Source organism: Amphiprion ocellaris, chromosome 9 (assembly GCF_022539595.1).
Source record: "Amphiprion ocellaris isolate individual 3 ecotype Okinawa chromosome 9, ASM2253959v1, whole genome shotgun sequence".
NCBI lineage: Eukaryota > Metazoa > Chordata > Actinopteri > Pomacentridae > Amphiprion > Amphiprion ocellaris.
Genome location: NC_072774.1, coordinates 16,074,166 through 16,362,523, shown reverse-complemented (window position 1 = coordinate 16,362,523; position 288,358 = coordinate 16,074,166). Strand labels below are relative to the sequence as shown.

Genomic DNA, 288,358 nt, shown 5'->3' with positions numbered 1-288,358 from the left:
AAGTATTATGAGATAGATGTTGGCTGCAATCTGAGACCAACCCATTAGACGTTGAAGCTTATTCATGAGATATCTTGAAGACAAAAGACGGCACTCTTGCTTTCTCATCAAACCCTTCCCAGTGGTTACACCCTCAGGAAACTACACATGTTCTTTAATGTCTCCAGAATATCTATTCATGCGAAATTTAACACATTTATACGTATGTAATGTGTTATATATTGACTGTTGCACTGACTTTAAAAAGTTACATTCTCCCCATGACTTCATTGATTTTGTTTCTCCTGTATGCTGTCAGTACATTTACATATTTTCTCGATGAGCTAAACCACAAATGAATGTAAATTATCAATATTCATCAGAAGATAAATTACACCGCACTGCTGGATATACACATTGTTGCTTGTGTGTGTGTGTGTGTGTGTGTCTTGGAGCATAAGTGGCTTTCAGGAGCTAGTGATGGCATTCATCAAGTCTTTCATATTGACTATGCAGCTATAATGTAATTTCAAGAGTAAAAAATGATGCACCGTGTAATGCACCCATGGCGCACTGCATTTAAAACCTATTATTCACCAACAACTTGTCATCAACAGTTCACAGACATTTTTCTTCCTGCTTAGCATTGTTACATGGCGACATATTTGTACCTGTATAATCAGAGGAGGATAGAGTCTGATTCTGGCTTGTCTGCGCGGGACAGATGGTCAGCACTAACCTTTTATTATCTCTTCTGGTGAAAGAAAGACACCCTCAGAAAGGTAACACAATTACACAGAAAGCAATTAGTGCCACGCTCTCAGCATTATTGAACTGAGAGGTGTAATTACGCAGATGTGACGGCTATGAATGTCTTGTATGTGAGACGATGCCATTACCCATCCCTGTTTTTTTTTAATTAGTACTTTGCTCACTTTTTGCCGCAACATTAAGGGTAATGTTGCAGGGAGGAGAGCAGGCTGAAGACTCAGGCACAGTTTCCATATCTCACACAGAGCTGTTTCAGTGTCACCTAATGTAGCATGCAACATCAGAAGGTTCCATCCAATAACGTGATACGTCAACTGACAGGGTCTTTTAGTGATTGAAGACTGGCACTTTGAAAGCACTTTCCAGCTGAATGTTTTTTTTATTTGGTGGGATTTCTTTTGTGTATCTGTACTGGAGAATCTTCAGCACCCTTATATTCTCCCATTGCACACTCCTGCAACACTTCCTAATGTTACTATGCAAAAGTTCTCTACTTCTAGACAGGATCCTTACTTCCAGAAGTCATTGCTTGAGCAACATGAGAGCAAAATCTCTTTTTGAAATTGTGTTGATATAGTTCTAACTTTGTACTTTCTCATCTTATATATCAGTTCATTCAAATTCATTCCATAGTCAAAATAGGTGAAAAACATGTTGAATCACTGTGAGTCACATTCTTAAAATATATCTGTCAAATTTGATGTTTTTTTTCCATGCTTGTGGGTGGATGTGTGAAATCATTTTTAGCCATGCTTGATAAAGGTGTGGCTCTAGAAACGGTAGTCAGTCACCCTGTTTAGACCAGAATTAAATGTCTCAACAACCTTGCATGGATTGCTATGTTTGGTGCAGACACTGATTCCAAGCGGATGAATGACACTGAACCGGTGATGTTCTGAATATTCTTCTGCTCTCACCAGACTGTCAGAAGTTTATGTGTGGATTTTTGACTTTAGGATCCCTTTTTTCCACTTGTGCCAGCATTAGTCCTTGAGTTAAATATCCCAACAATCTTCTATAGATTGGTTTGAAGAATGTTATGGATAGCTGTGCTGCCTGCAGGAGAAATTGTACACACTTCAGTGATCTTTACTAGTAAAACTCAACTTATTTTACCTTGTTAAATGGTCTCTGTGTTTTTTTCATGCTGGAAGGCACATTATGAGTAAAATAAGCAGCCAGCCTCATTGCTAAGTATTTCTACCCTGCAGTGTGTCAATGACAGTCTCAAAAATGTGGATTCAGATTTGTGGGATTTCATAAAAACTCAGGAAACAATCCTGTAAACTTGCTGTATGAGGCTTACGTATCATTACTCTTCTTCAGATTCAGTTTCCACTTTGTGTATTGCTGAATTACATCAATTTCCAACTTACCATTGTGCAGCTCAGAGTAGTTTTACTGTTAAGAGAGTTGTAGGTGAGCTGGCGTGCTCGAGCTTCCATGAGGAGGGGAAGGATAAGTGGACAGAGAAGCGAGGATTGTATGGATGCATGCATTCTTGAAGGAAGCAATGATGTAAAGCTGCATCTAGGCCATTTTATAGTGAAAACCATTTTCAAATGTGTAACTGATATACAGAGATGACTTTTCAGTCATCTCAACAACAAGAGAAGGACTGTTGTACATTTTCATCTCTGCCAAAATGTTAATTCCTGCTATTCTTTTAATCAGATACCTGACATTCCAGTAACACAAAGCTGTACTTTGTGTTTAGTGCTAATTAGAAAATGTTAAAATGTTAAAAAAAAAAGTGTTTTTTCTTTCAGTGATGGTAACAATAAGGTGTCCAGTGCTGTTGACTGTTATTAGTACTAACTCTTTGCACTGATCAGTCATCATTTCCAAGGCTTCAGCTCATCTCTGTTATTTCTCCCAAACAGCAGAACGACCTTCCTGAACCAGTCACCACAGTAGAGCCACTCTCAGTTTTCCACCTGTGGGCTAAAACACATCTGTTTTGAGAATTATGTCACTCTGCACATCATCTCCCCTCTGAATAATAGCTCTGTTTCCATCTCCAGTCTTTGATATGACTATTCAGTGGTAGAATAGTGAGACAGAAAATAGCTGCTGCTATAGAAATCAGATTTAATAAAGCAGCCATCGCCATTCACAGCAGCACTCTCACCACAAACACTGGAAGAGAAAGCCAACAAACGCTGCTACCCAGCCATGATTTTAGATACAGAATCTTCATGCACAGCCTGCATGCCCTGTTGCCTCCCACTTAGCAGCAACTGAAATATGTTAGAAAACAATTATCTGTCCAAGAAAGCAGGCTGAAACTAGATACTAGCTATGGCTGTGGCTGTTTTATGAAGACTTGGTAGCAGAGCATGAGATGGCCTCCGTTCAATTCAATGATTTATACAGACATGTTAAATGTTGTCCCTTACATAAAACAGAATTCATAGACTCCACAAAAGTTTTTAATTTCATGGTTTAAATAGTCATAATACAAAAATGAGTAAATGACATTGTTTGCTATGTAGAGTGTCATTTAAATGTTTTTCAGACATCTCTTTGATAACCGTGGTCTCTGGGGAAAATGCTTTTCAACGGTAGACAATTTATTATTTTATTTTTTCCTTTCTTCTCTGGGACAAATTGACAGCAAGTCTGACTCACTGCATTCCAACCAGATGTCTTAATACAATTATGGTTAATTGAAAAAGCTTGGTTTAACATTTAAAGTGTACTTTCTGAGCACACAAACTATTGCAAAGAAAGTTGGACCTGTGTAGTTCAACAAAGATATTCTGTGGTTCTTTACATCTAGCCACATGACGCTGCAGGACAAAGTCATGTGATGTAATGAAATAACCCCAAGTGCAGATAACTATGCTGCAAGCATCATGGTAAATCAGTACCTATTTTTATGCTCTGATATGCAGAGAATGCAAGTGACGTCACAGATGCTTACAGTCAATATAACTTGAATATGTTGTTTCATTAATTACAACAGATGTATGTTATGTTTAAAAGCATCCTAATAGCATCGAGTCTGCCAGCAAAACACAATGTTGTCAGTGTAACATAAATATCGCGTTTATTACCTTTTTATATGGTTTTAAATCTGTGATTCCAACAAATGACTGCATTTATTGTGGTTGTTTTTAATATTAGAGATGTAGGATTTGACATTTTCACTGTGCAACATAACAGGTAGACGAACTCTTAAAATGAATGTGCTAAATGGGATCAAACAGAAGTTGACCATACTGGGTGACATCATCTTCCGTGTGTATATGTACCCTCTGGTGACTGTGTCACTGCCCCCTCCGACACCAAGAGTTCAGTCCACAGATCTGCGAGCCAGGGGTCCCGGCCTTTTGGAGGGAAAAGCTTGCGGCGTCTCCCATCTGTCATCAGCTCAGCAGCCAAATGAGCCTGTTCTTTACTGGGAGCCAACAAGATGGATGGAGCCACTTCATCACGGCTGTATGGGGCACGGTGGAAGCACTGCACTGCATGCCTCTTTTGACAGCCAGCCCTCCCCCCACTGAGCCTCCCCACGGTTACCATCGGGGCAATATAGAGTACAGCTAACTCATTAGCAGTGCTACCACTGTGGCTGCAAATTTCACTTACTGAATAATTATTTACACCCATTAAGATAAAAGGGAAGTTTGATCCAGAGATTATTTCATCCCATTAGGAGTTGTTTTGTTCCGGAAAAATGATGTTTCTGGTTTACTTTGACTCTGTGAATCTCTGCTTTACTTCTGCTTCAGTAACCGATGTCCTATAAGTTGCAGGAAAAAATCTGCATCAAAGACCCAACATGTCATCAATAACTTATTCATTGGGGAAAAAATCTTTAAAGCAAACTAATTAACAAATAGAATACTGTTTGGAGGTTTACATCCAAAATGCAAAGAACAGGTGTGGATTAATATTGCCCTTCTTAATTTTCATAGAATTTTGTTGACTTTACAATGTAAAAGGAGATAGCAAGAATCACAATAACAAAACAACACTGACATGGCATGAAAGCTTGTACTTTTAACTTGATTTTGATCTTGTCTGATGATGCTGCTGGTTTCAAAGCTGCTTCAGATTATATTAAATTTCAGTGGCAGAGACTGGTATGCATGCACTAGGGGTGTCAGTTTACTGGTGCCTGCAATAACCGTGATCTTTATTGATTGATTGATCATGTTAGTAATACATATAATCTGGTTCCAGTACCTATCCACTTAACATTCCAACATAGGAGCAATATAAAGTGCGGTTATGGTTACGGACTTTCTCTCCACCCCCACTACACACGTTTTGACTGTATTTTGTCTAAAGGTTATGTATTGTATATGTTAGAATGTGGGGGAAAAGCCCTGCATACTGTATTGCATGCTAATGTCCCATCAGTTGCAATTAGAGTTGCTCACTGGGTGCATACACTGAAAAGGGTATTTATGTATTTGGCCCAGAGAACATGTGCATCAAGATCTGACTGAGCATGCACCTGCACACACAAGTTATCATGTTGTTAATTTCCATATGTAGTTCCTGGAAAATTTTGCAGAGCCTAATAGTTTGTATTGTGAAAAAAAATGGTTGCTTTAGAGTGCTTGTGATGCTTAGAAAATTGCTTACAGCATTTTAATGTGGAACAACCTCACAAACATGGAGATCTTTGTACCAGGACTAGGCTATATCTGATACACAGAGGCCAGCGATGCCATTTTTCAAAGGTTGCCAAGCGCGACACATCTACTAAAGAGCCCACCTAGTGGTACTATTACTAAAACAGATGTAGCATTTGCTGTGCTTCATTTGTGTTACATCAAATTTGGTAGAGTTGCAGTTGAGAATTTTTAGAACAGGTTCAAAACATCAGCGTTAAAAAAACAGATTTTACTGAAATTTGTTTCAGATCTCATTCTGGCCTGGAGGTAGGGATAAGGAGACTTATTATGTTTAAAAATTCTCCCATGTGTCTCCTGTAGGGCCCCAAAGTAAAATTTGTTGGCCTTACGCTTTCACAGCTGCTTGGGGATGTCTTTTTCAGATGGACATTTCAAAAATTAGCCCTGGGCTTGTTAGAAAAATCAACTGACCTACAATTCTGACTGTTGCCATCACACCAGGACTGTACCATTACCAATTGCTTCGCTCAGGTTTCAGTTCATGATGTCAGTAAACTCTGGCAGCCAACCTTAGAGCATTGTTGCTAAAAACCACCTCATAGTTGGATCACAGTTGATGAGCACCTTTTCATAGCATACAATGTGCCATAGTTAGACAGAGAGACTCAAATTCAAACGCTTGTTAATTTCAGCACGCAAGTAGGTCACATATAAGAAACACCGTTGCTGTTTTTGACCACTTTACTTGCATTTTGGAACTCAGGTTAGCCACTTCAAAGTGCTTCGAAACTCCACACAATAGAGTGTTGATTGGCAAATGCAGCGACACAGCATTTGCCTCCCTGTGAACCACTCTGATGGCACAGTTTGTGAATGTGATTATATTACTCTTTTTCAGCTGGTGCTTTCATGGTATGTACATGTGGAAAGAGCAGTAATGAGAGCATTTCACTCTCATCAATGCAGTTTTTCCACCTGCCACACACCAGGTGTTTGAAACTGCTGCAATGCAATGATTATAAATTGGGTTTCCATTGTTGCATTATTGTCAAAATTAGCCTTAATGAGTAAATCTCACACAAAGATAATTTCTTTTTTTTTTTGTTAAGTGAAAGAGACTTGATGTTTACTATCATGTGCAAATAATAATAATAATGCATTATAATGTTGAGTAATCTGTACTTTTATCTTTAGCATTTTGCTTGATTTTAAAACTTGGTTAACTCCTTTGCGATGCTTTCTGTCTTTGCATGACAGCCTGCAGTCTTGGGCTCTATTCTCTTCGAGCTTCTAGTCCAGCTTGAAGTGATTTCCAGAGTTGGAAATACAAATCCAGTCGACCACAGCTGGACCTCAAAACGTGAGGCTGTCACCATAACCTTGGCATTACTTCATTTTCTGTATGTTCTTGATATAATTTCTTCAGTTAACCATGCTGCATCAGTCTGAAGCACAGAGTCTGAGGAAGTGCAGAAGGCTGTGTTACATTAGTGGTGAAAGACGTGTTATTCATTGGAACTGGGTTTTGGGGGCTTCTAGCCACTGTTGATGGAATTGCGGTCTTGGCCAAAATGAGATCAGAACTCTCATACTTGCTATTCTTTTAGTTAACACAGGTTATGAATTTTCCAGCTCTCATAAATATAAAATTACCCTCAACAGCCAAAGCTTAAAGTTGAGCAGAAACAAATATCCCACACCCTCATGTTACAGTAAGTGGTTACTGGTGACATAAAATCTTCAAGGAGGATGAAGTGTATATTTAAATAGCAGAGGAAATTGCATTTTCCACATATTTTGTTCAGGCTCTGAATATCCATCATGATTATAATGTGCACAAAAAAGAGCAGCTACACTGACAGTAGTCTGTTCCTTTCATTTTTCCTCATCTCTCCCTCTCTCTCACACCATGCTGTAGACACAATCAACTTTTCACCCTGAATTAAGGTTCAGAGTCTGGCATCAGAAAATGGCTCCTTTCGTCATGGGGTCTCTGTCAGCAGCCAAAGCATTACATTGCTGTCCTTAGGCTCTATATATTTCTTTTTTTTTCACGCTTCTTTTCCCTCTTATCTATAGCTCTGTCTGCTACTCTCTTGGCTGTCTGGAGCAACCAAGAAGGAAAAAAAAAAGGAAAGATGAAAGCTAGAAGAAACATACGAGATGAATAGGTACCGAGGACACATAGAAATACCCAGATGGCTATCGCTTGTTGCCACCATCGGTCTCTGTGTGAATGAAAAATGAGTGCGATCCCCTGAGCAAGTCATGTAGCCTTTACAGTGCAAGTCTTTTTGTTGTTCTGTAGTCATTTCAATTTAAAATTGCTGTGGAAGTCCAAAGAAAAACTTTTTCTAAATGAGATGCCCTGTATTTTGCCTTGTTTGTTCAAATTTCAAAATAATTTTGTTAAACCCTCTAGCTGGGTTGAAAAGGTGAAGGGTTCAGTGCATTTCTGCTTAAAAACACCGAGCAGATGAAACAAATACATACGAGAAAACACTCAACAGCTTAAAAATAGGTTTTGCTGCTTAGTTTTCTGCCAATAAAACATGAATAAAATGATTAACAAAGTCATTTATCCGACTCAGAATAATGAATATGTTAATACAGGTTATGTGCCAGAAATTCCCTGTCAAATTAGTGTTTGTTTCTAAGTTTGATCGTATTTGTCTGAATACGCAGATCAGCCACAGCATCAAAACAACCTGATTTTCATTGTGTGGTCCCCTTTTGTGTCTCAGAAATGGCTCTGAGCATTTGAAGCCTCAATCCACAGATTTATAAAGGTGTCTTATGGTATTAGACACCAAATGTGAGCAGCAGAATTTTTAAGATTCTGGAAGATGCAAAGTGGGGCCTCCAAAGATTTGATTTCTTTTTCGAGTATATCTCCTGTATGCTTGATTTGACTGAGATCTGAGTATTTTGGAGGCCAGGTCAACACCTTCAGCTTACTGTCATCATGTTCCTCTAACCATTCTTGGGCAGTGTTAGTAGTGTGGCAGAGTGCATTATACTGGTAAAAATGGCCACGATAAAGGGTGTGCATGGTCTGCATTAGTGGTTCGGTATGTGCTATGTGTCAAATCATTACTGACATGAATGCCAGCTTGAAGTATCGCATCCTTATATCATCCCTTCTATAGCTAAATGAGCCATATGTACTTGGCCGTTCACATGATGTAAAAGAAATCAATCAATCAATCAACCAAACTTTATTGGTATAGCACATTTCATACAATAAAATTGAACCACAAAGTGCTTTACAACATTAAAAACATTGAATTAAAACAAATATGTCTTGTCAGGCCAGGCCACCTTCTTCAATCGCTCTATGGTGATGCTCATGTTTTCGGCAAATAACAGGGGTCAGCATGGGTACTCTATACAATCCAGCATGCAAGCTCTCTGTGCAGCAAAGTGCAATGCATTGTGCTCTGACACCTTTACAATGTAGCAACAGTAAGGTTTTCTGCAATATGTGCAACGGTAGCTCTTCTGTGGGATCAAACCACATGGACCAGCCTTCACTCATCAGGCGCTTTAACAAACCTTGTTCATCCATAATCCTGTTGCAGGTTCACCAGCTGTCTTTCCTTAGACCGCTCTTGCTAAGTACTAACCTCTGCACAAGACCTGTTGTTTTTGAGATACTCTGATCCAGTCTTTTCACCATTTTTCTGCTTCCAGCACATCAGCTTCAAGAACTGACCGTTCACTTGCAGCCTAATATACCCAACCCCTTGACATATACCATTGTAATAAGATGATCGATATCATTTATTTCACCTGTCAGTGGTTTTAATGTTGTAGCTGACTGATGTATTTTGCCAGTGTAATTAATATGAATTCTTTTTTTGCTTGTGTTTCTACAAGTGCTTCCTGAAGCTGCCGTGCACTGACTGCTGGTGAAAGTTAGATTTTTCTGAAAGTTGTGACACTCTTTGCCATTCAGAGCCGCTATTGTTCAGCAATGCCTAGTGCAGTTGACAATTCAGTTTTTCTACAACCTTGGGACACAGTTTTTTTTCAGTGTAATTAAGACTTTATAATTGACACCTTGGGTTTGTTTGCTTTTGATTTTTCCTGCAAATGAGTGGCTTTGGATAATATAACTAAAATGCAACTTGTAGACCAGATCTCAGGAATGAATTGAGGAGAAAACGGTGCAATTAATGACGAAAATTTTAAAAAAGCCACAAAATGAATTGTCCTTTAAACAAAGACACGGTTTATTTATTCGCCCACTAAAACCTTCTCAGCAGGTGTGAGAAATCTCTGAGCTCCCTAACCTTCAGACTGTCACTCCTCATTCTTATTCTCTGCTCACAACAGCCTGTCTGCTCAAGAAAAGCTCCTCAGCAGTGTATCTCTTATCACCTAGATTTTCCATTTTTAATCCACAGAATATATCAAACACAACCTCCCAGGTGTGCAGTAATCATGGATTATGTTCACTAAGCAACCACTAAGTCACACATAAGGGATTTGGTCAACAGCCTAAAAAAGAGCATATCCTTCTGTATAATTGCTTAGATCTTCTTATCTCAGGCGTAATCTCATGCCATGCTTTTGATAAGATTTCTTGATGAGTGAGGACTTTTTTTGCATCAGTTTGCCTTACTTTCTCTCCTGGGAGAGAGGGAGGACGGTGAGGAATCAATGATTACCAAAAAAATAAATAAAAAATCATCGTTGAAAATTAATCCTTATTTCTGTATTCTTGAGAAGCCACTGTGATTTCAAAGTGACACATTGCGTTGCTCCACTAGTTTTAAATTATCATACAGATAATGCAAGTCTTTGTGACAGTCTGTTGGTTTAGTTCACTTTAATGGAATGACATTAAAGTGCTTTTACACTTGGGTGAAGAGTGAATGCAAAGAAAAGAGGCGTACGATGTCATCCTGTAACATTCCACTGAGACGCTGCTGTGCAACAGGGCGGTTACTCAGGCAACGGAGCTCGCAGTCTGATCTAATACATTACACACACCTCACACACAGGAAACACTTGTCTCCCCAAAATGCAAATCCAATTTTCGAGGCAAGGGAAGAGAGTGAACATGTACACCGACCTTTGCCAGTCACGGCGCTCTGAGTGTGCGTCGGCTAATCGATTGGTATTGTGAGACAGAGTCAACAGCTGTTGAGGCGTTGAGGCCCAGTGACCGGGCGGACACGCACCGTCTATCTGTTGTTCAGGCTCCCTGGCAGTTTCTCCCAATTCAGCTTGGAATTTAATGAGCATCTTCCTGCCTTCTGTCTGCACAGTCTTTTATTTAGACTCACGGCTTGGTAAGATTTTTCCATACTGTGGATATTCACCTCTGCCTCAGGGCCGACAAAGTCAAGAATGCAGCTCTGGTTTCAGTGGGACCTCTGGCTCTGGCCGATTCAACCTGCAAATTCTCAAGGTCAGGCAAGAGAAAGAGTTCTGCTCTTTTGTGTCAAAAATACTGTAGCTATAGACTGTAACAGTACTTCATTTTATTACACTACCGATGTCATAACTGCTAGAATATCTAGCATAGAAACAAACACAGCTGCAGAAGTATTTTGGATCACCTTCGTATGAATCCTAACTTCCTGATTCAGTGCAGAGGACAAACAAATTTTGTTGCATTGAAGAAGGAAGAGAATTTGAATAAACCCCCTCAGATGGAATTCTGTCTTTTTTTTTTTTTTTTTTTACCTTGCCCATATGGTGTTTTTATAAACAAAATATTATATCATGAGTGAAATAAGCAGTCAACATCATGGCTGAGCATTTCCACGTTGAAACTGTGGTGTATCAATCTCAAAAACTGAGATTCAGACTTGCAGAATTTTATGCATAGCAAGCCTAAAGAACCAATTCTGTCAACTTGTAGAGTGGAACTTTCTGTCATTATTCCTATTTAAAATCAGTTGTGTGCGTAACTAAATTCCTCCAATATCACAACTTGCCATTGTGTACCACAGAGTAGTTTAGCAGCACAGAATCGTAGGTGAGCTGGTATGCTTGAGCTGCTGTCAGTGGACAGAGGGGCAGGGACTTTGTAGATCCACACATTCTAGAGGAAGCAACGGTATAGGGTTATATATAAAGCATTCAAAGGTAGATTAGAATTATTTTCGTGGAAAGCACCTCTAAATATGGAACTTTGACACAAAGAGATGAGGTTTGGGGGGTGTAAAGTCAAAACTGAGAACACAGATTTTTCATCAGAGCCAAAATCTGAATTCATCCAATACTTTGGTTTGTAGTCAAATAGTTGCAAAACTAATGAAATTCCAAACAGCCTCTACAAGTGAACTGCACTTTGTGTATAGAGCTAATTAATTAGCATAGCAGAATTGTAGGTGAGCTGGTGTGCTCAAGCTGCAGTAGATATATGGTAGATGATTGGGTGAAGAAAGAGGGGGAAACTTCAGTCCAATAAATTGCCATTATATCATGTATCATTCCCCTACATATGGGCCAGTGGGAACCTTCTCCACCTTCTACTAGGCACATTATCATCCATTCTGATCCCTGAAAACTTAAGCCACTTCAGATTATATTTTTTAAACTAAAACTATGAACTTATTCTAAACTTAAACAAGTAACTTTAGTGCGTAAACTTAACTAACCGTCGACTGAAATTTCAGGTAAACACAATGAAAAGCAGTAAATGAAAGTTAAAAGTCTACACTGGAGTCTAATGATAGTACTATAACAATAGTCTGATATTGTCCGGGATGAAAATACACTGACTCCACCAACCCCTCCGACCTCCAAATGTGGATACTTGTTCCTCTTTGTAATCACAAAATCACAGCTGCACCATCATGTAATGAGGCGATAACAGCCTACTGAGCCTGCTAGAAGGTAGGGGAGGTTCCTACTGGCCCATTTGTATGGGAATGATATCCTATGGCTCTTTAATGGGCTCATAACATCAGAAATGGGTGCCTAATCTTCTGTGACTTATGACATTATGTGCAAAGTGAATGTGCCACAGAAGTTGAGGTAATCAGCAATGGAGTTTTTTTTGGTCTTGTCTTCATTCCCTTTGTTTATTAGTTGTTGTTTTTTTTTATCATAACTGTAAATACACTCTTGTATACAGTGAAACCTCATTTCTCTTTGGAGGCTTGCTTCTCGAAAACAAAACTTTTTTAAACAAAAAGGATCCTCCATCTTTTTCTGCTTTGTTTGCCTGGACTGCTATAGACCAGCAAAACCTGGACCTTTGTGATAAAAGTAAGCCAGAAACAGAGGAGATCTGTGCGCCTTTTGAAACACACTCCTTACAGGAAGCGTTACACAAACTCAATGCAAAGCGATTACAGAAGACTTTCAAAGAACACCGTGAGATCAACCATCTGATCGGTCGCGTTGAAATTCACATGCGTTTGCTTTCGGAGTGACTGATGCTCATTGCATATCCTCCCATCTGCACAGCTGATAGTTGGGACATAATGAGAAGTGCAAAGACAAAGTGTTGAGAGCCGTTGCTTGGCTGTATCATCGCTCCAACTTTGAAGGGTATTTCTCCCATCCTCTCTCCAGCTGGTGCCTCCCTCCCCCCGGCACTGGCTCGGCTGCTGGTAGCGGTCTAGGGCTCAGGGTTATGGCCCCTGTCACTGGCATCAGAAACAGGCAGCAGATGAGCCAAGTGCACACATACATACACAAACACACTCATTTAAGCACAAAAACATGCACGGACTTGCCATACGAAGTCACATACACATCCATACACACAGCATATGGCTCCTTTTCTCATTTTTGCATCTCTTTCTGATAGTTCTTTGGAGGGTTGTGCCCAGATTTTGCACAAATATACATGTTTGTATGTATGTTTGTCCTTGTAAATAATCATTTGATGAAATCTGGCCTGGGAAATATGGATCACATGAGGAAGTCCTTCCTGTCCTAAGTTGTACGCCAGAGTTCACGTGTAGACAAAAGATGAGATATGATTCAGGACCAGAATTTTGGTTTATTTAAAGGCATCAAAATTATTTTAAAAATTGTTCTTATTTGCTTTATTTCAGATAGTTCTGATGAGAATATTGATATCGGTTTCATGCCCATGCAGTACATACACTGCTTGAGGCAGGTTGAGTAGAATCAGCCTAGTCTTCTTTTGGCCAAAGGTCAAAAATATGCCGAGTATGGGGAGGTTGACCTTGGAGCTTCTTTTTTTGTATTTTAGAATACTGTGAAGTGACCACATTAGCAGCATTTAACAAAGCATTTGCCTAAATCATATCATGTAGCATTGCTGTGGTCTAAAGAATTTTGCACTGGTAGTTTTTCTGTCTTTCCTGTTTGCTGTGTGCAGTGTTTTAATTGCCACCCCTGGGGACAATTAAAGTTTATGAATCTGAATCTGACTCTGAAATCAGCCTTGTCGAGTCTTGATCGATATTGTATTTGGTGAGGCAGTGTTTTATGAAACTGAGTTTTGTGCCACTTCTTACTGTCTGGAGGTGAAATAAGACTAAATAATCTAACTTCACAAATATAGTGATCAGCCCAACATTAGCACCACTTGCCTAATATTGTGTAGATTTCCCTCGTGCCATCAGAACAGCTCAGTCCCATTAGGTCATGTACACAGGACCTACAGAGGCGTCCTGTGTGGTTTATCACCAGGACACTGACAGCGGATCCTTTGGGTCCTCCTGGATGTTGGGTGGGGCCTCAATCAATGATTATAGTTGCTTATTCTTGTGAAATATATATATATATATATATATATATATATATATATATATATATATATATATATATATATATATATATATATATATATATATATATATATATATATATATATATATATATATATTAAAAAAAAGTTGCAAATTTTTCTTAACCAATGATTGGCAGCCTTATTAATTGATAATCGATGAATCGATCACTTAGTGCAAGAACAGCAGACGTTTAAGACTAATGACTGCAGGTGAAAGAACAAGAATAAAACTGTCTTAGACAACACTCCATGAAAACACATCAAAGCAACACATTCATTTAATAGAATATACATTTGTAATTATGATCAGATCTACATGGGCCTTTATAATTAATGACACTGATAAGCCTGTTAACTTACACAATCACACAGTTTGCCTTTTCATACGAGCTTTTTCTTTTGCTTTGTACTTGTACACTGTATGACATGTTTAAAATCTTTCTATTTCTCTAATGTTACAGTTTGCATTTAATTTGTAAAATATGCCACCAGTGCCAGTAGTCATCTGTTGCCAGCTCCACGTGAACAAGCTCATATCCAGGTTCAAAAATTCTTGCTTGACAGACCAACATGATAACTTCATCAGAGCGTTTATCCTGAGTGCAGTTATTAGGTTAAGTTAGCCAGATAACGAAGAGATGCCCAAGATATGCAGAACTTGCTTCATAGTACAGAGCCCTTAGGACCCTGTTCCTAGTTGTTCCTTGTTTTTGCAATGTAGCAGGGCAAACTGCCAGTCTGGGAGTGGCCACTGGCATTGGGGAATGACAACGCCAAGTGTGTCTGCAGCAGTGTTTAAATTGGTGGCATGTGTCAAAGTAATGCCCACATGAATGCTATAACCTAAGGTTTCCCAAAAGAACCTTGCACTGTAACAAGATCATCTGTTTTATACATTTTATCTGTCAGTGGTTTTAAAGTTGTGGCTGACTGCTGTATACATTTCCATTAAAGACATACATATGTCAAATCAAGGCAATTTTGTATCGATAACCCGAATCAGAAATTATTCACACAAAAGAACTTTACAATTTGTAAAGCATTTTCACTCTCTATCATTGTCCCTCAGAAGGGAAAAAAATATTCCTTTTAATGGGGGAAAAAATGGGAGAAACTCCAGCAAAAAATGTGATTCCTCTTCCAAAACGGACAGACATGCAATAACTATACAACGGCGCAATAGGTCACTGTTGAGGCACCATCTCTGAATCATCCTTCATGTCTCATATCGGGATTTCGGGGCGAGGGAGTGAATGTAAAGTCAGCACAATTGTAGAGATGCAAAATGTGTGTGTCTTAGGTCATGCATACGGATGCGTAGTCATGCTTGGTGATGTGTAGACAATGAGGCTGAAGAGTCAGACAGTGATTGAAGGCATACGAGCAGGGCTGACTGATCAGTGTGTCAAATCACATCTCCCACTGCGTCAGCTCCTTTGAGACTTGCTGTGTTATCTACAGAAAGGAACCCAATAGCTGAGGACAATGTGTCTTGCTGAAAGAATAGAGCATGTGTTCTCTTTTTTGCACTCACTTGCAGAAAGTTATAATCCCTCCTGTAACTTTAGGGAGCTTAAATGGGGGACGTTTTAAAAAGCTTAGTCTTTTATTTTCTGTTATTTTAAGTTCTGATGTACAACGTGTCACAGTGGCACCTTTCACAATGAAACGGTCACAGTAAAGTGCAGATCCGACATTTTCTGGGGTTGACCAATTACACTGCTGTAATCTACATTAGTCTTAAGTTAAAGCTTTAGCCGAGCGCCTGGATGTTTGCCTGACAGCAGAACGGGGTTTTACGACTTGAGGCATTGTACTGTTAATGACTGAATCACGCACTCCCATGAGTCACCAACAGCATGATGTCTCTTTGTGTTCTACCCTTTCCCAGCTGTGGTTTAGATAGACTAATCGATTTTAAGAAGAAAAGAAGTGGAGAGATTGGACTATCACAAACAGAAGGAAGGTCATGGGGCCTGTAACCCCTCAGGATTTCTTGTACATCAAGTTATATCACTCTTTTCTCACAGAAAAGCACACTATTGGTGACTTCTGGAGCAAATGTTTGTCTTTTCCAGAAGCAAATTCACATGATAATATCTCGTGACATTTAGTGGAACGAATGATCCATTTGTTTGAACAATATGAGAATAAAGAGATAGAACTTGAGATTATGTAATGCACCCCCCAGCATCCATACTGAAGGTCTTTCAGTTCAATTGCAATAGCAGTGGCTACAAACATGTGACTGCAGTGCTGTGTGTGCAGCTCTACATTCCATTTAAGTCCTCTTTTGACAAATAACTTCACAACCTTGCACCAAGTCTGAAATCACTTCGAAAACCTGTCTTCATGCAAACCTGGAAATACCGATAATGAGGAAGTTTGAGGATTCAGAAACATTTGAAAGCATGACAAGCTCTGACATGTAAAATGAAGAAGAAATATGTTTCAGATGCTGCACTATTTCTAGGTCAGCGATCAAAATGAAACAGATTAGTGGCATTGATGTTAACTCCTTTGTTTAAAAAAAAAAAGAAGTCAGATTTCCTGAGCTTTATCCTTCTTTTGAAGTAGTGCTGAGATGACACTCAAGTGGATTTGATATACTCATCAGATGCTTGCTCAAATAAATCAACTTGAAGCCGCTGTTATACTGTAAATATGACTGTGCCTCAAGTTTGCAGCCAAACATTGCTGATTAAAGCCCTCTTCTCATGGGACTACTATTACCGGAGGACCTTTCGTAATCTGTAGTAATTGCAGAGGACAGCTGATGATCTGCAGTTGCTTACTGCAGTTATCTTTTTTCTCCCTTTTGGCCTCACCCCAACTGGTCGAGGCAGATGACCGCCCTGCCTGAGCCTGGTTCTGCCGGGGATATCTTTCTGTTTAAAGGGATTTTTTTTCTTGCTACTTTTGACAAAGTGCCTCCTCAAAGAGAATCTTTGTATTTGTTGAGTTTCTCTCTATAATATAATACTGTAAAGGCTTGATCTTGCTCTGTTCAGTGTCATGAGATTGCTTATTTTGTGAATTGGTGCTATATAATTAAACAATGGATTGTCCCTGTTTATAATTCGTAAGGCAGATCACAGACCATATTTCTCCCAACACACTACCTGTGGTAGTATTAGTCCCATGTAAATTAGAATCTTTGTGATTTGGATGAGTTTTTTTTTAGCAAGTTTTTTTTTTTTGTTATGTTTTGTTCATTTCCACACTTTTTCTCTGCTTCCTCTATACTTAACAATTATGGAAGCTGCCTTGGCAGTTGTAAATGAAAGTCTGGACATCACTTTTGGGGAAATTCAGGAGGCCAATGTCTCTACACAGCATGGAAATCCATTCACAGAAAGAGCACGCCCAAATCCATTAGATGAGCAAAATTTCAAAGGGCGTTTAGATGGATGACATGCCAGCATTCAGTGAGGAATATTTTGCTGTCTTTCAACAGGCTCAAGAGTCCTTATGTAGCCTATTTTCCAGGAATAGTGACAGTAAATTTGAGTAAAACACTGATTTTCCACATCCTGTGTGAATGTGCTGCATAAAACACAGACGTGGAGCGTAATTTCTAAATCAAATGTGGACCCCAGGTAATACTTGCCCTGTGAGAATAGGGCTTAAGTAGCATGGTGATGGTTGAAAAGTGGATCAGAACTAAGTGAAAATGTCAGAGGTGAGCTTGTAGCTCTCTCAGTGCCCAATCAGACTGCTTAGACTGAAGGTTTTCTAAAGGGGCAGTGCACGGTACTCTGAAACACTTTGGGAAAACTGGATCAGTTGTATCCAAAGCACGATCTGGCAAACCAAAAGTAATGGCACCATCAGAAGATCAATACATCAAGTATACTGGGAGACAGAAAAGCAGCTTCATTACAGAAACATTTCTAATGATCATTTTCTACTACAGAAAAAGCCCACAGGTTAAAATTTCTAGGAGATGGAAATGCAAAGATGCATCTAAAGAGTGCATCTAGACTGTCAGCTGCAGTATCATTTTCCTCACTGTTTCCCATCTCACATGCTACAAGCATAAAGATAAGAGTTTACTCCCACAGTAATCCAAATCTTTCTTATCAGATGATTCTCTATTATGAGCCATGTTAGATATCTACGACAACAACATGAACCGTCTGAGAGCTGCAGTTACACAACAACAACAACAAAAAAAAATCAGCAATGCTTTAACCTTTGTCTAATGTGGATGTTTGGGTTGCTTTATCTGTGTTGCATGGCATTGTGTAACAGATCTGGGCAACTAGATTTCATTTTTTTAAGGAGTCCTTACCTCTCATCTGAAAGGTTTCTTCTGTTCTAAGTGAGGATGAGGAGTGGATGTGGTTCTGTTGTAAAAGTTGTGTGATAGTCATCCACCTTCATTTCTAATGTATGTTTACAATTTATCAACAATTGTCTGTGTTTTACTATGATGATCTCTTCTGTGCGCACACAATATCTTTCACGTTTGTCCATCACAGTAAGCTGTTCATCCTCTGTTGCTCGTCCCCTTTTTTCCCCCTAAAAAAGGCTTTTATGGGTGGAGAAAGAGGGCATTACATGCTTCACAGATTATAAAGCCCTTTTAGATTTTTCTTAATTCTAAATTAACCCTAAATCTTCAATTTAAGTAGTTAATTTGTAATTTAGAGCTTGTTACTGTATGAAAGCAACATGAGAAAAAAGCATATAATAAATAGTAAGTCACTAAACAAAACTGTTGCAGCACAGTTAATTGAAAGGCTATTTTGAAATAGGTTGAAAATGTGTCACAACTCTGTCAGAATTTAGTTATCTGATGCACAGCAGGGCTGCTGCTGCTGAGGGACCATCCTCCTGGCTCAATTATTTTGTATACGCTGAGTAAAATCATTAGTTGAATGCTCACAATGTAAATGTCATCTGAAGGCTGTTGGATTACTGATGAGCCGCTCACTTAGTGCACTGCATGTGACACTTGTGAGTTATTTCACGCTGCCAGGGTTCAAACTGAGCAGCACGACAACACTGAAATGACAAAAAGTTATGTTTCCTATCATACTTTTCCAAGTGCGGGTCAAGCAGCGCTTAATCAGGATATTAAATGAGCACCAAAGTTGGGAGCCTATGGTGCAGGTTCCCATTAGCTAGACTGACAGCAGTGGGAAATCTGCTGCAATAACCGCAACCTCCCCTGCTCTCTGCACATGTACAGTAATTAGCCCATCCGCTTATAATAGCTTAACAATTACTGGCATGTCGCCATTTGTTATTTGGGAGATTTGCTTTGTTGACTCATTTGGGAGTGACTGATATGAGTTTTTGATGCAATTACTCATCATTAAGGATTTGGTTGTTGCTGTTGTTGACTCTTATGAAGGTTTACCCAGGAGGAAGATTAAGCCGGAAATTGTTTTTGCTTTATTTTTTCAAAAGGAAAGACAAAAGCAATATCCTTGATGGTGAAACAAGGGAGGGTACGTTTTTGACAGGTTGCAGGGGTAAATGACCCAGTGGTTGGGCTTTAATAACACAAGGCATTAGCAGTAGAGCAGAACGCAGACAGAGGTATGACTTGGTTGCAGAAGGTTTTTGTTGTTTTCTTTAGATTCTTATCAGCAAAGGGTACAAATTCCCGCAAACCACCCATGAAACTAATGGAATACAAACAAAAGAAATCACTTTTTCTGGTACTTCAGTCTTCATATTTTCATCCTCTGCTTTGTGTTTTCTGGCTACATTTTAGCAACCACTGTCCTTGAGATATCATACATGAATACTTTTAGCGAACAGCTGGCAGCTTTTATCGCTGCTGACAGACACATCTATTGTTTGACCGCTGTATGTTTCAAAGTGACGAGTCATTATTTAGAAGTACAACAGCTAGGCAACAAGGAACATTGTTACCTAATATAGTCTTGGTTATCACCACTTGCCAAAACACAATATCCTCTCTTTTAACCACCCCTTCTGGGAGTTTTTTTTTTTTATCTTGCTTACCTTGAAGACATTATGGGTAAAACAGGCAGCCTTGGAAGAGCATTTTCACCTTAAAATTTGTTGTTTGGTTCAAACATATATGGCTAAATTCTTCCAATAGTGTGGTAGTTTGACAGTATTTGAGCAGAGTTGTGGGTTAGACATTGTGTTATCAGCAGACCAGTAGCAAATGGGTGGCTAAAGAGGGAGTACATTCTAGAGGAAGCAACAGTGTACAGTAACATCTTAATCATTCACAGGCAATTAAAAAAATAAAATAAACATGTAATTTTGATTGAGTTTTAGTGGTTAAATCAGGGAGCAGAGAGAGACTTTAAAACAAACGAGAGAGCTCACAACATTGAGAGACCAACACATTCATATGGTGTAAGCACAAGGAGTCAGCTGATTTGGCTCCACCTCTGACATCAGTCTTTAAATATGTGACTGTCCAGGTACCTATGGCGCAAAAGTAGTTTGGAAGCAGGTCCAAAGTATATGCAAGTGTGGAATATAAACAGTGAAATGCTGTAGAAACACCTGTTTGCAAAATGGGAGGAGCTGCAGGGTTTAAGCATGACATACCACTGTAAGGTCCCTTTTGAAAGGCACCTTTTGGTTTCTTTAACATAGAACACAACAACATGGCACAACATTGCTTGATGACTGAATCAATGAATAGACATACATGAACTTAAACAACCAAAATGTTTGTTTAATTTATATTTCACTGTGCATTTTTCGTCTGTCTACTATAGCCACAGAATACTGCAAACTAAAAGTGCAATTATATTCAACATTTTAAGACTTTTTGTAAAGTCAGGCACTTTCAATGTCTTGAAAAGTGGTCTGTTGTGGGCTGGTTGCACTCATCTCCACTCATGGCAGCTAAAGCTCACTAGCTAAGCTGCAACTCCGCACAAACCATATGCAATTGCAAGTAGTAATATTGGAGTAATTCAGCCATACTGTAAATACTTAAACCAGAAACTGATTCTGAAGAAGAACAATGACATGTAGAACCCCATCCCTCAAGCTTACAGCACTGACTCCTCAAGTTTGGTATGTATAAACGCAGGTATGTTCTGATTATCTTTTGTACCTGTGATTCACTCAGTTGTGTCCATCGAACCCTAGATGTGCTTCAACTCTGTCTCCTAACATTGTCCATGCAGGAAATGAACAATAGCTATATCTGAAATCCAAGACACCCAACGTATTCCCTACTAAAATCCATCTAGCAGGTCTAAAAATGTCATCATTCAAGATTAAGACTCAATGCCTATATTTTGACCTTTACCTCACCAACTGAGTGCATACTGGAATAAAATGAATCTAATTTCATTTCACCAGCTCATGATTGGTGTTTCTAAGGAAAACTACATTTATGTTTGACACAAGTCATGTGTGTGCTTTGCAAATGTAAGCCTCTGTGACATTCGCACTATATAAATAATTAGTACTTTAGTCACACCATGCACCCATTTAGATTCCATAATTGGAAATGAATAATTCTGAATTACAGCCAAAAAGCTGCTGTATGTAAAGGTTTATGAACTAATTATTTCCCCTTGTATGCCCATAGAGAACTATACTGGAATGAAATTGTGGAAGAGAACAAACTTAAATGACTTTCCCCCAGGACAGTGTTTCAACAATCCTCACTCATACTTTTCCTCCCTGTTCATCTGTGTTCGCTGCTTTTGCCAAATGAAGTCTCTGACTTTATTCCTCTCTCTGCCTCTCAAATGGCTGTCTGAGTCGCAGACTGTGGCCTCGACTATGACAGAGCACACACACCGTCACCAGAATGTTAATACAGCCCCACATTACTGTTGAATAATGTCATAAAATCATTGCTCATATTTTTATAACCACATTTCTCTGTTGCTGCAGATATTAAGGAGTCGGCCTCAAGGCAGACATATTGCCTGAGCTCCAGAGGAGGAGGGTGATTCTTAATACAAATTTACTCTCCCAATGTCACCTGCTGTTTGGACAAATAATCCTTTTCCTGGTGGATGTGTCCTTGGTGGAATCATCTCCGATGGCTTGAGATGTTGACAGAGGATGGAAAATGCCATGCATAACAAATATTGATCCAGCAGACGTGTGATCAATAAGCCGTGATTAGGGGAAGAAAAAGGCAGGTGAAGCACATGAGGGCTGGTCCACTTGCTGATGTGACTATGATCTGACACACATCGGGTTATTTTTACCGCCGCACACAAATAACGCACAAACCCCGAGACACACGAGCAGACACACACTGGCGGTGACCCTGGAAGATGAGATTACAGAGGCAGAAACACTGACGCAGCACATGCACAGGTGCAAACAAAGGCAATTAAACACACTTCATTTCACACACGTGCCACAATCAGATACATTCCCGAGATAAGGATCGGTGGACAAACATAGGAGCAGCTTCTGCAGCTCCACTCTATCCTTCACAATGGCATGGTGACCTTTCAGAAGCATTCCACACAGGCAGAAACAGAAGTAAATGATCGGTGGCTGCCCGGCATGAAGAGGGATTACACACTCAATCCTGCTAATCAAATGAAAGAGCAGAAAAATTGTATTAGGTGGGCAAATAATTGAGTTAGAGCTATTGAAGGACACTTGCAACCACAGCTGCTCAAGCTCGATACTGAGTACAGTATCACACAAATACCTCGTCTTTTATTTCAACAGACAAACGCTATGAAAAAAAACCTCCTCACTTGTAGGATCAGAAACATGAAAAGACGAGAAAACCTGATTCTATCTCTGATTGTTTAGTAAAAAGGAATTTATAGTAGACATGCATTTTTTCCCACAGAAGAAATGGGATATTTTGGTTAAGACTTGAATCAGCTAAAAATCCCAAAATAGAGTCATATATCCACCTTTTTTAGCCCATTAAATGGCCTTTATCATTGCTGATCATTCCCATACACATGGGCCAAAAGGGACCTTCTCCGCCTTAAAGCAGACCACCACATTTAATGGTGGTAGAGCTTCCGTTTTGCACTTATAAATAGATCAGCAGGCATTCATCCAGAGCACTTGAATCTAGTCCCTTGTCAGGTAATTGTTATTGTATTATTGTTTGCCTTTAGTCTTGTTTTGACTTTGACTTTGACACGGTGTTGTTCAGTTGGTGTTCAGTTAAATTTTAGACACCAAAATTGTTTAGTAAGGTTTAGAAATGGATTGTGGTTTTGGTTAAAATACGCCCTGTTGCTATTGTAATTAACCTTTTTTTTCCTAGTGTTGCGATTTAAGTTGTGTAATGCTGCCACCACCTCTGTTAACCCAGCCTGGTCAGGTGTTCAGAGGAACGAAAACATGCACCACAGATGGGTTACATGACAAAATTATTTAATTCTTTATGTGAGACTCAGTTAATTAAAAACACTGGTGACGCACCCTAACAGCTGCTTGTAGTAAGCAACCACCCCTTTGAAAACAGGCAATTACCTGACAGCCCAAACGTGTACCGCTGCAAGTGAATGAACCCAGATCATAAAAATCACACCAGTAGCACTGAAAGAAAAACACATGGGGATGTAGCTGCTGGTTACAGATTGGGCTGTAGCATCGCAGTAAGTTGTGCTGACCATAGTGTACGGACATAGCACAGGTTTTGTGGAGAATTTCAAACTTCTTATTTTGTTTGGGATCCGTCGATACATGTAAATATCACAACAGCTTCAAAATCTGGCAGCGTCTTCTTCACTTACAGAGAATCTCCTCACACAGGTGTCATACCAAACAAAATAATTTGGCTTTCATGCAATAGATGATCATCAGTTATCACTTAAAGTAGGCACTGATCTAAAATTGGTCTCTTTGATTGAACATAGTAATAGAGGCTCTCCCCTTTTCCTCACAACACAACATTTATCAAATGTTGCAAAACTCCATTTGTAGATTTCCAGTGTGACGACTCCACCAGGTATTTTGGATGCGCTTATTCTCATGACTGCAAGAGGATCCCACATTATCAGGGTTACTTCCTGTCTCTCAATATTCAGAATGGATTATAACGCAGCCTCTGGCCTACTAGAAAGAGGGAAGGTCCCTACTGATCCATATCCATAGGAAGAATGTGCAGTGATAATGGCCATTTAATTGGGGGGTAGCTTCCAAACCCAACAATCCCATCAGTTCCGTAAAATTCCAACCAGAAGCTGTCTATTTGCAAACAGCCTGCACAACTGTTTACCAGCAATTGATATTTTTCAATTATGACACATAAGAATCAAGAAAAATCAAGAATCTTTATTGTCATTGTGTTTCCACACAACGAAATTTCATTTGGTGACTCTCAGCTATAGATAAAAGATAGAAAAAAGGCACACTATATACAAATAAAATAAAAATCCTCAAAAGATATAAATATGTAAACATTTGTATTGTATTTTATAACCTATTATTGCTTACTATTACCGGAAATTAAAGAACATTTGTGTAGATGGAGCTTGAAGGGACATTACTGCTCTTTTAAGAAAGTAATGTCTCATTTTGTACAAAAACATTGTAAAGCATGTCAGTGTTGTGCTATTAGTGTCCAGAAAATTCCCCCAAAACTCGGCAAACTGCATATGTGTAAGCAGAACCTCCAGAAAATACATTTCTGAAAGAGGCTTTATTATATGAAGCTTTTTGTCCTGCTCTCTGTCATCAGTTTATCACTTTGCAACCCTTGTCTGCCCTCCCTCCTTTCTCCTCCTGTCAACTCCTTTTCCTCCCTGTGCTCCTCTTCTCTCCCTGTCTTCTTCACTTTCCTGTCCCTTTAATCTCTTTCTCGCCCTCGCTGCTGCTTTCTCTCAGTCGCCCTCTCCGGGTTTGTAATGGCTCCTGTCATGCAGGAGGATGTGATGAGGGACGGGGCAGAGAGGCGACGTTCCCTGAGGCACAGAGTCTGCCAAGATCCTAATTTTTCAGCATCAGGCAGGATGTGTTGTTGTTTAAACTGACCTATAAGGTTTTGTTTTTACATTTGACTGTCAAGTTCAGAATTGCAGTGGCTTTTTAATGGTTGAATCACAACAGTAAAGATCTGCTGAAAAACGCATGCTTAAATTCTTTAGAAATTGCAACTATATACATTAATAAATGCACGACTATGCAGCCACTTAAACAATTTACTGGGGATGCCAGTCAAGACTTTTTTTCTTTTCCGAGTCTTTGAATATTTAGTTTCTGTAAATACAAATTCACAATTTGATACAATTTTGCTAGATAATACACACTTTGAGTATGTTAAAGGCCAACACTTATTTTGGTAACTATGAATTGCACTGGGGGGGGAAAGGGGGGTGTTTCCGCATCCAAACTACTGCCTAATTTTATGTAAGTTTGCACAAACCTCGTTGTAAACTTCTGGTAGGACACTGTCTGCGATGTAGTGTCAAGAGGTTCGGATGCACAATCCTCAAAAGATGGCAAAAGACTGCAGTCTCTATATACATCAAAAAAACATATTGTAGATTAGCTGTAGTACCTGGTTGCATCACCAGGTGGAGCTTGTTACTGATTAATGCTGAGGTGACCTGAGTAGGCGTTCACTTGGCCTTCAGGCTGTTCATGTTGACAATCAGAGAGTATTGTAGGGTCTTTGCTAGCAACAGGCCACCATGACAAAGACTTCTGTAGCCCTTAATGGACTCTTCTGTTTAAACTGGCATGAATTAGAAGAGCATTCCTCTATCCAAGTGGCACCTGCCTTTGAGTTCCAGTTAATGTGTCTGTTAACTAAAAGAGCAATATCAGTACAGGACAAGTATCCACTGTACTTCGTATGTGTTATCAACTGAGCAATTATAGATTGCTAATACTGCCGATTACTGATGAAGAAAATTTGTAAAAAAAATTGCATCCCTAATTTCCTACCACCACTTGTGTTCCCTCATTATATTTGTGTGACAGTGGACATAAACAAATGATCAGGCTTAGGTTTGTGCTGATGCTAATCTATTTTTAAAAAAAAAAAAATGTCTCCCCTGGGCCTTCCCTACAACTCCATATTTACATGTAACTAGGACAATAAACTACTGCAATCTGTTGTCTCTCTTAATCTCCACTCCTGAGCTGGTTCAGTCTTTTGTTACAGTGTGTGACTCCTAGAGTTTTTCACTGAAGCCGAAATACCTTTGATGCCTTGAAGCCCTTCACAAATGTCACTGTGTTTTGTGAAAATGGTGTACTAACCTCCTAAGTGTCACTTATTGCTTTTCAAATTACGCCATTGTGCCCTAATGAGTCCTTTGTTCCGTGCCATCTATTTTTGTCAAATTCAGCAAGAAGTTGAAGGACAGAAATTGCTCATAGACTATTATTCTTGTTTAGCCATCCCATTCTGTTGATTTTAATGGTTTTCTGTACCTCAGTATCATTTTGTTGTGGAAAGATGCTCTCACTAGTTTGTATTTCTTTAAACCATTTACCGTTATTGTGGGTGTGCCTATGTGAAGGATGCGGTTTCAATGTTTCCCCTTGAAACTGTTTTGGTGGAGCATTTGCATGCAGGGAGGTGAGCACTGTTATTTAAATGAATAATCTATTGTGAAAAAAAACCTAGCAGGATAGCCTTACTGCATTCTGGATTCTGAATTCTGGATATTAAAGCCTTAGGTGAAAAGAGGATGCCGAGTAGGTGCTTAATTTTGAAAAAATATTCATATTTAAGGAATCTCGGTAGCGAAAAACTCAGAGTGGGCAGGGAATGAAAAAAAACTCACATAGGAAAAGTAACAGAAAACACAAGCAAATGTGCACATACTCAACAGTTATAAGTTGTGTTAATACAAAAGTGCATTAGGTCAATCCTATGACACATATGAGACTGTCCCCTCAAGAAAAATGAAAGTCTTGTTTGTTTAAGCAGGAATGTTCAGGCGACAAAGCTTTACACTACGTCATGGAGCATCACAGCCTGTGCAGGGAGAGTGTAGAATATGTGAGTCATGACGTGATCACTGTTTATTTCCCATCACAGACTCACCTTATTATTTAAACCATGACCATGCTTGTTCACTAACCTTCCACATTTATTGTTGTTATGAAAATAGTGCACAGGGCTTCTTGATATTTAATATTTGACATTATTTATTTTGGTTTAGGCACAAAAGCAGCTTGATTAGGTAAAAATCACAATTTGGTTAAAATTAGTACTTGGTTAAGGATTGGGGAACATTGTGATCTGGATTCAAAAGACTACTTTGTTAACATTACGGTATGTTTTGTTGTCCCACCCATCCACCCCAACAACCTCCCTGTGAAGACTCTCCAGCTCATATTGTCACATGACTTCCACCTTTCCTCATAACAGACAAGAGTTGTAATTACCTCAAGAGAGCTTTGTCATGTTTACCTACAGGACTTCTGCTCTGATTTGTCTTGGGAGGACAGTTTTTGAAAGCAACAAGCTGAAAATGCATCAAGATCTTGTACAATAATCAAGTCAAGTCAATATCTTAATTGTCCTTGCAACCTATGCAATGAAATTAAGTGCAATCTTTAAAAGAACAGTGCAATTTAAAATGGAATTAAATAAATAAAAATGATAATAAATATCACATGATCTAAAATATAAACTAAAAAAGCACACATTTCAGACCCAGCCAACCAGACATCTACATTCAACAGATACTACACAATCTCCATTAGTGCAGATGTATTCACATATTTGCATATTTAGGATGGCGGAGAGTTTACACTGATTTCATGGAAGCATTTAAAGCATTGATTGCCACTGGGAAGAAACTGTTTTTCAATCTGTTTGTCTTTGCCCTCAAACACCTGTATCTTCTGCCTGATGGCAGCAGTTCAAACAGATCGTGGTACGGGTGAGTTGAGTCCTTGAGAATCCTCCTTGCTTTCTTGAGGCAGAGGGACCTGTGAAGTTCTTCCAAAGAGGGGAGAGGGCAGCCTGTGATTTTCTGTGCTGCCTTTATGACCCCATGGAGTGCTTTCCTCTGTGCCACTGTGCAGCTGGAGAACCACACACAGACACAGTAGGTCAGGATGCTCTCTACTGAGCAGTGATGGAAGGACACCAGCATTTTCTGGTGGATGTTGTTCTTCCTGAGAACTCTCAGGAAGTGTAGTCTCTGATGGACCTTCTTCACCAGCTCCACTGTGTTTTTGTCCCAGGTCAGGTCCTCCATGATGTGGACTCACAGGAAACGGAAGTCCGACACTCTCTCCACACAGTCACCACCTATGAATAGTGGTTCAGTGTCCTTTTTCTTCTTCCTGAAGTCTACAATGAGCTGTTTTGTCTTAGCGGTATTCAGAACCAAGTTGTTGTTTCTGCACCACACCGTTAACTGCTCTACTTCTTCTCTGTAGGTGGACTCATCCCCTCCAGAGATGAGCCCCACCACTGTTGTGTCGTCAGCAAATTTGACGATGATGTTGTTGTGGTGGGTGGGGGTGCAGTCTTGGGTGTAGAGACTATAGAGCAGAGGGCTAAGCACACAGTCCTGCGGAGAGCCAGTGCTGAGGCTGAGAGCCGAAGAGATGTGGGGGCCCACTCTGACCCTCTGAATGTGGTCTTGTAGGAAGTCCTGTATCCACATACAAGTGGGGTAAGGAAGCCCTATGTCTATCAGTTTCAACACCAGTCTGTGGGGGAGGATGCTGTTGAAAGTAGATCTATTTGCTCTGTAGGCAAATTGATGTGAGTCAAAAGCAGGAGGGATGACTGATGTGATGTAGCTCCGGACCAGTTTCTCAAAGTACTTCATCGCCCTAGGGGTGAGTGCTACTGGCCTGTAGTCACTGAGGCTGGCTGTGGTTGTTTTCTTGAGCAGAGGAACAATTGTGGATGGCTTCAGGCAGGGTGGGACAGTGGACTCGGAAAGGGACTTGTTGAAGATTCTAGTAAAAACCCCAGCCGGCTGGTTTGCACAGTCCTTCAGTACACATCCTGGTACTAAGTATAAGGTAGGTAATAGGTAATAAGCATAAAGGAGGCACCAGCAGCATAAACAGTGATCTGATTCCTCCTACTGGATGTGTGCAGCATCATTCAGCTTCAAATTTAAAACTAAAAAATATCTGGCACATGTTCTTCCTTATAGTAGAGTAGTAGAAATGCTTTTCTTCTCTACACGCACGCACGCACGCACGCACGCACGCACGCACGCACGCACGCACGCACGCACCCACGCACGCACCCACGCACACACGCACACACACACACACACACACAGATGAAACTGCTCCTCTGATTGAAGTTGCCACGGTATATTGGTTGGGAGTCTGGTTCACTTAGGTTTTGTTTGCTCTCAGGAAGAAGACCATGTTGGCACAAAAAAAAACTTTATTGAGAGGATCAAGTTTCCATTCTTCCCTGACACCATAAATATTGTTACGTTTCCAATAACACCAGAACTGATGAACCAGCAAAAAGTACAAATAAATCTATAGTGGAAAACAAGGCGAGCAGGGTTCTGTTTCAGAAAGCAGGTTTAACAAACTCTGAGTTCATACCTGAGCTGTGAATCTCAGAGTTTTCAGGCATACGACTGTTGTTAATTAGTTGAATCAACTGTAAGTTTGGTTAACCCTGAGTAAATTGTGCTCTATAGGAGATAGAAAGACAGTTTTAATGGAATACAGATGATTCACTATGGCAACACGAGAAAATAAGACTTGACCTTCCTATTTTGCTGCAATAAAGTTAGAAATAGTAATGAATACATATACAGAATACAAGTACAGTACATAGCCTGTTGGACAATTATTAACAGAAAAAGAAGCAAAAGTTTTCTCCCTTACTGCTAAACATATTTAACATATATATGTAAATTTACCAAAGGAAAATCTAGCACTCACACTCCACTTTGCTGATATGTTCACATATGATCTTCAGATTATAGAAAAGTAACTAACTGCAGTGGATGTATTCTGAAGTATACTTCATTTGTGAAAGCTAATTTTCTATTCACCTTCATTTCATAATGTGGAAAGATTTTCAATTCACATAATCTTCATTGTCTGAAGGAGCTGTGATTGGAAAATGGGCACCATCTATGGCAGACATTTACACTTTCAGACTTCAAATTTACTGACGCAAAACACAACAAAAGTATAGAGTAAATGCTTTAGTGTAAGGATAATATTTCTGACCTGCTGAACTTCAACATGTCCACAATGTGCATGTCATATGAATGATATCATGACTGATAATATTGTTCAGATAAATGATCAATTGTTCAGAAAATAGTAGTTGTATTTGCAGTGGCACTTGAATTTGGCTTTTTAAGAAAACTACACATCATGACCAACACTTCTTTGAGTTTGCAGGTTTTAGCTAAAGAGTAGAAGAAACTCTTCAGCGTTTGCTTTGGTTAAAAGGTTAACTGAAGCAAACCTGTAAGCAAGCAAGCCTGTGACTGACTCTGGGTTGAGCTGAAGTGGCCCTGTAAAACTGAAAACCCTGAGTTTTCACCCACTGTAAGTCAACTAATTCAACCAGCTAAAACATAATGTTCACAACATATTGGGACCCTTAAAAGATGATGTAGGTCCTTGTTTATGTTGACAAAATGTGCAATTCATGACACTAAATGGAAAATATAAAAAAATACAAAAAGCTTTCAAGGGCTGTTTCATCATTGCCACTTTTATGGATTGATGTCAAGAGCTTTTCCATTTGGCTGCCTGTATTCAGGACAAATCTGAAATGGCAAAACATATAAAATGTAAATATGAAAAGGACAAAACAATGGAGAAGTTCACAAATTGTGATTAACTCTACCACATATTTCCCTTGTTCACACTTTTAACCCAAAGGACTGTAAGATACTCTTCACATTATCAGGCTCAAGATCAATTGTTCCTGCTTTCGCTGTAATCACCGAGTCTTCAAGGCTTCTCTTAGTGTGACAAAATCAAAGGTCCTTCTCCACTTGACTGGAGAGTCTGTAATTGAAAGAATCAAGAACTCTTTTGGTGACGTTTCTCAAGGACAGAGACAATTATCTTACTGAGGGGAAAACCAGCGTTTTAAAACTGTAAGGAAAAAATATAGACTTCCATGTGTATTAAATAGCTCCCTCCTTTATGAGACATTAAAAGTCTTCATTGGGTTTAAAAATATACACTTGGTAATTTCAGGACATGAAAAGTGGCTCCCTAAAAGCCTCTTCCAGTGATCACAGAGAGCCGCATTAATGATGATTGTAAAACTGAATGAAAGGCAAATTATTATGGTGCTGTAGCTTTGCATTTGTTAAACAAATGGATACGAAAGCCGGAGGATAAAAAGACCTGGTCTAAAAGGTCCCTCAGTAATGATGTATGTTAGTGGCTTTAGAAGGAGAACTAACTGTGCCGTCTGGCATGTGCTCGGTTGATGTCAGTTAATTGGGGTCAATGCAAACACTTTGAGAAGCTTGTCATTTACAGAGGATTTCGTCCATATGGCCTCTCGGATTCACATTTTTGTTGTTTAACAAGCACACAAAACAACAAGAAGTTGTTTTTTTAAAAAAAAAACATTTTCAGATTGTACACATTTTGTCAAATTCAGCAAATTTCTCCTCATGGTCCAGTAGCTTGCCGTGTATGGTGAAAAAATATCCAGTTTTGGTGTACAACCCTGGCTCAAACTGATCCAAATAACACCGTTGCCACATGTTCTATCTAAGCTTGTGCAAAGGACACAGAGACAGGAAGACGGGCAGATCTAAATATGTTAACCTGATAAATATCTGCAACCTTTTGTAAAATCTTATTGCAAAAGGTTAACAGATGTTCAGCAGTAAGTGTTTCAGCACTAACAGTTAAGGATCAGACTCCCCCAACCGCACACCCCACAAGAAATCTTGAAATCTTACCTTAATATTTTCTGGATCTCACATTCACAGTTTCTTTCATTCACTTAGAGAGCAATGACTGCAGTGGTTATAGCCATCTGCTGATTACTGTATAGGCCTCCTCCTGCCAAAATAACAGCTCTGACCCATCGGGATATGGGCAGAGGACATCTGGTGGTGTCCTGTGGTGTCTGGCAACAAGACGTTGCCATCCGGTCCTGTGGGATGGGACACTGGGTCGGATCGGGATTATTCCAGCATATCCAATGGGTGATTGATTGGACTTTTATCTGAGGAGTTTGGATTATGGGTCACAGCTCTTTGTTGTGTTCCTGTGCAGTGTTTTTAGTGTTGATCAGCACACTGTCCTATTGGGTGAATCTGCTGGCATTGGGGAGTTCCGTTGCCATGTAGGGGTGTGTTTGGTCTGCAATATTTGGATGTTATGTGCAAAAACATTACATTTTTTTTAAGAAATGTAAAAATGCATCTTAAAAGAGCATTTCCTATTTAAATGACACAAGTGTTGCACAAATATCAACCAGACAGTCAAAAATTAACACTGTTTATGGAGGTAATCCCTCACACTGGGATTTCATCGGCAACCCCGATTCTTCCTTGTCTGACCCACAGAAAATCTACCCAGGAATTAGTCTGATCCTGTGAGCATTTACAGCCCCATCTTTATTCCAGATCTGGACCATATGCAGTACCTAACCTTTGTTCTAAACCTACCAACTACTGAAAAAGCTAGTCTGGAGTATCGTATCGATATCGATATCGATATCGATATCGATATCGATATCGATATCGGCAATACTGGCCCTGTATTTATTTGGTATCAGATCGATACCAAATCTTGCAGTATTGCACACTATTAATTTTAGATGCTGGGAGCAAATCCTATAACAAACACAAAAGAAAATGCATAAATAGTAAACATTTGGTTGATACATTCAGTGTCAACACTGACAATGAACAGAGACAGTTTGCACATGAGTAGAGTGTAAATCACCACAGGCTGGTTTGCCTCAGGAAATCATTCAGATACTTTCTGAACAGTGTTTCTTACTGTAATGTTGTAAGATTGGAAGTTGTTAATGCAGGTTTCTTTTCACTCAATGCATTTAATGGGCAACATACATCAACTGAAGGTCTGTAAGCCACTGTGTCATACATTAACCATATACAGATACTATATTTACTGAATTTATATTGTATGTATGTGTTGTGTAATGATGTTCTACCAGTTCTAGTCATGAACTTGACAGAACTTTGTTTTAAGGTGGACTAAAGTCTGCACCTCAGAACTTTATTCTAGTTTGACAGCCGCCTTTACACTCCACCAAATATCAAACTTTGGGTTATTTCTGGGTGAAAACCGGCTCTCAGCATTGAAACTTTCGTCAGAGGCTTTGGATGTGAGTACAGTGTACAATTTCACATCCACTTTTCTTGATTGGTAAGAACTTGTCATGATTTTCCATTACAGGCCTGTCATTTCTTCCCCGTCAGTTTTTATTTAGTCTCCGAATCTCGAAGCTTTTCAGTCTCTCTGCTGTCAGGACACTCCACAAACAAAGACTGACTCTGGTTACAGCTCAGATTCTGTATCACTGTGGCATTAATCTTCTTTTAGTCACTCATTGTGCTGTGCAGTATACACACACACACACCCATGCACACATACAGGCACATTTTATATGAATTTGGATTAGTCCTATTCTTCATTGACTGTCTCCAGACAGACCAAAGCTTGTAAAATCTGACAATACCTTTAGGATTATACATGGATTTACATACTACCAGTTGATTAACTACTTTAATTTAGATGTACTGTAGTGTGCCGGCACAGCATAGTGTCCTTCTAGCATCAGAGTAGACTGTGGCATTGATTTATTTTGTACATTTCATGCATTTTCATTTCGAGCAGGTGTCAGAGTTCCTACTGCTGCTCCTTAACATTCAGAGCCCTGCTGTTTTTGTAATTTTAGCCACTTAATCAGGAAACACATTAACACCTTGGGTGTCAGGTGAACGCAATTAAAGTGCAACTTACCACCAGATAGGACAGAAAACCACGTGAAGTCAATACAGCACATTAAATTACAATTAATTACTGAAGCACCAGAGGTTATTGCAACTGTGACACTTGGCCTGAGAAATCCTGTATGTTGTATGTACAAGTGTAAACAATATTTGTAACGTCAGGTTTGCATTTTGCACTCTGAAAAGAACTGACCAATCATTGAGAGCCTGCAAATAATACTACATAATTTCTTTCCTAGAAAGAGACACCATTATGAGGAAGGCTAAGATGATAATAAAGTCCCCTTTAAATATCACTTAAGCAAAATGCTGTATCTGAAAAGCATTGTAATTTGGGACAACTGGAAATAATCACAGATTAACAAGCTTATCCAAAAGCTCCTTAAGAGGCACTGAAACCTGCTGGAGGAACTAGAAACTATATTTATCCACTAAACTATCCACTAGTTTTGTTCATTTTAAAGTCTATATTTAGTAAACTCAGTGTTATGAGATGAGTTATGTAAAGAATTCCAAATCCTAATGATGAAAGCAGAAAATTTCAACAAAACTGTGACAAAAATGAATATAAATAACAATCTTCACTGAAATGTCACTTTACCATATTTTGTTTTGTTTTATTTTTGTTGTTGCTGTATTGGTATGTTGTTTAGCACAAGACCAAAAGCAGAAGAATCACAGAAAAACTTGGATAGTATATGACACGCATATGCATGAAAGGTATAGTAAGTGTCACATCTAAATTCTAAAGCAAGCAGGCTTAAAGCTGTAGGCTAAGTTTTCAATCATTTTGAAAATTATGCATTTCTTTGTGTTTTTAAACATTTGCCCTTTGCGATTTATGTATTTTTAATGTAAACAGCATCCATGCGAGTCATCCATGTTCCCTAAAGATGTCCTAACAGATTCCAGAGGTACATATTAAGTATCCCCAGGGTCTAACAAGCACCATATTTTCTTTTCTAATAAAACATTTTCAAGCTGGTTTTGTTAACAGTTAAAACTGCACATTGTTTAAATCCATGTTTGCCGGCATGCAATTTTCTTTTGTCGTGTATTGGCGCATTGCTACGCATCTTTGCATGTTTCCTCTGCCTCCTCTTTAATCAGTAGAATATTGTAGAATTTTGCAAGAATTATTTATCAAGTGGCCTCTCTGGTTACACCTGCAAGTTCATGTGCAACTGCAATGATGCAAGCAAAAGCCACTTCTACAAACATTGCTTGTACTTTAAAAGTATTACTTAACCCAGCAGCTAAAAGTCTTTGCTAACCTCAGTTGGTTTAACTTTCCAACTTGCTGCAGTGACCCTCCAGAGGCTGCATTCACATCAGATCTTATCTAATGACTAGAGGTCCTTCTCAATGGCACTAAGTTCTAAACTAAGTGGTACTTCTTAAGACTACTTCACAAATTTGTTGAAAGCTACTTAAAAAATGAATAAATAAATTCTAAGCTAAGAAAAGTGAGCTTGTTTTTTTTTTATTATTATTATTTTCTATTGGAATGCATCCATGTCATGTGACTGGCGGGTTTCTTTCATTTTGCACATAGAAACAGTTACAATCTGACAAACATGATTAGAGTTTTTGTCCCTCATATATTTACTCCCTTTTTGTATTCAGTCACTGCTTTTGACTGCACTAAAAAAAATAACTCGGTTCTGTTTAGGAAAACATCATGGTTCTGGCTTAAAACATGCAAGCTACAAATTTTCTATTGTTTTGTAGATTGCAAGGGTAAGAAGAATAGCCACTTTAAAAGTAGGCATCTCACACTTACTGTATATATAGCCTTTTTCCTGAAGATAACACTTCCTGCACTGTGGACCCAAGTAGCTGTAACACATTTTTGCATGAGACTGGGCCAAGAAGCAGCAAACTGACCCTGTTTCTATGGAATTTTATGATTAATCATAGCATGTCTATTGTGATTTGTTTACAGGTGACTGGTCTGTCTCACTGGCATAGGTTGAGATGATTGTCAGCTGGTCTTAGCAGTCTTCTGGACTACCTCTAACTTCTCTTAGACATGTGCTTATTTTAGCATTTAAGCAACCTAAGGTTAGGAGTGAGATCGTATATTCAGGAGCTACTTTTAGCCTCAGGATGTTTTGGAGTTACAGGTCCAACACAGCAAATTTCTGACCACAACTTCCGGCCGAAATTTCAAACAGGAGCGGCAGCAAAACAGACTTTTGGCCTAGTGGTAAATTACGCTTTAAGGGCTGCTTTTCAAAAATGTATTTGTAATCAGTAAATGCAATACTGAGCCAACAGTTAACATATACAGTGTGTCAGGTGTATTGCAGAAATATTCAATCCCACATACATAACATTCAGTTCCACTTGCATGAACTTAAAGAGTGGAATATTTAAACATTAATTCCTATTTTTCTTCGAGTTCATGCTCACTGTAATTGCTTAATTATGTCCCCATGCTGCTCTCACACTCAAAACCTACTTGTCATAGGAGAGAAAGAGAATTTAACTAGTCGTAACAGTTGAGCTACTAGTAACTTTATTTCCCTGAGAAGAATTTTAAAAGCCATAATTCTCAGCACTGATCGGCTAAATCATTTCCTCATTGGAAGTAATTACAGTATTATCAACCTCATGCAGGTAGGGTCATTTTGAGCAACAGTATGAAACAGCAGTGGATACAGGTCCTTGGTGTTTGTAATAATAACAGTGGAAAGGGAACATCATGTACATGTTTGTGCAAAATTTGTTCCATTTCTCCATTAGACCAAAAGGATGTTGGTTTTCAAAGCTCCACTGAGCACAGACTCTCACCTCAGCGATCTCCTTGCGACTTTACTCTGACGCACTCAATATCAGAGCTCCTCAACCTGTAAGGCTGAGCTCAGCCACTCTACTAAGGAACCTCATTTTGGCTGCTTGTATTCACTATCTCATTCTTTTGGTCACTACCCAGAGCCATAGGTGAGTGCTGGAATGTAGATTGACAAGTGAATCAAGAGTTTTGCCTTCTAGCTCACCACAACAGTCCAATACCCGCCTTACTATAAAGGCGACGCTGATCTGTTTGCCTATCTCATGCTCCATTTTTACTGTCACTCGTAAACAAGATCCCAAGATACTCTAACTCTTGTACTTGGCATAGCAACTCAACTCCAGCCCAGTTGGAGCAATCCACCAGTTTCCATCAAAGAACTGTGGCCTGAGATTCTGAGCTGCTGACCCTTGTCCCAGTCACTTCATGCTCAGTTGCAAAACGCCCCAGTGCACACAAAGATCACGGTTTAAAAACCCAACAGGAACAAGGCATCTTCAAAAAGCAGAGACGCAACAATGAAGTTCCAAAACCAGAACTAGTTGGATTTGGGACTTCAAAACAGCTTGTTCAAAAATGCATTTACCTCATGCCACAAAGTTAGTGAAACATCTATACCTGCAAAAACCAGCACAGAACCAGGCAATTCTTCTTCTTCATAATGTCCCCTCTTTTTATATTGGACTGTCTCCTCCTGACAACCCTGCTGGAATTTTTTGTCTATTTTTGGTTTTCTTTGGCAAACAGTAGACCAAGGGAAGGGATAGGTCAGGCCCTTATCACACATATTTATACATACACATGAAGCAATAACAAAACAAGGGCACACACCAACCTTAAATTCTTTTATCCCACAGCCTTTGATTTGTTCTATCTTCTATTGCCATGTCTGACTGTTTCTCCCCCCCGAAGCTTTAGACAGAAAAAAAAGAGAGCCAACTCTGAGCTTTATCTCTGACGCTTGCACAAAACTGGCTTATCGTGTATGCATTGGAAAAAGCCTTAGGTATGATAGGGGCAATAAAAAAGGCCACAGTGAAAGGGTAGAGGTCTATGAGAAGTTTTATTAAGTTGTCAGAAAATGAAGAGACAAGACAGTACACTCCCATTGACCTTGGTTTGACAACACAGAGCCATAACACCTGAGGAAGATTTTATAAAATTTGTGGTGAATTACACAACAGATTTTGAAAGAGACTAATATTGTGTGCACCATTCACTGCAGTGTGTGTGAATTTTAAGATACATTTCTTTTACTGACCTTTATTATATTTAAAACAATACAACTAAAGTCACATTGAAGCCCACACTAGAGGCCTTTTTAAAGCAATAATTAATTATATTTTGACATGAGTTATGAAAGTCTTTTACTACCACAATTCCGCTCAGAAAAAAAAAAAACATTCTCATCCTTATAACATAATATTTTATTGTTATTTCTGTATCTCAATTATTTAGTTTTAACACATAAAGCTTTCCTGAATGAATATGACAAAGGTTTAAATAGAAAAAACTCTCTTAAAAGTCTCATGTCAATAATAAGATAATTAATACAATAAGTCAGTGTTTATATTAGGCAGCTTTCCACTGCAGGATCTTCAGACAAGTACAAAGAGGTGCCATATTTTACACCTAATCAGCCCTTTTATTTCCATTGCAGTGCATAATTAAGATCTCAGGTCAAGACCTGCGCAACAGTTTTTCGGGGCCACTTAGAAGTACCAAACCTACGCTACGTTATCCCCGAAAAACGGCTAAGAAGGAAGTTCAACAGGAGCAGCTCTTGCAGTCGGAGCAGGCACGAAAGTTCAGGCTGTCTTCAAATGGCCCACAAGTTCCTGCATTGGAAAACCACCTTCTGATTAATAAGCAATGCAAAAACAAACACAAAAAAGATTTAAAAGGAACAGAATCACAGAATTTACAGAATGTAAATCATCATATAAAGAGACAGAAGTCGCAGAACCAAACCAGCCACAGCATGTGACTTCAATGTCCCTGGTGTCACATAGATCCCAGGAGGCCTAATAAAAGCTCTAAATTTGCTTTGATGTGCATCTTGTCATGTCCTCTCTGTGCTCAGAGCTACACTGTATGCATGTGACTGCTGCTTCACTCTACATTTGTCCACAAGTTCAAATTACAGTCCACATGTGCGTGACAGTCGCACATAGTTTCTGGCAACGTTTTGAGGCTTTCTTTTAGGTCTGCAATCTACAGTATATTTGTTTACCATCAGCATCTAATGAATCCAGAGCTCTGCTTTGTCCTCCGTCTTTGATGCGTGATTGCGCTGTACCGAGAAATTATGATGACGAAGCCTACATTGTTGCGGTATGTTAATTGTTTCAAGATCCGGACTCTTCTGTAGTGTAGTGTAGGCTATACAATCTAATCTTCACCATAAGAATGACGGAGATGGAGTGACCAATTATCTTTAATTTATCTTTGCTCTCATTTTCTCGTTATATAAGTTCTGGATAATTGAAAGGGCTTATAAGGCTAAGCAATTCAAACGTTCTTGGTGTTGCACTCAAAAATGGCTGTTTCGCTTGGTTAAAGCAAAAAATTGCCAGTCAGATCTGTGTAGGATTAAGAATGGGGACAAGTCTAGCTGCCCAACTCCATTCATGAAAAACAGTGTCAAATTACTTACTAAACTAACTTAAAAAAAATAAAATAAAATCAAAAATTAGCACTTTTCTTTTTATTGAATTTCCCTTTGGGGATTAATAAAGTTATTGTATTGTTTAAAAAAAAAACATTCTACGAATGCATTGGCAAACATAAACTCAATGTCAGTCTAAACAAAATACGTCATAGAAAGTTAAGTAAAATGATCAGGCTACCCAGCAGGTCTGAGCCATTACAATAGTTTTAGTTTTACTGTATATGCCAGGGGTTGATCTATGAAATGCAGAAACCAGGAATTTTTGCAGGGAATAAATATCGCTGAAAAATAAATATCCGAAATAATCCCTTAACTATAAAGGACGCAATTTCTACATTTTATTAATGTTGCATAACAAATTTCACTGATACAAAGATGCTCAACAAACCTTTTTCTACTGCAACATACAAGAGATGTCAGACTTTCAACCTGAGATATCGATCCAAACTTTTCAGCTTGTAACACCCAAAGTAACCTTCTTCGCTATCCACAAAAGTAGCTGAAGCACATGAACTTTGGGAGCAGTAGCTTGCTGGTACATGCATAGGCCTATCTAAACACGAGCATAATGATGACACAAAAGAACCTAACAACTATAATACTGTTTTATAGTAATTTCATACTGAGCAGCAGCTGGCTTTGATGTGAATGACGATGAGACCAGGGCATTCTGTAAGTAAGTAATTAACAATACAACCATCATTCATTTATGTAAATGATGAGTTTTTTCAGACAAAATAGTGGTAATAAAAATCAGTATCTTGCAGAGCAGCAGTTGGATTTGGTCTTGAAGTGATTGCTATTTAACATATTGTCTACATGGGCTGCATCTCAGTCACTATTTCATACTCATTCTGTGGTGTGAGAACAGGAACATAAAAAAAATGGAAACGACCCTTATTTGACTGTATTAGCATGTGGTGTATATGAGCACAGAGAGCAGGAGAGAAGTAAACTGATGTAAAGGGCTGATACTGACTGGATTAGGTTGCAGTGAAGACATTTTAGAGTTAGCAGAAGTAGCTCCAGCAAGTAAATACACCTGGTGGACTGTTTATTCTGAGTGGTTCACCTTGGAAGCAGCAGGCAGTGAGTGGGCAAAATTATGCAAATTTTTTAGCTCAGTTGCTTACCCAGTTTCTATGTAGAAACACAATGAATTTCTTATCTTCTTGTAAAGCTGGGAGGCCATCTAGGATAGGGGACACTGAAAGAATGACAGTTGTTTTCATAACTTCACAGCTTTTTGTTTTCATATCAAGGTTAGAACGCATACAAAACCCAATAACTGTTACTGTTGCTAATCTGTCGTAATCACCTTTGGGGTCATGTGAAGACAAAGGAAATTTAATAATTTTTTGTGGTTTGGGATATAGCCAACCCTGATATAACCCTAACCCTGACCCATTTATTTCAAATTTAACTACTCTTTCAAACTTCAACAGTTGTCGATAAAATATCCAATTTCTGATAGTTGTTTTTTTTTTTTTACTTCATTTGGTTTCATCTCATGAATCCGTCTTACTTTGCTTCTGGTGAACACTTCAGTTCTATATGATCTATTTCCCATTTTGAAATAATATCAGATTTTATTTGGGTAATTATGTTTCAGACTTGTCCAGATTATAGCTGCAGATGACCGGATGCATTTGCATAGGTTTTCTGCCCTAGAACAGGCCTGTCACATTAACATCTACAGCACCTAATGTCAAAATGATGCCTGAGAGGACTCGCTCTTCCTTCTCCAATTAAGAGTCGGGGGCCATTATTTTGAACAGTGGGCTAATTTGGGTTCCCTCTCGGCGTGTCAGCACATAAGAGGCCATCTTGTGTCAGGGAAAACTTCTCACCAGTTTCACTCCCACGCTGCTCACTTTATTTAAACATTCATCCCTGCGGTGCTCTGCCTCCCCCAAACACCAACTCCCAGACTTTCATCAGATCAGCTACTGAGCAAGCACCGCCCCTAGGTTCACACACGCACACACACACACACACACACACACACACACACACACACACCTCTGACTGAACCACATGTTCTTCATTATATCGAACCACTCATTGCTGAGCCTAGGGCTGCTCAGTTACCTCCTGCTCTCCCCCACTCTTTTTTAATGGGGCTCTGTTTGTGTGAGCGAGAGTGGGTGAGAGTGGGTGAGAGTGGGTGAGAGTGGGGGTGAGATGAGGCAGCGAGTTGGGATGTGGAGATTAACTTGCACTGGGGGGCTTACTGAAGATGTGTTGAGAAACAGCCCATACCTACAAATGGAAGACACTTTCCAAAAAAGGTGGCATCCCTAAAGGAATCAAATGTGTGTGTATGTTTGTGTATGTATGATCTTGGAACAATTTTCTCACCTTGAGAGTGAAACCATTTTTGGAAAGTGATGACATTTTGGCCGGTCCTCACTTCAATAGGCTGCTGCTGCTGTGTCACAATATAATTTTAGGTGTGCATTTAAATTTTATGTTAAAGAGTCATCAAAGTAGTTTCAGTGAAGTTCAGGGTGAGGTTTATGCATTATATGTATCATTATTTATATTTATATATATATATATATATATATATATATATATAAATAAAAATAATACTGTTCAGTTTAGATTTTTAATGCTGTTCACAACAGTATTGTGATGCAGTCAGAAATCATACAGACTAGAAAATAAAACCACAGGTGTGAATTTCCTTTTTTCACATGCAGCAGAAACAGGAGTATTACTGACTTTTAGGTGCTCTTATCTTCATTTTTAACTTCAAACAAACATATCTTTACTCTGTATGATCATTTGACTGGTTACGTTCCTTGTCCTGCCTTGTGTGAGTTGTGTTTTATCATCTTAGAAATTTTCTGACAATAGGATCTATTTTATTTCTTATTTTACACAGCTTAATCTTCACTATCCTTGACTATTGCACACATTGCTTCACATACTTCAACCAAAAATCCATTATTCAGCTCCAGACTGTCCTTAACTCAGCCGCAAGGCTTTAAATAAGAACCAAGAGAAGTGACCACATCTTACCTATTTTTAGCCTCCTTGCACTGACTCCCAGTAGGTTTTTAGAAATGAATCTGAACTCCAAGCAGTTTCTGGGTGCTTTTTGCTCCTGCCACAATTTTACAAAGTGTGGGCTAATTTTTCCCTGAAGTAAACATTTGTTTCCATCGTTGTCTCCTGTCTGAACTGTGTTTACACAACCTGCAGTTCAGTCTTAAAGTCACAGAATTTTTGTGACTGCTGCTTGCCACTGTGTTATCCTGCTCTTCTCATCTGTGCTGAGGAGTGCAGAATAATTTGTTCCATACTGAGTCCGGTGCAATTTTTTGTTGCAATTCTGAAATGAAACTTGTAGAATACATAAATTTTGATGAGATGTTGTGAGTTTATGCTTAGATATAATATTTTTCTTGATTGAATGTCAGCTGTCATTTGCCAATTGTCATTAATTGAAGGATTGAAACTTGAAATTCCAATATTTATTAATATTCCTTCCTCCCTCGATGCTATGGACTGATTAGTCACAGCTTTAAAACCACCAGTCTAATCCTGTATAGATCCATCTTTTGTCACCAAAACACCTTTGACCCATCAGGACATGGACACAGGAATTCTTGGAGTGTCCTTTGATGTCTGACATCAAGATATGGGATACAGGATGGCGCCTCCGTAGATCAATCTTGTGTCAGTGTATCCTGTCAGTTTTTTCCATTCCTACTGGGGCTCATTGTCCTACATGGCGAGGCCACTGGCATTAAGAAGGTGTGGGTGTCAAAGTAACATCCAAGTGAATGCCATGCCTCAAAGTTTCCCAGATGAACATTGCTTTTGACCTATGATCAATGTTTTGCACTTCACCTGTCACTCGTTTTAATGTTGGAGCTGATTGTGTATGTCTGACCTCTTTGTCACATATGAGCTTGTATCAAGTCTGAAATTCTTAGAGAGAGAACTCTTATCTGTTCCCGAGGCACGCAGAAAGCTGGAGTTGTCAGAGCATTTGCAATCAGAGCACTGAAGGTATAGAACAAGCTGCCTGAGGAAATCAGGTCGCTGAGTCTCTGACCTCTTTTCAGTCTCTTCTTAAAACATACTTTTATCAGAGAGTCTTATACCTGATTTTATTTCATTTTTGCTCATCAGCTTTTATTTCTCTGTTGAAATGCTCCTTGCTGGTGTGTTATGTTAGATATGCAGCATATACAGTATTGCTTTTATTTGTTTGTACTGTTGTATGGTTATTAATTTACCTGTCTATGTGATTTGCTTGTTGCAAATCATTTTGTAATTTAAGTGTAGAGAAGTGCTCTATAAACAGATTATTATTATACTACCTTTAGCATAGTAAAGTAAAAACATATGCTTTGTTGTGTTCATATGTATGTGATTATGTCAAAGTGTCAGATATAGTCTTTTGGGGTTATTACTGTATATTTTACAACTTGAAGGCAGCAGGCTCCTGTTAAGCACAGAGCTGTTGGTTTTTATTTATTTACTTTATCAGTTCCACCTTTTTTTAACCAGGAAATCTCCATTGGGATTTGGGGATTGTTGCTTCTCGTCGGCTAGCGGGCAAGAGGTCAAACTAAAGTGTTTTTTCCCCTGTCAGCTTTTAAGTTTAATTACTCCTCTGCTGTACCCAAAATCCCCATAAGTTTTGAGCATGATTCACTCTCAGGATTAAAGACGTGTCATCTTCAGTGTGCTGCCTCCCGTTGATAACGATCATCATCAGCATCAGAGCTGCAAGCAGAAGTGATGGGATTAGCATTAATTATGTTAGCCTACTTTGTTCTGATCATGTGGTCGCGTGTTGTGTGTGATCAAGATAAAGATAACATTTTACTGCACTAATCTGGTCTACTTGAACCAATCCTAACCTCAGACAAATGACTTACTATTACAAAGAAACAGGGATGCAAAAGGGCTGGAAAATTATTGAATATTATACAAGAGAGTGCAGTACTCCGCCAAGGCTGTTCATTCCCCTATATGGCATTGTCAGAAATGCATCATTTTTTTTTTTTTTTTTAGAAATGCATCATTTGTTTATTAGTTATTGATGATCAGAAATCACGGCAACATAAAATCTGTCCATTTAATATAGATGTACCCACAAACAAAATGACTTTGTGCTGAGCACAGGCATGTGTTATGCATGTGTACGTTATGTACGCATACCGAATCACGTGATGTCATGTAGCGAGCAGTGCGAATTGATGGGACTCAGAAACACCCCCACAATTTAATCAATGGTTCCTTGAATCATTTCTGATGGATAAGTCCCAATAAGTCCGCATCGGTCAATTTGTAGTAGGATCGCAATCATGTGATCGTCAGCAGGGAGCTGAAGTAGTGTTAACTTGTAGTTACAGTAACGGCGTGGCGCTATCTCACAATGAAATCTTTAACAAATCTGTGGAACCAGACTATAAGCCGCATCACTGCAAAATCTAATCAGTTGGTCCTTGTGTCATTCCTTGAAAATTTCACCCAAATCCGTCCGTCAGATTTTGAGTAATGTTGACATAAGCTGACTGGTACGTTGATTGTCACATAACTCCACCGCGCTCCTTGGCGGAGTAAATATGCAAGGAATATTCCATTTCAAAATGAAAACACAGATAGTGAAAATGTTCACAGATGATAAACCTGCATTTCACAGTAGAGCGGCTGGTTCAGTCTAAAAATTTACTTTTTTAGGCACATAGTGTAGGACTGGATAACAGAGTAGCTGTAGTTGTTTGATACAAAAGCATGATAGCTAGATTTTTGTGAAATTCAAGGTTTTCACAAAATAACTAAACCTAGCTCATCATAGGACCTCAGTGGCCCAACATTACCGTTTAAAGTTTTACTAATACTGTTTAAAGAAACATTAAATATTTGACAGTTTTCTCCATCAATATAAACACAGCTCTCTCTCTACATTTTTGTTCTTATTTACAAAGAGGACAAACCTGCTACTTTCTCCGGGATCATTGTCAAATTAATAACATCCAGATTCCCTTTATATCTACGATATATATATATATATATATATATATATATATATATATATATATATATATATATATATATATATATATATATATATATACACATATATATATATATATATATATATATATATATATATATATATATATATATATACATACATATATATATGTGTGTGTGTGTGTGTATAATGTTTTTTTAAATTTTTTAAATTTTATTGGTTTGCAGAGGGAAATGTAATCTGACTCCATAAACCCTGTCTGCACATCTGCATAGTGAAAAGAAAACAGCAGCAGCAGCTGCAGCCATCTGTTGATCCTCAGTATTGCTGTGCACTAAGAAGCATTTTGACAGATCCTCGGCTAAGCACACAATCATGTGTAAGGCAATAAAAAGAGACTTTCAGTCTAAAAAAGATGTGTACATGATGTGTGTGCAATTCAGTGGCCTGTAGCAGATGATATCAAAGTACCATTGACTGACGGACAGCTGAGAAAACATGGTTGTGGGGTGTCTGGTATAAACAGGGTGGACTGTTGCAGATTTGGGGTGACATACAGATGGGTGACAAAGAAAGAAAATCAAGAAATTAATGAAGAGAGGCAGATGTTTCCACACAGGTGCTCTGCATGGTCCAATTAGTATCCCACCATGCTCTGTGGCATGTATAAAAAGCTGAGGAGGCTCCGTTGATGCTAATTCTGTATGAAGATGGCAACAGGAAAAAATCCCAAAGGGGTTATGTTGTTAGGGCTCATGAGCTTCAGTCACAAAGACAGCTCGGCTGGCTGGTGTTTCAGTGTTAACCACGACCAAAGTCACATCTGCATTTAGATCTCTGGGAAAGACATCAGTAACTTGACATTGTAGTTGACAGTGCACATTTGATGACTATGATGCTGCATTAGTGTGATATGTCAGGAGAAACAGAGCAGCAACTCTTCCTCAGGTGACTAAGACTGTCAGTGCAAGACGTGATCAGAATGTCAACAATGACAGTCTGTCAATAATGACATGGAGAGAGATGTTAAAGTATGGTTGCACTGCTTAAACCCCTAATTATGAAGATTAATGCATGTGCAAAAACCACAGATTTGTAAGAAGAAAAAAAAAGGAGGAGATGGTCAGATCATTCATCATCGAGAAGTGGTTGAAGGTGGAGGAAATGTCCTTCCAGTAGAGCTCCAGAGAGTTGGAGAATCAATGGCGAGGTATATTGAAGCTGTTCTGGTGGTACATGATTGTTACAAAACCTTACTAAGACACTTAATGTTAGGTTTCCCTTCAATTAGTCAACTGAGTGTAGATGTATTTTTCTGGGCAGTAACTGTAATTGTAATTACAAACTTGTAGCTTTTATTAATATGCATCTTAATTTGTACATCAACTCTACCTTTTCTTTTAGTGTGTCTAATATTTAGTGTTTATATTTTATTTCATTCTTTCTTCATAAACTGTTATTTTTATGTATACAGTATGTGTGTATTATGAATATGTATGTTTTTAAAAATTATGTACAGTTTCAATTAACTTCTGGATGAATCCTAATTTAGTGTATAAATACTGACAATAACAGACCACTGATATGCCAATGTCAACCATGCCAACACATTGGTCAGTCATTTTTTGATTGTGTTTGTTTGTGATCCACAGTATGTTTCCGAATGCAGTCTTTAACGGCATTATTGTCTGTTTGCTTTATTGTTACTAATATATAAATCAGCTTCAGTGATAATTACTAAACAATTAGGTCTATCTGCTTGTATCGTCTGCACCCATTGCAGTGGCCCAATTTTATGATTCTAGCCTTTAAAGTTGCATCAAATCTGACCGTGTTTACTAGCTGCTATTGCACATTCATGAATTCAGTCCCACCACCATCTCCCCCTGGCTCTCACTCAAACTGGGTGGCTCAGTCATGTCGTGTAATACAGCACTTTGAGGAACCTTAATTCACGCCACATTCCCTCTCGGTGACATGGGACGGCACCGGCAATGACAGAGGGGGGCCTGAAGCAGTGATGTGAGGCTTAAAGCAGCTGTCACGCTGATTTGCCGGTCAGGAATCAAGCCTGTGTGCTGCGTCACCACTGCTGTTATTAGGGAGCAGATTCTGTGGCTGCCTCCCAGCGGGGAATAAGCTCCTTGAGTGCAATGAGGCACAGAAAGTTTCAGCCGAACTGATCAGTCTGACTTTACTGCCACTGAGAGCCAAAGGGTTGTGTCTGTGTCAAAGCAGTGAAACAGAGAAAAGCGACTTCAGTCTGTCTGCCGTTGTCAGAAAGAAATGTTGACTTAGTCGCAGACTGCAGACCATTTCATGTTTTTTACTGGTTGGGATTTTGCTGTGTTTGAAGATAAGGCCGGGATTATTTCTTCTTTTAACCTCACTATTCAGGCTCCAAGCCCATTGCTCCTACTGTGGATATAAATATTTAACAGAAGGCTACAGATATAGTATCATTTTTAATGACAGCTCAGTCATTTCCTAAAACACATGGGCAGTGTGAAGTTTAACAAAGATGACTTAAATTCAAGTACGTAGTGTTTCTGTGGGATACTATGTTAAAAGATGAATTATTACACTTTTAGACCTCTTGGGACAGCAGGGCGATGTATGTGAAATTTAAATAAACCACAGAAAAACAGACAATTTCAGCTAGAAACATCAATCCATTGATGGTTGTGGTCTTTTAACTGGGTTTATCTTTGCTTTATTAAAAATATAGAACATCAGCAGCCTTACCTTTTAAGTCTAAATCCAAAATATGACTTTAACCATACTATAAATACCAGTTTTATCTTCAGGTTGCTTCAGTAGAATATGCCAGGTTGAACACTCGATTACCTGCCTTGGTTACATCTCTTTGATCACCATCTAACAAATCTTTCTTGATGCTATTAATAATGCTGCCATGCTCGCTGAATTGGTGGAAATATACAGACGAATTAAAGGAAAAATCAACATGAAGTGTCTGAGTAAGGTGTTGGGCTACCACGTGCTACCAGACCAGCTTCAGTGCACTAGATTTTCCAAGCCTCTGAAATTCTGCTGGAGGAACTGAACACTGTTCGTCCGACAGATGGTTGCTTATTCAGTGTTTTGGTGATACTAAAGGGGATTACAGCCTAATACACTGGTCCAAAATCTCCCAGATATGTTCAGTTGGGTTGAGATTTGGGGACTGCAAAGACCACAGCATATGATTCACATGATTTTTTTATACTCATCAAACGATTCTGTGACCCCTTGTGCCCTACAAATGGGATCTAAATCCAAAGAAAGACCATTCCCATCAAGAGAGAACTGTTTCATCACAGGGTAGAGCTGGTAGCTCACTTTGTATTGATTTGCAGTGACTCTTCCATCTAAAGGGACAAGTGGACTCAAACCATGTGGCACCGGATTCACTGGAGTGGTCAAGTGTTCAGGTTTTCCCTTTTATTTTTCACCTGTCTGTAGAATCTACTATATAATCTAATACAATCCAAATTAATTTTAGCTGTTTACTCCACTATCAGAAACTCGTTCATCTATGTCAACGCTACCAAAAATGCAAAAAATGTACAACGTAATTTAGCTACAACAGTCAGCTAAAGCATGGACATTCTAAATAAAGTATGATTACATTACTGATGTACACATTAAGTCTAACATGTTTTTACATTTTTTCATATTTTAGAAAAATATTTGCATTCTAGATGGCAGAGGTTGTTGTTTGGTTACACTGCAGCAACTTAGACATTTCTATTTACATGCTACTAATTAATGAAATGTACCCACTGCTGTGTGACCTCCATACAGTACGAAAACATCGCACTTGCTTCACTGGGGGGGTGAAATAAATTGCTGCTCAACACAATCCAGGCAGCAATTAGTTGCATGTAAATTCAATTTCTAGGCAACACATTTTCACTGTGCATGACTGGCTTTCTGATGTGGGTGTTTCTAGGTGGACAGTAAATAATGATGCTAATGTTACAATTCTGCTGCCATGTTAAATTACGTATCCAGTCGCAGCTGTTTTTGTCATCCAGTTAGACAGACTATAGATGCTGTGTGGTCTGGTATCATAATGCATGGCTGTCTTACAAATGGAGCAACTGTGCTAAGTTTCCCTAATTTGTATTTCTTTGTACAGCTGAGTCTAGTGTGGTCTAGTCCACATGAAAGCTATGGAAGTATGTTGTGTTTGATGCCTGTGTATTGGACATAGTGGTTGAATGGCTCCATACAGATCCATCTTTTTTTTTTTACCTTTTCTTTAGTGTCAAAATTATGGAGGGTTAACTGGAAATAATAGTTATGTAAGGTATAGGCTAAAAAACATTACCCATATGACTTCAGCCTCACATTATAACTCACTACATCCATTGCAACATCATAGTTCCAGTTTACAATTCCTGTTCTTAACGTTGATATATGCTGGGTTTTTTGTTAACCAAAAGGTTTCCTTTGACTGTAAAGACAGTAAGACACAGTGTTAGACATGTTAAATTTGATCTATTCATATGTCTATCCTTTTGGTTTTTTTGCATTTTTACTAAAAGTACCAAATCCACAAGCATACATATCTCTACCTCCCTATTGTTGTCAGTTTTTGTGAAAATGCAGCTTCTGTAGCATACTAAATACTAAATGGTTCTCATCATTTCTACCATGATCTACAGCATTGTAATACACTGTGAATATAGAACAGCTGAAATCAAGAGCTTCACGGCGTTGTTATTATGGTCCATCATTGAGACTGACGGGAAGACGTCACAAGATGGGACTTGAGAGGAGAGTCTATAAAGTCATAGCCAAGTGTTTTCAAGTGCCAGTGGTCACCGTGCAAAGCATAATCAAAAAATATACAGCGTATGACACTGAAAAATGTCAAAGGTCATGACAGGAAGCCAAAAATGACCTCTGCGCTGGCAAGAATGGTAGTCTTAGAGGCCAAATAGCATTCAAGGATCTTCACTAAGACCATCATGATGACTCTTCGCAATACTAGTACCCATATCTGGAGGCAGAGATTCTGGTAAACATTGCACAAGACGGGTTTTCATGGACACTGACGAGTTAAAGCTCCCCTTCTCAAGACAGGCACACTGAAGCTCACCTCGTTTTTGCAAAAGCTCACCTGAACAAAGCAGAAGTTTTGTGGTCATCAATTCTGTGGTTGGATGAGACGATAATGGAGTTGCTTGGCCAGAGGAATGTAGCTTTCTTTTGGCAATCCCAAGAACACCGTCCACACAGTCAAGTATGGTGGTGAAAATATGAAGCTTGTAGGATGATTTTCAGCCAGTGTAGGCAACTTTGGCAAAGCAAACAGCATCACTAGATAAGCGGACTACATTAAAATTCTGGGGGAAAGCATCAAGCAGTCTGCAAAAAAACTTAACTTTAGGTAGGATTGAACCTTCCCTGGTTTGTGACTTAGTTTACACTTCATCAATGGCAAGAAGGCCTTATGTCTCATCAAACAATGTAGACATGAGAAAAGATTCTGAGCAGTGAAATGTACTGCTTGTTTGCTGTGCTGTTAAATATATTCTTTGCCACTGATAACTCAGAAAGAGTATAATAATATTGGACATTGCATTATTTTGGGAAAAATTAAATACAGAAAAGTATAGAAATAGTAAAAAATGTCTAGAACATCTCTACTATAATGTCTGATTGTCTTTTGTAGCTTGTTTATGGCATTTTTTAAACTATAAGTCAAGATTTGATATGGGTATAAATAACATGGACTTGTCTGTACACTGTAAGTAAGGCAAAGAATAATGATAGAAGTGTCCATAACTTCTTTACGTGATCAAATCTTCAAAGCAACTTACATTCAAACTGATGGCATTTCTCAGAAGCTCAGCCTACTCTGAAAATAACAGTGACTAACTACCCAGGATGCATGTTCAATTATACGGTAGCTTCTGTGAAAATCACGTCACTAGTACCGTTATAATGTATAATTCCATTCAATTTTATTTACGCCACGTTGATTCACAACATAAGTAATTTCAGGGCAGTACACAAAGAAAGGTCAAGAGCTTAAAACATAATGTTATAGAGAGAAACCTAACTATTCCTATATGACAACCACAGGAGGTTTTTGCGTCACCTAAAAGCATTCTAAAGTGACTCACAGCACTGTGGTGGTCACAGCAGGAATCACTTAAGACCCACATCCTGGTATTTTCATTGTCACTCTCTACATGCCAACCTTTATAGGCTCTAATTAAGAATCAGTAGCAACTCAGCCTATTTGAGGGGGGCATGTGGGCCGAGGCTGGCTGCTCTTCAGGATGGAACAGCTGCTACAGTTCAATGGGGGACACCAAGGAGCATGTAAACCCTATTAAGTTGCACTACTTGTTATGGGTTTTCTTACTTTTTTGTTTCGCTTGTTGTGGTTGTGCTTGAGACTGAGGTCAGTAGTGCAAACTGGAGGTGTTCTGTGCTATTGAGTTTCATTATGTAAATGTGAATGTGTTGTTATTGAAGCTTAACCCATACAAAGGTCTACTGCTCTCACTTGGATCATTTGTTTTTAAAATGTAAATTGCGATACTTGCTTCAAATGCACCTTTCTATAATGACCAAGACTAAAACAAATACTATAAAGTGATCTGGACCTATTTTTCTCTGTGTGTGTGTGTTGTGAATGTATTTAGTATACCACATCTCAGCATGTTGCTGTTGTGTTTCATCTTTGGTCTTGAATACTGCCTTATATTAAATCTGAAACAGTTATAATAACTGACTTTCAGTGAGTGATGACTCGAGACAAACGTGATCTTTGTGGTTGTTTCTACTCATGTCAGAGAACAAACTATCACAGCGACATCACTCCAGTCCACCTGTTCGTTACCACACACAATTAGAGCTCATATGAGGCTGTCTGAGCCAGAGGCAGACATTAAACAAGGTGTTCCTCTCCTATAAATATTTAACAGACTATTCCTGTAAAAATTAACAGGATTCATTAGAAAGTATCATGTACAAAACACGTGGCACAAGAAATGTGCTCTGCCTCGCATAGGATTTGTGAGTGATGCTATCTTTGTGCAGCAAGTGCTTCAAGTAGCAGTGAGAGAAGAGTGGGAGAGGATAGAGAGGAAACAGCAGTGATGGATAAGTTCATCCTAAATGTGAGAATACAATCCTATAAACACATTCAATTGTGGGAGGAGAGTCCTCTGAGGAAGCTCACTTGTGGAGTTTTTTGTGTTCATTGAGTGCAACGGTAGACTGAATTAGAGGTTTCTCTGAAATGTGGTGTGAAAATCTTTTAGTGATGACTGTGTTCCAAGGGGCTCAAAAGAAGAAGCACATTTCTGTTTTTGCTGCAGTCAGCTCAGTCAATCACAAAACTGAAATCCTAACAACACTATTGATATTGAACCAACAGCAAAATTTTATTTCTAAGTGTGAGAACGATTAGCGCTGGTTCCCAGAATAAATCGACAGCAAGCAGTTTAACTTGGTTTGTATTTTGGACCTGGACTCTATTTTGTTTAGGATAAAATAAAAATAGAGTAAAAAACAGTACAGATTAAATGTCTTGTGAAGCTACAGTCATACATGACTTGTTTAACTTGATGAATATCATTAACAGAAATATAGTCATTATAAATATTAAACTAAGTCTCATTTTTCATTTTTTATGTTTAAAATAAAGCTTCAAGAAAGTTCTCTTTCTTTTTTGCTTGAAACTGAGTAAAATAAACGAGAACTACAGTTATATTTATTGTTCCTTAATTAAGTCCTTTGAGGGATAATCAACAGCTCATTTGCATTTGTTTTACTTTATTATCAGACACAAGAGTAAAAATGCAATTTTTGGAAATGTGGTGATGTAAAATTGAAAAAAATACACATAGAATTTTAAAAAGTGCTAATAATTTAAATGAATACAAACCAAATTTGATTAACCTGACACATATCCAGTTCACCACTTACAATAAGGCAGCGATTATAAGTTGTCTTGTAACTGTCACTGACTCAGTTCCAGACCATCCTGAAGCTGAAGCACTAAACCCTCTCAGCCTTAACTGACCTTACAACTGCTGTGGTAGTGATAACCCACGTTGCTTTGAAACAACACATTGCAATTTTTAAAAAAAAGGAATATGGATTTATTTACAATTGAATTAGCTGCTCAACTGATCACTTCCTGACATTACAGTGTTTACATATTTTATAACCTACTAGAAGTCAGAAAATCATGAACATCTGTAAATGCTTTGCAGATATTTGACTGAAAATAGAAGTCGAACTCTACAAATACAAATAATACAAGCATGCAATAAATAACCACAAGCGCAGGAAGCCAGATGTTGCCACTTAGAGAAAAAAACTCTCTAGCTTATTTCTCAAAGTCCCTGGATTTCTTCCGTGCACCACCCATGTGAGGGGCAGGAGTCATCAGTTTTGCTGGTAACTATGGGCAAGTTACTCAGGAAGGTCTGCAGATATGTGAATTCACAGAAAGGGTGCATAATAGAATTGAAAAGTCTTAATGACTTAATGATTAGACAGTAGGAGCCTTTAGGCCTCACACACTGCAGGAATGAGCCACAAACTCTGAGTCCATGAGCGTAGAGATTGGGATTGGGTCACTATATCTTCTCTGTTGCTGCCCATGCTCCACCCACCATCACCTGCAGGCTCTGAGATTTGTTATCATTATTCCTCAATCTGCCTTTGTGCAGCCTTAGGGAAAGGACAAAGTCAGAGCCTGGACAAATTTGTCACATTTGCACCCACATTTTAATGTAAATGCTGCATGTAAGTTGGCTGATTTAAATAAGTTATCTGTAAAAGTCCAACCTTGAAGTACAACTCCATGTATCTGATGGGAAAGAAAATTAAAAATCGAGAAGCACCTGTTTAAAATTCTCACCCGAGGTGCACACGGTACCAAACTGCTCCAAGGTTTGAGAGGAGGGTAGTCATCGCTTTAGTGCAGTGAGGGGTAAGACTTTTAACTAGATACTATGGGAGCTTCTCACCAGCACTCCCCACCCCTGCAGTGTCTTACATACATAAAGATGTATCATAATGACTGACTGAGTATTTTTAGACTCTCCATCTTGGAGAATAACATGCTTTGTGCAGCCATACACTGTCAGACAAAAGTTCAGTAGAGGAGAATGTAGCTAGAAGCGATGCCACCTGGACCTGCACCTGTGAGCTGGTGAGCAAGTGAGTTTTTTCCTGCATGCTCAGGCGTCCTGAGCAATGTGTTCCTTTTATCTTCAGTAATTACTTTGTAATCGTATACATAAGTATATATATATTCAAAAATTCAACTTTTGCCAAGGATTTGGATCTTGCTCTGCTAGTTTTTTTTTTTTTTTGTGTGTGGATTATCCGTTTTAATGGCAGTGCTTGTCCACCTTAATGCAAATGTTCCACAACAACAATTCTACCCATTACTATTTAGAAGGAACACCAAAGCCATGTCCTTGTTTAGCTCCATGCATGATGGCTGTGATTGGTTTAAATAAATACAAACCAGCCAGAGCATTTCTTGGCCAAAGCAGTGGAATGGTACTGAAGTGAAACCAGACTACTGTATTCGATAGAAATGATCTGGCTCAATGTCAACACCATCTATTTTCATTGTTATAGAGCATCAGAGGCTGCATAGGGAGGAGGTCAGGGTGAGTGAATGGGTCAGAAAAACATTGGTCTTCCACCCCAACCCTTGACCTCAAATTAATCAAGTGGTTAATGTAACCATGATGACAGCACAAAGAAATCAAGAAGAAGTCAGTCTTGTGCCTAAACCTAGTCAAACTATAATGTTGCCACGTCATAAAACTGTATTATTTGTCAACATTGATTTCTAACAGTTGTAGCAGGCAAAGACAAATGATGTCCTGTTGACAGGAGTGTTGAATTAAAAAGCTTCTGTGTGCAATTTTGGATTTCACAAAACCAATTCCCCACCCAATTTGAATGTTACAGTATCATCATTTAACTGGGGTTATCATCACACATCATGGGTCAGTAGGGATCTCCACCTTCCAGGAGGCTCAGTAGCCTGTTATTGCCCCGTTTAATGATGCTCACCTCAACTAAGGGTGATGTGCTGCAATTTTGTAATGAAAAAAAGGAACAAAGGTCACATTTGAACATTGAAGGGTCGCCTACATTATCAGGGCTATTTTCTGTTTATCAGTGGTCAAAAATAGATAACACACCTCCTGACCTACGAGAAGGTGGAGGAAGTCCCTACTGGCCCGTATGAATGGTAATAATGTGCAATGATAATGGTAATTTATTGGGCTGGTATTATCCGAGTTGGGTAGATTTGCAAGCACTGTTACACTCAAATTGCAAATGCAGCTAGCTGCTTAGGTCACAAGTGACTGCCAAATGTAGAATATTTTCAAGCCCTACAGTCTCCTTGCATACGTATATCACACATAGTGATTCATTTGCTGGTTAAATGTAAAAAATGATTAGACAAAAGGCGTTATGTTACAAATCACAGCTCTCGTGAAAAAATGGGGGAATTTTGCCCCTTCCATGCATCGACTATCACTAGTGACTTGTACTCATGTTAACTTTTATCCTGTATTAGATCAGAAATTCTCAAGGATGATATTCTGTGTTGACTGTGCGTGTTTCAACCCTGAGCTGTTTTGATTCAGGTACATAAAATAAACATACCATTCAATGCTGCTTGCATTGCAGCCACTTGTGAACATGAACACATTGCCAAAAGCGAGTATATCATGAGCCTCGAAATGACTGACTGGCATCAGAGAGCGCCTTTTGCATTTTTTTTGCATTTTTAGTGACCGCCGTAGGTTCTCCTATCCATTTGGGAGAACAGGCGATATTCAATTGGTTGCCGTCTACAGCCTCACTGCTACATGCTACATAATACACTGAAATTTGAATCTTTACCATAGAGTGAGTCTCACTTCTAAGCCTCTCAGATTGTTTCCTGTGAATAAAATAATAACGTGGCAAAACGATCTAATAGTTTACAAGAAAAAGGGAAAGAATGAAATAAAGTTAGAATAAATGAAGATGTATTTGTGTAGCAGTTCAGTGTTTTTCCTTGTTTCCTACCCCATTAATCATTGTGCACTCCTCTGAAGGGGTCCCGACCCCCATGTTGAGAGTGACTAGTTTAAACAAACAGAGCTGGTGCTTACAGTACGTGTAGAGGAAGTTGTTGATGGTGCTATTCATCTCTGTAAAGACTATATTGACTTTTCTTCAAATTAATATTTAGCAGCCATATGCAGGAATTTGAAGATGCCAACAGTTCTATTATACAAGCCTTTTATGTGAGCAGGGAACAGCTAAAGGTCTATTTGCGTTGTCCTCCTATGTGAGTTTTCATTTTCCAGCTATAGCTCAATTATGGTACTTCGCTCATGTGCAAACTGCAAACCACTAATAATCCCATTTTAAGTGCTGTTTAATGAACTATATACATGGAATAAAGGCCATCTTCTCTGTCAGTGTTGCTGGGTGTTAATTGTCCTCATGTCTCTGACACCGGATCAGACTGGCTTAGTTCAGGGTCGTGGTTTGCAGAATTACACCACCACTACAGTAATCTCTAGCTTTAAGCCCACAAGATTTATTAAAATATTCTAGTGAATATAACCACTTTGCATTCAAGCTGGGCGATATGTGTGGAAATGTCAAAATATTCTATTCTGGCCTTTGGCTTTGTTCTTTCCCCGGAGTCTCTCAGTTCGTTTAAATCATTACAAAAACCTTAGGCTACCTCTGCACACCGGCCTTGGACCCACATGTTGCTTTGCATCTTCCCACCCACATAACTTATTTCTGACATTTATCTCTCCGCCATTATGGTACTAGTGATTATTTGCCTTCTGGTATGTTTGTATCAGCGTGTCTTTTGTTTTTTTTTTCTCATTTAAATGAGCAGTAAGTATGACTTTAATGCCCTCATAGTGCAGAATGATCACATATGCCTTGATGGGTTTTTAATCAATGCCAGCGACTTGACGATCACTGGGCCAGGCTGTTGAGATTTCTGGCTTTTACATTCTGCGTTGAAAAAAGAAACTCCCATCAGTTACCAGTGGCAGCAGATGAAAGATTTTATATGTGGGTCTATGTGTTTTCCAACTAGGACATTGCAGCAAAACTTTATGGCAGCAATATAACAGGAAGAAGTGGTGTAGTGAAGGTTGGGAAGCACTGTGCTGTCAGTGTTGTTAATTACCTTCTGCAGCAGCTTGAGCTGGTACACGTACAACAGCAGGTTGTCTGTTACCACGCTCTCAGCATAGGAAACAATGTTTACGACAATTCTGTTGACCTGTTCATATGCTTTGTCAGTCTGACTAGTTCTATGAAGCAGCTATTCCACCAAATTAGCTCTGGTTCTTGAAATATTTTCGTTCAACACTCTCTGAATCTTGGTGGTGTTGATTAAACTCACCCACCAGCTTTCTGCAGACTCAAGATAATAAAAGAGGGGGCTGCAAGTCCTCGCTTTCCAATGTGTCAAAAATTTCATGGTTTGCACTTCAGGTCAAGAAAAAAACTGCCATGTTTTTTTTATTTAGCTGGTAATGATTTTGTCAGGTCCAAAACCAGTTTATTTTTGGTTGAAATGCTCCAAAAAGTTCAAATTAGGTGCGTGAACTGGAATAGGACCAGTTCTGTGTTGGTAAAAAACGGTATAAAAGGGCCTATTGTGCACCTAAAACTCTCATTTCTCAGCTGCCAGTTGGTCAAAATTTGGTTTAGGTTTGAATATTGCAAGAAATTTCATGCATGCACTGAGCTGTAGGCATTTTTCCAAAGTTGAGCTCCATCACACAGATTTGAACTGTGTGCAAATCCACACCACATACACTGATTCTCAGCAGGTTACAAGCAAGGTACCAACTACAGGGGAGCCAGAGGGAACCTGGCTCCTCTTAATCAAACATAAGCTCCTCTGAAAACATGATGTGTGACATTTTGGGGGGTCGCTTAAACATTCACAATATGCTATCATGTCTAAAATTAGGCTATTATTGATTTATGTTTTGTACATGAGGGAGGTTTTTCACAAATTCACTTTACCAAAGATACCAGCCTGCAGTGCTGTTCTTGACATCATAACCTTCACACACTTAAACTCAAAGATCAGGGGAAAAAAGAGCTTTCTTGATGCCAACTGCCATAAAACAAAACAGAAGAACAAATCTAACCCTCCAATGCAACAGCTGCTATATCGCATCGATTTTCTTAATTTTACTATTCATATTCCTATGTGAATAAAATCTGGATCACATACGTTATAAACATTGTGTGAGTGTATTCATAAATTGTATGTGAATTGTGGGTAATGTTAGGACAAACTCAAAGTTCTCTAGGGAAAAGGGCATTGTACTTTTGTCTATGTGAAGTTTATGGCAGTAGTATTCTCAAGTTCTAGTTGGACATATTGCAATGCATGTATCCTTTCAGTATCTATGATATATTGTGTATACTTATTATGTACTACGAGACACATCAACTCAGTGGCGGCAAAACAGAGCAGGATTGTGCAATCTATCAGCATATAACAATATCATAGTTTTATGTGTGTTTTTATGTTTTTTTTAAGTTCACTGATCACACTGCTTGTTTGAAAAAGTTATGGTCCAGCTTAATTTGAGTAAGCAGTGAAACAGTGTGGTGGTTTCAGCCAAAGGATGGATGTGCTAACTTTCTTTAGCAGAGAAATGAATGCTTTGGCTTGCAGCTGTAGTATTTTAGTCATGTATCTGATTCTGAATGGCAACTGAAAGTGGTACTTTAAGTGGAAATTTCTTTGTGAGGTTCACAGGATTACAAAAAACACAACAGCAACACAACAACAATAATAACAATAATATCAGCAAAGCGCAACAACAATAACATTACACGTAGAAAGACAATCGGCCTAAATGAATGTATCCATACATTTATCATTTGAAGCAATATTGTAGAAAGTATTTTTCATCAAAACATATGTTGAATGTATATTCTGTCTAAAATAAAAATGTAATGTTTTGCATTACTGCCCTATTATTGTATATTAGCACAGTCTGCATGTTTTATTGCTTCCCAATATTCACAGTGTACATGTGTGTGAGCTGACAGGACCAGCAAGGCTTGCCACTAAAATATTATTTTGCAGTAACACTAAGTCTTCCAATGCTTTTTCTTAACCCTTAGAGCCCAACAAATGCACTTTGCATCCAAATTCTCACACCTTCTCATCTCAGTTGAATCGCTATCAAGGTATTTATTGCGGTGAGGTAACACATATCAAATAAAACTGCATGATTTGCCCTTTCCAATAATCCTCATTGCTTGTCGGTGTGACGAAATGTTGCCAAGAAATGATCATTTAGAATTCACATCAGTTTAATCAAATTTAATACAGCTCTGCATCTGTCTCCACACTTCCTTTTCTTGATTAAATTACTCCTGAACTTGTCATTGCAAAGACATGCTAATACCTTGATATGTTGATATATATGCAGTGCTTAGATATTAACATATATGCAATAATCTGTTAATGCCATATCACAGGATAGAGTGGAACTGGAGCTTTGTAATTATGCCTATCATATATTTGTACATACCAAAGTTATCATGTCATAAGGACAGATCATACTTCTGCAGAAAAAATCTGAGGATGCTCTTTCCATTAGGCACTAAGCACAAATCTCTCCCAGTCTGTAAGTCACACAGCATCCAACTGTCATGGTTCTGATATTGCCAGATAACACAATTATGACAAGATATCTTTATTACCAACATTTTACATGTAAAACACAACAATTTTATAATATTAAATATTTTTTCTCCCTTATAAAAGTATACAAATATTTTGAAAATCACAAAGTGTTGTTACAAATATTATACTGTATAGAGTGTCTGGATAATCCAGGCTGTTCTGCAGAAAAAGGGATACAACTTGTATGGCTCATAAGTACGTTCACAAGTTATTTACTTGTGAGACTATATCCTCTATTTAAAAATGATGCTGTCAAATTGTTAGAGGTTTGTTGTCCATATGTCAAAGAAACGTGCAGTTTAGAAAGTACAGTTATAAAGCTGAGGCCACTAGTTTAAATCTTAAATACACAGAGCATGAGAGCATGAGATTCCTCCCATAACCGCATCATGTGCGTGTCGGAGATGTACCATTGATTACCATATAGTCTGAGCTATTACAGTAATTTGAGATGTTAAGGCAAATACTTTTAATGCAGTCTTGTTTTTAGTTTGTAAGGTAATACTGATATGTTCTTAAAATAACTTCTAACCATTATGAAACAATTCTAACAGGAAATATAGCAGTTAGTTCATAATAAAGAAACAACACTCTGTACCACACAGCGGTTATTAGTGTCTCCTCTGCTGTGTAATCATTCTCTTTATTTCTTTCTAAGACCTCTGACATTGTTTCTGTGCATCACTTTCTGCTGCCTCACTCATGAAATTCAATTTATGCCCCCCACACCCATCACCCACCCAGACACACTTACCTCTCTGTGTTTGTCTCTTGTGTTTTCGCTATTTTTTTTCCTCTGTCATAAGTCTCTGTAACTCTGTGTACTCATTGTGCCCGCTGTATCATCAAAACCAGTGTCATATAAACATAAAGAGCTTGATGCTTTTGAAAAAAAATAGGCCGCACACTGGTTTCCCTCCTATACAAAGAGACCCTTCAGTCTGGTGGAACCTGCAGGTTAGCAGCATAAACAGGGCTGCAGAGTGTGGACATTATTTGTGAGAATGCAGCCTGTGTGTGGGTGGGAAAGGCCACCGCATCCATACAACATAAACACACAAGACCTTTAATGTATTTCAGTGTTTCAGTGATCCAGTAAATCAGCGACGATTGTTACCAAATGGATGTTTTTTTATTATACAGACAGTGAAATTTATGCAATAATGTCAAACCACCAAAGTATTCATCAAGCAAATGGTCTAAATATGACCTTGAGTTGTAGCAGTTAATGTGTTTTGTTACCGAAGGCAGCCACTTATTCTGGAGCAAAAACATCGTAATTCAATAGGATGACAGATACCTCATTTTGTTCTTTTTTTCACAACTCTGTTTACAAAATAGAGCAACAGCACGATTCTGTGGTTTCACAACCGCCATACTGTACAAATATGTGAAAATATAAAACGTAAATTGAGCATTGCAACAATTTATACTCATGCAGCAGATTCATCACATCTCTGAACCATAACAGCTTTCAATTGTGATTAATCAAAGCAGTTATTTTGGCAAACTTTTGACAAACAATCAATTACTTGTTTGTTCTGGAGCTGTCAACTCTGTCACATAGACTTTATAAGCAGATAAAGTTTACTTAATTTTCATGGAAGTCCTAATTTTCAAACAGGAGCAGCCTGCAGCAGTTGGAGTTTCTCATAGTTGTCACTGGTGATCACAATACATGTAGTTGCACACAGTGTGAACATTTAATTAATGTGTTGCATCAGATTGCCTGCTATAAATAAATGGCAGAGAAAGAAATGGAGAGCTCTGGATTCAGTTATATATTCTCCTTGGCTCTTTGATCTTCATGAATTTTAAAAAGAAGATATGGTATTAAAAAAGTTTTTTTTTTTAAAGACAGAGACACCATGATAAGCAAGTGTTTCAGAATTTGGCAGTTTGAAATTTACATGACTTACCCTTTCAAAAGGAGGTTATGAAACGATATTCAGTGGTCTCTGTTTCTCAGCTGCAGTTACTGATGAATGATACAGAGCCGTAAAAATTCTCTTGTTTAACACAAAAACAAAGATGAAACTCTTGTAAAGCATCCACCCATGGATGAGTTTCTGCACTGCTGAATTAAATATGAGTCCCTTTCCTCTCCTGGAGGAGCCTTGGTCTTGTCTATTCCACTCACATCCTCCTTTGAAGTCAGTAATGTTTGAGGAGGGCTAGTTGGGGTGTAAGGGTTTATATAAGATTTTCTGTGATCATTTGCACATTTGGGAGCAGAAGCTTGTCACGTTCTGACAGGAGGTTAAACTCCGAGCACTCAAACCCTTATAGTGAAATTTCGCTGAAGGCCGGCACAACTTCATTTGCAGGCGGAAGTCGGCTAATGTTGATCAGCTGTTATGTAACTTTCTCAGTGACTGTTCAGCAGAAGTGATATACCGTTTTTAGCAGTTAATGTCGGAAATTCATCAAATAAGCTGAGTCATAAGAAAATATTTGCTGCTCAGAGGACTGTTTTTCCTCTCGTGGTTATTTTCACTTTCTCTCTCTCAGCAGTCTCTTTACTTATTGTGAGTACTTATTAGACTCTTATCACAGAGGAGATTAACTTGTTTCAGAGTTTGAATGCAGAGCTGTCGGGGTCATCCAGTTTGTAAAGACTAGGGATATATAGGGATACTGGCACATTATCGGTATCAGCTGATAAAGGCCTTAACATGTTGACTTTGCCCAAAATGAACCTTTACAGGCAAATACCAGCTCTCAGGCATTTTAATATATAAGAAAAATAAATATGGCACATTTTACATGGAAATTGAAGTGCTTTTCCTATTGCGCCCAGTGAATGTTCACATTTGAAAAGCATTGTATTTTATGTCTAAATCTGCCAGGGGGCTATTATGATAAGAGGAGCCATTACAATACATGATTTCCACCGCAGAAAAGACTTGATGTTCTTTGCAATTCAGTCAGAATTTTTTTTTTTATATATATATATATATATATATATATATATATATATATATATATATATATATATATATATATATATATATATATATATATATATATATATATATATATATATATATATTTTTTGTTTTTATTTATATATATATATATATATATATATATATATATATATATAAAAATAATCGGCTTGGGTTTTTAAATGATATTTAAGTGATGATTGAATGTTTAATAGTTCCAGTTTAATGCTTTTGATGTAAACCATGAAAACACAATGTTCAGTTGCATGAATATATACCATGTGTCAGAACGAGCTGTCAGCCAAAATGAGTTCGAAAATATCTGCGAAAATCACCCCCAGTAAAGGCAATAGCTAGCATAAATAGTGCTGTTTCTCTTTTCTCTCTGATTGTGAGAGGCTGGGTGTTGGTATGAAATCAACTGCAGTCTAGATCTAGTATGACATGACATGTAAACGTCAAGTCACAGCATTCACACACTATTGATTTGTACAAAGAAAACAAGAGGAATGAACATAAAGTCATATAGACTGACAGGCAGTGCATACGTTGGTTGCACGTTCCACCGTTTAATGTGGAAATGCTTAAATGCAATGATTTACAGAATTATCATGCATAATTAAATCAGCCAAGCAAAGCTGGAACTCTACCGACCATGTGTTATTTGGTCCTCTCCAGAGACTGTCTGACAGCTTTCACCAACACTAACAAATCAAATAAATCTGGAAAACACCCTGAACCATTGTGGCTGGGTGTGAAAGCACCCAAAAAAACACAAACAGCGCATTACAGTCTTTGTTTGCATAAAATATTTCTGTAGTACTGTGGTGGAAACTGTAACACAAACAGGTGTAAAGAGAGTATTTGTTGGGAGGTACTTTCAGTGGTGGATTCAGATACTTTTGCTGCTCTAGAGAGCATTTAATGCAGCTAGAAGTGGGGATGGAGTCAAAATAAACAACAGAGTGTAGCTCACTTGTGTTTGTGGACAACAATGGAACTCTTTGACTACAGAAAATTATATATCAGGCTTTGGTTACTGATAATATTTGCCTCAGTTCATTCATCATTTCATGGGATTTACTGACAGTAAGAAAAGATAAGGTAATCGACTGTTTTTCAAGTACTGTTACCACCACTGCAATCAGTACCATCTATCGTACAAACAGTGGAATGAAGTGTCTGTCATGGTCAGTGGGCTTTCCTTAGATTTTCTTTTGTGTTCTGCCCTTGTGGTTCCAAGTGTTTGTTTTGTCTCCTGTTCTTTTCTGTTTCTGAGAGCGTTTAATGTGACTTTTTATTAGCTGCTTCATGTTTTATTGTGTTCATCACTTACCTTGGTTCTGGTCAAGTAGTCCTTTTTCGACGAAGGTTTGTAACTGAGTGAAGTGACCCAGTTGCTTCCATAATCACAGCTGGTTCAGTTCTGTTACTGCTGAGAAAAGGTGCCTCCTTTTTTTATCCTTTAGCCTACGATATATTGGTCTATCCTCAGACCCACATCAACAACATTCACCAACACTCACCATATTTTCCATAGATGAATGGAAAGTGTTTAGGTGAAGACAAATTGTTACACTTTATTTTTTTTTACCACTTGACATCAAGCTTTGTGTATCTGCTAGATTTTCTCCTAATTTAGTGTTTTTCCCATTCACCTGTGTCTCCTTTCCTAATCAGCTTCTCCTGTATTCATAGTTCAGCTCTTTCCCCTCAGTTTGTCTGTGTTTCTTCCCTCGTCTCTTCCTTGTGTCTCAGTGTCCTGTATGCTGGTCACTTTGTTTTTTCCCTGCCTGGACTCTGCGGGCTTCATTTATCTGTTGTAGTTGTGCCTCCCTGTCAGATTTTGTTACTTCCACTAGAGAGTTTATTAAAGTTTACTTTTGTTATTCATCCTGCCTGGCTGCATTGTGTCCTGTATTTGGGTCCCCGTCCTTGAACTCTGGATAACAATGTATTATTATTGCTCATGAAGGGCCTCGTGGGACATTATATGGCTAATTAAACAGGTTTGCTACATGCAGTCCAGAAGTGAGAAATGTTGTTTCATGTTCTCCTCGGTTAAGGCGGGTCATGGTGTCACAAAATAGTCACCAGACTTCACCATCATTAAAGTGATTTACTGTATCATTGCCGTGGAAGTGTTTCCAGCATGAAATCCTCTGAAGTCTCTTGAGATGCCTTAAGCAGAATCAGCAAGCAGACATAAATCTGAAAAGAATTCAGGATGCTCTGGGTTATCAAAGTGATCATCATCCTGACAATAAAATAAAAATATAAGCTCAATGTAAAAGTCAACAAACTTTTCAGTTAAATGTTGCGGCTATCTTTGTCACAATACTGCATTTCCCATAAACCGTGGGCCTGTGCTGCTTATTGCTTCTTTTTTTCCCCTGATATTATAGTTTCATCCATATTTTAGTCTTTTTAGGGGTCACATTTGTATATTTTAGTAATACTAACGTGGCACAAGTATTAGGAATATGATTTTCTTAGCATGTTAACTTGACCCAACAACTCCGATGCAACAGCCCTCCAGACACTTCCTACTTGACAGCAGTAATTGGTTTTTTGCTTCCAATTTTCACATCGAAAGAACACATAGGCTGTTCTAGAAGGATTTCTGTCAGATATCTCCTAAATTATTCACCAAAATGGGTTTCTGAACACATTACAGGCACCAAATAGGCCATGCACTTGCAGAATCATGCTTCATTTTAAAAAGCCTGGTTTAGATAGTTGTTCACAAGGTTTGGGAGTTCCAGAACTCATCATCTTCTGAACCTTTATATCCATAGTGTGCTGACTGAACTAGCTTTCTACTGCAAAACAGTTGCTTACTGGATGTTTTTCAGACTCATATCACATAGTGAAAACTGAACCTTCAGGACTCTACCTGTCTTTGCAAGGTTGACGTTTTCTTGTTGCTAACAAGACAAGGTGAGTATTTCACACCACGACTGCAGCCTGACAGTGCAGGGTGACTTGTACAAGTAAATCATCCTGTTTTCACACATGCTGTCAATTCTTAATTCTCTACAATAGAAGCAACATTATTCCATCAATGTAACGTCACTCTATTTTGTGCAATTTTAGCCAACTAATTTCAGTATTATTATGATCACTCTACATGGTCTTTTTTATTGCATATCCTGGACCCATGATGTTACACTGTTTTAAGAGCTACAAATCTGAATGTCTAAGTTTGAGATAATAAACATTGCTGAATGCCAACCAAAGAAATATATACATCTTCAGAGTTATTATTAATGACTGGAGACTTTCGTGGAGGTAAAGTAGTTAAAGTCTGCCCAAAAGTTTGTATTTTTTTCAGTTACAATTATTGAAATGGTCCTAAAAGTTATCAAAAAAACATCAACAGTGACCATAAAGTTTAAAAAACACTTTGAAATGTACAATTTAATTTTTTCATAGCCTGTACCTTTGTTCCACCCTTTTGCGACTCCTATCAAATCGAACTGCCTTTCTGTAATTAACTGATTTTAGTTATTTCCTACTCTAAAGTCTTTATTTTCTTTGATGCCTGCACCAACACCTATTGCAAACCAAAGCCTTGTTTGTGATAGCGTACGTGCATACCAACATAGCATGAAACTGATATGAGTAAAAGGAAGTACAACAACAAAAACTCCAACGTGAAGCAGCAAAATATGTTGTTTGTAATAGCCCTCCAGAACAGAGCATTCTCTGTAAGTATTTCTTGATGAGATGCAGATATGAGCAGGATAGCATCAGTTGTCTGTGCTTTGCAAAACCATAACAAAGCAGTATTGAAAAATAGTTGGAAATCAACAGTGTCAACTCAACAATTCTATGAACACTATAGTAAAGATCTGGTTAGTTAGTTAACATTTACATTAAAATGAGCACTTTTTTTTTTTTTAAAGGAAGCAGTCATTGCCATGGATGAAAGAAACAAATTTTAAGTGTCAGTGATAAATGTGAAATAAACACTTCTAAGATTTGTTGACCTCCTCCCTCTACAGACTTGTTGAAACAATGGGTGCTGATGTTTCAGTTGGGAGTAGAGTACCAAGTACAGATGCCACTTCATAAAGTCTAAAAGGTAAAGACTTTATAATTAAATAACTCCCTTTAACAAAACATACACAAATAAATAACTCCTATGAGAAACACAAGGCCCTATTTCTACACCTACACAATCTTTAACTGACATTAATGTAAACGCCAACTACATAGTAACCAATCAAAACAAGATTTATTCACGAGGTCCAGCAATTGCACCAGTATAAAGCAAAAACTGTCTTTAAATTTCCTCTTCAAAGCAGTTTCCTTGTGCAGCAATACACTACTAACAGGACTCCTGCTATGTTTGAAACCCTCTCTGAAAGTGTCATTCTGTAAACCATCTGTGATGCATGCTGGATCTCCTATGCTGTGTCAAATCCTTCAACTTGAATTTCACTGTTGTGGAAAGAAAAGACATCAGGATAGTACGGCTTGTTGAGGGTGATGATTGTGTTGGCACAGTCTAGAAAGACTGTTTTAAATGCACTGTAATCTAATGTGATGTCATGATTGCACCACTGTTCAGCTTGTTTTAACTGGATGGTGACACTTGGCCTTGTCTGACCTAGGAGGACGAAGTTGCAATGTGCAACACCATGAATGTCAAAGAAAACAACAAGCACACTGTAGTCATGCTGCTTACCTGATGTGCCTTCTTCAGCCTTAGAGAGTGTAGTGTCTTTGGTCGAGAACTGCTGTTTGGTCGCAGGGTCATGGCCATTGACCCAGCCCACATCACCAGTGATGGTCCTTAAAGCAAAAGTTAGGTCAGGTTTTTGCTTACGCGCAAGTTGAGAGTCCACAGTGAAATCCTAAATGTGCATCTGCAAGTGGCATAAAAGAATTTCCAGAAAGTGTCCCAAATGTGGCAGGACCACTGGGAGCAGTGTGTCACTGCACAAGAATACTGCTTTAATGTGAAGAGCAGACAGATTTTATTCAGGTACAGTTTTGGCTTTGTACAAGCACAGTGCTGGAACTTCTCGATCACACTAATTCTTATCCCAGTAACACAAGTCATACATTTTTCTCTTGAGGCTTTACAGTCTGTGCAACATGCAACACCTTCTATTCTTTGACTGTCAATTTGAATAAGAAAGAATTCAAAAGAAAAAAAAACACGCAGCAGCAACAGAGCTTGTCCCTTTTTCAGGACAAACCAACGTGTAATCAGTGTTATCTGTACCCTACAGAACAGCATATGTAAATATTAAGGTATGGATGATCAGGATGATAAAATCAAAGATATGTACATATAGTGCATATTGGAATTTGTAGTTTGGGAGGATGTAAAGTAACTGCTGCCAGAGAGACCGAACTTAAGCAACACAACATCTTCCCAATCCAAGTGTCTGGATTAACAGTTGTACCAGTTTTTCTCTGATGAATGAGTTGTCATTTCATTATCACAGTTACTCTTGCTTTTTGTATCTACCATATTCAAGAAGTTCAGAAACTGAGGTTCTAAAAAATTTGGTCACTTTATTTGGTCATTTAAATTTGGTCACTTTGTTTTTGAATCTTAATGTAACAAGTTTACATTTTTGTCTTGCAACTGTTGTACATCATTCTGGGACATGTAGGAAATCACAGACTGAAGTGAAGTACTCAACAAAAACAAAACTACAACATTACTTCACAAACTACTCGAACTCCTAGGATGTCACCTTTAGACAAGACTTCTTCCTCTCAAGGCTCCTCTGAGGCACAGCAGTGCTGCTTAAACATGAAGTCTCTGTACATCTGTGAGCCTCTCCACAGTAAATGCTGATCAATGACGAACAGGTGGCTGATATACCCAACTTTATGAATATGGATATGAGTAATGTGTTGAACATTGGCAGTCTGGCTACAGTTGCACGCTCCACAGAAGGGGAGGAAAACAAGAGTCAGAAAGAGAGACGGCAGCAGACAGATTCTCATTTCTCCATACAGAGGTAGTAAAGGTCACTGAGAAGCCCATAATCAAATGCACCATGTGCCACTTCCTTGTGTCATGTTGTCTGTGTAACTGGAACACTGATCTGGAGCTCTGTGGCTTGACATTAAGTTGGTCATTATTATGTCTGTTTTGTTTGAAGATTTTACAATAAATGAGGCTTCTGAGATTTCCATCCCTCTGCATGACCATCTTTCAGTTACACAGAAATCCCAGTGCAGTCCCTCACCAGGTAAAGTGCACGTATCTGCTGGACAAGGTTTGATTTTTCTCTGCTGCCAAGACAAAACCCACAGTGTGAGACAGACAGATGAATTATTTTGGGCAAGGCCACTAGCACATTATCTTATTCTCAGGTTGTCTTTGGTACATTTCAGGGTGGTAGTGATGTGTCTTCTCCATCAACACGCACATGTACAGAATACATTACAATACAGTACAAACAGTACAAACAAACACACACATGTAATTCAGCAAGATGCTTCGACCTGTCAAGCTTTGTAATAAAGACTCACTCTTGGGAAAATTACATTTTAACTTTAATTATGTCCATATGGTGTTTTTATATGCTAGAAATAATATCATAAGCAAGTGAGTGTCAGGACTGCATTTCCACTTTGAAGTGCAGCGTTATGATGACATTAATAAAGGGATGGTTTCAAACTTCAAAGTTTCACACATAACACATCTAAGGAACCAATACGGTCAGCTTACAGGTTACGACTTTCTGTGTCTTTTTTTTTTCTGAATCTGTGTTCACGTGCAGTATGTATGGTTGAATTATTACAACTTGCCACTGTGTACCACAGAGTAGTTTTGAGCAGAGTCATAGGTGAGCTGGTGTGCTTGAGCTGCAGCAAATGAGGTGGAGACTTAACAGATCTGCACATTCTAAAGGAACCAAGGGTACAGAGTTACATGTATGCCATTTAAAGTTTATAAAGTATTTTTTAATGAAATAAAAAACTACAAAGACATAAGTTTGTAGAGGTTTAGTCAACGATCAGAGAGAAATTTTAGCATAATGCATTCATTAGCCTCTAACTCTAGCTTTAAAGAAGTAATTCACCCACTGTATTGACAAATCCTGCCCCACTTATGTGCTATAAGACTGCAAAGAAAAGTTTGTTTTTATGGACTTTTGATTTGGCTTATGAAAGTATTGCTTCTCCAAACAATGGAAATTAGTAGAATTTAGTGCTGCTTCAAGTAATAAAAGAAAACATTGGTAAAGATAGATGAAGCCCCATAGTTCCATAGTATATCAGTTCTATGTATTTTATCCATGCACACTACTGCTCTTGTGGATATAAAAATTCAACTTAAGTACAGTCATAATGGGCTAAATAAACTATAGAGGTTAAAACCGTTTTGTATCAGGCTGTAAACATGTTTATTTCTGCTGTAAAGTTGAACATTTTGACATTGATGTCTATGAGGTTTAACTTGCTTTATCAGCCAGCCTCAAGAGGCCATTTTAGGAACTGCAGTTTTTTTTCTGCACTTCCACACTGGTATACTCAAATTTTTAGCCCCAGAAGTTTGCAGTTTGCCGTGGAACTCGATGCCAACAGTCATGATGGGATTTTTTTATTTTGAAGAAAGTACTGGTAGTCTCAGCCCAAAAGCTTCTGCATGATACTACTGCGGGTAAAAATGAGGAAGTGCTATAATTTCTGTGCACTGACCCACTAACCTAACCCTACTTATAAACTGCCAGAGAACTACAAATTACTTTCAGTGTCCAAGTTATTCATTGCAACTTTTTGTACTTCACATTCTCACAAAAAACCCACAGTCAAATGAGAAATCTAGCGTCCATAGCAATGTTTTGTCTAGCAGTAGCATTTTAATTGCCAATAAATAATTACTGACATTTCACTTGCACCCTGCAAAGTGGTTTAGATGGTCCTGCACAACTGTTGGCTTGTTTACAACCTGATCATCAGACTGCCCCACTGGGCTTCTTTTTAGTGACATCATGTTTCCATAACGTAGCTGATAATTAACAGTACTTTTATGTCCATAAGAATGATGGTCAAAACAATGAAAACATGATCCAGACTGTAATAAACAGTAATTATGTTTTACCCACCAAATAACCTTTTATTGGGGACCTGGGCAGCAAAATGTTCTGTTTCAAAAACATCCTCAGTTAAAGTGCTCTGGTCCTCACAAAAGGAGAGCAACACATAGACAGACACACACAATTCATAACTCAAGATATTTTCTCTCTGTCTCCTTGCCCACAACATTATAACCCCCTGTCAGCCCACTCCAGTACCTGTTTATCACTTCCACCAACTCCCAGCTGTGCACACACAATCACACAGCACACCAGCTCATTAACTGACCCAGGGCTTGGTTCCTGCCCTGCTGAATATCTCTGTGGAGTAAAGGTTAAAAGGTAGAGACACAAGGTATCATCTGTATGTGGGATTGGGGTGCTGAGTCTGACCCAGACTATATTTTTCTGTGACTGGGGGTGTCAAAAGTTCGACTTCGTGCAAAATCGGCATCTCTTACAGTCTGAAATGTCAAAGAATCCAAGGATTACCTTCAAAGAATATGTAGAAACGATTCCTGATGGTTGAATTATCTTTTGATCTGAGTAAAACCTGTGAGGGGGAACTGTGAAGACAAAGACGTCGCCGTCTAAGAAATGCCACCATTTTGACATCTGCAGTTTTCTCACTTTTCTCCACTGCTGCACAAGAGATTCACATTTCAAATGCCAGCAGGCACACAGGGGTGAAGGGAGGAGTTGGCAGGGAGGGAGGGAGGGATACTGTGGGAGGGCTGATTTGATCAAGCGGCAGGCGGCTACAGTTCACCCCCCTCACTCTTCACCATCCCATCTCTCTTCCACAGGGCGAGGGAATAAAAGTGACAGAGTGCAATCACTGTCTCTTATCTGCCAATGAGGAGAATAGGTAGGGACGAGATTGAGTGACCAGCCGGCTGTGGCGTGTCTGCTGTGTCAGCCTTATTGAATTATGACTCGGCAGGAAGTTATGTTATGAGCCGTGGGGGCCACGTCGAGATATCACGGGCGTGGATTCAGTACGAGGCGACGGGGCAGAAAAGCAGCTGAAATGAAACCTGTCTGCATGTAAAGTTCATGATGTCTTTTATGGAGTAATGAGATTTGAAAAGATATTGAATTGGCCATGATGAAAAGATGAGCTACAGCAGGTTTCAGGTAATGAAATACATCCTGCAGTAGGAATACTGAACACCCACAACTTCAATGCAAGAAACACTGGCTGTGAACAGCTCATTGTCTAAAATGCAAAATTAACCCTCCAAACCCCAAGCAGTTTCTGGGCGGTTTATTTTTTGATCCTGTCACATTTTTACTCACATTTTTGTCCACTGAGCCTCTATGGAAAAAGCATAAAACAAGACTAAAATTAGGGAGAACTTAAAAATGTCTTTTGTGAAGTTAAACAAAGCACAATTTTATTTCTTTGGCGATTCATTTTTACAAAAACTGAAGAAACCTGGAATCAGCATACATAACATTTTCTCAAGTGCCCCCAGGTGCTACCAGTACTGGAAAAAAATGGTGACTCTACATACTATAGATATATTTTTAATTTGTTTCCGTACTTCTCTCCTGTTTGCTTTGTCTAAACACAGTCTGCAGTTCATGTGAAAAGTTCCTGAACCAATGTGACTCTTGACAATGTGAATGGATTCACAATTACTCCACTGTGTCTAATTTCTTGCTTGTTTACTACTCTGACTCACTGAATGTAGACTTAGTCTGCTATTTTCTACAAACATTTCACACGTCTTCTCTCCTACCGTTGTTTGCATGTTATCATTTTTTTAAATCATCCTCATTATGGGAAAAGAAATATCTCAGGAGTAACCATCACGATAAAAGTTTCAAGCTTTTATTTTTTTCTTAATGACAGTGCTCGCCTCCCTGCATGCAAATGTTTCACCCAAAAAATCCACCAATCACTACTTTGCAGTGGCACCACTGCTGCATCCTGGGTTTAACACCACCCAAGATGGTTAAGAGCCAGAACTTTGTTTGCCCCAACAGCAGAATGATAATGACTTGCAGCTTCCTGCAGAAATAGTGTGGTTTTGCCTTTTTTTAAAGAATGTGGTAAAAGCAAATGTTACGTTTAGAACAGTTTTAAATCTGACATTATGAAATGTTTTGATTTTAAGCTTAGATTTAATTCAGTTTCCCAGTGGAACAGGACATCATAGATGTGGATTGTCCGTAAGTTGAAAATGCAGGGATTCTTCCATTTTTACAGTTTCTAGCTCTGATAAATATGAAATGTAATCATGACATGTTTTTGGTCGAAGATAACATGCCTTTTTGAACCCACCAGCAAGTTTTAGGGTTCAGAAGGTTAAACATGTCACACAATGTTGTGTTTTGGTTAACCTTTTAACAAACAATTCACACAAGCTGCAGACACAAAGCAGTTAGAGACATGTTCTGATAAAATCCAATATTTACCTCCTCCATCAATTCCAAAGAAAAGATTTTTCTAGCTTTTTTCTGTGTGTTCTACTCTGTAAGATTTGTGTGAGCTGTAAGATTTAACAAGAGTCTATTTTACATCATATTGTACATAACAACAAACAAACTGGAGCAAAAGTGGCAGCAATACACCAACAGATCAGTGTAAAAAAAAATCCAGTGTCAAAACCACAGCCACTTTAATCTTTTGGGGCATGTCTAGGTGCTTCTAAATAAATTGCAGCCTTTCATATCTCTGAATGTTGACCATTATCGAAATGAAAGGGTACTTCAAATTTTTTATTAACCAAGCTGTTAATAATGTTTTTTAAAGGTCTTTGAGAGCCATTTCTTTCGCTGCAAAAGCCTGGTAATGAAATATGCAGACGGTTCTACTGTGAAAGTTTTGTGTGTTGCCGTCTTATTTTCAATTTTTTTTTTACTCCAAGTCAAAACCTAAAGTATTGGCTATTAAACGTCAAGTCTTTTTAAGAATTACAACAAATGAATCAAGTCAGACAGTAGTCAGTCCTCAGGCCGAGTCTTGAAGTATTCAATCCGACATACTTTTTGTGAGATTCAGTGAATAATCATGGTCCACGAGCTGTGTGGGTGCTAAAAAAAGTTTGCTGTCGATGCACAACCTTGGCTTTTGTGAAAGGGAAACAAAGAAAGTGGCTTGGACCGATTTGTACAACACTATTCCAGTGTTCCTTTGCACATTCGTACTCATGCACAGGAGACAAAGTGTACATGTGCGATGTTTTGTAATTTTTTTATTTTATATTTTCATTTTTTCATTGCTATGAGCCAAATAGATGTTTTTTGGTCACTTATTATTTGCGAGTTCAAACCTGTATGTAGCTTCTTTATGTAACCCTCAAATGTAAAATAATAATAATAATAATAATAATAATAGGTAGCTTTTGTTAAAGTAATGCTTTTTTTAATCATTGATATCTATGCAGCCTTTTCTTTCTTTGCCTGTTCTGGGTCAGTCTTGTTTTGTTCAGCAGCATGTTTCACGTGTTTCTGGGGGGTCTTCAAAGCAGGTTTGATACCTACAATCTGTACAAAAGCTTCATGTGAATCCACAGCTAAACCAAAATTATACACACTTAAAATCAACAACACAAATGCTGTCTGCATACATAGATGCATAGATATGTATATCATGTCTATCTAACTATCAGATACATAAGTAAATTTTTAGATAAATCGAAAGCTTTGAGTTACTACACAATCAGTGTGAACATTTTCTGGAATTATTTAGTTGGAAGTGGTTGAACGTGGGGCAATAGCTGTTCACGACTGATCGTTTGGTTACTCATCACATACGGCTATTTTGTCAGGACCCTTTAGCATCACATTTGAATGTTCTGTTTCCTGTTTAGCAACCCTTTTCAACTTGCAGGTCTGCCTGATATACCTAAAAAAAATCTGTGAATGTCAGAAATCGATGCCACTATAAGCAGATGGTCTCTCCTGGTGTCGTCACCGTTGCTTCTTTTCTTTGGTAACCAAACAATGAGTTAAAAATAAGACTCAAGTTACAAATTAAAACAAACTAAGTAAAGAATAAGTCTGACACAGGATGCAAACTGCAGTCACCTGGTTGAAAGACCTGTGACACCTATTCCACTCATCCCATGTCCCTATAGCAGCTCTTTAAAATTGGAAAAACTGTGTGTGCTGATCTCTGAAATGTCAGTGACTTTGACAAAACAGCAGTAGTTGATGAGAATTGGTTGAAATATGCCAGAATTGTGTATTTTACCTTTAAGTCTACAGCCCTCATAAATACTGAGGAATGCTAAAAATCGATATTTATGTATTATATAATATATATTTAGCCTAAGCTGGGGCTTTAGTGTTTAGAGTTTAAACCATTAACAAATCACTGACAAAGTAGTATTGCAGTTATGTGGTTGTGGGGTTAGGAATACAGAAATAATGTGTCAACCCAACCAAGTTTTTCAGTTCCGATAATTTTCCAAAAATAGCATAAGTGCAGCATGAGTAAAAGCTGCACAGTTGGTGTTTTTTATTAGTGGGTTTGGCGCACCATACAACCCTTTTACACTACACTGAGTCACTTGATTAGATTTTAATATTCACAATGTGCTTAATGCAGGTTTAAGTGCTGCCCTTGTGTGCTATTTTTGTTACGTTCATATTTTCAAAAGAGAAAATTCTCGTACCCTATACCTTTTTTTTTGTAACCCCGGTTAAATATTCCTCTATTATCTGTGTATAACTAACAGATTCTAATAGTTTGCTCATATGTTTGTGGCATACTTGTATTTATTTCCCCTGTTCTTCTCTCTTCCTGCTCTTTTCCTTTTTCCTACTGTGACTTTACATTTTCAGCGTCCTTCCGGTGCTTTTTCACCTATTTCACGCTCCTGCTATTGTCTCCATCTCAGCAGCTGACCCTCATTTGAGCAAGGTAATGTACAAGGACAGCAATTATCAAAGGTACATTGAAGGCAGCTCTGCAGCACAGGCTTGGGATTTGCGGAAAATTACACAGCAGTAAAACAGTCACCGTATTTCCATGCAGATATATACGGTACATAGGGCAGGGGCTGTATTATGGCTGCTGAGGTATTATATGATACAACAGGGTCTGTGGCTACATGCCCAGCCTTGAAATGAGCTCCGAGCAGAGGAGTCACCGCAGAGGGCAACAGTCAAGATACAGTAGAAAGAAGTGGATGAGAGGGAAGTAGTTCTCACTGTTGGCCATTTATGTGCTGTGTGAAATCACAGATATCTGCTGTCTGGTCTAATGAACACATCCAAAAGCATCACAAGTATCAGCTGCAACTCACAGGGAGCTGCTGTCACCGCTGGCAGTCAGACTTTATTCCCACAGCCATCAAAACTCAGTGCCAGTATGAATTAATTACAAAGAAAACTAGAATACTCTTCACTTGTACATAAAACTGTCTTTTTAAATCATTGTTTCAACTGACATTTAATTTTTTTTCTGCACAAAATAGTTTCCTCCCTCACTCCCGAGTCCCAACAAAAGGAAATGCTGCAATTGAAACTAATTAGATGTTCTGGATTTTTCATTGTCAAAAGTGCTTCTATTAAAAAATGAAGAGTACTTTGATCTTCTTTATTATTTAGATTTCATGAAAAAGCTCTACATCCATACAGCACTTACTTGTTCGTACTCTGAAATCATATTTCACGTGTATTCCCAAGCTGAGCTCCCGTCTTTTGATTGAAAAGATGTCATTTCAATAAAGAACAAAAGGGAAAATAAAATTGTCTGATTTTCCTTGTTGTGTATTATAAGCACATTACTTGCCGATGTGTTTCACTGCTGCTTCACGTTAGATATTATTAGAAGTTATAATTAATAAAAGCCACAGAGACAAAGTCCTAGTTTTGTCTTAAACTGCAGACATGCAGGAGCACTGGGCAGCTCACGAGTCTGCAAATGTGTGACTGTTTGATTGTGAAACCAGTGGAAATATAAAATTTAGACGCTGAATGTGGGACAAATAAGGCTTCAGCCGTCCAACAGTGAGAAGCAAACTGACACAGCTACAGCTTTAACCTAAGTCCCTAAATTTCCATTCAAATAGAAATCCCCAAATTTACTTGGTAACACGTACAAAAATTGTGAGGCCAAAATAGGAGAATTTAGACATTTTGAAAACGTCAAAGAAATGATGTTTTATCTTTATCAAAGCGGTGAAATAGAGTAAATAACAGCCTTGTGGTGAGTCAGTGCCACTGATTGTTACTGAAGCTGTTTTCAAAATTCTCTCTAAATCTTGCCCTACTACATTCAACGCAACGCAAATTAAGCACAACCATGCAACATTGATTTCAGTCATAGTACTACACAGTGGTCTCTTCAGTGAACATGCAGCCTTTGAAAATGGTGCCAGTTGTATATCTATAATTGATGTGGTCTGGACCGTGTACAGTGACCTCCAGGGAGGAAGTGGTTCATAATGCAATGAGAATGTACTTGATAGTTTTCCAGTAGATAACATACAGACAGCTAAAGTGGCAGAACAAGACTGTTGTCCTAATTCTGGCAGTATGCAAACACTGTCTATGCTTCCTGCGCTTTTGCTCACAGTTGCGGTTGTCACTGGTACATATGGGGCCTCAGTTGTATGTCATTTCCGTTGCTACATTCGCTCTCGTCTTCTGCACTGGAAAACCAGTCATTGCTGGTTAATGTAAATCTTTGGTACTGGTGCAAAAGCGCGGGAATGTCACCGCAGAAACCTCATGTAAAACTTAAGTGTATATTGTGAAATACAAAGGCAGATCAAAAAATTCTGCTACTGTTTATGGTGCACGTGCCTTCAGCATGTGCAAGCAGTGACTGTCAAGAGAGAGAGGAGACTGTGTGGCACTATGTTACCAGCAGCTTGACTTGTGTTACTCATGTTTTTTGTGCATTTGCAATGTCTCCATGGACCACAAACTTGAGCAGAGAGCAAACATTGCATTCCGTGTCCGTCAGAATGTGATGAATAGGTGAGTCTGCAGTAACTATTAAGAGAAGAAACAACCGTTTTTAGCAGTAGAAGAGCCCTAAATTTATTAAATCTGGCGCAAACTCATTTTTTTCCAACAGTTACATGGTTGTGCACTGGGAATTTATCCCTCAGGGTCGAACTGTCAAGACGGAGTCATACTGTAAAGTTGGCACAACAACCTGAGGAGCAGCACACTGGCATGTGAGCACTCCAGTGTGTTGTGCGTCCACTCACAGCATGGTAATTATGCATGTTTTTTGGCATGAACAACGTAATCATCACTCCCCTCCCACACTACTTGCCAGATCTGGCTCCCTGTTACTTCTTCCTCTTCTCCAAAATTAAATCCAAGTTGAAGGGCTGCTGTTTGACACTGTTTAGGAGATTCAGTACTCATGGGAGATGGTGCTCAACATGTTTATATAAAGGGGCTTCCAGAGAGTGTTACAAGCATTGCAGAAGTGCTGGAAGTGCTGTATTGCTTCAGGCGGCTGCTTCGCAGTAGATGAAGGCTAAATTTAAAGCAGGTACATTTTTTGATTTGAATAGGCTTTTTGGTCGGTACAGATATGTAGATATCTACCTGGTGGTGATCAGCTTAATCAGTATTGTGTGAACTCATCTTGCAATGACTCTAAAGTAATAAATGTTCAGATGTCCAACACTCTAGTTTTCAATGGTATATTGAAAAATGCATTTTTTTCTGTACATTTATGTCAAATTTGAGAAGATGCACTCCCCTCCCTAAAAGTTGTTCATTCAGTTTACATGTAGACTGAGTGCTGAGTCCCCAGACAGATGGACTCAGTTTCCTTTTGCTTTAAAGCGCCACAGACCACAGCCAAGTTGGTAGTTAAATCTTTGGTCTCAAAACAGCTGATTATGAGAAAGGAGTTGTCTGTGGCTGCAGTGTTGTTTATATACATAATACTTTGAAATGAAACACTTTGTATGCTTAATAAGTAAAATAAATATGTATGGCCCCAAAGCAGTTCCACAGATGTGCTGAAAAATGACCTTTTTAAAGAGGACCTGGCTTTTTCCCTAAAAGAATGTCATTAGCGCTGGGTTCAATAAAATTTACAGTGACTCATGGTCTGTGCTGTTTTATGGGCTTTCCAGCAGCCAAGAAAGGTTTCTACAGGGGGACTCTGTTCCGTAAGACACACAAAATCACTTCCTTCTGGGTGGTATCACACCCAACCGCCTGTGCTTTGTTTAGCTAAGACTTAAATTTGACCCTTGACCCTGATAACTTGATATTATGTTAATGGTCTGTGTTCTTGTGGGGTTTTTTTTTCGATTATTATGTGAAAATATTGTATGTTTTTCAGTTGTGAATTTGCTTTGAACATTGCTTTGCGAGATAGTACTGTGATACACGGAGAGTTATTGGCCTTGTTTAAATAAAGGTCAGAAATAAAATAGCTGTTTCACCAGCAAGAAGCGCAGAAGAGATAAAAGGCTGCAAATAAAATAGGATGTCAAAATGTGAAGGGTTTATCGCTCTCATCTCTTTTGGCATTAGAGTTTCAGGTTTAATAAACTTTCAAAGGGTACAAAAGCTCCACAAAGATTTTACAAACATGTGCTCTCCAGCTCTCTTTTCAGTTTATATCAAATGTGTTCAGTGGTGGATGTGTCTGTGCATGATCTATAGCCATTCAGTTTTAAAGGTGTGCTCAAGCTGTAGGCTTGAAAGGTTGCTCTGACAAGTTTGCAGCTTACTCCTTTGTGGAAAACAGCAGGTATATAGAAGTGGCAACAGGATGCTAAAGTTCTATATTTACCTTTTCTTTAACAGAGAAACTAAAATGGTTAGAAACCTACTCAGCATACTGAATAAATTCAGAAAATTTGATTATATTGCAGGAGTTGTTTAATAATTTCCTAGATGTCTTTACAGGTTTCCACACATTGTTATGTCTCTGGTCTGATCATTGACAGTCATTATTATTGGCTGTTTGACAGATTTTTCTCCCTGGTTCATTTCAGCAGTAAAAACCTTAGAAAACACTGAGAAGTCATTTTCAGTCCTCATGAATTTATTTCCTCAGTTTTTGTTCCTCAGGTTTGGGGTCAAGGTTCAGTATGTTTTCAGTACCGCAGAGAAAAACAAAAACAAAGGAATAATATAACATTTTTGTCTTTTTTTTTTTTTCAAACAAATATTAACCTTTAACTGTGTCTCATTAGCCAGAATACAAACTGTAAAATTTAAGGTATTGCATTGCTGGCATGTTATCAATAACAAAATATAATAGTGCAAATGAACTATGTAAAAAATTAAAGTAACTGAATGTTTGTTGAAATGAGTGCAACATATTCATAACTTAAACATTCAAGTCGTGCAATTTCAGCTTTTCAATTGCACATAGTAATGCTCACTTTCTTGTTTTTTCTGAATAGTGAGGATACAATCATCCTGTTTAGAAACTGCAGTTGTCAGGAGCTTTGTGTTTACCTTCAGCAATTAAGCCTGAACAACACAATTTGCTAGTACGTGTTAACACATCATACACGATTTTAAAAGTCATTCAGCGTCTGTCCAGCTAGACGAACTCAACTAGCATGCTCAAGCAGATATTCTAACTGACAGGCAGACGTAATTGCTTCTACTGAACAGATGTCTCATACTGAATAGTACCATTACACCAGTAAGACCTTGTTGTCCTACCTGAGGTTTTGTCTTTTGGCTAGTGAATGATCAAATCCTGTATAGATTTTACGATAGTCCACATGAGTCCCTCCCATTGAAACCATTATATATATTATAAACAGGCCCAGAGTGACCTCCCACAATGCATTGGAAAAGCAAAACTGCACCCCAGTATTCAGTCATTGCCCTAAACATCCAAAGATGTTAAAAATGAACTGTTTTATTCATACTATTTGCCAAATTTATGTTAACTCATTTCATGTCAGATTCCAGCCTTTGTGTGTTTGTTTCCACCGCTCAGACAGACCATGAAAACAGATACACATGAAACGGAACCGACACTACAGAAGAGATAGATAATATTACTTAATGTAAACACCTTCACACATACTTAATGTATTTTACATGCTAGCAGGAGCTACTGGTTGCAACCGGATTCTTCTGTTGCTGGCTCTTGTGTACACAACCTTTCTGTTTGTAAGTGAAATTGAATAGATGATGGCAGTGTGGCCGACATGCTCTTTTATTTTGGCCTGAGATGCTGTTGCTCTTGCAACATCCAGCGGTTCTGAAAGGTTGCACACAGAATCTTTAAATATGAAAGTAGACACAGACCTGTTGAGCTCACATTTTAATGTTGTAGGATTCCTTTAAACTGCTGTTCAAGACAGTTTAATATAAAATAGCCAGCAGTGCTAAAACAGTTCATGGAAACACAAAGGTGACATACAATTAAATGAAAGTTACTCGTCTGGCACATAAACCATAAAAGGTTCCTGCCTTAAAGGTTGGCTTCCTGCTGCATATGCACATTAGTATTTCCTCCGATGTACCTGCCAGAGTGGTCATGCTCTGTCCACACACTATGCGTTGTAATGACATCATGCATATAAATTTGCAGTAAAAAAAAGTGTTCTGTGAACAGTTTTACAGTCTTCTCTTTTATGAGGGTATGTGGGGGAAATGCTTTTGGACAGTAGACAGCAATTATTTGTTTGCAATACCACAATTAACCACTGGGGAAAATTGGCAGCAAGGCTAAGTGGCAACATCATATTCAGGTCTCTACATAAAACATGCAAAAAAGAAGTAATTTTTAAATTTTTTTACATTATATCTGTTTGCAACAACCAGATGAAGCTGATGAGTGAAAGACCCCATGTCTAATCCGAGAAGCATCAACAGAAAATCAAAGTAGGAAACTGCCACATGCTGCCCACATCGTTTGACTGACAGATGATCTCTCAAAAAAAAAAAGGCTGTTCACAAACACCACAGCACTGAGAGTAACAAAGATGGAGTCAAAATGAAAAATAAAGGAAATAAAAATAGAATGCCATGGATTACCACTTCATAAAGGATTCTCATTTCCAACACATCCATTCCCATCAGTGCGAGGGCTGCTGATCTCACTGTGCCAAAGAATGCCTGCCCGAATAAAGGTGACAAAAAAAACAAAAAAACAGAGCACTCGAGGACACGCAATATATTTCACACACATCATCATACTGTTGCCACTTCTCTTCCTGTGGTGATGTTTTGTTTTTTTTCCTTTTCCTTCTCCCACAACAGCCTGAAGAAAGAGTCAAGCTGCCGCCATGTGTCAGTTCGCCTGTCACCTCTGGGGGGTGGGGGGTGCTGGAGGGGGTCACTGGCAGTCACATGCAGCACCACATTAATTGGTGTCACTTCACCAAGGGAGGGGGGGCAGGGTTAAATTAGCCCCCCCTCCACCTCGTTCTCCCTGACAGTCTAATTAGACTCTCTGAGCTGCAAATTTGTGTGCGTTAGTGTGTGTTGAAGCATGTATGCGTGTGTGTTGGGGGGCTTATACACATGTATGTGGGGGCATGAAGGACAGAGGGCTTTACAATGGGGTGGAGATGGGGGCGCATGAAAAATGTCCTGATGAGTTATGGGTCATCAACACCTTCTCTGCAGCTAATCAGCACCGTGTTTCCTCCCACTGCTGCCACGATTCCATCACTCTGCTTTATGCTGGCCGCTGGGCACCAGCTAACCACCTTTGTATGCAGTTAAATGAAAGAATCTGATCCTTTTTTTGAATAGGTCTATATATTAAGTTGAAACTGCATTATTTTTGTAACATTTGAAAATGTCCTTTTTAAATTAAGGCTACACACAAGGTCATTTTCAGACGTGTTATATGCGGCACAGATTTTTGGCACTGCTGGCTTCATTGATCTGGTAAAGCGATGGCTGACAACGCAGCCAATCTCACATAAGAATATTTAATAGCTACGCTCGTTGACAATACAAAAACATACTAGTCTTTTCTATTAACCTGAGTGTCACTGTTTGAAAATATAAAAAAAGCAAAAAAGTCAGCTTGAGGAGCAAGTCACAAGACTTTTCAACCAGTTCGAGTCCAGTGTGGTTCAGTTTTTGTTAGTCAGTTTAGTCTGATTTACTGCATAGAGACTGCAGGTAAAGTCTTCCATTTCTCTATTATCAATTATTATTATCGATCCTATAATAAGTCAGCCCTTCCTGGTTCTTTTGGAGAATTAGGCACTTTACTGACAGGTTCACCATAACATTCCCCTCATCACTGTTTTGCAAGGAAATCATACATCATGATCTTAGCACCACTCAAGATTATTGTGACTGGTTTAAGGAAAGACAAACAAGCCAGAGTCCTTTCCCCCTCTATAGCACAATGATAATGAGGTGCAGTCAGACCATTCTCCAGCACTAACTCACTACTGTGGAGAATAGTCTGGCTCTGTGAGACTACTTGCTGTTTACTTTTGTTTTCAGTTGCTGTTTGCTTTTATTTACGTTGCAGAAACATTGCTCACATTTACATTCATGTTCATCACAGCTTCATTCAGGCATACCTATGACAGTGACAGAGATAACTAGGGGATGTGCACAGTATCTGAGATAAAAATTATACAGTACATCAAGTGACAGAGAAAAATAAAATCTCTGCATTCCATATCTCATACTGTCTAGTTTAAATAGTGCATACAGTGTGCATACAATCTGGACGTACTACTTTATGATATTGCACCTTGAACTTTGACCTCACATATTTGTCACGGTCTGATAGTGCGACATGAGCAGTCATCTGTCTGTGTTCTAGTGACAGCTCAAGCTTGTTTATACTTGAGTGAGACACTGTGACATATCTTCCACTGTGCATTGGACTGTGGGTTAGAATGACCTGAAAAGCATGCAGGCTTGAATACTCAAAAATACAACCGGATGCAGTAGGACATTTTGGTATTTTTGGCATAGAATGTACTATTACAAACTGTTGAGAATGTTATTATGGGGACTGGAATGCAATCTTGATTGCAGCCACGCCAGTAGTTTCTAATGGGATTAGGTTGGGGATGCATGAGTGCTGCTGGTGCTGGTCATCTCAGTGTCTGTGATGGCACATTGAACGCTGCCACTCTCCAAACCAATATGCTCCTTTCTGCACGAGCACTGTTCTGTCAAGGTCAAAACTGGATGTTTCAACAAGATAATGCCCCTTGAACTCATCCAGGACCAGTAGAACTTGTCTGCAGGAGCACAGCATCCAGGTCTTAGAGTGGCCAGCTCAATCCCTGGACATGAGCCCTATTGAAAACCTGTGGTGGATTATCAAAAGGTCTGTTTCAAAGTGGAAACCAATTAATTTAGAAGAATTTTAAAGCAGTAATTCAAGAAGAGTGGGACAAGATTACCCCTCAACACTGTCAAAGGCTCGTGGGAAACATGCCAGCCAGAATTAGAGCTCTACTGCGTGCTAATGGCAGGACATCTAAATATTAATTTGACGATGTGATGGTTTATTTATTTTTTGTTCAGTTTTGAACAGATTGTTATTTGTTGACTTTGATACTGACAATGTTGAGAACTGACATACTGAAGCTGTCAAGAATTTAGTTTTGCTAGTTTTTCTTGTAAACAATAAACAAAAAAAATGTAATCCGTACTTGTTTGTGTGTGTCTAATGCAGCCACACCTTTTGAAACACAAAAAAGATATTACCACAAATATTTCATGATAATATTTGAGATTGTGTAAAATTTTAATGGTGTCCGAAAACATTTTTTCCACCCCTGTGTGACACTGACACATTTAGATGCCATCAGATTAATGGAAAAGAGTGCATGTCTAAAAGGGGTTCAAGTTGTAGCAGCCTGAAAACTTTTGATTGATCAGTGACAGACTCGCAACAAGAACCCGGGCCTTCGGAAAGTAGCTGAAGTGGTAGCAGGAAATGAAAAAGACCCTTGTTTCTTTGTTTAAAGCAAAGCTGTGATTGAAAAGGGCTATGAAAGTCTCTTTCGCCTATTTTTGTGTTCTCATTAACTTTGAAGACAATCAATAGCAGTTTAGAAGTTGTGAGATGTAATGTTCTTTACAGTTTCTTGTTGTGTGACTGTATGATGTTTGAATGATATTGGATAAGAGACATGAATCCATCTCTGAGTCGCAGCAAGGATTTAAAATTTTGCCATATTTGTGTGAACATTCCTCCAAAGGAAAGAAAAAGCTTTCAGGTGCAATCAATCACAATGCAGATGTTTGTACAGACAAGGTAAAATACTGTAATGTTTAATACAGACTGTTTTTATGATTTGTCATCCAGTAGCTTTGTTTCCAGCTGCTCCCTAAACTAAATAATATTCAAAAACACAAAAACTAAATCTTTGATGGGCATTTACTGCTCAGTTCACATATTCATGAGGTTAAATAAGGAGATTTTACATAATTCAGAAGCTTGTGACGACACTTGTGACAGATAAAGGTGAGAGACTATGTTGATTTATCATTTTTGGGGGGGGGGGTTGTGCTTAGCTTGTTTGTAACTGATTTTATTATCTGCAAATATCTCTGTTTCTGGAAAGATTTAATTTCCCCACAGGACTCAAATCAGATCATCTGTTCTGACATTCAGTTTCCTTTTTTAAAGTTTTGAAACAAAAAAACATTCCTTCAGGTATGATAACACAATGAGTCATCCATTCATGTTTTATTGTCCCTGATATTATCTTGACATTTTCTTGACATTATTATCTTGGCATTATCTTGACAAACTAGGACTGCTATGTTCTGCTTGTCTGCGCTGCTTCCCTTCGACAAATGGGAGCTTCTGGCTAACCTTTCTGTGGGAAAACTGATATTAAGGGCCAGGAAGATTAGACGTTTAATAACAAGGCCAATATTTGACTCCAGACTTTGCGGTGCAAAAAAACATCAATATTGCTAGTCATTAAACAAATGGCGAACAAAAAAAAAAATCTCTCGGACCGGTTCCCACTCCAGAGGCATGGCAGACGGATGCATTAAAACATTTAATCACCGCTCTTTAAAAGCTCAGAGATTTATTCACCCCACACCGTAGAAGGCTGCAAATGGTGCAATCTGATCTGTTTAAAATACCGCCCTTGATCCGCCCAGGGCAATAGGGCTTTTCTGGCTCGTTTTGTAACGTGACTCGCTGTTTAACTGCCCACCAGTGATGTAGAGAGAGGGAGCTAGGGAGCCAGCAGGCAGTGGAAGGTCAGTCCAATGTGAGGCAGCGAGCCTGGCTGGTAAACATCCCAGGGGAGAGGTGTAAGAGGCCGCTTACCCAGCCTTGACCTGCAGCCCACCGGGCGCAGCTCAGCAGATGAGGCTGGGACCACTACGTGAACCAGCCAAATCTCCCACCAACCTCCTCACTCCCACTTAAAAATCATTCTCATTTGTTATTCACATGCCCTTAAGGGCCCAGTGCCTGCCTATCGACATCTATGCCAGCCTCTCTGTGTCTGTAACACCTATCTGACTGCAGAGCTGGTGGGTGGATGAGTACGAGTTAATGCTTCTCTTCGAGGGACCTTGCTTCACCTTTGATCATAAATCTAAGAACTTTTTATTTGCAGAACAAAAGTGCTTCCAGTATCAAACAGGCCTTTTCGTCTGCACGGCCTTGTGAGGTGAACTGCGTCATTTGTCACTGATGAATCGCAGAGAGGTCCACAGCTGCCTCAACATGTGCTGCTTTTGCAATTGTTTACTCGGGGTTGTTGGATATGACGCTATAATCCATGTCACAAACCGACTGCTACAGCAAGCCCAGGGCGGCTCCTCGAGCAGCACGCATGGCCGAGTGATGTAAACACTTAAGACAAAAGCCCGATGACGAACACACGACTAGATCACTGGAAAACAATGTCTGGACGTTCTTTGGAAGTGGCAGGGGAACATGAATAAGGACCTTTGTTTACTTACATGGGAAAAACTGCTGCAACAAGTTCTGTTGTTTTATTCTGCAATCAAAAAGGTCCTCTTTGTGGCTGTGATGAAGGAGCAGGAAACAAAACAGACAAAAACAGCAAGGTCTGGAAATCATCAAGGTTGTGGTCAAGTCACACGTCATATTTGAGTACAGTGTCAGGAGATAGAGGAGAATGAGTCACCAACTGCAGTTTGAGATCTGCTGGGTTAAATTTGTACGACAAACACAGGTTCATTTGGCAAATTATTGAGATTTTTAACAGTAAATAGTCCACACATCTATTTTTCCAGTAACTAATGTTTGTTTCTACAGATGTCCACATTTTTGTTAAATAACAGACAATATAAAATAAATCACAGACAGAAAATATTAATTTACATGTTGAAAAACACGTCAAAACTGTAAATAATGTACACATTAAAAACAGTCATTCTTTTACATTTAACCATATACTTCCACTATTTTTAATGGATTTGAATCAACCAAAAATATAATCATTTTACAGATATTTGTCATTATTTGAAAGAAAACATATGCATATTTAAGACTGAAAAACTGTGAATAATTTTTTTTTAAAAAGTATTTACAGATTTCCCTGTTTAATTAAATGACATATGATACCGGGTAAAGTCACAAAAAAATATTCATTTGCATGTTGACTGAAAAAAAGAACAGGAAATAAACAAAACAAATCCTCGCTGTAAATAATTCCCACACTGATAATCTTTAATTTCATCAATAATAATTTCGTCTTTTCCAGTGTATGTGAACTCACACTGTTTTGCCATATTTAAGTCAACCGACCATTTTAGAGCTATATGAGCTATTGTTTACAGCATATATTTATTTATTTAATAGTTTCTCAATGTTACACTATTCCATTATTTACTAATTTACTTTTCTGGAATCTTTGCTGTGAGTTTTTTTTTTTTTAATTTAATTTATTTTTTTTATTTTATTACAGTGGACTTCACAGTGTATATTTCATTCAGCCATGCACCAATGGAGGCAGAGCTGCAACAACACAGCCTTCCTACTGTGCCTAACGTTTTGTTTCTGTCCATATGGAGCCCCTGCTGAGTGCTGCGGGTGGCAAGCAAGGCAACGTGTCTTGTTGTTCTTGTGTGCTTTACTTTCTTTTAATGACAGCAGCAGTCATTGTTGAATACTATGTGATAATTCCATCCAGTTTAGTAAATTGTGGTTTTAACGTCTTGCTATTCAGTTTCATCGGTAGATGTAGTAGTGGTGGTAGTGGTCAAAGGCAGAATTATGATTCATGATCTGAATCACAATCCTCTTGTCCAATTTAGTTGTACGGGTGTCGCATGATTAGTTGGATATAAGGCCTGAATTGAATTTGGAGGTGGTGGTTCATATTTCCACCACTTTGATGCTTGTTAAGTTTCCACCCTATAATACAGATTGGATAATCAGTATTAGTCGCTCTATAATACATATCAGAGAGCACGGAACTATATTTACATGATTCTTTGCTGCACAGATACACAGTAGAGGTAGTTTCTCCAATTAAAACACTCCAGAATAGAACATAAGAATCTCCTATGAAGCTGCAACTTTTATGGATAAGCATGATAACTCTGATAGCCAGATGTACAAAAATGACCCCCTTAAAATGCACAGCCCCAACTATCCCCACACATTACAGCAACAATAGCCTTAGCAAAAACAACAGCATAGAATCAAGCTAAATTAGTTGTCAAATTTATCAATGTATGAAGTGAAAACACCAGAAACAGAATATATTAACTAAGAAAATGACTTAAGTACAACAGAGAAGAGTTAAATCATGCCTGATTTCTGCACAGGAAGCTGCTGTGTAATGAATCAGTTAAGGGAGTAAACACAGAGACAGAGCTCACAGACAATTAACTTACATAACTAGCATAAACAGTAGCTACCTACATTCACTGCACACAGTCTCTGATAAGAATTTATCACAACACTTCTTTCAGGATGTTGGTTTGCTCACCATTATTCTCTGCCAACCACGTCATCTGTTTGCAAAAGTTACACCTCCAAGAGTGCGTCCAGTGAGCATCACCCTCAGTGTGTTACAACCAATCAGGACTTTGATTTTGGCTTTGGCTTTCAGGTGCAGTAAGGAAGTTTACAATGCTGTAAATTGTTAATTTCATGACAGGATATGCAAAAATCCTCTGAAAAGCAGTTCATAGCCCAAATTAAGATCATCTACAGTGTGAGATTGTCAGGTCGCCCATGCCTAAATAGTCAAACTCATTTATCTTTTCAATAGAAACAGAGAAATCAAAAAACATGCTTTTGAGCAAATGTTGGACTTCTTGTTCTTCTTGTAACTTTTTGAAGAGTAAAAATGTCTGTCATGGTTGTAAATGATTATTTAGGAAGCTGTTTTGCTCATTAGCTTAGTTTGGCTCCTATAACTGTCTCCAAACCATTGCTCAGCTATAGAAGAGTTTAAACATCAACAGACGAGGTCACATTAAAGTGGATGAGGCAACAGCTAAAAAGTCGCCTTCATTTTGCTACTTCAAGCTTTCAGTTCTCTGGAACCATTCGCTTCTTGCACTCACAGCTGGTCAGTTGCTTGAATTTGCTTGCTAAATTTTCCTCAAGTTGAACTCTGCACAGAGCATTTGCACGGATTAAATTTGCTCCTCAAGCGAATCCTGTGATCACACCACGTCAATTGGAATTAATAGATTTTTTTCCATGAAATTTTGCCATTTTAAATCCTGGTGTGACGAGAGTATTGAAAATCACTCACTATCTGTGAGAAAAGGAAAAAAAGCAAGTCAAAGTGTGACTTGTTGAGAGTTAGGGCTTGGATTTCAGTCCCACTTCAGCCCTCCAATAAAATGACTCAGTGTGTGTGTGTCACATGAAAGCTTTCTGCTGTGTGAGCAGGTGATGAGTTTGTGTACAAGATCAGCTCCAAGCTATTGTAAAACTCCTGAGCAATTCTCTGAGTAATAATCCCTGAAATCCTGTAAACCATCAAGCAGATCCACCGGCACACAATAATAGTGGATGTGAAGATAGCCGACCTTCTTCTCCTTCCATCTCCACTTTCACGCCTGTTTTCTTTCAGATGGGTAATGATGCTATTTGGGAGGGCAGCCTTGATAACTCCGCTGAGATAATCTGGCATTGTAATCCTCTCTTCTGTAAACTGGGCCCTTCGACTGCCAAGACGATGGTTCTCTGAAGTGCTGTTGAGAACCACTCTGGTACAGATTACCCCGACTCTTTCCCATCTCCTCCCCCATTTCAGCCACACTCGGGTTGTCATTTTTGTGTTTTGTGTATTGCTTTTTTCTTTTCTTTTTTACAGAAAAGATTGTGATCTTTTTAAAGCGCAGTCGTTTTTTTTTGTTTTTTTTTTCCAAAGGTCCATTTTGTGTGTTTTCCCCTTTGCTGTCTCATGAAATGAAAGCTCTGCCAAAAATTGTCAACAAAGTTAGGGACACTGCATGAGGTGGCTGTTTGGAAGATTATGATTGCTCATAATAATCAGCATGCCTTCAGGCTAGACTGTGTCTTTTGATGCTTCATCGAGTACGGAAGGGTGAAGGAGGAATTTGGAAAGGAGCTGTATATAGTATTTTGAAATGATAATGATGATGACAGGGTTGTGCTAAACCTGCCTCATGGGCGACAGCTTTAAGATGCTACAACCGGGCCTGTATACTTTGTGACTGTGGGTTTTAGTACCATACGGTCTGATGATATCTTAAAGAACTGCAGTAAAAAACCTTCCTATTCTGGAGAGGAGCTAATTCACAGGTAGACAGCAGAGAAAGAGGAGGAAATCTGCACAATCATAACTCTGATGGAGTCTTTTCATTTTCATTTTTTCTGTCAGTCATCTTGAAGAACAGGAAAGATAGTAAGATGTTCCATAAATCAATTTATAGAATAAAAAAAGATTGCATTGGAGTCATGGGTCTGCAGTGTTCTTTCCTGAAAACCATTTATTTTGAAGAATTGGCGGATATAAATTGTCAATATTGAGAGATGTTTGTTCGCTTGTTTTTGTTGTTTATTTTACTGGTGTTTTCATTTATCTTTTTGTTTTGTTTTTTATCTGTCTTTTTTTGTTTTTTCAATAGATAGTATTTCATTTTTAGTGTTTTTTGTCGTCTTTTTATATTGAAAACTCTACATAACATAATTCTTTATATTGGTCAAAACTGTGGCTGCAGCTTCAAAATATACAGTTTGGCACAAAAATAAAATCACTATCCTTCACTGAAGTCAAATGAATGTATCTAAAAGATGTAAGTCGCCACTCATTGGTTTGTGAACACCATTCTGAAGTGTTCTGTTTGGAAATTGCCTATCGCTATCTTGGATTTTTAAAACTGACGTAATGACAGAGGTGGATATGACTGAGAACTAGAGAAGACTACACATTGTAGTAACCTTTCAATCACAATGTAGCCCTGCCCTAAAACATACCTGACTTCATGTCTATTTTTATCTGAATGGGACCATAGTTTACAAAATAAACATCATGCTACATTCAAAAAGTCTTAAAACTAGTGATTAAGACCATGATCAAAGAAGTTGGGCCATTTTCTAATAAAGTTCTGTACAGTTTGACTTCTTTTCATAACCTGAGAAATCCCCCCTCATGTAAGTTGTGTAAAAGGTTATCTTTTGCCATTACATTGTAGGCCTGTAGTCCACGTCCATCTTTTGTATGCAGTCTATGCTAAAGCAGGGGTCAGACAATATAGATCTTAAACCTCCTAAACTGCTCACAGACGCATTAGGGCTGACACAGTCATGTCAAATAGATTTGATATTTAGGACTTAAAATCTGGATGCATACTACATTGGCATCCAGAGCAACATATCCTACCTTTAACAGTTAGTCGAAGCAGCTCCAGGAAGTAAATAAATCTGGTGGTGGTCAGGCTGTATGAGAACAGACAGAAGAATATCTGTGAAGAATCTCCTAATGTGTGTGATCGCTGTTCAAACAGCACTTGAATGTTAAGGCATCTTCTTCCCTTCCCTCAGATAAAATGTCATGAATGAGTTTTTTAGAGTCAATAATGACATTTACTTAAGTCTTGATGGCAGCTTGGAGAAGTCGAAGTTTTATAAAGAAGCTCTGAATTTAGATTTTCTGATTATCCATCAACACACAACACAAACTGCAAAACAGTGAGCAGTAAACACAAACTCAAAGCTTCCATATTTGCAGTACTTTCACAGACATGCAGCTGTAGTTGTGGTTTCATAGCTAATACAGTCTGTCTCGAAGTTTGGGGATCAGAAGGTCACATGCTCAATTGCCAGATGATCAGGCTAAATCTGGGTGTGAAAGTTAAAGTGCTTGTCTCTCCCTCATTACCCTTGCAGAGGTAACATTTAGCAGAGCAATGAACCCCAAACTGCTCCACTAGAGCAGCTCAGTGGCCAACAAATCACACTGTGGTTGCACTGAGCAGCTTCCAGGTGTGAATGTGTGCATGTGTGAAGTATATCTAGAAGAAAACTAAAAAAATTTAGTCCCAGGTTTTTGGATTATAGTACATTTTTGTCATATATTTCTATTGTCACATAATAGCTGCAATGCTTTAAAATTCTTAAAAGGCAGTGCATTTAGTTTCCTTCAAAAATGCCTTAAGAACAATTTAAAAAGAAATTAATTTACAAAAGACTCAGTCTTTTCTCTTGCCAGCCGTAGGCAGTAATATGAAAAATATATATTTCATTCCGGGCTGTCAGGAACTCTTACACACTCATAAAGTTGCCAGAAGGCTCATTATGCAAAGTGTCACTTTTTAGCAGAAACTAAAATCAACCTAAACGAATTAATCATTTTCAGTTAGCTAATTCATCCATCAGTTCTGCGCTACTTAATCAGGTCCAGGTTGTGTTAATGTAATTAATTATATTATTAAATTTTTGTTATACCGGTAACAGCCACAACTTTAAAACCACCTTCCTAATACAGTATTGTATAGGTCCTTGTTGTGTCGGTCTGGGGGTTGCTTGGACAGAAACAAAGTTCAGGTGGATGGTGAGTGTCAAAGTGACCTTCACATTAAAGCAATGGCCCAATTTTTCCCAGCAGAAAATTGCATTGCAACAATAAATAAAAACCCAGTTAAACTGAAAATAATGTCATAAATAATTATGTTCTGCCATATTTTGTATTGATTTTTCTTCCAGTCATTTTTCCTAAATATTACATTCCTTTGAACTAAACTGCATTCTGAATTATGTTTTGAGAAAAAACGTATTTTCTGCCAAATTACATTTGTTTCTGACACATCTAAATCAACACATTTTTGCCATAATTTTTAATCTTGTGCTGTCACTCTTTTTCAGCCAACAAATCATGTATTTGATGGAACATAAACCTGGTAACCTAAAAAATGGAGAAAGGGTTGTATTTAATAATAATAATTAATAAATAATTGAAATCTAACCATATAGATTGTTGCCTGAACTTAACTGATCTAACATCTAGTATTGTTGTAAAAGTGTTCTATTTTACTAAACCTAAGAAAGTAATTTCAGTGCTTCCACCTAACCAAACAGCGAGTGAAAACAAAACTGAAGTCCAAGAAAAATTATCCCATATGGGAGGCAAACCTCCATCTTGTGAGTCCCTTTGCTGACTTTTACCTCCGTCCTTGACCTGAAAGACTTTCCTCCAACGTCACAGTCTTACCTCTCAGTGAGAAAAGATGTTTCCTTAAAATAATAAATGAAAATGCAGCTTTGTTGTACAGGAATATAATTTGGGGGAAAAAGAGTTGTTTCCTTCATACTAATACATTTTGGTCAGGATGGCAGGCATTAAATGGGAAAACACTGGTGAATCCTGCAGAAACTTGCCTGAAATACTTGTTTCCACACTGTTTTGTTGCTGCATTGGCTGTTGTTTCAGGACTCTTGTCTTTGCCAGCTTTGGCTGCTGTTCCAGGGTCACACATGCTACCATTGAAGCACTGCACATGAAACAGTGAATGCCGTAGGATCATGAACAATCTCAATGAACTGCAAGGATTTTGCACCGATTTTAGACTCGCACATGTGGCTATGCTTCCGTTTTGGCAAGAAAACATAATGTTTGCATCTTTGATCTCTCCAACATGTTCTACTATATAAAGAGAATGACTCAGTAATGTGTGCGAACTTAGGATTCCTATCCATATCCTCTAACCTTTAAGTTTATGCTACAAGCCACCACCACCATCCACGTTCTAAATTCTGCCTCTCACTTAGCTCTTCTTTCCTGCACCTGCCTCATCATCGATCCACGCGGGGTCGACTCTCTAATGGTGGAATGACCTTCCTATTCCAGTCATAACAGAGGAGTCACGCCTCGCTTCCTTTGTAGACTGAAAACTCATCTCTTCAAGAAGCGCCTCACATCTCCCCTCCTCCAAACATTGAATCATATCCCTTCTCCACATCTTTCTTCTCTGCTCGCTCTCGTATGTTCTCATCGCAATCCTCTTGTCTTCTCCTCTTAGCCCCTGTTTCTACTTTGCTGCCTCGACCTTTTCGTCGTTCTGTCACAGTAGTGTTGGGAGGCTGTGTGGCTGTAACCCTTGACCTTCTCAGTATTGGTTTCTTGTAATGATGGTGATCTACTGTAGGGAGTGAGGTTCATTCTGCTGTGGAACTCGCAGGAATTTGTCAGCTAAAGGTCTGCACTGTAAATGAAAATGGGAGATTGAAAAAAGGCCTCAGGGGCAGGGAAGTGTTGCTATTTATACGGTCGGTCTATGCAGCGTTTTATTTGACTGAAGCTCAATAAACTGTAACTAGTGCAAAAAGCAGGAGCACTTTGGAATGAAGAATACATCTGTTACCTACTATTATATCTGAATTTCTGTCTTTATGTCTCATAAAACATATAAAATCACACAAGGACTTTTCAAATATTTACTCCGCCAAGGAACGCAGCGGAGTTATGTGACAATCGGCATACGTTTGAAACTTTCAACCTGCCAGACAGTATCTGTTATTCTACATTTGAAAGACTGATCACAAAGAATGTAGCATCAGAGTTAGAGGATCTTAGGAATCTAGAAAGGACCTTCCTAATAAATGTATCAGAGAAATCAGAGAGCTAGTCTACAGGGGATTTTATTTTAAAAAACTAAAAAGCAAAATGTCAAAATTAATTCTAAAATTTCAATGACAAGCCAATAAAGAGTGTTTTAAGCCAGAGTAATGTGTGTTAAAAGGTGAGCTGCTGCGTTCATCTGAATCATCTGAAGTTTCTTTAAGGATTTGTCTGGGAGATTTTTAAAAAAAAAAACAGCATTACAATGGTCAAATCCTTTCGAAATAAAAGCATGAATAACTCTTTTGGTGACTTAGGTTGCACAAGGGAAATATTTCTAAGATGGTAAATTGAGCACTACGGTTGTCTGCCTATCTTTGGCACCTCAGTTTTGTTGCTGTAAACCTGGAGAAAATCTGACCAATAGACCTCTAAAACCACTGTTTGGCACATTTAAATTGAGCAAAATCTTTTTCATCCAGAAATGTGAGCCAAGATCAGATTAAAAAAAGAAAAAAAATCTCCAAACAAGAACACAATTCATGAAAACTTACAACACAGTGCTGCGAGCAACAAAACAACTCCAAAGGCCTCAGTTTGCTTTAAACAAACTTAGTCATATCATCTGACCACATATTTACGCCAGTTCTGAGTAGTTCCCTGGTTGTCTCCCACAGAATCTCAAATCTCTCCCCATGTCCTTTGCTTGCCTTTGTAATCTTCATGCACTGAATCGTGTGGACGGAAACGTCTGCTTGCTTTCACACAGCCCATCCTCAAAAGTATTCATGGCATTGAACCTGGGTGTTCAAATGCCAAACACAAATGTAGAGCGATAGCTGTAGCCACACTCTTAGGAAAGTTGAAAAGCAACTTGCAGGTTGATTTCTTTTGTTAAAATCATACTTAGTATTTCGGCTAAATGAACATTTGAAAAGGGAATGTATGATTTTATATGTTTTCTGACACATAAAGGCAGAAACACAGATGAAAAAATAGGTAACGTGGCATATTAAGTCACAGGAGGGAGTTGTATCTGCCTCACTGTGCACTAGTAGCTGGTAGTATGTCTCACAATTCTTCATCATGGTGAACTATTGCACTTCTGCAGATTGCACAAACTCCTGCCTGTCATGATATAAATCCACACTTTTCCTAACTATAGAGCTAGCTTTCATGCGTTGGCCTGTTTCATGCAAGTAAAGAGTCAGAACGTAACTGTTGCATCATATGCATGGCTCATTTTAGACAGGAGAATTATTTTCCCAGCGATACAATGGAGTTCCAGATGGGATGTCTAAATCCGGATGTGTGATAGCTGGTGCAGCAGCTTCTGGTAACGACGCCAACGTGAGCAGGGGATATAGATCCATCATAGATTCAGCTCAATTAAAACACAAACTATGCACTGAAAAACTTTTCTAATGTTTGCCAACTTCTATATTAGTCAGCTCTCTCTCATATGGAGCAATAAAGCATAGCAAGCTTTGTTTCTGGTACACTAAGTGTTAATACTCCAATACTAGTTGTGTTGTATCCTGATATGTGGTAGAAAACTTCACTGTACTGTGATATAACACAATGTTGCATCACAATCAAATTGTATTGTTTGAGGCAGGTATAAAACTAGAAAACAACTATTAATGTAATTGTATGTAACACAAAGACCTATTTTTTGTTCCAAAATCTAGCTTCTATTGTATTTCCCTACATTATTAAATCACTCTGGATGCCAACCTGCAAATTACTCTAAGTTGTTTTAAGGACATCTTCAGATAATGCAACACTCCAGACAATCTGACAAACACGCTCTTTTAAAGTACATTAAGGGTTTAAGGCTACAGCACATAGTTTTCCAAAGCCTGCTAGCAGAAGCAAGCCTTTAAGTTGCATTATACAACTCTTTAAATCAGTTTTAGAATGTTTTCAGTTGTTAACCAATATTTCTGGCCACCATTAAACCACTATTAGCTCTAAATGGGAGGCCAGCAGCTAGACTATAAAAGGAAATCAACAGTAAAAATGACAGAAAACTGTAATTAAAAAGAGAGTCTTGCAGAGTTAAAGCTGCGGCACATATGGCCAGTTCACAAACACAATGAAAAACAGTGCTGAATCTTCAATGACTATCTTCATTATCTGTTTTATGTGGGGAAATTTATGGATTCGAATAAACTGGGTCTTGATGTTGAACAGGCTGTAAGTTGACCAGCTGAGGAGAAAGAGGGCAGGGGCAACAAACTCGCAGCCTGAAGGAGGATGTTTGCAGCTTAGTTGCAGTGAAACTCATTCACCCAGGTGGTGTTAACGCCCGTGTCATGGCGGTCAGGAAGCCAGCAGCACCAGAGGTTCCTCAGGGAGGTGGGGGGAGACTCACACTCTCACCCAATTAAACACTCACAACATCTGCTTTATTAGATGCTTGTGGGCAAAACCACTGAATCCATGTGCTAGGAACAAAGCTGCTTCTGTCCACATTTGATTCATTGATAGACTGATGTTTCTCTCCAAAACAGCCTTTCTTTTGTTTGTTCCATGATTGTTACACTGAATGATGCAGAAGCAATCGTTGTGACTTCCATCCGTAACATAAGAACAAGCAGTGGTGCTTCTCATCTGTTTATCAGTTATTGTGTAACACTGTGTAACAAGAATCATGGTGAAAACAGCATGTAGGAAATAGGAGAGCTATTCAGCATAAATAAGTTCATTTTCAACCATCTCTACTGAAAGACAAAAACACCCCAGTGATCTCGGGCATCCGGCCAGTTTCTGTCTGAATGTCATGAGGTTCCGCATGATGTTTTCACTCACATGGATGTTAACCGCATGGTGGTGTCTTAGCCAGAGAATGATGAGTGGACTACTGCATTCAGGGACCTTGGGGTCAGAGCGGGTGCCCTTCAGCCAGATGACCAAAGTTCAAACTGCAGTGTCAGCAACTGTCCATTCTGCTCGAGTGTCCTTGTGTCAGACAGTAACCGCCATGAAACAGACACACACACACACACACAGAATTAAAGACATTAATAAGTAATTTTGACCATTTACTATAGTTGATTACATATATGTGGATAAATTGCAATTGCATTATGTGGGGTGTCCAATATTACATTCAAAAAGTGAGTAGATTTGACTGCAATTTCTCTGAAAATGACTATCAATCTTAAAATATGACACTGTGAATAACCAATATATCTATATTTCTGTTGCATAAACATGTGATACATTTCTGAATTGCATAACATAATTCATTAACATATACAGTTAAGTCCAGCATTATCTATACCCATGTTATAAAGAAGTGATAAATGATGGTAACACATTGTGTTAGAGAAATAATTTGATGTTTGTTTCAGTTATAGGTGTTTTGTTGTTTTACTTTTTCCTTATGTTGTTTTATATCACTTAAAATTGTTGCAAATATTTTAGACAATGCAATATTTACAAAAGGGTGTGCTAATTCTTTCCATGTTTTAGAACATTTTAATAAGCAATGAATTTGGAAAAGCTGATGCATTAGTTATCTAGTCAGGTACTAGTTGGTTGCAACTTATGGTAAATAACCAAAGAGCTTACTGAGCATGCTATTAAGGTTCATCACTGAGGAAGAATTGCACATTCTGGCTGCTCGCAAAGGGGCCTGAAGTCATATCTGAGTGTTTTCAAGTACCAGTGGTCACAGTGCAACGTGGAATCAGAAAATACAAGGAGTTTGACAGTGTTAAAAAGGTCATTGTAGAAAGTCAGAAGTGACCCCATGACTCGGCAAGAATGGTAGTAATGCTAGAGGCCAAGATGTATCCAAGGATCACCACCAAGGTCATCCTGATGAATCTCAGCAATTCTGGTACCAATATCTCAAGGAAAACACCCCAGCAGACACTGCACAAGGCCGGTCTCCATGGACTCCGACCAATGAGGACTCCAGTTCACAACACAAGAGGTCACCAAGCCTTCACGAAAGAGGAAAACTCTCAGTCATCAATTCTGTGGTCGGATGAGAAAAAAATTAAGATATCTGGACACAGGAAAATCAGATCTCAGAAGCCAAAGACACCACCTCCACGGTCAAACATGGTGAATGGGAATGTAATGCTTTGGTTGTGTTTTTCAGCCAGAGGGTCAGGCAACCTTGTCAGACTGAACAGCATCACGAGAGAAGAAAATGACATTAAGATTCTAGAGGAAAACATCAGGCAGTCTACAGAAAAATATTGTCCTTGGGCAACATTCAACCTTCCAGCAAGACATTGAACTGAAATACACAGCCAAAGTGGTCAAAAAATGGTTAAAAGAAAAAAAATATGAGCATGTTGGAGCAAACTTGGCAGAGTCAGGACCTGAATCCCATCAAGAATCTGTGGAGGGAACTGTAGTAATGGCAAGAAAGCCTTCAAACATCCATTACCCGAATGCCATTGTAAAAGACAAGCAGTCCTAAATCCCAGTAGAGACATGCAAAAAGACTGCAAGCAATTATAGAAACCATTTGATTGTTGTGGTCACAATGAACATGTTACAAAGGATTACTGATAACAAATTTGGACATGCCATTTTAAGTAAGAAGTGCACAAAAGCAAAAAAAAAAAAACATAGATAGTTGCATTCATCATTTTGTCTTTCAAACAATGGTTTGTCACTTGTTTGCGTCATTTCTAGCCACAACAAATATTCTGGTGAAATTAAAATTCACTGAAAATCAAAAATTGGCATGAGCATGAATCATTTTGGACTTAACTGTACAAGCTGAGAGCTTCGGTTTCATATCTCTTTTTCAAATTTTTCATATAATTACCTTATTGTCTCAAAATAACAGCTGTTTTCTTGTGATCGCAATCCTCCACTGTGCTTGCCAGCTAGTAACTTCTTTGTCATTCTGTTGTTTCAGGGTTTGAGGGAGGAACAGTAGCATGCTGTTGGTTTATCAAAGGATTTTAACTAGAAACATGTACCTGCTTTTGATGTTGATTTCAATAGCGTGACTAAACCAAATGGCACAGTTTTGGGCCATAAAACTGAAAGATTTTGAAAGTATTCACTCGACTAACTCTGATTCTGATAAAATACCAACATAATGTAACTGGTGTCTTGAGATTCTACTTTTAAGAAAATAGACATGAGAACAATAATCAGTGGTCTAAGAAGTTTACAGGTCCTTTAATTAAGGATATACAACAATGTAAAAATAGCCCATTGCAAGGACAAATTCTGCACGAAACTACAGAAATATTACCATCAAAATGTAATTTAAATATGAAAAGAAATGTACTGACTTATTCTCCCGCACTGATATATCATTATATACAGTTTTGCATGCAGTTTTATATACAAGGACAGCAGATAAATCTGAGGTTTCATCACATGATCAGTGGGAAAAGAAAAAAAGTTCTGATCTATTTTCAGTTTTCGGACTTCTTCTTTATTCTTTGATTGTTGTTGAGATATTGAATCATTTGAACAACTTAAATGAAACCACATGAGAAGTTTAGAGGGAAAAAAACACAATATTGTGGAACCGTTATCAATTCACAGAAATCTGGAATGTGAGCCCAGTCACACTACTTTACGAAAGAAGTCAGGAACCAAAAATGCTGGAAACTGCTGGTTTAATCTTGAACAGTATTTTGTATTCTTAAAATGTGTGATATTATTCATTGTGTAAAATCAGTCAGGTAATTGTAGCTCTGCAGAAAGTTGACTATTTCCCACTGAGATGTGGCAGAGAGGACCTAAACACTAAAAACAAGTACCTCAATAGTGTACTTAACACTACTTGAGTAAATGTACTCAGTTACTTTCCACCACTGGAGATATTCAAATAATAATGATGAGACGAGCAGCTTGTTGTCTCAAGAATCTCCAGAGAATCGATGTCAAACATCAGCATCCACAGATGTTCCAGAACAAATGAACCAATAAGTTTCCAGTCCATCAGAGTATAACAGTGTTTGCAGTATTTTTGATATCAAAGTTTCTAAATGGACGTCTCTGACAACCATATGCCACCGTTTGATGTCTTAACACAAAGTTATTGGCATGCAATGGTGGTTGCGTGCCCTGATAGCGTATCATGTAAAACATATTTACATCTGTGTGAGACAGTGAAGTGTATCAAGCCCAGTATTTTGTAACAGCAGCAGATGTCTGTCTTCTGCTCAGTGTCTTGGCAATGATGGGAGGAATGAGAGAGAATCAGAGCTCCATTTGTTCTGCTCCCATTAGTCCTGAAGCTGACCTCTGACATGAATTCAGATGATAAACAAACAACCAAATCTCTGCTAATCTTTGTTTAGTTGAAAAACCTTCTGGGGATTGCAAATCCCAGTGTTGGATTAAGATCAGACAGACATCAAATACACACAGCAAACCTCTAATACAGCCAAATGGCGAGACATGGTTCCAGCCCTCTTATGGCTGCTCATATTATGAAGTCACTACTGCTTTGTACTCAGCTGTGAGGGATGAATACAAGTAAAGAGCAACTTGCCCCTTTGTGACCCCAGTGAGTTAATTAGTAGAAAAGCATATAAGGAGCGAGAAGTCTGTATATGCACTATAATAACAATTACAACAGTTTTTTGTTACAAATATTCACCTCAAACAACACAGCTTGGTCGGGAAGTCACAAGAGGCAGAGCAGCCAGGCAGTTTAACAATGAAAGAGGTATTGTAACACTTGAAAAATTGTAGAATTGTATATTCCTATGCATATGAGAGACCGCAGCTTTGTATTTATGAGCCTGCTGGACATCACAGAGTCATAGAAGGATTTGAAGAATTAATTGCCATCAGTAAGAAATTCATTTGTGGTGTGAGGCGAACTAGTTGACAAAAGGGCAGGCATCTTGTAGACTCAGTACTGGAAAATTTGGTGCCACATATCTGGCTATAACTCAAGTAGTATTTGCCTGAGTACTAATATCCACCGTAAAAGGAACTAATGTGCATGGATCAGTTTTTATCAGGAATATCTTGCTTGTCTAACATAAATCAATACTATGTTTTATGGTGCTTCATGCAAGAGTGTTAGCAAGCATAAATTAATATCTACGCTGCACAGTTTGCGTTTTTGTCGAGCCAAATGTGTAACTGATCTGAGTGGCACATGTCCTGACGTAGACACCCAGTCTGGAACGCCATCATATCACCAGCAACATACTCCTCCTGTCTTCAATAAGCACTGCACATGACCATGTTTTTTGCTGCTAATGCAGCAATCAAGTTTTTATCGGACACACACACCAAACCTGCTGCCTCCATAGTTAAGAAGAGTGTGTCCTGACAGGCTCAAGTTTGTGTAACCTACACAAAAAATAATTTACCATGATAAAAAATTGTGAAAAACAGAGTAATTATTAAAAAAAAGACCAGCTTTCTTAACCACAGCTGCTCAAGCTGACCAACATATTCTGCACAACGTGCAGAGGCAGAGACATATAAAATAACAGTTTTAAGAGCACTGCTCAGAAAGTCTACGCTTACATCCAAATTTCTGTTTTTCTGTATCATAAAACGTGTAAAATTGAGCAGAGAAATATTAAGAAGAAATTTGCAAATGAATTCAACCTCCAAGTTGCTCTTTAACTTTCCTAAATAGATATTCTGACTGTAACTATTACTCTGCACAGAGAAACAACTGTCATCACATGGCAGTTGTACAACTAAGTTAAGTGCCATGAATCCTTATGAGAATAGACTTTCTGAAAGCAAGCATGCTGTTCTCCATGTATATGAATCAACAACCATTAAAACAAAAATTAGGTATAAATTTAGTACAAAAGTCAGCCAGCAAGTTGTGTTTTAAAACAGACAGATGCACAAAGGAGCGCTTTAGACTTTGCAAGATGTAATCGACAGGGCAACATGATTCGACCGTTTTGGCTAGGCACACTTCATACAAAAAAAACCCAAACAAACAAAAAAAACAATTATGTGGTTAAATGTTAACTGGCAGCTTTTTTTTCGGAGTGTTTTCACATCCATATTAGATTAACAGTGCAGGATTCATAGGTCTTTTGTAGAGTCCCACAGCAGTAAGGCAATGCTCAGAAATGTACAAACAAGGCAATGGGTGAGGCTTTTTGTGGTCAGTAGTATGACCTCAGTACAATCTGACGTTATTGTATAGATTCTATTACTGCTTGTTTCACCTCTTCATTAAAACTATAGGATGTTTACTGAGACAAATATTGAAACCCAATATTCCATGTGACTCACCATCCTTTATTGTTGATGGTGTCATTTTTCCACAGTTCACCCTGACATGTTTGGTATTTCTGGAAAATTTGGTACATGGAAAATATTCCGTGTATCTATTCCAAGGTTTTGCTAATTCCATCTGAGACTAGACTGAAGGCCAAACATCCCAGAAACAACCAAAAAGTAAAGTTAGCTATTATCATTTTTATTATACCCTTTATTTTTTTTTACCACAAATTAAAGGTATCCCCAAAGACACAAAAAGCACACATTATTGTACAATATTTGCACAACCTTAAGTCACATCCACACACTGAGAAGATCCAGAGTTGCACATTACATTAGTTCATTACACAAAACATCAATCCAAGTTTGTTCATATAGTGTTGTCCTAGTGGAGTAGCATGAATACATTATCATGTATTAAGGTTTATTGACAGGCAGGGGTATGTCCAGCCTGTGGATAAACACAGGTAGATATTCTCTGTGGTTCTTTGTGGTCCTGTGAGAGGACGAGACACCGAAGCCTTGTGGAACACTGTCATCATTATGCTGGATTCATAGCCCACATTGCTCCCCTTCTGTTCTTCAGCTTTCAGTGCTTTTGCTCGCTCAAAGAGACCCGTGGGACCAGACATGAAATATATAGCTTGTGTGTGTTTCTCATAATTGGCTCTAAGGTGACGCGAGTCTTCCAGTTGTTTCTGCGGTCTCCAAACCTGGCTGTTTGAATTCTGCCATTGTGCTTCCCTTCCTCAATGCAGGCATTTGTTGACGTACTGCAGCATCATTGTCAGTCCTGAGTCCATCTATGGACTTCAGGGTGAGTTTTTAAGACTTTCTCATGGTCACAGGATCGTCTTGTATTTATTAGCATGTTTGGTATTTGAGCTGCACTTGGTGGATCTGGGGATTGTGACAGTGTTGAAGTAGTGGTTTGCCCAGTGATTGCAACAACAGTTTATGGCATGTTTACTATAATAACAACTTATATAGTATTTTAAAAAACAAATATACAGAGTGTTGTTGCCATTTATGAACAGTTAAAGACGATAACATAAAGTACATGACCTTTGTGCTACATGTCTAAGTCATGCTACATTTTTTTTTTTTTTTTGTAATTGAAGTTTTTATTCCATGTTTTTACATTTTAACCACAGAACACAGACAAAAACACCCAAACAACAAAATGTGAGGTTCAGTACAAAACCAGCTGTCGTAATGCATTAAGTTTGTATTCAGTTTGTAGACAGGAAGGTGCAAAAATTGTCCCATTGTTCCATCGCGTCTTCATTCCTAGAGGTTAGTCGTCCTAACATCTTCTCACAGGCCACATTCTCAGTCATTTTTTCTTTCCACATTTTCAGAGTTGGGGAATGAGGATCCTTCCATAACTTTAGGATCAGACATGCACATGTCACAAGAGCAGTATTTAAAACTCTAAAACTATGTCTGTTTAACAAGGGCACCTCTGTTCTATCTCCTAATAAACATAGTCTAGGTGATTTGGGTACATTACAAGATAACCAACTCTGCATATAACTTAAAACATTGTTCCAAATCGGAAAAACCAAAGGGCACTCCCACAGAGCATGCATCAAAGTACCCTGAGCTTTCTGACATTTCCAACACAGATCATTTCTGCTAATACCCATTTTATAAAGTCGAGAGGGGGTATAGTAATATCTATTGAGAATTTTATATTGAATGAATTTTCCCTTGGCTTCTCTAACATATAATCCACAATTTGACATAATTGAATCCCAAATATCGTCATCTATAAAACAATGTAAATCTTTCTCCCATATTGCTTTTAGACTTTTAATTGTGTTATTATTTGCCCAAGGGCAAACGTTATACCATTTAGAGGCTTTACACAGTAATGGAGGTAATAGCAGAAATGTCTCTACTGGGGTTCTCTCCTGTGATTTATATTTTCCTTTTAAACAATCCCGTATCTGTAAATACTTCCAAAAGTGGCCATGACCCTCTAATTTGAATTTCTGCTTGATTTCATTAAATGTCATAAAGACATCGCCCTCAAATAATTCACCAACAGTTCTTATACCTTTTCGTAGCCATTGTGCCCAGTAGATAGACTGTTTGCCAATCTTAATTTTGGGGTTGTTCCATAAAGACGAGTACCTCATGACATACGGATCAAGCTTGTATTTTCTATGTACCTCCAGCCATACCATTTTGGAAAATTTTAAGATTGGATTTTCAAACTTGTCTTTGTTCAACTTTTGAGATAAAGTTTCGATTGGCGTAAATGGAGAAGTAAGTTCCTGTTCAATTAAAATCCAATCCAGGTCAACTTTCCCCGCCCAATGTTTGGCTAGTCTAGACATTTCGAAGGATATACTGTAGTGTTCCACATTGGGCAGGGCTAAGCCCCCTTCCTTTTTCGGCTGACAGAGTCGACTTAGGTTAATGCGTGGTTTACGACCATCCCAGAGAAAGTGTTTTATCATGTTATTGTAATTTAATAATAGTGGCTGGGGGATACACATTGGTAACATTCCGGTATAGTAATTAATAAGTGGGGTTATGACCATTTTCACTGCATTTACCTTCCCCCATAATGTCAAATTTAATTTACTCCATTTATCCAAATTTGTCTTAATTTTGTTTATCAATTTGCCCATGCTGTCAGCCAAAATATCCTCAATGTCTGGGTCCAACTCAATTCCTAGATACTTCATCCCTTTATGCATCCACCTGAAATTGAAACCAGACACAGAGCCGTGACTGCAAGATTGAGAGACTGGCATGGCTTCAGATTTTTGCCAATTAATTTTATACCCAGAGTACATTGAGTATTCATCAATAACCTCTAGCAGAGTTGTAATAGAGTTAGCAGGGTCTTTACTTAAAACCAAAATGTCGTCTGCGTATAAAAACAATTTGTGTTCCCTTCCTCCCCCCAACACACCTCTGATTAGTGAATTTTCTCTAATTTGAATAGCCAAGGGCTCTAGAAAGATGGTAAATAAAAGAGGGCTTAAACTGCACCCTTGACGGGTCGATCTGGAAATATCGAAAAAATGGGAGAGTACCCCGTTAGTAAAAACAGCTGCCTGTGGCTTGGAATACAGAATCTTAATCCAGTGACAAAAATTGTCACCCAAACCAAACCTTTTCAGAGCAGTAAATAAAAAAGACCATTCTACCCTGTCGAACGCTTTTTGGGCATCTAAAGATATGGCTAACACAGGATCAACGTTGTTTTTGTTCAACCATAAGAGATGTAACAACCTTCTCATATTATCAGATGCAGATCTGCCCTTGATAAACCCAACTTGGTCTTTATGTATAATTTGTGGTAACCCAGTTTCTAATCTTGTTGCTAGTATTTTAGATAATATTTTACAGTCAACATTTATTAAACTTATTGGTCTATAATTGGCTGGGTCCGTTACGTCTTTGTCAGTCTTCGGGATAAGTGATATTATTGCCTGATTAAAACTTGGAGGAAGCAACCCATGTTCAAAAGCTTCATGAAATACTCTTGTTAAAAATGGGCAGAGTGTGTCTGTAAATCTCCTGTAAAATTCAGCCGGAAAGCCATCAATCCCCGGTGACTTTCCAGTTTTCATTGCATTAATTGCCTTCTTTACTTCTTCCTCTGTTAAGGGGGTTTCCAATTTGTCCTTTTCTTCTTGTGAAATCTTTGGTATTGTTATTTTATCAAAAAATTCATCTAGTTGTTTCGTGTTAGTCTTATTTTCAGATGTATAAAGGTTTTGGTAGAATGTTTTAAAAACTGTGTTAATATCAGATGACGATGTAACTAACTTATCATCTTTTTTAATTGCTGTAATAACATTTTGGCTATCTATTTTTTTAAGTTGTCTTGCTAATAGTTTCCCTGTTTTTTCACCATTTTCATAGAAATGTGTTTTAAGCCGGAAAAGTGCATACTCTGCTTTCTTGTTATATATGTCATGAAGATTATATTTAAGTTTACAGATTTCTTTAAATTTAGTTTCGTTGAATTTTTCAGCTAATTGTTTTTCAAAAATACATATTTTTTCCTCCAAAGTTTTAATCTTGTTCTTATTTTCTTTAATTTTCTTTGAGCAATAACCCAAACATTTTCCCCGGACAAATGCCTTGAGAGCATCCCACACTGTGGCTAATCTATCAGTAGACCCAACATTCACCTGTAAAAAATATTCTATATCTTTTTGTAGAGATAGCACAAATTGTTCATCCTGCAGTACACTTGTATTTAGTCTCCATCTACCTCTATTGACTCTCTCCGTTTGCAAGTTTATACGTAATTCTACAGGAGCATGATCGGTTAAGGCAATGACACCTATTTTACTGTTCACCACTAGATCAACACATGCATTGGAGATCAAAAAATAATCTATTCGGGAGTATGTTTTGTGTGAATGAGAATAAAATGTGTACTCCTTTTCCAAGGGATGAACAAGTCTCCAAATATCTTCCAGGCCAATATCTTCTCTTAGAGATTTCAAAGCCAATCCTGTTTTAGTTGTTAAGGTTGTATTGATGGTGCTTCTGTCTATATATTCATCTAACACATTGTTAAAGTCTCCACCTAGCAAGATATGTCCCTCTATGTTCCCCAACATCTCATTGATTTTGTAAATAAATTTAGGTTCATCTCTATTTGGGGCATAAACATTACACAATACTACTTTTACACCATTAATAAGTGCTTGGAGACACAAAAGTCGCCCATCTTCATCCTTAAATTGTTGCAGTAGAACAAAATGTAACTTTTTATGTATAAGTATCATAACACCACGACTTTTGCTTGAAACCGAATTATGAAAAATTTTGCCCACCCAATCTCTCTTTAATTTCACTGCTTCATTTTCATTTTCAAAGTGAGTTTCTTGAATGTAAGCAACGTCAGTGTCATGAGACTTAAGATAATTCAGTATTTTCTTACGTTTAATTGGTGTGCTGCAGCCATTTATGTTCCATGAAACTATATTTATTCCTGTGCTACCCATTACTCCACATTTAAACGCTCTGTACCTCCCTGTCTGAAATAATTAAACATACACCGACAGCTTAATATGAACCAAAATATAAACAAAATTAGTACCTCACATTGAACGCTCTCAAGAGAAAAAACAAAACAAAAAATAAATGGCGCTGTTCTAAAAAGGAACATGACAGCGCACATGCCCAATAGGCGAAGCTTCAAGTAGTCTCTGGTCCGTGCGGGTCCCGCAGACAGCGTCCTCGGCTCCTCCAGCTGCCCAGGCTGCACCCCAGTGATCCTGTCCCCGTCATTTGGAATTATTTCTGGACTCTCTCCTGTCCGCTACTTTTACATCCTCGTCAGGCCAGTTCACTCTCAATGTAGTCACGTACAAATCTCTGCGCTTCCTCCACATCATCGAAGCTCTTTCGCTGTCCTTTCCATGTAAATTTGAGTGTTGCGGGATGTGCCAGCGTGTGTTTCACCTGATGCTGCCAGAGCGTTTTCATCACTGGGAAGAATGGTTTCCTTTGCTTTGCGCGTTCTGCAGTCATATCCTCGTAAATCGACAGGCGGCAATCATTCCAGGTAAAACCTTTCTTTTGTTTAGCAACAGTCAGGACTTTATGACGTGCAGTGTAGCGGAGAAATCTTATCATTATGATGCGAGGTGGCTGGTCCGGTCTGGGGCGGGGTTGTAAACTTCTATGGCATCTCTCGATTTCAAACTCTGCTCCGGTTAGACCCAGGCCATCAGAAAGGATCTTCTGTACATAATCGCTCAAACCTCCGCCAGTCTCTGAGCCTTCTTTCAATCCAATAAGCCGTACATTCTTTCTGCGACTTCGATTTTCTTGATCTTCAACTCGAGCCCAGAGGTGCTTGAGCGTTTTAGCGTATGCGCTGTTGTCCTGAGCCATAGTAGTTACCTTGTCTTCGATATCCGAGATGCGGCCCTCGGCTTCGGCCATCCGGACCTGGGTCGCACTCAGAGTGTTCTTAAGTTCAGCCATATCAGACTTAATAAACGACACATCAGCTGCTACTCCAGTCATAATTGCTCCCATTTTTGTCATCTCCATGAATAAGGCGCTCATATCCGTGTTTGGAGTTTCTCCGGTGTCAGCAGTGTTAGCATTAGCAGTGTTAGCTGTAGGAGAGCTAGCAGTAGCATCCCCAATGTTCATCGTTTGCAAACGAGTCTGAACATTCTTTTTCTTCAAATTTGCAGTCATCCTCCACAAAAACGTCGAGAACCCTGCCTTGAAATTACGTTTGGAGAGAGTTTTAGTTGCCAAAAAATAGAATTAGGTTGACGGGGTTCAGAGCTCTCCTACGGCGCAGCCATTCCCTGATACCTCACCACGTGACTCTAAGTCATGCTACATTTGATTTGTGCACAGATTTCCTTGTTTTCTATATTCTATTGGTGGTTAGAATCATTTTAGCACCTCATAATTCTTTCCTTCTTCTTGGCTGGATTGCTCTGGCAGCGTTGCAGTGAAAGTGGAACACATATCAAACAAGATAAGCACCCAGAGAGCGCAGTACTTGTCAAGACTGCTCAGTTGTTGTATGATTTCCGACAGATAAGTCCCGATAAGTCCGCAGTGGTCGATTTATAGTTGCATCGCAATCATGTGATCGTCAGCAGGCAGCTGATATAGCGTTCACTTGTTGTCATAGTTACAGTGATGCTGTGCCACTATGTCGCAATGATACAGAAATCTTTAACAAATCTGTGGATCCAGACGATAAGCCGCATCACAGCCAAAATTGGTTCCTTGTGTCATTTCTGAGCTTGCCTGAAAATTTCATCCAAATCCATTATTCCGCTTTTTTTAGTAATGTTATGCACAGAAAAATAGATGAACAAACGCGCGCCAATCGCCACATAACTCCGCCGCGTTCCTTGACAGAGTAATATAACTGCATACCTTGACCTTTCTAACACTGCAAGTTGCCTGTCAGTGTGGATGAGCAAGAAACATGTTAAAATTACATGAAATTCAATCATAGCTACAGTACTGTGTCCAACTCCACACCCACTGCTCTTGTTTGTACTCAAGAACATGCCACTGCATAGATATTTTAATATCACAGTAGATACCTATTAAACGTGGTTTGTTTACCATACCTGCATGTCAGCTGCTACATGTGGCTGCTTCAGATACTTTGAAGGTATGCAGACTCCCACAATCATGGTTCTGATATTGCTAGATTCCCAGCAATCTCCACTATACAATTATCATCGTGGATGAATTGGAATTCATGGGATAAAGAGAAAAGCCCTAAATCAAATTAAAATTCATTGGTACACTTTCACTGAGTTTTTCAAGGTACTTGGCAGGGAGCTTGTTCCAAGCATCTTGGAGATCTTGGCACACTTGTTCTGTGTATTTAGGCCGTCTCAGTTCTGACTCTCCATGTAATCCCAGACTGACTTGATGAAGTTCAGATCAGGGCCCTGTGGATCCCCTGCAATCCTTTGTAGGACTACTTGTCACTGAAAATAGGTCTTGATTATTCTGGCTGAATGTTTGTGGATGTTGTCACTGCAGAATCAGTTTAGAACTGAGTAGACAATCAGATCACATAAGGGATAAAAATCTCAATAATATAAGGGCCTAAAATGCGTACATAGTTCTGCATATATCTCACCTGCATCTACAAATACACCTCATATCTGTTGGAGTAACTGAAGAAGAACTTAAGTAACAAAAATGTAGTTAGAATGTACCTCTGCTTTGCCATAGGAATTCCCATTTTCCCAAAAAGAGTCTCTAGTGTCCTTTTAATATTGTTTGTGCCTTGGCAAAAGTTCAGCTGGCTTACTGTATCAACTTCCTTGTTCCTATGCAAACAAGTGAGCACCAGTTTGAATGATGATGACAGCCCACAGCTCTTCTGCCCTTTTCTAACCAATTATTGTGTTCAAATTTCTCAGCACCTCTGTTGTTTTTGCTGGAAGTGTGGTTTTGTGAGATAAGACGGTAAGACGCAAGGAGTTCATACCCCTTTGTTTGCTGAAAGTCATAAAATGAAAGTGACCTGCTGTGTATTATAAAATGTCATCACAGAATAACTCCTGGATTCACAGAGGGAGCGATCACTGATCAGAAAATTGTTATTGTCTCTAAGAACAACCATGACTTTATTGTTGAAGAGAAATAGAGATTTCATGGAAATATTCTTATTTGGCTTCATGCCAAGCTTCAGATGACAAGATTGATGCCAATCTGAAGTCAGTACGGTAAGACTTGAAATAGACACACAACCCATATAAAAAGATAACTTGTCCCTTTTTATGCATCTGTTTTTGTATTGATGAATCTAACAAGACGTAAGCCATTAATTTCTGAGCTTTAGAAATGCTGCTACATGTGTGTCTTAACTCTGGATGAAGCCAGTTTTCAGTTTTTGGTTGCAATTTGGTGTACAGATGCAAGAGTGGTATTATTGTTTTTCATCCAACTCTTGACAAGACGAAAAGTATGCATCTATCCTGAAACACTGAACTATCCTCGCATCTCAGCAATCAGTTTGTCAAAGTACCATTTGGATGTTCAGTGCACATGTAATGATCTATACCTGAAATGCGCTGCAGCTCGAGGCTATGAAGATATTTGCATTGCGGTTTCAACCAATTCTCTGTTAGTCTGAAGAAAATGATACAGTTCTGAAAACTCAAAAGGAGAAAAGCTTGTCAACATTTCAAACCTCTTTAGCAGATTGTTGTGGTGAACTGAAGATGGCCAAAGATTTACCAAACCCATGCAAATCTTGCAAACCACTCTGCACTGTTGTCCTCTCCATCACCTCCAAAGTGCCTCACCACAACAGGCAGCATTGCACTGCCAAAGAAATGATCGAAGTCAGTGTGCTGGTGTTGAGTCACAGCTAACCCCAAACACATCCACTTTTTTTTGCTACATCTTGAGGCCAAGCAGGAATGTAATAAAAAAGCATGACTTGGAGTCCTGCTCATTAATATGACTACCAAAGTGGCAAACAGTATATGCATCATAACCAGTGCGGAAGCCACTTGAACTGTTGTCCTGTGTCTGACTCAGGAGCATTTTGACAAGAAAGACTGACTGAAATGGAAATGCAATAGATGATGGCTAGAAATGAAGTGAGTCCATGGTCATCTATTAGATTATCATCAAACGCAGACACAGTCAGACCGAATGCCTCAGCTCTGCCATCTCTGCACAGGTGTCTTATTAGTGTTTCTGGCACTGTACTGCACATCATCATCACCATCTGATTAACCGTTGTTGGTACACTGTGCCCCTGCCTTTCAAATTACATTCAGCTATTTTCTTTTGTAGGGCATTCAGAGTACATGCAAGTAGAATTTTTTGCTCTTCTTATAATGCAGCATTATGGAAACATGTTTCTTTTGAAGGACTCTGTGCACAATAAGGATATGTATTGCAAAAAATATGTATAGATTTGTTGTAGTGAACTGGATATTGTACAAACAAGAATAATTTAATTCCAAATCATTCAAAACTCAAACATTTGCAGCATGTCTTCACTGTAAATAGAATATATAACCTATATTTAATAGGTTTTTAAATATTGTCTATGACCAAATAATCATTCTGAAGAGAATGAGCACTACCAGAACTTGTAATGAATAGTTTTCCCTATTTTTGACAATTTATAGAAGATCAAAAAAAATTTTGACATTTCTTTTTTTGTTGAACACAAATGGACGAAAGTTTTATATTAAGCAGTCTCCATTATGGCTGAGCATTTCACGTGAAGCTACACTGATGTCTGCTGGGATTGCATAGAGAATAAACCTAAGGAGCAATTTGTGTCCAAGTGCTTCTGTATCACTATTTTTCTTGAGAATCTGTTTCCGGTTTGAACATGTATGGCTGACTTAGTACAATATTACAACTTGCTAGTGTAGAGTAGTTTTAAAGCGTTTGAGCAGAGTCATAGGTGAGCTGGTGTGATCAAGTGGGGAGGGGAGCAACTAGAGTTGCATTTAAGTCATATTCAGGCAAGATGAGATCATTTTCATGGGGGAAAAAGTATAAATATGTCAATCTGATGCAGAGTTGAGTTTTAGGTTTGTTATTTATTACCAGAGAGGGACATTAACTGATTAAAATGGTTCAAACTGTGCAAACACGTTTACTTTTTGTAAGTGAATGTATTTAATTTTATCTTATGATATACTTTACCATAAAGAGTAAACATGTCATATCAGAATTATGGAAAATAATTAGAGTAACTCACTTTTGCTAATGCGGTATAATAAAATATAATTTAGAAGAAAAACAATGCCTCCAATGTTGTTTCGCATTTGATAAATATAGCTCCCTCCACCATCATTCACTATTATTTATATTCACTCCATTATTTATCTCCGTTATTTATACTGTATATATGTAAATAGATTGTTTTTGCACTATCTTCAAGATTTCCTTGCACTGAAAAGGAGAAGCTCTGCAATCTCGTTATACATTGTATAATGACAATAAAGCATATTCTATTCTATTCTATTCTATTCTATTTTATCCTATTCTATTCTATTCACCAAGTCAAACTATGTGTGTGTGTTTAAATCCTCTGTCCTGCGCTCTGATTGGCTGGCTTGGTTCACAGGGTCCCTGATGTTGAGGCATTTAACATCTGGGAGAAAAGTGAGCCGTGCTGGGCGGAGCGTAACACAAAAACTCGAACCACTGGCCAATCGGAGGGAACTTTACTATAAGGTCCCTCTGTGATTGGACAAAACGCCTGTCACACTTAGCCTCGAGGGGCGTGGCCTGAGCGGCTGCCGAAGTGTTGTGATTTCAGTCGGACTGGCTCCAGTCCTGTCACAGTGGCGAGGGGCGCCTTCTCGCTACGCTGGCGCTCTGGGAATACTAACCGATCGGCGAAACAACCAACAAAAACTAACAACTCTTTCTGCTACTTGCTACTTTACTGCTTCTTCTCTGTGACAGTATCTCGTCAGAGAGACTACGACGTTTTGTTTTTTTTTTCACGGTGGAACTGCGAAGGAAACAATAAGGTAAGAAGCGGTTCGTTGGCTACTTGAAGACTTTAGCGATGCTGCTGCAGCTGTACCTACTTTTTTAATTAGGAGTCTGATGCTCGTAAGTTTGCGACAGCAGAGAGATTGTTTCAGCATGTGAGGAACGCTAATAACTTGAAAACAGCATTTTCGGCACGTTTTATTAGTCCGAACTGTTCCTTCACTCCTTCTAAGTTGAATTTGGGCTCCGGAGAAGCCGCTCGTTGTCTGTGTTTTTTCCCTGAGTCTCGGTCATTTTTGCACGGGGAGCGGGCAGCTTGTAACAGCCGTGGTTGCACTGATTTTTTTCTCCCAGTCTTCTGGATGTGTTTCATGAATCTACATTTTCTGTGCTTTATTCTATCAGTCCGGCAATACTCAGATCGTGTTTTCACTCTGTTGTTGCAGCAAGAGTCCGCATCAACTTGGAACGAATAAGCAACTGATAAATTGTGTGTTTCAGTGGCAGCTTGCCTGAGACACTAATTTAATTTGCACACCCCGGTATATTTTCTTACAGAAACAGACCAAACTTGTTTACACGGGACCTGTATGTGCAAGAAAAAGGCAGCACATAAAGAAGAATCTGCTCTGTTTTAATAGCAGATAACATAAATACATACATTTGAGCTTCTGGAACAGAAAACAGTAATTGCATGCCTGTTCTGTTTTATTAAAACAGCCCATTTCTCTCTTTCGCTTTGCATAGATTTTTCCTCCTAAATCATGCTTACTTCATCTGCAGTTTTGTCTAAATGCCAAACTCAGAGGGAAAACGATGAGCTCATTGTTCTAACAGGTTTCTGCTTTTGCACGCAGAGTTTCAGCAGCAGCAGCAGCCTGTGTTGGACTTCAGTGTTGCCTACGATGCACAAAGAGATTTGAAACCTGTGTTTTTCCTCTACTAAGATTCCTTGGAGCCGCTGGTGGTTATTTATGTTGAAATAGATGCTAAGAGCTGCTCTTGAGGCATTCTCTGCAGAAATGGGACTATGGTTTGTCTCAGCCTGTTGTGCATTAGCCCTCTCGTCTCCCTCAGTGGGTGTTCAGTTTCAGTTGAGGCTAAGAACATTTCAACAATAAATAAATCTCCCCCATCCACAAACAGAGACAGACTACACCAGTAGTTTTTCGATTTTGGCCTGTTGCAAGGTAATATTGTATATGCCTTCTCGCCTGACTCAGAGGCTGCCGGGTCTTGTTATTTTTCTCAGATCTTTCCCGAGCCTTGCAAAAGTTTCACAGGAGTTTTAAAAATTTATGTTCAGCTTAAAGGTTACATTGCCTCGATTGAACAGCAGAGGCAACATTTACTCATTCAGAATGAGCCTTTTGTTTTGGCTTTGGCTGCTCGGTTAGAAGCATCATGCACCCCCTAGTCCAATCGGTCAGATGTTTAAGTGGAGACAGTGTGGTCGGATCTTGTGATTTTCTTTGGTTTTTCCGTGTCCCTGTTCATCTCGGCCACTGCAGTGATATCACAGGATGGAGGGTGTTGCTAATGGCTTGTGGTTTCCAACCGCAGTTGTACAGTGACTGAGCACTCTTGCTGCACAGAGGACATTGCAATGTGGTTTCAGGTTATTTTATTTGACATGTAACTTGTGTGCTGACTAAGAGAGGTGCTGTTGCCTTTCAGCACTGGTGGGATGCACCTGCATAGCCAGTCTGATAATTAACCAGCAGGTCTTTCTGTGCTCTCACTCATACTGTGTATTAATGCATACCAATCTACATTCAACTCTCGTTTGTGGCGGTCACCCACGCTCACAATCGACTAACTCTTCTTTGTTTTTTCCTCCACCTTAACACATTACCATTAGGAAAGTCATATTCTGCTGACGAGTGACTTACAGTCATAAATGTGAGAGAGACCAAAGTACCAGCAGTGCATTTGTTTCCTCGTCACTGCTGAAAATTGCTTGCTCTTCGTCCAGCTCTCATTTTGAGGCGCTGATAGGTCTGTCGCTCAGTTAGCATGGTTAATGGTGCATTTAGCCCAGTGTGTAATTTTATTTCCGATTTCCATTTCGTCGCTTGCTTTTAGTTTGAAATGACAAGAGGCCCCAGTGGAGGGGCCCTGTGCGTGCAGATGGCATCTTCCTAATGGTCCTCAGGGTAATGATGGTTGAAATAGGCTCCTAACCAAGGGCTGAGGACTGTGGCCCTTGGGGGACATTCAGCAAGCCTATTTCCATTTTCATCATCAAGATAAAGTGCTCAATATCTGAACATAGCTATGTATAACGCTCATACACACACAGTTAGTCTGCAGTTTGAATTGGTCAGAAGAAAAAAGAGCTGAAATTCAGCGCGACAGATGAAGATGCTTCACATTAAATTCCCAGGCAAACTTGAAGTTGCGGAATTGTTGCAGTCATGCTCATTTCCCCCCATTTTGAGCTCAGTAGAACTTGAGAGCATTGGATAATATATTTTGGGCTATTGTTGTGACACCTCAACAGTGGTGATTTGTCTGAAGTGTCTCAGACTTCAAGTGCATGTGCAACTGCAGGTGTCTAAAGAATGGCTTGGTGTAGCGCCGTGCTTCAGGAAGCAACAGTTAATCTCCGCTCCTCATCCGCGACATATGGGACTTCGTTTGGCCCTGCACCTGAGAGAGGCACTGGTCTGTGGCACCTCATATTTCATTTTGATAATGGCTGGTTACCCCTGGCAACTCTGCAGCCAATGAAAGTCTTTCTTCTTGAAGGGCATGGTGGGAGGGAAAGAGAAGAGGTTGGATTATGAGGATGAGAGCTCCAAGGCTGCATCCCTCCACCTTGCCGCACCCCCACCCTTTCCTAGCTGGTTGCATTGTGTCCAGTGAAGGGTGTGGGACCCCTGGGGAGTGAATTATTACCTGTCAGGCCCACAGGCTCCCTGTCATCCATAATCCAGGGCTGACACAGCACAGGCCGGTCCAGGCTATTTGCTGAGACCACCGGGCCTTGGCCTCCAGGTCTGGCCCCGTTTGGCCACAGCCGGTAAGAAATCACATTAACATGTTGCATCAAGCATTACAAATGCACAGGTTAAGCGTAGCAGACAGACCTACCTTGTACCTTCTGCAGCATGGCAAGTAGGTCTTCCATCACTGTTCTGACGGGGCATAGCTTTTTTTTTTTGTCCAGTAGTTTTCAGCTGCTTTTCCAACTGAACTGAAACAGCTCCTTTACCGTGCTTAGAAGAAAAGTTTTTGCTCATCTTTTTGCTGATTCAGTGCACTGTATCTCCCAGGTATATTGGTCTGCATGATTTTTGAAGTTCATTTACAGAGTGCCTGTGACTCAGACATAATGTGTACTGCCAATTCATTTGCATCTGTTTCCTTATTATCGTTGCAGCATGCTGGAAGTAAAGGTGAATACAGACCTGACAACATTTTTGCCCACTGGTCCAATCATCAACTATTAGATTTGCATCCTTGGCAGGCTTGTAATTACTTTTGATTCCAAAAACAGGCGTGCAGTCGCATCACTCCTGTGGTCCTGGTGTGGTTAGTGCTAGACTGGAAATTATAGCCAAGCTGATGAGTGTGTAAATTTTGTGAGGAAAGCCTTTGGGTTCAGTGAGAGGATATAGGGAAGAAGAGGGAGAAGAAGAAAAAGATGGCGGGAGGCAGCAGACCACAAACTGGACAAGTGACAGGCCTTGGTTTGTCCACCGAGACTGACTGTCTTCCTGTGGTTTTGTTGAGCTGTTCTTCAGAAACATTAACCCATTGTCAAACATGAAGTTAGGCTATGCTTGCCAACCCGCCATGGCCACAAGCAGCGCTGCAGTAACACTGGATGACTCTGGTTTCGCTTCATGAAGCACAGTGGATAGAATCCAGCAATTAGGGGGTAAAATATAACCTGTAGCTCACAAAGTCAGCAATTTGATTCTGATTTATATTTTTAGGCAAGAGAGGGTCTTAAGTCCTGTGAAAGATTCTTTGTTGAGAATTAAAACCTCAGCTGTTTTTCAAGGATTTTATTCCTCTTTGTTTCGTCACTATGTAAAGTCATGCACTGAGGTTTCTGTATTTTGCGGTTTTGTTTTTAAGAAGGCTGCAGTCAAGGTAATAATACTTGCACAATGATGCTTTTTGTCTCCGTTACTCCTGTATGGGTTGCCCTTTAGATGAAGGACAGAATACCTATCTTTTATATAGTGTCATAGACACACACACTCTTTGATTTGTGTAACAAGGAGGTAGTACGTGCTATCCACAGGGCTGCTTAAAACCAGCATGCACGACAAAAACGATCTCTCTTGAAAGGGAAGGAAATGAATCATCCAAAAAAATGAATCCTTGTAAATCTTTTCTGCATATTTCATGTGAAGAAGTGGCTAATGCGACCTCATATGTGCATGGATTGTCATCGTTTTAGAGGATTATTAGCCGATGACTAAGCACAATGATCTTCCAAATGTTCCATTCACCTGCATCATCCACAATCCCCAGAATCCTGTTTTATTTTAAAAACCATTACACTCTGTAGCATAACTACCCAAAGATAAAGATAATACAGACATCTCTGCAGACTATCCCTTACCATTATGGAAAGCACGGAAACTCAACCTTACCTCTAATTCCAGTTCGATTATTCTGGATTCTGTATTTAGCGGTAGGAAGCAACTGAAATAAGGAAACAAGTGTCTCTGTAAATAGCCTCTGGCCATACATACCAGCTATTGATTGTTGAACTCTTAGTTGGGTGGGGTGGGGGATGACAAAAGTGCATTGGTTTCTTGCTCCAAATGATGTCTTAATCACTTCATAATGTGGGCAGACCTCCTGCATCATTGATTGGCCAGTCAGGCTGAACATGGAGCAAATTGCCCCCTGACTTCCCAGTCTCCTGTCTGAGCTGCTGGTAGTGGAGAAATTAGACACTGCTGTGAAACCCAACATTTTCAAAACTGAATATTCATTTTGTTAAGAAAAGACTGTAGAGATGTACACTGCTTATAAAAGCTGCCCATATCTGGAAGGGCTCTGTATTAACCCTCCAAATCCCAAGCAGTTTCTGGGAGTTTTTTGCTGTGGGCTCATTTTTCACTGCAGTGTAACGTTCTGCACCTTTATGGAAATGCAACAACTCAACAATGATTTTGAGCAGTGTAACAAAGTTATAATGCTATTATTATTATTATTTTAAAACCGTTACATTTACTTGATTTATTTTACAAAAATGGAAAATAACTGGAATTAATATGTGCAGCATTCTTCCAATATTTTCCTGCTTACATTTTTAAAATGATCCAAATCTAAGTCAGACAGGTAAGGACTTAAATGTGGTAAAAATGGCAGCTGGGGTGTGATGCAGATGGTGAAGATCTGTAACTGAAAAATAATGCTGTGTAGGATGTACAGGAAGACTGAAGAGACAAACACAGAGAAAGCACAAGCAATTTATTCCATCACTTGAAACACAGCTGTGGTATAGGTTACAACATGAGTGGCTTGCGGCGATGGAAACTATAGGCAGAAATTGCACACTTTAGAAGGATGTATATTCATATGCAGCAGGCTGTTACAAAAGCTTTGCTAATACCACTACATACCTGAAAACCTCCAACAGATGGAGTGCAACAATGGAGCCATATCTATCTTACTCAAATCAAGTTTTGTGTTTTAATGGTTGCAAGAGATGTAAAGCAGATTTTTCTGATTTTTATTTACATAATGTGTGAAATAAATGTGAGCCAATATCTTTGTTTATTGCTTAGTACAAAAAAAAATGTAGCATTCCTGGTTGTACAGGAGCATTTTATTAGTGACATTTAGGGTTTAAATAATTCTAGATAATTGTTAAATTTATTTGATTTATTGTAATATTTTTTAACTATTTGGGGGAACCCTTAACTAGATGGGACAGCATTGAGATAGACAGAAAACAATAAATTAATGATGTGCATTTTATTGGTTGGAATTAACCTGTGGTATCAGGATTTGCTTTATTTGGATACATGTCTTTGTGCTAATTTGCTTTTGCTTTTTGCTTTTTGCTCTAATGTACAGTAAGAAGTAAAATCAGATCAAAAAAGACAGATCCCTTGCTACTTCATGTATGTATTAGAGAGAGCTGGATTCCAGATTACATGGTAGCTCATCACTTCATTTGAATGAAAGTTACTCAGTCTAGATCAGGGCGATATCGCTGAAAGATTTATCATGATGAAATGTTTCATTTTGGTCAACACTGATTATAACTTATGACTTACAATGACCTTTTTTATATTTTAATAAAAGGATGTGGAAAGGGGTTTATCAAAGCTATTAAAGTACACGTGATAAAAATTAATGAACGCAATTTTATTATGCATACATAAATACAAATAATTAAGGACAAAGGAATGATTTTACCTTGATACACTGTAAGTAAAGACTGATTGTAAAACCCAGAGGTTCGTTAAAGTTCAGAGTGACTGGCCAGGTTTGAGTATCACCAGACGGGAACCCCGGACCACACCGGCCGCATAAACCTTGGCATCAAGTCGGTGAGCCCTCGGAGCAGATTGCCAGGAGTGTGTTACTTTGGTGGAGGTGGTGGGAGACACAGGGTCGTGGATGATTTTAGATCTCAAAGCCTGTCTTGCAACCACTGGCTGCAGCCTTCATGGGGGAGGTCTGCAAGCACAGACAGGTAATGAGAGGCCTAGGCAGCCATGGACTAGCAGGCCTTGGAAGACTTTCATAAAAGCCATGAAGAGAGTGATGGATAGAGATGGGGCTCCAATATCAAGGGATATGATAGGCTGTTGTGAGCAAGGATGATACTTTCATGGTGGTTTGCATCTGATACATTTGCTATTATTTATCACTATTGTATCATCGTCTAGGCCTTGCTCAGTGTCGCACATAGCGTGCGTACGTACATTACTGTCTTTGTTAGCTCAGGAAAGTCTTGCTGACCGGCACACACAAATAAGATGAAATAAAATAATTATACGGCTCCTCTGGACTTTTAAATGTTATTGAAAAGAATAGATCAAATTCTGATAACAAAAAGAGTAAATATGTGGAGCATGACCAATCACTCATTTTTACTTATTGTATATGAGGAAAAATGCTATGTTTGGGCTAGTGCACAACATGTGAATGCAGAAATTGTAGCAGTGTGAGTTGGCTGCCATGTCAAAATTGAGATTTCTACCAGAGAAAAAGAGGAAGAAGGAGCCATGATTTCATTGTGCATTGTTTCCTTGATGAATGAAGGAAAAATATATACTACACATCTGGATACAATTTATTTCTAAGGTGCATCAGTGGAATTTTGATTTCAAATTTCTTTGATTTTGAATAATAGCCACTGCATGTTGAATTACTACATTGTGGGCAGTGCTACAAGTCTGGATTTACTTTGGCATCAGTCTAGATTTTTTTGCATCTGTCATGCTCCTTTATTTTTTAAATAGTTGGTAAATTGCCTTTACAAAAAAATACAGTACCGTTTTACAATGTATACTGGTAACACCTTTCATCTATATTGCCTCTGCTGGAACATGTTTTTTCCTCATTTCCATCCTCATTGCTGAGTGCTTGTTGCTGTGGTTTTTTCCAGAGATTGGCTCTCAATCAAGCAGTGTGGGCGGCACCGTAACGTCCTTTTCCTTGGATTTTCAATTTGTGAAGTTTTTGTTTCTGTTAGTGGAGTTATTTTCTTTGCCTGTTCAGCCACATTGGCTATCACAGCTTCTACTAACAGCCCAGTTACTCTGCTATTTCCTCCAAACAAACGGCTGTTGTTTCTGGAGGAAATGTAACCATCCATCTTTGTGCCAGAGGTTATTTCCCTGGATAGACCTACCAGACACCCGGGGCCTCTCACCACCTCTCTCTGATTTGGTGTGCACTCTTGAAAAGAATTTTTGGTACAGCTGGCGCTTGTCTTGTTTTCAACACATGTAACTGTTACTGACACATGTCGCCTTGAATCATAACATGTATAAATGTCAAAATATCCTTTTTTTTTTTTTTAAAGGTACAGTTTGGCCTGACACTATTGGCTGCATATTATTAGTTAATCATCTTGCATCCAGCATTCGGTGACACAGATTAAAATCTCACGACTGATTGAATGACGAAATTGAGAGAAAACAAGGTTGATTCAGATGTTATGAAAAAAACCCAGCAAATTAAAAAATCAGGTTGGCTTCATTAAAGTTGGCTGATCATGCCTGAGAATCTGCCGTCAGCCGTGTCTGTTTTGGCACAATTCCATTAGACTGTTCATTAGGCAGTTATTTAAACTCAAGTGAGCTGGACACACTTCCCTGCCAGATTGTTTAAATTTGGTGTAGTATTTAGGAGTCAGCTGCATGCCCAAGCTGCTACTTTGTGCAGTGTTTAAGATAGGAGAACTTTTTTTAATATGTTGTTTTAATACAGGTAGTCTTGTGAAAGTTGTGTGTAGAGAGACTTTTAGTGTCCGTGAACGAGTTGTGACAATCTGCTGAAGTTGAAAATAATAGAACTGTGAGCATTATTATTTTCAATATTCATCTGTCAGTTACTTTTTGATTCATTGCTTAGGAAATGTCAAAACATTATCACGAAACGCACAAATTGGGGAAAAAAGTACCTAGTTCCACCTTCTCTCTTGTGATAAAAGCTGCCAGTCTGTGTCTTATGTGATAGTAAGCTGAATGTATTTGAGTTCTGGACAGCTGGTCTAACATAGCAGGCAATTTGAAAGTGTCACTCTTGACTTTTGATTGGCATTTTTCATAATGTTCTATAGATTTGCATGGTAACCAACAAAGAAAATAAGGGTTATTTGGCCCTAAATCAAGCTGTAGTCAAAATAATCAATGTACAGGTTACAGTAGAAATAGAAAAAGCAAGCAAATCCTCACATTTAAGAGGTTTGGCAGTGATAATCCTTGATTATTTGACTAACTTCATGAAATCTGCTAGAAATTTCCTGCACTGACCTGAATGCTTATAAGGAAATGTGCAAAATGTTGATATTGGAAAAGTAATCACCAATGCTGCTGAGGCTGTAGAGCAGACCTGCAGAACACAATGGGAGTGATGCAAAGCAATGTAGGTTAAGGGTTTTTGGCCTTTTGAGTGGGATTGAATGTTTGTTGAATATCTGACTTTTTTTGCGGAGGGGATTCTTTTGATTATCTGCTGCGCAGAAATTGTCTGACTTGTCACATCTTGGCTAAAGCAATTAGGTTGACTGCATGAGGGAAAGGGGTCTGCTGGTTAGTTACTATAGAAGTAATTCTGAGTTATGATCATGTCTCATTGTTGCTTATTGCAGTTATTCGAAATGAGAATTTTTATGGTCCTGAGTCGTGAAATGAAGCAGGAAATTAAAAACCTAAGATAAGCTTTTTTTTTCCTGTCCTATTCATCCAAAACTGCTGCCTTCACACAGTAAGGTCCCATCATATTCCATTCCTGCTATCCACACACTCAGGTGACAGGTATTCACATTTAATTTACAGATTTTTTTTTTCTTTGAGCTCTATCGTAAATCTCTTAAAAATGAAATATGCTCTCCTCCCAGCAGTACAATGTGATGTGTACTTTCAATGAGCGTCCTAACTGCATCTAATTTCCAAACTTTCCAAAAATAGCTGAGCCATTTGACCTTGCTCCTTGAAAAGTTGGTCAAGTCCCCTTGCACCTCCTGCTCTGTTCACGCTGTGAATGGACAGCAAAGTTAAATTCTGCAAGCCCTAATTTTAGGTGAAAGGTTCATTGATGGTTCACAAAACTCAGATTGGATTCCAAACTCTCCTTCTCCCTCAGGCTCTTTATCCGATTTCTTATGCATGCACCCTGTGCTTTGCTGATAGGAATTGTGGCAGATTTTTCTGCAAACAACACTCTGCATACCCTTGTGCTTAAATCTTGACTGTGTTAAATATAGAACCTGCAGTGCTTTTTCTTTTAAAATTCAACTATGAATTACCGTGCATGTACAAAGTGTATTACCTGTGTGAACATTCGGAGGTGGATTTTGGCAGTTATGAATCTTACTTAAGCTCTCATGCTATTATTTGTGTATATTTTAGTGGCCACCATATGTGCAGTGAATATTGTGTGCGATAAGTCTGCTTGCCTACACTTAGCTTGGACATTTTCATCTATTTCTCAGAACCCCAGGCTTGTTTCCACCAAACTGAGGCTATTTTTAAACCAGCCTTTTGAGGAGGGGGGCACTGGGGTCTATCGGGGGGTTTCAGTTAGTGTCATATGAATCCAAACTGGGCAGTGGTCCAGGGTGAGCAAAACAGACCTCCTCCTCCCCTCCAGTGCCCTGAACTTGTGTGTGTGCGTGCGTGCGTGCGTGCGTGCGTGCGTGCGTGCGTGCGTGCGTGCCGGTTTATTAACCATGTGTTGACTCACCCTTGCAGCTGTCTGTCTGTGTGAGTGGGAGAAGGGAAGCATGGTTGTGGTCTGGGGGAAAAAATTGTGATTTTTCATAGATGCCTTGAGTCTCTTGAATGGCTTAGCACTGATGCAAAAGAATAGTTCAAAGTAATGATTTAATAGATATGACTTTACAAATGTTAATTTACAATAAGGACTGTTAGTGTTAAACTAATACTTTTATGTATAATTTCATTTAGATTATTATTTAAATTAATTACCAGAACAAAGCAAATGAAATATATATCGTAAGGTCTGTGAGACCAAGATTTCATTGTTACATCACTTGTTTTTCCTGACCAACAGACCAAAATACAAAGATGTTTAATTTGCCATGATAAATGAGAAAAGCTGCAAATCCACATTCTTGACAACCTGAATCACCGCAACTTGAATAATACATGACTAATGAATTATTCTCCATTTCTCCATTAATTGATAAATCATTCGAGCACTACGTTAACACATGTAAAACGCCCTGAAGCATGTTGTAAACAAACTGTTACCTCAACCTGGCAGTTCTTCTGTCGTAAAAATCTGTGTAGAAATAAATTAGTCAGCCACTTCTCATGACAATTGTGGATATTTAGATTATCCTTAATCTGGTCAGTGGGAAAGTCTATGAAAATGAAAGACAAAGCTTGTGTTACCACCAGAGAGAATGTGTGAGTGTGTATATTTGACTCTTTTGTTGGTTGATATGTTTCTGGATCTAATAGGATCAATATAGGCACTTTTGAATTGTGTTGAAAGTATGATATTTGCTGGTGATGAAAAGGGTCAAGTTATTTGTCAAAAAAAATTGTATTGGAGTCAAACTGTAATGCTCCAAACATGAGAAGAATCTTGAAGTAGTCACTGATGATAATTTTAGCGTAGCTGTGCGTGTGTGCCCCTGCAATGATGTGGATGACTGCTTCAGGCTGAAAACATGTTCATTAATTTACTCTAAGGCTGTAAACTTATTTCCACCAAGAGAGACACGCACAAACACAACATAACACCTCCCACTCAGTCACACGAGCCACTTCCATTTTCCGGCAAATGAATCCCTGTTTGATCTCTCTTCATTGCCTCCATCGTCTCTCCCTGAGGGGCAGTTTCTGGTGACTGATGGCATGAAAGCCATCTGAGGGTAAACAAAGCACCCACCAATCAGACCACGCTATTGCTTTATTGTCAGTCACATCTCAATGACATGCGACTGGGTGAAAGGAATGAGGGGGCAGCAAACATAGTCTGTCTTTCTTAGGCCATGTCTGATGCTGACACGACCCCCCCCCATACTCATCCAAGCAAAACACAAACAGTCTACGTTGGTGTTGACTGTAGCTACAGGTACCAGAATGATGAAATGTCAGCAAGGCCGGTTTGAAGACTTGGAAACAAAAATAGTACATATGTGTTCATACTGTTCTACGGCAGGACTGTACAACTTTACACAGTTATCGTGACAGGTTTGTAGTAAAATAGCCACAATGCTACAAGCTATGAAGAATTCACCTGGTATGGACCTATGCATGTACTGTATTCACTTGACCAATACTCTGGTTGCTCGTATGTGTGGGTGATCAGACAATCCTATACCACGGGCGATCGTAATTTGGCATATGATCTGCTTTTTAGAGAAATTGTACAGATCATGTCATTAAAGGATTTATGGAAGTACACCACTGTGAGTATAGTTGGTGCCTACCAGCTGTACCGGGCCATTCCCATCCCATGTTTCCCACCTGCCAACTCGCTATTGTGGCAGTCCAAGATGGTGAAATTGGAGTCTGCCCATGGAACGAGCTGCTCACTAGAGAGTCAGCTGAATGGCACCAGGGAACAACAGCAACTTGGTCAGTCTATAGGTTTGGAAACACAAGTGGGTTTGGGCAGAAACTGGTTAGTATACGATGAATTTTCAAAAGAAGCATAGCGAAGCATTGCAATCTTTATGATAAAAATCAGTAAAAAAAAACAGCTAATCATATGATTGCTTGGTTTCAGACTAAATTATGCATAAGAGTTTACTAAACAAATGCTAAATGCCACCATCTATTGTCTTGCCAACCATAAAAATAACGACAGTTACCTTTTTTTTTTTTTTTTAAGTTATTTTTTTGGTTTTATGTGATAGGTTAAGTTGAGAGGCAGACAGGAAACTAGGGGAGAAGAATGGGGGTAAGACCTGCAGCAGTGGACTGTGAGTTGGAATCGAACCCAGGCCACTACGCCGGGGACTATAACCCCTGTTTATGGGTCGCCCGCTCAACCAGTTGAGCTATCTGGGCGCCCCAACAGTTACCTTTTCCTCTTTTAAGATATTGCAGCTTGATTAAGTCCACCAAGGAGGCAATGTTTTTGTCGCCATTTGAGTTGGTCTGTCAGCAGAATTATGTCAGAACTACAGATGGGTTCACTTTTGGTTTTTAAATCTCTAACAAGTCAAGCCATTGACAGCTGTTTGAAAACCTTTGCAAACCAGATCTACATGAGTGAAGTATGTTGATGCAAATGCTTAAAAGTGTCACTCTGTCATACCGTCATTCAGTCACCCATTTGAATTTAAATATCTGCATGAAAGGCATGACAGAAATCTGTGAAATATATTGTCAGAATTCGGTGGTCAATAGTTATGCTCTCTAACCTGATTTCCAGTTATTAATGATGTTATCTTTCAAATTATTAGTGACTTATGGTCTCTCTCAGTCACAAAATCGATTATAGCTTGCATTATAAACAACCTATACATTAAAGAATGATCTAATTCTGATAGTCAAATTTAAAATCTATACTTACAAGCAATTCAATGTGACGACATTTAGGAGAAAAAGTTTTGTGCAAAAGATGCAGAATCCAATCTAATCTCTTGTGCAAGTTTCATTGACAGTCTGCTGGAAATTATGAATGTCTTAGCAAGTACCAGCACCCCCACCATGATCTGGTGCACGTCCCGCTGCGTTCTCCACTTCAGTGTTTGCTGTTCGTCAGTCAAAGCTCCTCTGAAAATTAAATGTGTAAAAGAAGACAGACTGACTGGTCTATGCCCAACATGTGCAGAGGCACAGGTCAGTTACTGCATCAAGACAGTCTATTCACCAGGAAGATCTTTTTAATTAGGCTATGTTCTTTTAATTAACCAGCCAGCATAATGTCTGTGTCCATTTGTCACCTCTGCTTTGCTCAGGCGGGGCTGGGTGAAAATACCCTCTTTTTTCTCCTCACAGTTCCAGAGGTCCCTGCTTCCTATTATACAACCTCGTTCACTGAAATGTACTTTTTTCTTTTTCTCTTTTAGATTAGCATGATAATACCCCATGGAGGGGAGGGAAAGTGGTAAAGAGCTATTGCAGGGCTGCTCATCAGACTCACTGTGTGCAAGACCATCGTTATTATCATACTGAATGCACCATCAGTTAAACTAACAGCCTGAATTCCGACATTTATCTCCAATATCATAGACTGACTGTCAATTGCAAAGGGAGCACAATGGCAAATTACAGGTTATGTCTTGCTCCTTGGAGCCTGGATCTTTCCAAGTGTAATTTTGCTATGCTAATCCCCCCCCCCCCCCCCCCCCCCCCCCCCCCCCCCAACATGCCCTTCCCATGACAGAAAGAAGGTTTCCCAACTGTTCGGGTATGAAGTGAAATATGAGTGAATAAATGTGTTGATTTACACACTGGGGTTGCCCACGAAACTTGAGTGCATCCTCTGTTCCCCCTTGGCTGTGGGGCACGGAGGGAAAGGCTCATCTGGAGCTTGTAGCTGTGTTTCCAGAGACGGGGTCGCATGAAGGTCAGGCCACCTTGAACTCCTCAGTTGGATTTATTGTGTCGGAGGTGGACAGGGTCAGACCATGCTCCTCCCCTCAACACGAGGACTTTGTTAGCGTCGGACATGGAGCAGACACTGGCAGCACAGACAAATCCCTGTCATGCTCTCTGAGTAGAACCCTGCAGGGGTCAGGGGTCCTGTGTTAAGGGGGGCGTCGCTGTGGCATGACCTGAATACTGATTGATTTCCTCGAGTGGGTATCATGGGAGGGGGGTCCTGTCTGGTGATAGTAGGGAGGGGTCAGCCCTCTTAGCCTTACCCCATGTGGCGATATGGAGTGAGGGAATGCGATACAAAGGAAGAGGAAAGACATTCTGACTCACAACATGCCTGACTCCTCTGCCCAACTGTGTACCTCAGTGGGTGTGTGTTTTCACTTTCCCTGAAACAAGACACCAGACCACATGTTTCCCTTTAATAGACAGCTGAGTGGAGAAAGGGCAGGAGTGTGGTCTGTTTGCCATTTGGTAAAAGACAGAAGAGGCCCCACTTCTTCATCTAGATTTATTAGTTGTTCAAAAATGCACAACCATGGTGGCCATTGACAGTTACATCATTCAATTAGTGCACTTCAAAGTGCTTTGCGGACCAAACGGAAATCCTTTTATCCTACAGCCAGTACAGGACTGTGCTACATCGCAGTCATTCCTTTTTGTGATAATCGTTGACTACAACATAGCAGCATTGCCAAAACAAGAAAATCACTCAGAGAGCGCAGTACTCTGCCAAGGCTGCTCAGTTGTTGTATAATTTCCGATGGATAAGTCCTGATATGTCTGCAGTGGTTGATTTGTTGTAGGATCGCAATCATGTGATCGTTAGAAGGCAGCTGACATAGCTTTCACTTGTTGTCACAGTTACAGTGACACCATGCCGCTATCTTGCAATGATAGAGAAATCTTTAACAAATCCGTGAATCCAGACTATAAGCCACAACACTGCCAAAATCTAATGAGGTGGTCCTTGTGTCATTTTTGGCCTTCCCTGAAAATTTCATCCAAATCCATTATTCCATTTTGAGTAATGTTACAAACAGACGGATTCACGTACGGCGATCGTCACATAACTCGGCCGTGTTCCTTGGAGGAGCAAATATAGTGACACAAGAATCATAAGCGGAAAGACTTTTTAATAAACAGACAGGGTGGCCTAACTTATTTTTAAAATGGAAACTAAAGCCACCATAAAATTATCAGTATTTTTAGACCGACTTCCTGCATTTCCTTTAAACTCTTGTATTACCAGAGTACATTTTTTCTGTACCACTACAGTGATTGTGACATCTTGTCTCATTGTCTCGGTACTAAGTGTTTCTCAAACATTGAGAATGATGTTGCAGTTACCTTGAGTTACACTGAACATCATAAATACAGCCAAACTATTAAAAAAAAAAAAAAAAATCAGAAGGCTAGTGACATGGGCAAACTACACTGATGCATAGAAAAGAGGAGGAAAAAAGTAAAAATATGTGAATATGGAATTGTAATTAAAAATGGTAGTGAGAAATGAAAACGCATAAAAGTGATCAGTAAACCACTGTTTTGACCTTTTAAGTAATATGTATTGCTCTTCATCTCTCTCTTGTTTTAAGGTAAATGGCTCACTTAAAGCCAGTAGGCCACTAAATTATAAATAAATCATCTTTTCCCAATAGTGGTCAGAAGTTTGACTTTTTCCTGAACTCCTAATGATATTTGAGCAGCAGTTTTGGACTCACATAGGTCCAATTTCGATGCATTTCCAGAGGACAACTGTAATTATGAATAAAAGTTCGTCCTTATCGAGTATCTGCATGATGCCATTTAAATGTCTCCCATCTCCTCCAGTGAAATAGAAAAAGGTCACAAATCTGACTGAAACATAGAACTCATCATCATCCACAAACCTGAATTTCCCTGCTAGGGTGGCTGTGATATTTGAAGCCAACTTGTTTCTGCTTGAAGAAGCACTTAACTTTAAATGCATCATTGTGTCCTTTCATTGAACCCCTAATAAATACAGAGGTTACACAATATTGTTATTGAACAGAGATCAGATCTAGACTGACCAGCGATTAATCCAGAAAGTTGCCACAATTTTAAGGGTTTGGTTGATCAAAAGTAATAGCTGAGCTTTGGATCTTAAAAAATGTACTTTTTGCATGCAATTTATTTTGACACAGGCCCCCTGGGAATTATAACATACTTTGTTCTTGAAATTGTTGTCTTGTATATTGTAATGGTCTTTGGATGATCCTAAGAACTGTCTAATGCTGATCCACAGCCCAGTTCATGCACCCCGGAGTTTTGATCTGGGATGATAAAGTGAATAAATCTTCCTCTGTGGATCTCAGTTGATGACCTAAATGCTGCTAGGGTACTGTCAACAGGGTAGGGAAGTGTGTGTCAGTGTGGAGGGTGAGATCTTTTTTAAAGAAAACTGTTTCTCCCTCTATTTGCCATGCAAACCCCACCAAGCTGGTGCTTAAGTATATTCAAATAGGCATTTAAAAGTGCTGCTTAACATGAGGCTAATCATTCCTTCCTGCATTCCTCTAAACACATGTGGTGTGTTCCTGTGCTATTAATTGGAGCTGATAAAACTGGAGAGTCCGTGGTATCATCCCCAGTCCCACTGTCTTGTATCTGTTCACTTTAATCAATAGAAGAGTCATTCCACACGCATGAGGTTGGAAGAGTCAATGCATCCATAATCAGTTCTGCAGATTGTGAAGGCTAAAAGCTCGAGGTAGCCCAAGCAAGCAAACAAGTGAAGCAAACATCCAGTCCAGCTATCCAAAGGCCGTGCATCGATTTGATTGCTCCTTCAGTTGTGGCTCCAAGTTGTGGTTTTGAAATTGTTCAATTGCACATTGAAGGATGCTGTTTATGCATTTCGTCAGCTGTTGATTCTGAGCCCAGGCTAGAATGGTGTGCATTGTTCAGGGAATCATTATTCTTTTTTTTTTTTTTTTCTTTTTTTATTCACTGTACACAGTCAGAATAGATTAACGCAGCATTATAAAACACAAATCTCCCTCAGTGGTTGTTTTTGCCTAAGACTTTTGTATTTACTATATTTGTCCATAAACAAAAGATTTGTTAGACTTTGGGTATGTCTGCTAGTTGTTTTGATGTTCTATGTTACTAGAAAACGGTGGAGACTTGTCAGGCTGGTAAAATCTGGCTTTTTCAAGAATTTACCTATCTTGTCTTCTGTGCATCTTATATAGCTATTGGATCATGATATAAGACATGGTAGCAAAATTATACCTTATTGTCTGAGCTATGTTCCTTACATTCCTCTTGGCTCTGTTCGCACAAATACACCCCATTATATTAATCTAGATAAATGTATGCACTATTTGTCATCTGGGCACTTGAAGTGCCCCCAGAGATAGACTGAAACCTTTGTTCTTCCTGCACAGCATTTTGTTTTCCACTAGGCCTTATCTGCTTTTTGATGCTTTGTATTTTTCCCAGGCTCGACTGTAAGTTTCTACAAATTGTGAGCACAGACCCTTATCGATCAACATTTAGCTCTATACCACTGAAACAGGAAAAAAAATGACCACATTCCTAATGGTATCATGCTACCTGGAGGAGGCTGTTACTGATACACAAAACAGCAGTTGTACTTTCCATCTGGGGCTTGTGGTCCTTTTGTCAAAACACAGAGGACTTGAGAGCATGCAGGAGAAAAATAAGCTGGCGAGCTGGCTTTACTTTAACCTGAACTGAACCATCATCAGCATGTGGCTGCCAGCTGGGTTGCTCACTAATCCAGAGGATGCTGCCTCTGCAAGTCTTCCTGATATGTGCTGGGTTTGAGGTCAAAACCTCCATCGTCACCATTTGTCAAAATTATTCTTCGTGCAGGTGGAGATCCAAGTAGGTCATTACATTTCACAGCATCTCCAAAAAGCTTCATGATGATGATGATGGTGAGCTCTCTTTACGTTCAGTTATGGATGAACTATACTGAAAGTGGAAGGCTATTCCCGAGCAATGACCATATTAATGATTTTCTAAAATTACATAAAGTCTGAATTCTTTTTGTGACGTCCTTTGCAATTCATATTCGGAACAAACTCTTCAGAGATTATGCGTAAGATTGAACTGCTGATTGCTTTTTTATGCTTAATGTTCAATTCAAAGCTAGTCAGCAGTAACTGTAATAAGTAGGAAATTAAATATTTTTGCTATATGTTCTGGAGCCAGCTCCTTAGTTATTAAAAAAATCAATGTTTTAATTTTTGATATTTTTTTTTAACTTATCAGCTTGCAGATGGCATGTTTTTTGGTAGCATCATCCCATATTAAATTGTTCTGGGTTGTGCACAGGCAATGTGAAGATGTTTTTCTGGAACCAGATTGCCAGAACAGACTGTGAGCTGAGATGCCTTCTTCAGATTTGGCTAGTTTGAGCTCAGGGATTCGTCAAAAGATTTTATTCACTTGCTGCAAAAGCAACCTGTTGTTTCACATTTCCACCCAACTCTTCTCCGCAGAGTTCAAAGAAAGTTGCTTTGCAATTTCATGTCACATTATGGCATTTTTCCTGATGAAAGCGAATGGTTTATCCAGCATTAATATGTCATTGTTATTCATAGATTGGACTTTTACCACTATTTGATGGAAACAACAACATGACTGTTCACAAAGGCTTAATTTGCATCACTCTAAGCAGTCACACATTATGTCCTCTCATTTTTCATTCACAGATTCACTGACAGCTGCAGCTGAACTCTGTATCAGCCTGGTACACTTACCTGCTTGGTGGAATCATTGCAGTCTGCAGACTGTTTGAAAAAGGTAAGGAATGCTGTTACTTTCTAAAATGGATCTTGTGTAATTAAAAGTTGAAGATTAGATTTGGAGAGGCCTGGAGTCTCTGTTCATTGATCTTTCAAATGCACTATTTAGACTGAACAGAATATAATTCAACAGACTAAGGTTTGCTTTTGGGAGACATCTACAGAAACCACTTAGGTACTGGAAATACTGCTATTGCAGCTTTTTTTAAAAAAGCAATTGAGTAGTGAATATCTATCTACTTATTTTAATCAAAGGCCAGGAATTAGCTCTTAAATATTTTACATACTTTTTTTAAAAGATTTTTTCTCAATATAAGGACAAACCTCACTTCAGTCACTTGATACATAATACACACATTTAGCCCAGTAAATTGGTATTATGTAAATGTTAGTTCTAATATTTAAACTTGCTACATACATTTGTTTTTATTTTTCTATTGTTAAAGTGCTTTGGCTCAGTGTTGTTTAAAATGTGTTGTATAAATAACTGTGCCTTGACTACTGTGTGTGTTGGAGACCTGCATGGTTTCATGTATGAATCTATTTTCTGTCAGAGTTGGATTTGTAGTGCTTACAATAAATTGGAGATTTCTGACTGAGCTCTTTTCACTGATTTGAATTTGGTAAGGCTCAGTTGATGATGAATCTGTTGACATATGGGGTTGTTTGCTCACATTGCCAGAGAAAGAAGATGTGAGATGTTTGTCAGATTGCATAGATCACTTGTCAGGATTGGCAGATGGAAAATTAATTGTAAATAGGTTTCTTTAAATTAAGAAGGAGAGTTACTTGTGCTGATGAACAATCATCGTCATCACCATTCTTTAATATCCTCAGGGGGAAAAAAAACAATTGCAGATTGTCTCTTCAGTTATTGATGATCGATAATTGCAAATTGGCACATGTCTAGTGTAGACCTTGTCGATGTTTTCCGGTGCTCTGAGCTTTGTTACGAGGCTGTCAGGCAGTCAGTGGGAAAACAACTGCAGGAATGCATCAGAAACTTGTAGAATCGGTGAAAAGCTATTGTCTGGCCAAACATTTCCCCAGTGAGCTTGAATGTGGACAGTAGAGGACAGGGCCAAGGAGCATCGATGACAGGATGCCTCATGGGAAGGCTGGAGACAGATGGCTGGCCAGATGCAGGCCTGCTGTGACCTTGAAAGCATCTGAAGGTAAAAACAGAAAAAATGTCTCAAAAACGGGTAGCAATAGACAATATAGCAAGAGTGGCAATTTGGTGTTTTGTTATGTGGATCTCTTGAGGTCTGTTGTTGTTTGACTTGTTGGGACGCCCTTATATATTCCTGTGTTGTATTAGTGCATCATCAGCTAATTTTGTTTGGGATGTTCCTCATTGGAGGTACATTTTTTGACACATTGTAACTTGGTTTGTTTGGTCTCAGTGTTTGAGCTTAAGTGATTCATGGCTAGTAAACAAGGCAAACAAAAGCTTCACCAACTTGCAAAGCATTCAGTTGGAACGAGGTTCTAGTAACCTGTGGATCTATTAGAGATTTTGTTTTGCACTGAGGTCACATTTTTCAGGATCCATTTGCTTAAGCATGATGGACTTGTCTAAACTCTTTTCCACAGTTTACCTTTTCTGTTATACGTACCAGTTAGAAACACACAGAGACTTTAGCTGGTTATAAACATCAGACAAAAGTGTTCATCTTTGCTTCATTGTGTTATGCTTGGCATGCAACCATGAGGTGCTGCTAACTCTCAGGTGTCAGCATCCACTTTCTTATACCCACTAAATCTTTAAGGGTCTCTCTGACAATTTTCCTCATGGGATATGTTCTCATCAGGGTGCCAATTAACAATGTTTTTTTTAGTTAATCTGACAACTAATTACCAGGTAATAATAAAATAATCACCAAAATTGTTGGCAATTAATTTTTTTTGCCTATCAGGTTCTTCTTTTATTAGCTATTTTTTTTATAGCTTTAGTGCTCACATTTCACTTCAGTTTCCATTCAGTCACATTTTAATTTGGAGAAAAGAGTTGTCAGACCTAATCGTCTGAAAATTTCCTGCCTGTTTGGACATCATTGTGTGCTTGTTGTTTTTATTTATTAGATCAGATTAAATCAAAAGGTGGCCGTTTTGACGAGAGCATATAAATTCATACAAGTGGCATACTGAATAAATTTTTTAAAATATGTTAGGGAATTTATTTGGCCACTTGATTGTGAACGATTGTTTGCTGAAAAAAATGGAAGCCTTTTTTTAAACTCTGAGTGAAGTTGACACGATCCCTGGCTGAACAGTAGTGATCTTATGACAATACACATGGAGATACACCCCTGATGCAATTCAGGCAGCAGACTGTGAAGCAAACGCCACCAGCAGCATGATATTGCGCAGGCCTCCGGGGCTTTGAGCACAGCAAAGGGAGAGCCTTGATCAGAGCTGGGAACTGGATGGTGAGCTGGGGGTGGGGGTTTTTTGTGAGAAATAAGAAGAGATGGAGGAGGGTGGAGGTGTCAGGCGTATAATTGGGGTGAGGAGATCTCTGGGGTGGATAGAGGGAAGCTTTATTAAGACCGCTCAAGTCTGATGTGCTTGCATGGCCGCCTAGCTCTTCCTTGCACACCCACGCCTACGGGCCAGTCCTCCATTTCCACCAGAGACTCTGTAACAACAAAGGGATGAAGGCCAAAGTCCTCAAGCTCTTTTCAGTCACAGATAAGACAAAAGACCCCATTACTTGAAAAGCGCTGATGGGGAGGCAGCAGTGTATAAATCTGCCTTCTCTTTTAACTCAAGGCCTATTGTTCCTTTTCACTTTAAAGCCAAGTTGCTATTACTTATTGATAGTCCCCTGTATCCCATCCGGAGATGCTGTAGATTTTGTGATTAAGTTGTTCTTTAGTACCAAAACTGATGACTGCTTGGTAACCTTCTTGAATTCTCACATTCTTTAGAAAAGTCCTCTTTTCTTTGCCTGTTTACTTAAAATGTGATTTTCTTGCATTAGCTCCTTTAATCACATATTTACACAGCATGCATTTTACACTGCACATTATGCTCTGTTTTTATTGCATTTTGGTTGTGATCCAGTGAAGGCATGACAAAATGGAGAGCAGAAAATTCATTAAATATTTATAGCCCAAAGTGCAGACAAATATTGGAGCTCAGAATGGATAAAAGAGGAATAATCTCTCTTGTTTTGGCTCACAATGGAAAACAAACTTTCCAGGGTGACTTCCCCCGTGACTGATCGTATCAAGTCTGATGGTGAGATTACCAGCTTAACTGCTTATTTTCCCCTGCTCTATGAACACTGAAATGTTACTTTGAGTCAATGAAGTTCCCATATCAATAATTGAATTCTTTGTAGATGCGTACTTCATTGATTTGGGTATTGCAAAAATGTTTGCCGCCTCACAAAAGCAGATTTTGTCATTGACACAACAAAGAATTTGAGTTGAAGCAGGAGGCGGTTATGGCAAGAATTAGCGGCCTCCCCCAGTTCTTTGCTGTAAATTGGTTTCTGTGGAACTCATGAAAAAGGGCTGGAGGTCTGTTCTGTGCTTCCTTAGTAGCTTGTTAATCCCCCACAGCTCTGGCCGGAGGGAGAGCTGCTTGCACATACACGGCCCTTGTGGAAAATGGCGTTACTCCTCCTCCAGCCCTCTTTCGTCCTCTTTCCACTCGGTCCTGCAGGGCTTGGCTAATCCTCTGCCTGGTCATGGCGGGGAGATTGCAGGCATTTTCAAAGCTGGCTGGACTTCAAAGTTACAGGGATACAGGGACTTGAGGAGGTGGTAGAAAATTAGGTCCACCGCAAGCAAAAACTGTAAGGGGTTCACCTCAGCTTTTTCTTTTGCCATTCCTGAGGTGACACTGAAAAATGCATGGTCTCACATGAGAGGCTCTGTTGATTGGAAAGACAAAGCCATAGGAAAGCAGTTTTGTTTTCAAAAAGTACACAACATGCACAAAAGGATGTTCTTATGCAACAAGAAAAATATAAAATGATAATATGAAACACAAAAAAAATGCTGAACATGAGACTGAAGCTGGCTAAAAACACTAAAAGCTAACAGATTTTCACAAGTGCTCTTACTGTTCCAACTTTTCCACATGCAAACTGCTGCCAAAATCCACAGTGCAAAAAAAGGTCAGATACAACATATTAGTTTGACAAATTTTTCCACTGTTGGAAAAGTTCATTTACCTTGGAAGTCCAGTAGTTTTTGAACTCTCTTCTACCTTTTTCTTTTATGTGGGACTAATCTTTCTGAGGTCTCATCTGTTTGGTATTACTCAGCTGGATTTCCTGGATATCTGATGCCCAAGATTTGGGCATTAGTCTGGTCTTTGTTGCAGATTCAGCTGTGATGTTTCAATCAAGAATTTGGTCCAACATTTTTTTCCCCCACCATTTTTCTTAATCTAATAGAAATATCTCTAGATACCTTGTTAAATTCTCATACAACAAAAAGAGAGATTAAAGTGAGTTCATTGCAGATTAAGAAAACTGTCTGATATTAAAATTTTGTCTGCATAATAATAGTGTGTAGTCATGCAGCCTTGTGCCATGCTTAAAAGCACTATGCTTGACTGTGGAAAGAGAAGCAGGAACTTAATTTGCATGTGTGTTTTTATTTATTGTCAGACATTGTGTTATAACGCACAGTTTGTGGAGGCAATTAAAGCACTTTAAAATGCTTGGTGCTTGATTGCTACAATTTGCATCAAAAATCGCTCTCTGCCTTTTTGGAGTCATAACTTTGTCAAATCTGAACACAGACATAATAGATTTATTTTTAGATTCAGTATGTGTTATAGTTTGTCACATCTAAGAATTTTTCATAAAGCTGTTTAGAAATGGTTGAATTAAAGACTCCAGAATTTGCCTTTAAATCATCATCTTTCCAAATGTAAACAAATATTGGTTTAAAATACAAAAAAAGTGCTATTGATGCTGTAGTTGTGGTGTATCTCATTGAATCCAGGGCCACATTTTGCTTTCTGTTAAGAATGTTTTCCATTAACTGGTGAAGTCCGTAAGAGGCGGTCAAGCCTTTCCGCACAGTGTGTATTCCCTTTCTAAATTTTCTCTTTCCATCTAAATATAGCTATTTAAGTGTTTTAAGTGCAAATTTACAAGGTTCAGTAAATTAGACACTTGATTACAATAAAGCATGATTGCAAATTCCGTAGTGTTTGCGGTCTCACTTATTTCACAGATAGATCTGCATGTGCAACACTCAGTAATTCACTTTAAATGGTCTCCGGGGGTTTGGGATTTTGCATTATTCCCTGTCTTGATGTTCAGGAAATGTGCAGTCGATATACTGTGACTGTGTCAGACCTTCATGCACATACACACATTCCAGCATGCGAGTGTGAGATGTCAATAAGCTGTTTAAAGCTTCACCCTGGGGTAACCCCTTTGTAAAGGTTAGTTAGCTTTAGCTCAACGAGAAGGATTATGTCATTAACTATGGCTTCTTCAGTAGCAGCTGTTATAGAGTTTTATCTTATTCTGTTCATCTTATGTCATTAGTACTGCTTACTTAAAGTGGATTTCAGATGGTATCAGTATGCTCAGGGTGCAAAAGACCTGCTGTTTGTTTACTTTGTTCTGAACCGTGGCAGAAAAGTTTACTTTGTTTTTTGTTTTGTTCTGTTTTTAATAAGGTTCATTTAGCCACTAAGAGCCCAGATACCACTGACTGATGGCTTGTTAACAAACGCTGTAAAACCCGCCTGTGAGCAAATTCTGAGAATGGCTTTTATGTGCTTCTCTTTTTTGATTTTGGAATTAAATATGCAAATAATGATGATTTTGAATATCTTTTCAGTTTAACCATCACAGTTTTGCCTATTTAAACACAGACACAGTGCAAATCCAAAAGATATTTAACTTACAATGATTAAAGAAAAGAAGAAAACCCTCACTGTGATAAATGATAATTTGAGAGATTATCAAAATGTTATGTCAGACACTAATTTCTTCATACAACCATTCCATGTAACACTTGCTATAAACTGGAGCTGAAGCTACCAGTAGAAAAATAATCTGGAGCTATTTTGATCACTTTTCAAGCAAACATTTGCTGTTCCTGAATCATCGCTATGACCATATTTTTGTTTGTTATATATAGTGTGATAATAAATGGAATTTGTGTTTTTGGTTGCATTGGCAAACCATTTCACCCACATTAGGTTGTGGAAAGTCACAGTGGACATTTTTACTGTTTTCTGTCATTTTATAAATGAAATGCCTAATCGAGAAAGTACTCAATGGCTTCATCAATAATGGCAATAAGTGTTATTTCCAGTGCTATAACGGACTATTGAGTCTTTCCTGTCCAGGCTTTCAATCCACTTCCCCCCGCAGGGCAGCGAAGACGATGTTGAAGACTGACTCTATTGACCATAAAAACCAGTGGTTTATGAACACAGCTGATGCTGTATGTGGTTATTGACCAGGAGCTGTTGGCATATTGTGGGTGGACCAGTCTGATTAATCTTATTGACCGTGGAGCGCTGGAGCGGGGCTCGTTCCTTCACCTTTTAACGACTGCTTTTCATCACATCAGAACAAAGTGCTTTTTTTTTTCTCTTATGCAAAGATTCAGGTAGTTTTCACACCCACCACTATAATCTCTCTTGCACTGAAAATGATTTGGTGGAGGTGGTTGAGTGTGAGATATAACATATCCATTTTCCAGTAAGGCTTTTTAAAAATATTTTTATTGGCAATATCATGCTGTGACTGCTACAGAGCATGAGGCAGTTTATCCGAGAGGCTCTCGTGTTTCTTATAATTGATGTTTACTAATTCCCTAGGTGGGGCATTAAGGAAGATTGGTGTATTAATTGCCAACGTATGCCATCTAAACGGGTAATTGCAAGCTGTTTGTTGGAATACAAATGTGCTCAGCTTTGGTTTAACAGAGCTTGTCTGTTGAGGTGCAGGCCACTGAAAAATCAAGACGTATAAATTGATGCCCGCTGCTTTTAAGGAATTATACAGACATATCAAAACATTAACAGTGCTTACAGTGGCAAACAGCACATGGATGGTTTCTGTGTGCGATACTGACAATTATTTAAATTATTAATTCATGTTTGGGCCGTTTAAAAAATTAAAACATTCCCTCCCAAATACTGAAAATTGAGGGTCATATCTCCATCTATTTTCCTTTTTCAACAGACAGTGCCAGTGTTCTTTACTTGAAAGTTATAGAATCCAGATTTATGAAAGTGAAACCTGAGAGTGAATTTTGTTTGTTTCCAACTATGCTGCATTCTCATTTACTCTTTGAAAGAAACTGATTTTCTCCACAAAAGGTGAGACTGTGATATAGTAGAAAAACCTTCTCAGTTTGAAAGAGCCACAAAATCCATGCAAGGCTAGTGTCCTTCTTTTCATGTCCGTGAGTGTCTGAGAGTCGGCTACACTCAACGTAGACTGGAGCCCAACTTAGATTGGAGCTCCATTTTTGTGTGCTGTTTGGTTAGGTTGAGGCACCAAAACTGTGTGGTTATGTTTGAGGAGATATCAAGCTTTGGTTGACCCTTTCACAACTTGAATTCATGTTAAAAGATTAATTAAGTTGTGACAGGAAAATTACTTGCTTCCATTTTGGAAAACAGCATAGTTAAAATTACTTATCTGTGAAAACATCTTTGAAGCTTCTCTATTGTGTGGGTTACCAGGATAGCTATTCCTGCCCATTGTAATACATGATTAGTTTGCTAAGAAATACAATCACTAAAGCAATAAAACAAATGGCAAAGAGCTGTTGAATTGAGAGGTACTGGAGATAAATCACTACCAGCTGTTAAAATTGGGATGCAGATTAGTTATATAGGAATGCAATATTTGAGAGACGGAGCTGATTTAATTTACACAGAGAGATTACTTGTTAGTAAATACAACAAGCAGTAGCAGATGAATCAGTTTGCATATCATACTTTTCTGTGTGTACCGTTACTGATTTTAAGTTTAAGTATCTGGTATTGATAGTCCATAGCTGTGTGGGATAACATTTAATTTTTTTTAAATGCATAATGGCAGCGCTGCAGGTCATTCAGTATTCTTGCCCTATGGTTTTGAATGTGTGAAAATCTTAAAAAATATGTTAAAAAATGTTCAAATGCCTTTGCCCTGTGACTGACCAGCTATTCAACTTAATGTTTCATTACTTTTTCTGTCCATACAATCACATATTCAGTCTGCTGTGTAAATTGTTTCTCCCATAGCCGAAAGTTGAGCAGTGCGATTGTAAAACATGCCATCAACTTGCATTTATATGATTTTAAATGCATGGAAATATATTCTGAGCCTCATGGGGCTCTTTCCACAGTAAAAGTATATCTTAATATCCATAAAAAACAATAAATAACCAGCTAGTTTTTCATTTCTGCCCCTATAATAAATGCAGTTACCTGGATGCCTTTATTCTCTGCACCAGTCTGCCTTGAATTAAGCGGCCCTTTATCATGGCCACCCTCAGCCTATAGCTGTGTACCATGTGACTGACCCATGATAGATGACTTGTCTATGGTAGTCGACACAGTTGGACACGAACACTAAATCTCCCTCTATCCCATCACCCCTGGAACTCTGACCATTTTTAATAATATTGACCATTTCATACCTCTACATATGTGTGGGTGTTTGAAATTAGTTCATCTTCATTCATCCCTTCTCGACGGGCTTTCACACCTGCACTCACTATCCACTTTCTGCCCAATTGTGGGATGAAGAAGCAGAAAACTCTCTCCACAGCTGCCGTTTGTGCCCTGAATTTCTCTACACATCAGCACACACCTTTTGCGGGGCTCATCCATGGAGAGGGAGGTTAAGCGCTCTCCTCATAAGCACCTGTGTGTCTCAGAGATCAGGGGATGAGAGTGGGCGGATGGGATGAGAACAGAAGGCGAGGATGAAGCAGTTGAGAGGGTGAAGAAGGTTATTACTGAGGGCTGCCTTCACAGAATGTGACACAGGGACACAAGATGATAGAATATTTTTTTTCATTGTGGTACAGCTGAACCTATTCAGATATACACACACTTATCGGGGCTTTCTTCCTGTTTGCGGTTACTCTCAATCACTCCTTCTCCTGCCTCTTGGAGCCCATCGTCCTCTCCCATTATTTGTTCTCTCCTCCTCTTTTGTATTCCTTTTCACCTGTCTTATCATTTCACTCTCCAGCTTCTTCAACAGAGCTGGGATTGGAGAACACTGTGCATCAATGACCAAATCTCATCCCTATTCATAGACTTCGGAGCATTTTCCCTTTTTTCACCTCCCCCTGCTCAGCCTCCACATCACTCGGCACACAGCCTGCTGCCTCTGCTTTTTACCTCTTTGTTTCACACATTTTGTTTAGCTTTTAAGTCCCCCTTTTTACTTATCCGACTGACTTGCCTACCGTAAAAAGTTGACATGGCATCACAAGCAAAAGGCTTGGTAAGCTTTTTAAAGCCAGTCACGGTGCACCATTCCCTGATCGTAATTACTGCTGAAACAAGCAGCTCTGGGAAGTTTCAGCGCTGGTGGACCCGTCATTACTGACAATCTCCCAGTCTTTATCTGCCATGGCTAAGACGCTCTCGCACCGCAGGGCTGTGATGATTGCCTTACTGAGCTGGGGGAGGAAGAAAAGGGGGGAAAAAGAGGATGATCAGAGGCGGGGAGCGGCGTGCAGTTGGAGGTTATTCATAACCGTGAGAGAAATGGTGGTGTAGCTGAAACCCTCCAACTGAAAAAGTGTCTCACACCAAAATCTTCTCAAACCTGCCAAACCACCATCTCGGTTTCTATGGTGATTTAACACTCTGCAGCTCCAAGTAGAGAACTTCAAATCTATTACACTTGCACTGCCATGTCGAGCAGGTTTTTACTAAAGGAGGTGTCCGGCGCTTGGCTCGCAGCCTCCTGTCAACACTGAGGGTGAAAGAACACCAGATTGTTCATGCCCTTTGGATCGAGTCATCAACACTCCTGAGCCTTTTCAGCTCAGGATGTCAGGAGTCATTTGTTTTCATCAAGGAGTGTTTGCCTGTGCTTGCAACTTCATCATGCCAAAACATGTTTTTTTTTGTTTGTTTATTTGGGTTTTTTTGCCACACCTATGGGTTGTCAGTCACAAACCAGTTTTTAGGAGCACGTTATTTTCACCGTTTTGATTCAGCCATAAAATATTAAAAGCAGCAACGTGAAGCACCACTGTGAAGAAATGCACAAGTCTTTTGAGCAAACACACCCACTCAAATCTGAAGTGACTGCACAGAAAACAAATGATCTAAAAAGCCAATATGATTGATTTGACAAAAAACTAAAAACTTATTTTATTTTCAAATGCAGCCCTTATTATTACAGTGCATATTATTAATAATCCTTTCTGTTCAGTGATAAAACTGACAAATATTGTTGAAATATTGCTGAATTGTACTTAATTTGATTTGACAGGCACTTTATTCATTCACTACATTCATGTGTCAATACAACTACAGGCTACATGCATGCCTCTCATCTTCAGTAATATTGGTTAATTGATTTTTTAAAAAATTATTATTGGCGATCAATGAACTATTAATCATTAACTTTAACATGGCCTGCTTCAGTATATGCAGCAGTGAATCATAACACAGGTTAGACATTATGATGCTGTGGGGACTTTTTCCGATCTTTTTAAATTGAATATGTGTAATTTATAAGAACAGTGAATAAATAAATCATGATAATTGTGATCCAAAAATTTTGAGGATTCTGCTACTTTTAAGATTAAGATTACACTTCATACCCAGGGAGTTTTCACGTAGTTTTGTTGAAGTTTTGTTGTGTTCTTGTGATGTTTTGTATATATCATATTCTTGTAAAACTTCTGATTCTAAGAGGGAGTCTGTTTCAGAGATATGCAGCATAGTGACTTGCTTCACTAAGTTTTACCCTGGCACTGTGAACTAACAGCCCACTCCCACTTGACCCAAGAGGCCTGGAAGATGTGTACTCCTTAAAACATGTCTGTAATGTATTTGGTCCCACTCCATGTATTGATTTATAAACAAGCAGCATAGCTTAATTCTCTTGCTGACAGGAAGCCAGTGTAGTGACTTAAGGTTTGAGGTGATGTGGTCTGACCTTTTGGTCCCTTCAAGAACTCAAGCAGTTGTATTTTGAATAAGCAAAAGCTTTTTGATGTTCTTTTTTGGGAAGCCCTGTCAAAAGACCATTGCAGCAGTCATCCCTGCTAGATATAAAAGCACAGACGAGTTTTTCCACATCGACTTTTAACACGAAGTGCCTTGTGTTTGGCTGTATTTGTAAGACAAACAAGATCATGTTCAACATCAGAGTCAACCGTAACTCTGGTTTGATTACAATATTTGGGAAGTTTAGTTTAGCTTATTGGTAAAAATGTGACCTGTACAGATGAAGATTTCCATTTCAGTTGATTATTACATGTACCACACAGTGATATTTTCAACAAAAAAGGTGTAATTTTGTTTATTAAATGATTACTGCATTATTATTCATTAGTGAATTATTTCTTGTAATCCTTTATTACAAAATATGGGGAAACTGGGGACAGACAGCCACAAAATGTGGCTGGTTTTACACAATGAAGTGAAAGTTTGATATAATTTATTTTTTCATAATGCAGTGTTTTTACAGAATACATGGTTAGAAAGATTTTGAGAACCAGATTTTTGCTATGAAACTTAAATGTGTGATATGATTGAGAAATTTTGGTATACTCTGGATTTTTTTTAAATTTTTTTTTGATATGATGGAAGATCAACATGGCATATACATTAAAAAGCCACACAACAGAAAAATCTAAGACCATGTATGTGGTGTAAAAAAAAAAAAACATTATTTAAAAGCAGAGTATCTTGTGACAATGCCTTAATTTATAGATACATTTCTTCTAAGAATTTTAAAGAACGAGGCAATTTACATTTTGAATTAACAATAGTAGTTATTCAAGGAGAGCATTTTATGTCCTAAAACATATCTAGAGGGAAAAAGGTTTTATGATTCAGGGCATCTTTGCATTTGACAAGGACGAGGGACTCATACATGAAGAAGTTGTTAATTCTGACTGTGTTTGACTCAGCTGTGTTCAAAAGGCTGTTTCCAAAAGCTTTTCTCTTGTTCTTAAGAAGTACATGTATTTCTGCCCTTGATATGAGTCACTAAATCTTAGCGTGGCGGTTATCAAATTGTAGTAGTAACCCAAAGGCTTCGGAAATGTTCACTGCTGTAGACAAACCAAGTGTTTTCACCAGTCATTCTGCACCATATAGTCTTCCTTCTGTGCCCAGTGTTTGTGCTTCAGCGTTCCATGAAATAGCTTGGCTAAATTTGCAGGCTCGTGGGTGTGTGATTGTGTACATCCATTTGTGTGTGTGTGTGTGTGTGTGTGTGTGTGTGTACGTGCACGCACTTGCAGCTCCATCCACTTCCAAACAGGCGTGGGACTGTGCTAAAAAGGGAGAAGCGAGTTAACTGCTGGCACAGAGCAACTTTGACTCAGCAGGTGGAAACAGGTGTCATTACTTACCTGCCTGGCTGTAAGCACCTGCCCCAAGGTGGAAACAAACTGGTTCTTGAGTAAATAGTACAGACGCAACAACACCTGGGAGTGAGCCTTTCTATTTTTCCATTTCCTCAGTTGGGGGTAGTTGCTTTACTCTTCTCTTTTGTAGTTTACAGAGCCAGACAGTGAAAACATATGACTGTCCTAATACCTTCTCACTGCATGTATGCCCCTCACATGGACTAGCATATGTGGCCACATATTCCTTTGGGTTCCAATATCAATTTTAACATTGCCGGCACTCTACTACTCCATAATCTCATAAATTACTCATCACTTTTTTCTTACCCAAAGGTCACATGCATAATTCAGAAAATGGGCACTGTAGAAATATAGGAATACTTTAAAATCCCAGTTTTATTGGTGTTTTGTATCATGCTACTCTGGGTAGAACAACGTAAAAATGCAACATGGGGGTTTGTGTTTCAAAGCCTGATGGCAGTGGGAGGATTATTTTTCCCAAGGTTGTTTCAGTCTTCTCAGTATATGCTCTTCAACTGCAAAATACTAACTCAGACCAGGCCGCTGTTGTCTCAAGGGCAAAACCTGAATAGGGAGTAGCTCTCTGCCCTGTTGACTGATGAAGCTCATCCATGCGCCAAGTTCAACAAGTCAGCCGCTCTTCCCTTGCCGTGCACCCTTTAGCCTTTCTTTCTGCATGCTGGCCTGTCTCCCCCCTGCTATTGCACTCATCTTCTCGCTTTTCAAATGGTAATGGCATTGAACCATGCTGGAGCTCTTCAGCTAGAAGTGAACTCTCGCTTCTCAGAAGAGAATTTATGGATGGTCATGCAGAGTTTTTAAGGTTTGGCCCAGCAGGCACCAAGAATTTTTCCTTGTGGCCGAATCATTTTGGCCACAGTCTCAGCAGCTTACCGCAATACACCACAGGTCTCTGGCTATTGTTAGCATGCATAATGGAACAAAATCCAGTTTCAGTGCCCTCTCTGTACACCCAGGCTCCCACTTTTTGCTCCACAAAAACCACTAAAGATACATGGGGGCTCTTGCCTCGCTTCTGCGTGCTATTATACCGATGACGGTCCAAGCTGTTGGAAAGCGAACAAATTAGGCTTGCCTCTTGAACAACATAAACGACTCACATTCTCTGTTGTTCCCACACCCCTCTCATCAAAGCTTGTTTAGCCAAAGAGCAGGCAATAACGATCAAAAGCTGAGTTCTAGCAAGTCTGCTGTCTTGACGTGTTTGGTTTGTGGAAGATGTGGACATCATCGCATATAAACTACAAAGTGAAAAGAGTCATAAATTTGCCTCTGTCTTCTATTGTTTCATTGTGCTTTGCCTGTTCATCCTGCAGCCATCAGCTGTCGGTACACATGCCAGATATTAAATAGATAACGTTTTTTAGCAGATGTTTCAAACTGCTGTGATCTGTCAAAGAACACCAGGAAAACGTTCACCAGTTTGTTTTTTTTTTATTTTTAGGGCAGGTACTGATTACTAGTAATAAAGGAGGAGATAACTGACATGTATTGGTAGTAAAAATTAACAGCTTCCCCATATTTTGAAGAACACAATCTACAACACAAAATGTTGAAATGCTTTTGTTTATTCATGATTTACAGATACTTAGAGAAAACATTACAGCATTTATCCTTCAGTGCTGATTGGCCCTTAGTCGTGAGAGAGAAGGTGGAGATTACAGATAGTGAGCCAGCTGCATCAGAGCCAAAACTGCACATTTTTAAAGTAATTTAACAGAAATTAGTTGGTACAAAAAGCCTCAAAAACAAAGCAAATAATGCTGATAATCAGGAATATGATGACCATCAGATCTGCTAATGGGCCTAGGCTGATAATCTGATGACCCCTAATGCATAGATAATACTTTGTTGTTGCTGATTGTAGTGATTGTAATACTTTGATTAGCTGATCAAAAATATGATTGACTGAGTGAGGTATCTTACCTGAACTGACCACTAATGTGAAAAATTTACGCTGTTAAAGTTGGCCAGAGGCATTATGTTTCAATACAATATATCAGGAACACATAGAGGGAAGATGAACTGATTCCATAGTGGGGATCAAAGGCCACTGTAACTTCACATAACGCATTTTTGGCTAAAACTTAAGATTTCACATGCTAAATGTGACAGCATTTAACACGGATGTGAAATGGAACAGAATAAGGTAATGACATTTTATATTCAAAGTCAAAGGTGAAGTCTGCACAGACATAAATGTAAACTGCAACCTGACTGGTTAATTCTAAAACACGAGCTGGTAATTCATTTATTTTACAGCTTTGTGAAAAAAATCTGTCCCTAATTCTTAAATCATGCCCTTTCATGTATCATAGTTATTAAATATTTGTGTGTGCTCGGTGGTTGAGGTTTTAAATAACTTCCAGGTGCATGAAGATTTTCAGTGAGGCAGCAAAAGCTTTGGCTTCTGCCTATTGCATTAAACTCTTGCCATATGGGGAAACAGATTAATTGGACAATGTCTAAAATGCATTTACCATATGCTACCTGCCAGTTCTTCTTTAAGGTTTGACTGGCAGAGAATCATAATAAAGCACTCACAGACAGCACTGGTCAGCAAGACAAAGTGATGTCTCTCTCTTGGCTTTATCTTGGCAACATTAATTTTGAAAACAGCCAGACCAGTTTAAAAAGGTGGGACTCCACAATATTAAAATGAAAAGCTTGCATTATGTTGTTGTCAACATAAATAGGTTTAGGCGTGTGCTGTGAGCCAGCGGTTAAAGCAGTTCTTGGCCAGTTTCCAGACCCTTCCTAACACCCAGTATCGGTTTGCAATCGATTGCCAGTCGACTTTTTTTTTTTTAAATCCCTTTACCACACATCACTTTAAGGGTTTCTGCCAAGCAGTGTGTTGTAGCAAAACTCCTAACTTATGTATGAACATGGTGTGTAAGAGCGGCCATGACAGCTCAGTGTTCATCCAAAGGAAATGTCCAAAGTACAACAATCCAGCGCTTAATCCTGGAAATAAAACTGAACAAATTGGGTACAGAGGCAAAGGCTGTTTAGAGAGGACAAGCCAGACTAGATGACCATCTGGTCCTCACAGTGTCAGTGACCCCAACTGTCAATTTTTTTCCTTAAATAACTCTCATCTTGATTGCCAGAGCTTTTATCAGAGCCTCAGATCTTGGAAGAAAAACTCTGTTGTAAACACTGGGTTGTGCTCTTGATTACAGTTACATACTAGCGTTTGTGTGTGCGTGAGTGGAACCCATTCTAGTTGACTGTATTCATGAATTGATTGATGGTGATTTATGTGAATTAGCAAGGGAGGGATAGAGTGCTACAGCACATTGAGGTGGGAAGTGGAAGCTGTAGACTAACACTGCATTTAAGCCCAATCCAAAGCTTTGTACGTCAGTCCTTATTGTCTTTCTCAACGTAAAAAGCTCAGACTCAGATCCTCCTAGCAGAGCTCTACCCCATTTTGGCACCTCTCTAAAATGATCCCCTCCCGCCAAACCTCTTCATTATTCTCTAACAAGCCCCTCGAGTTGAAAGTGTTGCGCATTCTGGCAGTTTCAGGCATTTCTCAATAATTAAAGTGCAGGGTTAAGCAGTACTTGTTTGCCTTTTAGCTATTTATTTTTTTCTGTCCTGGATACCACTGGGACCAAAGATTGGTTCATCATATGAAGGTACGGCAGCAACATGTTCAGCCTCAGCCTCGTGTCACCACCACTGCATTTCAGCATAGAAAATGCGGCTCCTCCTGGAGGCTACCAGCGGGTGATCAAAAACTTGGCATACACCATGCCGAAATACTTTCTCTATTTCGTCTTCCCTCTTTCTTCATATTCACTGTTCATTACTGGTATATAAATAAGGAATGCAAGATCATTCAGCTGAAACTTGGCCAGGAGGGAGACTTGAGGACGTTATAATGGAGTCATTTGAATAAGAGGGCGGGTGGCTTTGTTTTCAAGGTTTTATCAGAAAACATTCCCACTCACATTTCCAGTGGATTAGACTCTTAATTGAATCCTCCCTTTAAGCAACTTTTTCATAATTCATGATGGAAGGGGATGGAAGCAATCTTTATTCTACAGCAGATGATATTCGCACGTCTCACTGTGTAATGCTATATTCATCCAAATGTCGTCTCCTTCACCCGCCTCGGCTCAGCCGTGTTTGTTTCCAGCTGCTTTCTTTCATTTTCTGTTTGCTTTCTCTCTATTTTCCCTTTGTTCTCTGCTCCCCCTGTCATCACCTTGGCAAAAACCCATTCACAGGCCCTGAAACACTTAATTGACTTTTCATTGACACGAGCTGTAATTGGCTTTTAATCACCGTTTTACATCATGTTTTGAAATTCAAATCAGCAGTGTCAGCTCAGAGAAAGGGGCCTCTTCAGTGCTTTGCCGTCATTCACTAATGCTACAAGAGGAGCGTCTCAATATTGACGCCATGCTTAACATCTTGCCCTTGCTGGCTGACTGAAGGGAAATTTCAACAAGCTGTGTTGGTGCACAAGGCCACCACTTGCAGCTCAAATCTACAGTCTGATTGACACTTGATGGAGACACATTTAGGCTGTCAGTGGCTTTGTGACAGCCAGTAGTTATGAGATGCTCATGGCCCTTTCTCAACATGGATTAAGCTCAACTGTAAGCATGTAGTACACATTGACTCATGTCCCCATTTAATGCACTCAGCTTCAAAAATCCCATCTGGAGTGTCAAAAAACTTTAATGCTGGATAAATGTTATTTGCTATTGTTTACAAAAAAGGTGTACATAACAGCTTCAAATTTTGAATTATAAATACATTTTTCAGGCTTGAAAACAGTTGTGTCAGATCCAAAACTCTGACCATGAAGGAACCAAGAAGTTCTACACATTTTCCTTCTACCCACTTTTTTTCTTATTGTTTGTGTCCTCCAACCTCGATCCAGATCTGCTGTTTTCTTCAGTGTCAAAAATAGTTGGTATTTGTGCATTAATGGTTACTGTGAAAAAGAAACTGCTATCAGTTGCTACTTGTGAAGGATATTGAGAGGGTCAAAAAATGGCGCATGCTGTCAGTGTTGTCCTCAAGTTCAACCAGTCAAGGTTGAGACTCGCACGGCAATATTTCAGGGCCACACGGATACATCCTACCTTGGAGAAGGTACTTCGCCCCCCACAAAAAATAGCCCTGAAATAGTTTCTACAGAGGTGGTTCTTGTGGTTGGACCACACACTGAAGTCCAGGCTGTCCTTAGCTAGCCTGTAAGTTCCTGCAGTAGAAAACTGCCCTCCGTATCTAACACTGTTTTGATCACCCAAAAGAATTGCTACAAATTATTTTCAAATGGAAATAAAAGAACAAATAGCATAGGATTCCCCGCAAAATAGCAGAAAATGCTTTTTTCATAATAAATGTCTTAATACATCAATGTCCTACTGGTATGCCAAATGATGGACAGCTTAATTTATCTGATAATAGCCATATAATATAATGGCAAATAGTTAAATTACCATTAACCTCTAAATATACAGAGCAAAAACTGAGCAAAAAATGCCTCTCACCCAAGAAAAAGGATCACAGTTAATACCTGCGGTCTAATTTAAGCATGCAATATGTATGTAAACACTGCTTTATGGTTTCTTTGCTGAAACTACAGGAGGTGAAATATGTATATGGGCTTATTGTAATCAATAGGCAGCATTTTTAAACGGACTGTATTTGGCAGGTAGCCACATCAGGCATGAAGATGTGTATTGCAAGCACCGGTCGATAAGTCAGGGTCAGTCTTCCACCTCCGCTCAACACTCTAAAAGCAATTCCCACGCTCTCTGCTACTGGTGGAGGAAAGATGAGAGCAGGCATGTACCCTTAGACGGCATCAGTTTTACAGTACCAAACTTCTTTTCTTTCTTCTGTTTCTTTTTTTGTTCCGACTGTGAACATAGCAGCTAAACCTGGGCACAGCTGTCCATAAACTCATAAACTTCAGGATGTCCTGTTGTTTCTTTATGCTTTGTCTGGATAGCAAACATGTCCTATCCCTTGACAGTTCCAAGCTCTGCTGCTCAGAAGCCTTTTTCTCACATTAGACAGAGCGCCACAGGAGACAAGGATTAGCATGCATAAGTGTTTTTTTTTTCACTTTTTGTCTCTCTACTTTTTACTCCCTTATCCCCTTTTTGTTATTCCACCATCAACCTTCTCTACTCTTTGTCACTTTGTGTCACTGTCTCTCTGTTTCTTTCTTTCATTTTGTCCTTTTTTACCCCTTTCTCTCCTCTGTATTCTCTTTCTCCTCTCTCTGGTGGCTGAATGATCATGAGTGACGTTTAGCAACTCTTCAGCCACCGGGAAGGCTTTGGGAGAGAGCCCGCTCTTTTTAGAGCGTCTGTGATGCTCCCCAACAAATTGTGACACTAAGACGAAACGTAAGCTGGCAGCCAGCGTGTAAACCATTCAACTCCCCAGACCTTGGACAGGTTTTTTTTCACTGCTCCATAAGACTCATTCCGTGTGCCTTTCACTCTCCCTTGGCACCCAGCTGGAGAATGTAAAAGCATTTCTCTTTTACTCCTGGACAGGGAGCAAAGGCAACCTTGAGACCTGTGAGTTATTGCACTGACAATACCTACTACTCCCATCCTGCACCGTACTCCTCTACCTTTCCTTCCTTTAAGTAAATCTCTCAAGCAAAGATTTGCCCACGGCAGTGTTGCACAAAGTTCTGGACCCTATTCTTAAGCGAAGCTTTTCATTCTGCTAACTTATGCTTCCTCAGATCCTCTCTCCTCCCATGACCTGGAAATCGTTTCCTCTCCGCCATCATGGAGGATCTTCCAATTCCTTAAGTGCATGATGTCTAAAGAGGACTATTCTGGACGAGCAGGAAAACTCAAGCATAACCTATGGCAAAGTCTTTTATCAACATTGATTCATTCTTTATTGACACAGTTTATTCTCACTGCACTAAGTTTATTGTGTTCTACAGTGATCTACAGATTAACGAGTAAACCATATGGTGAAATGCCAAATAAAGCACTGACACCTTGTGTGTGATAAGTCTGTAGACTATGCAGGATAATTTAATTTAAAGTGCAGTGGCATCACACAAAGCAGCAGTTTGTGTAAAAATGTAGCATATGTTGAACAAAAACAACTATGTGGTAAATTACTGCATGGATAACAATAATGGAAGTAAATAAATAGATTTGAATTAGTCATACCAATTAATATTGATCTACACAAAAATGATGAGATTTTAAAGGAAAAATTTAAATCGCTGAAATCACCAGCTATAATCATTCTACTATCAATTGTCTGTGTTCAACAGTTTCTTTGTAAGACTTGTATAAGCCTGTGAGAGGTTGTCCTATTTTTGCATTTGAATCTATCTATGAAACACACTGGAAGGCTTTGAAAATGTTCTTAACATTTGTTCCAGTTAGTTTGACATACAATACAGCTGTGTACCACATCATAAGTGAATGGTGTCGCTATGATCCAAGAATTTCTCATTTAGCAGCTTCAGCTGCTCTGTTCTCACGTCTCGTTCTTCAGCTCCGTAACACTTTAGTGTCAAATGATGCCTTGTCATAACTCTTAGTAGCCACTTGATGAGCTCACTTCTTCACACATCTTCAGCAACTGAGGGGCCTGCTGCTGCTCTACTCTCGGTAGCTGTTTCTGAAACATGATGCTAAGCTCTGCTAGGTAACGTTGATAGATATGTCACATCCATTGCAGCTATGATACTGATTTATTTATGACATTGATTCATTTATAGTCTACACTGCCTGACCAAAAAATAAAGTTGTTGCCACCTGGATTTAACTAAGTAAATAGGTAAGAGCCTTCCATTGGATAATTACTGCAGTGATGAATATGTTTCAGCTGGCAACAACTTATTTAACCCTAGCTGATGGAGTGAATAGCTTCTCATTTCTTAAACAACCATGTCGGAAGACGTATCCTGTGGTCATGGAAAGGATGTTAATCTGTCTCAGAAGGGTCAAATTATTGGCCTGCATCAAGCAAAGAAAACAACTAAGGAGATTTCTGAAACTACTAAAATCAGGTTAAGAACCGTCCAACACATCATTAAAACCTGGAAAAGTAGTGGTGAACCATAATTTTCCAGGAACAAATGTGGTGGTCAATCATGTGGTCTGATGAGTCCAGATTTACCCTGTTCCAAAGTGATGGGCGAATCACAGTAAGAAGAGAGACAGATGAAGTGATGCTCTCATCATGGCTAGTGCCTACAAGCCTGTGGGGGTTAGAGTTATGATCTGGGGTTGGTCAGGTTCAGCATCATTATGTTCCCAAAGAGCTGACTACCTTAATATACTGAAAGACCAGGTCTTTCCATCAGTGGAGTTCTTCTTCCATGATGGTATGGGCATGTTCCAAGATGACAATGCCAGGATTCATGGAGCTCACATTGTGACTGAGTGATTAAAGGAGCATGGAACATCATTTTCACACATGGATTGTTCTCCACAGAGTACCAACCTCAGCCCCATTGAAAAACTTTGGGATGTGCTAGAGTTAGTTAGTTAGAACTTTTAATAAAATACCAACAAAAATTAGCTTTTCATTCATTCATTTTTGACGTCCATCCCCCCACTGTTTTCCTCATTGGTCAGTCCCACTTTTCTCTTATGTTAATGCCTCTGCTTGACCATTAACACTTTCTGTTTCACTCATTTGAATAAATGCCCCCTCCCCACCTCCACACAAAAGATTATTAAAAAAACTTTTACTACTTTAGTTTTCATTTTCATTTAGCTGTCATAACTGAAACCTCTCTGAATCCCTGCTGAAAATCACAGCCCTCTTCTCACCTTAGGGATTCATTTTCCAATTTTCTTGCCCCATGTGATTCATTTTGGTTGAACTGTGAAGGAGGCAATTATTGTTTCAAGTAATTTATATTGCTTAGTATTCAGTGGTAACTCTAGGCTCATCTTTAGAGACTAAAATAACTATACATCATATAGCAGGACTACAGCAATCACAACCAGAAATGTATACTGCAACTGAATGTCCGTTTTAAAATCGTGCACACAGTGTACATTGTCACTGTTACATTATCTCATTGGTTGAGCAAACTGTCATATTAGGTGTCGGCAGGTCTTCTGTCCAACCCTTCATTACTGATGCCCCATTATCTGAATCTCTGTCCCTTTGAGGCTATGAAACCAGGCTAATAACAAGGCCTGCCATTTAAAAGGCCACAGTATTCTCAGTGTGTCATGTCTCATTACATACCACCACGATATTTGTTTACACTCCTCTGGCCTCGCAGACCTCTTATCGAGATCTGTTTCTGCAAGAGCCGTAGCAGTTGAAAAAGCCTTCATCAAAGAAATGGGTCTGAAAATTTCTACATTAAAGCAAAGTGCCATTGCAGTCTATATTTTCCTTCCTCCACTGCCCCCTCCCCGTCTTTTTTTTTTTTAAGTGAGATCAATCTTGTTTCCGCACAATTGCACAGATTGTAATCTATTCCAGCTAAAACAAAAAAATAGCTAAACTTGAAATAGAGCCATTCATCACAGAGTAAACAGCATAACAGAAGGGCTGTGAGAAGGAGCAGGAGAATGCTAAGAGAAAAGGCTTGGGGTAAAGAGAACAGAAAAGAAACTGCCGCTGCAAACGCAAACAAAACACGGCACCTTTTGCCTGACAAAAGTTCACCATTCCTTGCTCTCCTCACGAGGATGTGACATTTAAGAGGATGGTGTCTTGTTATTGCAGGCCTAATTAACATTCCACGATATGCCAGCTGGAGATGGACACCCTGCCAGTGTTGTCCCCCTTTTCACCCTCAGCCATGTTTGTCCATGAAGTTCTTCACTTTCTTTAAATGTAACTGGCTCTCAGTGACTGTTCCCTCATGCCCTGAGGTCTTTATTGTGTGACGATGCACACAGGCTCTGCCAGGGCCGTCTCAGATGTTCCGCTGTGGTCAGTGTATTTGCCATTGCCAGAGGTGTCAGGCTGTGGTAACCATAGTGACAGTGTTAGGCCTGAATTGTAGGAGGTGTCGGAGCCCTTGGGGCACCACAGATCTAACTACAAGAATCTGTCATGCTCGATGCACTTTCTTTGCCAGGTCCGTTACAGTCCTTTTGACAAATGTCAAAGAAAAGTGTCACACGCCCACAACCCTGTCTCAGTAAGCCATGCAGGAGCTGCAATAGAATCCCCTATTTGAAGAGGACATGTTTAAATGTAAAAACTTTAAAAAAAAAAAAAAACCAAAAAAAACACATTTATGCCATTTTAGGTACTTTTTTTGGATCTTGTATTATAATTTACTATGACTATTGGCACTGCTCATGTAATTATTCACTAGTTATTTCACTACTATTTTAAGGTGCAAACTACTCGCTGCATTTTTAAGGAGGTGTAGCAGTGGCTTCCTCTCAGAAATGACCACAGAGATGATATTTAAAACAGTAAAACCTTTCATAATATGGCTACAGGCTGATTCACTGTTAAGAGAATCAGATTTTTTAATTATGTAATGCTGTGTCCTACGCAGCAGACATTAATTTAAAGACGGATTTCAAATGACTTGTTACACAAAGTTCAAATTTCCTCAAAATACAAGACATGTCATCAATAATGCTTCCTCTTTTTTTGATCTTTTATAATGCGTCTTGTTTGTATTAAAAATGTTACAGTTTTAATCAAAGAGATCTATATTCACTCACTCTCCATCACTGCTCTCCACAAGCAGCTGATAAATTTAGTCTTTGGGCCCAAGGAGTTGTATGACAAGCAGGACGGTAAGCACAGAGCTGAAAGAAAAGACATTGCAGACAACAAAGGCAGCAAGAATATTGGATTTGTGAAGTGCATTTTTGTTCTTTGTTGGTACACGTGCTGCTCTGTTGAGTTCTAACTTAAGCCTAAAATGTCTCAACCTTATTTTTGCATGAAACATTAGAAGCATTCAGAGAACCCTCTGTTTTTTGACGAAAAAAGAACTACATGAAGCAGAATGTGGGCAGCTGCAGCAAAGAAAAGAACAATCAGAATAAAGGCTGTAGAGTTCCTGGCCCTATTCAGAGAACAGGAGGAGGGTTCAATTTTTCCTGTTGTTAGTCTTTTCAGGAAAAAAATGCACCAGAGTTGTTTTTTTGTACCTAACAATTTCCTGATCATAGGCAATAAATTGTTGTAGACTAGATATGAAAAGAACTGAAGTCCCTCTCTTTACCAAATTATAATTGATAGAGTTGATTATCTAAAAATGTGGATATATTCTGCTTTGTTCAGTTGCTTTCTGTGTGGCAAACCGTGATTCACACTAATTCCCACAGCGATCTTTAAACCTTAACTAAATGATACGGCATGAAGCTGTATACCAAAATTCATTCCAAATCTCTAAACTAATCAAAAAATACACCAAATAAATATGCCTCCTCCTGGTTTCAGTAAGCATGTGTGTGCTGTATTGTGATTTATTCATCACCTCAGTGTTTGGCTGCTTATCAGCAGTGCAGGCAAGTATTGAGCTTGCGGAGATGACAGAATTTGCAGGACTTGCTGTGCCGGGCTGAATCTCTGAGCCTGGAACAATAGACGATGAAAATGAGAGTGGCAGCGCAGGGTTGGGGGGTGTTGTCACTCGTGTGAAAGATAGATGCCACACAGAGCATGGGCTGAAAGTGGGACAGCTCTCAGAAGAACAACACAGAGACGTGGGGCCAAGATACCAAATAGCCTCAGAATCAGCAGTCTGAGGAGATCTTTCAAGGACTGATTCAGCAGTCCTCTCTGTGTTTCAGTGTTCAAGACATGCCAGTCTGATAAATAATAAGCGTGAGCTGTTTGGTTTTGATGTTTTGGGGCCCTCCCTTGCTGTCAGTGCAAATGAAACTCCAATTTAGATAGTGTACTTCTGTGCATTTGCACTTCTTACTGTAGGTGGAGTTTCCTCCCACTGGCAGTAAATTCCAGTGACATTTCATCGTCTTTGATATCCTTGATTGTGTACTCCACCTCAACGAATACACAGCCTCCGAGTCTGTGCGGGTCTCTGTGGACTGTCTCCACTGATCAATTCCTCAGCCCATCTGTCTGCCAGGCTTATTCACAGGGCCGCACCGTAGGCGAGACGAACTCTCGCAGCAGGAGTCTTCATTAAACCGATCCTCCCTACTGCCTCCTCCCCGCTTCCCCCTCCCCCTCTTATATCTCTCCGCAGGCCTGGAGAAAGTTAATGAGAAGATTCGATCAGCTGGCACCCCCCCCCAGCTTCCTCAACTCCATCCCCTTATCCATACCATTGTCTTCCTCCAGTGTCAGCGTTGACTTCTTCACATAGTTGGACAGCGGTGAGTCCACACCTGCATACACCTCCAGGATAAACCTCAGCTCTCTTTAATTGGGGTCAGATCAGTTTGTTTGGTGCATAACCTACCACATGACTGAAGGTTCAGCTTTCACTACAGCAATATTGAAATAGCTTGGTTGGGTCAATAACTGCTTTAGTTTAAATGTAGTAGTAGAGAGAGGTGATTGATTCATAGTAAATATGGTTTCTTACTGTATGTTATCGAAAAACTTTGCTTACAATTGTTAAACTGACATGGGAAGCCACACTATCCAGATGTATCTTATCTGTGATCAGTTCAGTTTGATGACCAATACAATAGCTTTGACTATTAAATTATATTATTCCACACAGCAAGTAAAGCATTAGCTCTGTGGAAAAGAAAATAAATGTCTGTTCTTTACCCTGAATGTCTTGTGTCAGTGGAGGTTGTGTTTGTTCAAGACACCACTGTAAAACACTACCATAAACCTTGATCTGGAGCTACAGCTTCATGTTACTTTGTATGCACAAAAATATAACACTGGTTTCTATCAGTGTTTGCTTCTTGCCAATATCCAAGTTTAAATGTTAGAAACAGTATTGGAGGCCAAAAAGTAGGAATGATACATCCCTAGTGAATAGTAGTCTATTTTCATCTAAATCGTTTTACAGAGGGTTTTTCACCTTGGCAAAGATAAATGTTTGCAGACAGTTTTTAATACAAAGCAATTTTTTGTTGTGTGGATGGATAAACTTAAAGATCCACAAACAATTATCAAATACATTAGCAACTTCAGCCCAAAAAACATCTGCATCAGTATTGAAAAAAAAACTGTCCCATCACAACAACTGTCTTTTGAATTCTTTCCTACCTGCTGCTGTGCTGTGCTGTGTGGGAGGTGGGGGGTGATAGTGTGGCTCAGTTGGTCTGCCAGAGAAATGGATTTGCAGTGATGGATGGCACCAGTAGCACTGTACAGGTCTCAGCCTGTTGCTGATTCACAGCTTTAAACTAATTTTGTGGGCACAGCGGAGCCGTTGTGCTTTGTGCCCCAGCTCGGGACCTGGCTCATCCAACAGCCCTGCTGAAGCTTGCATGCCAATTACCCCCCAACCCCTCCCCTACTTTTGCCAAGAAGAGAAGGCCAAGCAAGAAAATACAAGTATTTACACATTTGCTGAAGCAAACGCTTTGCTTTCATGCCCTTGTTATTCAGTAGCATAGGTAGCAGATACTGTCACTGTGTGGTATCCTATGGAAGAGCCCTGAGTTAATTTAATTAAACCCATCGTGGTAATTCTCCTTTCCTGTAAAGATTTCTAGCAAAAGTGTATATCTTTCATAGGGGTAGTTTCTGCTTGATTCACCACATCTTGGATGTTTGACATCTTCTTTTGCTTTGTTTTTTATTTATAAGTAGTGTGTGGGCCTGAGATCTGTCTTGGACTGTTAGGGTCACTGCACACTCTTTACCGTGTGTATGCTTTGGAGAGTGATGTGAAAACTAAACTGAAGAAAGGTCAAAAAGTAGCTTTTGGTGGTAGAAATAATTTCAGTCAAGATACTTTCTATCACATTTTTAATTTTTCATAAACAGTTGCACTTTGAACAGATATGGCTGTGGTTAGAGGTTTGGCAGTGCGTTACATGAAATGTATCACATTCAAAATCTGCATTACAGCAAAAAACAGTAATTTGTTTTTCAGGGTGTGATATTATGACATTTAGCCTTTATACACTTATGCTTGCACTTAGTATTCTCTCTGCTTCCACTATTTTCTTAAGGCTTTTAGCTTGCCCCCTCCACTTTTAGTGGAGGGGGCAAGTCCCTCATGACATAAGCTTCTGGTACAGTAGTTGAAGCTAAGAAAGGATTGTGAAGTTACACCTGGATTCAGCTCAGTAGGTTGTAATGGGGAGAGCGCATGCATGTGTTTAAGGAAAAGGCTAATCCTTTTACATTGTTAGATGCCATCACTTTGTGATGCTTAGCTTGTTTTTATGTAGGGATTTAATTTACTCGTGTGGCACAACAACCACAGAGAATGAGCATAAATTGGTTTCAATCAAGGTTCTTTTAGTCATAGCGAGTAAACCTAAACGGCTTAAAGGCATGTTTGTTATGTTTTGGGCTATGTATAATTATAGTTGTGCATGATTGTGTCTGACTCCAATCTCCATATGATTGCTTTGCATTATTGTGTATTTAAATTACCCTGTGAGAATTTTGACTTAAGGCCCTTTCAGACTGGCAAGTGACAACAGCAGCAGCTGCCACTTACTTTGCATGGCTCTCACCAGAATTACACAGCAGTCTGCTCTGTATCCAGCAGCAACATTTTGACATGGTCTAACTTCAGCTTAAAATGAGGAAAAATGTGCTTGCTCATGGTTCTCCACCCCCTTAGCCCCTCTATGTTCTCTGGTCAGTAATGTCCTGCTGAAAAAATATCAAAGTGATGCTGTGACGTTCATTCATTGGCTGGAACATTAAAAGGTTAATCTGCTAATGATCAATAATCAATGTTACTCTGTCAAAAAGTTGTGGGTTTGCAAGAGATTGAATCACAACTCCTTTTCAGACATGTACTTCTTTTCATTAATCTTACAACATCTGAACATGTTGGTTTCATGTATGAATGAGCACTTTGGTAACCTTTCCATAAAAGTCACAACAACAGTCTTTCTGGGTCAGACCTAGTAACATTTCCATATCACTTTCAACGCAGCATGTCTGAACTGCATGTAGCCGTGTTACCAGATAGGCAAGTGCAGACTTCAAGCTGTTTTTAGAAGTCTCTCTGAGTTTAATACACATCTGCAGCATCAAACAGCAGCTAGATCCATATGAGCGTCTCCAAAGCAAGAGAGTTGCTTGCGTTTACATATGTGGAACTTCATTTGTAATTATATTTTATTCTTGATATGGACACACATTCGATTACAATCCAACACCAAATACACTTTGTCACATCAGGTCTCTCTAAACGCAGCAACGAGGAACATGACTGTAAAAGCAGCTTAAATTTAAATGACAGAAAAACATTACTTCAACAGATTGATAATTCTAGGCATGTTGCACATTCCATGTCTCAAATAAGGACTTTACAAGAACTGGTGACATCATCAGGGTCAATTGAATTTAAATCGCAATTTTTCACCTTTATGTGTAAAACTGGATATCGCCTTTAATGCTCGGACACCAGTCGACATGAAAGTTGGGTGAGCAATGCAGATTTCGCTGCCAGCAATCGTTTGTCACAGTGGTAAAATGTCTTTTGGTGGATTTATCCTTTAACTTTGGTAAAACAACCCAGTCTCTGAGGACACTGTTTATTGATGGCCTGTCGTGATGCAGGTAGTGTTAGTAAGGTGATACGAACATTAAAGTGACAGTATTGTTCTGCTTATATCTCTCTGCGACCCCCCCAAAAAAAACTCCCTAGCCATCTCATCTCTCCTCCCCCTTTAGAAACAGACATAGGAATTCATGGCAACAGTGTGTGACCTGGGACCTGTTTGGGTCTGTAATGCATTAAGATGAATGCAGCCATCCCACTGTCAGATGATGAATTGCAGGCTGCAGGGGAGGCTCTCCGCTATGTAAAAGAGGCGCTTGCAGACATGGCACTTTCATCAATCAGAAGGAGGACTGCTGTAATGTTGTTACACTGCAGAAAGAAGAACAGTCTCTGTTTATATGCAGCAGACAGACCTGGACAGAGACCCTTTCTCTGTTTGGATAATGATTTTCTCCCTCTGTGTTGTAAGAAACGTGACTTGGGTGCATTATCGAAACATTTAGGCAGATAAAGTCCTTGTTTTGGGCTTCATTCAGAATGATGCCACCATGTAATCAGCTGTCCTCACACAGGTGTAATGTTGCCTTATCTGCCCTACAATTTTCTCATTTTACTCAGACTGCAGTATCAAGGTCTCAATTAAAGTGACATCCGGGATCTCACATTCACACTTTTTTTTTTTTTTTTAAACAAAACCCAGCAGAGCTTCCTGACAGTGAGCCCACAGCTGCTTAGTCAACACTTCAGAAGTCCTAGAGATGATTTTGGGGAAGGTGCAATGCCCCTGGTGGAGTGACGGCAGGTTGCAGCAGACTCAGCCAGCTCCAGGGAGATGAGAGCAGCAGAGGGGTTTTCAGGCAAATATGGGTGAACAAAGCAAATGTCATACCCAGGTTATAGGCACAGAAAGCAAAAGATATGAGATGGGTTTTTTTTGTAGATTTTTAGTCCTTTTTTCCTTACCATTTTCTTTTTTCTGCTGTTGTTTGCAAGGCATCCGCATTTTGATATAAGATACAATATCATTTACAATTTGGTTGGGAATATCTACATTCATCTCAAGTGTGTGTTGCAGTTAGAATGTTATAGCTTCATTTTTTTTAAAATTTATCATTGATTTGTTTTTAAAAAGTCATTTTATTTGACTTTGAAATGCCAAGTATTCAAAGTTGTTACAAAAGTTTGGTCGCATTTTCCTGTGGTTCCACTTTGATTTGAAATTTTGTGATCTAATTTTAGAGTGTGTTTTGTTCATTTAACATTCTTTATTGTACTTTATTATCTTAGGAATGTGGTTTATATTTGTTTAAAGGCACTGGAAACGTACAGCATATGATCAGCAACTTCGATGCCACTTTGGAGCTAGTATCATATTGATACTCAACCCAACGCGAATGATAAATATTGTTACTGAAGCATTATATTCTCTAAAAATAGCACTTTAATGTAGATGACAGGATCTGATGATTCTGCTGCTTTTTTTTGTGAGTTGCTGATACCTTCCCAGAGCCTACCATATCTCTACCACTCTGTCTCACTCGTCTCTGCCTTCATGTCGCTATCCTCTCATTCTCTCTGCGTGTGGTCGTTGAGTTGTGGCAGTTGTTGCGGCAGGAGGTGTGGTGTAACCCCGGCTGTTTTGGCAGATAAGCTGCAGCCTGCCCACCTGCTTCCCCGCTGCTCGTCAGCCAAATAGGACTCGCACTGTCACCAGCATTCATTCAACGGCGGGAGGTTGCCACCTCAACGGATCCAACGCAACCGCCTCACCGCTTCTAATTTTCATGCCTGAAAACAACAAAGAGCATCCAAATCTCTTGGAAACAAACAGCAAAAGTCTCCAAAGAATTAAACCATTGATTGGTTAAATTGCTCCTGGAGTCAGTTTGAGATGAATTATTAATTTACTTTCATTTGGCCTTTATTTCACCTGTTGAGATTAAAGTATATTCAAGCATATTCAAGAACTCTGGCCATAAATTCATAATTATAAGTTCCAAATGTTTGTATTTGTATTTCATCCTTGGTTCTGTCTTTTTCGTTAGAGCATACTGTTAGTTGATATGGTTTTGCATGGAGTTGATGGTGTCCATCAAGTTCCCAGATCTCCAGATGGTCTGATTTATGAAGACATTCTAAATGTAACTACCCATATTCTGTTTTGCAGCTCTTTACAGGCAGACAAAAGTGACAAATTGTCACACTTGAGAAGGTGGAATCAGCAAATATTAGTTACCAAAAAAGAGTAAACTAAGTTTGTCGCCAGTTCATTTTCTGGTTGCTAATTGATGGCTAAATGTGTCACTTTAAAATTAGATTTTTTTTTTACCAGGGTCAGCAAAGCTTATAGCTTGAATTTTACTACATCCGTCAGGGAGCAACAGTTTGACTTGCTTTACTTGTGCACTTTTATTTACAAGGCCCTTGCTTAAGACCCTATCTTAATTCAGACAATTTAGAACTAACATTTTTTGAGTGAAATTGGATGCTAGCGGCCATTCCACTCTGAGACTGACCATCAAATGCCATTTTGCAAATACTGACTGTATAGGCATATACCTGTAAGGCACTCTTGTGCATGAGGCCTTTAGTGCAGTGATTCCCTTTAATTGATTTGTTACTGCACTAATGATGGTTATAACATCGAGTTGTCTTTTTTGATGATCCAATCATCGTAGCTGTCAGAGAGGCACTCCCTCCCCTGGGCGCTCACCGCATATGCTGGTGTGTCCTGAGCTGTGAAAGCGAGTATGAAAGCCAGTTGCACGTTGGTAGATTTACAGCTCCGAGTCGAGCAGAAGGAGCTATATTTCTGTGCCTTGAGCCAAGGAAGCGATTGCCTGGTGAAAAGCGGCATGGTAAAGGTCAATAAACAGTGGCTAGGTTATTGTGTGGCAGATTGAAAAGGAAATTATTTTGTGGCGGAGGCAGGGAGGTGTGTGTGTTTGCATGTACTGTTTTTATGTGTGAGACTATGTGTCGAGTCACAGCCCTGTGCCCTGTTCTTTCCGTTAAGGGTTTCTCTTGGCAGTGAGTCTTCCAGCTGACCTGTCAGTGTTAGTCTGCCTACAGGGCTGTGAAATGACCCACCACAGGGCTCACCTGGGGCCCTGCAACCTCTTTCAGCTGTTCCCTTCACATTGTCGCTCCCTAACTATGTTTTATTCTTTTACCCTCCTCACATTTTTGCTACTTTATATTCACTTGCACACCTCATTCACGCACTCTTTTCACGCTCTTACATAGGCAGAATCGCTTACTTTCTCTTTTCTCTCCCGAGACTTAGTGTTTCCTGTTTGGATCATGTTTGCAAGGCTTCAATAAGAATCACTTAATGAAGTGAGAGAAGAGAGACAGACCCCTGTTTTTTCATACACTACAGAAAATGTTCCAGGAATCGGAGCAAAGTATCTCAACAGCCCGTCTTGCTTTCTGTGGTTTTTGGCCATGTCTGATACTCTTCTATTTTGTAAAAAGTGAGAATGCCAAGTTTTTCCTTTTTGTTTTCTCTATCTCCTGCAGTAAATAGATTCCCTTATTCTCACAATACCCTGTACATGTCCTTTCGTGCCTGCAAGTTTGAGGGTTCAAGTGGTTTTTCAATTTGTGTGCTTGATTCTTGGAGAACATTCACGCTGATCTGGTCCAACACACCGGAGCACTGTACTTTTTCTCTGATGGTAAAGAGATGGATGATGGAAAGAGATTGATGCTGATGGCGCGGATATCAGTCAGGCTGACAAATGGCAGCCCCAAACTTGGAAAGCCATTACCAAACTGAGGCAGGAGTGAAGCCCAGCCAATCCCCACTGATTTCCGTGAGTCTCCTTTCCAAAGCGCAGGCCTCTGCCAGGCCACGACATGGCGGTGGGTGTAAGCATCACCTCATGTCCCTTCTGGCCTGCGCTGCTACCAGCCAGCATGTTGACATAGGGCTGAGCCTCAATCATTAATGAACAAACCCTCCAAAGAAACATGAAGGGGTCGAGCCATCTTTTCATTTAACCGTCATGACTCATGCAGTTGGCAAAGTACTCTGTGGGAGTGGAAAATAAGGGCTTTGACTGGCATTATGTATTTACCGCTCAGTGTTTACAGTTTGTTCACACTGATGTCATGATTCAGATTTAATTTGGACTAAGTAAAGCAAGGTTTTTGAAATAAGTGTGCTGAATTAGAGGATCTGTGAAGCCAGAGTTGTTGCAGTTTGATATTTTTTCTCCTCCTTACTGCTCTATTTTTAAACGGGTCTTCTGCTCCTGCTGGACATGTGCCAGTTTGGAATCATTTCGATTTTGAATCTGATTTTCACTGCATGGATTATGCAGAACAGCTTTTTTGAGCTTCTCTTACAAAAGCAGGTGAGAGGTTAGCTATTTTTTTTGGCTTTGACTGAGCGCCACAGAGAAGAAAATGTGTGATAGACATCAGTAAGTGCTGTTTTTTTTTCTTATTGTCTTTGTTTTAGCAGCTGCTTTTGTAAAGGAAATATAATTTTTTGTTCAAACAGGAATAAAGAGTCAGTTGGGAGGGAGGGCAGATGGGGAGAGAAATATTACCTTGAGTAAACGCTGTGCAAGAACTCGTCTACTGCACTTACTGTAAAGTAACACTAAATATACTAAAGGATGATTGCAGGGATGTCTTGGAAATCATTTCTGATTTTGTAACTTTCCTTCAAAAATGACATTAGCAAAAATGTGAATCAACGCACTATAAATATTGACTGAATAACCCGACCACCAATTTACATTTTATTAATAAAAGAGTCGGCTAGAATTACACAGGCAGTGGTTGTTTGAAGAGTAAGTTCAGACAACAGTGCTTTGAAACGCTTGTAGAAGATATGGCAGTTTGGATGCAGAAAAGACTCGCAAATTTCCCCTATAGATGAAGACGAAACTGGCATCATTTCAGAGAGTGGTTTTAGCAAGCCTGTAAACAAAGCAGATACTGAAATGTCTGATGTTCTAGCTGAAAGTAGCTACTTCATCCTGGCAGACTGTGCTTGAGTGTGTTTTGGAATTTGACACTCTTTTGTTAAGCAGCACAGTGACAGACAGGTAGGGGAGAGAATGCCACTCTACAGGAAATGTCATGATATATATGTGGAGATGGTGTACGGAATGCGGGCCAGCTCTTCCTCAAACCACCCATTTGTTGATGAGGGACAGAAGAAAGCTCTAAAACCAGAAAGAAAACTGCCTTATTTCAATAAACCTTTGGACTTAAACAAGCTTTTGTGCTTTTACTTGACACCAGCATGGAAAGGGAAATGAGTAAGTAATTATTTCTATTTTCTATTTTTCTCTGTCTTAAACATTGTCTGTAACTCTGTATGAGCCTATGATCAAGTCCACCTTTAACGTCACAGTCTCCTGTAGATGATTGTAAAACGAATTTGATTACAAAGTAAAAACTACCGTAACCACACAAGAAAATATGACTGAAATTTTTCTGTGTAGTCATTTTTTAAAGGAGGGTTTCATTGCACAACCTCTGACTTATAAACCCAGACCTTTCCACAGTGACTGTCATGACAGTTTGAACAACACAAAGAGTGACAGTAAGCAAATGCATTTATCTAGTAAAAAGTTAATAAGGTAATTAAGTTTAATTTCATCTTGTATATTGTCATTCAAAAAAATAAGGTGAAGACTCTACAATATTATATTAGAAGGAAAGACCCAGTAAATCCAGTAGTTTCCTTTAAAAAAGTCTTTAGCAACCCAGGGTAGGAAAAATAATGCTTTTCTAAGGGAGGAAAACCTTGTGCAGAACCAGGCTGAGGGAGAGTGACCGTCTGTCTTGACCAGTTGAGGTAAGGGTGACGGGGAGAGACAACAATATAGCAGCAAGAAACATAATACTAAACAAATGCAAATACACAAACAAGCATATTGGTAGATATATAGGATACATCTACACTAATACACTTTCTTTAAAAAAAAAACCAAACACATTTCTACTGAATTTACACCTAGAAACCTATGTTCACTTGTTCATGTTCTGATTGATCTTAGATGTCTCTACAGCCATTCCTTGATTAATCATACTAATGTAAAGATAACAAACACATATACTTGGGCTATCAGTGGATGATTCAGTATAGAACAAATCCACAATATAGAACAAATTAGATTGCAGGCATTACTGACCTTATTTGCTTGCTGTTGTGCAGACCTTATGTTTCACCATATATATATATATATATATATATATATATATATATATATATATATATATATATATATATATATATATATATATATATATATATATATATATATATATATATATATATAAAATTAGTCAGTCTACAGTTACTACACTAAGGTCATTACCAACGTTCAGTGTTTACATATTCCTGGGCTGCCAGGTTATGTGGCCAGTAGACCTTGAGCTGTAGACCAGTATAACAATATGTCTTCTTGTTATTAGCCTCTCTTTTTTTTTTTTTTTTTACTTTTATGTATCCGTTTGTTATTCAACCAGGGTGCTGGTTTCACATTGAAATCTTCTTTTTGTGATAGAGTCCCAGCTAAAGTGGCAGCACATTTGTTAGAAAAATGAACACCAACACTACAAACTAAACAAGAATGACCATATGACAAAGGGAGCAAAAGCAAAGAATGATTTAGGAAGGGAATGATTGATACATAAAATGAAAAGGAAGGAAAAGTATAAAAGAAATGCAAAACTTATTGAAATGCAGCATTTCTATTTGGCCATTTTACCATTGAAATATCCATGGCTTCATTTTTAAAGCCATTTAACATGACTAGTGTCTGTAATTTCCAAGAAGATGAAGCAGCCTGTCTGAAGGCTCATTTGAAGACAATTCTGAGAATAAGCACTCAAATTGAAAACATTCTTTAAGAATGAAATATCACTGTAGTTAAACCTTTCTAGTATGAAACGGCTTCAGTGAGCCACTTAGGCCAAATGCAGGACAAGTACATCTGTCTGGTGCTTCAAACACAAAAGGCGATCTCTGTCACTTCAGTTGTTATTAGCTACTTGCACTGAGATTGTATCTGAACTTTGACCGCTATCTTCCTGAAGCTTGAGACATTTTGTTGGTGTTAAGATTTCTTACAAGCAGTTAAATTCGGCACACTGCTTGTTGGATTGTCCATGTTTCGAGACCTGTTGGAGGGATTTTAAGACAACATGAAATTTCATTTACTATCTAGATACCTTGTTTACTGAATGGCTCTGCACACCGGGAAACGGGCAAACGGGAGCTTAAGAGTGTGGCTGTCGGGGAAAAAAGGGATAGCGTTGACAAGGCAACGGGAGCTCATTATCTCGTCGTCTATGCTGGTCCACGGTGCGCCATTGATGGGTGCCAGAGGAGAGTTTGGAGCAGACAGATGGGGTTGCACCCTATGTTTCCACACAAAAGACGATTGAGCAGGAATAACACGTCCACGGAAATGACATGTCAGTGCTGTAATCCTGGATTACCTGTCTGCCTCGCTCTCCTTCACCGCACGTCTACATGTCGCACGTTCCACATCACACAAGATAACAAACAGCGGCTCAGCCTCAACTGCTGTGAGACTGTGTTTGATCTGTATTGTCAAGACACAAAATGTGTGCAGTGGGAGCTCAGCTATCTCACCCTCCCTCCACACATCATGTGCTGACCAGTTTTTGACAGGATGTGTAGTGCTGGATCAGGTGAGACTGAGGTGGTGTAGGTGGAGGGGAAGGATGTGTTACATTGTGATCTATTTGAGATCATAGCTTGTGTGTGTGTGTGTTTGGTCTGGGGTAGTGATTATATCTATCTGTCATGCTCAAGGATGCAAACCATTTGTAGCAGTTACCATCTTCTAGGGATGTGAAAAAAAAAGATCATGTATAAGCAGAGCCACAATAACAGAAGATGCCACATCTGTTTTACTAAAGTGCATTTCAGTGTTGTAACATATCAATCACTGTCCTTATGCACACCTCTACAAGAGTGTTGAGGCTGGTAAATGTCTCTAAAAGCAAAGGATAACTGAAAATCTCCCAGTGAGAAAAGCTTGCTACTGCATTATTTTATTACAAAAACAATCTTTGTGCATAATGCACCCACTCATTGCTATTTGCCAACCCAGAGACCTTTGGAATAAAAAGAATTATTTTTAGTTTTATAACCCTCTAAACCTCAAGCTGGTTCTGCGCACAACCTAGTAGTAGGCTAGTTGTAGGGAGAACTCAAAAATGTCTTTTGTGCACCGTGACACAGTCATATTGCCATCAATTCAGAGTCAGGAATATGAAACCACACAGCCAAAAACTGTCCAAAATGTAGCAAATATTAGGTTAATGAAGCATATAAATTTCAGCCTTTAATAAAATGCTGCCATGAGTTCATAGTCATGTCAGTTTTTATATATTACAACTTGAGGTTAAATCCAGTTTGGTACCATTTATTCATATGGTCATGTTGAAAGTGTAGTTCAGTGTAGCTATTTGTAGATCACACAGATTAGAAAACATCATTTTCTAGTAAGGTGTCGAGGAAAAACCTCTGACTGAGACAGTTTTCAGGCTCTTTGTGTTCACAGCCAGTGAGATCTACATCAGCAGATTTGTTAGTAAGGACAGTCCTCAGAGATTGTTTTGGACTGATGCCACCGGTCAGATTAGAGCCACAGGAGTCTGTAGAAAACCCTCCAATGAACAATTCTGCCTCGCATCTTTGTTCTGTCCCCATCATTAGTGTTTTATTTCTAGAGTGTAACAACTCCTATTCTGAGTTTGCGAGCTGCTTACATTTCTGTCTCTCAGCAGCGAACCTTTCTTTGCAGGATGTGTTTTGCTGTTGGTATTTACCAAGGGATATGTCTTGTGTTTGCAAGAACTGAGTGGGAGAAAGAGCTAGTGTTTTTTCCTGTTCATGATTTGCATGATTTTGGTTGGAAGCGCTGTGGCAGCCTGCAGAATTTTAGGTGCATTTAGTCGGCACAAATAATCGCACAGCTCTCGGAGCAGGCAGACTTGACATTCTAGATTCCTTCAAGGAGGCTTGTTCATCACTTGCGTGTATCATATGTAGGCATACAAAGTCTTGCAGAAGTTGATGAGTAGCATTCTTTAGGCTGAGTTGAGCAATGGTACGCTGTGATTACAAACCCATTAATTAAATCCGAAAACTGTAATTTCAAAGACCAAGGAGCAAATATAAGTATATATGTAAATATAAGATGACAATTTGCTGTAATGTGTCGAAGCCTTTCTGAATGGCCCAGTATGGCTCAGTTGCATATTTTTTTTATATTCCACTTATATAAAGCTGTTGTGCAAAGTAGTAATCCTGTAGAAGTGACACATTAAAGTACTTTAGAATTTAACAAATCACTAGAGCTTACGGTACACTAACAACATCACAGGCCGTACTACAATTTGGTACGAGTCTGAAGTATGGGGGCTTCAGAAACAGTGACACACACAAATTGTGTTTATATTTTTATTTTTCACATATTGTCTGAAAGCTGCTTATTTGAATTTCCCCTTAATGATCTCTGTGAGATCTGTAGAATCTGTAAACACATCATCAAGATTTAGGCTTTGACGCAGAGCGCAACCATTTGCTCTTTCAATTCCATATTCAAACGCCACTTCATGTTGTTGCGTTGACGTCCACACTATTGCATTTTCATTTTGATGCACATTACTTCTGCTGTGTTTACACCTGGCATCCATGCTCCTCCAGTGTTTCAGGATCCATGTAACAGCAACTTTGGGAAACACATTTTTCCCAATTTTTAGTTAGTAAGCTTCAGTATTGCAGTTTACTCTGGATGGGCAAATACAGAGACTTTTGGAAATAATGATGCAGATAGCCATGTTTGTTTTCTTTGCATTAACTGTTACTACATGTTGTTCCATTGTTCATCATACAACTACAAGCATTTTCAGGAAGAAAACAAAGGCAGTCTTAACTAGTAATTGCGGTGCCTGGATGGAGTTAATATTGGTGTGGATGCAGCTTCAGACAATGGAATGGGAATTTAAAAAACCTGGTCATTGGAAAGAAATGTTTTTCAGGTTTTCATCCGTAGAGCATGAAGATAATGCCAATTAAAAGGTTTATGCGTCACAGAAGAAATTGAGGTTGAGGCTTTCAAGAGCACCTTAATGTTGAAATTATGAAACACACTTTATTTTTGACGTAGAATTATTGAACACGCTTAGAAGATGAACGTTTCCTCTCTGTCAGCATATAGGGACTATACTGATGCCTCATCTCACTTTATTGCTATTTCTTTGTCAGTTCACATGGCATTTGCTTTTGACATTTTTCAATTTAGCTGTCAAATTTAATGGAAGGATGGAAAGAAGAAAAAAACAAATATCATACATCAACAAAACAGAGCACACACACACACACAAACAGCACATTTTGTTATGTACACTATTTGGCTAATAACATCCAAGAGATTCACTAAGGCAAATCAGATATGAATAGGCATTCATATATCCAAATTGATGCGTCAGTCGCAGTGGGAGGGAGACAATTGAAGTAATTGTGAAGAGGGACGGTGACAAGATGTAAAAACAATGCCAGTCTCTGTTTGTGTCACACACACACACACAGAGATGCATTCATATACATTCTGTATATAAAGCACAGAGAAATGTATTTGTGCCTGCAGAGGAAGGTATTTGTATCTTGTGTTTGCATAAATATATGAGCTGAGATGTTTATAGCGGGGCAACTGTGGGGGGAAAAAGGCGCCTTTCAGTATAATATGCTCTTTAATAAAGACACAGGTTGGCAGATTGGGAGTGTCACTGCATGTGGCATACAGCCTCTTCAGGTGATTTATGAGCACGCTGTTAGGCTATTACATTATGGGCCCCACTCCTATTCAGTAAGGGTGATAAGAGCAGCCCACCTCTGCTGAAACACTGCAAGTACAAGCGTTTTGTTTTAGTGGAATATCACTACTTTTTGATAAAGGAATTAAGTATGAGGAGAATCTAATCATGTTGTCTGTGCTGCAGCTGTAGCTCATCTATTAGGTTAGCGTTTGTGCTTTTGTCCTTCAGAGTTTGCCGAGCAGGGGAAGATGGCTTGGAATTGTTTGCATCTTCATTGAATTTCAAATTGTAAACCTCTCTTTATTGTATAAACAATATTATGCATCAGTTATACTTGCATCAAACGGCAGACAAAAACGATTCTTAACCTCCTTGAGAACTGGTTTTGTTTATTCTTAAACAATTCTTAGCAGGGAATTTCTGCTACGCTTAAAAACCACACTGCATTGAAGAAAGGTGCAAGTCTGCAGTTTGCTTCCACTCTGTGTGGCTTTGGGCCTGGCCTTGTGTTTGCAGAGGGAGAGAGGTGAGAGGCCGACACGGCGAGGCCAGAGTTCACACTACAGTGCACCACAGCCGAAAGGCCAGTTGTCAGCCGCCGGCGGAGAGAAAAACAACGGGGCATCAGCCAGAGTGGTTTGGAAAAAGGACGAGTCAGGGTCGCTTTCAATTAGCACAGCATGTTGTCACTACAGCATGTTGTCACTGCAGTGAGCCACGGGACTGAGAGAAGGAGGTGGGAGGTAGCCTTGGGCTTGGGGAAGGAGAAAAGGAGAGCAGGTACAGACCAAAACTGACAACTGAAGACAGATGGACAAACTCAGTCGACAGTCATCGTGGGTGTAGTTTTAGCATGGTTGAGTCAGATCTTCTATTGTGGTTTCATTAAAATTGTATCCTGAACTGATTTGGTCTGTGAATTAATGCTATCTTTATTTGTGTTTGCCACAGGTCCCCAAACCACAGGCAAAAACATTGTCTGCTTACAAGCTGCGTGGTTGCAGTTGGTATGCATTCTCTGAGTGATCTTTGCAGTATCAACCTCATCACATGTTTAATTTGGTAAATAGTGCATTCTTTCAAAAGTATGAAGAGCTGAGTTATTTTTTGCAAAATTCAGGATGATGTTCTTTATCTTCTGCTGAACTTTTCTGTGTTTCACTTTTGTCCTAAAGGCATCCAAAGGTCAATGATAACTCATGATAGTTTCTGAATGGTGGATGAATATGTTGGCTGTTCTGGGACTGTCTCAGAACTGCCTCCCAGAAGGATGGAGGAATGGAATAATTAATAGGTGTAATATTCTCCATCCTTAGAGCCCTTCAAGAACTCATTTGTGACAAGAAAGCGCAAAGACCCATCTCACTGTCAAACATGCTGATAAAGACCAGGCTCCTTATGATTCAGGACAGGAGATAAAAGGATCAAAAAAGCAGACCCTGTGTTGGTGAAGTGCATCACTGGCGGTCCAGCTCTCTAACGACGTCATCATGTCAAAGTTGAGAGGTGGATATTGACATCTTTTTTTTCAGGGACAATATTGATTCTAATTATTAGTAAAAGTAGGGTGACAAAGAACTGATATTTGGATCTGGTATACATTTAGGCTAGAACTCATGGTGCATAACCAATCAGATGTTGATGTGCTGCTGGCAGGACATTGCTCAAGACCACAACATATTGAATACAGACAGAGAACTGCATCAGAGCCAAAGTAGCATATTTACATTTTTTATCCAACCTATGTTTACACACACACATACAAAAAACTTACCTGGAAAAGTGCTGAATACGAGATCCGATAATTGGCCAAATCAATATTGGATTGACCCCTACAATGTTGTACAGTATGCTTTCCTTGATTTTGCTGTTGGACCAATTTTAGGACATCAACAAGCTCTGGAGATTTATTTTTTTTCCCGTAAAAGTCAGAAATGGTAAAGTTATTGCACTAAACATTGTTGACAGGGACCAGCAGAACAGGATACGACTCTCTGTGGTGTCCTGGTGCAGAGGCAGGCTGTGACAAATAATGCAGCTCCCTATTTGGAAGGAATTATCCCCTCAGAAGTGTGAGGCTATTTATGTTGAGTGTGGGTGTGTGTAATGAGCGTGGCCATACCAATGTGCCAATTATTCTCGTACTCAGATCCTCATACATGCCTGCCTGCCTTGCCACTTGTTGGGAATTAAGATGCAATTTTGACAGAAATACCTGCAGAACTGATGTTGGTGGTGTGCTTGAATTATGTAGATGTTTAAGACTAATGCCTGCTTTAATGAAGCATTGTTTTCCACTCATTTCAATATTAAGATGGGAATGCGTTTGACAAACTTTTTGACCATGAGACACTTGATGCTGTTAATTGAAACCAAGGATAGTTGAAATTAATTAGAACAACTTCCCACAGTCTGCCAGTTAAGTCCTGATCAGTTTAGCAATAAATATGTCCTCAAACAAATATGCATCACATTCATCATGTTGGAGGTTATACAATGACACTAAGTGGCAAGTAACTGATTTTTAATTATGTGTCAGTCCAAAATATGGCCAAGCCAATTTCAGTCCAAACTGAATTATAACAATAATTAGGACTTTAAATGACATTTAAAGTTGACAGAAGACACATTTTATGGAAGAAAAGACGTTAATAAAAATATTTGCAGATTAATTTACCTTTTAGATGTCCCACACTGCTCAGATTAAAATGTGTATTCTGCAGCTTTGATGTGAGTTTTATTAGTTTTATCTCTAAAGGACAGCAGGAAGATTAAGTGAAGCTCAATCTCCACACACCTCTGCACCCTTTAGCAAATGGCTGCAACACGATCATTACACACATTACACGAAAACTGGAGAGTAGTGGGCCTTGTCATGTCATGTTTTCCAGATAGCGATAGCTAACAAGACACAAATGTGTGAATCGGAGGACGGAAATTCTCTCAATTGAAAACAGCAAATAACACCAGTGTCTTCGTCAGTTAGCAGTGTGGTCACTGCAGCTGAGTTGTTTTATTTTGGAGTAGGATGGTGCTTTGTAGAGAGAGGCCTGCAGAGAATTGAACAATTTATTAGACATTTTTATAAAGTAATAGGAAACTGGTTGGACTTTGATTGAATTCTTGTTTATTACGCAGACTCGGGCTATTCTTTCTTGAATTGTGCATGCATCTCAGAGGAGAGGCTTGCATTCCTAATCTGAAAAGTCCTTCTTTTTTTTTTAAACAGCCTCTATGGACATTTTTCAGCCGGCCAGGCTCCTATGCTCTCGCTCTTGTCAGGGCCCCAGTCTATTACATTCTCCTCCTTTTCTAAAAGATGGCAATTAATCTAATTAGTAATCAATCAGCCGTTGGGCCTCCCGCCTCCTCTGTGCTAATGGAGGATATGGGAGGCCTGGACCTTGCATTATTAATACCTCCATTCCTGGAGCCCAGGGCCCCCCTGACGCCCACAGCCAGGGGCCATTGATCACTACCACAACCCAGTGAGCACTGCGAAGACTGCAGGGAAATATCCAGAGTAGTGGGAGTGAAGATGGGAATGTGATGTGTCAGTGTGTGGTGCGATGAATCCGTTTAGTGGGATTTAGGGTAATTTTGTAAAAGGAAAGGTTTTGCCAACTTTGCTAAGGGGAGACAGAAAAGATGCAAAAATCCTTAGTGAGACGTTTGCTTGGTGGTGCATAGAGTCTGCAGGGAAGCTTGTGATGCACGTTTGAAGGAGAAAAGGGATTGTGTGAGTCGTGTTAATGGGAATGTTGTGCTCCGAAAAGCTCATTTGGTAAATGGGGCTCACCTCAAAACTATTATGGCAGGAAAAGGGGGCCTCTCTGCGGGACTATTTCTGGAAAATGAGATTAGAAATTATAGGACGCCACTAACGCTGGGGAACAATGATCGCAGTGTGGCAATAAAACAATCACGGCAACATTATCCTTCATCTCCCATGCGTTATATGAGCGCCCAATCTAATAGCCCCAGCAGCTGAAGTTACAGAACCTGATAACAACCCCACCAGCTGATCTCATTTGCTATGATCAGTATTGGAACCTACTCTGTTCAGACTAGGGAGGAAAATATACCTGAGCAGAACAACAAAACTTCTCTGCTCGTGGGTAGCTGTTACGTTCTACATCCAACACATCCTCATCCTGTGTCCTCTTTAACTGAATCTGCTGACCCTAATTTATCTAAACCTTGTCCCAGAAGCTGTTTATCGTGTTCAGTGTAGATGTTGTTTTTGAGGACAAGGAGTCAAGACTTTGGCAACTTGAACTGGACTATATTTCAGCATCAGTTTTCTAATTGAGCTACTATCATATCATGTCTACATTTGTTTTATATGTGTGAAGACTTTTCAGTGACCCATTTTTCATAAAGTCACTTTGCCTATTTTTGGTGTTTAGATTTTGTACATTTGTAAAGATAGTAGAACTAAAACCGCCAGACAGAAAATGAATGTACAACTACTTTATCGCTGATTAATCATCTGTCATTTTTCAAGGACAAATGCAGAAAAGTATGTTGTTCCAGCTCCTCTTTCCCTCTCTTGAAGAATTACTGTGCACTGAATCTCTTTGAGTTTTCAACTTGTTTAGACAAAATAAGCAATTTGAGGATGTCTCTTTTGGCTTTAATTTTGTCATTTTGTGGACCAAAAGCTGTACATTAATCAAGAAAATAATGAAAAAAAATCCTCATTTGCTTCCTTGCATGCACAAACAGGTGACAATTTCAAGGAAAAACCCAAATAAATTGTTGCATGTTGAAATGCAGCAAATTCATGTACTTGTACATGTGCATATATGTCACATGGGGTCATTAAATGGGATGAATGATCTCAGCCCAGTTCCTAGGTGCTCTTTGATCTGTGACAAAGAGAATTGAAACTATTTTGAGGGCCCAACGTCTTATTAAAACACCTAATTTGTCACCCATCTGTCTACCTGTATCGAAGAAACCATTCTTATTAGCCCAGTGATGATTTTTGACAAGAAAAACAGCTGTGACATGTCCACAATGTGATTGAAATGTGGGACGGTGGAGAGTGGTCAGAGGTTGCGTTTAAACAAGCATAGTACGCTATAACTGCGTTTTTAGTGCTGACATCATTCTTTACTCCACCAGGCCACTTCCCATGACGACAGCCTGGTGTCGTTTGGCACACTGACTGTAACATTTCCACTAGTCAGCCATGCATTCAGAGTTTAACACCGCCCCCCCCATCTTTACACCACACAGGTTAAGTCACCACAAGCCGGCATGCCAAAGCTGTCACACCACTCTATTTAATGTGCAGAAGGCTGGGGTTGTTAAGTATTTACAAGCCTTTAGTGGCTTTATGAAGCTACGATGGGAGTGAGCAGTGGTGTTGAGCTCACAGCAGCTGTAGTCAGCTGCCTCATTCTGGAGGGATTGGGAAAGCAATGCTGCTCATCTGCTGCACTGTGATAGGGTCAGTGAATATGCTTTATCCATGGCTAAGGATGTGAGGAATTACTCTGCCGTCACAACCTCCTTTCCTCCCCTCTTCATTTGATTGCCACATGAGTGTGGGTGTATATATGTCAGTTTTAAACGGTATGTTTCATAGGGGGTAAGCTTGGTTACAGGAAATCCATAGACCAGTTGCCATTAGTCATTGCTAGTCATCAAAGACAGCATTTGTGTGTGTTTGGGGAGTGCTGAATTTGCAATAATGGATTTACAGGAAGTTCCTCTGTGATGAATTCTCATCAGTGTGACTGTACTTTCTCTACGGGGAGGCTGGGTTGAGGAGGACAGTGCCATTCGTGAGGAGAGCTAACACCAGAGCAACACTGGTTTCAATCCCAGCTGTGCTGCATGAATGAGTCTCTTGAGACAAGATTCAGGCGAATGAAGAAAGTTTCAAAGTTCTGAAAGTTCTGAATCAAATATCAGAACTGTAAAGTTCCTTGGTCATCATCACATCCTAGCTAAATTGTGCCTGTAACCCAGCACAACCCAGCACATCTGGTCCTACTTACAGCCTCTCTGCTTGTGTTAGTTGTGATGTTATGACAGCACAGTGACTGAGAAGATTACACTGTGAAGACACAGAGCTGTTCTCTGTGGGGGCTGCTGTGGGTCAGTGGCCTCGTTTAAGCAAAAAACACACAAACCCTTGAGATTCTTCAGCAGTATATTTGCAGTACAGCTGTTCCTACGGTGTCGTCCATTTTCATGTTTTTCTTCTGTTTGCTCTTACAGGAAGTTTTGCTGAAGACGGAACGTTCTTAGAGGGCGAACCTCAAAGGGGCTTTTAACCCCCAACAGCCCATCAACCACTCCGGCTACAAAACCTCTTCTCCTGCACACCCCTGCTGAGGTCATTTCCTGGGAGAAAGAGGAGGAGCACGGATTGGTGGATTGTCGGACGTGACAAAAACAGTCTGTAAGGTTTGATATGATTTCTACTTCCTCCATTCTGCACACATTAAATGCTACCAATTTCAGCTATTTTGAGCTTTGACCTGCCATTTTTGTTTATTTTTTTTGACCTGGTTGTGGATTGGGAAATGTAAAAACACTGACCTTCTCAAGCTGAGATCAATAGAATACCTCTAAATACTCTCACTATTCTCCTGCTATTTGTGCCTGAATCAAGCAATTGTTACAGCGACAGAAAGGCTCCATATGCTCCCCAGAAAAACATGTAAACAAACAGACTGTAGGAAGTACAACATTTGCTGGGTTAAAGAACATTAAAACTTGGTTGCATTCCTTTGCATTTCTCTATTAAATATTTGACTTAATCTATCGGTTCATCTAAGGTTTCACCAATATAACCTAAACAGAGCATTTACAGAAGAACAGCATAATAGACTAACAATGTAGACACTTGAGGGTACATTCATTTTAGATATGTGCCCATTGCTGAAATGCTCAACTGCAGACATTCCATACAGCTCTTTGGGTTGCTGATGAATGTAGGAAATAATGAAATATCTGTGTGCAATGATTTAATGTTCACACCCTGTGAGGCTCAGATTGGCCACAGTAATGACAGGAAACGTCTGCCAATTAACAGCCCTCCCCTGTTCTACCCATATCTGATTGTATGAGCCAGTGCAGGTCGAGAGCTTTCAAGCTCAGCCTCAGACACACAGGTAGACAAATAAACATGTAGGAATAGTTTATAACGCAAACACATTGTTTTACTGGGCTTGGCAGTGGCTTTGTTCTGTTGAGCTCTTATTTTTGGTGATTTGACACTATGAATGTTCATGTTGGACTCTGGATCTCTTTATTCATGCCCCCTTTCAAAGCCACTGTTGTGTGATCCCTCTTTTGGCTGGCTGTGCATACATGCAGCACGGGACCATTGTAGAGTATTGTGCGCCAGTCAAAGTGAATAGGAGCCCACCACTTTTGCGTTGCACTCTGCTGACAGCAGGGAAACAATACATGATAGCTTGGTTAGAAGGTTGAGTATATAGCAATGAGGTGTTAGTGTTGAACTGGATCGCTGGCATCGAGGTGGCATGAGGGGCCCTGATGTGGACAGCCATTTTCTGGCTGTCATTACTGATGACACAAAGACGTATCAAAGGGGGTGAAATGGGACAGAATGGCAGTCAGTGTGGGTGCACAGGCGTGAAACGTGATCAGACCGCCGAGCTGAATAGAGGTATTATCGTGCCAAAAATGTGAGGGAGAGACGGAGGCAGAAGCAGAGTGAGTGGCATTGCTTTCATATCTTGTCACCCACTCACTTGACAATGCAAACACTGTGTCCTTGTCGCTGTAAGTGAAGCATAGCTTGATGCATAGTTTGGATGTATGAACATTTGTTCATGGCCCACATGCTTTAGAGGGAAAAACAAACAAGATCTTTGTGTACCAAAGCAAAACGCTGTGCCTCTGGCAAATCCTTAATTTGCACAACTTTACAAGCAAATGTACTAAGTTAAACTCTTAAACCTGCATGACGTGATTGATAGCCACAGACGGGTTCTTATTTTGCAACTGTGGTGTATTCATTTCCAGTTTATTTTGATAACACATTAAAATTGTTCTACACCCCATTGCCCCTCTGCAGGACCATAGATCCACCTCCTGTCTTACCAAATTAAAGAAAAATTGTTCCAAATCAGTGCCACACTGAGAATACAGCTGTCTGTTTCTTACTCTATTTCATTCTTTCTTTTTGTGAGATTAAATTGTAGATTTTTGGGTTTGCGAAGGTTTTTGCCTTCAAAAACTGGGGAAAAATGGCAGAGAGAGGAGACGTGTCACAAAGGTCCTGGTCCAGATCTAAACCTGGGGTGTAGCACGGATGTGGTTTGTACTTGAGTCACCAGGATGCCCCTCGTGTATATTTCTTATCTTTGCCCTCTGATAAACTCCAGTTGACCTCTGTCACTGCTGGCCCCATGGGCTTGAGTATTTGTCAGTGCCCTTATTTTCTCCTTCTTTCCCTTTCTTCTATGCTGTTTCCTGAGCCGTGCGCTTGTTCAATGTTAAATGAGGGCATGGCCACACTTGGTTTTGCTGTGACAAATTGGCACAGAGGAGGCAGATGGTGATGGGGAGGAGACTGGTTGTCATGCCATTTGCTGTAGCGACATGAATTGATCTCCGTGCCGCAGAGCAAGCACACATGGTCCACTTGTGTAATCCTGACTTTGGTTACTACATGTGCGCTCACACACACACACACACACAAGTGCAAACTCTAATCCACATGCCACCCTACACCAGCCTTCCATCCCCATTAGTATCAATGATGTGTGCAGCAGAGGCGTTCGCTAACTGTCAGAGGCTCTCCGCTTGGATCCGCTCAGAGAGGCGAAGGGGCGCTGAGGGATTTTGACAGAGAGACAGAGCTCAGACTAATGGTAGGCTGGTGGGACTCTGGGAGCAGCAACACACAGCCTACTCTCGACACACGGCATTGCAGATGTGCTGTACATGCCAGCAGGATGTACATGTAAGCAGGCTGTTCTATTTACAGAGCAGCTGTCTTAACAATGTTTACTCACAAGGCTTTGGTGCAGCTTGACTAAAATCCTCATGGGTGTTTTTCATTGCAGCATGACTTCTGGTAAGATCATAGTTTGTCTGACAGGACTGGCATCGCTCATTAGGCTGTGTCCCAGGGATCTGAAAATGTTCCCCAATTGTGTTTTCATTTTATTTTATTTGTTTACAGCTGTGTTGGGCAAAGATTTTAAAATACACTCATGGTGCCTTAAATCGCATGGGGCTACATGCAGGAATAGTATTCCCTCTCACAGTAAGTTAAACTTTACTTGCTAATGTTGGCTCTCACCCTTTGGCTGAAAGCTTCTCTGGTCGGGTCGATGAATGTGAGCATGCTGACCATTGCCTTAGTGTTGCACAGATATAAACAAAAATGCAAAACAGTTTACACAAGTTAAACAACAATTGCATGATACATTGATCATTTTACCTAACTCGGTCTTGGACCTACTCTAAAAAAGTATTGTACCAAAATGTTTGCCTAAAAAATTAGCAAGACCTGGATTTTAAATCTTATGTCAACTCTAACGATGATACAAGTGCAAAATCATCATCATTCAATGTTGTTTTACTTGTTTGTTGAAGAAGGAGTGCAATTATAATGTCCATCACGTATGTGCAGGCCTTTTAATAAACCAAAATGGAAAATGACACTAACGCCCACACACTCCACTCCAAAGCCCCAAGTCAAATTTTTAGAACAGACTGTTTTTGGATCCAACTCAGATCTTTGTCAAGTCAAAATGTTTTCAAACTTTTTCGATTATTATTAATATTAGAACTAAAATTTTAACTTAGATTATTTGTTTTAGTTAGAAATGTTTAATAAAGTTGTGAAAATGACTTGACAGCAACATTCTGGTACTGAAAATTCAAATGCCAAGCATTGTGCTTACTGCCTTTTCACCATTTCCCCTAAAATTTTGACAAAATATAGCTCAGTGAAAACACTGCTTACATGCAACTCTGGTTAAAGTCATATTACATCTCAGTCTGACATTTTTTCTGAAGTAAAAACACTTGCCAGCTTTTGTTTATCATTCTAAGCAACTTTTTCTTTTGTAGCTAAATATGTTACATGCATAAGTGAATGTTAAAAAGGAGAGAGCAATCTGGATTTATCACTCCACACTGAGTAAACCATCAAAAACATGTAGGTTTTCAAATGAATGAGATTCATTAATGGATCAGATTTTCTTTTCATTAAAAAGCTGTGTTGAGTCTGTGGGCGGGAGAATGGGATAATTGCTGGCTTTAGTTCTCCTCACCTGAAACGTGACAGGATAACTTTCCCACGGTTGCTTAATATTCAGTGGACCTGCGAGCCCTAAGCAGAGGATATCGATCAGCAGATGTGATGTATTCCTTGCCTTCCTAACAGGCATCTGTTGAGCAAAGAGCAAAGTTCTCAAATGGTTGACTCCCTTTCAAGCAGTAAAAAGAATTATTCTTTTTACAGATAACTATTTGAGCTAGTATTCACCAGTGATTTGATGAGCTTTACTTCTACAGAGAAAATCACATCGACTTTCCTCTGAAACATACCTCTCAGACTAATGTTTGAACTTCAGAGCAACTTTTTGCTGACTTTCATGTTTATCAATGGCTAATTATCCCCACATGGGAGAGCCAAAGTGATGCAACTTCTTGGGGCTAGCTCAACTAGCCAGCTTTGCAAAAAAAGTGCAATCCTCACACAGCATGCAATGTTTTATGAGATGTCCACACGCTATTAGACACTCTTGAGATGCTGGACAGGAGCCAGTTTGTTATACGAACACACACAAATGGATTTGTGTGTCCATGCTCGAGCACGGCTGACAAGCTGTGAAAAACAGCCCTCCGTTTGTGATAACAGCTCTTTCACTGTCAGCACAAACAATCTGCAGGCCTTATTCCCCATAACCAGGGCTAGTGTTCACATTTGCCGTATTCATACTGAAACAAAAAGCTTCCAGAACATGGAGTGCAAAAACAAATCTGCAGCTGAGTTAAAATAAATCATCCTCCTGTAATGGGGGAGAAGTCCCTCTAAAAGAGCATAACTGCTTCTACAATGTCAGCAAACATGGCTGCGGCCATCCTGCACACCACTCAGCCTAAACATCTCTGTCAGGAGCAAGTATCAGGTGCTCTGGATTCGTTCTTTACTTTAACCTCAGGCCTCACATCTCTAAGTAATTTCATCCCTATGCTCTGGTTGAAAACATTTAGTAATTTTGAATAATGAGGCTGGGATTACTCGAGTTGAGGTGAAAGGCAGGAAGCCCTCCAAAGCTTGACTCCAGGCTGTTTATAATTACAATTCAAATGAGCCAAGGGTGAACAGCTTTTTTGTCTTAAACAACAAGTAAAGGTCATGAAATGGTGAGTTTTATTCTAGAGTTATTCTGGAGTTGGGTTTAATTTATGGTAATGTTCTGTGCTATTGAATAATGTTTACTTTGAGGGCGAAACCCAAATTAATTCAATTATAACAAAGTTCATATATTTGCCCATTAAAGTTCTGTCACTTTCACCCTTCAGATAACTCCTATGCACATTGAAATTGATCTATTTGGACAGTTGGCTGGGGTCCAAAAGATCTGCTTGAGATGGAATAGGATCTCTGTTTTGTACCTTCTGGCTGTTTGCACTTGTCACCCTGACACTGACTGACTACACATGCTTGCCAAAGTGAAATAGTGATTTTCAGTTTTTTTTAATGTATTTCTTTGTTTCTTTTAATTTCTTGAGCCAAAATTAGTGCACTATTTATTCTGTCATAAAAAGCTTTGAATTATAATATAAAAGCAGTGGCTTTAGGTTATTTGCAACATGAGCACTGTTTCAGTTCAAAAGACTCCTGAATATAGTTGCAGTTTAGTTACTAATCACTTGTTTTGTGAAGGGTTTGTCTGCAACAGGGATTTAACCAGAGAGCACATTTGAGTGCAGCAGAAGGGGACAATTTGTTGAATGATAAACTAAGACTGCAAGTCATCTAACAGCGCTTTTTGTTCAAACAGAGACAGAGAGTTGTATCATAGACAGTATCGGGATCTCAGCCAGCTCAAATAGATCAGAGAACCATGCAGCCATGAACTGAACTTCATCTTATTTTTTTTTTTTACTTTGCAAAGCAGCAATAGATGTAGCAGTGTCAGACCTGGCTGCAGCCAGAAGACTTGGAGGCGAGCGGCTCAGGCAAGCCTCAAAGCCTTGTGTTTTTTAATGACAGAATGTGCGCCGTCATTGAGAAGACTGATTAAAAGCCCTTTCTGTCACAGTCTGGGCGGCAGTAGCATATGGCCGAAGGGCTTAAGCGGAGAGAAAAGACATCTGCACAACCAAATCACTGGGACAGAAGCAAGGAAATAAAATCACAGAGATTAAAGCGAATCTGCCTTGTTCCTCTTCTGGAGAAATGCCTCATTTGTGAATATCGCCAGTTTTTAGTGCGATATAGTGGAGCACAGTTGTTTAAGCTGATTGTTTAACTAGCATTTAAATTGTGTTATTTTCTGAGCATAGTCTTTCGACCGATTAAAGAATAACATTAATTCAGAATGTACTTTGGAGATGCCAGCTGTGGTTTATTGTGCTCATTGTCCAGCTGTGAATAGTGTATATAGACGGGTAACAAATTAAAGGACAAACCCGAACCCTTGACCGTGAGGGGATCTAGTGACTCTGTTGGGCTGTAGAGGCATTTTTTCTGGCATGGTTTCGGTTCACGTGTCCTCTTAGTCCTCTGTTCTGATTGATCACCTTTATCCTATGCTGAAATGTTTCTATCCTAATAAGAGTAATATCCTTCAGGATGACAATCTTCCATCCACAGGGGTCACTGAATGGTTTGATGAGCAAAACAATGATGTGAATCATATACTATGGCCTTCACAGCCACAAGATTTCAACCCAGTTGAACACTTATGGAGAATTTTTTTCCCAATGTGTTAGGCAGTTCTCTCTGCAACCATCATCAACACACCAAACAAGGGAATCTTTTTTTGAAAGAACAGTGCTCCATCCTTCCAGTGGAGTTCCAGAGACTTGGAGATTTTAATTTATCATCCATCTATATATTTACAGGATTCTTTTTTTCTTGAAGCATATCAGCTTCATTTGTTTCTGCTTAAAGTAAATATGGATTTCTTCTGCAATTCCTTTAAAAACACGTTTGTTTGCATTTTGGATGGCAGCCAGGCCACAGGCGGCAAAGTTGAAGAATTCAGGGTACCAAAAAACGTCCACAAAGTTGAACAGTGTACATTGAAGAGACTCAGTGTTTATAGGTCTTGGGTGTGTACTGTGATACTGTGTCAAAGAGTCTCATAAGCAAACATTAAGACGATAAATTGCACATATTTTTCCTCACGCATGGCTCAGAGTTCAGGGAGAGTGCATTTTATTGCTCTCTGGCTTTTGTATCTATTAGATATATTTCAGGGAACTGTTGCACATTTCTAATTCAACACAGAAGAGGTTTTTAATTCCAAATGAAACCTAGGTCTTGGTTGTTTGATCATATTTAATACCCATATTTTCTTTTGCACTAGCTATGGGTATTATATGCAGAGCAAGACATTAAGAGATGAGACTGCATCTCTGAATATACAAATGTTGTCTCCAAATGCATCTTGAAAAGAATTTAAAACTCTGCTGCAGATAAATATGCCTCAAATCAAAAACAAATAAACCTATCAAACAAAGGCATCATAGAAAATATAGTGTAAATATGTACTTGTTAGCACTAAACCTTCACAAATAATGCAGATTTATTCCTTTGGTTCTGAGATGCAACCGCCCTTTGGATATAGTCCTTTTTTTTTCATGTTTAAATCAGCATGTGCACATTTTCAGAAACTTTTAGTTGTTGGAGTCTATGAGTATTCCAGAGTTCCCCCTAGAACTCAAAACAATCTTTCTACCTGTCTTGTTGTTGATCTCTGCATATTCTTGCCTAACGTTTGGATCCTCTTCCTAGTTTGAATTTTTGTGTACTCTCATCTCGCTAGATTTTGCAGCTCTCTGAACAGTCTCGTCTCTGTTCTTTTTTACTACAAGTGATGGTTTCAATTATCGAAACAGATGTATATTTTTTATGAGATTGTATGAGCTGTAAAATTTTGTGACTCTCATACTGGTTCATCAGTATCCAGCACAAAGTCTTAGAACAGCATGGCACCCGCTCTACGGGGGCTTGTACATAATGAAAAATATGCAGCAATTGAGCATCAAGGTCATTGCGGCGGAGGATTTCCCAAGAGGGCTGAAAAGTCATCTACAGAGTGAGCAAATAAGACCAGGTGGCTGATGAACTCTAGGAATAGTTTGACAAACCCTATCACCAGTGACAAATTAAAGTGTCAGCGGTCGACCTATGTGGCATCGCATATCCTGTGTTGTTCCGTGATAAGCCGAGCCAGCAGCACACGGCCGTCTGCAGAACAGCCTGAGAGGGCTATGAGGACAGAGGTGCAGTAACAGGAGACTCCGACAGATGCTTGTCTCTGGGTATTGATTGGACCAGACGTCCAGACGACTGCTGCCACTGACGCAGGCAGGCAGGCAGGCAAGCTGGGCTGGCGACTACCTCTCCCTCATTCCCCTGTGCAGCTGAAAGGAGCTGTTTGGAAAATGTGACATGACATACTGTCATCCAGCAGCAGCGGATTAAGGAATATGTTTCCTGGGTACATACATCCTTTTTGCTATCGCACATTTAAAGATAGTGAGCAGCCATTGTGTCAGTCTGAGACATGGGCAGCTTACAAAAACATTGTCGCACAGCATGTGTTCTTGTTTTTTCCTGTAGAGGCTTTGTGTCACAAACCTCTTGGCAGCCACAGTTCACTGAAATACTGCACGTAACAGCTAACTGCGTAAAAACCTGGCAAAGAAGCTGACAGGATTTCTTGGTGTGGATATTAGTTCAGTTTGGTTTGCTAGAAAGTTTGATTTATGATTACCCAGACAGAGGAAAAGTGGCTTGTCAGTAGCTATTGTCTTAAAACCCAAAGCTGGATGAGTAACTTATCTAAAATAGAGCAATGGTTGGGAACCAAGAATTAGGATTTGGAGAATCCTGCTAAAAGCGCATTTCCAGTAAGGATTTTTTTTTCAGTGCCAATAACCAATATTTGGGATGTCTGATATATGTTTGCCGTGAAAATACAAAACTTTGTATTAAAATAAATTCCAACACAAAACTTTATTGAATTCCCTTTGTGTATTTATATTTTTCTTTAAGTTTGAAAGAGAACTTTTAAACTTTTATCCTTCAGTGTTGACAGACTATCACTTGTCAGATAGTGGTATGGGCAAGACATGGCTCTAAATCACAGTGTGGTGACTACAGAAAGAAAGAGACAGCTGCGTTAGAAGTAGCGCTTTTTTTAAAAATTCATTCATTTTATCGATACATCGGGTTTTTTTTTTTTTAAAACTATGTTAACTTTTACAAAAATTATAAATATTGGATTTAGTACACAGTCAACCCCTAATTCATGCCTTTTTCTGTCTAAATAACAGAATACGAACGTGATGTTGATGTGTTGTGCAGACAGTATAGAAAGAATGATTTCACACAAAGCAGACACTAACATGATCGAGCTTTTACTGCAGTAATTTTCTATGTAGTCATCTTTTTTGCAACAGAAACGTGATAGTTATGTGTTCAAATCTAGAAAAACAATTAAGTTATGTCATGTAGGGGAAAATAGGGAATGCTTTGAATCTCATTTTACCAAAGAATAACTAATTGCTGCCTAAATCTTCAAGTTTTTTTTTTCTTCTCTTAACTGTTTATTTCTTACTTAAAGAATTGTGGCATAATGGTCAAGTTTGTGTCCTGTGTGGGAACATTACTTTTTTAAAAGGTTTCATTTTCTCTCCCTGTTTGGTTAGGTTTAAACACCAAAACTACTTGGTTAGGTTTGAAGAAGCATCATGTGTTGGCTGAGACCCTTTCACAACATATTTGAAGCTCCTCCTACTTTTCTAAATTTCCAGGATGACCGCTCCCTGCCTCATCTGGTATATGGTTTGTAGGCTGAAAGGGAGCAACAGAAGGAAAGCAATACAGTAAATTGCAAAGATTTCAGAAACGTATTTGAGCTACATCACAAACTTACGTAATCTGGGAGATATTTCCCCCCAAAAACTGAGAATACAGTTAAGCTGTAGAGGAACGTAACTTTTATGAGATGGAGCTTGAACGGAAGACCTCTGGCTATGGCTGCCAAAGGGTGCGATACATCATCTAAAATGCCTCTATGTATACAAGCGTTCCCATAGAAGCACACACTTTCTCTCTCTCCTGTACACAGACACATTCAGCCTCTTGTCAAGGCAGCCACAAGAGTAATGGCCCCAGGTCTCCTCCTGAACACAGACTAATGAGAATCTCAAATCCGACAAGCAGAGTGCATTTATCACGCACTCACACTTAATGACACCACCACCCAGGCTCAACAGCATGCTCACGCCAGTATCTAGCCCCTTTATGGATGGCCCCGTTTGTCCCTTCGCTTTCCTATTATTATAGCTGCTTGGTCAAACCTAGTGGAAGGCTGAAGAGAGAGGAGTGGAGGAGGAGGAGGTGGGGAAGAAGAGTCAGACTCAGTGGTAAGTCTGCTGGCAAAAGAGGAGCCTTTGTTTTGTCTTTTTTCCTCTATTCCATGTCTTGCTGTCCATCTTTTTCCCCCTGCCCACTTAGTGTGAATGTATCTGTTCTCAAATTATTTTATTCTTTTTGCCTAGTTTACTCATGCCTCTAAAAACCTAAAGTGCAGATGAGTGGAACACTTCAGCTGAGGAATGGTGAAGGAATCCACAGATGAATACTACATGCACTGCTTTGATCTAGTATTCTGAAGTGGGTTTTTTTTGTTTCTTTTTTGTGGTGTGACATTGTGCTTTGCACAAGGAATCTTGTCTCGAGAAACTTAGGAATTGTCTGTAAAGGTAACATGGATTTTTTTAAACGATTAAGCATCTGGCAGTGGATATTAAGCAGCATATCACTTTTATTCAGGGATTCCAAACAGCTGACCATTACAGGCAAAAGTCTCATTTTAGAACACCCTGATATAATCCTGTGTCACCAACTGAAGCTGTGATCACTTATGTCAAGCTAGAAGGAATGATATCCTAAATACAATGCCTGTATGATATGTGTATATTGCATTGATCTTTATGTTGCAAGGAGGGAAGGATGATTTGAGCCCTAATTAGGTGGGCTTCTTACCAGGCCCTGCCGCCTCTAATGACTGTTGGGGATTTAGACAAAGACAAGAGCTTATCCTCCTTAAGTGCTGGAAAGGCTGCATTATCTAAACTGAGATCCTGGCCATGCTTTAACACACAACTCAGACACACTAGACAATTGCAGGGACACAAACAACTAGCAATCTGACTTAGAGGCTGTGTTGATGGTAAAGGTTTCTTATTGTCAGCTTGAACATTGGACGGCAGCGACTGATGACTCTGATGCTACCTAAAGAGTGGAATTAGATCTGATTGATGGTAACCAGGCCTGTTTCGGGAGGTTCATCTAACAATAATGTACTGCGTTCACTCAGCAGATAGGTTGCCTCAGTGAGGCTAGAAGACAGAGACTTGCCACTTAAAGATTCCTGAATAGAAATCTATGGGAGAATTTCAAACATGTCCTGCCTTTCCCCTCGAAAAGACATTAGTCTACTTTGTAAGAGCCAAACTGGGATGCATCCAGCTAATCTCCTTGCACTGATGCAAGCTTCATATTGTGAAACTCTGCACATGCAAATTGAAAAGAGTCACATTGTTTGGAACAAAGTCATCAAACTTTTCACGTGTTTTTTATAATTAGATCTGAAATCTGGCCATTTTGGACATGCAGGTTTTTTTTTTTGTCCCAGTGACAACTGAATTTGCAGTTATGGCTCTCTCCCCTCATTCATTTAGATAAGAACCCCATCTTGTTAGCCTAAAATTGCTGCCCAGGGATGTTACCAATATGGCGGCTAAGTGACGAGACTTGCTTATAAGAATTTTGGTTGCTTTTTCCAACACCAATGAGCCCCACCACAAAAATATTTCACATAATTGCTATTTTCAGATTGCATGAAATCATTTTATTTGGGGCAGCTTAAAAAGTTATAAAATGTTGGGTGCAGGCAATGTCAACTTACCATCAACACTTAAAGATTCAAAAGCAAATACATCAAAACTATATGTTTATGCAGCTAATTAGGCCATGTGCAATGCTAATTCTGTTAGAAAAGGATTTCTCTAGTTGCCCTGACAGATTTTCTTCTTGCTAATTTACTTGGACAGAAACACAGAGTTTCATAGTCATTAACTATGCAACTATGCAAATGCTACTACCGAAGCTGCAAAATGGACGTGAGTTGGATGGAACTTTTAAAATTCTGTTGCAGCTTTAAAAAGTTTATTTGTGAAAAATCCCATTTAAGCCAACAAGGCACTGAAGACTGCTTTATTTTTTCTGCTAAACGAGATCAATACTTATTACAAATATTACAAATAATTTTGTATATGTAACTTACTTTGGCAGTAGGGTTTGATTCTTAAAAAGCTTCTCTGGTGAAGATATAGGTTTTACTTTGTGTGTGCTGAAAAATTCTCCACTGTTCATACATGGTTCTGACTCATCATATGGATATCAAAGTAGCTCCAAATGATCTACAGAGCACTATTACAGCATGTCACATGCATGCTCATGCTTGTGCACACAGGGGTGGTAAAGGAATAAGGAGGGGAGATGTGTTGCAATAGAAGCAAGGAGGATGGCAAATGTGGTACATGTTAACTATCTAAATATGCTAACTAGCTAAATATCAACAATCTTGTGCAGAATCTAATCTAATCTAATCAAATCCCTCTTTAATTAATCCCAGTGTTAAATTGCAGGGAGTCACCCAGCAAGGACGGAGAATAGGACCGGTCAGTTTTGTCCTGTTATAGGTCATAGATCATCATATAATTTTCCCATTTGACTGCTGTAACTAATTATTAAAGTAATTCAGTGCTATTGATAATTTGGTGCTGATGCAGGACCTACCAGCCTGAAACTGAGTGGTGGAATTGATTGTCTGTCTGATTCCAGACCAGCGAGCTGTGAGACACTGTCATTCCTCCCACCTCCTCCTCTTCCTCCTCCTCCTTCTCCTCCTCATTGAGATTTCTGTCTTTCCACTGTCACTGTTCATGTCCCATTTCTTTGTTTGATGTCTCTGCTCCTACTACCTTCCTTCCATGTTCCAAGATACCACTGGACTCTTTGCTGAGGTGAAAGAAGCCACACTGCTCCTTGGTGCACGCTTGCCCATGGCCATCACTATTGTTGGGAAAGACGGATTTGTTACAGCCATAAAATGAGATAAACTGAGCTTGAAAGCTTCTGGGTCTTTCAGTATGTGTTTAGATGATATCATCAGTGTGAGACAGCGGTAATAAAAGTGAGGTCAGCTGCCACCGTGGGCTACTGCCCTGAAAGGTAGCAGTGGCCTGATAAGACGGCTGTCTCTTTTCATCTCCTCTTTTTAGGCTTTGGTGTGTGATGAAACTGACACGTGGATGTCGAGATTGAGTGGAGAAGGCGTCTAATAATTGGATGCATGCTCAGTGTACAGGGAATGTTTGTCCCAAAGACAATGATAAAGTGTTTAATCTTCCCAGGAACAGCGAACCACACAGGCATGATGATGCCATTATCTCAGTGAGGCACTCTCGCCAAGAAGCTTCACTCCTACCCTTGATTTATATTTCCCTTCATCAGCATCGACCACTCAGATTGCAAAAATCATTCATTTATAAAAGCAGGGCTCACTGCTTTTGTTCTTGCTTAACTGAAATTCACCAAATGTACTTTTGTCACACACTCCCTTGCTGGCTCTTCTCTCTACTCTCCTTATAATCGTGTTGGGGTAATGTGACAGCGATGGATCTTCTCGGTGACGGCTGTGTGATAGCCTCTGCTAACAAGGGAGGAAGGCAGTGAAAAAGTCTTCACAGCTATTTATCTTCCTTTGATCAATTCTCAACTACTCTGCCATCCTGTGTTTTATCTTTTCAGTAGAAATCTCAGCTTAGGCACGCTTGAAGCTGTGACCTCTTCTTTTGTTAAGACTAACAGAACTAAGCAGGAGGCCTCCTCATTGCATCATAGTGAAATAAAAAGTTTCTCACTGTGTGAAGGTAGCATTGATCGGTGCGGGAAACTAGGTAACTGATATCTTTTATTTGAATGAGCCAAACTTTAGAGATACGCCACTCATAATTTACTTTATATCAAGAGGGAATAAAAGTTCTGGTAGATAGATAATTCATGCAGGATGTCTTTCAAAATAGGAAGCGCAGAGTTTGAAATGCAAACGGTGCAGCAAACTAATTGGTACCACAGGGGAGATAGAGATCAAAGAGCCTCTGTGTTAATAGAGAACTCGCACTCTCTTTTTGTCCGCCTCTAAGTTAATGGACACAAAGCCACCGTGAAGTCCTCCACAGTGGTGGTCTTCAGCTTAAGCATCGTCAGCAACAGCAAAAATTTTAAAAAGTACGTGTTTCCACTCAATTTATCAGCATTTATAAGCCCCCCACCCCCCACCCCAAATCTGTTGTTGAAGAGCTGTGACTCTGAGGGCTCTTCTGTACACTTGTACTGTATTTATATGCTGCGTAGCACATGGGGATCTTTTTTGTTTGATATATTTTTTTTTGCTCCCTTGTATTCTGAATCTTTCCGTGCCTTGTCTTATTTGATGAGTTAGCTTTTTTTTTCCTGCAGTGTCAATGTCTGTTTAAAAGCCCTCTTATACTCCATACTGTTTTTTTATTATTGTTGTTTTAACAGTGAAGCTTCACAAGCAAGATGAGCTTTCAACCCACTCTTTGTATATTGCCATTTGACAACAAAAAGTCTAATTCTTGTTGTCGTTTTGGCTAGTCGAGTACATTTCTGCTTATGTATGAGGTTTTTCTTTTGTTTGCCGGGATTTATTTTGAGTGTTTTCTGCCTCCTGCACTGACAGCAGAATCAGGGTCTGCCAAGCCGAGCCACAGGAAAACCCTGTACGCATTGGGATCAAAGTATTAATTGGTTTTACTGATATAACCTTGAACACGTAAATAAATGTGTTAGCACAATCACAAATCAAATCAGCTCTAAGGACTGCAGACAAACCTCTTAGCTCTGTGTGCTCAGGGATTGCATGGGGACCAACAAACATCACTTAAGCCTTTGAACACCCACTTCTTTTTTGACTCCGATCTCAAACTGACAGTAGTCTCTTAGATTTAGTTTGGTCTGAAGGCTTTCTGTCTCCCGTCTCTGTCTCCATGATTTATTAAAACATTATTTTAGCATATTTTAAGACTGCCTGGTCTGTTGTCTGTTACTTCTGACTAACTTGTGCCTCTCTTAATGCCCTTGTAGAGTCTGTCTGAATCATGACATGCTCAGGCAGAATGATAGAGTGTAAAATGTTCTGGGACAGGAGGTTATATCTGCTCATTCCACATTTATATCAGCATTTTCCTTTATTGGTTTAGTATCGGAGCAGACAACACTGTGCAGCATCAGAACTTAGCTTTTGTATTTCCATGATGTGCATATAGATAAATCAGTCTACAGGGGATGTGACAATGATGTAACTTTTAAGACGGTGTCAGGGAAACACATAGTTGTGCACATCATCCCTCACTGATATACTGATGTTATGCAGATTTTGGCTGCTTTCATCTTTCATGGGGCTTAGTGATGCATTGCATGAGATTATGTTATTTAGATTTTTTTATTTTTATTTTTTAAACACAGTTGTGTGAAGTGAACATCTTTACCGGTTTATAAAATACCACAGTTGACCTTAGTTCAGTTATTCCCTTTGCAATTCCAGTCTGAAAAGTTTGGATACTCAAACACTTACTCACCCACCTCTAAACGTTCCCAGGGGACAGTCCTCAAGTCGATACGTTGGCTGACTTGAGCTGCTATGTCAGACTGGAGTCCCTGAAAATAGAAAGGTAAAAATGGAAACATACAAAATACAGAAAACAACAACACTTAGCCTGCTTTTCCCTTCTGCTCTGCATTGTGCATCAGTAGCCTCGGGGGGTATCCAATTATGACGCCCTTGAGGGAATGACAGTACTTGGATTTCTGTCAATACAGGGTTCAGGTAGTGTTTCTCAATAACATTCTGAATTATTGATGACAGAGAGATTGAAAGGAGAATCAGGTAGTTAACATTCACGTTTTTATATAAAGAGCAGAAATGAGGGAGATGGGTGAGCATGATTGCTGCCTGGCATATTTTAAACTGATCTGTTTGATTAGGTGACCCTGGGGTGAGGCTTGTTTTAAGCCATAAGGACCACTGAAGATTGAAGGTGGATCCTGACTGACAGGGAGCACAGAATGGTTGAGGGAATTATAGGCCCCTCTGAAGATGAATGTAAATAATTAACAGGAGGCAGATGAATAAAGAGGATTTCACTGGTGCAAGCCTGATCCCTCTTTCACACATAGCCCTTTGGGCTTTTTTTCCCCGCCCATTGCAAATAGACATGAAGACGATGGATGATGCCTGCAGCGGTTTTACAGATCGATCAGAGAACCGTCTCACTGTCTGAGTCCTGCATAGATCCCTCTGTGTGAAGTCTGGCCAACTTGCTGTCTGTAGAAAGAAGTTCTGGGAGCAGGCTTGACTGGAGGCGATGCTACTTTTCCCTCAGAGTGATGCCCATGTACTAAGCAGTTGAGGTTATCCATTCTGGATGCTGAGCGAGACACCAGTATCTGCATCTGTGCTCTCACAGCTGACAGTGTTTAAGTGAAAAGCTGAAACGGTTTCCAGAACTTTTGTTGTCTCTTGCTGTCATCTTGGTTTTACTTTGATATCAATTCTCTAAAGATCTGCCATGGGAGCTCAAGTATAAACCGCACTCTAATCTGTGGGGATTCTTCGATGAGGACAGAGCCGAGTTGTCTGACATGGGGTGACAATCAATGGCCTCTGCGACAGGACTACCCGTCACTTGTCTGAACTCTGTGGGCACTGAGGTTAAAGCAGTGCTCCCCTGGGAACACACTGAGTGGCATTGATGGCAAGGAAGGTCCCAACCTCCCCTGACAGACACATCTCATCCTGGATGCCATCTTGCCCTCTCTCTGCCATGGCACAAAGCAGACACTGTGAGAATGAGACTACATTATACTGACACCAGGCAGTTGACATACTAATCCAAGAACTAAAGGACTACAGGGACCATTGATTTTCTATTCTCGGTAAAATGCAAGAAGCCAGCCATCACTCGTCTTCGACCAGGGATGCTAATGGAATTTTAAAATGTTGCCACAGTGATCCCCTGGAGCCATTCTGTTTTTGCCACTGCAGGGCCTTTGTAATCGACTGAAATCCCCAGCTCCGTTATCTGACATGTTTGTATTCAACAGCCCAGCTTAGATGTCTCCGCTGAGCCAAGTGTTTATGTGCAGCATCTGCCTGGTCAGCGACAGGTAACACTGGAAGTCTAAATTCTGACATCTGGCTTAAGAATGAAAGTGACATTACAAACATCTAGCTTATATATACACAAGAAATAGTTTTTGTACTTAGTACATACAGAAAAGCAGCACCATTTAAAAAAAATCAGAGGTCCCTCAAGGTATAAAGGTCTACTGTTGAACTCATCATTTCAGTGTACTCTCCATTAAAAAAAACACAGCTGGCTGGAAGGCAACAGGTCTTCATAAAAATAGATGTTGTAATAGTGCTTTTAAAGGAATTAATTGGAGCTAGATTGTAAATACACTAGAATGAACTCACTAGTGCCAAGTCTCTGAAAACTAGCCCAGGGAATCCACTTCAATCTCCTGTGGGGGTTGTTCTCTCAATTATTGTTCATGTCTCCTTGATCCCAATTCCAATTTGCCATGACGACGTCTATGTGGTTAGCCACTGGAAATGTAATTAGCAAAGTTTCTCCTGCCTGGAAGGGTTAAGTGCAGACTTGAAATCACCGCCAGGTAAAGGAGAAAATATTCACAGTCATTATTCACTAACTGCATTACATTTGTGTGAACCTTTGAGAAATTTGGTTTTTCACATCATCTGTTATGTTTGAATGTCCGTTATGGCTGTGTGTGGAGAGTGAAGTCCAACAAGAGGAGGACGTGAGTGATAGAGAAAAACAACTCTGTCCAGATGGTGATGAGCTGTGTGATTTGTGTCATGGGACTGCAGTGAGATTGGTGGTCTGATGAACCCTCCAAAAGGAGTTTGGGGAGGGACAATATATCTCAGGACTCAACAATGAGATGTTTGTCTTACCACGCACCATTTATATCATGTGCTGTTTTTCCTCCCGTCACATTAAAATTCCCATGTGGTTGTTTTGACACAAACATCATCAGGCGAAAGCCATACTGGTTCTAGCAAAGAAAAGAAAATCAGACAACTTGACACCCAGACATTGTTCTTTAAAGACCCCCTCACATCAAGTGTTTACCTTTTTATTATGCCCATCTGGCTTTTATTATGTGCTGGAAGCCGTCATGAGTGGAAAAAGGAGTCAACACCACAGCTGAGCATTCCCACCTTTATACCGCAAGCACACTCATGATAGTCTCAAAAACACGGATTCTGGCTTGTATGTAACAAATCTCAGGAATTACTCTTGTTTACTTGTGGGGTCAGACTTTCTTTATTACTATTCTTCTTCAGAATTAGTTTCTGGCTCAAACATGTATGACTGTATTAGTCTAGCTAATGAGTTCTGCTTGGAAACCTGGCATTCATGTGCACTTTAACATGTGCCACTAACCTGGACATTGTTGCAGACCACGCACACACCCCATGTTAACAGCCCTCCCACATTGTAGTAGCCTCCTCCAAAAGGACAATGCATGCTGCCACACTTCAAAAACTGCTCAGGAATGGCTTGAGGAGCACAACCGAAGGCCTTGGGGATTGCCAGCTTCCACAATTCCCAGATCGCGTTCTGATTGAGCTTCGATGAGATGCACCAGAACTAGCCTGTGTCACGAAGGCCACCACTCCACAAACCACAGTACCCAAAATATTTACTTCCAGTGTCACTGTGCCAGAAACCACAGGACACCCCCCAGAGTCCTGTGTCCATACCCCAAAGCGACACGGCAGTTTTGACGGCACAAAGGGGACCAACACAACATTAAGCAGCTGGATGAGTTGTGGCAGATTGGTTTATATGGTTACTTTTAAAGGTATGTGCTGCTGCAGCAATTGGTAGAATACATTATTGCATGTGTATGTGGCACCACAGATATACTGGAAAGTGATGTATCTCAAAATACCACAAGCTCATTGTAAAATATCACCTCTTGCACATCTGACAATCATCTGCTGTCTCTGTCCCTTTAATACATTATAAAGCTTAAATATTGTGTCCTCAAACATACCTTGCACTTGATTTATCATCTGGTCACCATATTCATGGTGCTATTATAGCATCCAGAATGAAAGCCTATTTTGTAATGGCCTGCTGAGAGCAGAGGCTAATGTGGCTAATTGTGTCTGAAATTATCGAGGAGTCTGGGGATCTGCTTGCTCATTATTCTGGCCATTGTGTACCACAAATATGTCAGAGTGGAGGGTGGTGTGGCTTAAAAAATTTCTAGAGCCAAGGGGCTCAGAGATATCCAAGTGCACAGAGGTGTGAGGTGAGAGGTATACTCTATTCTATAGTTATCAAAGGCGATTGGATTAGCCTCCCTACCGCTGAAGCACTGGTGAGGTCAGGGAATATCAGAGGGCAATTCTGCATCAGGATTACGCTCCACTGTTTAGCTGTGTGCAGCAGGTGTTGGCAGAAAATAGACATCCCAAGAGTTGACAGGTGCATACAGTGCAATGCAGTTGATTGAGGATAAAATTAGAATTTAGATTTTAAGTGTGACTTTTTATGGGCCTGTTATCCCTCGCCAAGTGGGGACTGTGGAACGTTAAAATTTACTTGCGGGAGTTTATGTATGAATTTAAATGTCTCCATGGCCTCATCCATGCCAGCCAATAAAGCCTAAGATCTCTTATTATTTCACTCTCATTTCTGCATTAACTCAATAAAAGGCCCAAATTCTGTGAATATATCTTATCAATCCACAGACACAGCACTGTTGGCTAATCCAAATGAATGTCAGATAATCAATGGAATGCCCCAGCGTCCCAGAAACCCCTATCCTCCAAAGACACCCAACTGCCAATGTTTCTCAGATGGCTTAGCAAGTCCAGTTCATTAAAAACAAAATGATCCGAGCCCTCCTGTCCAAAGCCTAGAACACAGAGAGCAAACATGGGATAGGATAAGCAGTGGCTTATTTCCCTTTGACAGCTGTCAGCTCATCAGCCAGCCGCTCCCTCCTCAGACTGCATAGAAAGTCATTAACTGATTAGACTTTGTGTGAGGTTAAATTAAGAAAGTTCTGAATTCCAGAGGGATGGATATGTTGTTGACACATTCACATGGTAGGTAAACATGAGAGTTTATCATCAGCCAATAACTTTTTGCTGCAGTTATTTGTGTCAAAAAAGGTCAAACAGGACAGGGGTCCATTTTACTGAACCTTATGACATAACATGTAGCAAAATAAAAGCTGTGTTGTAACAAGGGTACATGAATTAGGATTTGGTGTCTAATAACATGGTGTAATTTTGGTGCAAATGTCAAATTGCTGACTTTTTTAGCATACCTTAGTGCATAAAAACATATTTTTCCTCCACAACCTTTTTTATCGAAAGTTCTCGCATGGATTCATTTTATAATATTAAAATTGTGTTGAACTTTTACTGCTGAAAGTTTTATCATGGCATGTTTTTTTAGTCCATACTAATAATGTTTCATGACCTATTAATAATAAAGATGTAGTTTTATTTTATGCACCTTATTTTGAGTTTACCACTTCATTCACACAGGTAGTAATTTTAAAATATAAAGGAATGTTGTAACCTTGATATACATTTGATAAAGAAGGCAAATGAAATTGGCTTTGATGTAAGTGACCTCACAGTAATAAGGTGCAATAAATATGCAAATGTAAAGGAAAAGTCCGAACCTTTGGTGCGTAGAGATGAACGGAGGGCAACCAGAGCATAACTTTAATGCTGCACTGCACTGAGGTTAAGGTTCAGGAGGCTGGCCAGGACGAGATGTCACCAAACAGTGACCCCACACTGGCCTCTGCATTATGTCAAGGACTTTTGTTTTTGCGATTCATAAAGCATCTTATAATGCATCTAAATAAATAACACAAAGAATCAGATGGAGTACTCTGTGCCAGATTTCAATACATTGCATATTTACTTAATGTCCCTTGTTAGCACATTAACCACAGCTACACAGCTTGAACTTAAAATAAAGAAAGATGTGTCAATGTGTAGCATGCTTAACAAACCACAGAACACAAGGGGCAGAAATATTTTGTATTTACTGCTAGTGCAAGACTTGAACTTTATCGGTCCGCAACAACATTTGCTGATGTTTGCTTCCTTCGAACCCTAAGATGTAGTTTAGGAGCTTATAAATCTCTGTCTGTAAAATGTATGAGTATATTTTTCTGTGGCCACCATGTTCATATTTGGGGGGAAATTCCAAAGAGTCAGTCTCATTGGAAATGTAAAGGTGACAGATCAGATTCTGATGCAGCATTTACCTTTGGCTGACAGCTCATTCATTTGTTTTTACACCATTGTAGAACTCTATTCTTGCTCAACCAACTCCCTTTTTGACTGATTCCTCTCTGGAAAATGGCCATGACAGTTCAGACTAACCGGTTTTACAGCAACTGGCAGCCAAAGGAGGTTGTTTTTGTTTACTGTAGTGTGTCAGTGATGATGTGCGCCCATGTGTCTGGCTGAGGCACTGCTTACTGACGCACTTTTTTAAGAGTTGTGATGAAAAGGCAGTCATTTTTTTAAATCCTGAATTTGGCCTCAAGACAAACTCCTCCTCTTTCCACCTGTCATTGTGGAGTTCTTCAAGTTAACTTTTTAAAGCACCATGGTTTGCAAATTGTGTCCAGCACCAGGATAATGATGAAGTCATCCACAGACTGCATGGTCTGTGTCTCTTGGCTTGTAGTAAAGGTGTTACCCTGACTTTCAGAGTATGACTGGTCTTGCATAAGCTCTTGTATTCTCTATGGTTGTCTTGTTTTGCATGCATCATCATCACACTCTGCTGGCTGCCTTCCTTTAGCTAAGTAGGTTGTCAATAGAGGATCTCTGCCTTCCTTCTTCACAAGGATATAGTGTTTCCTGGATATGCTGCTTATGTTTATGCGTGGCTGTCTGTGCATATTCATCAGTGAAGAGGTGAATTACTTATGTAGTTCTTTTGACGTTTGGGCTGACGATTAACACCAAAGTTAAGACTAGACTTCTGCTCTGAAGGTTTTTGACTTTCTAAGGGAGTTTTCTAATTGATTTGTCTTTTGGAGTAGTACCACTATCATGTAAAGGGTTTGTTGAAATAACTGTCCTCCCTGGCAAGAAAAAAATGCATCCAAATCATTGCAGATGAGACTAATCCATCAGGTATAATGCCCTCATACTGCCTAAGGCTGTTGTAATTCACAAAGTAAACACAAGCAGACACTCGCCCACTCCCGTCGATTTATGGCGTTGTGATCATCGCTTGACCTCATTGCTAAATGCAGCTTTCTCCCCTGCATTTAAATGAAGGAGACTATTATCAATATTGATGAGAGTTCATGTCTCTATTGACTTAATTTTCTGCTCCCACTTAAAACCATGTGGCCCAAGTCTCACTGCCAAGCGACACAGTACATAAACTTAGGAAGGCTTGTAAGAACCCCTGTGGAGGACACATTGCCCTTAATAAATTGGCGGGAGGCGCAGGTCATCACAGTTTGAAGTTGGTTTCAACAAATCCCTCTTCCATCCATCTGTTACTATCTCTTTCCTCAAATATCAAACAGATGTGGAAATTAACATTCATGCATAATCTCAGCCTTGTGCACAATGTCTAGAGCTGTTAATTATTCCCACACAGACATTCCACTTCAACTTCTAGTGAAACTTTTTTTAGAAGAACTATTCTCAGAGCTCTTTTGTTAATTTATTAAAAATGGAAATATGTAACTTTGAATTCACGCAGGTGGATGAGGTTGCGACATCACTGCATGATAACCTGTCAGCACTGTTTTTTGTTTGTTTCGTTTTGCGTTTCTTTGAGATCATTGTCAGGTATTCTCTGTGGTATTAGAACATTTCATCTTGACTTTTATGTTGGCAGAGTTTGATTTTAGTGACAGCGCCCTTTGTCCACCTGCTGAGTTGCTCCTGTAATTATGCAAAACAAATTCTTCTGTCAGTGTCTGATAGTAACACAATGAATGAATCATTTTCTGTTTACCTGCCAACTTTTTTAATACTATACATGTATGTATTTGGCACCAGGTGTTCAGAGCCACAAATGCAATAACTGTATTATATAACCCTACTGCACTGACTAATATGAAGAGAGCCTTTCATATTGTCCCATGTCCTCGCTTTGTGTATTTTGCTTCAGCTCTAGTTGTGGATAAAAGAAACTGACTCCATTTAGAAATATAGAAGATTTATGTTTATACTCTCACTGTCACTCTAAAAATAATGTTTTGTTTTGTTTTGTTTTTTTAGAATTGTAGCTTAAAGGTTTTTTTTTGTCTCCATTATTGGTACTTCTTCTATCCCTGAACTTCTAAACTGATTGTTATGTTGAGTCATGGAGAGCTGCAGCCAGTCCCAACTTGTACTGAGTGAACAGGTCAATATACTTTCATAGGGCTAACACATATGGACAAAGAGCCACATTCACACAAGTACACATTCAAAGTCTGGATTTTTCAGTTTATCTAATTACCATTTCTTGGGAATGAAGCCTTGCAATGTTTCAGGCAGACATGGAAGTCATTAGGTAGCCCTCCAATCATGTATGTCCATGACTGATCTTTCACAATAGGTAAAACATGTAATTCCGTTGGTGCTTCATTTAGTCTCCACACAACAGGACTGAGCTTTGCATCCTTGCTGCTACACTGCTGCACGCTTTCAGAATCTCCCACTCCCTTCAAAATCTCCTCCTCTATTAGCACTTAGTTCAATGTTAAAATCATGTTGTGAGGTTAGAGATGGTGTGTTTCACGCTTCTTCATATTTGTTAAACCTTGATAAGCATCCTGGCTGAACTGTGAGGAGACAGTTTGCACAGAAACTCGTTTATCTCATACGGGTTCCTCTTACAGTTGTTTTTGAAGATAATATTGAAGCATACAAACCCTCTAACCTGTTTAATTAAAACTGCCATCAGGACCTGGTGTCATGGCAGACTGTACAGGGTCTTTTTCTGGTGTAGACAAAGTTTTAATTGCATCACCTGTGAAAGACGTTGGTGAGCAATAAATGTGGCAGGTGTCCTGGTGGTCTAGGCCCCAGGAGCCTCCCTCCTCTCCTGACTGCTTCTCTTCTCATCTCTGGTTCTCTCTGACTCCGTCTACCTCTTATTTTATGTGTGTTTGCACTGTTGCATCTCAGTGGTTCAGCAGATTCTCAATCACATTGCCGCATTGACACAAAGCATTGCATGCTAATAAGAACTTTAGCTGCTACTGTTAAACTTTCCTGCTGTCATTCTTCAGTTATGTAACTTGCGCTTTAGTATTGACAAAAATAAGGAAGCATCCTTATATATCAGCCCAGTATAGATTTCTAAATTAGGAGTAATCCAACTTGTAGTTTTGTTCCATAAAGGTATTGACTATGTGTTTGTAATAACACTGAGATGTGTCAGATACAACACTCTGTAATCCTGATATCCTTGTGTCTCATTTTAGGTGGGTTGGGTGAATCTGCTGTGGGCCATGTGTTTCTGGTGAGGTCTCATCTTGTGCCAAAATGAGGCTGATGCCCAGCTCGCCTCGACCCATCCTGTCCGCCTTCTTGGCTCTCACCTTAGTCGCCTTCTTACCTCAGCTGTCCTCAGGAGCCACACCGTTCCCCCAAGACCTGGAACCAATCAGCATCGTGGGCAGAGAATGTAAGATCAAAATATGTTGGGTTGCCATGGTGATTCCTGTTGCAGGATACATGTAAAACTAGAGAACTAGAGCGAGGGTCACTAAGGCATTATGTCTCATCACTGGGGAGCACAGCTTAGTGAGGTGGATGTGTTTAAGGCCTTGTTCACCACAATTAAATTTGTAGAGGTTTATTCTGCTGCTGGAGTATTTATTGTTGTAATTATTTTTGTTATGTTGACTTGCTGTAAAAAAAAAAAAAATGACATGCATGAAAACACACATCTCAGTCAGAGCTGAGGTGCACCCATACTTGCACATTTGCAAGAAAAAGTTTCTATACAAAATTGCCAGCTGTGACTTTTTCAACATCTAACTCACTTCTAGATAACTATAATCAGTGTGAGCCTAAACTGATTACAGTGAATTGATAAATGTAAACTATTTATGGCATATTTTTGAAAGAATCCTCATTTTGCTTTGGGTCACTAAAATGCACAGTACCGTATGCCATAATGTGATGAGTATTAGTTTAAACACATACAATGAACTTATAATCACAATTTTCACTCAAACAAAACAAATTGTCAAACTCATTTTGTTAATTCTTGTTACACTTTCCTTGGAATCCTTTATTTTAACCAATTAATTTTATGTCATGATACCACAACTATCCATTGGGGACAGCTGATAGCAGCTAGCGCTGAATTATTACCCAGACCCAGGTGTAACCACATTATAAGACACGATTTCGACTGAGGAGACTCTTCAACATCTTTGACACACTCAAGACACTGCCTCATCGGACAACCCTAGGGATTCGTCAATGGCACCCAATCATTGGGGAGGTCTACAGGAGAGATCTTGGCTGCTAAATGTAATGGCCCATAATTGATTTAAGAGGTGGCTGAGACCATGACCCACACACTGTAATTGATCTATCTGGAAGAGAGTAACGCAACCATTAGCAGAAATAGCTGCGCTAATAGTGCTATATGTGGAGCTCCGTCCCAGGTGTAATGAGAACAATTTGTCACCTCTGCTTCCAGCAGGTGACAGCATGGTACAAGTTCCCTCAAAACTCTGTAAGACATCCGTTATGAATCGTAGCACTTCGTCAGGGCAAAGTCTATGAAATCAAATCGAAGTGACTCCTCCTTTTGGAAGCTGGGCACAAGACTTGTCCAGCATCATGCCTTTTAGTGGCTGATTGTATGATGTGTAAGTTTGACAAATTTAGGCTTTTGAAGGCCAGTGCAGATATTTTGTTCTGAAGCAACTTGTACAGAAACTGTTTCATTCATTGATTATTTGAGTCAAGTGGTATGATTTGGAGGGCAGATTTAGATGTTTTTGTTTAAGCCAAGAACTGCATCAGATGATTTTATTGAACATAAACTTTTGATTTTGACATGTCTGTTACTACCATTTCTTTACTTAAGTCGGGAGATCGTATGATGGTCCATCTCTTTTACTAGCCGTAACTGAAAACATCTATTGGCTGTTAAATGGTGACCTAATTCCAGTCGTTTGAACCATATCATAGTAGCTATCAAACAGCATATAGTTTACCTATAACCTTTTCAGATTGTTTCTTATGTAGGGCAGTATATTGCTCTTAACTTGAAATATACACAAAGCACTGAATTGATGTCGGCTTTTTCCTTTAAGTACTAGGTGAGAAAATGAAATACGATCCAGGAGTTGCAGTTTGAGAAATACATCTGTGAATTTACAACTTATGAAATGACAAAGCACTATATAACTGTTCACAATACACTGCATTTTACAATTCTGGAAAGATGTCACTGTGGTGATTATTTTATCTCTGTCTGGACTGCTGAGGTTAGGGCTGAATATGTAAAATAAATAAATAACTATTTCGCTTATTTTTGACGGATATTGTATTTGCTGTATGAGTCATGATTTTAGTGGGAATGGTAATTTTGACATTTCTCTTCCACTGAAAATTTCTGTGGTCTATGCCAAACAAGTGTCTCTTATGTGTAGAGAATTTATATGTAGGCCGGAGCATCTCTGTGAAACTACAATGCGTCATTCATAATGGTTATGTTGTGACTTATTTTACCTTTAAAAATGCACTGAGTTGGATGTTGCACTTAACTACATTTCATTATTGATAGTGTTTTGAGTAACTGTTCAGCTGTTGTTGAGGTAAACAGGGATATTTGGTGGTTTGACTCAGAATATGTGTGTGAACCACCAAAGTGCATTGCCTTCGAGACAGTGCAAGATATTATGATTACCTGTATTCTGTAAAACATCTTTCTGAGTTATTAATCATTTGGTATATTTGAAAAAAAAGAAAAGTAAAAGAAAAATGCTCACCACAGTTTCCTAGAGGCTGATGCAATGGACCAAAACCAAAAATGTTCAGGTTGCCACCATGTAACATAAAAAATCCTGACAAATTCTAACACCTGGGAAGCAGGGACCAATATGTGTTCACTGATCAACTGAAGGTTTACTTGCTGTAGCTGTTAATTTAATATGGTTTACAACATGTGAAGGTAAGCTTATTTTAGCTGGGTGCCATTTTTTTTGGAGCATTAATTGTGCCAATGCAGTGGGCGTCACTGAAATGAGTGAGAAGGCTCAATTTTTGACACAGTGCCAGCAGTGGTCTGAACGCAGCCTGAGAATGTAGGTTTCTGGTTTGATTGAGTCCTTGGCCCATGGAGTTACACATGCTTCTTGCAGCATGGATCTTAAATAACTATCGCCTGCTTCTGGACTTAGCCCCGAGTAGTCACCCAGCTGCCCCCAAACTTTATAGGATGTGAAAGTGCCGAAGTGTAATTAGAAATCCTCATCTGCCAGGGGGGGGATAGCAGGGCGAGCCAGTGAGCCACTGGGAATCTCTTCACCAGACAGCACAGCAAGGTCCAGCACTCAGCCAGACATTAGGCGTTTAAATCTTTAAACAGTCGATTCGAGACGAGTGGTTAAGGGAGCGTACGGCTCCCTGTAGAGAGACTAATTTGAGATTGTGGTGTATTTCTAGCGGGGATTGCTAATTCAGCAGCAGCCCAGGTCAGATGGGAGGCTGGAGGGCACTTAATACAGTACTTTACAGACCCAAAGCGCGATGGCCTTGAGCTGAATCTTTGCTTGGTTGGAGAAAAAAACAAGCAAGCAGCAGGGGAAGCAGTCTCTGTGATGTGGAAGACAGCCTGGTGTCAGTTTTGAGGCAGGCTAATTTTGTTTTTGCCTCAAGCATCTTTTTTTTTTTTTTAATCACGCTTTTTCCAGGCATGTCCTTCTCCTGACTGGCTGTCATTTTGTTGTTTTAAGTGTTGGGCACCATCTCCTATTGTTTAAATTAACATTTCCCTCTAGTGAGTTAGTCTGTTGTTTGAGTAGGAGAAGGCAGGATTGAATTAACATGCAGTAGAGGAAGATAGAAAGAGCAGCATAGTTGATATCACAGCTTCTTTTTGCACCACTTACTTCAGTTCATCTTATCTAACATTTTTTGCGCTACTCTGCACACGCATTTTTTTATACATGAAAACCTGATTTCCCTTGAATTGTATACTTTGGTATCATTTATAAAAATGTCTTTTAAGTGCACTTTTGTCAGGTTAAGCCATTTAAATTGCATTCAAAACAACAGTAAGTTGAACTTTTGTGACCTGAAGACAGATGTTTGCTATTTAAATGTGGGTTGACCAGACAACAGACTTTCCTTGAGATGCTTTTGATTTGTTCCCTTGTCCTCACTTGGCATAATCCCCAGACGTGTCTGTTCAGAAATGCTTACCAGGAGCCATTTATTTAAATCAGATTGACTTTTATGACACAACTACCTAATTTGCAGCTCAGGATGCTATTTTTTTCCCCTGCTCATCCACCTCCACAAGTGCACATTAGCATACAGTGTATGTTCTGGGTTTTCAGCACAATAGGGCAAATTGTAACCTTCGGTTTGCATTTCTTAAATTGCAAATAATACTGTGGATAAATGTTTTGCCACCGTTTTCCTACCGTCTTTTTAGAAATGTGAAACTGCCAAACAGTTGTTTGTAATATCACAGACATATGACAACAGAGCGAAAACTGCTTGCTTTTATTTTCATACTTTCGCAGTGAATTGTCAGGGTTAAGTTGTGACTTTATTTTCCAGTTTTGAAATAACGCTTTCCAACAAAACTTCTTAAGGAAGTCGTATGTTAGTCTCATGACTTCTAATCTTTACTGAGAAGGGGTTGTCCAGTACCTTTTGCTCTTATGAGTACTTGAACAATGTCTTCTTCTCTCCTTTTCACCCATGCAGCCTCCTACCTCTACCCCAGCTTCCAGGGATTGATGTCAGACAATGACACTGTCCGCCTGGGCCTGGATTTCCAGAGGATGCTGAGGATCAACCACATGCTCTACATCGCTGCCCGGTCAGTCTTCATTACTCGCCTGCTAATTTAACATTGCAGAATATCTGACATAACCCTGTTAACATTGTTTACTGAGGTTGATAATCTGACTGTGGTGAATGTGTCGACCAATCCTTTATGTGCCCACACACATACCACTTACAGCTGTTCATACTATAAATATTTGCACGCTGCTTTCTCTGTTACCTACATGTGCAGGTTTTACAACATGATAGCTAATGATAGTAATCTCTTAAACATTTACATACACAATGCTAACTTCTGTCTGTAAGTCTGATCATGTGGGTACATATACATCGTTGCACAAAGGCTCCAATGATACGTTTTTTCACTGCTGTTTATTCTCGTGACTGTTCTGGTTGTTTAATCCATTAATGTGAGCAATTATGATCACAAGTTTCCGACATCCAGGCCTTTATCTCTGGAGTTCTTATAGCTTGATCAGCAGCCAACAAACCCTGAAGAATCAATTTGATTATATAAACAATGCAGCTAGTTGTTTGCCTTTTATTTAACCATAAAGTTAATTAAGCGCAAGTCAGTTCAGGTCTTGTTTACACTAATAGCAGCTGAAGAGGTAAATGGGCACCTAAAAAGGAACATGACAAATTAAAATGGACAAAATGTGCACTTAACAGGAAGGCAAAAAAAAAATATCTGCTACCAAATACATAGTAAAAGACAACAGAAAAGATGTCAACAGTATGAACATGGCAGTCATATTCACAGATACCACAGAGACACTAAAGAAAGAATCCACCTAGTAAAATGTGATGAGAAATAAATGTGACAGCATGGTTTACTGGTTGTTTATTTGTGACTGCTTTGATAGGGTCTTGAAAGTATAGAGAATTTTGGAAATTTAAAACTTCCCGAAGGTAAATGTATCCAAATAGAAACTTTTAGCACTGTGTAACATCTTAGGCAGCATCTAAACAGAAAACTACTTTCATGTTTGCAGCTTTTGCAGAATGTCTAGAATCTCAGGTTAGTTTTTTGCACCCTTAAGTAGATTTGCCTGGCAGTAGTCATCCAGCAAGATATGCATTTAATAAAGAACACAGGCACCAGACATTTTAGTACATAGTATTTAAGGTGCAAATGACCCTTAAAACCCCTTAAAATTACAAGAATAAATATAAATAGTAGTCTTTCCAGTGCATTACTCAGTCTGCTGTAATCGCGCTTCGCTCCCCCTCTTGATCAAGATGTCGTAGGTTAATTATCTAGAAAGTACAAGGTTGCACCTCCTTCCCTATTTTCATTGTGTGAAATAAATTCTGCTATAGTTTTTGTCTCTGTCCCAAACTGCATTGCTCCCACCAAGAACCATATCCAGAAAGGTATGGAGATCCTTAATATACGTAAATTGGCTTGTGTTTTCCACATGTATACCTGTATACATCAAAGTGCATGCCTCACTTCTCAGAGTGATTCATATGGGTTTTGTCGATAGTTGGAAAACTTTTCTGGGGTCCTGAAGCCAAAAAGCCAATAAACTTTGCCTGTTAATCCACCTTCCAGCCTGTATTGTTGAACAGCTGTGATCAATTCTATTGAGCGAAATAGAAGATTTTTTTTTTCTTTTTTGGAAAGCAGGTTATGGTGAAATGGTTGAATCAGAGGCTTATAGAGCTTTGCATTTGGAACGCAGCAACGCTGACAAAATGCATGTGGAGATGGCCCTGTTAATGTTCTGACTCTCCCTCTCTTGCAGAGACCATGTGTTTGCCATCAATCTTGCCACCTCATCTGAGCAGATAATCCCACAGCAGGTAGGAAAGTCTGTCATCTAACATGACTGAAAATCTTCTAGCATGTTCACCTTGTTGCCTTTAGGAGTACTGTCTGTATCAAAATTATAGATTTGTCTCCAACACCTATCTTTCAGTTGATAGACGAATTTGGGTTGATATCCATTTATTAACTGGCATATTATTTCATGTAATCATATTCATGCCATTTGGTCTCTGAGCTGTACAGTGGTCGGTTGGTTTCCATCATAAAAAGCTTACAAGGCAAGTTCTTACTCTGAGACTCTGACATTTAGGTACTTTTTGATCACTTGATCCTTCAGAGTCAATGCCAATAATATATAAGCTACCAGCCTTACTTGACAAATTGTGTTCAATGTTAAAATAGGTTTTGGAATTCTGCGGTTATTAAATATAAGCTGAACAGTAAAGTCTTTCACATAAGTGAGCATGGAGTTTTTCTTGTCGATAGTGATTGTCTGGGTAATATATCTCCCGTACAAATGGACCTGCACCCATTTAAAGAAGAATTTAATGCAAACCAGTGCTCTTTATACACCATTTGAGCTCTTGTTTTTCTGAGCTTTAATGTGTTTTTACAAAAAAAAGTCTCTTGTAATGTTTGTATCTCATTATTTTCCCTTCTGCTCTTGGTCTGCCTTTTCATTCAAGTATTAAGCAATCTCTCTTCAGACATATATCCACCACAAGTGGAGCGGTGCTCTTGTTGCTTTTGAAGTGCCATGCTCCCTCCTATCTGAATCTCATTTGTCAAACATGATTGCACTTAAATAAAAACCCTCTGAGGCCTGGACTTTAGTTTGCTTGTATTTAGATTCATGCCAAACACAGATACTCATTCTGATAAGGCCACCACTCCATGTTGAGGGGATCTAAGCTATTGATTAGGGTGTAGACTGTGGTTTAAAGAAAAGGGATCCTCTGAGCACTACACTGTTGATGTTTTTTCAGTTATGTTATATGAGAACTTGAATGATGAATATTGGTATATGATGCATTTTTCAGCCATTTGCTCAAACCACTGCTGCCTCTAGTGTGACAGCAGGAACTGAGTGGAAAATTATTGAAGACTGTACCCATATTCTGCTTTCACTTTCTCACTCTCCTATTCCCATTATCCATCTGAGCTCGATCGTTAGTGTGTGACTGACTCATATCACCAGAAAATGGTGTGTCCTCTTCATCACAGATCCATTCCTTCATGCAGGCTCATTTTTAAAGCCCTTCTTCATTTTTCACACCAGGCGCTCATTCACATTCTCCCCTTCACTGATCTCCCTGGGCCTGGGTGGCCATAAGTAATTATTAGTAAACCAAATCGAGCGTGGACAAGGCAAGACCTATTACCATAATGCTGACTCCTGCTGAATCGTGACAGATCTTCACAAAGTCGCGCCAGAGGTGTTCCACACGAAGACCTGTAGGGAAAAGTAGTGGCTTCAAAATCAGAAACAACAAGTAGTCTGTCATATTCTGATTACAAAATAACAGGTTGAGCCTCAAAATTCTCACTGGGCTTATTGCTAGTGTTATTTTGTGGATAGATCTGCTTATGTTTTATGCAAAATGGGACAATCAAAGAAATCAAAGATGTGCAACACCCTGTAGCGCCAAGGACATCTAGGCTTACAGGATAAGCCTGGCAATGTTATATTTTTCTTGCTGACAACGAATTTCAGTCAAAGATCAAAACCAACAATAAATCAATGCTACTAACAAGGGCTGTCTGTGTATCCAAAATACCATGTATCCTTTTATCCTCTGTTTCATAGAGCTCCATGTCAAGAACACATCAGTGAGCCTGATCATTGCAGTGTCGTTTTGTTACAACATTTCGGATTCTTATTTTTGACTCTATCGTACCTATATTCTCCAGCTGCCAGAAATCCTCTTTACAACAATGGCAAATTCATTTTTTTCCAAGTAGCGATGGAAGGCCTACTTTACAAATGTATTTTGATACACTTACTAATCACCAGTAAAATGTGTGGTGACATAGAATCCAAGTATTACATTCTAAAAGGTTTATTACACATAAAGCATATTTACCTTTATATCAATCATTATATGTAAAGGGAAGAGACAAGGTTCAACTACAGAGTCTCACAATACAATACTTGCAATCAATAATTAGGCCAAATCTGCTAACTACGTTTTTTTTTTTTTTTTTTTTTTTTTAAATTTGAAAAAAATATGAATAATGAAAATTTATCTAACTGCTTCAAATTATACCTTAAATGCTTACTTATACTTTGGTTTCATAGTCTCTAAGTCACGTGTTGCCTATTTTTTGGTTACTTTAATAATTAAAAAGGTCACGTTTGTGGAAAACATCCATACATGCAGTAATGTTTCCTGACATAAAGGAAAAATATTTCTCCTGATGACAGCACGTCTGTAACACATGATTAGACAAGCTGCTAAACTATGACACTGTGTGGTACAGTCAAGTCTGTCTGAAGTAAAGTACATAGTCATTTACTGTGAGTTCCTGATTGATCCTGTCTCTATGTCAGGCATCATTTATAAGTATAAGAAGATGAATAAATGAAGTTACTGATGCTGTGCCATGTGTAAATGTGTACAACACTTCTTTTGTTTTGGAGATGCTCATATAGGTCTTTTTAGTGTTTGTTTGGATAAACAGAGACCAGAAGGTGAGTGTATCTTGCCAAAGCTGTGACAGTGGGCAAGCCTGACATGGTTGCATTCCATCCTTTAGTCTATTTAAAAATGTTTTTTGAAAGTGTTTCCCACTAATAATCCCCATTTTTACTTTACTTATTTTTTTTATTTTGTATTTGAATTACGTAACTCCATTCCACGTATTCCATTACTCTAAAAGCCTGTTTTTAAGAATCTTCCCCCTCAACAGTGTGCCACAGACGAGGTAGGACAGTCAGAAAATACTGAGAGAATTATTGATACATGCTCGGTTCTGATCTGTTCTTGAAATTTGTTGACAAGAACAAAAGAAAAGAATAACAGCAGTCGTATTCTTTAATATATTCCTTATTATATTTATCATAAACAGTGGATATGGAAAATGTCTGTGCTTTGTAGTCTTTAAACAGGAATCTCTTCACAAGAGGAGCATGTCTCTTCTTTATCAAGAATGCTGACAGTTTTTCTGTCTACCTTGTAGTTGAATTCGCCTGTTCCAAGTACTTTCTGATTTGACTGCTGGACTGAAAGCTATCCGACAAAATCGAAAACCAGCCCTGAGAAAAAAAGAACAAAGGGCCTGTGGGATAAATTGCATTTCAGGGCCTTATGGTCCAAGAAAAGTGGAACTTCAGCTTCAATAAGGAATCAAAATGTATTTTAAAACAAGGTGGCTTATTGTGAGGCTGGAGCTGCGGGATAAACGGAAAGACTCTCTGTCTTTGTGCAATACTTTCCACCATGTAAGACTCTGGACCTGAACTCATCTTTGATTTTGGCATTTGTTTTTTTTGTTTGTTTGCTTGTTTGCGGTGGTTGTTTTGGGGTTTTTTGATACAAACTGTGATGTTCTTCTTCATTTAGTGGGGACACAGGGAAATGTGATACAATAGATTTAAGGTAGAAAAGCACTGCATTAAGATTCTGGAGGGAAACTTCAAGCAGTCTGTAGAAAGAAAACTTGGCCTTGGGCAGCACTGGAAATTCCAACAAGACATTGATCTGAAACATACAGCCAAAGTGGTTAAGAAATGGTTAACAGAAAACATTCTCAACCTTTTGGAGCGGCCCAGGCAGAGTCCAGCCCTGAATCCTATCGAGAAAGCTGTAGAGGGAACTGAACAGGAGAGTTATGGCAAAGAAAACCTTCCAACCTCTATAATCTGCATGGTATCACAAAAAAGGATGTGTCCAAAGCCCCAGTGGAGACATGGAAAAAGATTAGCATTTATTGAAATGCTTTGAGTGCTGTTTGTGATATTTTCAAGGAGAGTGAATAGTTTGTGACATGGAATTTCTAGTAAAAATATTTTTAAAATGTAAAACTGTAATTAATATCTCTAGCAAAATGCCCTACCATCTTTTGTCACTTAGTTGTTATTTCTAGCCCTATAGGTCAAATAAAAATTCAGTATGAATCAAAGTTTGGCATTGGTATGAGTAACTTGTGAGTAAAATCAAATACTTGTAAGTATGAAACATCGAAAGTGTCATTTTAAACTCTGGCTATGACACTGGATTTGCCTGGTGGTGCTCAGAGGTCATTCCATAATGCCATAACATGTCAATGACTAACACATCAGGTTTCTGATGCTCACATGCTTTTGGGAGTTGTTGACAAAAGGAGCTGAACTGAAACAGGCATGTACATAACTGAGTATTCTCGGAGGTATCGATGAGCTCTGAGAAAATTTGGTCAGTAAATTAGCTGACAGTGGATGGAAGCACATTAATCCTTCAGCTGGCAGAGCTTGTTAACAAGCTGATGGATCTTTTTCTGTAACAGCCCATCGGACGGCTGGAGCTGTGTGTTGTTGTGTGTGCAGGATAAGGGCAGGACTTTTGACCAGGAGGTTTATTGCGGTGAACTCACTCCTCATCATATACAGTGTCATGAAACAAGGATCTTTTTGTGGTCCTTTTGTCTCCTTGTGTGTGCATTCTCAAAAATACAGAATAATCTTGCAGAGGGATTTTTATCACAGACGAGCCGCAATGTTTAGCTGCCCACTGATGAGCTGCTCAGGCCACCGCAGGCATCCCCAATATTTCGCTGTTTGTTTGTTTTCTCCACTGTAGTTTATTGAAATTAATGAGATCTTCATCACAGCTGTCTCGTAATAGCACTTGAACGATTAAGCTCAACAAAAGCCGGGATGGTGAGAAACAGATTGTCTTTGAGCTGACAGTTGGCTGTCTGTTAATTTTTCAGAAACTGACTTGGAAGACGAAGGATGTGGAGAAGTGCACTGTGAGAGGGAAAAACAGCGTGAGTATTATCTTCCTGACACATACACATCCTTGTTTCTCTGCATTTTTGTTCTTAGTTTTACTTCTCGGTTCCTTCACTCTCTGCGTTTGCCTGTGCCACCATTTCTCGCACAATGAAGTTCTGTAAATAAGCAAAGGTAGTGTGCTGGTAGCTTATCAGAATCAGCTCCACAGCCATCAAGAGACGACAGACTGGGGTTTTGGCATCACATTTTATTCTAGAGCTGCAGTGAAACCACAAGAATCAGCCTGGGGATTACGATAATGGCTGTGTGTGTGTGTGTGTCAGCCAGTAAAATGCACCGTCTACCTGCTGCAAGTCCTGCTTTGATTGTGTTGCTTGCGTGCCAGGAGCCAACATGGACCTGCTCCCTGATGAACAATAACATCAAGCTGTTTTCCTCCTGACAGGACGAATGTTACAACTACATCAAAGTGCTCGTGCCACGCAATGACGAGACGCTGTTCGCCTGCGGCACCAATGCCTTCAACCCCACCTGCCGTAACTATAAGGTAAGATGCTGCACTGCTGTGTACTGACTCCTGGCCTCAATTACCGATAAGACATCATATTACAGCTGTTATAAGATCTGTTTAGCTGTGTCCTTGTCTGCTGTTTCAGATGCACCCCATTATTTGATTTGCCAGTGGAAATGGCAAACTGTGCGCTAAGCTAATGCCATGTTATTGGCTTTATGTGGAAGTGCTATTACCAGGGATATCATTTCATAAATACAGGTCATACAGACAGAATGTATGTCTATACATCAGTGAAAGTGACAAAATCCTGCACAGTGTTGCAATTTTACACAGTCAGTGTGCATTCCACCAGGGGGAAAGACACTAAAGCCTGACTGATGCTGGAATTTTCAGCTAATATTTTTAAAGAAAATCTGTATTTTAAAAACTTTGTTTATGGGAGTATGGCTGTGACATAGGTTAGTAAAGAATTGGGTATGTTGATTTTAAAGAATACAACCTTCCCAAAGATAGTGTTTTTATCATACAACAATATAATATGACAGCAAAATATTGTGTGTTATTATAAATAAGTATTAGCAAGCACAAATGAAGTAGACAGCATAGAATAAATTATGAAAAAGGAAGTTCAGAAAAACATATGGAACACTTGTACTTAGTATCTTCTTATATCAGTACATCTGTGATTGTCAGCTAGAGCATGAACAATAGATGACACTACTTGGAAAAATACACCCACTGTGAAATGACACCCACAAAGATAGGTCATACCAGGTTGAATGCAGCATTTGTCAGCTATAAAAGAAGTCTGGCAGTCAGCACTTCAGTTTGTGTTCTCAATGATGATCCAACGAACAGCTGTGAGCTCAAACTGCAGGCACTGGAAAAATGATTAAATACATCAACAGGGACAGTCTGAACAACTGTGACACAAATGCCAAATGCAGACAGCTACGCTTATGAAGAGGCAAAATTCTTGTATGCTAAAATTTTACTAGCATATACTTGTTGACACATACAGCTCTTTTTTAATCATGGTGTTAGATATTTTCTCCTGAAAGAGACATGAAACGGCCATCCACATTTTTCTCAAATATTAGCGGCACTGAGCACAAACTGTTCACAGTGAGTGTTGCCATATTTTTGTTTTATATGACCAGGGGACTTCAAATGCTTAATGTTGGTGGAACAATATGTTGGCTCAACAAGACAGAGGGAGAGCAATCTGTTGACAGGATACAAAATATGCTGATGGTAGTGATGATACAACGGCTTCTTTCACACCTCTGACCAAACAAAGCTGAGGGAGGAGATGGATGGAAATGGAATGGGGAAAGACAGTACAGAGTCGAGGGACGAATGCACACCAGTGACTCAAGCACTCAGCTGCACCCCGTCTCCTTGGTTATTCCATCGCTCCAGTGATAAATAACAGTCGCGCTAGTTGAGGAAAAGCATCATGCTTTAGTAAAGGAACAGATACCTTTTGTTTAAGGACAATGCAAAGGTAAATCTCCAACAGTCTGAGGTCTGTCAAATAAAACACAACATGACGTTGCACTGGAGGCTCAGAGGTGAGATCACAGGTTTGGACTGTGATTCACAGTCGGCCGGCCGTTACAAGAGGAGGGAGTTTAAGTTCTACAGCACAGACTGTAAATCTAACAAAGCGGGGGAGTCTGAAATCCAAAGGGGAGCTGAATAATTCTAGACTTCACATTTCACTGTTTTTGAACAAGCCAAGTGGTTCATATTAGGGGGTCAGGAAACCCAGGGTTCTTCTGGGGTTTCCAGTTGAGTGGCCAGCAAAATTAGATATTAATTAGACTTAAAGGATTTCATAGTAAGAAATGGTCTAAATGAAGCATGTTGTCCCACTGTGGATACCAAAAAGATGTACAGGCCAGTGGTAGGTAAAGCAATGTGAAATGTAATTAAGTGAATTAGCTCGAGTACTGTACTTGATGTGTGTACTGTGCTGTAATTATACAATAATAATAATAATAATAATAATAATAATAATAATAATAATAATAATAATAATAATAATAATAATAATAACAATAATAATATGTTACTTAAATATTTATTATACCAGCTTTATATTTAACAACTAGAGCAGCTTTAATTACTAATTTCTTATTAGATTACAATTTTACACATGTAAGAACTGATAAGATTATAACATATTATGCACTCTTATAGATTACTTTGCTTCATACTATATAAATAATTATAACTGACTCCACTTTGACATTAGGCTGATACACAAGTTGTTGTAACCCAGTATTAATATTTTTTCTGCTATACCGTTAGGTAATTACATAGATTTTGCGAACATTATCAACATTTTTTCACCATAAAATCTGGAAACACCGAAAAGCATGAAATTTTAAAAACAAAATCCCTCCAAAGTTTAAAAATATACTGTAGCTCTTCCATCTTTGTTTTACACCCCTCCCACCAGACAAGCATGCACTTATTATGGCTTAATATGGCTAAAAATCAACATTCAGTGACATTCATTTGTGGCTAGACCTGGGATTCAAACCCCAGTCTCCTGTACAAAAAGTCCTCCATCCAACCCATTATTCCACCACATTCTGCTGTCAGAAGAGTCTCTAGATTTTCTAAACCCTGAAAGCAGAACCAAAAGCCAAAAGGTGCAGAAGTGTATTTTCCTCTTAGGCCACTTGAACTACAATATTGTATGAGGTTAGAAAAGTTTTTCTTCCCCCAGTGATGCACAAAAAAATACTGCCGACCCCAGATTTAAACCCACCTCAACCCACCGCACAACTCATGTCTGGTGCATCGACTTTGTATGGTGTTTGTGTGAAATGTTTTTTATTCACATTTTAGGGAAAATAAAATAAGAAGCATTTGTTTCCTGAGTGTGTTGGTACGACAGCACTGCTTTAAAGGCCAAGTCGCAGAACAGCATATGTGTGTATTTATATACTGTATATGTGTGTGTATATATATGTGTGTGTGTGTGTGTGTGTGTGTGTGTGGCTGTGTGTAGCTGTGTGGCTGTGTGTGTCTGTGGTTATTTTTAGATTAAGTATAAAGCAACATCCCATTCCTGCCTGGAGATGGGTGTGTAACATATACCTGGTATAGATGATAGACCTCTATTGCTGGTATTTAACAGCAGGAATAACTTCAACAAATTATAGTGTGTACAGTAAACCTGACAGAATACAGTCAACATGTTTTTAGATTTTCCTTTCCACAGCATGAGAAACAGACAGCTGGGCAATTCTTTTTCCAATGTATTCCATAAATGTACAAGCATTTGTAATTAGATGCAGTTCAGAGCATGACAGAGCCTGCTAAACTCTGAAAATTGAGTTAGAATATGTGCTAGGTGTCACACTGCTTCCATGTAGTGGATCGTAAGTCCTGATTAGATCTTTTTCTCACTTGAAACTCCATATCTTATAGTTAGATATGATAATAAGAACGCCACTCCTAGCTTTGGAAACAAGTTACGGAGCTAATTAGCTAGACAGGCTTACTTCAGAGGAGAAGCAGGCACTTTCAATTATTTCTTACATTTGTTCTCTTGTATTTTACAATTTGCAAAGGTGATAACCCTCCATACACTTTCAAGCGTGAATAAGACCCTGACTCTGAATAAGACCCTGTTTATTCCCAGCTTTGGAGAAGCAAATGTCAACATTTTACAGTGCTGAATTGTTGCCCAGTCAGGCTGATGGCACCTAAGTACTTTCCAGGATCAAATCATGTCTTGGATATCCTGAAGGTCTGCAGAGAGGTTGATGTAAAATGTTTATAGAACTGCGCACTGACCTACATCCAAATGTTATCACCTCCCTGCCACACACTCCCTTTGGTAAAGAAGCTGATTTACAGTTTTACCTAAACATATCCACACATTTTTGCTCCTTCTCTCTGTAGCCCCCCTCCCCCATCTGTGTTCCACACCCCTCATCTTTTTCCCTCATCTGGAAAAATGTACAAGAGATGACTATCCAGACAGCTGGGGAGAGAGGGAGGAAGTATAAATCATATCAAGGAATCTGTCTCTGGGACTCCTCGAAAAATCTGTGGCGGACAGTAGGGGATTGAGTCTGCGGTGTGTGTGCGTGTGTGCGTGTGTGTGTTTTGGTCAAAGACATGAACGGATGCCCCGCCATAAATAGGCAGCTTCACTGACCAGGCTGCTGAGACAGCTGGTCTGTAGACAACAGAAAGGCTGTCTTCAACATGCGTTGATGATAAAACAAACCTTGAAGCGTCAAAACCGTCTGTCTTCATCTGCCTGCTGGAGTAACAACCCTGCAGTCACTGCACAACTGCTGAATCCTCAGTTGTCTTTGATTTCAGAGGTCTGTTTTTTGTGATTAACCAACTGCTGTGCAGAGAAGTTAGTAGAATATGTTGATTTCTATTCAGACGTTAAACAGAATTCCATTTCATTTGAAGAGCACAAATCTACAGATTACTGATTAAACTGAATTATTTCCTTTTCTTTGGTTGCACACTCTTTTTTTGATGACGATTTTTGTGGGTTTACAGTCGCATTGCTGAAGTTTACTTTGGAGGAATTAGTCCTTACCTAATAAGTACTGTAGAGTACAATTAACCCCATGTGAACCTTGTGAATGTAAAAAAGTATTAATTTTTGGCATGCTTGTAAGCACTTGTCAAGAAAAACATCAAAAAATTAAACATGCTGAGTTACAATAACCAAAAAAATATCAAAATGGAAGTGTCCCACTGATCTAAATTTGAACATTTAAACCTTGTATGTGAATATCTTACTGTGTTCTCAGTCACATTCTTTTGTTTTTTTCTTGCTTCTCTCCATGTGTCGGCTTCCTGTGTTAAAAGCCGAACTGCAAAAGCCATTAAAAGCACTTAGTCTTTGCCACTTTGTGAACTTCACTTCTGTGACTCTCACCATGTTTTTTGTGAAAAGCTCTTTCCACCAAATCTAGCCAAAGTTCACCCTTTGATGCTGTACAGGAGGTAGCTACACAAAAAGAGGCACAAGTGCAATATAATGCTTTTTACTACAACAGCAACACAAAGTAGAGACTCAGTCAGAACACTTGAAGCTCCAGAGAAGTGGAGGGCAGAGCTGTTGTGTTGAATTGCATCAGGTACAGGGGTGTAGTGGAGCGTAAACACATGCGCATTTAAGAATCTAAAATGGTTTTTTGTACACATCCCTGGGGATATTTCTGCACAATTTAGATGCCAGAATTGTACTGTAAGGTTTTGAATTGCTTATTTACTCCTCCACCAGATGATCGTATTGTCAGATGCACACAGAGCAGCCATTAACCCAACACCCACATGTCCTGGGTTTTTACACCAAAATGGCTCCAGATGAGCTCATAAAAACTGTCAGATCGCTCTGTTATACCAGAGTTGGCTTTAAGCTCAGTGTCTCGGCAGGCCTCAGTAAAAAGATAACCATAGTGATGTACAGCGCTAAGCAAGACACAATATACAAAAATCATACAAAATCATACCCATTAACATTGATAATCCTTTTCTGATAAAATGAACAACATGAAAGATACAGTTTTTTTTATTCTAATATGCTAAAAACAACTCAATTCTTAAATTCACATCCCTTCTTTGCAGTTGAATTGCTATCCAAGTGTTTACTGCAGCAGAGTGTGGCACATATTAAATGAAAATACACATGATTTGACATTTTGAGTGATGGTAGTTAAATATATAATATAAATAAATAAACAAATTTATGGTACATACACAACAAAATGTAATCATAGCTACAATCTGCTCCGCGTCCATCTCTTCGCTTCATTACTCTTAAATGAATGGATTTCTTATGAACTCATCATTGCATAGACACGGTAATATTTAGATTTGTTTATATTTATGCAATGCTGTCATTACATGTTAATCTATCACAAGAAAGGGGAGAAAATGAGCTTTATAATAAAATGGTTACATATTTGTAACCAGGGGATGAGGGGAGTAACACAAACAAAACTGGATAAAGAGGCAGGAAAGCTGATCGTGTAGCAGAAAAATTATTTATTCACAAAAGAAGAAACAAAACCAAAGTCCAACACAAAGCTAGCTTCTTAATTATAAAGCTCATCCCACGATACGATCTCAAAGTCCTTTGAGCACAACACTATTTCGGTTAGGCAAAACACAAGTCACCAACATAGAAAAAAGAACACAAAAAAGCCCCCACAACCTACCCTACCTGCTCTAATACACACACACCAAGGAACGTAACAATGCAGAAGTAATAACATTATAAACACAGATCAAACATTAGCAAAGTAATATCATGAACACCTGAACTAACCCTTTCAAATTCTGCAATGTTTCCAGCAGGCTGACATTGCATCCCACTTTGTATGAAAAGTAAACAAAAAGTAACAAATTTATATAAACCGTTTATGTAACTTTGCATCATAACACTTGAAAAATTGTATTAAAAAGATGAGCACAGGTCGCATGTGTGCAAGAAGGCAGTGGAGGCCCAAGACACAGTGGTCCTTGGGGGTCCCTTGTTAAGGAGTTTGCTTGTCTACTGTAAAATAATACTTCAGTGAATAAAATAATGACAGCTGTTCCTGAGAGACACAAACCACGCCTTCTAATTCATATCAATTTCATAATACAAAGCATTTTATTAAGTATATTAATAAAATATTTTTATTAATATTTATTTTTTTAAAATTCCTCGACAAAGGCCAATCTGAACAATAAAATGCAAGTATTGTTTAATTAAATAATGAAAGATCTGGATAGCCTAGGTGGTTCTGGGAAAAAAAGAAGATATTAATGACAAAGATGTCATATGGTTAAAATGAAGAGTTCAAATTTGCCAAGACTTTTAATGTACCATCTTAGCTCTGCTTGAGTTGTTTAAATGTCTCCATTATTGTGTCCTCTCCACAGATATGAACTTTGTATTTAGCATTTGCAGTAAAGCGACAGTTGAGCAGTGATATGGTAGAATCACAACAGAGCAGCAATTACACAAACACGTGTCAGATGAACATGACATAAACCAAACCGATGTGCTAATGGGCTGTTAGAGTGTGTATGTGTCAGTCACCTTATTGCTGCAGAAGGTGTCAAAGCTGCTCTACATGAGTTCAACCTTCATTCGTCACGTACACACATACATATACGCACACTGCTGTGTTTTGCTTATTGTCGTATTTGAGGTTTACAACCTTGTTAACAGCAGCTTGGAAAATAGCAGCTTAATATCTGTGGCTGAGAGATAAATTGTCCTCTCTGCTTGTGACAGCAGGACCTCAGACTTCACACACATTTTTTATGGAAATGACCCACATACAAAACATGAAATAAAACTAATCTTTATGATGCATGTGATGCTTTTTTATTAGAACAGATTGATTTTTTACACATCATTTTTGTTCAATCGCAATTCTGACTGCATTTAAGACTTTTGGTGTTTGCAGCTCATTGATTTTACCATTGGAGCAGCAGACACTTCATGACTTTACAAGTGTAAACACTGACACTGTTTTCGTGTTTACAAATGTCAGTTTTTTATATCCCACTTTTCTGTTGCGTTAACATTACAGCTCTGTATATGGCCTTATAAAGCATCCTTTTGTTGCTGTGTCCTCTCTGACCTAGATGTCAACACTGGAGCAGGAAGGGGAGGAGGTGGTGGGTCAGGCTCGATGTCCTTTCGAATCACGTCAATCCAATGTCGGCCTTTTTGCAGGTGAGTAGCGCAGAGTGACCCTGTGGTTGTAGAGACTGTCCTGAATGTGAAACCTACAGATTCAAGTCCCACTGCTGTTGGTTTTGCATTATTATATTTTCTATTTTACAGTTTAGGCTGGGAGTAATGCACTACATATTGGTTTGAAAATTAAACTGGATTTTACGGAGTAAATATTAAGTCCTTAAAGGTAAAAAAAAAAAAAGGTGTTTTTTTTTGTTTTTTGTTTTTTAATTATCTAAGTGGACATTTTGGAAGCAATTTTGTAACAGTCATAGCTTTACATTAAAATCATGTACATGCCAGACAAAATCTGATCAGCAGATTGTTGAGACTGACCTGAGTTCTATAATCCACTGCACCGAACATCATGTCTGCACTTATTTTTTTTGTCAATTTTCTCTTATTGGTATGTGACAAAGCAGGATGACTGCCTATAAATATATTACCTCATTATGATAATATGATGCACATTGTGGTTGCTCAAGCATGATTCAAAAGTCAGTTTTAATCATTTTCACGTGGTCATTGTTAGTAAGAATGTAGAAAAATGTCCTTCAGTTTTCCAAAACACAGCAGCAGTCTTTGAGATTAGGCAGCTGTTATGTGACGTATATATGATTTGTAGTAATTTAGCTTATATGTGTAATTGTTGGATGTGCTCTGACGTGTGGTCCTTGAGTAGGAAGATGGTATAATATATACTGGGATATATTAAGCTGTATGTTAAATTCCACCATTGTAAGTTTGTGTGGGTACGAGCATGTAAATATAATTCAGTATCTAAGCATGGATCATGAAAAGGTATAATCGGAAGTTTCCCCTTGATAGATTCTGGTTTGCAGTTAGACTTGTAGTTTCTCTACTAATCATAGCAGTGAAGCAAGCTGATACATTGTGAACACATCAGGGTCAAGTTCCAGGAGGACAGAAGAGAGAGCCAAACCTGCACTCAATCCTGCCAGGTTTCCACTGACATTTATGCAGAGTTCACACGGTGTGTTATGAAAAGTGGCACATTCTTCTACATCTGTTCTCCTTACCCTCTTTTTAAAGAGCAATAAAGGTCACCTGTGACCAAAATAGACACTTAAGAGATGTGGGTTATCAGTAGGACCTGTGATCCCTTGCAGTGTATCTCACTTACTTTTTTATTTTTTCTCAGGTGGCGATTTCTACTCTGCCACAATGACGGACTTCTTGGCAAGTGATGCAGTTATTTACAGAAGTCTGGGAGAAAGTAGCCCTGTGCTGCGTACAGTCAAGTACGACTCCAAATGGCTGCGAGGTGAGCATCATGTTTACATGTTTGGGTGTAATAGCAGATCAACATACACTTGTGGCTCTGTGAGGTGGTTGATCCCAAGGTGTGGAAATTCTCAGATATGGGTTGGGATCAGAGAGCTGGTGTCATGTTTGATGAGATTTCAACCCTGCAGATCCTCAAAATTCACTGAGCTTCAAGGACAACAAGCCTCTTAGGAAATCTTATCCTAAATATGCAGGTAGCAGGCTCCTCATTTTTAGGCGGCACTCAGCATTAGAGATTACATTAGCTGTAATTTATGTAAGTAATTTGGCTCACATCTAGTTTCTGTGTTTTTGTTACGCTGATGTCTGTGCTCAGACAACAATAATTTGATACCGAACCATACGTCAGTTTCTAATCCTGCGTCTGACTGTTTCATTCCCCAAGTGTTATGATCTGATCACGTCACTTTCGTTTGACAGAATCTGCCATCTCCCTCATCAGTTAATGACATTATTTTCTCACTTAACCATACAAGAGATGTTTTCGTTTCCATTTCATGCTAAGTGTTTGTAGTCACTGGTTGCACTGTAAAATTAGGGTCCAGATCATCTTGAATTGTTGTGCGTCCCTTTCAGTATGTGTTTCATTATATCCGATTTAAAGACAGAGGATTTGGTTTAGAGCTTCAGCCATGTGGAGACTGTTGCTCTCATTAGAGCAGCATCACCCCTCTAGCAGTGGAAATGTTTTATCATCATTATCATAACTGCTGCTGATTAATTCTCTGTTGATTGATTAATTGTTTCAGCTGTATGTTTTTGAATAATATATTAATCTCATCATTAGTACTTCTTAAGAAAGAAGATATTTTCTGCAATGTGCTTGTGAAAAGAAAGTCATGCCAAAGTAGGCTACAGCTGTTATTTCATTGTGAGATATACACCGAGTTGCCAAATAGTAGCTATAAATAAGGCAGTCTAATAGAGGAGTCCTGCAATAAATCTTACCTTCGTGGCAGTTTTTGTTTAAACAGATTGTGGAAGCTGATGATTCAATAATGATCATTTTGGAGGCAGTTTACACTGACCAGCATTTTTATTATTTTGAGCATTCTGTTTTAATCAGTGAGACGATGCACTCTGTTTATACTTCAGTACAGTTTACAAAATACCACAAACTGTGTCTTTCTAGAACACACAGTTGAATCAACACTGAAACAGTTTCAACAAAAACTGAATACTATAACCTTCAAAGATTCATTGCAGGATGTTTACATTAAATTGCATTCATTTTTGCAAGGCGTACCTAATAAATCAACATTTCATACCTGATTTCTTCACTGATTTTTGAAATTTTGGATATTACACTTAATCGTTTCTGGTCTCAACTGCATCTGTATCTTTAGGTATTTTAAATATGTATTAATTCAGGTACCTGCAAACATCAGAATCTGAACCAAAATAGAATCAAAGGATTAGACAGAATAAAAATGCAATGACTGGAATCAGTTCTGAATTCAGATTCTGCAAAATGCTATGGAATCCCAACCCTATGAATTCTTTCTCTTCTAACTTGAGCATAGTTGTCATGGTATTTTTATCACTACAGATACTACTATCTTTGAACATCTCTGCTATTTTAACACAATAAATGTCTGCAATTGGCAAAATTACTCACCCTACTTTTTTCCTTTCTTTAAAATCATGATTTGCCATTTTAGAGCTCTCACCATTTCTCTAGATTGAGCTTCTGTGTTCAGCAGCTCCACTCCCAGCCTGCTAATGATGGACAGTAATCACAAAATGCATTATTTATTAATTATTTATTAGTTATTTATGAATACTTATTATTACAAATAAGGCATCACCGCCAGCATGTTTGTCACACAAACTCTTTTTTCTTTTTTTACTTGTCTCCTGCAGAACCCCATTTCCTCCACGCTATTGAGTATGGGAACTACGTGTACTTTTTCTTCAGCGAGATTGCAGTGGAGTACACCACTCTTGGCAAGGTGAGGGACACGTTTGAGACCAGACACTCGGCAGACTTGTGGTTTGTGGCATCAACATTTTTGTGTCTGAGCAGAATGAACTCTAAAAGCAGCATCTCTTAACATGCAAACCACATTCCTAAACGCTGCTCAGCATTCCATGTTGGCTCTGCCTGAGTGTGTTGATTTATGCATCAGTTGTCACCTGTAAGGGATTTACATTGCTATCCCCTCAGGTGGTTTTCTCCAGAGTCGCTCGTGTTTGTAAGAATGACAACGGAGGTTCCCCGAGGGTGCTGGAGCGTTACTGGACATCGTTCCTCAAAGCCCGGCTGAACTGCTCTGTGCCTGGCGATTCCTTCTTCTACTTTGATGTTCTGCAGTCGCTGACCAACGTGCTGCAGATCAACCACCGGCCAGCTGTGCTTGGAGTCTTCACCACCCAGGCAAACAGGTAGGAATTATTGTTAATGATCCCAAAATCTTGAATGTCTCTGTACAGCATCATGCTCTTAATCTAAAATTAAAGACCCCTCCAATGAAAATCAAGTGCTTTACACATTAATGTGTCCATAAGGTGTTTTATATGCTAGAAAGCACATCACAAGCAAAATAAGCAGCCAGTTCCATTGTTGAGCATTTCTACCTTACAACTGCTGTATACTAATGACAGTCTCAAAAACAAAGATTCAGACAGCCAGGGTTTCATATGTGACAAATCTAAGTAACTAGTTTGGTCTGTTTGTGGTTTAGGACTTACTCCAGATTTACAACTTGTCATTGTGTAGCATAGAATAGTTTTACAATGTTTGAGCAGAGTCTTATGTGAGCTGGTGTGCTTGAACTGCATTTTAAGGCTGGATTGGAATAATTTAATTGAAAAAACATCATAATATGTAACTTTGATACACAGAGATGATTTTTGAGTTAATAAATTATATGTACAGTCATTACACCAGCAAATGATTCTGATTTCAGTCTAGAATGGTCATTGTAACAACATTATGTTCCTTCTTCCAAATAAAATCTACTGTGGCATTCGTTTAAGTACCGCTACTACTATTGAGTCCATTGTTTATTAATCAGTGGTTGTTCCTATTGCTCAGTCACACCTCAGTTTCATTGCTCCTCATCACCTGTATTACATCTACTGAAACGTCATTAAGATATCCAGATGGTTTTGATCCACTGTTTTGACTGTCAGTGAAGACCCGGGGAGACTAAAGTCAGTGTCACGATTTTGTATGACAAAAGATAACTGAAGCAATTAGCTAGGCAGTAAGTGTAGATTTTAAAATGACAATTAATATGTTGCCCTGTTATGACTGAAAGCATATTATGTAGATATTTTAACATGTGAAACATAGCTTTTAATCTAAATTTGCATTAAGAGGCGTGCTCTCAATTTGTTATTTAAGAAAGAAAAAACTAAATAGGATGTTTTTAATTCTTTTTTAACTTGCACTATACTCATAGTGCAATGTTACAAAATGCTAACACATTTGAAGTAAAAACTAAGATAAAGGTAAATACATTCAGAACAACAACAAAAATAGAACAAAAAGAAGGAACAGAGTCATTTTTATGAACCTGTGAAAGAAGTCAGTATGATGGATTGTCCTTAATACAGAAACAGAGATTGTGCCATCATTGGACAAGGTGGTGAATTCCAACCCTTCATCTGGCTCTTTGCAATGTCCTCTTCCTTTATGGCCCCTTCCACAGCATCACTGGTTCAGCAGTCTGTGCTTTCTACATGGATGACATAGAGAAGGCCTTCAGTGGCAAATTCAAAGAGCAGAGGAACAGCGAGTCGGCATGGACACCTGTTCCAGAGGAACAAGTCCCAAAACCAAGGTGAGAGATGCATCTTTAAATAGAAAACTGTCACTTTCCAAGAACTTGTTTTTCTGCCTCTGACAATGGAGTTTTTGCAGCAGCTGCTGCTGTTGTTGCTCTGTACAGACATCACGGAACAAGAAAAAAAACAAGCAGTCACAGAAGACACCTGATTTTCCTCCTGCTCGTCCCCAAAAACAAACAGCTGCCAGTGTTTTTACATCTGTGCCTATGGAAGCGGATTCACTCCTGCTGTTCTTTCTTTCTCTGCTGTTGTTGCACAGGCCGGGCTGCTGCGCCGGTGAGGGTTCAGCAGCTGCATACAAGTCGTCCACTACTTTCCCTGACGACACCCTGACTTTCATCAAGTCGTATCCGCTAATGGACGAGTCCGTCCCCTCGGTCAACGACAAACCCTATTTCACCCGCACCACAAGCAGGTAGATATATTTTGATAAAAGGATGGATGAACAAGTGTTGGAGCAGATTCTGTCTTGCACAGCATGAGGTCTTATTGACAGGAGCAAAGCATCAAAAGCTTTCAGCTGAGAAGTCTACACTGTAGTTTGCTCACCTTAACAATTTTTCAGCCTTTACTTCTTAACCTGCAGACACTATATACACTCTGAAAGGTTCCACCAAGGAGAGACCAGCAGCAGCTCTCAGCATTCACACAAACTAATATTACTGAGTTGAGTGTATCCCTCATTGAAAATTGACTCAAACTTGTACCGAGTGGTGCTATAATAATGAACAGATGCTTAAAACACACTTTAGAAAGTCAGGTAATGGAGGTGCTGGCTTTTTTGTTTCATCATTGTAAAACAGAATCGTTGTAAATATCATAGAACCACATTGTGTATCATTGTAAATTTAATTTCTTTGAGTTTCGGATTGTGGGTCAAAGAAAACAAATCAATTTCATGCTGATTTGTCAACTTGTGATTTGGAATTTTTTGACCATCGTCAGGTAATTAATGACGGCATTTGCTTATATTGTGCCCATTGTTTACTTTATAAAGTATAATAGTGTATAATATTCATAAGTATGTTTTGATTAGTGTAAAATCACCTGTAACTACAAGTTGTGTCACTTTTTTTAAACTTAGAATGAGCCATTTATATCTACATAGGAAGCAAGTCCTCTTCCACAGAGCTTGTCATGTTTGTACAGTAGCCCAGAATTGACAAACCAAACAATGACTCTGGTTAGGGCCTACAATTTAGGTTCTCCTACACTGCTACTACATGCTGGTCATTTAAATATGTCGACCTTTAACTAATAATTATTTTTATCAATTTTCTTAAGTAATTAATCGGGTGATCTATAAAACCTTTGACAATTGTGAAAAAAATCTCTGTATATTTTCTTGAAGTCTAACATAAGCTCCTTAAATGTTTTGCCTTTTCTGACCAACTGTCAAAACCCCCCAAATATTTAATTTACAATGACATAAATCAGAGAAAACAAGCAAATCTTCATTTTGAAGAATCTAGAACAAGAAAATATTTTACCAGAAAAAGATAATGCACAGTAAATCAAATATCAAAGTAAGTGCATACTTATTTCTTTGTCAGCTTAGCAATAATGTTTGTTTCTGCTCTAAAAACACATTTATTTTAGAGTTTTAGCTGCAGTATTTTGCAACTTTTTTAATTTGTGATCATTTCTAGCTCAAAGTCAGCTTTGCAGTTTTCCAAATGTTTCTAATGTAATCCAGTAAACTACATTGTACATCACAAAACTGCATACAGAGCTGCTTTAAAAACATAGCTGGTGTGTTGACATTCAGAGCCTGGCTGTACTTATTAAATTAACTATAGCAACACAGAGTCCCAGCCATGTTTCATACTCGCAACTGTGATTGGTATCGATGTGTGAGCTCAGGTGGAATCCAAAACCTTGTCCCTCATTAAAACCCATCGGATTTATTTAACAGTCGATGTCAGCCCACATCAAAGACACAGTGTACGGGGAGAGGATCTTCCTTGAGTGTTGACCTGCAGATGCTCCACTGCAGCACACATTGAAGGGCGGAAGGCACTCTGTGTGCGGGAGTGACCATGTTGTGACATATGAGAATCTACTGATATCAGATGATGATAGGGTGAACGTTGAATCGGCGATAAGTGTCACAAGTGTTTCTAGCAGTACAACGTAAACCTCAGACATAGATGTACACAGCAGATACGCATCGCAGATTTTAGTCTTCTCACACACACACACACACACACACAAAGTACAGGCACATAGTATACAGGAGTACACAGAGGCAACCTGGCAGCCAGCCAGACACTGCAGTGACTCCACACTGGGGAAACATGCACCACTTCGCATCTGTCGCCAAAAACATCACATCTGCCTTGCCTCTCCCCAGAGAGATGCTGCAAAAATGAAATCTAACCAGAAGCGCATCACGCAGTACTGCTGAGCCATGGCGGGGACGTGCCAGTCTAGCCCATGTGGGTAAACACACCAGCCTGTGTGGGACCATCTAGTAGGGTCTGAGGGAGAAGGGAGGGCACAAGAGCTGTTGCTGGTGTCCTTAATAGAAGAGTCTGGATGGAATGTGAAGCCAAAAGAATTATTAAAGGAAGTATGTTTGTTCAAATCCCTCGCCAGAGTGGGAAAATGCAGTCAGAAAATGAATGAGTAAAGCTTATCCCTCTCTCAGCAACCACTGGACTCAAGGTGCCCTTCAGCACAGCTTTTAATCCTCAACTGCTCCAGTGGAGCCAGCAGTAGACGGCTATGGTGATACTGGGCACCTCCCAGGTGTAACCTTGTGGAGCTGGATGAATATGAATCAGAGTTGCTCTAAACAAAGCAGCAGTTGACTGGACTTCCTCATAAATACAAACAGAAAATAGAAAGCTGGGGCTTTAAACGAGAAGCAATCAGAAGTGGTGAGAAAAGTGGCTAAACAACAAGAAGGATGCATCGATTGAATGGCTGTGGGTGGATGGATGATTAGTAGATGAATTAATAGGATGAAGGTATTATAGGATGTACAGTAGGCGATGGAGGAAGGGAATGGTGGGTTGGCAGATGAAGTGACTGATTGGATACTGATGATTAATACAATGAGCTCACCCACTGTTTGTTTTGTTTACCACCAGAAATTGACTTTAACAAAGCAAAACAACAATGGTAAGATGCTAACCAGGAAGTAAGTGACATGACAGCTTCAGTTAAGATAATCTTCACTCTAGATTTTAGTCATCGTGCCTGTTGCTTTTGCATCTCTTCCTTATATATGTCTATACTTTGAACATTGTTTCTTTTATAATGGTATTTTTTTCTTGTTTCTTATCTAGGTTTAAGTTGACCCAGATCGCAGTGGATACGTCAGCAGGGCCGTATAAGAACTACACGGTGGTGTTTCTTGGCTCAGACAATGGCCATGTGTTGAAGATCCTGGCCAGCACCGAGGGAGCCAATGCATCTTTCAGCACCCAACTCCTGGAAGACATTGACGTCTACAATCCTAACAAGTCAGACAGTCAATGTTCTATGTTATTTTTCTGTGTTAAGTGCTGCATGTTTTTCAGTAATCATCTCTCCTCTTTTCCTTTTCTCTTTTATTTATTCATTATTTATTCTTTACTTAGTATCTCTCTGTTCTTTCCTGCTCTCCACTCTTGCTTCTTCTCCTCCTCTTCTTGTTCTGCCTTGATCTGTCCTGCCCACCCACTCTTTGGTCTATTGTAACACTTTGCATCACCCTGTACAGCTAGAGGGGATGCTTTCTTTTCTATGTCTTCTTTTGTTGTCTATCTGCATGGAGTTTGATTCACAGCCGGCTTTCTGTATAATTTTCAGACTGTGCCAGCTGTCTACAGCGCTGATTTAAAAATGAAGCAAAATCGAAAATGTCTGATCTTGACAGTTGGTGTTTTTTCTGTGTTCCTAGATGCAACGTGCGAGGGGAGGACAGGAGGGTGCTGGGCCTTGAGTTGGACCGGGATCATCATGCACTGTTCGTGGCGTTCTCAAGCTGTGTGATCCGTGTGCCGCTCAGCCGCTGCTCTGAGTACAGCAACTGCAAGAAGTGAGTGACCTGTAGAATAAAACATTACCACTGATAAATAAAGGGCTTGTATCTCCTGTCTTGCAGCTAAATTTATCCTCTGTGGATGCTCAAGAACATCAACATTAAAAGTTGTAGTCTTCAGACTTTTGAGTATCAACAGCTTCAAGATTCTCAAATGCATAGATTTTCTCTACTTTCTGTCTTTGTTGATTAAATAGTTCTGCAATTTGGACCAATTGTCAATGACTCTGAGAACTTTACAGATTGAGCGATTGATAAATTTATAGATAATGAAAGTAAGTAAGCCCTTAACAGGTCCATTCTCAAGTTGTTAAATTTTATCCAAGGTCAGTTTCAAGAATAGAGGGATTAAACTGGGGACAAAACCCCATAAAATGCTGGATACTAAAAGGCCACTTGAAGACTTTAAAGGAAAAGTTGTTTGCATGGGAAAAATGAATCTCTGGAAAATGTTTTAAAAGTCACAGAAACTGTGTTAGTGCCCAGTGACACTGCTTGGATTGTAGGTTTCCTCCAAATGTGCCATGAAGAAAATGGCACTCACACTGCCAGGTAACTCAAGTAGTTTCCTTTGCAGCTACCAATTTAAGAAATGTGTCCACTCACAATGCTGTTATAGGCTTTTGGACAAAAGCTGGTGCCAGAGAACAGATGTTATGCTATTATCTGCTTGATTCCTGGAGTTGGCTTGGCTCACTTTATCCCAAAAAGCACTCTGAAATTATTTGTGGTATTGGCAGGTAAGAGAGTGCAAGATTAAACTAAGCAGCGGGGGAGCGCAGTGTGGCTTATACATAAGAAATGCTGTGGTAAAAAAATCAAGCATTTTTTTAAGCTGATGGTCTTCAGATCCCTGCTTGACCCTCAGGTCTGAATTTACATGACCCCATGTTTTTATACAGCTGTAATCAGGAGCATTTCTGGTGAGCAGATGTTAATTGGTAAATGAAAACAAAAATGGCAAGTATATATGCCTCAAATTCTGTCTTATTAAATGTATTTTCTTCAAGTTTTATTGGGTTTATACTATTAAGTTTTTTACAAGCTAGTAAAAAATGTGGTTATTCAGAGAAATTAGGTTGCACAGGAAATCGGAAAACATAATGTGTGTGCAGCAAGTCAATAGTCAGATTTCTTCCCAACCACCAACCTTATTTTGAAACTTGTTATTTACTGTCAAATTTTTCAAATGTCAAGTGCTCACTGATTAGTGGTAGACTTCTACTTTGTGCTCATTTTATTCTGTTGTTACAGCAATCATTTTTTCTATTTGAAGTCTTTCTTGCACAAGTGTAAAAAGCTGATTAGAATAAGTCATGCTTATGGATGGCCAAGAAATCAGCTTCTTCTTTGTTTTTTGCTTCTTCTTTTTTTTCATAGAAGGAGAAAAGGCAGGCATGATGTCATTTCTTTAACTCTTTCAACCCCAAGCAGTTTCTGAACATTTTTTGTTCCTGTCACATTTTTCTTCACCGTGGGCTCAGTTGTCACTGCAATATAAAAGTCTTGCACCTCTTCAATCAAATGGCATTACCATGGCTAGCTGCTTCTAGCTGTGGCATTTAAAAAATAAAGAGGTGTTTTGTCACAAAGTTAAAATACAGCAACTTGTTAAACATCATTTAAAGGAATTATACCAATTTTAAGCTTAAATTTTATTGTTTTTCCAGATAACTGAGAGTTACACATATTTATATTTATTAAGAGAGTTGGAGAATCGATTATACTTATTTTTACAGTTTCTTGCTCTGATAAATGCAGATATTTTTTTTCCTTCTTTCTTTTAAGCCCGCCTGTGAGTTTTGAGTTCAGAAGGTTAAATCCCCTACCAAGATTTGTGGAACTGTGTTTCCTAGAAAGGGCCAGTTGGAGAGAGAGGGAGACTTTCATAGAGATACATATTCTAGTGGAGGCAACAGTACAGATGTATATCTAACCCAGAGGTTATTTTCATGGAAAAACTAACTTTGATGCACACAGATATGTATTTAGGGGTTTATTGAAAGACTGAAGAGGGACTTGTAAACTTTTTTTGATATATGGTGTTTTTTGTTTCGTTTTATTTATTTTTTTTAATTGTGGATGTTTCCACTTAAGGTTTTATGCACAAAGTGAGAACGTGCATAAAAACAAGAAGAATACACCTTGTGTAATCATCGCCTTATCGGCCCACAAACATAGTCACCGTAGGTCACTGTCTTCTGTAAATTCTTTGAACAGTACAAAGAAAAACATTGTCTGAGGAAAATGTTTATAAGCAGAGCATAGCAGAACCTTCAAGTGTCTCTTTGTCTGCAGAGTTTCATTTTGTCAGACCATGTTTTAGCCTCAGCTAATGTACTTGCGCTCCAGCTTTGGGATCTATTTTTGGGGCCGTCAGGAATGTTAGCCCCTCGTAGCTCCCCCCTTCTCTCCAACCCCTTCCAGCCAGAGAAGGGATTACTTCCCAGCTCCCCCAGGGAATGCATATACCCCCATAGCATGCTAACCCCTCATTGCAAAGGCCTGAGGAAGCTCTCAACATCGTTGAGTCATAAATTGGATCCAGCTGATTGGTCAGGAGCCAGAAATGGTGGCCACTGCTTTTTTCTTTCTTTCTTTCTTTTAGTGAAGCGGGAGGACAAAGAGAAAGGAAAAGAAGGAATTGGTAGAAAATGGATAGGGCCTGTTTTACTTAAGCTCACGAGTCAGCTACATCCCTAGATCCTTTTTAGAGACTAGAGCTACAGCACACCTCATCCTGGGATTAGGGGCCCCGTAAGCCGCATCAGCACTGGCCAGGAGGTCAGGTTTCAGCTGCCATATCCTCCTTAACCACACCAATGAATCTGTCTCCCTCCAGATGAGATTTATTCCATCTCTCTCTCTCTCTCTCTCTCTCTGTCTCTGTCTTCTCTCACTCTTACCTTGTTTCTCTCTCTCTCTGTTTTTCTCTCTCATTGTAGCTTGTGCCATCACGTTTGTTTTTTCACTCGAGGCCCTGTTGCCAATATTACGTTTCAGAAAATGCTCTGTTTTGAACAGCGGCAAGAAACTGTATGAAATGGGAATTTTAATAAAAAAAAATACAATAAAAGGGCAGAGAGGCTCCAAACCCTTAAAAATCTACAGGCCCAGGGATTTTCAGCTCCCAAAGATATTTCCTTTTTTTACATGAACTGATTCAACTTGCTCATACTTGCATCTGCATTTAAATAAATATATATTATTTTTCTGCCACCGATAAAGCACATCTGATTTAGTTCAACATATAAGTTGTGGATACCTCACAGGGTCATTCCACTTATTTACAGCTTGGTTCTTATTTTTATAGTTTTGGTTGTCCTTTTTTTAGCTTATGATAATGTTGTAGTATATCAAAATAATTGCTGAAATCTAGAAGACATCAGAACTGTAATGAAATTGGAAGGCAGCGTTTGTTATTACTCACCAGAAAAACTCATGTACCGATGAGCCCTATTAAAACCACCTGCTTAATATTGCCTAAGTCCCCATCATGCCATCAAAACAGCACTGACCTATTGAGACATGAACTTAACAGGACCTCTGAAGGTGTCGGTACCTAGACCAAATTAGCAGCATATCCTGTAAATTGTGCAAGATGCAAGATGCTGCCTCCATGTATCTGGTTAGTTTCTCCAGCACGTCCCACAGGTAATCGTTTGGGCTGAGATTGTAGGGATTTGGAGGCCAAGTTAACATGTTGAACTTTTGGTCATGTTCCTCAAACCATTCCTGTTTGCAGTGCGGCAGAGCATCACACTATCTCTGCCTTTTTCTGATAGTGTGTCCTGCTTCCTGTCTTCCCCATAAAAATGAGGAATTAATACCTGGACATTCATGATATAAATATAACTCATCAGATGGGGCCGACCTTCTTCCATTGCTCAAAGGTCCAGTTTTAACGTTCACGTTCCCACTCTGGATACTTTTGGTAGTGGACAGGTATCACTCTGATTGCTTTGCAGCCCCATAAATAGCAATCTGTGATGCAATGTGTGTTCTGACACCATTCTGTCATTATCAACAATCAGGTTTTCAGCAATTTGTGCTGAAGTGGCTGTTGTATGCTTTGGCCAACCTTCCCTCCATTAATGTTGTTTTGGAGATTCGGTCACTAACCATCAGAGTTGGGCCTTGTCAAGATCTCTCAGATCCTTACACTTGACCATTTTTTCTGCTTCTCACACATCAAGTGTTCACTTGCTGCCTAGTATAGCCCACCTCCTGACAGGTGCAATTGTAATGAGATAATCAATATCTTTCACTGCATCTGCCAGTGCTTTTTTATCAGTGTTTAAGCCTATATTGATCTGACAACCCCGATGGCCTCATTTACGAGTCCAAAACCTTGAGAAGTCATTGTTGCAAATATAAACATATAACACATAAAACCCCACTATGTTTAGGCTTTGCTTAAGGAATAAAATATAAATACATAGACCTTGGTTGAGGTTAGAGGAGCATATAGTGGTTATGGTGGAAGGATACTAGCAATGATCGCTGATAAGAGATGGTAAGAGACAGCCTTCGGTAGCAAGTTTTATTGTTTGGTTCTTTGCTCCCTACAGACAAGAGTCATAATTCCTGCTGCTGCTGGAGAGATTTCTCACTTGAACATAAACATACAATACCATGCTCCCATTTTTCTTTGGACAGCAGTGTCAAACTGCTGTATTTGAATGTAAAATCTAAATTAAGCTCACCTAAATTTATTTTTTTATTCATTATCTTTATTTTCTCCTGCATAATAAGCTATTGATTGTCTGAGCGTCTCTGCTGATTTTTGTTTCCTGTTTCACTTATATGTAGAGATATCACTATGTCTCTACAACTCACTTGGTTGTGTAATTTTAGAATTACAGATATAAACGAACATTAATTTGTATGTGAGAGACAGTTCGTGGCAGAACACTGATATGACTTCAAATCATTATAAATATCATAGCAAAACAGCAGTACTATGAACATTTTATACATATTTAGAATCAAGCCAATGTAGAAAATTTTGCAATCCTTGAAGAGTTGCTCACCAGCAGCATCATATGAGCTGAAACCATTTCCAGTAAGTTATTACTGTGTTGTTCCCAAGACTTTCTCAACATGGCAGCTGGAAGTTATGAGTCCTCAGCAGCTAATGGATGTTCCTTACACGCCATGACTGCAGGCGAACCTAGACACCTCTGTGCTCATCATAGTATGACAAAGAGAAGTCCAAAGGTTTTAAGACTGGCAAGGGACACGCACAAACCCATGTTGCATATAAATTTCACATATGACAGCAACGTCAGACAAAGAACAAATGACTCCACTGCACATCTCTTACGGAAAGCACAGCTAGACCCGCTAGCCTCTTTTTCTAGTACTTTAGTGCTGATGTCCGTTCCTGTCATGTCGGTGTAGATGAATGCCTGTGGTGAAGGGAGGAGGGAGGCAGAGTGTAAAGAGATGCATATGTACCTTATGGCTAAGGCATGAATGATTCATTAAAGTAGCATTATGCAGTGTTATAATAGGTAGTCACACACAGGGGTGTGAGTCATTTTAGGTTCTTTATACACAGAAGTTCTCAGTCTGTGATGGTGTGAAAAAACAAAGCACAAAACATTGCTTTTTGGGCAAAAGGGTGTTTTTCTGATGAAAAGAAAGTTTGTTTTCTCTAAAGTTCAGATTTTCTACGTTCTATGCATGTTGACGTGTCAATTCTCCAGTTTTAAATTAATTAATAAAAATGTAATAATTTTAATTATTTGCAAGAAAACTAACGGGCTTGAACATAGAAAAGAATGCAACACCACTTGCATTTTAGATTTCTTAATGATATGTATACTGATTCTTGTGAATGCTTAATCATTAATTCAAAAGTGTCCCTTAATTTAACTAATTTAAGGTTGTTTTGTACATTAGGTGTAGTACCTGGTTGTGCCACCAGGTGAAGCTTCAGCCTTTTTAACACCGTTAGTGTATGCTATTGAAAATAATTTTATTTTGCCTGTCACTGAAAAAAATATTTGTTTATTAAGTATGTTCATCACAAAAAAACAACATCCTCATTAACACTGCTCTAAAGACACCTCCAGGGATATGTCATGAAACAGAAATCCACTACTGAATTTAATAAATACTAGGGCTGTCAAAATGAATGTGTTAATGCAGATTAATCCATCATCATGATTAATCTGATTCAAAATTTTAATGCAATTAACCCATCTGCAGCATAGGAGGACTCAAAATCCCCGGAACATCTCTGGCAACACATTTCAGGCAGTTTGTCCAAGCAGACTTACCAACACACATGCCGCTGCACATGAGCAGATAGGCAGTTGATCCGGTAGTGGCAAACAGCATGTTGGCTGTCCCGGTGAGATGCATTTATTTGACAAGACAGCAATCATGGCTGTTGTTCATAGACAGAAAATCTGAACTTTTATGATGCTGTAGAGGCTCAAAGTCCACATGAAGAGGAGGTCAGGGTATATGGTTGGGTTGACATGGCACAGAAACTGCTGTTTTGGAAGGTACTGATAAATGACATGATGCTAATAATTTGTATTTTGTCATTTAGGAAGATTTTTTTGTTGCTTTTATTAGAAGCTCTAAGTTGGGCTTAACTTCTCCGTGGTTGCTTGTAACACCGAGTTAAAGTTGTGGCTTTTCTTGTTGTCTTTTTCTCAGATAAAAACAAGTTAAAAGAATAGTTGCTTAAATACAGAGTTTTTTTAATACTTTGACACATATGTGCACTTAAACCCAGTTGCCAGCTGCAGGCGTAGCAGGGGGGAGAAAAGTTTCTAACCTGATTTTCCTCTGTTCTAAAGTCGCACACAGATATGTTGTCAGTGGGATTTCTCTACAATTCTTACAGACTGGGGATCAAGATGCACACACCTGCATGCTCAGTTTAGATAGTCATAAATAATTTTAGATGTTTAAAACAGGTCACAGGATCCTCATTAAAACTACCTCCTTGGCTGCCTTGAAGGTTTTGGTTTGACATGAGTTTCCACCCAGCGCCACCAAACTGCAGATGTTTTTTTGTTTCTTTGTTTACTTTTACCTCTGATGGAATTATTCAGTAAAACAGGCTAAAACAACACAAAAAGCAGATAAGCATTAATGTTGTTTGTTGTTATTCTTTTGTCACTGTGTACTTCCGGCTTGTTGTGTTGGTGCTGCTGGGTGAATACCACAGGCTCTCTAAGTTCTGCAGCTGAGAAAAGTATTGTTCGTCTCTCACTGACACCCAGTCCTGTTTTGCAATTGCACAGTGGCACAGTGAAGGCCATGAGATCTGTGAGGTGAAGAATTAAAATCGACAGGCTTAAGTTAAACACTGACTGACAGCAGATCAGTGGAAGAGTTTCGTCAACAAAACTGATTTAAGTGGAGGAAAAGTACTGATTATTGTGGTTCTGCTGGGATTTTCTACTGAAAAGAGACTAATGACTATTGATGGTGCCTAATGCTGACTGCTTTGAAGGGAGGAGAAAAATGGGTCTACTCATCATATAATTCACTAAATCACAAAGCTGACATACAGTGCAGTAAGTAAAATCAGATGACTAACCTGTCTGCTGACTGCTAACATGAGACTGGTGGCAAAGTATTTGCTCTCCTCCGGCCATCATCAGCCATGTAGCTGATCCTGGCTTAGAGATGCAGTCTGAATGTAAACAGACAACCTCTAATTCTAAAACTGGAAACTGCTACAATATTTATGACAGTTATTGGTTGCCACCAGGCAACTAAGTTATTATAACAAAAACATGCTATTATGTTGCTCTTTGAACCCCAAGCAGTTTCTTAGGGATTGTTTTTTTTTTTTTGGTCCTGTCACATTTTTACTTACTTGCCCTCAGTTTTCACTGCGAGATAAAATCCTGTACTGCTATGGTAACGGCACGACCATGAATAGAACTCAAAAAGGCCTTTTATACAGTATAATGAAGTTAGAATGCCTTGATTCAGAAACAAACTTTGAGTTTGTTTGAGTGAAAAAGAGGAATTGTAATCAACACGTACATTTCTCCAAGTGCCCACAAATGTTCCCCATCCTGGTAAATATTGTAACTCTCCATACTATTGATATTTCCTGCTTACATTTTTATTTGTATCCACACCTATGAGCCAAAAAGTAAATGACAAGTGCTACTAACAAGTGCTAGGGAACACAGAATTTTCTGTGCAAGTTGTGCTAGTCTAGTTGAGAGTCTAGTTAGTTGAAGGAATGCCATGTCACTGATGAAAATATCTTTTCTGTTTTTACACTTTCTGCCTCTGTTAAATGGTGTAATTTTTAAAAAGGTAATATGCTTTTCAAAGCCATTGGCAGATTTGGGGGTTCACAGGGGTAAAGAAGAACTTAACCTACACTGTTTTTGCTTAAATGTGTGAAGGGATACAATACATTTTAGACCCAGATTTCCAATAACATTTGTGTTTTCATACTGCAAATGTTTTGTTTTTGTTTTTTTTTATTTTGAATAAGGATGGGATCAATTGTTTATCTCTGGAAAGCACTTCATGTTAAAATCAACATTACAAACTGGGACAAGACTAATGCTGAATGGTATTGACCATAGAATATGAAGGTTGAGTTTTCTAATTTTATTGAATGGTTCTTTTCACATCAATTGTGTTTATGTAAACTCAAAACAAAACAGGCCTTTTTTCCTGAGTTTAACTTTTCAATTATACTTGTAACCCTTATGATCACAACAGATGTGAACTGGAACTTTAAAGCCTGTAAGAAATGCAGACAAGTGCAAAACACAGCTCTTTTTATGCATTCATGACTGTAGCAAAACAAAAACAAGTCCATAATCCAAAATCTAATCAAAAACTAATCTGATTGTGATCTAACTTGTGTCTCTTTATCTGTGTTCATCTCTGTTATGGAGAATGCAACAATGTCAGATACTTGGTAGTCCGTTTTTGTAACTGAACACTGATAAAAAATAGCTAATTATATATTGTAATCATACATAGTAGCACTGAAGAAATGCTGATGTGTGTATTGCAAAAAGTATGTGTAATTATCCAGCCATAAAAATGTAGTTATAATATATTTAAATATCACACATCTCTGTATGTCAGCAGATTTTATAAACAAAGAAGCTAATTTGCATAAAAAAGGGTCACATGAAGAGTTGAGATATAGAGATTTATACTGCAGTTTCAGTAATGCTGCTTTCATTTTGCCTGTTAGAGATACTTGGTAAATAACACTTTGTGAATGTTCTCAGTACAATTACTGAAAAGGAAATGCAGCAATTTCGTGTTAAATTGAATGTGTTTGACTTTCCTGTCCTTGCCTGTTGGGTCAGATTTCCGATCACAGGGTCTATGCCAAGCTACATAGGTACCTTTGAATCTCTACCATCTGTTAAGACAGAGTTGAAGAAAGTGATCGGACTCGTTTGTGGCAGGGTAGTGTCTCATTACAAGCTCACATCCACTGAACTCAGTGTTCTTCACACATACGATTCTCCACTTCCTTCCATTTCTAACTATCTTGTCTGTCTATCTGGTGTACAGGAGCTGTTTGTCTTCACGGGACCCTTACTGCATTTGGCTCAAGTCTAGCAGCTGTGTCACAGTTTCTCCTGGTTTCAAGTAAGTCACACACACATTTAGGAATAACACCCAGATTACAGTTGTTGTAGGGGAGAACTTACAAATGTCACCGCAAACAGAAAAACAGCCATCAGGTAAAAGTTGACTTTAAGCTCAGTCTAAGCTGCTTCACTGTTGTCTTGTGCATCTTGTTCCCTTTAACATCAGATATTCTAATGTGGAGCACTGCAATAGTGATATATTATTATAGGACGTCTGTGTTTTTTTTAATGCTGTGACTCAAGAATTTAGTGTTGGCAAAACGATCAACATCATGAATTTTTAAATTGTCAGACATATTTCAAGAGTCCTCATAAGTGTCTATGTTGCCTGTAACTGTATTTTGATTCAACACAGTTGCTGACATTTGTGCACATATTGGGGACAATAACCATGTTTTACTGCAACTGTTTCTCCTGCTCATCTTTCAAAATAAAAGTGCTCTGTGGAGCCTGTAGAACAGCACCCTGACAGCAAACAAGCACCACATTCTTAGTGGATTTGAAGACTCTCAAATGTGCGTGAGAAGCAAAAATAAAGTGGGAGATTGTGTTCTCATTTCACTGAGTCACCTGATCCAAAAGCTGTTTGTTTTATGCGAGGTCCTGGTTAACTCTTTGTGACTCTATTTCTCAAATGAATGTGTCGAACATCGATGAGAACAATGCAAGCTATGAACAAAATATGCTTAATTATAGATGGTGAAGTTTATGTACACGTTTAAGCCATAAAAAAGCACAAAGGGTCCAAAACAAATAAGAAAAAAGAATATTACAATTACTAATAATAGCATGATTTTGAATTAATGGGTACTAAATGGGGAAATAAAAGGGGAAAGTGCTGAGATTCATAATCTGCCAAGGACTTGGTCTTGGTTAATCAAGGGCCAATCAACATTTTATCATAGAGAGCAGAGCTACACTGTAATTAAATTTTTGTTGACTTTGCTGTTCTGGCTGCACCCCAATGAGTTACATCACAGTCAAATGTTTTTTTCTTTTAAGAGTTTATGGAAAAACACCAGTTGTAACATCACTGATTGGGGTGTGACCCAAAGTTAAACATACTTCAAGTTTCAGCCCCTTAATGATGCAGCACTAATTTTCTGCCCGATGTGATTCATTGTCTGTAATAATGAACCACAAAGGAACAAAACTGTGCAGATTTGCTTTCTAATCAAACACTCCAGCAGCAGGAGGTTTCAGCTGTTAATTCTTCTCCAGAAGAAGTTGTACTAATTAGTGAGATCAGCCACTGTGCTGTTTGGTCAGTCTGAAAGCACATGGGTGGGCACAGCAATATAAAGACATTATTAATTCTCTAACTCACAGTCACAGAGGACAGATTTGTAACTTCGTCAATAATGCATAGCCAAGCAGGTGCAGAAGCAATAATTTTCATATCTCCTCTTACTCCTCAAGTGCATTGTTGAAGACTGCCCAGATCAAATTGACCTGCATGACCTGCTGGGGTAACTTCCTCTTGATAATCAGTTGCTAATCTAGAGTTAGACAAGTGCACAATAGCAACATGATGAATATCTGATCAGCAGTTTATAATGAAACATTTCACTGGCCCCATTTGAGACCCACAAAATGATTCCATCTTGTTTATTAATGAGAGGTCAACATTGGATTTGGATAATTTGGCTGTTGGTGAAAAGGCAGTGTGGAGGAGGAACAGGCAGTAGATCAGAAGAATGAAAATGATGGCTACTTCTGTGCTCTTGTGAAGTGGAAGGAATCCATTCGACATACACACTTAGAAAACCTGCTGTTGAAAATCTAGATAGATAGATAGATAGATAGATAGATTCACAGAGGTCTTTAGAGAGTAGAATATTCTTTAGTTTCAAAGCCTCTGAAAGTGTGAAACAGTGCACGTGTTTTACAGTTGATCCAGCAGTGCCACCAAGACATGAAGCACATAAAAACATTTGTTAATTTTGATGTTGAAGATAAGAATCACAAAACAGACTACCGAAAATGACACAGGTTGACATTTGCATGTTGGTTTTTATGCTCTTTAATGTGCTGTAGTCAACTTGTGAATACTGTATCTAACCTGTAAACTGATGTTATCGCCAGATGTTTGTGTGTGGTTGCTTGTTCAGCAAGCCAAAAAGTAGGACAAGGTGGATGGAGATCACCAATCAATGATTGGACAGTGAGGGCTTTTTTATTCATGTACATATATATGTAGAGGGAGACAGGGAGAGAGATTATTACTTCCACCAAGGGGGCAGAGAATCGGCCAAAGTAATGCTTTCAGTGCCGTTTGTCTGCCAGCAGGATTATTAAAAACCACCAAACCAAATTTCATGAAACTAGTGTAGAGGTGGAGCATGGCCACAGGAGTAATCCATTAACTTTTTTTTGTGCAGATCTTTCTTTAAAATTGTGAGGGAGGGCATTGGCCTTGGTTGACCTTTGTGTTTTCCAAATGCACTTACAGTTGAGGAAAGTAGCATTACAGTTCAGGTACAGAAATTGAGAACATTTCACTCCCAGGTGTTTTTTTGCTTGTCTGGTCAAAGTAAGAAATTAAGGGAGACAGAAAAGAAAAAAACATTGGTTATTTGCAAACAGTTTCTCAGTCTGCATTAACAGATAAGCAGCAGCTTTCTGGTTAATGCACAGAAAGAGTGTCATGTAGTGAAACCTGAAATTAATAATCTCATTGTTATCTGAAAGGAGAATCACACAAGACATGTGATTCACATCCATTATACACCACTATATTATCAAAACTGCAATATGTCCCTGGGCAGATGGACAAAAAACAACCACAGAACAATAGTTGCACCACATAAAACAGCAGAATACATAAAAGTGTGAGATAATGAATAGAATCAGCATGATAAATACAAGGCAACGCATTGTCATTGGTAATGACAGTTTTGTGCCAACTTTAACCAAGCAACAGGTCAATCATTGCCTATATTTTCTTCATCCATTTCTCTCACCCTCTCTCTGTCTTTAAGCCTGTGTCATAAAATCAAAAGTGATGTTCGGCTGCATGTGTTTCAATCATGCAGCAGTGTGCTGCACTGTCTGGCAAAATAGTGAAGAAAGATGAATGGGTGGTTGGATGGACAGATGGATGAATGAATAGGTAGACAGATAGATGGATGCAGTAAAGAGTAGAGGAGGAGGAGGAGGAGCTAGGGCAGTTAAAGGTACTATTTTCTTCTCCTGACAGTCAAGGACTTTGCGTGTCCCTGTATGGTTGATGTACAACCTGCTACTAAATCACCTCTCCGGATGTTTTTTTTTCTTTTACCTCTGTGTACATTGGTTGTAAACTGCTGTGTGCGGAGTTTGCTGTAGACTGACACCACACTGCATTTAGCCTGTCACATACACAGACAGAAAAAGAGAGGGAGGGAGAGCAACACTTCTACTGTCAACTGACTTCCAACTGATTATTTTGACGACTGAAAATGTGCAGACCTGGAATTATTGCATATCTCTTCCTTGGCCACCCAGACATATTATTTTCCCTGCCCTCACACGGACAGAGGCTAATGGGATTTTTTATTTTTTTAAATACATGTTTCTGTGCACCCTCTTATATTTGTTTATTTGAGAGAGGCTGATGTTGCGGTTCTTGGACTTAAATCATTGTTTTTGTTGCATTTTCAGTCTTTGTGTGATGAGGTGTGTGAAGGAGTAGATTTTTATGAACACACGTACTCACTTTCCTGCCAGTTTCTTGGCCAAGCACTCTGACGTCCTGAAGTCTTGTGACTTTGAGGTTGCCAGACAACCAGCTGATTCCACCGAGTGGTTAGCTTATCTTAGCATATAACCTGGAAACAGCTGGTTGTCTAGCAACCTCAAAGTCGTGACAAGACTGCAGAAAGTCGCTGCACCCAGCTAAGAAAAATCCCATAAATAACCCTTTTCAGTATCACAACTTATAGGTATTAAACTGATTTCTGAATTGACTAAATGATTAAAATATAACATTTTAATAGTTGGTCTTACTAGGTGCTATAAGGTGGGTTTTGCAACTTTTCTACAGAAGAAAGATAAAATAGTTTTCACATTCAGAGGATGAAGTGGTTCATCAGGTTTTTGTTGAGGATGATTGTTGTGAAGGGAGGGAACATTGAGTTAGCTGAAATCAAGGTTTAATTTGTGAGGCAGCATTGTTTAGAAATGTGTGAAAGTTTTATGGGTTGAAGTGTCATTTATGCCTCCTGGTACACGCTGACATAATCCTTTAAGACACTTGGCTTTGAAAGAACTAAAAGTAACGAGATTTTGATAGAAAATATATTTTGGTTTATTAATAAAGACAGTTTTATGAGACATAAAAGATGGCCAGCAAGATTAAGAAGGTTGTTTTTCATTTTGTTGTTTTCTTTAAAGAGTTTCAGGAACAGAATTAAGTATAGGGTGATGGTTGACATTTAGATTAGGGCTGGGCATGTGGTTTAGGTTTGTAGCTGTCACTGGATGGTCCTTGTGAGTTCAGCGAGAGAGGAAGTGCCGATGTGGCTTCACGCTGGCGAGGTGCACACAGAGCTGCTCGCTGAGGTTTGATTTATGAGTGGTCTTTAGCGTGCGGGACAGAACCGCACTGGAAACCAGTGTACCAGAACCTGAAAGAGATCAGCCAAAATATCCTGTCCAAACCCAACTACAGTATCAGCACCCTGCCAGAGAAAGGGAGAGAGAAGTATGAGCAGAGACAAAACAAAGAAAACAGGAGGAGAAACAAATGATGGAAACTAAAAGAAAGGACAAAGCTAAGGAGCAAGCAATGCATGTAAAGAGATGGATTAAAGGAGGAAAAAGAAAGGCAAAAGGAGCAAGGGAGAAAGGGAGTAGGAAAAGTGAGAGTGGGAAGAGGAGAGTGAGTTTTATCAGTCTGATTCCAGAGTGCAGAACATCTGTTTTACATTTGGTTTTGTATTCAGGAAAAGAAATGCTCTGTTCTGGCTGCTTGCGTCTGACTCTGAAGTAAAGTCAGCATTAAGAGATATCTTTTATATGCTACACACACACACACACACACACACACACACACACACACACACACACACACACACACACACACACACACACACACACACATATATACACATATATATATACACATATATGTCATTGAAAGAAGGTGTGGAATAGCTGGTGAAAGAGGGGAAAAGGAAAAATGGGGTGATAAAGGGATGGTGATGAGATGAATTAGGCAGGAGCAGAAAGACTCTGACCAGAGTTTAAGATGAAGCCGCTCAAAAGTCATCCACCTCCCGGGACTTCCTTCTCTCTCTGCCTGTCTCATTCTCCCTGTCCTCTCTCACATCATTCTTTTCATGGACTATCAGTCCCTTTTTTCCCATCTAGTCCTTTCTCATCCAGAGGTGGCATAAATTTTAATGACTGATTCGTGGTGGATCCAGGAGATAGGAGGGGGGAAAGCACAGAAGACTGACAGCCCTCTTTCTGTCTCCTCGTCTCTCACACGGAAAGATTGTGTGACTGGACAGCTCGATTTCAGACCATTTCTGGGTCTGTTAGTTCACGTGCCATACATAATGCATTCAATTTAATCACCATCGCCAAAGCATAATGCCAAACCAAAAGACAAGGACAGAGGCTGGATAAAGACCCTGGAATGGAAAAACTGGTTAGCTGTCCAGACCAAGCAACACCTATGTCAATGAGGCTGCCAAGATTTGTATATTTGGGTTATTGTCAACAAATCCCATGAAACAACATCGTTTCATTTGTCTCTCACTACTTTCCAACATTTCTAACATGTCTATGGCACTCAGCTCCAAGCTGATTGGTTTCTGAAGACGTCAATCATTAATCTCATGAATGTAATGTCTTATTTGTTGGTGGGCTTATTTCTTCAGCAGTGCTTGCAAACACTGCTCAAACTGGAGTAAATGGTCAATTTGCTAGGGACTATTTTCAGCTGTGGATTAATACACTTTTGTTCTCTAGTATGTATGTCCAGTAATCAAAATGTGTGTGTGAAAGTGGTTCAAAATAAACGGCACTGTTTGATGATGAGAGCTGCACAGTGGCTCGGTGGTTAGCACTGTAGCCTTGCAGCTAGAAGATCCCCGGTTCACGTCCCGGCCTGGGATCTTTCTACTTGGCATTTTCATGTTGGCACTGTGTGTGCGTGGGTTTTCTCTGGGTACTCCGACTTCCTCCCACAGTCCAAACACATGCTCAGGTTAATTGGTGATTCTAAATTTTTCATGATCCTAATGAGGATTAAGTGGTGTATAGATAATGGATGGATGGATGTTTGATCATGATTTCACTGACTATCAGACTGGAACAGGCACAATTCAGCTTTGGCTGTTCAGTCATGATGCCCAATCATTGTTAGAATCTGTTCTGCAGTCATTATGTGTAATCCCATTTGAGGAAATAACAGCTGCTATCTGGATGTTTTTTTTCCCCAAAGCACATTGTATCTCAATTTTTAAAATTTAAATAATTATTGTTGTGCTTATTTGTATTATTGTTGGTATTATGCTGTTACTCTCACATTGTGGTCGTCCAGATCAATGATAAAATATTTCTAACTGCGCAGCTTTTGTGTCTTTAGATTAAATTTGTATTCATGCAGTACTTCACGTTGTCATGGTGGCTACACATTCTGATCATTTTGAGCCTGCATTTTATCTTGTTTATGAATTTTCATCTAGAGGCGTTAATTTGTTGCACAGATTCTCACCTTATGTGGATTCATCTGTGTGGCATGTTATTTAAGACAGCAGAAATTAAAATTCTGACCTGCTAAATGAAATCAATATTGTGCCACTAAGTGTATAGCTCTTTTATCATCAATGCCAGAATACAAATAGTGATCACAATTCGCATCTACCACACCAGGTGGACAGACTGTTTAATTTGGTTTTGTTTGACCAGGTCAGAACAAAACTGACAACAACTGAAATGGCAGCATTAGGGCTGCAGTAAACTAGTAAGAGTGTAATGGAGCCAACTACAGGACATTGAACCCCAACTGAAAAGCTTTGGTGGTAAAAGCAGCCTGCCAGTTCTTTGGAAAGTCAAGCAGAACAGGATGAATTCTTACTTGATGGTCCTTGTATTCAGCTGCTTATTCATGTGTATAAACACCAGGGAAGGTCAATTATTGTCACCAAGTCTTGCATGCTATTATAAATGTAAGAGTGACCCGTCATCCAGTTAACACAACTCTGTTTACAAGCTTTACTTATTGCAAAGTGTCCCCACTAGCTTATTGCTACACCACTTAGATATTTGACCCTCACTGTGCAATATGTATCATGTATGTGCACGGTTTGACACTTAGAGACTGTTTTACATCATCTGTTTAAAAGTTTCTCTCTGATTTCAACACTTGTAACCAGTCCATTGTCAATTTGCACATAAAAAAGAGCAGCAGCTTCCACTTCCAACATGTTTTTAGGCTTAGGCACAAATGGTGTTTTAACTGTAAGGTTCTTTGTGCAGCCTTTCAGAACTATTGGATGTCACCCGAGAACCTTCACTTACTCTCATTTACAGTCAGGTTGTGTGCACAAGAGCAAACAAAAAATGATCCAGTCACAACCATTAGTTGACCCTAACATAGGAAAATACATCTCGTTTTTAAAACAAGTGACATTATCTTCACTTCACCTGTCTCTCCTTCACTCTGCTCATGTCTGTTCCGCTCTTTGTGTGTCTGTTTCCATGTTCTGTCCAACCAGTGGGGACCCATGTGTGGAAACAGACAGAAGGTAGTAGAACAGACAACCTCAAAACAGTTGTCGAGACTCATATTGACTTAGTATGAAATAGAATTTCAGTCTCTTCTAGTCTGCAATAACGCCACCATATCTTTACAAAGCAGATAGTTTTTTTGCAGTTTAAATTAATTTATGCTCAAAATCTTACATATTGCACCTTTAACCGTAATTTGACCCAAAGTCAATCATAATATATATATTTATATAATAACATAATCCAAATATGTAAAAACAAATAGACAAATCAAATCGACATTGGACCCGTAGAAACTGTAATATACTGTTTTTCCACGTAATTTTTTTTGTCATTAAGGGTTCCACTGGAGCTCTGTTTGTTATGTTATTTTGTTGCGCTCTCAGTTTAATGGTCTTAGCTGGAGCAGTGTCACCAATAGTGGTTTATCTCAATTACTGGCTCCTAATATTTGCTTCTATTTGTGGATAGAACCACATTCATTCAGATTTTCTAAAGACTGACTTGAAATTTTAACTAAATTGGAATATACATCTGGCTAATGTATCTGTCCTGCTAATAAAGTTGTAGCTTGCTTGTGATTCAATGCCAGCCTTAAGCTTTAAACCAGCAGTTTCCAAACTGCAGATCAACATTAGCATTTATTTCTCATCACTGAATTTTCCTTCAGGCCTCTAACAGAGGCCTCCTCTGTTTAATACAACAATCTGAGTACAAATGATTACTGTTTACAACCTTTAGACTTGTAGCGTTAACAATGGATTTCAGGTTGAAAGCTAGAGCTCTGCTTTAGGGGATCATGAGCCAAAAAAAGTTGGGAGTGCTGTACAGAATCTATATATACGTTTGAGCAGACAAAACTTTTTACTATGACTGATATCAAAGAAAAAAAGCTTCATGCTGCGTCTTAGTGGTTTAACTTCAAGCATACCACTGCTGTCAAGCTATAGAAATACATAATTTAAAGATATATCTTGTTTTTTTTCCACAGTTTGTTCTCTCGCAGACTCCCATATTCTCAGCACCACATTGTGCATTAATCTGCCTTTCCTTGATTTGATAATCACCTCCTGTCTTACACTGACTCCCTCCCTCTTCAGGAAACATAAGACTTTAATATAAGGGGTTTTGTCAGAGGGTATAATTTAGTGCACCAGGTGTGTATTTGTGAGCTCAGCAGCTTCCTTGCTGCAGGTTTTACATCCCTAAACTTAACAATTGACGGCAGAGCTGCTGATTTAACGCACAGTAAAGACACTGAAGTGATTAATTCTTTGAGCTGATTTCTTCTCCCTTCTGACTGAGTTCAGTATTATCGCTGTTGGATATTCACTTGTTTCTACCTCCACTTTAGACATTAGTGTTTATATTGAGAATTAGGTGTATCCAGAGCGTGTGTGTGTGTGTGTGCTCGCTAATTACAGATGGGTGCTGGAAGACTGTGTTGGCATAAAATCCATGTGAGATGTATTTTTGTGTTTAGGTTATATAAGGAACTAATTGGTTTGTTATAGAGTAGGCGTGCTTGCATGCTTGTACAAAGTGTTTCTTCGTGGATACTGGATCATTACACTTGAGCTTATGCAGTATATGAGCCTCTGTCTCTTTTATTTGGTTCATTACAACGAGTGGGAGGATTGTTGGCGTTGATGTGAAGCTCTGCTCAGCTAGGAGGGCTTCCAGTCCACCGTGTATTGACTAAATCTCATTACTAAACATTCAAACCGATGCACCTGGATGAGTCGTTGATTTCTGATTGACTTGAAGGTGAAAGATGATGCATCTACAGTATAAGAAAGAGAACAGTGTATCAATCATAAGTATATTTTCATTAAAGCAGCAGAAAATCTAGAATTTTCTTGTCATTTTGGAGCTGTTGAAGCGGTGAATTAAGAGAACTTGGATTGCATAGCCACACGTTTAGATGGGCAGAAAATGTAGAACCTGACTGAGCGTTTGATTCTCACTTTGGTAAACTGTTGCTCAGTTCTTGTGTTGAATCGATTAGATTTCAAACAGTACACAAATTTAGAATAGAATGTTCTTTATTGTCATTATACAATGTATAACGAGATTGCAGATTTACCAAGATGTGATAAAGTCTGTATACACAGAGTGTAGGCAGAAACAAAAAATTGCTTTCAGTCACTCAGCTCTTGCATACAGCAGTGAAGTAGTGAACAGTGTTGTTAACGGGACCTTGTGTTCGTTTCTTAAATCTGCACTCTTTGTCCTTCTTTTTCTCAGAAATCAGCAAAAAACACAGCTTTCATTGCTAACACTTCATTGTCCAGATTCATTTCTTTGAGTTTTCTCCTGAAACAAAACAAACATACAGATGGCTTGTCAAGGCATTTCCTATGCCATTAGCCTCAGAGTGATTTAGGACCAGAAAATGTCTCAATGAAAATATTAGTGGTCAATGACAGACTTTGGTGTCTGTTGCTGTGAAAACACTTGACTGTTTTTCACTGACGGTCATACATTCAGGTATTGATGGCAGAGAAAACAAACCGTAGGTACCAATTTCACCAGCAGTAGTACACTAAAAGACTGCTGTTACAGAAAGTGCTGTGCACAGACAAGGCTCTAAGGAAGGAAATGACTAATGTAAGTACAAGCAGTGGAGTCCGATTGAGGGAAAACAAGGACATACAAAAGTAAATTCCAACTTTTCATCACAGACTAACTCCTGGAATCTGCTGAACACCACAAAATTGATGGTATTCAACCTTGTAGGAAGATCTGAGGTTGGATTTTCCCTCCAGGTCTGACCACCATCTTGTCCCAACAACAGACACTCTGACCTCAGCCAGACACAAACAAATTAAATTTTGTTACGGTGCACTTGGCTCCCTGTCTCCAAACTGTCCTCATGAGCAAAACCAATTTTGAAAAGAGGTGTTTTGTTAAAAATGGACATCCAGTGAAATGGATTGATGCAAATTTACTGACAGGCTTCTTTGTCTTTGTTGCTGTGTGTGTGTGGGTGTGTGTCTTTGTTTCTTTGTCTTCAGAGGCGGGTTTGAACAGGACGTGGAGAACGGCTACCATCAGCATCCTGATACCTGCCATGGTGAGATGGAAGCATTTGTTTACTCTCAGTCATTCACATAAGCAATAAAGAAGGAGATTGAAAAAAACTATTAACTGTTATCAGATCTTGATGGCAGCAGGCACAAGTGACTGTGGTTCTAACGAATTATAATGAAGCATTAAGATGTATTTATTTCAGCTAGGCCAGCCATTCAGTTCATATTGAAGGAGCTTGAAAAGTAGTTTGTCCGCCCACATTCGCAATCCCTGCTGGAATGCTGTTCTCAATCTTTCCATGTTAATTAAGCATATGCTCATCGAAGTGTGTCTTTTTTTGTAAGACAAAGTGGGTTGTTTATAGCTCCTTTGCACGTGTCTGGGATGTGATGAGAACCACAAAAAAAAAAGATAAATTCAACAGTCCTTATCTGCTGTCAGAAGTGAATGAATTATAGCCCTGAAAGCAGGATTCCTAACAAATATAAACTACACTCACTGATGTTGTTGTGCATTGTTCTGTCTTTTCTAGATGTCTTGGCGACCACTCGCAAGCAAAACACGGCAATAGATTCAGCGTATGGTCAGTGAACATGCCTTTATGTTTTTATTTACCTGCCTCACTTGATTTTGCTGGTCACCACTGAGCACTGAGCACTAACAGGGCAAATGCGAGACAACTAAACTCAGCAGACAGTCTTGCATCCAAGAAAGTCCTTTTAACAAATGCTACCCAGAAAATGTAGTTGGTTTGATTCTATAGTTTTGTTATGTGTTTGGGCATTTTATTTTGCAACTTGGGTCTTACTGTAGAGAATTTTGCTCTCATGCCTTTCAAATAAATTTTATTCCAAAAATGAAATATTTTAGATGCCGGGAGGCTGAATCACTTCAGCCAAAATTGCATAAAAAGTTAGACAAATAAGAACCATCTCAACAAATCCAAAGTTTTATTTTGATAGTTTTTGTTTTGTTTTTTTGATGGAGAATATGTAAGAGAACCCAAAATGTCTGTTATTTTAAGTTGTGTGCATGCGCAGCTTCAGTAAGCTCACTACAATTGATGTTTTTAACCAGGAAGTCTATCTGCAAAATTTCAGGTAAAGTTGACGTCAGTCCCAACTTAGAAATGTTTCAATAATTCTGATTCAATCATTAAGACATTTTAGTTGCAGTTCTACTCACAGGTTCCTAAACAAATTTTACTCACACGAGCAGCAAACAGTGTCTTGCAAATATATCCAACGCTATCGCTCTGCGCCATTAGTCATACAAGTTGAATGCATGCACGTCTTCCCTCCTCCTAATTCATTTGTCTTAATAAATCTTGAGTCAAGCATTATTCTCAGTTAACCTACTCCGCATTTCCTGAGATGCTTGATTAGCAGAGGAACAGCACAAACTGTGAGTGTCTTGTAACAACCGTCTTAATTTACCATATGCTGCTACAAAATGCTTCAGGAGGACCGGATTAAACTCTATTCTGCTTTTGTTCTAGTAAACCCTAAAATATTCAAGAAACCAGAAAAAGACCACTGGTTACTTCATGTAGCTTTGTATTTCATTTATCTGTGCTAAGCATCATTTCACACACCTCTGCTATGAATAGTTCAGGAGAACGACGTAGTAACATTCCATGAACAGTGACTCCTCGGTTCTCTTCTATGACAGTTAGCGCAACACCCAGACTGTAAGTAACTATTATGCTGGTCTAGACACATTATAGCTCATAAAAGTAACGTTACTACTCCTTATAGAAAACATTTTTCATCAATAGACTGGTACTTGCTCCGGGACAGACTCACTTCCCACAACAAACCCACTGGTCTACATCACCATCTTCCTTAACTGCAATGTGCTGTTTGGCTGTAGCTGTGCCAGCCTCACAGGAAAGACAATGTACTTACATTAATTCGTGTAATTATTAAATGTTTACCTAAATAGACAGAGACAGGCAGTGGTGGAGAAACTACTCAAATCTCAAGTATTAAAACCACACTGTACAAGTCCTGCACTGAAAATATTAAAGTTAAAGTATTTAGGTATAATCAGCAAAATGTACAGATTTGTTAAAGGAAGGCAGAAAAATGTCTCCTGTGCCAGTACTATAATACAGTATATTATATCAATAGATTAATATTGCTTATGCTTTTGTTGTCACTGTAGGTCAGATTTGTGTATTTGTTCATAGCCTGTCTAATTGTTTGATTAATTGTATTCTCAACCTAGTTGAATAGTTCAAATTGGTGAGTGAAATATCATAATACTAATCGCCAAAACAATTTTAAAAAATAGGACTTATAATGAAGTTGCTCTTGAAATATCCCTGACCAGCGTATTTAACCGCAGCGTACTTACATGGCGAATTGGATCAGATTTATTCAACTATGTCTCCAAAGTAAATGTTTCCCCACTTAGCAACATGGGAGGTTACAGAATCTTTTAGTAAGGCAGCTGAATGGCCGGAGCCACTTCTCCCTCTCAGCCAGTCTGACAGTTTAAACATTGAAGCCATTGTCTGAAGCATCACTCCTTTGATGGACCAGGAGCTCCACTGGCCGGGCTGCCTAATGCCCTGTATCAAGAAGGATCATCATCCCTGTCACGTCCCATTACTCCCCCGCCAGCCACACCGCACAGCCCTTGGCATGGCCAGAATAGAAATAGAAATGCCACTAAGCTGGCTAACTCTCAGATAAGATTTAGAATATGGTGTTGGGACAATTTTCGAACACTGCAACATTCAAAACTAGTCTTTTTCAATCAGATTTTTGCTGACCAGCTTTGCTCTCTTCTGTCTACACAACTAAAGCACTTGCTTTAACTTTTTTTTTTTTTTTTTAAACTTTTTTTTAACGTCAGATCCCTTTGTCACTGGACAAATTGGGACACAAGGGAACTAATGGCAGTGGCTGATTCAAGACAGTGATTAGTATCAGCACTGAGCCCATCATGCTGGAAGATGTCGGCCATTATGGCTCAGCAGAACCATCCATTCTACATCTCTCTGTCTTCTTCTCAGAACAGAGGCCACTTTGTCTGACAGGGGCTTCGGCCCAAGACCTCCCTAGTTCCACACTGCCTCCATAGTCGGTAAAGCCTCCCTGCTGGAGGAATTACCACTCAGTCAGTAGCAATACTTGATCAGGAACTGTTCTGCCTAATCCTACGGGGTTGTCACCACCCTGATGCTTCACTGCACTGTTTGAAGTTCTCAACACGCAGTCAGATTCTGTCTTTGTTTTCTTTTTTTGTGTGTGCGTATGTCTAATTTTTTTTCTAGCTGATTCACATGAAAAGCCTTTTAAGTCTCTACACTGAAGATCAATTATCAACTTTCCTAGACAATAAAACACCCCATATGCCGAACAAAGCTGTTGTCACACGGGGGCTCTGTTACTTGTTCGAAAACACACCAAAGGCAAGGACGTTTTCTTTCTTCTACTTCCCTGTCACCCAAACAATTACAGCCAGCAGAGGGAATGGCGTGAGACAAGCGCCTGCCTGTGTTGGCAATCAAATGTTCCTCTGTTGTATAATGGGCATTTTTTGCTACATTATCATCAGTAAAAGAGGACGATATGATCCTACTTGCACTTCCAGAAAAATGCAAATCTGATTTATTAATGAAGTAATGTTGAAGCCGTGAAGCTATTGTCCAAAGTGCCAGGACCAAACACCCACTGATGTACAGTTTTAATTTGCTCGGCGCAGATGGTGAACTGACAGGGCACCTCATTGAGAGTGAACACTGTCAACTGGCTCACACTGAGAGAGAGAACAAGCCCTTCTCCTTCAGTCTGGGTGTGAGCTCTGCAGAATGCTAACATTATGGCTGGCTTATTAGTACATGAGCCCAAGCCAATAGCAGCATGCTGCTCACCATACCTCAAGGACAACAGAGAGCTAATCATGCAATCAAGATGTGGAGTGTGTCATCAAGATAAATATGTTTGATAATACAAGGCCTGTGGCAGCTAATGCCCAGCGTGTTCTTGGCATATGTTTGAAGAGATTCCAAATGTGGCCGTCATAATGTTTGCTGTCTGCCCCAAGGTGATAGAGTTTGCTCTGAAACAGCTCGAATGAGGTAGTGGAAAAGAGCTGTGATTAAAAAAAAAAAAAGAAAGCACATTTCTTAGCCTGCCACATATCTATGTCCACTTACCTGTAAAAACACTTGCCAGAGCAGATGCAGGCAAGTTCTGCAGTCAGAGTTCAAGGCCATGGTAAATAAAAGAAGGAGGGGAATTTTATAAAATATGCTGGAAAGACACAATTACATGATCACTGAGTGGTTCATTAGCAAAATGTCTAATTCTCAAACTAAAACCACTTGTTCTCTTAAACTCTGATGGTTTAATTCACATATCAGGAACTTGTTTAAATGCTCAAAACGTTTGTTGTAATTTATGAAGATTCAGAAGTCGTTCAAAAATATTATGTATTTTAGTGGCCCAATGTTGCAAAGCACACTCTCATAACTCTTTCATTGCCGTGTTCAAATATTTAGAGTCACAAAATGTGGTAAGGTAGTTTTTTAATGGTATGAACTGTTTATGTGTGTGATAAAAGCAGCACCAACAATAAATGTTTGAGTCCAAGATGCCACTGCAAATACTGAAATGCCCAAATCACAATTTGCTGGAAGAATAAAAGGTTGGTTTAAGCAGCTGCAGACCTTTGTATGTATCATGGGGAGAAACAAACTGATGGATGAATTAACTACTGCTCTGTGTGCTCGTCATGTTGCTCACAATCATTACAGGGTCTGTATGTTAACGGGTGGCACCATTCTACTCAGGACACACCCTCATTTCTCTGAAGTTGATTCTCCAGGCTGATTCACATTTCACTAATCACTCACTCTGTTGCCCCCTCCTCCTCCCCCTTCGCTACAACCACAGGGAAGACCACACCCACAAGCGCCAGCACAACCTATCATGGGGCGGCATTCCCAAAGGAGGCAGGTGACCCTGAAAGAGGTACAGGTCCTGATCGCCCTCCCCCTGTTGGGGAACAAGGGTCACCTGACTCGGAGCCAATCAGTGTGGAGATGGAGGGTAAGGGGGAGGGATTTGTGTCCGAAATAACCTCTGACCTGCAGGGGATTGCGCTGCTGGGCCCCAAGCTGTACGCTTCTAACCCGACTAACTCAAAATAACAAAACACATTGCTTCACTCTGGCACAGTTTCCTGCTTTCAGCACGCATGCTTGCAGCGCATCAGTTCAATCATCCAACTTGCAGTTCCACAGTGATTGCATTCATTTCAAACAGCTAATGTAAAAATGCCAGACGAGACAAGTTCAAATCAACTCTGCTATTATGCTGTCTCCATCCATGGTTGCAGTTTTCAATTTTCCTCTCTGCAATCTGTGATGTGAACTGATGTTGAACAGCCGATGAGAAAATGAGTCCTGACCAGTAACAGCTGAAATCGGCTCCTGTTTGAGGCTAGCCGTTGAAGAACTCATGTGGCGGTATGCATGCTAATAGGTGTAAATGTTCTTCCAGGGTGAAATATCACTTTCATTAGCTAACTAACATTTAACTCTCTAGTTAAAGCAATCTCATAGTGAAAGGCAGAAAGCATTGCTAATTGATTTTTTTTTTTTTTTTTTTAATCCCTATGCTTCATTAATTAGATGACGTGATGCATAATTTCCTGGGCAGCTTCACTTAATGCTTCCAGTGACTTAAGCTCAATGTGGTGAGATGGAAATGTTGTGAATTATAAGTTTTCAATATATATGTAGACCACAATGTATATATTCAGAGCAGAGATAGACATGAATCCAATACAGCGGAGTATTCCAATGAGCTTGAAAAGTGTTAGGGAAGGATCTCGCTGTCCCTTTATGTTCGCCAATACATCTCAATGTGCTCAATACAGCAGCCGCGAAAGTGAAAGATTTAATGGCTTAAATAGACAACTGCATTGGATCTAATTAACTCCTCAAATCAAGTAGAAAGCCTGCGTCTAAACAACACTGCTCCCACATGCCCTGTCCTCATCTTTTATTTAGCTTGTCAGCACACACAAATGTTCCCTCAATGTTAAAAAAAATTCAGGGCACAAGCCAGGTAGCATTTCTCTCACTCTCAGAGACCAATCATTTACATTTAAAATTTCCATTTCTATTTCTGACAACAGTGAACGTTTCCCTGTGCACCTAACACAGACTTTGAGATGGAAAGCTAAAGCCCCAATGCCAACTTTACTGCTGTTCCACTGATTTTACTACATCTGCGAAATCTTTCTTTTGATTTTCAGATAAAGTGGAATGAATTATTGTCCTTGACTGTCCAAATTCTGCGATAAATGAATGTCTACTACAGTACAGAATTTGTACTATTTGTTATTTTTACAAACTAAACCAACAGTCTTTTACAAAAGAAAAGAGGAATTAGTTCCCCAAAAATGAAGGCACTTTCTTTCAGCACGTGGCAAGAAACAAGACCAACAACTTGTGACTTTGTAGTGTTTTTCTTCATTCGTCAACAATTACAGACAAGACAATACTATAAGCACAAACTGTGGCCACATTAGTGAGATCCAGTTCTATCAGTATATCTATAACCGGTCAATGATTGAGGACTGTCAAATATAATACCAATGAAAAGATATAAAACCTTTTTTAAGTTACTACAGATTCATAAACATCTCCAACATCTTTTTAACTTGAAGATCTCTAACACCATCTGTAAAAGGCCTCAACCTGTCAAACTAGAGACTTATTGTGCTCAATAACGGTAGCTAAGGCCATAAAAGTCAAAGAATCAATATTTTAGCTGTTGCTTTTTGAAGATTTACCATTAGTGTCTAAGGCATATGGTCTTTATGGCTGCAACAATAATTTTCATTATTGGTTCATTTGGCAGCAGTTATTCTCTCAAGTCAGCTTTCAGGACATCAGATACTAGAGAACAGTAAAAAATCCCAATTCCTGTTTTCCGCAGCTCAATCTGAAACATTAGATGGTCATTTTCAACCAACAGCAGCCCTACATGTTTGTATTTCCTACAACGTAACACAGGGAAGTAGCAAATCCTCATGTTGTAGAAGGTCAAATAATCATATTTTTGAAAAGTCCTTTCAACTCTAAAGGCTACAATATTCAGGCGAAATGGTTGTAATTTGCTTAATTACACATGTCAAAGTGATTTTGATCGAGGTTTCCTAGAATTCAGCATTCTAGTTTAACTTCAGCTCTCCCTTCAAACACTGGTAAAGTCATCAAACCTCTCATTTCTCAATAAGAGCACAGACTCTTTCGCAATTACACCACACCAGTGCTCTGCTGCCCCAATAAATGACACAGCCTATAAAAGTCCAACCAGTTCTTGAATATTTAATGACATCTTGATCTTTATTGGCTTGAGTCTCATTATTTCTTACATTTTTAATTTGACAGTCCACACTTACGCTGATTAACATTACAAGCATTTGAAGTTTGAGCTACTGTGACAATAAGTGAAACAAAATGTCTCTGTGAGTCTAAAATGAGCAAGTAAAGAAACGAGCTGCAAAGCAAGACAGGGAAAGTTTCAGTGTCTTTGTTCTCCTGAAGTCTAGAGCATATTCTTGCAAGTTTAGGGAGGAGATATAGTTCATTTGGAGGGGATTCAACAAAGACAAAGCACCATGACGCAGTGTTTTGTCCTCTTCTTGCTGCTTGCCTGCACAGGCACCATGTCAGGAGTCCATAAATCCTCAGCGAGTAAAAGAAACTTCCATTCACACAGACGGACTCTGTGGCTGCAATGATGAGCTACTCAGGCTTAAATGAGAAAAGTCCATAACAAATAAATAACCAGCAGGGCCCTGAGCCAGGCAGTCAAACAACGAAGGGGAGGGTGTGGGATGTAATAGAAACAGCATCGCAATCTATTTCAGCCAGAGACTGTGACGCTGGCGGTTCAATCAGAAGAGCTGGACAGGCGAGTTGATAAGGCGGGAGAGGAGCTGGTGTGGAAGTAACAGCATCACAGTTCCAAGAGGGCCTCCAATCTCTCACTTCCTGTCCATTTCTCACAAGATATCTGCTTTTCTGTTTGTACCTTCTGTAGAGGCTCTACAGCTGTGTCACAAATCTCCCAGCAGCCACAAGGTGGGCCAGTAAACACAAGAGCTCAGATAGTGGTCAAAAATAACACAACTAGTCAGGAGAGACAAAGAAACAGATCAAAAGGTACTAAACACTACAGGTAAATACATACATCTGTATCCAAACTGACCCTTGTAATAAAGTAAATTGTCTTGTCCAGCAACAGTTCCAGTCTGTGATTCAAGAAAGGGTCGTCTCAAAACCTAACCATCAGGCGTAGGTCATGTAACATTAATGTACACATACAGGCCTTAACTTCTGGAACCAAAGGTTAAATTTTAGTCAAACTTAATCTGTAACAATGACAGCAATACTGACAGCGCTGAAGTTTCGCCAGGTAAAAATGGAGAACAATAAATTTCACACTGGCAGTCAGGCCTTTCACATTTGGCCTTTTGCTTTAAAGGACCTTAAATGGCCTCAGTTTTGTAAAAACACAATTGACAGTGTTGAAGAAAAATGATCAAATACTGTCATCTTGAGTCAGACTTGCCATGAAGAACTTGAGGCTTGACTTGACATAAACTCTGACTGCAACACACATCCATCTCATTATTGTCTGAGGGAACAGATATGCATTTTAATCAATACGGCTGGCAGCACTGGCTATAGAATGACTCAGGCTTCACAGTTCTACACGTGAAGCATCTCTATAGGCGTCAAGTATATTGCCTTCCACAGTGTCTACCTACAGTATATTAAATATGCATTTGCCTATGAGCACTTTTAAAACACTTCACAATGCACGACTGTAGCTGAGGGCATCAAGAGCAGACACTAATGGAGGTGCAGATTCTACTGACAAATGGCTTTCACCACATGCCAAGACTTGAGACTCGATCTGGACTTGCCCACAAAGTCTGAGACACACATGTACTAGTAAGGTTTTAGCACCAACTTAACATGTAGCCATCAGACTACCTAACCAGCAAGCAGTGATGTAAACATGCAACCACTAGGCTTTCTTCACAGTAGATATTTTGACTTGTCATAGTAGAAAATGTGCAGGTACTCCTTATAACGTTACCAATTGTTCTAGTCTACGTAAGTGTCCCAGTAAGTTGTAACCATGTGACAGCAGTAAACAATGCCAGCACTGTGAAACCAGAGCAACTAAGCAGAATTCAGCTATCATTTGTTTTCCTGTTTACACCTGTGCTTTTCTTACTGCGATCCGTTAGACTGTCTTCTGTGAAAGAAGGCTTAACAATACTTAATAGCACAGGCTTTCCCCAATAGACAATGATGGTTAACTGACTAAATGATGTGACTGACAACCTGACCAGAAGTATCAAGAATTCATCAGTTTAGAAGAACAGCAGAGTTATTTCATGTCTGTTTAATTCTCTTTAGCCTGCCTGGATTTGTGTTTTGAAATTCAGAAAGCTCTTCGCAGACACAGACGTCTGTGATCCGCCGTATGGTTACCAAATGGTGTGTTAAATCATTTGGAAGCCCTCTGTAAGACTTCACATCACACAGAAATTAGCCTACAGTACTGTCTCACAGTAGTCCAACTGTTGTGCTCCACTGAGATTTTAGTAAACTTTGTGTAAGATGGCCACTTACTACACTTTTCTTTTGACAGGAATGTTAATCCAATGACTGTTTTGTTGAGACAGTGGAAGAGCAATGCACCTGTGTTCTGTGGCCATTCAGATATGGTAACTCTGAAATGGTTTCTACATTTTAAAAACATAATTGCAATTAGCATTGCTTGTTCATATTAGCTCATTAGCTAGGTCGTGAGTCAAATAAGGTTAGCTTTTTAGCAAGCTAATAATAGCCTGACTTACAGTGCTACTACAGTGTATTTAGATAGAATAAAATGCTCAACATTCACACCATTGAATATGAATTGTAATTTCACTGTATTGAGCATATAATTATCCTTGAAATGATCTTAAAGTAAATTAAAATTGCCACTTCTGGTTTAAACATCCATCTTGAATTTGAAAATGTCATTAATGTATTTGGCATCTTCTCTACCCCACAAAGCCACTCTAATTTTGTCCATGTCAATGACGCTGATTCTGAAATATTTTCTGTATGTGTGATTAATTGCATTAATGCAAGTGGCCCAACATATGCAAGTTAGCAACTAGTAGTTTCTAAATGCTAGGGATCCTTACTAAACAACATCAGACCTTGGGATACTAAGCATGTGTGGGTTCTCAATACTGGCAATATAAATGGTACAGGTTAAAAAAAATAACAGACACTTAACACATAAGCCATGTTAATCCTATCCACATTAATTTTGAGTGGTTCAATTTTGGTCAGATAAATAAAATGAAGTAAATTATAGTCTCAGATGTGGGCAGCTGCATTGCATTATGTAAACACCAGGAAAGACTAAAAGGCAGGGGCAGGAACCTGTTGACCTGGTGCTATTTAGAAAAATGCCAGCAGTCAGGTTGCGCTAGAGCCGTTTCTGGCCGGGTAATATGCCCACCTCTCTATTTAGTGTGAACACACAGAAATCCGTGTGTTAGAAAAAATGACTCCTGGTTCTAGACCTCTGGTTTATTTTCTCTCGCTCTCTATTGCGGTTTGACCTCTTCCTTGACTCTTTGGTACATGTGGACAAACCAACGTGGGTTGAACCAAAAAGTCAGGTTAGCAGCTAATTTAGCTGACAAGCACAGGGACGAGGCTCGATAATAGAATCATATCAAGTGCGCATTTTCAAACTCATTAAAACACTACAGGAGGAGAGCAGAGAGTGAACTCGGGTTGAACCTTTTCATGAAGAAGGGCTGCTGTCCTGGGGGGAGACATCGATGCCAGCTAGTTTTCTAAAGAGTTATTTATACTTCTGAAGACCATGGCAACAGATACAGCCTGCATCATCAGTCACTGAGCTCTGACTTTGTGTCCCCTCTAACCACCCTCACGGTGTCTGCTCCTCAGTATTAGTATTTTTTATTAATAATATATTAATGGTAAAGTCAAGTGAAAAAAGACAAATATGCAGGGTTTACTTTAAAACAGTGTAGAAACTTGCAAAACGTTACTATTAAAAAATTTTAATGACAAACTTGTCACTATTTTTAGATTATGAACAAATACCCAGTTTCATCACTCACCATTTTAAGACTGAACATCACGTCCAAATGACTAACATATTTTATTCCAAAGCTTGACTTTTAAGGAGTTTCAGCAGTAATTTTGAGAGCAGTAGACAGTGTGAAGCTGAACTTTAAATATTTAACACAATTTTTTGATCTTTAAGGGTCGGATAGAGGCTGCATATTCAAAACATGTTCATTATGATGGTTAAATAGGACTGCCATCTGGCGAATTTTATTCAGCCCATCCATCTATATTGACCCTACTGGCTGTTTCTGCATGATTTATCACAAGCCAGGCCACGATGTGCACACATACATTTAGTTTTTAAAACATTGCTGCGAATTTGACGCCCTGAGTCATAGTCATGGTGTAATGGCAGTCATTAAAGGTCACACAGAGCTAGGCCATTTTTCCCTCCATTCAGCTGACCCGCACTTTATGGTGATTATAAGTGACATCATGTTTTACTACATAAACACTCTTTGCAATGTGCTTTAAAAACTAACCTTAAAGGCATTATACATGGCGAATATTTCACTTTCCATAACTGGCATTTTTAATGGTGTTTTATTTAAAAGCTCAGCTCTGAGTGTCACAGCAGTCCATGGGGCCCACAGTGATCAAATCCGCCTACACAGTATTCCCGGCCCTTAGCCCTAACCCCTTACCCTTTAATCTGCCTCTTTGACCTCTGGGGAGTATTTCTCCCATTTTACCTGCCTGTTTTCTTTATCTTTGTTCTTTTCTATTTTAGTTGGACTAACCCTTTAGCTTCACCTGCCTTCTTTGTTGAATTCTCTCTCACTGACCCTTTTCATTGTCTTTTTATAATCTGCCTTTCCAACTTTACAGCTGATGGGTGAAACTATGCGCAGGTGTTTGAGAGGCCTGCAAGTTTCTCCATCTCTTAAAGCAGCAGTTCACTCCAAAGAAAGCACTATGTGGCTCAATTATGGATGTGTATTTTAGGAAAAAGGCCAGTGCTATAAAACACAGATTACAATAGTGAGGTACTCCGGATAAGGGTCCTTCGAATGGCCTTTGGTTAGTGATTTTCCTCACGTTTTCTTTTGTGCATGTTATTATTAAGCTTTAAGAAAAGTGACTTTGGTGTGGACTGTCTCTTTAAGTTGGTCGGTAAAGCCAAGATTCTTCCATTGCCAACTTTTGTTCGTTATATGTTTATTATTGCAGCAACAGTTGCACTGGAACCATTTTGCTTTACCAGCCACTGAATGGCAAATAAACAGCTCTTCTTTTTGTTTCTGATGCAACTGCATGTAGACAAGGATTCTGTGCATGTGCTCTGTGTAGTTTATTGGCTTGTGTCAAGTAAATCAGATGCTAATTTATATAATAACAAAAAACACATTTACTCACATAAGTAGAGCAGATTCTAACTATGTATATATATATATTCAGTTTTTGAGATATTTGCCTCTGAAGAATTTGTCTCTGCCCCAGTACAATAAAGGTAAATGAAATTTTATTTGCACTGGCCAAAAATTTCACAGCAAAGTCATCAGAAGCAGTTTTCAGTAGTTCACATATGATCTTGTTCTTTATTTCTAGAAAGCTCTAAGTGTCACACCAGTCCACAGGTTCAATAGTTCATTCATTTTTAAGTCAGATTTTTTGCTTTGCTATAAACAGTGCAAATAATACTCCATGCACCGTTGTATGTACTGCAGTGGCAGCAGAGATTTCGGTTACAGATATCTTAGAAGTTGAGTCTGCATGAGAGGTGAGAAAATGTTTTTTGTTTTATTTTGGCTAACTTGGGTCTTTAACCAAACTATGTGCTGTATAGGTGTTTGAAGCAAAGTGTGTACTGCTTCCTGAAAACTTGTCTTTTGCTTTGAAGCACAGGTGTAGATAGATATTGAAGGACTTCAGACAGACAGTGCGGTTCTGATTGCCAGATGCCTCAGCACGCCTAATTTACCCGTATTCAATCAAAACTGTAATGAAATATATGTTCTGTATGCATCAGCACACCTGGAATGAAATGCAGTGCTCATTACGACTACTTTTCAATTGGAATGGATCTGTTACATTACACCATATCACCTTAGTTCGTGTGCATATATTAAACCGCATCCAATTGGCTGAGCACTGAGGTGGAATATTATGCAAATTTCTAATAACAAGTGTACATGATTGAATTCACTCAGTCAACAGCCAGACCCTGCACACATACAGCCCCTATACTTAGTGTGTCTGTGTGCACAGGGACACACATCAAGCAATAAAACTGTCATATTACTGAAGCTCACAGCAACGGGGCAGAGCTGCTCTGCTTTTCACTCAGATTTGAAAGAGGGAAATAATTCATTTGTTCCAATCTTCAACCTCAGGGTGTCTTTCAAGAGTTAAATTGTTATTTTTGGTGTGAAAGAAATAAATGGAGAATTAGCAGAGGAGGGGGTCTATGAAGCCTGGGGCCATTTTGTCTCGTTGGCTTCTCATCAGGATGGAGTAGCCATTAACGGAACAATTACATGCACTTGTAAGCTTGCAGAAGCAGAAACTAATTAGGGCTATTTTGGAGCGTCTTCACTTGATGCGCAAAAATAGAACACAAGTTGTTCTCCAGGTTACAAAGCAGTTAAACACACCCTTGAGAAAAACCTGATACATTGGAAAAGTTGTGTGTGAAAAATAAAGTTCTCCTAAATTATTTTGTATCTGACCTTGAAAGCGTTAGTAGCTGGCAATATTTTGAATTCCAGTTTTGTCGAGTCCTGATGCTTTAATGTCCTCCAAGAGATGCTAAAAGAATTCTTTCACAATTGAGCAAGTATGAAACTTCAAAGTGTTCAGATTACCGGTAATTGGTGTCATGGAAAAGTTTATGCGTGCTGTATTGTTAATGAAGTCGATTTAAGAGCTTGCAAAGACACCAGCCATTTATTTTATCACACATGGTTAACAGAAGTTGTCACTTCCATTGTAATTTGTTTTCAGACTCGACTTCATCACCTGCAGGAAAAAAAAACACTTAAAACACATAACAACAGTGAGACCTCCTTACTTTGTTCCCCTTATGCAAAATCCACCGCCAATTAGTAAGATGTGGCACAGGCATCGCTGTGTAAAACCTGCCTGTTTACATAACCTACCGCGCTGTCTATTTTTAACAATTTGAATGCAATCACAAAGTACTTCTCTTCCTACGGCACTGTGGAGGAGCGTGAGGGTTGTTCTCCAACTACATCACAGCTGCCGTGGAGCACCAGGCTTCAAAACCCAGCAGAGTGACGGTCTGTCACTCACCCCATCAAGTCTGTCTGTCTGTCTGTCTCTCACTCTGCCTCCCTCGCCATCCTCCTCCTCCTTTAAATCTGTTACTCTCACACACTTCTGCTCGTTCTCTCCCCCACTTTTTTTTGCTTTCTTACTTTCATCTCCACTCTTTCCCTTTGCTCTCGCTCCCCTGTTTCTTGTATCTTTGAGTCCTTTCACATTCACTCACCTCTTCAACCAAGGTTGAATTTCATCCCTTCATCTCCCTCTCTTTTTTTCCCTTGGCTGTCAACATCCCTCTCTTCCCTTCTCTCCCTTGCCTCCACTCACGCAGCCCATCTGTTTTTTTGCCTTTTGGCAGACTGGAGTATCACTATATTAAGCCATCGCTGAGCCAAGACCATGTTGAGTTGACACAGAAATATAATGTGACAATGTTAGAGACTCTGAAGCTCTGTAAACACTGATGGGGAGTTTTGAAGTGAATGAAAAGGAGCATTAATTATCGCCTCCAGCTGAGGTGACAATTTTCCCCAATAAACAAACTTTTTTAAAAAATATATATATTTATGTAGGTACAAATACCATTTTCTAGTGTAAAATGCTCAAGAGGCAGTAGAAAGAAGCCAAGTCAGTAGGTACAGCTGGCCAACACCTCCTGTGCGCCACCTAGCTGCTTGCCAGCCTGTTGGTATGATTCACAGGGTATTAATTTCACTCTGACCTGTGGCACCATATGTCCCACATATCCAGTGATTGAGTCATCCAGGCTGCTCATGAAACACGTTGTGACAGGTCGTTCATGGGCTCTGGATTTGTTTACCTCAGCTGCGTGTTTCACCCCCTGCTGTGGCACTTGACTCATACCACCTCGAACAGGAGGAGCACCTCACTAGGCCTGTAGCAACAACCAGGGTGGCGGAGTGGGGTGGTGAGGTGTCGCAGTCCAGAGGGAACAGATGACTCACAGGTATCAGGGAGCCACAAGGGTGACAAGAGGCAGGATGCACACTGAGATGAGAGCAGACTTTCACCACTCATTGCAAAAGTTGCAAGTTGCTGACACCGCCAGGATGCTGATCAGTTAGATCCAAAAACTTGGAACCACAGCGATACTGCAAAGCTGATTGGCGGCTTGTGTAATGAGACCAAAAAAAGGGGGAAAAAAAAGGTCCAAGATTAAAAGAAGAGGTATTAACAGGCTCACTGCAGCATCACTTTTGATTACGTCTCCCACTGGGATTACAGTTATGATTTATGACTTTTTAATGTGGTCATAAGTCGAGGCAATCATAAGAATAAATGGCTAAAAATTGTGGATTGTTAATTGGAAGCTCTATTCAGAGCATTATTTCCAGAAAGATCACAGTGTACCACAGTATCTCTCAGTTGGGAAAATGGTAGCAAAGCACGGCTCAGAATGAGTGTAGTGATACATGGCGATGAGATAATAAGCCTCTACGAGCACACCTGCTCAAAAGTCTGCCTCCAGATAATGTAGAGCAAAAAAGAAGCGAGCAAGTTTCACAGTAACTTCATGACCTAAATAATAAGGTCTTTGTAAAAAAAAAAACAGGCCAGAAACTGTGTACATACAGATCCATCATGGAGAGATAAATCTTGTTTGATTAAAATGTTACCTTATCATGCATCATTTGTAATAAGATTCTGTCAAATTAAAGCTGTTATAATGACAGGAAGCAAATTACTTGTCTTTCCATATCACGTATTGTGTAGTTACCATGCTGTCAGTTGCCTTTTGAGGCTTAAGAAAATTAGTCTAAATTTCAGTCATTGGCCTTTTGTCTTTTGTGGGTTTGTAAAATTTGGCTAAAATGTAGCAGGTCTCTGATCAGATATTCTCTCTGTAAATCCCATAATATTTAACTATAATCACAATCATATACCGTAGTCAAGAAGATGCTTTTTGGCTGCTTTAACACACACACTCATTACCTTTAATAATGTTCACCCAGGCCTTGCCAAGTTCATGTTGGTGATTTTCTTCCTACTTTCCAACTCACTAAAAAGAAGTCTTTTTGAAATATTATTGTCAAAAGACAAATCCTTTTTGCGTTTCGGAGGATTTGGGATTTTGTCTGAGCCATACCTGGTAGGGTAAGATAATATAATGTTACTTTACATGCCTTGAAACTGTCACTAAATACATTGATTTTTACAGTTAACAAGCCTAGCCAAAAGCAAAGCTTCAACTCTGGATGACTTAATTGAAATGAAATATTAAAATTATTTCTAATGCAGGCCTATTTATTGAGCTTATCTTCCATATACCTATCCACAATCATTGCCTCATCATAATCATTCTGAATATCTCCTGAACTATAGCAGAGCCTGATTTAGATATCATTGTTTTCCATTTTCATTTCTGAACTAAGCTTTCATTAGTGGTTGAATTTAGTTTGTTTGGAACACCTGCACTTTTTCCCTCCTCAATGCAGCTCAGGCGTCCCTTATCCACAGACTAATCAGTTTCAGAGAAACTGTCATTAAGGGCGGAGAGAAGGGTCTGACACCACAGATGGCAGCAGCCTCTTGCAAATGAGCTCTGATTACAAGACGTGGCAGGTTTCACTCCTTTTATCATCGCTGTCTTTTACGCCATTTAGCAAACACACAGCTAAGGTCACAACACCTAAGGACGTTTGCATGGTAGATTTACCTCAGCTAAGTAACCTTGTGTTTTTGGTGCACTGTTACACAGACTGTCCCCTCGGCCTCATTTTGAAAGAATTTGACAACCTAATTTGAGTCTGTGTTGGCAAAGGCGCCACACTCAGTGAGCTATTGGATAGACCTGTTATTTTTGGCTCGTTCATCATACCAGGTGCTCTCATCTCTGATCTTCGCATTGGAAGGCAAAGTCTGTGAAAATGACATCGGGTTCCTGCTGCTGTGCTCTCATCAATATTTAAAGCTCTAACTCATTTCAGAGTTGATTTCTCACTGACTGGGGAGCTCTTGGCCTCTGCCGGTCTGAGGGGAAAGCACAGGTCCTAGAAAGAAAGGCTGTATTGATCTCTTCTAACAGTAGAAGGAAAGGAAGCCAAGAGCTTAGTTCAAACACCTCTCCCATGCTGTTCCCCACATAGTGAAGCCCCTGTAAACACAACCTGTCTGTCCCAGCTGCTGCTTGACCTATATTGGCTCTTGAAAATGTGCCTTTTTTCTCCTGGCTCAGTCGGAAAAGCTCTAACTGAAATGCCCTTTTCTCAATCTTTTTCTGTTTTTTTAAGGTGTGAGGCGACCTCCAGAGCTGGAGAAGACCAATCACAGTGTGCATTACACTCTTCTGATCGCTTGTGTTTTGGTGGCCTTTGTCCTTGGTGCCTTCCTCTCTGGATTTCTGGTCTCCTGCTACTGCAACCACACGGGCCACAAGACCAAAAAGTTGTCGAAAGATCCTGAAGCTCCTATCCCACACGCACTGTCACTGCGCAGTCTGGCAAAGCTCAACGGGCTCCTGGACAGCCAAAGTAAGGATGACAAGCTGGAGGTGTCATCTCCAAAGATCTACAACTCTTTCTTTGCTACCAGCAAGGAGCATCACCCACCAAGGAGAAATGGCCATCACGGAATGACAATGGGAGACCTGGTCCACGCTCACCATCACCATCTCCACCATTCCTCAGAGCTGTCTGGTCTCCCTACACCAGATTCAACCCCAGAACTGCCCATTAAGAGCATGAAAGCCTTCAAGAACCAATGGGAAAAGAACCAGAACTGCAACAATGCCAAGGAACCAAAGTCCCATAACATTGGCTCCAGGCCCAGTTCAGCCCTGCTTCACCAGCAGGTCTTCCCCTACTCCCATGGTCTGTCTAATGGGCAGCCAGTAGTTGGTCATCTCCATCCAGATGAACGTAAAATCCACAACGTTGAACGTGTGTTGTCTCAGCAGTCTTACCCTGGTTACTCTCAAAAGGTGATGGAGGTAACCTCACTCGATGAGCTTCTGAAGCACATCCATGAGGCAAGCAGCAGCAAGAACTCCCAGCTAATGAGCCCATCAGGTCTGATGGCCAGCGGAGGTGGAGGTCAGCTAGCCTTTGCTAACCGCATCCAACCTCAGATTCCTGAGACAGAATCAGCGCCCTACTACAGCTCATCTACTTTGCCACGAGACAGTCTCACACGCCGCATGGATGTTCCACCAGACATTCCCTCGCATCACCAGTCCACCCTGGAGAGGAGGCACTCCTCCCAGAGGCACTCACTGATTGCAGCAGCCACCAAAATGCCCAATGGAGGCGGAGTTGGAGGAGGTGGAGGAGGAATGATCCCTCGTCAGCACAGCTTCAGCCAACGAAATGGTGGGCCCCACCAGCAGCCTCCCCTTTTGGCAAGAATGAACTCGACGGGCAGTGCCTGTGAGGTTCACTATCCCCTTATCCCCAATGGGTACCTGGCACGGCAGCACAGCTATAACGGAGAGCAGCAGGAGGTTCCACACAGGGGTGCCATCGTTCGCCGGGCCTCCTCTCTCAAACCTGACGTCCCTCCCAAGCCCCTGTTCATACCTGCCACATCCCCAGTCAACGAACAGGGAAAGTTCAACTACTGAGGGGGTAAACTCCTGGACTAGAGAGGGAGTCTCCCTCATTGTGTCATCTTTAAGGAACTTCCCTTGAAGAACTGCTGTGAGTTTGAGGTAGCAGACCTTCACCAGAAAACAGAATTAGGAGGGTGGCAGCCATTGTCACTGTGGACAAAAGCCTCAACCAAACGTGTTTTTCCGCTTCTTTTTGTCCAACGAATATCTTTGTACCATATTGGTATTGCTCAGCTACTTGCTTATAATAGAACCGCTTACTTGGGTGACGTGACGCCACCTCCTTATATTAGGCTGCCAATGTCCTCAATGTGGATTTACAATGCAACTCATTTTTTGGACATGTTGATGTTGGAAAAACTTAACACATCAGTCATCATGAAGAGGAGGCTCCTGCGATGCTTAGATTTATGCTTTTTGCTTAACCTTTTCTGATGTAGTGTTGGTATCCAGTCCCCACCCGCCCCACCCTCGAATGTGTTTATATTATGCATGTGTGTGTATATATATGTGTGTTTATATCCACACCGTATATGTATACATATACATATGCAGTATGTGTAATCTGTGGTGAAAAGTCAGCAAATTCCCCTGAAAGTAGTTATGTCTTTGCCTTACTATACTCTTTCATCTTTGGGCATATCAAACGATCCCCTTATCCCCTAAAAAATATATTGGGGACGCCAAATCATGCACTTCATCAACACAGTTTGTCAGTTGGCTAAAGACGCTGAACCAAATTTGTTCGTGTTGACAAGACAAAGGAAATACTTCAACAAAGCAGCTATACTCGCCTTTTCTCTCTTTCTCACTTTTTCTTTTTGTTTTCCTGTCTCAGCCAATGTCAAGTCAAAAATGACAAATTCGGGTCCATTTCAGTTCCTCAAGAATGTTTCCATAAGATTGGTGCTCCACAAATCTAGTGGGTCTAACATCTTTGAAATGGAAATAAACAATATTGTATGCTCTGAAATACTTTGGACCCAAAGAGGAGACAAACATGCCACGCCATCTGGTGTTAAGAGAATGAACATAAAGCGTAGAACAGACTGCAGTTATTATAATTATTAACTTTGTGGCTATTGGTTGTAAATAAAGGAATAATTACTAGCCAAATTTTAACTGTATGTGTAAATGTGTGCCTTATTTAATAATAGTGTGTGACATGGGGGTAGGGGTAAATGCAAGGGGCTCGGATGGCATCTATTCTACAGTATATTGTAGGTGTTTAATTTTCTATGGTCGTCAGTATGTGTCATACAGTATCTATTGTATATTTGAAGAGTTTCATTCCAAAATGAGATATTTGTCACCTGTTCTGATAAACTGGTAACTGCGAGTATGATTGTAACACTCACTAATGAATCTCATGATAAATATTCAGTATATGATTTTTTTTTTTTTTTTTTAACAAAAAAAAATCTACTTTTATGTTAAAAAATAAAACATCAGATGTATTTTTTCCAAGGTCGATACAGTGTTTTGGAATGAAACCCTTCATTCTTTTCTTTTCATCCCAAAAGTGTGAGCCTGTTGGACAAAGCAAGTACACAGCCTGAGACTGCAGACATTCAGGTTCGACTGTCTCTGTATTATGTCACTTTCCACTGGGTGTCACTTTTCCTGTAGGTGCCATTGTTTGCTTTCTTTTTTTTATTTTTCCCTTGTAGCATTTCCATCTTCTTTTGTTTTCTAAAAGAGCAGTTCACAGTTCCTCTTGACCTACAGACCTGTAGCCATTGTAGAAGTTACATTAAATTATGGATAAATGTCAGGTGTCAGGAATTATTTTTTTAGTTGTTCTCTACTGTTTTTGTTTTGTATAAAAATAAGAAAATAGATGCAAGGTGGCCGCATAAAGCTGGACTTCTACAATGGTTACTGCTGTAGATTTTGACCTACCGTTTTCACCAGGTGTCAGCATCAAAACATGATGAACAAACACAGAGAAGTGCAATGAACTCTGATCCGACAGGCTGAGATTGTCTCTTGGATCGATACTTGGGAAGTAATCGTGATACCAGTTCACAGGTGGCCGTGATGCTGAAAATCTACTGAGGATTTCCCTCAGGGATGCAATGCCAGTCGGCTCTGCCTCAGAAACATCATCCCCACAAAACTCTCCACTGTTGCACTTTTCAGGGGAGTCACTTTGGCTTCGGTTGACTGGAACCGTGATCAATTCAGCGAAAGCAGCATTACGCTATTTACTGTATCTGAAAGTGGTGTTTATTGATTGAAATTTCCCAGAGCTCATTTGACCCAGTGTAAAGTTTACCATTCATAGTACATCAACTCCAGTAAATGAAGGAAAATATGACCGAGCACGTTTGTTGTAAGGAGGGGAAAAAAAATTTTGATTTGGATATTAACAGGCAGCAGAGCATTAAATAGCCTTTCAAACAGCAAATATAAAACATCCAACTTGATTTAATGTTGGGGCGGAAATGTTTCATAAGAGGAATTGTGGCAGCTACAGTGTTTGAGTGGAAGTGTTTCCCTCTCTTGCTCTCTTTGTGTTTTTTTTTTTTTTTTATCTGCCGGTCACAGATTGTATGGAAGAGGGGACGGCCTCGTCTCAAAAAGCTCTATCAGTATTTGGTTTGGTGTAAATACATTCTATCTGGGCGGGGTCTCATTGGTTCAGTATTATGTTTTTCTCTGTTTGATTTCCAGGCCTCTTGACTTACTATGAATTTGGTCTCACAGAATACCATTGTATGTCTCTTATACTAAGAATAAAATGGAAATATGATTTAAGTGTCTCACTGGTGGATGTGTCACAGTAATCCACGGGAAATCACTGTAGGTGCTGCACAATGTATGAACACAAACACAGCAAGTGTATGATGGATTGTAGTTTGTCTGCAATGGGTGCTATACCACTGGCGATTGCAAGGTAGGTTTGGCCAGGTAAGTAACCTTCACATTTAGCAGACTCCTGCACAGTGTAGGCAGCATGTCTTAGAGTGCAGTTAAGAAATATTAACCCTCTGAACCCCAAAGCCCACCAGCAGGCTTAAAAGGTATGTAATCTTTGAATTATTGCCAAGATTAAACCATTCATCAGAGCTTGAAATGATAAAAACAGAAAGAATTGTTGGATTTGGGCGCCCCTGTAGCTCAACAGGATGAGCAGGCAACCCATGAACAGGGGCTTTAGTCTCTGACGCAGAGGCTGTGGGTTCAAGTCCAGCCCATGGCCATTTGCTGCATGTCTTTCCCCCACTCTTCTCCCCACATTCTGTCTCTACACTGTGCACTATAATAATGGCAAATAGGCCAAATATGTGAAAAAGAACTGTCAGATTTTCACCTAATGTGCTGTTATGTCAAGAAAATTCCCCATATCTAAGTTTCTAATTTTATCTAAATCAGTTTATTCTGCATGTCCCATTAAAATTTTATGAATCAGCTGAGACGAGAGAATATTTGTATGAAGTGCAGGATGTTTTTCGACAGAAAAGAGGAGGCAAGAAAGGTTCAGAGAAATTTTAGGAAAAGTAAAACACCATCAATAAAATAAATGCAGCACGGTTTAACAGAGGAACAGGCAGTTGGAAAATGCATTCAGTATGGTGAAACATCCTTTTAGAATTTAATAAAATAGCGTGAAGAATGCTTAGTTCATAGAGGTTGTAATAACGAAAGTAGTATAAGTTTTTTTCTAGCATTAGTAATGTGGATAGAGAAAACTGCTGTTCATATTGATCCCATTATTTTTGGTAAAAAAGTGAAAATAAACTTTGTTTTTTTTCTTGTTTTATGACATCTGGCATTATAATGTTTTGGGAGTTTTTTGAGTTTTGTCTTCTAATCATGGTTGCACTATTTTCATAGAGATGCATGAGTTTATATTGAAGTTATAAATGAGCCCACAAAGCTGGAGGTTGGATTGCGTTTTGTCCACTGTTGTAGTCTGAGTTCGACTTGTCCAGATGTCCCCAAAACACAGACTGGTAGAAAGTTCGACTGTTGGCCAAGAACTTTTGTCATAGATCCAGGATTAGTTTTTTTGTTTTTGTTTTTTAAAGAAACACTCTAGTGTTTTGGGAAATGTGCTGCTGCTCCCTCTCACTGATACTCGCACAAAAAGATAGACTGAGTGTAATTTGTGAGTTTAGCACAGACAAATCCAAGAAGTGATTACATTGCAACTGCAGTCTCCAGCAAGTGCCAATGTACTCATTGTTTTAATACACAGGGGGCAGCGATGAGCCCATTACTGCTTGGCACAGCAGCATGAGAGACTCCAAACATGCTTGGATGAGCCACAAAAAAGTGAATTTTGTGCCTTATGAGATGTATTTGAAAAACTGCTTCTCCTTAAAAGCATTGGGTGAGATTAGTTGATACATTTTGTGGACTTCTCATGATAAAGGTCAGATCAAAGCAATTATAGGGCACTGAAAGAATACAGTAGCTGAACTAACCCCACTCTTAGTCCCAGAAATAGGCCAAACAAGCACATTTCCCTAAATGATAAGCAAGTATTTCAACATGCAGTGGATTTTACCATATTAGCATGCTGAAAAGATATGCTATCAAAGTAAAAATGTAATTTTTGAACATTTTCTGCGACTGAAACATTAATAAAGCCTGTTTATAAGCTTCCTGATAATCTCATCATAATAATCCTAGAAAGCACTATGAAACTGCCTTCTAATTTCAGTTCAAACCAAAACAGTGTTTGTTACACTTTGAATAACATAATTGCAGTTAATTGTTAAGCAGGTGTAGCCTCAACTATTTTATTGGGTGCACAGCAGGTCAGCTCAGCAAGCAAAAATGATCAAATCAACTATAATAATAAATCCAATAATTACTGATGAATAAATATTTAGTTGGGTTTAGAACTATGACTCTTTCTGTTTAAACTAGGTTTATAAGGAAAGTTACAAGAAAGTAATTAGGAAATGGTGATGACATTAATTAAAGCATAGCTGGAATGCTACATTTCTAGGACTGAGCCACTTGGTGGAGGTAAATGGTCTTGGGAGTTCACTACTGCGAAGGTTTTATATTTTGTCAACCCTGTCAGGGGCAGACACACAATCCAGTAATTACCTTGTACATAATGATCCTTTAACCACCAGCACAGTACAGACCGCTGGTACAGAAACAACAGAGTCATGGGTGCCTAATGCTTAACAAAGTCCGGCCTGTGCGGTCCGATCTCACAGAAGAGCTACTGTAGCCTAAATTGCTGAAAAACGTTATTACTGGCTCTGATAGAAAGATGACAAAACCCACAGTGCATCACAGCTAGTGTACACCTGTCCCCCACTAAAGGTGCCCACAATGTTCACATGAGCATCAGGATTGGAACATGGAGCACTGGAACAATTGGCTTTGGTCTGATGAATCATGTTTTCCTTTGCATCATATAGACTGCTGGGTGTGGGTGTGGGTGTGGGTGTGGGTGTGGGTGTGGGTGTGTGTGTGTGTGTGTGTGTCATTTCTTTGGAAAAGAGATGGCAGCAGGTTGCACTATGGGAAGAAGACAAGACAGTGTGATGCAAATGTTCTGCTGTGAAACCTTGGATCCTGGCATTCATGTGGATGCTATGTTAGCACATAGCACCTACCTTAACATTGTACATTCATTGATGGCAACAGCATTAATAAATTCAAGTAGCTCTTTTTCAGCAGGATGATGTGTCCTGCCACACTGCAAACATTTTAAGAATGGTTTGAGAAACATGATTTGGCCTTCAAATTCCGGCATCTTAACCCTCGTATTATGTTAAGGGTCAATTTGACCCATTTCAGTTTTTGTGTTCACCAAAGTGCTAGTTATCCTTTCTTTTTCTTCATGAAATTTTGTGACTTTTCCCTCATCTAGGGTCATGAACTGGTATGTAAAATCTGGACACTTTGATGTCTTGTGGAATGTCTGTTCAGAGTTTGTGTACAAATATGATGTTGCGGGTCATTTTGACCCGGACACTTTAAAATATGGGCAGCCTGTGATGCAAAATCGAGCTATGCATGGAATATGCAAGTGTACACTGGAAAGCTACCTGGAGGAGCATCTGAGAAGAATCAGGAGATGCGTGTGGTGCTGGAGATGAGTGACGGGCTGCAAGGTCATAACATCACATGTGACAACTTCTTTACATCCTACTGCCTTGGAGATGAACTTCAGAAGAGAAAGCTGACTATGTTGGGAACAGTCAGAAGAAATAAGCCAGAACTTCCTAGTGAAATTCTGAAGATGCAGGGCAGACCTCTGCACTCCTCAATATTTGTTTTTGCTGAGAAAGCCACAGTTGTTTCATACTGCCCAAAGAAAAACAAGAATGTTCTTGTAATGAGCACAATGCACACAGATGCATCTCTGAGCAAAAGAGAAGACAAGAAGCCACAAATGATCCTGGACTACAACTCCACCAAAGGAGGAGTTGACAATCTGGACAAAGTCACAGCAACATACAGTTGCCAGCACAAGACTGCCCGATGGCCCTTGGTGATTTTCTACAACATTGTGGACGTGTCTGCTTACAATGCCTATGTCCTGTGGACTGAAATCAACCAGCAATGGAATGCCGGCAAATTGTACCGACGTCGGCTTTTCCTGGAAGAACTCGGCAAAGCACTCGTCACTCCCAAGATCCAGAGGCGAGCCAGGCCAGCTCGATCCCCAGCAGCTGCAGCTGTCATTGAAAAGGTGAAGCTCACATCATCCAACCAATCTGCAATGAATCCAGTGGACACAGGTGTAAACAAACGGAAAAGATGCCAGGTCTGTCCCTCCCGAGAGGACAGTAAAACAAGTACCTCTTGTGTGAAATGCAAGAATTACATCTGCAGAAAGCACACAGTGACACCTTGTCCATCATGTGGAGAACATTGAAAATGTTGAACACTGAAAATCTGAGACAATGGGACAAGTTAAATGAAAAAAACAAAACAAAAAATGAAAATGGAAAAATGTTAACTAAATAGTTCTTAAATATAGTGTTGGAATTTTTTTTAAAAAAAGTATTGTATGTCTCTTTTCTAAATGTTTATATAATCTAAAATAAAGTTGTTATTGGTTTAACCTGGTTTGTTGGCTGTTTTGAGTGGATTTACACAGTACGGGTCAAAATGACCCGCAACATAATCAATGTAATTTTTTTTCAACATAATACAAGGGTTAAAGGATCTGCTGCTAAAGTCTTGATGGCTGATACCACAAGACACCTTTACAGGTCTGTGGAGTCCAAAGCTCTTTTGTCAGCACAAGAGGGACCTGCATAATATTAGGCAGGTGGTTTGAATATTGTGATTGATTGGATTATAACAAATGCATGATACTAGTTAAAAACCTGATCTGTTTCAATGACTTTGTGCATCACAAAAGGACTCTTGGTCTCTGGTATGCTTGTTTGTTTTAAACTCCAAAGTCAATACACAGAAGAAGCTTCCAGACTGTCAGTGTGGAGAAATATGTACTTTCATGTAAGCAGATATGTCAGTTGCTTGTTTTCTGTGTTACCATGAACCTGTCATTAAAACTAGACATATCTGGATAGGTTAAAAGTACTCTCATAGGTTTTACTTCCCAATTTTGAAGTTAAGCACCAGGCTTTTGTTGAAGTCAGAAGGACTCAGCTCAGTTTTTTGGCAGATTAGTTTAATGTGAACAGAAAGATGCTGTAGATCTTTTACCAATCTATTGTTGCAAGTGCAATTTTCTTTGCGGCCATCTGCTGGGGCAGCAACACCCAAGCCAGTGACACTGAGAAACTGAATAAACTGATATAAAAAAAAAAAAAAAAGGTCTGGCTCTTTGCTGCTCTGGAGCCCCTGGAGTTGGTTATTGAGAGAGGGAAGCTGCACAAACTGCTCCAAATAATGGACAACACTTCACAGCTCCTGCATGACCCTGGATGACCCACTAACCAGATCGCAGCTATCTGTCAGCATTCCCAGTGTGAATGGTGTCGTTCTCCCCAATCTGAAAAAAAACCCAAGCGCTGGGATGTTTGCACTAGTAAATCTGAATTGAACTGCAGACTCACACTGACTAAGAGTATCCCTGCTGGCTATGACATAAAATAATAAACAATCACGGTGTGATGGCACCCCTATAGTGAGTAAACAACCAGGAGGCTCAGGATCGTGCTGAGAGACATTTCTGCTGGGTTTATGTCGATGAAACGCTGTGTGTGAGGGGTTTTTTGGTTCACTGTGACCACCTGACCAGATTTTAAACTGTCAGTTCATCCCAGTTACAAAAATGCTCTCACATACCACAAGCTCTGTATGAGCTTCCTGTTAGTTTGAGGGTGTAAATGTCCACGTTTAAGATCTCTGTACTATTTCTTTTCTAGAAAATAGTTCCAATGAAAACCACATGGTGAAGGCAAATATTTTAAAAGCTGAGCAAATATAACCATAAGTACGTCAAAGTAAATAAAATTAGAACTATATTTTTGTGTAATTCGGATGAATGAACCCGAACTAAAAGAACCTCACTTCAGGGAAATAAATCAGCGCAGATTATCTTTGAAACACAGCTAGAAAACGTATCTTCAGTCATGCTCACAGTGTGTTTCCAGATGAACTCTCCACAGGTTCCTGCCATGTTAATGCCAGGTTTGTGTAGGCTGATTACTAATGCAAAGGACTTCCAGCAGCAACAAAACAGCCATTAGAGGAGCTTTACTGCGTTTTCAGGGAAGTCTGCAAGTCCAACTTTACTGTAATGTCCCTCAATTTGAGGAGCTGCTCATCTGTAAAAGCATTACAGCTGAGGTGTTCTAGGGTGAACCAGCTCTGGTCTTCAAGCAAAATGATGCCTTCCTCTTAATATATACAGTGAAAGGACTCTGATGGGTGGTGAGATTGACCTTTTAGCCGAAACAGTTCTCCTAATGAGGTGGTATCGATCAGTTTATGCAATTATCCTCCCCGTAGTGTATTAGATAATCATGTCTGTGTTTGTGCGAGTTCCCTGGCTGCGTATCACAGTGAGGAGAGGTGACTGAGAGATGGAGGTTTTTGTTGCAGTTGGAGATTGAACCCAGGCTGGATAATGGACAGCGATTAGCCGCAGCATAATTATTGGATTCCAACAAAACGCCCGTTGACGGCCCACAGTCCCAGAGAGGTCGAGCTTTTCTCAAGCCTGTTTGCTTGTTTCCACTCAGATGGCGGCTAATGATGAATGAGTGCTGATGAAAATAAGCCTCGACTGAAGCCATTATTTGACTGTTGTCAGTAACCCTGATCACGACACAAAGAAATGTCATTTCACTGATGTGTTGCTCACGTAATACAGCTCTCAGCATTTCCAGCCTGAAAATGTGTCCAGTGTGACACCATATTGACAGGATGTATCGTTGCATGATGATTTAGAGCTTCTTATCCGTAGCTGTATTGTTTATATTTGTGTTCTATGAGCTTTTATGGGCCAGATGTGCTTAATAAGCCGTTATTATTGGTATTAAAAGGACAAATGCGTATTGCACAAATCTTAATTTAGAAGCAAATTCCTTAGCTAGTAAATACCTTGTTCAACATGTTCTGTTCATAGAGTTACACACTGTTGAAGGATTTTTGACAGCTATAAAACTTACAGATGATTTTATTTGGACTGTTTGTTTAATGGAAGGAGACAGATTTTGAAAAAAAACAAAAAACGTGTATGCTTTAGTGAATACCCTGCAGTGAGTTGTCCTCATAGGTATCCAGTACATACATAATATAGATATAGTAGTGATCATTGCAGGGATGCATCGACGCAGTTCTCATGTTGCTCTAGTGAAGCTGCAAAATTTTCCATGAGTAGGTTTTTTTGCCATAAGATGCAATTACTAAAAATTACATTCACTTTTGGCAGGCATCAAATTTCTCTTTCTTTTAACTTTCACCTTTAACTTATCTTACATCAGGCCTTTTATTCTATCTTATACTGTAAAGTTTTAGTTGTTTTTTTTTTTAACTCCAGTGTTTCCTCAGGGGGGTCCTCCACACTGGGGCTGTATCTGGTCTGCTGCAGGGGGTGCTGTCTGAGGGTCCCTTTGGCCCGGCTGGTTGGGGGCTCCCCACCTCAGTGTGGGGGTCCACATGTCTGTTGGGGTCGGGGGGTCTGGGTGTCGGCGCCCCTGGTGGTCATGGCCTGCGACTCCTCCCAGTGTGGACGACCCCAATGGAGGCGTTCTCCACAATCATCAGTGCCATGCAATGTCTCCCTACTGTCAGTGGTGAGAGTGTGTGTGCGCGTGCGTGTGTGTGTGTGTAGGTGTGAGCGTATATGTATATATGGAGGGAGGGATAGGTTTTCTTGTTTTTAATGTTTTTTAAATGTTGTAAAGCACTTTGTGTTGCTTTAAGCAACTCTCGAAATAAAGTTAGATTGATTGAGATGCATATTTCTACAAGAGATTGAACAATTTTGCTACTTTGCATCAACAACTGAGAGCAACAGCAGCTAGCAATGGGATGCATTTCAGGAACATCTACCCCTGGACTATAAAGCATGACAGGCTGCACTTTTACACAGATTAATATGTTTTATCATGTCCAAAAGGTCATTTTAAGCCAGTTACTGATAAAATCTTTACAACTGGTATGAGTAGTGGGCGATGCATTAAAACATTCCTAAATATGAATTGCAGTTTGATATGCATTCAAACATTACTATAGAGTATTATTGTTTGTTTTATTGTGCATTTGCTCACATGCTGTGGCAACATAAACAGCCATCATACAATTTTTCAGGTAAGTAATGTAGTTCTGATGAAAAGAAAAAAAATGCATGCTGCACTCATTTAAAAAAACTATATTTGTTTAGCTATTAGGGAAATTTTTAAATATATATTTTAAATTCTTTTCTCAGGAGCTTCCCATATCATCAGCTGAAACCTGAAAACAGGCCTCTTTGTAGCCTGGAGCTACATCCGAGCCTCTCTCAAGACTGGGCAACTTTTAAGTAAGTATGACATTTGTGTTTTTTGTTCTATGCTGTGACAATGAATGTGGTCAAAATCCCCCCAAGACGTTCTCCCGAAAAATATTTTGATCTCTAATCCAATTATTGGCTTTGACCTCATCTGCACTTTATAGACACCAAAAAAAAAAAAACCTAAGAAAAACAGAGTAAGAAAACACCATGATGTGATTGACAGAAAAAAAACATTTTCCAATTACAGTACACGGTCCCCTACCTCCACTAATCTGTCTGACCGGTGACTCCATGGATTTCTAAATGGGTTTTTGTGTTGTCAGCCGTTTCAGCGTGACCTCACACACCTACCCCACAACCCTCCAGCCTTCAAAATAAAAAAAAAAATAAAAACCATACAGTGGAATCATAGTATGCACCAGTAATGACTCTCTATTCCCCACGTCTGCACCCTGGCAGCAGCAGGCTGACAGCTGGCATCACAATTCATTATGTCTCTGCCGGAAAAGGCTTCAGAGGGCCTGGGAGAATCTCTCACCATATTTCACTCTCGAGACCTGTCAGTGAAATAATCACCGACACTGACAAGTTGCCAGTGAGTTATTTTTGGTTTTTTTTATTTTCCTCTCTCCTATAAAACAGGCAGATGTTTGAAAAACACTGATCCTGGTTTCAGGACACGCGTACCGTTCCTTGTCCTTTAGTTGAAGTCACTCGCTCCTGCCCTGAATCAGCGATTCGTGGGTTTTTCCAAGGCCCCTCCTTATATTCTCTCATTCATCACTGTCACCTGCTTCCAAAGTAAAAGTCTTAGTCCTTTTCACGATACAGCCAAACATGGGAAGCTGTACTGAAACCACAACAAGCATGTTCACATTCTCTGATTTACTGTGTATTTCATGCAGTTTTTAGTTTATCTTTAACTCAGTTTATTTTTAATGTATTGCTGATAATGTATGATCATTTAAATAACTTTGGTTTGCATTTAAGATCTAAATTTTAGACCTTTCCAACCTCTAAAATTTTGCTTCTGCTCTCACATTATGAAATGAAAACAATGAAAACTTTCACTTTATTTACAAAAGCGTTTCGACAAAATGTGCTTCTGAAGACATTTGAAATGAGAAATAAGACATGCAGATGTCGAATGTGTCTCGATTTTAGATTAACATCAGTTAGGTTCAACATTTTTCAGGAGTTTCCAGATGCAGCAACTGGCTGCACCTGACTTGCATGAAGTAACCAAGACCTCATCTTTATGCAAATAAGTGGCAGCCAGTGTGATGCCTGTCTGAAATATAACACACTGCTACCACAATGCATTGCATGACTGCTTACATAGACTATGAATGACACAAAACGTAGAAATTACAGATCTTGTGGACACGTACAATGGAATTAGCCTTACACTTTCCACAAAGTTTTATAGCTTTACAGCCTCCAAATGTTCCATATACTCCATAAACTTCCATTAATGATAAAAAGGGGTTTTTTAAATTCTTAATTCTATTTTGTATGCCTGCGTCTCAGTTATCAAATTTCTTATCTTGCCAAGCAGCTTCCAAGCCCTAATTAGACTGTTGTAGCATGCTACGTTAGCAATAATCTCAAAGTACACCTGGAGCTAATAGGAATTTGATCATAGGTAGGTGGTATGTTTTCATGAAGTGATAGTAGAAAGCAGAACATGTTGATAGCTCTAGATTTAAAGTCAGATCATCTACAAAGTCTTTAGAATTCTTCCTCTGGGGACCATGGATATCTGTACAAAATGTCAATGCAAACCCTCCAATAGTTGTTGAAGTGTCATTCGGAACCTCAATGCAAGACCAACATCTCTGCCGACTGTCAGCTTCGACATAATCATCCAGCGTATGACATTTTGGCATTTTTAATTTTGCCTTTTAACTGAGGGGCTGAAGTGCTTGATGGGCTACCTCACAGCTCTGAGTCTCAAGATCATATGCAAAGGTTGCATTTCTGCTCCACTCGCCCCCAAGACTCGATTGAAAGGATCTAAGAGCACGTCTCATTAAAGTGAGCATTAATTTGAGCTTGTTAAACACCCTGGCACAACTTTCATCTCATTTTGTGACAGAAACATTTTGCTGAAGTTGACGATAAAGGAACTTTTCAGTAAAACGTCGGCAGTTGGATCTATTCCCCTTGAGGATGGATTGTGAAAGCGAGGTGAAGGAGCCAGGGAAAACTTTTCTGAAGTCCTTTTCTAATTAACTTTTCAAGGCTTTGAAGCGCCACACATAAAGTGTGTGTCCACAATCGAGAGGAGAGGGAGGGGTACTAAAAGGCCTGAAGTTGCCCATTGGGATGGATGTCATTGAAGTGTCTTTTTCTGAAGCTGGATCTCCTGGATTTGTTGTGGATATTATCAATGGTCAGATCTAACAGCAGGACTTCCATTTCATAGCCTGATATTCTGTATTTCTATTTCTAGATACCACAGGGAATTCTGACAAGTGTAGTTCGCTAGAAACTTTACAAATGCAGAGTTTACATGCAAAACATATGATGAGCTTGAAAATATGATGCATGCATCCTTATCTTGACCAAATGCATCACTAAAATGTTGCAAATTAGCCACCAGTACTAAATAACAGCCACTGCCTGGAGCTGTTTAACTGACTGCATTAGAGCATCCTCGAATATAGCACAATATTATAAGTTGCGTGTTCATAGCACACCATTTTAGGTGCATGAAATGTCAACGCAGTTTCAGCTGTTCGTCTGTCACTTTACGTCATTAACACAAAAAAATGTTAAGGTTTGGGAAAGTGTGTCCTTTGTCGTAACTACATAGCGTGCAATGTGAAATGTGACATGCAAAAAATGCATTCTGATAACATGCAAAGTGATTTTTGATGATACCAGCCTGGGCCAAGCTTGCCACTGACCCAATCAATACACAAATGTTGATAAGAGCAGCTAATCAGCAGTGCATTTAAGTATTACATACTTAAGTAACACTTTCATAGCAGAAATGTCACATAAATGAAGCATTTTTACAGAACAGTGTTTCTTCCTCCAGTCCTTGAAATTGGAGGAGCAGTTTCGAGTCATCTTCATTTTCTGCATTGCCAACCAAGCAATTCAGCATCAGTAATGATGACCGACAGAATACTTCACTAACTGTACTAATCATGTATCTCTAAAATGAGGTTATGGCAAGTTTACATTTTATAGCCTCTCTCTGACTCTGAGGCCTTTTGATGAGTCATTTCTAAGAACCTCACATCTCCCTCCGCTTCAGCTGTCTGTGTCTTAATAGAATGAGAGTTTCACTTTGAATGAATCTCACTTCTCAACATCCTTGTTGAACAGCAGAGACACCAGATACGACAGCGGTGCAGGCAGGTATCATGAGGATAGTCTTGACTGCAGCACACTGCATGTCGTCAGGTTCAACCCACCAACAAATAAATACCAGCTCCAGCACCAGTGGAGGTTATGAAAGAAGAGGTTACAGATGACTTGGACGATGATTAACATGTATTCTACTTCAATGCTGCGGAAGCACAACATTAGGATGCTGTTTTTAAGAAATGTTGAAGCAGCCAAGCTGACTACCACCAACACAAATGACCTACAGGGTTCACTCTGTGATGCCAAAAAGAAGAAAGAACTTCTACAAGGCCAGTTCAAATAAAAAACACACAAAAAACTAATTTTACTCTATTTATCCTTGCTGTATTTATCTTTTGTCAGATATCTACCTCTGAAACTTCAGATGATGAAGATGGGATGTTAACAAAAAGGAAACATTTAAGTTTTTTTTTTAATGTATTAAAAATAAGCCACTGGCAATGAAAATACACACGTCATTTGTTCAATAGTTACCCTTTAAAGTGTTTAAAATTCAGTAAACAAACTTTGTCACTGCATACTGTCCAGTATTTATATCATAACTTGGTACCGTCATGATGTTGAAATCCGTCCAATCAGGCCAGTTTCCAGTGTTTGAACAGAAAAGCGTTTATTCAGCAGGTTTTCTTCTTTCAATTAAAAGAGCAGCTGCTGTCAGGGTCGAGCATTGTGAGGACTTTGCCTTCAAATTCATCCAATATATACTCTTTTAATTAAGTAAAATTTACTTGCAAAAATCAACAAGAACTTTTTTTTTGTAACTGAGCCAGAGGACATACACAAACAAACTATTTTAATTGCTTTAGCACCAAAGATCATGAGAAAGGTCGGTCAGTTTAACAAAGTCATGTTGTTGAGGGAAATACTGCTGAAACAGGAGAGAAACTACAGCAAAATTCTAACCAACTGTGACCAACTACTAATCTGAAATGACACCCAGCAAAGAAAATTTGCAACACCTACATCATATTTGGTAAAATAGACTTTGGAATGTATAAAGTTTGTAGTCTGCAATCCAAGATACCAAAACACAACCTGTGTTCCTGGTTAAATTTAAGATCAACACGAGGACCATACAACAGTGCAGTGAAAAAAGTATTAGCAACAAACTAATTTTAATATAAGACAAAGATATCCCAAGAAAACACAAAGTGCAGTTTTTAAATGATTAATTTAGTTATTGAAGGAAACATGCTGTCCAGACCCATGTTGCCCTTTATGATAAAGTAATTGCCCTCTTAGTTACCAATCTACCAAATAACCAGAGTCATTTTAAAATTGGGTTGAATTTCACCAACCAAACTTACATATGATTACTGCCAGGCTTGCTGAATCTAAACATCACTGTGAAGTAGGTAAAGGGTCTCAAAAGGCTGCACATAATGCCACGTTCTAAAGAGATTCAAGAACAGATGGGAAACAAAGTCATTGACATTTATCAGTCTGGAAAAGGTTACAAAGACATTGCTTAACTCTGGGACCAGAGAACCACAGTGAGAGACTTTATCCATACATGTAGAAAACATAGAACAGTGGTGAACCTTCCTAGCAGTGGCTGGCCTACCAACATTTCTCCAAGAGCGCATCGACGTCTCATCCAGTGAGTCACAAAAGAACCCAGAGAAACATCAAAAGAACTGTAGGCCTCACCTGCCTCAGTTAAGGCCACTGTGCTGTCACTGTATTGTGTGATTCCACAATATGAAGACACTGGGCGAAAATGGCATCCGTGGGAGAGTTGTGAGGCACAAACCACTATCCATCCATCAGTTCATGATTTAAAGCTGGAGCACAGATAGGTTATGCAGCATTACAGTGACCCAAAGCACACAAACAAGTCCTCCTCTGAGTGGCTCAAAAAGAACAAAATTAAGGTTATGGGGTGGATGAGTCAAAGTTCGGAGTTCAGTCTAATTAAGATGTTGTGGCAAGACCTTAAAAGAGTAGTTCATGCTTGAAAACCATCTAATCTGACCAAATTACAACTATTTGTCTTTAAAAAAGGTGACAGATTAAGTGATTGTGAATCACAGCATACATAAAGATGGATGTCACCAGTTGAGTCGCAGTGTGGGCAGAGCAGGGATTTAAAATCTGACCATGTTTTCCTTCTGTTGTTAGAGGTAAGCAGACTGAAAACAGTGGTCAGTGCCTGCTGGATATATATGACTACCTGTAGTCAGGTATCTAATAGGTACTGACCAGTGTCTCTTTATAAAATCAAACCACAGAATGCAGGTAATATCAATGTCTTTTTACAGTTGCTGTTTTGGGCTTGTGCCTTATTTTACATAATTTCATTGCTTGATGTGTTAATGACATCACAAGTTAATGGCTTGAATTGAAAGAAGCACTTGTACTCTTAATTTTCTGAGCACACTTAAGTTATCTCCATGAAAATATAGAACACTGAATACACATTTTTTTGTGGAAAAAAAATGCTAATCTTTTTTGGTTGTTTGTCTTACAGTGAGCCAACCAAGAACAAACTATAAAATGAAATTTTTTCCCACTCATGTCCACAAGTACTAAGGTTTTGATCTACACAGGGTGCTCTCAAAAATTAAAGACATGTTGGAGGATATTCATATTAATTACAAAATAACCGCAGCTCCTTCAAACTTCTAACTTCACATATCCGTTGCTAATTAGCTGCCAATAATTTTGACACCTACATTTGTATGGTATGGTAGGTTTTCTTTTATGAATAACTGATTTAACATGTAAACAAACTCTAGATGCTGGTATCTCTAGTGTTTATTCCTCTCAAGCTGTTGTCTCTCTGTTTCTCTCTATTATCATTTTCATTCTCTCCTTTACCCTCACCCAGCCTGGTCGAGGCAGATGGCTGCCCTTCCTGAATCTGGCTAGGTCAGAGGTTTCTAATGTTAGAAGGGAGTTTTTCCCGCATGGTGACTTCTTGCTCAAAGGAAATCATTACAATTG

General features: G+C 39.3%; 1 protein-coding gene across 7 annotated transcripts; it reads left to right on the top strand.

Moving 5' to 3' along the window:
- The first annotated feature begins 114,030 nt into the window (after window positions 1–114,030).
- Window positions 114,031–273,889, top strand: sema6e (sema domain, transmembrane domain (TM), and cytoplasmic domain, (semaphorin) 6E). Of its 7 annotated transcripts, none has more exons than XM_035951319.2 (22): window positions 114,031–114,233; window positions 133,148–133,238; window positions 158,006–158,135; window positions 178,478–178,661; window positions 203,112–203,314; window positions 207,592–207,706; window positions 209,424–209,481; window positions 214,358–214,414; window positions 214,828–214,929; window positions 222,535–222,625; window positions 223,791–223,913; window positions 225,800–225,888; window positions 226,104–226,321; window positions 227,593–227,724; window positions 227,991–228,146; window positions 231,025–231,201; window positions 231,621–231,758; window positions 241,299–241,376; window positions 252,118–252,176; window positions 252,666–252,716; window positions 257,041–257,118; window positions 269,819–273,889. In XM_035951319.2, the coding sequence occupies exons 5-22, from the start codon at window positions 203,173–203,175 to the stop codon at window positions 271,144–271,146; spliced, it is 3,192 nt and encodes a 1,063-aa protein (XP_035807212.1). In that variant the 5' UTR covers window positions 114,031–114,233; window positions 133,148–133,238; window positions 158,006–158,135; window positions 178,478–178,661; window positions 203,112–203,172; the 3' UTR covers window positions 271,147–273,889. The 7 variants fall into 7 exon arrangements, with proteins under 7 accessions (XP_035807212.1, XP_023132693.1, XP_023132692.1 ...); XM_023276925.3 differs by having other exon boundaries at window positions 257,041–257,196; XM_023276924.3 differs by having other exon boundaries at window positions 178,478–178,666; window positions 257,041–257,196.
- Window positions 273,890–288,358: the final 14,469 nt, after the last annotated feature.

Bases quoted from the DNA above. Each gene is read 5' to 3' on its own strand.
- sema6e (XM_035951315.2), top strand. From the start codon at position 203,173: ATGAGGCTGATGCCCAGCTCGCCTCGACCCATCCTGTCCGCCTTCTTG. The intron at 214,930-222,534 runs GTAAGATGCTGC...TCTCTGACCTAG, and splicing joins CCACCTGCCGTAACTATAAG to ATGTCAACACTGGAGCAGGA. The intron at 226,322-227,592 runs GTAGGAATTATT...CCCCTTCCACAG, and splicing joins TTCACCACCCAGGCAAACAG to CATCACTGGTTCAGCAGTCT.